This window comes from Suncus etruscus, chromosome 11 (assembly GCF_024139225.1).
Source record: "Suncus etruscus isolate mSunEtr1 chromosome 11, mSunEtr1.pri.cur, whole genome shotgun sequence".
Classification (NCBI taxonomy): Eukaryota; Metazoa; Chordata; class Mammalia; order Eulipotyphla; family Soricidae; genus Suncus; species Suncus etruscus.
Window position 1 is genome coordinate 103,265,276 of NC_064858.1, and position 288,358 is coordinate 103,553,633.

Here is a 288,358-nt window from a genome sequence, read left to right on the forward strand (position 1 = left end):
GCAAACTAGAAGAATCTATTATTTTTTTTACTGCTCAGTCCTCAATTAGCTTATTTAATTATAACAGGTAAGTATCTTTTTAAAATTTGTCTCTTTTGTTGTTGTTGCTCTTGTCTTACATAGTTACTCTATACTCTAATACCATAGTGAAGATCCTCCTTTATAAATCTTCACAATTTCTAAGTTAGTGGTTCATAGACAATTATGTTAATGGTGTCAATGATGTCTGGAAGCCAGAAGTTGAAGGTTGAGTCAATTGATTGACTCTTGCCCAAAAAATATTAATTTAAATTATCCTTGGTATTTTATGTCATTGAAATGAGAAGTTAAAAAGGCTATACTTCCATTTTTAAATAAAACAATAAAGGAAGGAAGTTCATTGGATAAATAAAAATATATAATAAATTTCATTGGGGATGGAAGTACTTTGAAATAACTGTGCAACATTTTGTAATGAGAAAATCACTTTTGTTTAGTTTTATGAAGATGAACAGAAACAAAAAAGTAACAAACTTGTACTATAATACAAGAAATGATAGGAAATTTGCTTGTACAATTTTCAGTTGAAGAAAATGATGCATGACGATGAAAATATATGATTAAGTTGAGAGATATTTCTAGAATGGCCAAGGCTATAAAATAACTGTCAAGCCATGTTTTCAATATCATCATGCTATAATCAAAATACATTCGAAATAAAAGTGACTGGGAAATTGGTCAGACAACACACTTTGATCCTGCCTGTACTTCCTTAGAATTGAAAAGTGGAGGGACAATGACTAAATAGACTTAATAAAGAGGGTCCAGAATAGTGTGTAGGACACTTGCATGCAGCTAACCTTTAATTGATAATCCATACCTTTTATGGTACTCTAGTACCACTTAAAGTGATCCCTGAGCACAGTCAGGAGTTATTTAAGAGCACTGCTAGATGAGGTCCCAAAGCAAAACAAAGAACAAAGAAAACTTTCAGTTTTATTCAATTCATCTTCTCAATTTTACAATACACAGTAACTTAATCCTAAAATAACTTCTACCATTATTAAGATTTCCTGTTGAATTTCATTAATAGTGTAGTGATATAAATAAAATATATAGTCTTAACTGAGAAAAATATCTTGATCAATATTTTAAAATATTATATTCTCTTATTTCAGATGCCAGGGAGTTCTCAAAGCTTTTGAAATACTTAAGAAAAATATTTCATCTGCAAGATTACAAAATAGGCAGTTCACATAAAGAGAAATAAAATGTTATTCCTGGAAATCCCCCAGTGATTACTTAGAAATATTTTGCTTTGAGTAATTCTAGTGCACCAGTGGGTATCTAGCTATCCCTTGAAGATAATGGCACATATATCAGTCTCTTTTGTTCTACTCAAATTTGACTCTTTCTTTAACTCCAAGGTGCCTGGTTTTTCAAATACACAACAAATTTAGATGAAAAACACTTAGCACTTATGTAAAATAATTACTTTATTTATTTATTTCCAACATAAGAACAAATGGTGATAATGGAATAAGACAGAGTGGACTTTGACATTTTTGTAGTTTGATTTTATTATTTTTTAAAGTATCTTTATTTAAGCACCCTGATTACAAACATATTTGTAGTTTGGCTTTAGTTATAAAAGAGAATATCCCCTTTACCAGTACAACATTCCCACCACCAATAACTCCCAACTTGAAAATAGAGAAATGAGACAAAATAGGTTTAAAATAGAGGCATGAAGATTGGAGTATAAGTTTTATTTTTTTGCCACAATTGAGAATAAAATTTTATAGGATACATGTTTTATGCTGTATATTTGAGAAAAAGTATGTATATATTAGCTATTTAGTAACAGGTTCAGTGAGTTTTGATTATATTTATGTTTATGTTTTTGGAGATTATTGGGGCACAGGATTGGTAAATACCTTGTTGTAGTCAGCTCTGCTTAATAGTTGAATGTTGCTATAATAAAAACATTATTTCATATATTTAAAGAACAGATGTATGAGGTAAGGTCACAAAACTAATATGTGGTAGAATTAGAATGTAAACATTTATCTATCTTAAAGTCTGTGCTCATTTCTCTTTGTTTTGTGATTTATTCAAAATGAGTGTTATTCCACATAGCAAAAATTAGAAACAGAGAAATTAGAATAGATAATTAAATTGGATTTTGTTAAAAATTGATCAGGGGTCATCCTGGTGGATGCTTGAGAAATGACACAGGGTATTAAAGTGAAATCTATGTTGGTCATCAGTGAGGCAAAGACCAGATTGCTTTTTCTGCTTTCTCTGACCCATTAAAGTTCCGTTTTTAATTAAATATTTTATTGTTCATGACTTTATATATATTTCAGGTATATAGCATAATAATTTGACGTGTGTATACTTAGTCTGGGGGTTTTCCATCTAGTTTCTTATTTATTGCTTGTACAAAGTGTTTTCCTAGCCTCCCAACTCGTACAAACTTTTTGATCCAATTCCATAGATACAGAGTGTTTAATGCTTCAGTAAATTAAAAGTATAGTAGCTATCATTTATTATAAAGTATGTTTCTGTAACAGTCTTCCTAAGTTTCTTACTGAAATGTTGACGTCTTTTTTGTGAGAGAAAGGTGTCTGGTACAACAGCTGTTTTATTGACAATTTTTGAATTGAATTTCAACTTTCTACTCATTAGTTATTTATTTTGAGTTAAAAAACTCTGAATCCATCTGCATTATCTTCACCTTGCCTAATACCAATTTTGCATTCCCCCTGCCAACTTTTGCATTGCTGGGGTATGTGCCTATTATCTTATGAATTCATCATCTTTTTTCACAGAATAGGTGACAGATCTATTCCACTTTCCTTAGTATTTTTCACCTAAATTACTCATGAGAAAATGCTCTTTGAAGACAGAACCAGATGTTTCTATCACATACTTGAAGAGTAGATTGGCAGATTTAATTCTATCAACACTTGTTCAGTGGCTATTTCCTCTCTTCCCCATAGTTTAGGATTCCCTAAAGATTTAAGTCCAAAAGCATACATGGAAAATAAAATAAAATCTCAGTAAATGCTTTGTCTGAATTTGTTATATAGAGCTATGGCTGACTGTTGCCATGTACTGTGAAACTTCTCACTGTTTCAGAAATGCTTCGTCTCAATGGAATTATTTTCTGGAATGGAAATAGGATCAGGAAGTCCACTGATTGCATCATGCTAAACCAATTGATCTGATTCGTCTTCTAATGCCAGGCAAAATGATATAATTAACATAGCCAAAAAGGGCATCATTCAAAGGGTCATTTTTAGTCTTGCAGCTAGAATAATTACTGCTATTACAAGACTAGAAATGGAACTCTTACTGACCTTTACCACACAAGTCAATGCATTTCTCTTTTATTTCTTGTCTTCTCCTTTAGCCCATCTCAGAACTTTCTGATATAACAGTGATTCAGATTGTGGTTGTGACATAGTCAAATATAAAGTCCTTCTCTTGACCTTTTAAGGTTTAAGTTTTATTGACCAATACATCTGCTAAAGCTGTTCATTTTGTTCACTGGAAATGCCTGAGCTCAAATAATTTCTTAATCATTGTAATTAATTGGAGAATGGCTTCCTCTTTGCCATCAGATTTTGAAACAGGGATAAAAACAGAAACAAAATACTGATAATCCAGATTTGTTCTTTCCAATGTTTTATAAGTTACCTTTATTTGTCTTTACATACTGTATTTTCCGGCATATAACACGACTTTTTAAACCATGAAAAACTTCTTAAAAGTCAGGGGTTGTCTTATACACCAGTATATAGCATGCTGAAACTTATTCCCATCCAGCTGCCAGGCATCATCACTCAGTCCCTATCACTCAGTCCTCTGCTTGTCCTGATTCATCTTTTAGGGCACACAGAGGAGCTGAGTTATCTAGTGCCACATTTCATACAGCTGCCGGGTATGTGGCTTTCCGGTGCTCAGTCCTCTGTTCAGCTTTTATGGGACACAGAAGGGGCGCTCTGCCTCCTTCTAGCTGTCCTATTAATCACTGCACCCCAGCCAGCTGTTCTTGGAGGAGCCCCCTCTTTCTGCTCTCAATGTAGATCACAATTAAAAAATCACAGTCACTCACTACAAATGACAAATGTAAAATGATTGTTGGCACTCCAAAGTCTAGCTTTATTAAACATATACTGTTAATCTTTGAGGGTTCTACTTTTTTCTCATATGTTTTTTTAATTTATATTTGGTGTGTGTTTAAAAAGAGGTAGTCTTATACGGAAAATATAGCCAAAATCCTATATTTTAACAGGAAAAGTAGAGGATCGTCTTATATGCTCAGTCACCTTATATGCCCGAAAATAATGTATCAAAAATGTATTTTTATTCTCCTAAATGATTGAAAATTTATGACTTTTGTCTTGACTGCCCAATATTAGCTGAAAGATTCCTTTTATCTTATAATGATGTACAGAAATGTCTTATGCTATATACAATGCTCACCAATACCTCTCTGCTCCAACACTGTTTACATGTTTACTCAAGTAAATGTTGTATAGAAAACAAAGGTGACTTCACAGATGTAATTAAGGTCTGGGTCTTATAATTGAGACTATAACTTGTGATATGTAATAGATTATACTAAAGGACTTGATTGTCATGATTTAGGTGGTTTTGCTTTATTTAGTTATTTAAATGATAAGTTCTGGGAGATCTTAATTAAATAATATAGATTAAAAATTAGTATTTGTGTTCATCTGTAATTTGGGAATACCTTAGATGTAGATGTAATGAGACTGGGATTCAAGTATTTTGCATCATAATGGACATAACATTTGGGAGGTAACAGACAGTGGTAGCCAGAATGATCTATGAAATACATTCACATTCTGGTGATTTGATACTCCATTATGCTACATTACATATCAAATGAAAATTTTCAGATACAACTGAATTTATTAATATTAAAATATTTGTCCTGTATTATTGGACTGTCTCAGCTACTAAAGCCTTTAAAAACAGAAAAATAAGTCCTATATAAAAATAATAGAATAATTTAATCTCGAGCCAAAGCAATTCCATGTGGCTGAGCTGGTTTCCATCCTTAACATGTCATGGTCCCACAAGCCCACCAGGAGTAATTCTTGAGTGCAAAGTCAAGAGTAAACCTTGAGCACCTCCAGTTATGTCCCCAAAACAACAGAACAGAAACAAAGAAAATGATATCTATATTTGCTCCTTTTGGAGATGAAGAAAGTAAATTGCAAAAGATTTTAGGAGGCACTACAAATCTGAGACAATCTTTGACAGTCTTAAAACAAACAAGAATCCTCATTATCACTGCTGCAAATAACTAAACTGAGATAAAGATGAATGAATATGAAAATAAATTTTTCTATAATCTCTAGATAAGATCCCAGAGTATAAATATGCAATAACCTTCACTGAAAAAACTTCAAAATATATGTTTGAGTTATTTTCAGCTATTAAATTTGTGATATTACAGAACATCAAAACTATATATGTGTATCTATATATCCATATAGATTATAATTCAAGTGAAATATTGAAGAGTTAAGATATCTATTATCTAGGTCAATATTTATAGCTACATTATTTCCTTTTTAATTGAAGCCTATCTTTATGAATATGCATACACAAGTGGGTGCAAAAGATTGATAGCCGCATGGATTACTTGTTATTAGTATTTTAATTAATTTGTTTACCTATTGATTTTGAAATCAATCACATAATTTTATTGCTATCAATAATAGACAAAATGCAATGATTCAATTTTGAATATGAATCTCAAAGGGAGGTCTACTTTTCTCCTAATACCAAGATAATATGGCTACTCTTTTTTAATATATTTATTTTAATCATAGTGGCTTACATATCATTGACGATAACATTTTAGGTACATATTAACATAAAAACAGGGGAGTTCCCATCACCGAATTGTCCTCCCTCTACCTCGGCTCCCGTCCTACCTCCCACATCCTCCCCCTCACCCCCTGGGCTGCTAGAATAAGTGGTCCCCTCTGTGCCTAGCTTACTACCTAGAGGTCCTACGCCTGTTTGGTCTTGGTACCTCCCTTATTTCCCGCTCTAATTGGGAGGCGGGACTAGATAGTTCAAGTTATGTGGTTTTGTTTGAAGAAGGTACAAAACCGGGGGGGAAAAATCAAATACGCCGAAAATTGGTGGAGTTCTTCTTGAGGCTCTCATCCTAGGTTTGAGAGACGAAGGGGAAAAGGAGGGTGAAACATCACAACAGTACAAAAAGAAGTGTCAAGTAAAATATCCAGTGAGCACTCGAACAATAAAGATAAGCACCACATAAAGGCCATGGTCTTGAGATAAAAAACATGGCAGAGCACATAAAGGAAGAAAAGAAAAGAAGAGAAAAAAATATAAATGAATTTGATTCCATGTGAATAGTATCTAGTCTGCTCAGTTGTTGCAAACAGACATTCTAGACTATTTTACAGCCTGTTGCCCCTAGAGGACTTGAATCAGTTAAATCAAGTTCAGTAAAGACATTAAGAAGATTTCACATATATATTACATATATGTTCATATATATATATATATATATATTTGTGTCACTCAAGTTTGTAATGAAACCAATAAATGAGTGTTATAGTGTGACTACTTAAAATCTTACTTTTTATCTTTATAAGTTCTACTAGCATAGAAACATTAGCTCTAGTTATACATTTCTTTTGATACTTATACCATAGTCAACAGTTATTTTAGAGTACTTAGAGAGTTTCAGTGAATATTAAAAGATAGAGGGTTGGAGAGATAGCATGTAGGTAGGGCATTTGCCTTGCATGCAGAAGGATGGTGGTTCGAATCCCAGCATCCAATATAATCCCCTGAGCCTGCCAAGTGTAATTTCTTAGCGTAGACCCAGGAGAAACCCCTGAGCGCTGCTGGGTGTGACCCAAAAACCCAAGAAAAATAAAGCTAGAACTTCATATATTCTAAGATATTTACAAAGATGATGAGAGTGGATCTAATTCTTTATGAGTTATTTCACTTTATTATTCAACAATAGTCTCACAAGATTAGAAATGTGTTAAAATTAAAATATTTTATCTTAGCTAAACTTTTTGTTATATATTATGCATTCAGTTATGCTTTTTTTACCAATTGCCTAAAACTTTTATATATACTATAAGTATATGGGTCAATAATATAGTTTATAGTTTATATTTAACTTAAATAACTTTATAGTTTAAGAATATAGGTAAAATATGAAGTTGGCTAACTTTAAAAATGATATGGTTAATTATTAAATAATATTTTAATGTTAATAGCATATTAAAAAACAAGGATCTCAATGCTTTATTCTCCCTTCAATTTCCATGTCATAGCTCATTTTTATAAGGGTAGATTCATTGTAGCATGTGAAATTAAATATGATTTTATAATGAGAAAACAGTGTCAGAAGGAACAAAAGAATTAAGGAGTTTTAGAATTTTGGTAATAAAAACGGCTCTATTTGAAACAATATTTGTCTTATTTAACAATTTAATGTACTTGGCTATGCTCTTCCTTTCAGTTTTCTTTGAACTATAAATGGAAACTACAAAATTTTTGCAGGTCAAGAAAACACCATTTTTCATTCTCCAGTTTTAAAAATCTTATTGCGACACCTGAAGAAAAAAAAGTGCACAAAGGAAAAAATAAGACAGGACTATGCCTTAGGGAGGTGGGTTTTAACTTGTGTTAATTTTTACAGACCATTTGCCACTTGTTTTGAGTCCCTAAACCTGTCCTTCCAAAATGACTATCCTTCTAACAAAAAAAGAGCACCATTAACTACTCTTTGTCTAATCTAGCTTCTACAGATAGAATATCAAATTCGATTGTGAATTCAATGTCCCAATCCTATAGCACATGAGTGAAGATGATCAAGACAGGTGTCTATATTTAACTATTATAAGGGTTGACATTCTGCTTAACAAATGTATAGTTATTTTCCTCATATATATCTTTTCTTATATTCATAAAATTATCAAATATAACATCTTTAAAATATATTGTTTTCACTTCATATTTTAAAAGCAGTCATAAAAGTTTTGTTAATAACATACACCAGAGCATATTCTATTAGTCATTTAAATACGTCTATATTCCTTTCTTTTTTATAAGACCATGACAAGGTCCTCTACCCATAAAGGAGGCTTCCCAGTACCATACAGTTTATTCATTTTTGTCACTGTAACCATCTATCTTATTTCCCCACACACAAGCTAGGACTCTGTCAAAATGTTCTGCCATTCTAGAAACTTCCAGTGCTATGGAGAGTCTACCTAGCATCATGGATGTAGGGTTTGCATTTTTTAAAATTTTTTAAATGTTAATTGCTTTATTTCAGCACTATGCTTAAAAAAATTGTTCATTGTTGGGTTTCAGTTCTAGAATGTACACCATCCTTCCATCATCAATGTCTCCATTTCCCTCTCCCCACATCTTGCTCTATGGCAAGTAATTTACTTCTGTCTCTGTCTCTGTCTCTGTCTCTCTCTCTCTCTTTTTCTCATTCTCTTCCATTCTTCTTTTTGACATTGTGGTTTGCACTATTGTTAATGGAGAGGTGCTTTGCCTCTTCGTTTCTCCACTTTCGTCTCCAAGTTCTTGTCCAGAGTGATCAGTTCCAAGTGTCATTGTCCTAGTAGAACCTCTCTACTCTAGCTACACTTACTGTTCTTTGTGATGAGCTTTCTGACCTATCCTGGACTTTATCCTGATTTTTGTCTCTAATGTTTCTGGGTACTATTACCATAGTATCTCTTATTTTTCCTATATCCTATAAATGAGTGAGATTACTCTAGGATTCTTTTTTCTCTCTGGTCTAAGGAATATAGACTCAGTAAATCTATATTTCTTTGTCTAATACAATTGATATCCTAGACTTATTCTTTATGTATGAACATAAGAAATTATAGAACAATCAATATTACATATAGCTTTTTTTCTCTTTAGCTGATTTTGGGTATTGTGTGTCAGTCAGTACTTTAATCTTTAAATACATTTATATCTAGCTTATTCTAATAACTAAATATTTTTATGTTTTTCTGCTGTCTAAATTCTATGTATGCTTCTTGTTTTATTAGTAGTAATTTGAGCAGTTTTATGCTTTTTTCTGCTTGTAGTAATAAATGATTTTCTTATTGCTACAGCATAGCCTTACTAATTTTCTCTTTAGAATACAGAAATCCCTTATTCATTATTTTCCTATATTTTCTAATATGAGTATCTATCTATTATTTATCATTTGCAGTCTCTATGGTAATATCTTCTCTTTATCTCTACTAATTAAATTGTATTATATTATTCTCAGGTGCTCTGTATTTTTAAATGTGTTCTTATATGAAAAGTTTAGAGGTTTTTCTAGAAATATGTTCTGCTAAGTTAGGGTTTTTAGTTAAAAAATAATACTTGTTGGTCTTGTACTTTTTCTTTTGAATTACTTAAAGTTTTTATTATTATGTTCATATTACAATTAAACACTATTTGGCAATGTTCTAGACAAATTTTTGAGGTAATCACCTAATAGTTCTTAGTACTAACTTCTGATTCATGCCTTGGGATTAGTCCTGATTGTACTCAGAACAGAATCTATGTAATGTTGGCAAGCTAATACAAATCAGCTGTGTGCAAGGCACACAATGGTTGTACAATCTTTCTGTTCCCATTCTAGTCTCTTATTTAAAGTATATTTCCAAAATGTCACAAAACTCCTTTATTTATTGTTTTTTAGTTCACTAAAAGTTGATCTTAGAATGAACTGTGACTTGTTCCTTCTTTTCAATTCCCTTGGGTTTCACCACATGCCTTTTATTTTTTAAGTGCATTAAAAGTTTTAAGATAAAAGATATTATTTTGTTAGTTGAAGCTGATAAAAATGTCAGCTAGTTGACCTAAAATAGTTATCCTTAAGAAATTCACAAGACAGACATCAAAAGGCATGATGACAAGGAAAGAACAAAGGAACTATTCTATGAGCTAGGCTAGGAGCTAGGTAGAATAAAGATAAAATGGAATAGAAAATAGGATAGCTTGAACTACATGCAAAGTAGTTCATTCTAACATAGCTGCATCTTTAATAGTAATATTTTGTCTTGTTAACTTTTACCTATTCCTGTACACCATCCGTCCTATCCTCTCACCAATATATATCTTTACTACAATTACTAATTTTTATTTTTTATTTTATTTATTTTGGTTGCTATTTTGTCCTACATGCACCTGTAGCTAGGGGCTACTTGTGGTTTTGTATTTAGGGGTCCTGACACAGTTGCTAGGAAGAACATATGCTGCTTTGAATTGAACAGGAATAATTAAGCACATGCAAAGCAAGTACATTAATTTATGCATTTCTTTGGTTCAATAATTTGTTTTATATTTGGGTCATACTTTAAAAATATGCCAAGATGTATATGATCATCATATTATTCTAAATTATTATTTGCAATAACCAATAGTGATAGGTACCAATGAAGATAAGACCACTAGTTGTGATTGTAAGAGAAAAGAAGGATTGAGGTTTGGATAAAGTCACAAAGATTGTAATTTTGTAACTGCAAAGGATTGTAATGCAAAGATTGTAATTTTTGATATAAATTTCAGAAAGTGATTTTGTTTCTTAGGGGATCAGTTAAATAAGATGGGAAATAATATTCAAATTGTCTGTTCTACTTTCTAACAAAATACAAAGTCTCTAAAAGAAAATATTTTAATAAGACGCATGTCTCAGTCATTTTGATTTATTACTGTGCTCAGAAAATGATGCTAAATAAAGGTTCTTGATGACTGTACATCATGTTTGAAAGTGTGCAGTGGTCAAATTAGGTCATGGGAAAGAAGATTTCATAAGCAAGCATAATGATAGTACATAAGGAGTAATCATAGAAAAAAATGGTTTCTTCTTTGTACTTTTTGATAAATCTTTACATTGGCTTTAAAATGGCTAGAGTGGAGGGGAAATAGTACAGTGGGTAGGTAGGGTGCTTAGATTGCATATGGCTAGCTCAATTTCAATTGACCACATCCCATAAGTCCCTGCAAGCATCACCAGGAGAAATTCTTGAATGTAGAGCAGCAGTAACCACTGAGTATATTTGGGTATGACCCCCAAACATATATATATATATCTTTGTATATATATTGTTGTTTATATATAAACACATATGTATACATATATAAACATACACATATGTTAATATATAAAAACATATATGTTGTATTTATGATGTTTGTATATATATATAAATTACTTTAAGATATTAAGAAAAACAGGTAAAAAGAAAGTACATAGTGTTAATTATAAAGACATCCAGGATAGAGAACTGATAGTCTGTGGAGACATGAGATGATAATCTGAGGGCTCTTAATGTAGATTATTGGAATGCCAGTCCCTGTAGGCCCCAGTAAGGAATTTCTATCCCTGAAGGTATGCCCTATGGGCTGGAGTCCAGTATTAAGTATTTTATCTGTCACCTCTCCAGGAGAAAGAAAATCTTCAGAGGTTTTACCTTAGCTTCTCTGTTCTCACACACATTGCCTTAGGAAATGTAAAATTCCTCTGAGGCTTAGTTAGCATTAGGAATGCTAAGGAACAAAACAAATTAGGAATTTGTTATCTGCCATTTTTTCGTTGATTATTCCTGAACAATACATGTTCTATATGGAATATAGCTTGGAAGCTCATCTATGAGTCTTTGAGCCCTCTGCCCTGTTGTTTTTTTTTACTATTATGTTTGTCTTATTTTCTGTTTCTTGTTTGTTTTTGTTTTGGGGCTATACCAAGCTGTGCTCAGGGGTTACTCCTGACTATGCATTCAGAAATTGCTCCTGGAAGTCTTGGAGGACCAGATGGGATGCCAGTGATCTATGTTGGGTCCATTCCAAGTCGGCAGCATGCAAGGAAAATGTCCTACCGCTGTACTATCACTCTGGCCCTTGTCTTATTTTCTTTCTTTCATTTTTTTCCTTTGGCTATTTTTAGTGGTGCTCAGGGGTTATGGGCTCTGTGCTCAGAAATCGCTCATGGCTCAGGGGACCATATCGGATGCCAGGGATAGAAAACATGCCTGTCCTGGGTCTGCTGCCTGCAAAGCAAATGTCCTTCCACTGTGCTACCACTCCAGCCTCATGTCATTTTTTCTTATTCCATGTAGCATCCCTGCTTCAGGCCCATTATCTCTGGGCTGGACTCCAGCACACAGAAGCATAAATTAGTTTTACTTGAAGAGAGAACATTAACTTTCTCTCTCTCTCTCTCTCTCTCTCTCTCTCTCTCTCTCTCTCTCTCTCTCTCTCTCTCTCTCTCAGTGGTTTCTGGTGTTGGGCAACTACAGAACTACTGTGTTGGTGTTGACTTGGCTCACAGGACTTGGTGATGTAACTTGATAACTTGGTTACAGGGAAATCCAGGGCTTATTACTTAAATGTAAGGAAATACTTTCAGGTTCTGAGTGGTTAATATTCTTTAAAAGTCACTTTGAAGGGCCAGAGAGAGAACATGAAGGTGTAATTATCATTGCAATTTAGGAGTCACTGGACCTCCAGAGCATCTCCCACAGACCTCCAGAAAAAAAAAAGAGAGAGCATTAAAATTTGGTTTGAGAAGGAAGTAATATATGTTTTCAAAGGTAGTATGTGGAGGAAATTAATGAAATTGGAGACATTTGATAAAAATCATGATAATATGTTTTCAGTTCTTCCACTACTACTATGCTTTCAAGCCTTTGATGTGTGATATAAAGATGAAGAGTATGATGTTTAAAGGTAAAATAAATAATTGAAATAATTCTTTTCTCTAGATCAAAATAGGTAACCTATCATATTCTTCTATGTCAATTGTAGCAGATAATCTACATAAAGCATTGCCTGTCTCCACATGTAATTTCAGTGAGGCAAATGTAGGAGAATAAGGGATGGCTACAATATTGTAACTTGACTATAACATAATTATAACATGAATTTCTCCTGCAGATCTTACTTGAGACAGATCTTATTTTACTTATTTATTTATTTATTTATTTATTTATTTTTAGTTCTGAGCCATACCTGATAATACCCAGGGTTTACTTTTGGTTCTGCAGTCAAGAAGTACTTCTGCAGTGTTAATTAGTCCATATGGGATGACATGGAAACCTAGTTGACTGAATGCAAGGCAAAATAACACCTTGTTGTAATATCACTACAACACCCAGAAAATATTATTTCTAAGTGATCTTAATACTTTTACTCATAGAGGGATTATTGTCTTAAACAAAACATTAAGGACCAATTCGCTTTTAATTAAGAAAATGTGGGAGCTTAAATACTCATGCTTTCTTGTGTTGTCTTTCATTGCCCTATATATTTCAATGCTTAGGTATCTATTTGTGTAAAAGATGGATCATTCATTTCAGTAGGAATATTTATATGTTTAGCAGAATGTATAATTTTCAATTATAAAATTATGTTAATCATGCCTAAGTGTTTACTTTTGTAATAAGTATAATTCCTGATATCCTGTATTTACAGAAATCATACTATTAAGCATGTTAACAAAAGTCATTGTAGATAAAGGCTTTCAAAACTTAGTTTCAACACCACTTTTTCTGAGAAAATTTTACAAAAACTGTTTTAAGGTTATAAAAATAAAAATATAAAAATAAAGTAGAAACGACACAGTTCTTCACAACAGCTACAGGAAACAAATCCCATCCGGGACATCCTTAATACTGCTGGGACACCAACAAGTGCCAGATCTAAATTGTCTGACAACAAGGAAAATGGGAACAACTTGACCTAAGAGCAGGTTATCCAACCTCACCAGCTAACGATAAGACAAAATCAGAAGACTTGTCACTTTTTGGTCTGTGCAAAAGCCAAGATCGCGATTTACAGATGACTGGCTGATAGAACCATGACCGGACTGTGTGTATCCTGGAACCAATAAAAAACCCTAGTCTAGGGTTTGAGCTACGACCTGCACAACAACCATGATCTCCAGTTCCAAAGGTCTGTCTGAGACAATTGGAACTGAATGGATCTTCTGGAAACACAAAGGAAGACACTATCCTAGGCTCCATCCTAGAATCAGCACAAAGACCAAGATCACCAACCACAGAAGACGGATTAAAATGACACTGAGGGAACAGAACTTCTAGAACCACAAAGAAAGACTTCATCATAAGTCCCACTCCTGGACCTGTGTAGATACCGAGATCTCTAGATAAAGAGTTCTGATTTTATCACCCAGGAAGGAGAGGAAGTCTTCCAAACACCACGAAAGCACAAAGGGGAGAGTAATGAACCTGAACGGAGTTTATAGTTAATCCCATGACAATATACTCCAAGGATGGAGAAACCCTGTATCTCTAAGACCAAGGGAATTCCTTTTCAAATGACCCCAATATTTACTGTGCCTGTGCAGGAGGGAAATAAAAGGGGAAAAAAAGGCAAAAAGCACAAAACATTTTTTATTTTTATTTATTTTTTTATTTACCTATCTAGTTTTTGTAGATTTCTTAGTTTTGGTGTGGTTATTGAAGTTGTTGTCTCCATTTATATTTATATTTTTTTCTTCTTTTCTTTTCTTCCTTTATGTGCTCTGCCATGTTTTTTATCTCAAGACCATAGCTTTTTTGTGGTGCTTATCTTTTTTTTAATATAATTTTTATTTTGATCACAGTGGCTTACATATTGTTGACAATAATATTTTAGGTACATATTTACACAAAATCAGGGGGGATTCCCATCACCAAGTTGTCCTCCCTACACCTCCGTTTTTTCCCTACCTCCCATTTCCTCTTCCCTCACCCCCAGGGCGGCTAGAATATGTGGTCCCTTCTGTATCTAACCTACTACTTAGTAGTCTTGCATCTGTTTGGTCTTGATGCCTCCCTTATTTCCCCCTCTAACTGGAGGCAGGACTAGTTAGTTCAAGTTGCGTGGTTTTGCCTGAAAAAGAGAAAATAAATAAACTGGAGTAAGAGTCTAATACCCTGAAAATGGGCAGAATCCTTCTAGAGGCTCTCATCCTCGATTTGGGAGATGAAGGAGAAAAAGAAGGTGAAACACTCCACCAGTACCAAAAGGAGTGTCAAATATCCAGTGAGGACTCCGGCTATATCGTTAAGCACCACAAAAAAAAACAAAGAACAAAACAAAACAAACAAAAAACAAACAAAAACAAACAAACAAACAAAAACACGCCATGGTCTTGAAATAAGAAACATGGCATAGCACATAACGAAAGAAAAGAAAGGAAGAGAAAAAAATAAGTATAATTGGGGACAACAATTTCAATAATCACACCCAAACAGAGAAATCGACCAAAATAGATAGGTAAATAAAAATAATAATAACAATAATAAATGAAGGTGAAATATATATATATGTATATATATGTATATATATATGTATATATATATGTATATATATATGTATATATATATATATAAAATAACCGAGTTTTTGTGCTTTTTGTATTTTTGTTTTTTTCCCTCCTGCCCTGGCACAGTAAATATTGGGGTCATTCAAAAAGGAATTCACTTGGCCTAAGAAATAAGGGATTTCTCCGTCCTTGGAGTATACTGTCATGGGATCAATCCTAGACTTTGCTCAGGATCATTTACTCTCCCGGTGGTGTTTTTGTGGTGTGTGGAAGACTTCTGCTCTGTCCAGGGTGCTTATCTTTATTGTTGGAGTTCTCACTGGATATTTTACTTGACACTTCTTTTTGTACTGTTGGAGTGTTTCACCTTCTTTTTCCCCTTCTTCTCTCAAACCAATGATGAGAGCCTCTAGAAGAACTCAGCCCATTTTTGGCATATTTAACTTTTACTCCAGTTGATTACTTTTCTGTTCTTCAAACAAAACCACATAACTTGAACTATCTAGTCACACCTCCCACTTAGCGGGGGAAATAAGGGAGGTACCAAGACCAAACAGGTGTAAGACCACTAAGTAGTAAGCTAGGCACAGAGGGGACCACATATTCTAGTAGCCTCAGGGGTGAGGGAGGAGGATATGGGAGGTAGGATGGGATCGGAGGTGGACAGAGGACAATTTGGTGATGGGAATCCCCCTGATTTTATGTAAATATGTACCTAAAATTTATTGTCAACAATATATAAGCCACTATGATCAAAAATAAATAAAAATAGGAACTGAAATAAATAATTTAATGATAATAAATCATGACAAATTATTTTAAGAAATTATTTGATAGAGACAATTTTAACACTTACAAAGGTAAAAGTAAATTGAATATTAAGATGTATGCATCTCTACTTTTTTTTTTTTGCTTGTTTTTTTTTTTTTTTTTTTTTTGCCCAAATGTGGCGGCGCTCAGGGTTTACTCTTGGCTCTGCATTCAGAAGTTAGTCTTGACAGGCTCAGGACCATATGAGATGTGAGGATCAAACCCAGGTTGTCTGCGTGCAATGTAAACACCCTACCAGCTGTGCTATTGTTCCAGCCCTGTGCTTCTTTATATTTACTGCACAAGTTAATCTTACACTGGAGCAATAGAATAGGAGATAAGGTCTTACACAGCATCCATTTAGCAGAGACCATAGTTCAATCCCATCACTGTGTATCGTCCCATGATCATAGCCAGAGTTGGCTTCTAAGCACCAAGCAAGATATGGCCAATGAGTACTGCTGGGTTGTATCCAACTCCCCAGTCCAAACACTGTAATAATAAAAGTGAAAGGCATGGGACCAGAGAGATAGCATGGAGGTAAGGCATTTTCCTTGCATGCAGAAGGCCTATGGTTCGAATCCTGGCTTCCCATATGGTCCCCCGAGCCTGCCAGGAGCGATTTCTCAGCATAGAACTAGGAGTAACCCCTGAGCGCTGGCGGGTGTGACCCAAATACAAAAAAAAAAAAGTAAAGGCAGCAAGCAATAAAATAATGTACTTAAAACAGTACGGTACATATGTTTCTGAAGTTTTAACCCAAGTGTAGAGTCACATTAAGCTGTCAAATTCACAAAGCATATAAGAACAAATTATTGGTGTGGCTGTTCAGCTACCAGGTAGTTTTATTACAGTGACAATAAAAAACAACTATTGGGTAATTTCCATACAAACAAAGCTGAATTTGGGGTTAATTTACACACTGCTTTTATTCTTCAAAATTTAGATATATAAGTGATGCAAATAAAGTTTATGTTAAAATTAATTAAATATGTATTATTGACTAAAATATCTCTTTGAGGAGTGGGAAGATATTAAACCAAGCAGACCTAGCATACTGCCATTATGAGTTCTATTCCCATCATTATATATGGTCCCCAAGTACTACCAGGACTTATTTCCCCAAGCAAAGAGCAGGAGTAAATCCTGAGCATTACCAATTGTGGCCCTAGAACAAGATTAAATAAATACAGAACAAAATCAAATAAAACATACCTTTGAGAATCACACATGAATTTTCTTTTTATGAACATCTTCATTTTCATGGAGGCAAAGACAGGATGATAATCACTGTGTAAAAAGAGAAACTGAACAGTATTAGAAGAGTGAATCTAAAAAACAGTTTTACATAAATTGGTTCTCTGATTACTATATGAAACTTGTGAAAAGCCTCTGTATTCTGCCTTCTAGCTCTGAAGAACAAACTAAACAATGTAGAGGAACAAGAAAAAAGTTTCTATACTAAATGAGCTAATTTATTTCTTGCCTGAAGCAAAAAGTTCTAAAAATTCTTTTTCTCCATTAATTAAAAAAGTATAAAAGCACTGTAATTCTTTACACTTTAGAACATTTTTTCCTTACACTGTTGTCCAATTCCAGGTATTTTATAGCCACTATCTACTATCCACATGCCACTCCATAAAAATAAATATAAATAAATTAGTAAATACTGAGTAGAGATATAATAAACATACTTTATAGATTTTACATATTAAACCGTGAGGAACATAGATAGATGATATCAAAACCTATCTAAACTGGCATACACTGGGATTTTTCTTTATTTGTATCAGTTGGATATTTTTAAGTCATTTATTTGTTTATTATTATTTTATTAAATGCAGAACACTGTAAGAAAATGCATATCATCCTGGTACAGGTCTCTGCTTTGATTGGGATCTAAAGTGGAGAGCAGTTCTTCAAGGTTATATTTTGATTAAATCATATCATAAAAGTAATAATAGAAAGGTGAAAAAACATATAGTACAGGAGAAGCAAAAGTAAAATTAAAAGGGAAACTTGCAGGGCAAGCTAATTGGCCATTTGGCTAAAGCAACCAGGTTTTCGAAAACAAAGGAACCTTCATAGGGAAATTTTTTGGCTGTATAAATATCAAAGTCTAAGTTGGCACATGTATTAAAATGCAATAAAATGTATTAACCATGGAAAGGCAACTGTCAAAATTTACCTAGAAATTATTTTCTTATTTTGAGGAAGGGGAAGGTGCCTTTTTGTAATGCTCAATATAGTGGTTCTCGGGCACTGCTGGGCATACTTGCTAGCCAGGCCTGTATTTCAATGTTCTGGCTTATCAATGAAATGCTATTAAGGCCTTCTGTTGCTGGAAAAGTCAACATAACTACAGCTTGAAGCAGTGCTTGGGGTCATATGGTTTTGGAGATCAAACTTGCAGATCTCAGATATTCCAGGGACAGGTTCTAGTCCTTTGATTAATCTACCCAGTTTCCCAGATTTTATAATTATATGTTCTAAATATTAAAGTAACATTTAAGAGTTTTTCATCATTGAACTAATAAAATGTGTCATTGTCTCCTTCAAAAAATAAATGTTTAAAATAATTTTGTGTACATCTTTACAGCTATGTATTAAATCTTCTCTGCCACCTCTATTGAATGTCATTTTTCAAGTAGTGAACAATTTTACATATAATTACAGAGTCCTTGCTCTAAAATAAAGGTGTTGTCTATGATTTGCCCACATTTTAGCAAAAATTTCTTTTTCCAGTCTCTAAAGGTACCTATATAAGGGATTCATGACAAAGGATAAACAATAAGTAGCCATAATAACTACTACATGCTAGACATAAGTTTAACAGTGACTTTTCACTTAACAATATTAAGTAAAATATAGTTATTAACTATTTTGTAGGATTTTATGATGGCTTAATAACCCTCTTTAGAAAATATATGGTTAAATGACTTTAAAATATTCATGTAAAATTTTTTAAAATCTATTTCTTCTCTGAGAGCTTTTCTAGATTTAAAGGCTAATACATATGCAACCTGTTTTAGAAATCTGGGCTCTGTGGATTACTTTTTCAAAGGCCAGATGCAAAAGGCATCTGTGACCAGCTGTTCTAAGAAATATTTTTGCTTGTAGAATGAGTCAGTCTGTAACTGAAAATAGTCAAAGATAATTTGACAGTAGATGTTTTGATGGCAAACCTATCGCGATTATTTCTGGTTTCTAAGATAATTTTTTTTACTTTTTAGCCTTCAACATGTTAAATCATATATAAAATAAAAAAGACAAGATAGTAATACAATTTTTTCTTAAATTATAAATGTAATGTATATAATGTTACCTATTTAAAAAGAAGTGCCAAAACTACTGATTCTAACATAGTCCCTACATTTTTGTTTTCCAACATATTTGTTTCATTTTTATCAATGATAAAACAATTTTAGAAGATATTTAATGTAATAATACATATGCATACATTATAAAACCCAGTGATTCTCAGTTTTATATATGTACATATGATTTTAATTATCATAATTTATATGAATTATTTGAATGTCAAAAGTTACTTTCTGCAGAGTAAATAATGTATGACATTATTTTGAAAATTAATCAATCTATGTCTTTTTAATTTGCACTAAAGTATTTTAATAACCTTATGTGAACTCTCAGCAGGGTAGAAGAGAAGAGTCAATAGCTGTTGGAATGTACTCAATAGGACTTAGTATTTGTGGAATTACTCCTATCACCCCTCTCTGCAAACCCAGATCTGATACTCAGTACTTTGCAGTCATTAGAAATAATAATTTAACATAATTATTTAAATAATAATTAAAAACATGACAAAGATGGTCAAAGAGGATAAAATAAATTCTCATGTTCTTAAGATTTTTGCTACATCTAAACCTAAATTTAGATGAATTATAGCTCCCAAACATTATACAAGGAAGGATAAAACAAGATGTACTTGTAGTAGAAAGATAAATGATGTGATTTTGAAAAAAAAATCTAATTCATTAAAAAATTATTGATCTAAAAGTTGTTTTGAATGCATAGTCTTCATCTATACCTTGTCTTTATGAGTAAGAAAACTGATTTTCAGTGACCTAGCAATTAAATAAATTGTTAACCATATTTGATGAAATATAGGCTAAAAACTAGGTTCTTTGCATTCATATCTGCACTAAATTCAACTTTCTCTGGGAAGATCTTGTACACATCATTAGATTTGCTGTTTCTAAAATGATGGTTAATAGATAAATATTAGTTATTGTAGAATGTGGTATATATCATAAGACTATAAAAACAATAAACACAAAAGGGTCAGAGCTATAGCACAGTGGTAGAAAGTTTGCCTTACATACGGCTGACCCAAGATGGTCCTGGGTTCGATACCTGGTGTCCCATCGAGGCAGGAGCAGTTTCTAAGTGCATAGCCAGGAGTAATCCTGAGCATCACGAGTGTGGCTCAAAAACTAAAAAAGTAAATAAATAAACACAAAAATGTCACTAAAAATCTGTATTTACAAAGTGCACAGAACACATATTAAAAAGAAGTTTAGAACCAAAGAGATGGTGTATGGTTTAAAGAAACAACTCTAGCTCTATCCTCAATATTCTATAGTTCTTTTTTTGTCATTTTTGGGTGCATCTATAGAAGCTCCTAAGTACCACAAGGTCCTTGAATAATACATTATTCATGGATTCTGACCAGATCACAGTTGTTGACAAGTTCTCTCTTTGAACTGCAGCCTGATTGGCCAAAAATATCCAGGAGGATTATATAGGTTTCCTCAGCACTAATTGGAAAATTCAAATGAAAATTTAAAAAAATGGGAAAGAATCTTACAAGGAGAAAAAGTCACTAGTTTGGCAAAATTGTAATATTTAGTAAGTTTTATCAAAATACTTAAATTTCAGGCTTGAATCATTGTTCAAAAATAAGACACCTGTCTTGCCCCAACCTACCAATTCCTGGAACCAAATCAGTTCTTCTATCATCACCAAGATTGATGCTTGATTTCAGAGCCATGTTTAAAGCCTGAAAACCAGAGACTCTCTCAGTTTAACTTCTCTACCACCATCTCTAACAATTTTGCAATTCACTTTATGGATAATCATATAAAAATCTCTCAAACTATTTAAAATGGAACCACCATATAATCTGTAAAATACATTAATGAGTTTTAATCCCAAGATTTTATACCATAAATGTATACTTATTGTGTTATATTTACAATAGCAAAGATATGAAAGACCTACCCAGCATGTTCAAGAAAAGATGAGGGAATAAAAACAGTGTCGTATATGTACTCAGTTAAAATTTACTTGGAAATTTGATGATAACATTTTTCAATATTTTAAATATTTTACATTTTGGGTCACACCCAGTTTTATCAAGGAGTTACCCCCTGGCTTTATGATCAGAGATTACTCTTGTATGACTCAGATAACCATATGGGTGATGAGGAATCAAGCAATATTGTCACTATGTGGAAGACAATAAGTCTCTATAGCTGCTGTACTTTTCTTCATCCCCTGATGTGACACCATGTATGCAAGTTGATAATATGTTATATTAAATAAGTCAGATGGAAAGAAAACCACTATATTACCCCACTAATGGAGCAGTTAAAGAAATTTCCAAGAAATAATACTCAGTAAAAAGAGTACATAGACTACAGAACTATGGTTAATAAAAGGAAATGGAAGTAAACTTAAAGATTTCAATGGACTATAGTAAAAGGATATTAGCACATTGGTGGTGGTAGTAGCATCATACCCATAAATTTAATAAACTCTTATAATTGATCATACCTACAAAATAAAGAACAAGTCAATAAAATTATAAATGATTATTGGAATTCAACGCATTTAAGTTAAACATTATTAAATTAAACATAATTCTGACATATACTCTGAATTGGTTAAATAAGAACATAAAAAGGCCTACTGAACAAAAAACACTAGCAAATTCATCAAAATATATTTCATCGTTCTGAAAATTAGTATCTTGTTAACTGTAAAGAACATAAAAATAAACTTATGTTTTTTTTACTTTAATAAATTAATTTATTTTTGTTTGGGGGGGTTTACTAATGATAATTTGCTTAGGCTTACTCCAATTTCTGTGTTCAAAGATGTGTATCCTGAGCAGGATTCAGGGTACATATGGGGCACCAGAGATTGACCCCCCTATTCATTATGTCCAAAGGAAGTACCCTATTTACTATCACCCAGAATATTTATTTTTTTTACCCTGTCTGTTTATCATTATCATTGTAAAACTAAATATTCTATATAAGACCCTGGAGTTGACAGTGGCTTTTACAATCCATCTCACAGATCATTTTTATTGTTTTTGTCTTTCTGAAGTTAGACTGGAATTTAACTTTTATAGGCTGGTCCTCTTTTAACTTGATTCAGACATCACTCAGTGTACAAAGTTTGCTGCTGTGTCTTTTTTTTTTTTTTTAAGGAAAAAAATCCCACATCAATTGGACAATATAGTCGTGTTTGTTCCAGTAATAGCAGATGAAGCAAATTAACCTCTTGGCAAAAGAGCATAAACAATGAAATCCTAGAATTAAATGTTGGTAGGAGGTTCGGAATGTGCTAACCCATTTCTGATCTATAAACCTACTGTCAGATTTGTATACACACAAGGGAAACACCTGAGAAGGCGGTAATATTTCATCTTTAGCTTATCTTGAGGAACCATGCAAGTGTGAAATGAAAACTTGTAAACACAGTTGTAAACTCACTGACAGTGAATTGAAAACAATTCTCCAATACACATGAGAGTCCATCAATGAAGACTGATTTATTCGTTTAAGGTATTTTTTTCATGAAGTATCCACACTTTTTAGATTTTATATGAAAAAGTATAGACTTTAAATTGTAACATTCAGAACCCAATTAATCATGCTTGTAATCATGATGGGAGCCAAATGTATCTTAATAAATTATTTAGTCACAGATACAGAAAACAAAAATGATAGTGTAAGAGACTTGTAATAGAGTTAAGAATAACATTAGGGAAAACACAGTTGCCATGTTCAAACCAGGCCAGCTCCACAGACTCACTTTATTTTTGAAGAGATGTAGATTGATCCATGAAAGATTATGGCTACACCAGTCCAACCAGTATAAAGCTTTCCACCTCAGGAGAAGAGGATCCGCCAAGCCCCCACACTGCCTAAGGTACTCTTGTTGCCTCTATTATTCAAAATCACCATTTCCCCCATGGCCTGCCTCATCGCTGGCCATTATCTACAATTCCCTGTGACACACTTCCAGTATGCCAATTTTTGCACTGATATCACCAAGGCTCTTTTTTTGAGAAAGTGGGGGCACCCTCCCCTATCTTTCTCTTCCTGGGTTAGCCTAGCAGTTGTAACCAAGGCACAAACGCAGTCACCATGAGGCCTTGCAACTGAGTAGATAGTCTTAAAATTTGTAATATTGTAACTTGCTTTAAATTTCTAGTCAATTTTATTTTGTTCTGTTTTCCCTAAAGAACCATCCCACTTTAAAAAAACTGGATCTTTTTTTTTTTTTATAAGAGTCCTGGGTTTGAGTTTTCCTTATTGGTTCCAAGGTAAGTTCTGCCCAGTCCCGTTGTCAAAGTCAGTTTTCTGTAGTTGGTGTTCTTATTTTTCAGTTCAAAGGATGATACATCTTTTGATTTCCATTAAGTGTTAGGTGATGTGATAGGACAACCTGGTCTTAGATCAAGTTGTCATGTCCTCGTTGTCATATCAAAACTTGCAGAAGTTGGTGCCAGAGCGGTGTTATAAATCTCCCAATGGAGTTTAGTTCCTGGTGTTGTTGCCAAGAGCTGTATCAGTTCTACGTCTGAGATCTGGGATTTGGGTTTGAACTAACAACTGTCCCATCTCCTAGAGACTGAGTTGTATCCACATGACACATGTCCAGGATGGGAGGCACCCTTGTGTTATAAAAAAGTGTGAGTTCTTATCCCTAGAGCAGGGGTGGCAAACAATTTCGACACAAAGAGCCAAAATCTTAAATTGTGAGAATCAGAGAGCCACACCACACAGCGACCTGCCAAAACAAACACTCACACAAAAGCATCTAATTTTAACAATAATCAATTAAACACATATTGCATTTTGCCATTTTGAGTGACGATGAGGGTGTGCTGAGTCCTCCGCACTAAGAACTAACGGCAAGATGGGATCCAACATGTGACACACGGATCCCCCTGCTCGCTCGCCTGTGCAGTTGTTTCCGAGGGATGGGAGATGGAAGGATGCGCTCGGAGATCTCTCCTCAGAAGCAGCAGAACAAAATCCAAACTTGGCAAAGAGCCACAGTATACAAAATCATAAGAAGAGGCAAAGAGCCTCGTTCATTTTGGCCTGGAGCCGCATGCAGCTTGAGAGCCGCGTGTTCACCACCCCTGTCCAAGAAGGTAAGATCTTGTTTCTGTGTCTATCGTTTCCCCTTTTTTTTTACTGTGCCCATACAAAAACGTATGGTGTCATATTGTATTGCTGGTGCTATTCTGGGTAAGGATGACTCTTTTTAAAAAACAAACAAACAAAAAATAAACAAGATTTCTTATTACAGAGGCCCAACTTTGACAACAGAGACTGAGCACAACCTTTGGATCCATAATATCCTAGGCTTCCGCTTAGGGACTGAATGAAAACAGGGAGCAGTTGCTATAGAAGACTGAACACAACAACAATGATGGATAGGAACCTCTAAAACTGTAAAGACTCTATCCTAGACCCTGTCCTATGACCAGCGCAAATACCAAGATCGCTAGCTACAGTGGCCTGATTTTCTAACCCACAACTGAAAGGAAAGTTTCCTGGCACCACAGAAAAGCCCTTGGGATGGGGTAATGAGTATGTATGGAGCCAGCGGGTTGATCCATGATGGTATGCTTCGAGGATGGAGAAACCCTAAATCTCTTAGGCCACGGAAATGCCCTTTCTTCCCCAATACTTACTGTGCCTAGGCAAAAAAAAAAAAAAAAAAGTAGGGGGAACACCAAACCCTGCCACTCCAGCACCCCTTCTTTTTCTTGTTTTGTTTTAACTTGTTATTTTTTACTATATTTTCCTTCTCTTTTTTCTTCCACATTTTTCTTTCTTTTTTACTCTTGTGGTTATTATTTGGTGATTTTTTTCTTTGCCAGGTGCATTTTTTCTTCCCTCTTTCTTTCTTATTTTTTCTCTTCTTTCTTTTTTTGGTAGTTGCTACCAAATTTTTTCTTACTTTTTTTCTTATCCTTTTAATCTCCAACGACAACAGAATAGATACCCAATCTACAACCAGACCAATTACACTAGTATTCTGGGGGGTAAAGGAGAGCGATATGGGATACATGCTGGGAATAGGGGTGGAGGGATGACAGCACTGGTGGTGGGAATGCCCCTTATTCATTGTCACTATGTACCATAAATAATTCTATGAAAGATTTGTAAAGCACTTTGGTCACAATAAAATTTTATTTAAAAATAATAAATAATTAAGAAACTGGATCTAAAATAACAAGATTTTACTAAACCTTCTCTTATTGTATTGATGACTTACTTTATTGGTGATACAGTAATTTTTACAAATGAGTTTGCTACCATACTTTTTTTGCTTCTCTTCTATTTTATTTTTATTTTTATTTTTCAATAACTTGGCTTTCACTTATCAATAAATGAATGTGAACAGATGTATTTTGATCAGTCATTTCAACTAAGTGATGCATTTTCATAAAAGAAAGAATAATATTAGATACATAGTATATTTTCCAGAGCTATAAGGAAGAATGATAGTTTACATTTGAAGGGACACATGAAGTATATGTTTAGAAATTCCTTAAATTTTGCTAAAAATCATTAAATTATATATTCAAGGGGGTCATTGATCTCTAAGTACAAAAAGTCTTAGCTATCAAATTTATACAAAATACAAATGTATAAAAACTATTGAAAGACAAATAATCTAAAATGCAAGAGCATGTGTTTCATCATGAGACATAGATCCACCATATAATTTCAAAGACCAAATAGATCAGAAGGTATTATTTAAAGTGCAAGAATAAAAAAAATAATAAATTGCAGGAATAATGTCTTAAATTCTACCTTTAAATCCTATTGCCTTGAAAAACAATCTAAAAAAATGTTTCTAACTTAAAAAATTGGAGGTGCGGGACTGCCGTGTTATTTAACTGACATGTGACTGGAAAAACTGCTGAAGAAATGCAACTGGCTCTGCTGTCCACCCAGGTTTGGACACAGCATGGCTGGGCATTGGCTGAATACAGATGCTTGTGCTGTCTGGGTTTCCCTTATGTAACCTCTCTCCCGGGAAAGCCACTGTGGCATGAATGCTGGAAGTGTCAATAGAACTCCAATTACCTCTTCTGTAGTTGCTGGTCCCTGGGTCAGGATACATGGCAGTGACAGTGAGCAAGAGAATGTAGCCAGCCTGCTGTTAGCTCTTTACTTTTAGTGCATGTGTAAGATAGTGGAAACTTTAATGTAAAGCTGCTGTTTATGGATTCTGTGTATAGTGAGCTAACTAGTAATTTATTAGTTACTTGGAAGAATAGAGATAAAAACTGTAATTCAATAAATTAAAAAATGAAAGAAATATGTTGTTAGCAAATTTCCTCTCTAATAAATACAGGTTGTTACAATAAAATAAAAGGAAATGAATTCACATAAAAGTTAATAATCAGTATATTTAACAAAAGTAAATACAAACTACAGTATAAATATGATCTTGCTTTTAACTTACTTTGATTTTTCATTAAATGTAATTGGTAAAACAATAACTATAAACCCACTTTATGTACCTTAATGATTTAAATGTATTAGCACAAAGTGGATTATTTCTTAGTAAAAATAAGTGTTTTATTATAATTTTGATGGCACTATAGCTTTTTCGGCATAAAAATCACTATATAATTAATAGTAAGTCGTATTAATATATCTTGATGCTATCGAGTAAGAAATCACATTTAAAATATTTAAACATAACTTACAAAATTCATTTACAAAATTAGTCATAGTTGAGTTTTATATGTACAATGTTTCAGCACCAACCCCACCATCACGTGAGCATCTCACAATTAATCGATGTTTTCAGAGTCCATCCCATGTACCACCCCCTGCCAGAGCTTGCTGTTTTTAATTTTGGAACTCATTTCAAGTTTGGAACTCATAATTTCATTGTTGCTGATTCTTTGTCTTAGTTCTGTCCTTAGCATCACCAAAGCAGCTGAATCTCCTTGTTCCTATTAAGTCACATGTGTCTTTCTCATCCTCTACTCATTTTTTTTCCTTTTTCTCACTTTACTCTGGGGCCTAGAGTATTGTCGATCACCCCATTTAAACCATTGTATTTCTTCATGAAGTTATTCTAAATACCACCTGTAAATGATATAATTTTCTATTTATCCTTCTGTGGCTTACGAACTTCATTTATCATAATATCTTCCAGTTTCATCCATTTTGCATCATTCCTTATAGCTATGTAATATTCATATAAATAAATAGTATATACAGCATGTATATACTATATAATAGTATGCATAGTATATTTAATACAATGTATAAATAAATATATTCATATAAATATAGTATTCATATATATATAGGACATCTTCATGATCCACTCATCCATTAATGAATATCTAGGTCAGTTCCAACTCTTCAGTTTTGTACTGAGTGCTGCAGTGGTATGCATGCATCTTATGGGATGAATGTATTTCTTTCTGGGGATAGTTATCCAAAAGTGGAATTGCTGTATCATATGGTAGCTGGATTCTGAATTTACTGAGAATCCTACAGCATTCTTACCAGAAGTTGATGAGAGTTCCTTTTTCATCACATCCCTGCCAATACAAATTGTTTCCCATATTTTTGATATGTGTTATTCTCACTGGTGTAAGATGTTATCTCACTGCCGTCTTGATTTGAATTTCTCTAATGATAAATGATGAAAATATTTTCATGAGCCTGTTGACCATCTGTTGTTCTTCCTCAGAGAGGTGTCTGTTCATTTCCTTTTCCCATTTTTTTTACCAGGATTTTAAAAAGAAATTACATTGAAAAAATAGTATGGCAATCAAAAAATTAATTTATATGATAGAGAATATTTATATAAAACAAAAAATTCCAAATGGTAAATCTGTGACCAAAAATGATATATAGGAAGTGCAGAATACAATCCGATATAAAAATCCTATTTATTTGTGGTTATATAAAACAGAAGGGCATTAAACATTCCAGATACACATTAAAAATGTCCAAGATGCAACTAAATGCAGTTTAGAAGGAATACTCTACATTCAAAGTCAGTAGTTTGAAAAAAGTATCATAGAGCCTTTAACCTATTATAAGCAAAAAGACAACCAAAACTCTCAGAAGAGACACAAAAAGGCATAAAAATGCAAAAAGTCAATTCAATAAAAAAATGAAAAATGTAAATGTTTATAAAATCAACAACAAAGACCCAAAATATGTGAAAGAAAAAGTGTCAGAATTGAGTGGAGAAATATGTAATGCAGCAGTAATAGTTCAAGATTTCAATAGCAGTTTGTCTGCTTTATTCTGTCATTACGTTTTCTAATTTTAAACATTTAGTTTCTTTTCTTGAGTTTTTTGACAAGTAAATAACACTGTTAGCTTTCTTACAGTAATTTACAACTATTCAATTTCAAAGTTTTCTTTTTTATGAGAAACTATTTTTCCAATTTCAGAGTCAGAAGCTAGAGTAGATCTTGGTTCTCTTAATATAAAAAAATTGTCTTTTTCCATGGCTTTTCTATAGTTTTGTCATTCTTTTTAAATTCTTTTTCCATTGACCTTACTCAATTGTTCTCATTTTAATTAATTTGCAATCTCTACTGAAAAAATGTAAATGACAAAAATGATCTTATAATCATATTGTTTTTGTATTTTGATGACTTTATAAAATACTTTAATTTTAATTTTACCTTAAAACTTTTTAAACAATGAAGACTCTTATTTTAATTTTAAAGTATTTATATATATATATATATATATATATATATATAATTGCATTGGAAGCTACACCCGGTGTTGTTGGAGGGGTGATATGCTTCTTTTACTGTGCTCAGGCATATCAGTAGTACTCGAGACTATAGTGCCCAAGATTGAACACAGACCAGCACACACCAACGTTCTTTGGCATACACATAGCCTATTGAGCTATTTCCCTGGTATTTTTAACTTAAAATTTTATAGAAACAATGTATGGGCCCAATATATCTCAAAATTGTTTTATTTATAAGCTAAACTTTCAAGGCTGCACTATTAAAGATTTAGAATATGTACATATATAAAGAGTATGAAGGAGGAACAATTAATTTAATGATGAAAATAGCTTCGATTTAGCAAATGTCTTCCTTTATTCCTCCAGACTCATGGAAGAATTCCTAAAATTAATTTAAAACTAATTACATTGTAGTACAGCAACATTTTCATCAACTTTAGAACGGAGAGACTCCAGACACTCAAACATATGAAGAAGTTCTGAATTGTCAATAATTAATAACATGCCAGTGTGTTTACCAGCAAGGGTGCATGCCCTGAATGAGAGGAAAGAGCTTTTCACCCAAAATAAGAGGAAAGAGCTTTTCACCCAACATTTGCATTTGCTTCTGCTCTTGCAGAAGGGCTGATGGCAACATGGAAGTAGTCAAAGGCTTCTCCCAACCTTGTACATAGAAAGCTGCTCCATGGTGACCTGTGGCTGCACATTGAGATGCTACTGAAGGTTGCTCATGCCTAAGGAATTCTTATACTAAGAAGCGGGAGCAGGAATTGGGCTCATGGTCTGTGTTGATGTATTAGCAACACTGAGTGGACATGAGTTGCAAAACCTGGGAAGAAGCTGGTCTTATCGTACTAAATGTGTTCTAGGAGTGGCTGGTTGGATAGCACTGGGCATGTTCTGGAATGGAGGAGGCCTGGTACCCTGAGAATTCCAGCGTGGACTTGGTCTTAGTTGAGCCATTTGGCTAAGGAGGATAGAATGCAGCTTGGTTCCGAGTCTATGGGAGAGCTGCCATGAAGTGACATGAAGGAGGATCTGGCTGGTAAGGGTTCATGACTGGTTTGGATCCGGATCACATACTAGCTATTCTCTACAGGTACAGGTTATTGAGGTGGGCCTGGCGCTCTTGTTTGCACTGAGTTAAATCTACATATAGTGACTTGGTGGCCAAAATCCTAACATTTATTTCTGTGACTGCTTTAGTGGCTTCTTCTGGTGAGAAGAAAAATACAAAACCAAACCCCTTTGCTGCCACCATCTCCATCATAACCTTTGCACTAGTGATTTGTACCAAAAGGAGAAAATTCTGTCCAAAGACGTTCATCATTAATGCCATGATCAAGACTTTTCACATTAAGGTTAATACCCTGATATCCGGTGATCCGTCTTCCTTCACCTGTCCAAATTTGTGCTTGAGGTCTGTCTGCGCTCCACTTATTTTTTTTTTTTTTCTGAGCTCTACCAACATCAATTTGTTTGCCATGGAGCTCCATTCCATTCATCTCATCCATAGCCTTCTGAGCATCTTCGTAGCTTTCGAAGCTTACGAATCCAAAACCTCTGGATTTTCCACTTTCATCCCTCACTATTTTCACATTTAAGGCAGGTCCAAACTTGCCAAAGTGATCCACAAGACGCTCATCATCGATGCCTTCTCCAAAATTCTTGATGTAAACATTGATGAACACTTTTGTCCTTGCTCCAAGTTCTGATTCTCTTTCCTTCCGAGAATTAAATCGTCCAACAAATACTTTGTGATCATTCAGCAACATCCCATTCATTTTCTCAATAGCTTCTTCTGTTGCTTCCTTTGTCTCAAAATGTACAAGTCTGTAACCATTGGAGCCATTCTCATCAGAAACGACCTTACATGAAAGGATGTTAACGAAAGCACATAATGTGTCTTATAGTGCTTTGCTACCAATATATTTATCCAAATATTTTTAAAGTAATTTTTATTGTGATACTGTGAATTGCAATCCTTTCAGTTATATTGAAGATACATAGTGACAGTGAATTTTGGTCATTCCCACCACGAGTGTTGTCCTTTCTCTGCCCCTGTTCCAAGCATGCATTCCTCACCTCCCTCCCTTTGACCCTGGACTTCTAGTGTAAAAAGTCCCTGATTCTGTTGTCATTGACTCTGGGTTGGGTGTTTAGGTCTGATTCTTTTTTATTTCACTCAATGCGTCTGTTTGCTCTTGGTCCCATTCACTTTTTTCCCCTCAATTTATGAGGCAGAACAAGATTTATCCAAATTTTCAATGAGTATGTTGTCCATTCTACTTCTGTGAAGGGATGGATCCAGCTGACACCACATGATGCGGGCAGGCTTACCCTTGAACATCAAAATTCATGGTGTCCAAAGCATGCCCTGCATCTGACTGTTGCTTGAAGATAACATACATGTAGAAGCTTCAGCAGTGTCGGGTGACCATGACCCTACAGAGGGATGGAGAGGATGGCCCTGCCTGGCTGAACTTTATGTAAAGCATCACCTTGGTCCATACAAGCCCACCAAGTGAAAGAAAGAGGCTGCTCAGAAAGCAGTGAAGAGTGCCACTGGTGTTCCAACTGTCTAAATTGACCAGGAACCACCAACATGCTTTACCGAAATAAAATATCGAAAATAAATAAAATAGAATATCAAAAACTGAAATATGAAATAAAACTATTGCAAAATAGAAAATAAACAAAAAAGAAAAGGAAACTTTGAACCTTATGTACTGAACAAATGCCATGCCTAGATTACTTCTGATTTAAAAAAATAAAAAATAATAAAATATAAAAACAAATTAATATTTTATACACTCTGGGAAAAATAATTTTCAGCAAAGTACAAAAATAAAGCATTCAATTCCTTTCTTTAATTGTGTAATTCTTTACTGTGGAATAGATCAGAATGTCAGACTAAATTTCTTACTACAATATATACGCCAGAGTATCACTTTATCTTTTGCGATAGGCAGTCATTTTTGTAATGATTACCATTACAGATATTTTTATCTTTATTCAAACTGTATATTTGAAGAAGCAACAGAATATAGTGCAAACACCTTTGAATTCTCTGACAGTTTAAACTCTTGTGTGCATAAAAAAATTAAACGTATTGGGGTTTTAGCAAAAGTACAGCAAAGGGTATATATGCTTTATGAGCATGTAGTTAACATGATTTCATGGATTCAATTCCTGGTATCACCTTTATTGCCCTGATCATTCTCAGAAGTGGTCTCTGAGCAAAGATCCAGGAATAAGCCTTGAGCACTGCTTCATATACATGTGGGAATGATCACACACACACACACACACACAAATAAAGAATAAACTCATTATTTAAAGAAACTGATAATGCAATGGCCTCAGTTTTAAGTGTTATTTCTATCCTAGCAAAATATGTGTTTGAGATTCATATCTCAAACATAAATTATTATATTTTATATATGACACTAGTTGTATGTACCTGATAATTCAGGATAAAGAGGAAACATATCTATGTATGATATGTAGTTGTTTTATTACAATGTGTGGGTGCTCCTGCCTACAGGGACATCAATTAAAATGTGGTTATTCTTTCTTGGAGGGAGATGGCGCAAACACAAAAACACAAAGACAGACATGGAGACAGACAAAGACAGACAAAAGTGGGAAAAGGATTCCAGCCAAGTCTGAATCCAATTCCAATTTATTGAAACTCAAGGCCCAGATTATATACTTTTTGTGGGCATAGTTCTGCTAGTATCTATAGAATAGGCCAGATTGTTCAAATAACAGGACCCATTAGCAAGTGCGATGGAATGAGCGGATAACGAGATCTGTCTTTATCAGGTCAGGATGTACTGACAATGGAACCTATCTCCGGCAGGTGGGATATACAAGTACGGTGATCTTAAATGTTTGCATTTAATTCTCAGGTCTACCTGCTTTGATCATAGTTCTGTGCCTGTCACAAAGCCCTTCATATTAACTCAGTATTCTGCCTTTTCTAAGGGGCTCCCTACAATCATGCATATACATCTTAATATGTTAAGTTGAGACCCCTTAATCACAGTCAAGATGTATTAAAGAAAAGATGAAATTATTATCTAGTTAGTCAATTCTATAATTCGTCACTCTTTTAGCTTTATTAACAAGAAATGAACACTTTTTTCTTACACAAATTATAATTCATCACTCTTTTAGCTTTATTAACAAAGAAATGAACACTTTTTTCTCACACAAATTTATTCCGTGTTCACTCCAGCATCTTTAACCACTGGTTATTTTTTCTGTATAATGAAAATAATTATTGGGTGAATTTGGTGTATGAAAGTTACACTAGAGTTGAGATTTCTATTCGAACATTGTGTGTTTAAAATTATGAACAACTATTTAAATCACATCATTTAAACAAAATGTCTCTCAAACATTAAAAAACATCTATCCATTAATACTCAATTATTGAATTAAATAAAAATGCACTCAAAAACGAGTTGCTAATTGTATTAGTGATTATTTTGTTTGCAAATATGAACGAAATTCTTTATCCTAAAAATAACTTTGAACTCCTAATACACATTGAATTGTCATAGACTGATATAAGCTCTTTATATATCTGATACAAAAGTTATGGTGACATGCTCTATATCTTATTTACAAGGTGTCTGACAATCAATTAAGATTATAACATGCAGAAGTTGCATTATATTCTAAAAAAGCCGGTTAATTATTGATTAGGCTTACAATATTTTTTAAACAGACATCTAGGTGATAATTGCTTGGTGGTATCTATACCTCCCAATAAATAATTAATAATTTAGATACAATGTTAATTTCATCTTTTAAAAAATTTCAGTGTCTATTTTTTAAAAAAGTTATAAAATACTCATACTGATTAAATTATAGTGTCTCAAAATATTTGTTACTGTTAATTTCAAGTTTCAGTAATTAGAAAGACAATTTTAATTGCTTCTTTGTTGATTACATCTTAATATTAATTTATATGAGTGCAGAATTTTGCAAAAGCAAGTAAATGAACTTTAATGTCTAATGCACATAGCATAAAATTTGCAATTGAACAGTTCATAGAAGTCTGAGATGTCTGTACTTTGCTTGGGAGGTAAATTGAGAAATTAAAAGCATTTCGTTTTTATCAGAAGAAATTTTAAACATGTGGCATTGGGCTAAAATTACATATGTGAATGGTGAAAATGTTGCCACTTACACAGCCGGAAGAGTTTATATAGACACAACGAAACATAATCTACTATAATTTGCTTTGTGAATTTTAAAGTAATTATTTGTGTAAGTGCCTCAGTTACTCCTAACCTTTTTTTCTGGAAGATTATAGTTGCTTAAAATCTGTCCTTAAAAAATGTTTCCTAAAGCATAGCTTTTATGTTAGTTTAAAGAAGAATGGCCTTCTCAATCATCAGATATTAACTAGATTTTTATGTTTAAAATGTATACTTTAATGTTTTCTGGGTCACAGAAACACCTTTGAAAATTCCATATACAATCATATACCCAATTTCTCATACTATTTTTGAAATTGATTGTTTCATCTACCATTTCTTTTTCTGTATGTCATTTCCTTAATGTTGGAGTGATAGCGCAGCAGTAGGGTGCTTTCTTTGCATACAGCTGACCTGGGATAGACCCAGGTTAGAATCCAGGCATCCCATATGATCCCCTGAGCTTGCCAGGAGCATATCTGAGAATAGAGCCAGGAGTCATCCCTAAGCGCCACCATGTGAGACTCATAAATCAAAAAAGGAAAGAGAAGAAAGAAAAAGAAAGAGAAAGAAAGAAAGAAAGAAAGAAAGAAAGAAAGAAAGAAAGAAAGAAAGAAAGAAAGAAAGAAAGAAAGAAAGAAAGAAAGAAAGAAAGAAAGAAAGAAAGAAAGAAAGAAAGAAAGAAAGAAAGAAAAAGAAAGAAAGAAGAAAAAGAAAAAGAAAGAAGAAAGAAAGAAAGAAAGAAAGAAAGAAAGAAAGAAAGAAAGAAAGAAAGAAAGAAAGATTGATTTATTTTCTATTTAAAAATTAGGAGGCCTCCTTTTGTGAGAGCATCGAAATAAAAACTGGACGTAATTCCTTTTCAACTACTTGCTACATGGAAAAACTGTAATTTTGACATTTTTAAGTAACAGCAATTTACTGGGCACTAAATATATATATATATTTAAATCAATGTCCCAGTTTTTTTATTTTTACCATCACTTATTCATTTATTAAATAATGAATTGATTTATTGAGTCTATTTGATTCTTTTGTAACAAATAAAATGTAACATCCACCATCTCCCATCTCTTATCATCTATTTGTATTCTGGTTGTAGACCAATTTTGATGTTTCTAATTTTTATAAGGGTATCTGTGCAAAAACGGGCATCCATCACAAGCCTTTATGATGTCAAAAATAAGGGTTTCATGTTGTTGCGTTATTCTTCATAAAATATATTATATGGTTTTCACGTGTTACCATGAAAACAAAATAAAATGAAAAACGCTAGAGACAGAGACTTCACGTTGTTCCTCAAAACTCTGGAGAACAGAAATTCAAGACTGGAGCTGGAGCATTAGTCCTAGTGGGGAAGGTCCTTTTCTTGTTCATGGCCAACCTAGTATCCCATAAAATGACCCTCTACGGGCCGCAAAAGAGTGATCCCAGAGAGCAGAAGAAAATTCAGAAGTTCAGAAGGAAGCTGCCAAAATGCAGAAGAAAGGATACATCAATGGGTTTATCCACAAGGAATTAAAAACAAAAGCAGTTCAAGATAAAGGTGTTTTTATTTCTTTCTTCTAAAACTCCTTTGTTTTCATGTGAACATGTATTTTCATATTATTTATTTCAGAAACCTTCCTCTTCTTCCTCTTCTTTCTTTTACTCCTCTTCATTTTCTTCTTCTTCTTCTTCTTCTTCTTCTTCTTCTTCTTCTTCTTCTTCTTCTTCTTCTTCTTCTTCTTCTTCTTCTTCTTCTTCTTCTTCTTCTTCTTCTTCTTCTTCTTCTTCTTCTTCTTCTTCTTCTTCTTCTTCTTCTTCTTCTTCTTCTTCTTCTTCTTTTCTTCTTCTTCTTTTCTTCTTCTTCTTCTCTTCTTTCTTCTTCTTCTTCTTCTTCTTCTTCTTCTTCTTCTTCTTCTTCTTCTTCTTCTTCCTCTCCTCCCCCCCTCCTCCTCCTCCTTCTTCCTGTGCTTCCTTTCTTTAGAAATAGCTTGGAAGTTCAAGCCATAGAAATCTCTAGTTACTCAAGTAGACTTTTGCTACTTCTTAATTCACTATAATAAAAAAAGGAAAATCTTAATTAATAGTCTTTTATTTCTCAACTCACTAGCTGGGCATCTACCCTAAACCACTTAGAATATCCTATGATATAAATAGTAGGAACTTTCATATCTTTCTCTAATGCCTATTATCAATTTTAACAACTGAAAATAATTTTGTTAAAATTTATTCAACCCACTGTTGGGTTCCACAAAAATTATGATATCCTAAAAAATAAAACTTGATAATTTGAGAGAAATTTACAGATAAGGATGCATAGAAGAATTTTAATTGATAAAATTTAAAATAATTTAACTATTAGTACCAGAAGTGACCACTAGTTTTGGCTGCCTGAACATAGCAGAAAGCAATATCAGAACATTTGGCCACAAACAACAAATTTAGTGGGAAGGAATTGAGTTATTTACCATGAATTAAGTAATATATCTAGGCAATTGCTTAATTCCAATGCTTTGAATTGTATGATTAGACAACTTTTCTGCTATTTTTAAGCAAACCTCAAGTATTCTATTATGTTTTAAAAGAATATTGAAAGTTAATAATAGTCTTAAAAAGCATATTAATAGTTTAATTATTTGCATCCTGAGATATCTAACTTTTCAGGAATTTTGAAAAGTTTAAAGTTCATTTAATTTTTGCCAGTGATATAAGCCAGAGGGGAAACATTCATACTTTGCATGCAGGAATCACAGGTTTGACCTAAAAAATATAGGCAATTGCCAGGAGTATCCCTCCTCGACTAAATAAAAGTATATAATGATATAATTAACATTATTTTACATTCCATTCAGAATATAAATAAAAATTAATGAGAACAGTCATCTTTTTAATATCTGTAGTTTAATATTTCTTTGTCACTGCAAAAAATACGAGAAATAAAAATGCTGACCTAACTAAATCCTTAATACAAAGAGTTTGAAAAAAATAAGTAGAGTGCTATCAATCTAAAGAGTATCTAAGGACATGGGTTACTATTATAAAAAATGGAAAAGAGTGAAAATTCAGCTTTTTGGATTCAGTGATCTCATATCTAGAAAGGAGGATATGGATTAGTTCCAATAGTTTTAACATGGAAGGTCAGAGAAAGACATTTGAACATGTTCAAATATTTTTATTTTGTTTTCTTTTTTCTTGTGGGTGATACAATAGTCAGGGACTTCACAATAGAACCAGTGCTACTACTATATATGTGTGTAGGGAAAGCTTTACCATGAATGATTTCACTGATGTCATATATTTCTTAAATAATAATTTAGTTTTCTAACTCATGAAAAGGCAATCAAATCTTGTTCTGTAAAAGAGACATGCCAAAAGCACCGTGCTAAGGAACACTCAACTTAAATATCTTTGAAATCTTTCCAGCTTCATTATTCATGTATCTTTGAATCTGAACATTTAGTTATTTAAATTTTCAAATGTGATTATTTCATTTTTAACCCATATTCCCTAATTCCCTGTGCTCAGCAAAGTTCCTACCAGAGTAAATGACCTACACCTTAGAGATTGCATTGTATAATTAATCAGACATAGCCTAATAAAAAATATTTCATTTATTGAATTAGAATTGATTGGACTACATAAAATTAAAGAGTTTCTCTGTGTCAAAGGGGGGTGGGGCTGGAGAGATAGCATGGAGGTGGGGTGTTTGCCTCGCATGTAGAAGGACAGTGGTTCGAATCCTGACATCCCATATGGTCCCCCAAGCCTGCCAGGAGCAAATTCTGATATAGAGCCAGGGGTAACCCCTGAGCGCTGCCAGGTATGATCCAAAAAACAAACAAACAAACAAAAAAAACAAAAAACAAAAACAAAAAAGGGCCTAAAACTAAAAAACAGCTGGGGCTGGAACAGTGGTGCAGCAGTAGGGCATTTGCCTTGCACACATCTGATCTAGGAAGGACTACGGTTTGAACCCTGGTGTCCAATATGGTACCCCAAGCCAGGAGCAATTTCTGAGTGCATAGTCAGGAGTAACCCCTGAGCATCACTGGTGTGGTCCAAAAACAAAACAAAAAAAAAAAACAAAAAAAACCTGAAAGGCAGCTAACTGAATGGAAGAACAAATTTGCAAACAATTCAGTTAGAGGGCTGATATTCAGTATCCAGGATATATAAATTATAAAGGTCAACAATAACCAAAAATTAGAAAATAATTATAAAAATAGAGGAAATGAAGAGAAACTTCTGAGAACAATGGGTGGCCAACAGGCACATATAAAATATTCATCATCACTTATTATTAGGGTCAAATTAAAATAAAGAATATACCATTTCACGTGATAATGGAACATATCACAAAAATGATCAGTTTGTGTTGGTAGGAATGTGGTGGAAAATATACCTATGTATTGCTGTTGAAATTTTGTCCAGTTCAAACCTATAAAAAACAGTAGGGAGGGTTTTCAGTAAACTTAAAATTGAGCTGCGTCATACAACAGAAATTCCACTTTTAAGATTTTTATCCCTAGGATAGTAAAAACACTTTTTGAAAATGATGTATTTACACCATTATTCATTGTAGTCCTCAGTAAAATAGCTAAGATTTGGGTGTTTTTTGTTTATTTGTTTTGGAACCATAATGGATGATGCTTAGGGGTTACTCCTGGCTCTATACTCAGGAATTATTTTTAGCTGTATTCACGACACCGTATGTGATGCTGGGATCAAACCTGGGCCAGCCTTATGCTAGGCAAGCACCCTCTCTGATCTTCTATTGCTATGGCCCCCAAAAACTAAGATTTAGAATCAACCTAGGTATCCAATAATAAATATACAGATCATGAAGATGTAGTATTATAAACAATCTCATCCTACACAACTGAAAAAAATTATGCAATCATACAAATCACTGTATCACAGATGGAACTGAAAATATTTAAATGAAGTGTGCCGATAGAAGGATAAACACGAGATGATATTATTTATATGTGGAATTTACAAAAACTGAAGAAGAAATGCAATGGTTTGGGGGTTGCTTAAATCATCTTTGAACTCAGAATATAGAGTGAAGAAGTAAAGATAGAATGGAGATGGAGAATAGAGGATAAATAAAGGAAGGCAGGAGTCAAGGGGATTCAAGTACATTGATGGTGTTCAGAAAAGATAGTTTTAAATATACAAACCATAGAGTTAACAACACTGTAAACTTGAGCCCCAAAATTTAATAATCAAACATACAAAGCTATTAAGATGGCAGTCTTGTATAGAGGGTAAGAGAGGGAGCTTAGGAACTCTGGCAGAGAAAGGTTGACAGTAGTGTTTAAACATCTAATGACTAAAATCTAACTATGAATAATCTTTGTAAAACAGAGTGCTTTAGTAAAATAAAATGTTAATAATAGAACTGATTGGGTCTGAGTGATAGAATAAAGGCTAAGTCTATATTTGACATAGCCTGGTGTAATTCTTTGGCACTCCATGTTTTTTTTTTTAGTATTGATAAAATGTGCCAAAAAACAAACTAGAAAAATATAATAATAATAATAATAATAATAAATATTTAGGATGCATTTATTTAACATACATCCCTATTAGAATAGTATATTTTATTTCAAAAATTCACTTTCCTCTAAGTTAAAGGGTCCTTATTAAAAAGTCTGACTATACAATTTTTATAAAAATATTACATCAAATTTTATTGCCTTTTTCATAAACTAATAATCTTACTTTTCAACAATGTATTCTTATTATTATTGAAATATATTATTGAAATTCGGGGCCGGGCGGTGGCGCTGGAGTTAAGGTGCCTGCCTTGCCTGCGCTAGCCTTGGATGGACGGCAGTTCGATCCCCCGGCGTCCCATATGGTCCCCCAAGCCAGGAGCGACTTCTGAGCGCATAGCTAGGAGTGACCCCTGAGTGTCAAATGGGTGTGGCCCAAAAACAAAAAAAAAAAACAAACAAAAAAAAAGAAATATATTATTGAAATTTAATATTTAAAAAAAACATTTCTTCTAATCTATATACCATTGTGATAGTGAACACTGAATTTAAAGTTGCCAGTGATTTGTAACTTGAATATATATTTAGTAACAGACTTATAAAATGAAATTGAAGCAAAATATTATTCTTTTGTACTTAACTTTAAAGCAAATATTGTGAGAAGTTTGGTTGAAATAGATTTTTTTCTATTGTGCCTACAATGAGAATGGGAAGAAAATAATTTTCTAACTCTGACAATAATCCCTCTAGCATCTTTTGTACTCACACTACTCAAAAGCAACTAAAGTTATAAAGCTAAACTTTATAGGGCTGGAGACTTTCTTATGGAACAAAAGCAATAACCACATAAAATCAAACTATGTTTATAAAGTATTTTCAAGTTTTATAACTTGTAAAGACTTACACATATGAGCCCGTGGAGTATATGTATTATGGATTTATATTTATCTAGTGAATATTGATTTTAATTATTTGTCAATTAAATATTGACTTCAAGTTAGAAAATGTACAATCCCAATGATCATATTTACTGTTCACATTATTTATTTTGCTTTTTAATCACTATTACGGATTGGTTTGAGACACAACACTACTGAAAATTTCAATAGCTATTGATAATTCTCTGATAACTTATCGATATATAATCTTTACTGAACTTCAAAGTCAGTCTACAATCTAATGAGGAACTGGAATCACAGATGAGGACAACCTTCAATTTGAATGCTCTATTTTATATGATCTGTATGCATCCCCCCGCATCCCAAAAAGGTGGGAGCAGGTGGTTCTCCAGGCTTATTTCTGACTGTGCCCTGAGGAATCACTCCTGGAGGGTCTTTCAGCTATATGAGTTTCCAGGAGTACTTAGAACCTGCGTTATCCTTGTGTAAGACAAGTGCTTAACCAGTGTACTATATTCTGGACACTTTTTTATTTCATTATAATAAAAGTTTTACCCCTTTATTGTTGTTTGCAATGTTTCTAGGTTCAGATCCAATTTGAATTACCTTTAGTATATTGTATTTGAATGAATGATGACTCCTCTGCAAGTATTTTTATAATAAAAGCAAAGTAGAGCCATTCTGGTGACTTTAGACCAGAATCTCACCTTTTTTGTAACTCCCCGGCTATAATTCAGTTGATCTATTTGAATTCAGTTAATTTAGTTATTGTTGTATCAAAACCTAGGCTTGTAATTAAAATGTCACCCATTCCATTTGTATAATACATTTTAATCTTATGAACTTCATGTTATTCCTTAGTTTAACATTTAATACATATTTTTAGGTCAATAAGTACACACTGACATCAGTGACATGTTCTATCTTCTCAGTGATCACAGCAAATTTTACCACATTGAATTCTTAACATAGCTGTCAGGATTCATCTAATCCACTCACAGTGTTATTCTAACTGACTCATTTGTTTGGCCATCACAACCAATCACAAGCATTATGAGGGCTAGATACAATAGAAATTTTGTGTTATTAGTATCTTACTTTGTGCTATGTTATTATACTTGCTCACTATGGCCCATATGATGCAGTATCATTGGCAAAATGAAACAAAAAGAAATTCACTGAAATTTACTTAAAAAGGGTCTAATTTGCCACACAGCATGCCCCCAATATGCCCAAACAAGAACTTGTCATAACCATCTGTAGCTCTGTTTACATAAAGATGTATGCAGGCCAAAAAACCAGAGGAAGTCTGTCTGAATTAATAAATGTGTGGAAGAGGAGCAGGCAAAAAACATTCTAGCAGATAATGGAAAGTCTGTTTTCAACCACCAGGGAACTTTAAATCAACAAAGTTCATCTGAAGTAAACGCTTTATATTTTGTTTTGTTTTGGTTTGGTTTTTGGTTTTTGGCCATATTCAGCAAGTACTCAGGATTACACCTGGCTCTGAAATCAGAAATTATTCATGAAGGTGCATGTTCAAAGGAGCATATAGGAAGCTCAAGATTGAACTTGCTTTTATGGTTTTTATTTAGAAACAGATGTTATGATCTAAAAAAGAGGTGCTGGCAACAAGAGGAGGATATACATATTTTCATGTGTGCATTTTCATATATGAATATTTGTCTGCTTTTTGGGGGGAGGAGGAGTTGTGGGCTGAAATGCCTGCTGATGCTCAGGATTCTCTTCTGTGGCATTTGCATTTGCATACAAGGTAAATGCTTTGCTAGTTATACTATTGTTCTGTGCTAGGTTTGATAATGTTTTAATATTTATGATGTGAGAATGATATTATTAACTGAAATTTTCTTTTTGTATACTTATATTACTTATGTTAATACTCTGAAATATGGGGCAGGAGCAGTGACGCTAGAAGTAAGGCCTCTGTCTTGCCGATGCTAGCCTAGGACGAACCATGATTAGATGGTGTCCCATATGTTCCTCCAAAGCCAGAAAATAGTTCTGAGGGCATAGTCGGAAGTAACCCCTGAGTGTCAATGGGTGTGTTCCAAAATAAAACAAACAAACAAAAATACTCTGAAATATAACATAATTCTCAAAACTATTGTTTCATGAGTCTAAGGCTAAGGTATTTGCTCAAGAGCAAATAGGCATAAAGAGAATATCTGCTGTATGGAGTTAAATAAACATTTCTGATACATCTCCTATAAGAAAAATTAAATTAAAAGAATTGAAGCCTGCATTATAGGAAATTGTTTAAGAACAACTATGCTATTATTCCAGCATTGATTTCATAGTAGCCATGATATTTGAGGATAATAGATTATTGTTTATTACTGGGGAAAATATGTCTCTTAATGGAAGATTATTTTATGACAATTAAAAATGTGCTATTATTTGTAGTTAGTAAAAATTATTAATATTAAATATAAATTATTAGAAAGACTAAATTTCAAAATCTTCATAATGATCTTTGAATTTTAATGATCTCTTTATATTCCAAATTGCTGCCTACATTTACATCTTTTGCTTATTCTTTTAAGATATCATTGTTCAGTTGTGCTTACCTTTAGAAAGTTTACCGTACATTAATGTTGTCATCTAATTGGTATAGCTACTACCATAACTTTATCTAGTTCTTATTTGATTATTTTGTTATTATTTTTCAGAATTTTGCTTAATTACCTTCTATGTAATATATTTTCTGGCCATCTGATCCAAAATTTTTAGTTCTTCCGTGGCACTTGCTACTTATTTCCAATGTTATATTTGACTTGCTGACATTATAATATAAAAATAGTTACTTATTTAAATCACTAACTTTTAAGTGCTTGCAACTTTCACTAGAATGTAATGTCCATGATGATAGTGCATTTATTTTCTGTTCTTCCTGCAGTAACGAATCTTCTAATGTAGAATTTTCAACAAATAACTATTGATCCAATGATCAATAAGTGTTTTATTTACTCTTTCATTTTAACTTACACACTGTAGGGACAATCTTAAATGTCCTAAAAATGCTGGCTTTATTTTGAAAGTATACTGCAGTATACATAATTTAAGTTATGATGTAATTTTAAAGCAAATTATTAATTTTACCAAATAGTGTTGCTGTGTGTTGTACAATTAAATTTGTCCTAATATAGTCACTCATGCTTATCTGAAGTGTTTGTACATGTAACAAGGATTATTTTAAGTGGTTTCATCAAAATTAAACCTGAGGCAATTTTATAATAAACTTTATAATAGAGGGAAGGGTATTGGTTCATTCTTGTTTAGTTATCACAAATGCAGGGAAACTACAATATAACTTTTTCTCCCACACTGTTCAGCATTTTTACTCATGATATATTAAATACTATCATTTATTATATCAAATTATAATAAGTAATAAATAATAAATAAACATTAATAAATGATAAATATTGATACATATATCAGATTATATCTAAATAAATAAGCATTAATAAATAAATATTATATTATTAATATATATGATTATATAATATATTTTATTAAATATATAGTGAGGAAATTGAGTTTATAGACAAAATAAATTTTCCTTATAAAATTAAAAACATAATAATGTCATGTGTTTGAAAATTCTCCTCAGCACCACTCAAGTGCTCTGAATGCTACCAGGCATCTTATTTAAACACAGAATTAGGAGTAAGTCCTGATATGACCAGGTGTGGTCCAAAGAAACCAAAATTAGCAAAAAAGAGAGAGAGAGAGAGAGAGAGAGAGAGAGAGAGAGAGAGAGAGAGAGAGAACTTGGTCAAGGTACTCCATTTAGATTAAGCTACTTATTTAATTATTGAAGACTCAAGAGGAGCTATCAGCAATTAAGCTTCCTGGTGTTTCAAGGAGTAACTTCTGAAATCAAAATAGATATATTTCTGAAATCAAGGCTAGAGTCATGGTATAGTGAGTTGGATATTTTCATTTTATGTGGTGATGTTAAGTTTGAACTTGGTCATCCCACATGTTGCCTAGTGCATTACTGGAGTCATCCCTTAGCACAGAGCTAGAAGTAAACTCTAAGCACCACTGGGTGTGACCCCCAGCCACCACATTAACAACAACAAAAAACAAATCTCAAGGTTACACAGTAATTTTCATTGTACCTGTTAAATTTTTATATTTAAAACATTCATATTATTTTTAATATGAGGTTACTTGTATAAATGTTCTTATTGGACCAAGTAAGATTACAAGATAAATACTGAGTCATGATGTACTGTTTAAAATGACTTTGTACCCCCAAATTTTTAAATAAAAATGTAGAAGAAAGTGTAAGAAGAAAAATTTGTGTTTAAATGGGAAATTTACCACATGTTCATAAATATATTTATCTCTATCACTTTTATTAACATATTATTATTATGATTTAGAAAGCAAATATCAATGTTAATATCTATTCAGTATTCCTAAGTAGGGCATGAGATAGTCATCTCAAAATCATTGGTCCCTGCTCAGCAGTTATTGCCATATCAAACATATAATACCTCATTATATCTTGTGCATATTTCCCCCCTATATCTTGTATTATTAAAATACAGAGTTAACATGATCAAAATTTTCTATATATTGCTTTTGAACTATAACAAATAATATGGTGCAAAGTTGTTTTTATTTTCTATAAGACAGGATGTGTAAAGGGTAAGAACTTTTGGTTACTGGTGGAGGGAAAGATGCACTATGTGGTGAAGTTATTGTAGGAATATTTAATGATACAACACCTTTATTGCAAACAATCTTATAAGTCACAGGGATAGAATAAAAACTACATTGAAAATGTTCTACCTATGTAATTTTAAAATAAATATTTGTTTATTAACTAAAATAATTGATCAGGAATGAATAATATTAATAATTTAATCAGATTTAAAATATATAACGAGATTACCTGAACATATTTATTTCAACTTCTTTTTTGTATCTTTGTTTTTTGTTTTGGGGACAGATCTAGCAACGTTATGGGGCTATTCAGGAGTTATTCCTGGAAGCACTTAAGGGATGGCAGAGATTGAGCCACAATTGACTAAATGCAGAGCAAGCGCCATACATGTGTTCTTTCTCAGGCACCCCCTTTTTTAAATTTCTTGATCTTAATCTCCTGAGGTTATTCCAACATAATAATTTAAAAATAAATCTATTATTAATATTTCACTTGTTAATTGAGTCTACTCTATGGTATCTTTTCCAAAAATACTGAATGAATGACGTATTGTTTTATGATTGTCCATGATTCTCTATTTGTAGAATCAAAGAAGGCAATTGCTTTCTTGTCTTGAATATTTCTTAGCTAATGTAATTAATCAATTTCATTAAAATCAGTGGAGTCTTAAATCTTGGATAGTCTTCTGAATAGGAGAGAAAAAATAATCTTATTGAAAATATATGTTTTTGGAAAATCTACTTAGTTTTATTTGATAATGTTTTTGAAAAATAATAGTAATTGAGTTTTCATACCTAGGGAAGATACAGTCTAAAATAAACAGTTTCCATTTTATTGGAGAAGAGACAGCCTACTCTCAAATCAGGTTGCAACTCTTAAATTATTCCAAACAATTATGTTGGTGTTTATGTTATTATATTACCTTCTCTCCACTCTGATTTTAACTCTCTCTCTCTCATTTTTTTTGGGGGGGTTTTGGGCCACATTCGGTGATGCTCAGGGGTTACTCCTGGCTATGCGCTCAGAAGTCGCTCCTGGCTTGGGGGAACCATATGGGACACGGGGGGATCGAACTGCGGTCCATCTCTCTCTCATCTGATTTCTTTCTACTTTCTTTCTTTGGGGCCCTTGTCATTGAAAAGGATTATTGATTATTTCACTATTTTGTTATTTGACTAATGGTAATTGGGTAGAATATGTGCTGTTTTTTTTCTTTTTTTTTTTTTTTTTTTTTGGTTTTTGGGCCACACCCTGTGACGCTCAGGGGTTACTCCTGGCTATGCGCTCAGAAGTTGCTCCTGGCTTCTTGGGGGACCATATGGGATGCCGGGGGATCGAACCGCGGTCCGTCCTAGGCTAGCGCAGGCAAGGCAGGCACCTTACCTCCAGCGCCACCGCCCGGCCCCGCTGTTTTTTTCTTGTGTGAGATTTGATATAAAAACACAAATACTGTTTTTATTGCTATTCATATGGATTCACAAATACCTTCTAAGGGTCTTTGATACCAAATGCAATAACAGTGCAAAAAAAGGAGTTATCAATTTCAAAATTTATCTTAATCTTTACTTTTTATTTATTCTTTATGACTTACTAATTTCTGATACTTTTTATTTAATTCCAATTTCATACAAATATATTTCACCTTTATCCATTTAACTAGTCTCAAAGAATAAAGCCAAAATTTACTTATAATGGATGTTATAAATATTGAGCTAATTTTATAGGCCATGTAAGATATTAGAAACTCATCCAAATACACCTTAACCTAGTAGATCAGAGTGATTAAAATTTGTTGTTAGAGTATAAATAAGACCTATTTCTGAGATCTTGAAGTGGACACTGCAAAAATCTATATGGTTTTATTCTATTTTCAAGGTGATTAGCAAAATTAACACAGGTAATTACAATAAATGTTGATTTTTAAAGCTAAGATATGCATAATTTAGGATGTAAGAATGAATAAGAGGTTTTCTAATTGCAAGTTTTGATACAGTCTATGTTTTGATAAATTGTGCCTCAGAACCAACAGATAACCCTTGCAGAAATTAATCCTGTTTTGTTGTTGGAGAATATGAATCTTCTGAGTGTGGGGTTATGATTAACGGGATGAAATTTTATTAATAGAATTAGATGCAACATCAGAATATAATAAATAAATGTTTGGATATAGCATGACCAACTGTAAAAATAATATGACCCAATGTTTACAGAGTTACTAATGGTTATTTATTCAGAAGTCAAGGAAAATGAATATGCATTGCATCCAATTCACTCATTTAAAAAGACTTTAGCTGAAAAGGTAGCTAGTTTGTTCATGGCAAACCATCTATGGTAAATTATAAAAGTATATATAAAATATAATATATAAACATAAATAAAATAATAAATATAAATTATAAAAATATAAAAGGTGTCAATATGCCAGAACCAAATGGGACAAGAAACTCAATGAGTTAGAATTGACTTAAAATGAAAGTTAATTCCTAGAAATACTGTAACAAATAACTAAATATTGAGTGCCATAAAATAAGAGAGACATCCCAAACATAGTTTTCATGTTTACATTTAGCTAGCTTCATAGAATCATTCTTTTCTTGAAAGAGATGTAAACGATGCAGTGAAAAATTATGCGTACACTGCCACACAGTTGAAAGCTGGCAATTGTGGGAGGAGAGGTCATGCCATGTCAAAGCAAAGTCAACTGCCACAAGTGCCACTTCACCAATGGACCTGCTTCACAACTATTGATCTTTGCAGATACACAAATTTGACTAAACTCCAGGTTTAATAGTATTTGAATTGACATCACCTGGAATTTATTTTGAAGTGACTGCAGGCACCCTTTTCTGCCTTACCATACTTCCAAATATCTTGGAAGCCAAACACACACCCCACAAAAGCTACTGCATCACCCACAGGGCTTCACTTCCTGCATCTCATTGCCCAAATTTTTCAGTAGTTATCTTTTTTTTTTTTTTTTTTTGGTTTTTGGGCCACACCCGGCAGTGCTCAGGGGTCACTCCTGGCTGTCTGCTCAGAAGTAGCTCCTGGCAGGCACGGGGGACCATATGGGACACCGGGATTCGAACCAACCACCTTTGGTCCTGGATCGGCTGCTTGCAAGGCAAACGCCGCTGTGCTATCTCTCCGGGCCCAGTAGTTATCTTAATAGGAGCATACAAAATATAATTCTGTGTGGTTTTGAAGCCACCTAATATTTCAACACAAAGCAGTAACAGAAAGATCAACTAGAAACAAGAGCTTCATAAATCTGACAATGACTTAATTATATCATTGCGAAATATAATAATTTTTACAATTTTTTTGTTGTTGCTGTACTCTCTTTTTATTTTCTTTTTCTTTTTTTGGTTTTTGGGCCCCACCCAGTGGCAGTCAGGGATTACATCTGATTCTGTTTTGAGAAATTACTCCTGACATGCTCAGTAAACCAAACAGGATGCTGAGGATCAAATCTGGGTCAGCTGTATGCAAGACAAATGCCCTATTCACCGTGATATCAGTCTAGCCTCATTATTTTTCTAAAATGTGTTTCATTACCAATTACCTGTAACAACTGTATTGAAAAACTATGCAATATGTGTCCTTAAGTAAAATATTCATATAAAATAATAAAGTAAGAGATTTATATAAAACAAAAATATAAACAAGAGAGTATGTATTGCAATGAGAACAGAACTAAAAAAATAATTGTTGGCAAAATTTTACTCCCTCAAATACTCCTGAAAAGGATACTTCCTTGTCTTCAGTTTTTGTCACCTCAGGTATTCTTTGAATTATAGGTACATAATTCTTATAGCTGCTTGTATGTCCACATACATTCTCCATTATAACTATCTTGATGTAATTTTTCTCTATATAAAAACAGTATAAGATTAAGTATTATGGGCCCGGAGAGATAGCACAGCGGCGTTTGCCTTGCAAGCAGCCAATCCAGGACCAAAGCTGGTTGGTTCGAATCCCGGTGTCCCATATGGTCCCCCGTGCCTGCCAGGAGCAATTTCTGAGCAGACAGCCAGGAGTAACCCCTGAGCACTGCCGGGTGTGGCCCAAAAACAAAAACAAAAAAAAATTAAGTATTATATTTAATCCATTAGTACCTCATTTTAATAAAATTGTATCTGCAATGACTCTACTTCCCCAAATCACTATTTGAGGTTGAAATTTTTTCCATGGGGTAAAAACAGCCTTTTTGGAGATAAATATTTCAAGCTCTAATGGTTTTACCTACATAATCACTTCATAAAATTGTACTAATTTCTATAGTTCTACTTACCTATGTACAGTTAAACTGCCATCCTACTAATGACCTTGACATACTTTTTTATACATGCCTTTTTCTAACAAACTCCAGTGACAACTACTTTGAGGCAAGACTTCCTGTGTTAGGAATGATAACATTTCCTCCTCTGCATCTGTTAAGTATATCGGTCTGTTAATTATTTCCTTGCTTCAAATCATTAATGCTTATCAAAGAAGATAACAATTTTAAAAATAAAACTAAAAAAGGCATCATAAGTAGGAAATAAACAAGTAGTCTGAAAGTTATCAGCAGTTTAGCAGTGCTTTAAGTTACTGATTTGTCAACTAAGACGTTTTATAATATAGATGACCTTAAAATCATAATTTTTGGTAAGAAAATTTTGTTGTGGGTGATCCACACTTGGTGTTATTTCTGTTATTTTTGTACTTTGAACTTATTACTGGTGTAGCATGTGGGAACAAATGGAATGCAGATGATCAAAGCCCAGTTAGCTGTCTGCAAGGCAAATGCTCTATATTATTGCTTCTTCCCTCAATAAACTTTTGATACAATAATTTTTTACATATTGGTCTACTATAAAAAATATTTGGAATTTGATTTACCAATTGTTTTTGTTTGTTTGTTTTGTTTTTGGGCCACACCCAGCGACACTCATGGGTTTCTCCTGGCTCTGTGCTCAGAAATCACTCCTGGCAGGCTCAGGGGACCATATGGGATGCCAGAAATCGAACTGGGGTTCGTCCTGGGTAAGCCACATGCAAGTCAAATGACCTACCTCTGTGCTATTGCACTGGCCCCTACCAATTGTTAAATGACTATTTCTTTGAAATTATATTTTTGGTAATTTCTTTGCATTCAAGGACATGTTAATGAAGATACCTAGTGTCTAATCAAATATTTTTTTGACTTTTATACTTAAAAGCACTTTGCAAAGGAATGCAATGAATCCGACTGGGAAAAGCAATGGCTGTTATTCCTTAGATCATACTTTTAACTGTAGATATTGTACTTTCTATTCTAATAAATAATTAAAGATACAGCCATTGTAGTAATTTTAAATTCTGTTTTTAAATGGTCTATACAGATCCTGTCTTACACTTTGCTAGGTAATGTAGTATTCATCAGAACCTGTCATATTCTCTTTTATAACTTCATGAAAATAGGGCAAAAATGAACTAGAAATATACTAATCTTATGAAATACATTTCAGTATTGTTTTCAATAAAATGCCCGATTATGAACAGTACTGTAAATAATTTTGACTTAAACATATAAAACTGATTTAGTATGACAATTTGTTTTACTATCTTGCTATTGTTCTCTTTATTTCCCTGACACATAAAAAGTGGGGGTGCTCAGTAGAACTTCAAAGAATTAGTTAATTGAATTGAATGCTAACTAAAAACACATATTTAACTCTCACAATGAGTATAAAAGACAAAATCTTTTCATAAGATCTTTATGTAAATTTAATTTTTGAATTTTACTTTGCTTTCATACAAATATTGCTTTTATATGAAGAGGATACAACTAACAAGATAAAAGAGTGAACATTTTCTGCCTCTTATTGAATATATCAATCAGTTGCTATGTTTCCCTATGACTGCAATTAGCAATTGATGGATGATAAAGAATTCACAGGACATTTAATCAAATTATGTAGCATAAATGTTTATAAGAGTTTTTGTGGGAAACCAATACCTTATCACAATATAAATTTCACTTAAAATTAAACATTAAACTCTGATTTTTGAACCTATATTTTACTTTTAAGAAAAGTAGGCAACATTTTTATAAACAGAAAATGAAACAATTTTAAGAGTCAATATTTAGTTTCAAAAAAGGGAAACAAGCAACTTAATTGTATACAAATTGTTTTTCTTCATACAATCTGCAAATTACAGCTTAGTATACTGCATATTATTCTTACAATTATCTTTTAAATTACAGGCTTCTTAGATAACTAAAGTCAGTTTTTAATGGAAAATGTATTTGCTTCTGCATTAAATTTCAAAATAAATCTGTCCAGAGATAATCAAGTTTCACTTATAAACATGCATTTATCTGATTTTTATACACTGTAAAATTATATACAATAATCTGTCATAATAAGAAAAATAAATACAGTGTGACTGTGTGACTTTTGATTCATTATCTCCTTATTTTCTAGGCAAAATTAACCTTGCATCACTTGTAAGATGCTTGAGATATTGAGAACCTATAATGGGTACCTGTGCCCATTAAATCCAGAAAATGAAAGTATAATGGATTTACACAGTACTCTGTACATCCTAATTTCAATCTCCCTTTTACATTATTTAGAAATTTTAATTAGACTGCATTACAATTTCAGTATAGAACCAAATAAACAATATATATTGCCGTTCTTATGTATGAGAAAATATTCTATTACATGTCATTATTCAAATACTAATAATCATTTTTATTTGTATTTTAAAACAAATAGTTTTAGTTTTGGCTACTTGCTTACTTGCTTATCATTAAATATATAATTTACATGCACATTTAATATAACAAATCCCAGTAAAGTTTATTTCCATATCTATCATAACAGTAGATTTTTCTGTCTACTTTTTATAAACAGCTGAATTTTAGAGTCTGGATTTCTTTAGCATAAAAATAAAATTTTTAGTATTAAATCTAAATATTATGATCTTTTAATTTTTTTTTGGTTTTTTTTTTGTTTGTTTGTTTTGTTTTTGGGTCACACCCAGCAGTGCTCAGGGTTTACTCTTGGTTCTGCACTCAGATATTGTCCCCTGGCAGGCACTGGGGACCATATGGGATGCAGGGATTCGAACCACCGTCCTTCTGCATACAAGGCAAACTTCTTACTTCCATGCTATTTCTCCGGCTCCTGATATTTTAATTTTTATCTATGAATTCTGTTGAGATAAAATGGTTTACAATAATTGACATATTTTTGTTTTACACCTATAATACTATTTTATTTTCTTAAACTTTCAGTTACTTTAGATAAACTCCATGACTGTCCTTAAATCCTTTCTTCTCCGAATCCTATTCTCTCTTTAGCTTCAATTCGCCATTTCATTGACAATAAATCAGGGTTTGTTTTTATTGCTATTTGTCTATTGTTTTGATTTGTGCCTTTATAATCTAATTACTTTCAAAGTCCAAAGAACATATATTATAAATAAAATAAAACTAAGTGAATAATATTAAAGGTATCACAATATGGTAATAATAGGTCTGAATCAGGCTTCCCTGATAGGAATCATATGAAAAAGGGAACCAAAACTAATTTAAAATGGAATCAGACCTCCCCTAAGTAAATGGGTGAGACTTCATAAAATGCATAAAGGACATGGATATTAACCATGCATTTGTTTTGGATTTTTTAAAGTACCATTGCTGTTACTGGTGAAGTTAAAAATGAAAAATTACTGTAGTTATTTTATCTGCCTTTTCAACATTTACAGAGGAGTGTATGGAGATTCAGTCACTATATAAATAATATTTTGAAGTATTATATAGAAAATAAAAGAAACAGCTAAAAATAAAAAAGCAGCAAGTAATATCAAAGTATAGCAGCATTGTTTATATTTTACTGATTAATGTGCTTTTTAATAGTTATTAAAATTTAATTGCAGAATCAAAAACAAGGAAAATTCAAATTGTTTTAAAAATGTTTAATTTTGACCTAGAAATATTATTTAGGTTGCAGTTATTGAGGATTTTTTCTAACAAAATTATGTAAACTTTGAGATTCATCACATCTAAAGAAACTATGACAAAATGAGCATTGCCTAAATTTTGGTTGATGAAGAGGGTTCAGAGCTACACTTGGTTTAGTACCTTCTGACTCTCTGATCTATGCTCAGGAATAAATCCTGGCATCCTCAACATATGATATATTATATCACGGATTGAACTAGGATCAGCTGCATGCAAGGCAAATACCTAACTTCGTCACAATGGATCAGGAAGAAAATGTGCTTTCTACAATCTTGAATGACTTGGATTATATATATTGATACCATTATTTCTCATGGTAATATTAAGAATATCAATATGTGTGATGAAATATTTTTATCTCCGATAATTTTCCTACAATAAATTGATTATACATAAATAATAGTAATGCTATTCAATCCATACATATACACTTCAAAAAAGATTTGATTTATTTTACTTTTTGAATAATCCAGTTTAAAAATAAAGGAAGGGACATAACTAAAATAAATATAATGATCTAATATTAAGAGGAAACTTTTTTCCTGCTATAACACTATTTCAGTTGAACAACTGAAGTAAATGGTGACCTACATCATGTAAGATTTTCTGCAAAGTCCAGGTTAAAATTTACAATGTTATCAATATATACATGTACAAACACACACATACATACACACCATGCTTATATAATTAACACATTCTTGAGAAACTTGGTTTCTAACCCAGAATAAAAAAACATAATTACATAACTAGTTTTGAGAAAAACCTGCGATAAATTTTAGATTGACATTGATTATAAAGGTAGATATTCAGATGAAAAAACATATAGATTAGAGAGTGCTTGAAAAACTAAGGAAGTCATAAAAATTATAGTTATTTCTCTGATATTTCTGGAATCTGGTAATTATGATGACTAAGTAAAGGAACTTCATTCTTCTCTGGATCTGGTATACCAGAGACAAGTGTTTTTGGACACTGTTCAAATGATTATATTTTAGTTTTCTTTTCTAGCCTAATTATAATCATGAATGATTAATCACAATTCCCAGCACTTAATAATGCTTTATACATTGTAAAATGTCAATAAAATCAAGGTAAAAATTTGGATGACTATGTCAGAGCACATTATTATTATGACAGAATTTGATAACCAGATATAATATGCTTAAGATGATTGACTTATGATATCTATGTTATTTATGGACTCCTTCAAATTACAAGTGAGAGTTATTATAGGTTATTACAAAATTGAAATATTTATTATTCTATATCTTTTCTCTATAAAATATCTTTTACTAAAGTCAAAGCTTAGTTGGAAGCCTTCAATCAAATTAATTGAGTAAATTATCTGTAAAATTTGATGTAAAGTGTCATACAACTGCCTTTTTGCTTTTGGAAAAATATGCATTTTTACCTTTATTCATACTAGAAATTTCTAAAATAAAAACTAAAATGTTCTTATATATTTTGATTAAAAATCAAATTCTTTATTTTTAGTATAGTGGTGAAATGCATATGTAACTCAATGTCAGCTAAAGTTATCAATTTTTATAAAAAAGCAATCAGTGGTTTGAAGCTGGAGAGAAAGTAAAAGGAGGAGGGTACTTGCCATGCATGATTCAAAACATCCCAAATATGCCAAATGTGATCCAAACCTTTTTAAAGTTGATAAAAATAAAATCAATCAAGTAATAGCTTTAATCTCATATATCATTATGTAAAAATTCCCTAGCTCATCTCATTCATACAATAGTGTTTACAGTATTTGTATTGTATGTAGTTAATCACAGTGCAAACGATCCCCTAAGCACCACCAGGCAATCTCCCTCAGCAAAAAGCCAAGATAAGCCCCAAGTAGTATTGTATGCTAATTAAATATTCCAAATAGATATAATATAATAAAAATGACCTGACATAAATTTTAATATATTATTTAATGTAACTGGAAAACCATGAAAGTTTGAGTTTTTGTATTAAGACAATTCTTTTAGAGAATGAAAGATGTTAATCACCGTGTAAAAAAACTAAAATATGGAATATAAAATGAGAGAATATACATCATTTTTGCTCTGTAAAACAAGTATGTTAATACTACATATTACTGGAAAAAAAACAAACAAAATATTAGATTGTTGAGGATTTGGGTTTGTTTGAGGACAATAACTGGCTTTTTCAGGATTTACTTTTGCTCAAGAGTCATCCTTGATTGGCCTCAGAGGACCATATATGGTATTGGGGTTCAATCCAGTGGGCTCACACGCAAGAGCATCCTACCAGCTATACTAGAACATTGACCAGTGGCCAAATCAAAGTCCCGTGTTTATAAGAGGAGTTTTATTAATAACTTCAATTGTTTGGGTCAAGGAGGGTGTTAGTAATACAGAGTAATAGTCAGACTTCAAGCCCTATTTTCAGGCATCATCCTTGGCAGTGTCCACAAAGTATAACCTGTCTAGGCTATCAAGCCTGGTTCTTTCACATGAAAGGCAACTCTTTCAATAACTGTACTCTCTTTGGCATGAGATTAATCATTTTCAATAAAGCAATCAAGGTCATTTGTGACTTATACATAAATAGTAATGTGTTTTTTATTTTTTTTTATTTTTTATTTTTTTTTTGGTTTTTGGGCCACACCCGGTAATGCTCAGGGGTTACTCCTGGCTATGCGCTCAGAAGTTGCTCCTGGCTTGGGGGACCATATGGGACGCCGGGGGATCGAACTGTGGTCCGTCCAAGGCTAGCACAGGCAAGGCAGGCACCTTACCTCTTGCACCACCGCCCAGCCCCGTGTTTTTTATTTTTAAATACTTTGCTGGGTCAAAGTATTCTTGGAATTTATCAGTCATTTCTCTACAAATTTCTCTTCTCCAGAGTTCATGGTCCTGATTGATTACATCATTTTTGTTTTCAACGAATATATCTTTAGCTTTAAAATAATTTTCGTTGTTATTATTTCTTGGGGCCACATTAACTGTATTAAAGGCTTATTCCAGGTTCTCCACTGAGGGATTACTCTTGATAAGGCATAGTGAACATAAGTAGTGATGATAGGGAACCAATCTGGCTCATCTCAACCTGAGCGGTAGTACTAAGGGTAGGGTGACTGCCTTGCACCCAATTTATCAAGATTGAGTCCCCAGCATCCCATATGTTGCCCCAAGCACTGCCAGGAGCAATTCCCAAGGTATGAACTAGGGAGTCATGGATGTGCCCCTCAAAAATACAAAGCAAACAAACCCAAACTGGATCAGCCTCATGTAATGCAATCACCCTCTCCTATTTGTTATCATTATGGCCAGAGAGTCATTTCCAATATGTTACTTTAACCTATATTTTAAAGCAATGATAATTGACATTGCATTTTTAAAAATCTGCCGTGGTTAGGTGGGTATCAAAGAATTGTGAATGATCATATAAAAAAGTAAAATTCAAATGTGAATGAAGTCTTTCAAAGATTGATTAATAAATGTTGTAAATGCTATAAAATGTTACCACTACCAAAGAATATGACAATTAGATTGGACTAATGAAAATAAATATAATATAAATATAGTATAATCCAATCCATGTAATATATACAAACTTCTTATATGGTACATGTAATACACTATAATAAAATATATTATACATATTATAATAAAATATATTCATGACAATTTTTAGACCTATTAGTCAGAAAATCTCCCAGTTATATATCGTGTTCTGTTGAGTATATATGATTGTGCAACAAGGGTGAAAGAGAGCACAGCAGTAACCTGTTTACCTGTTGCTTTGCACACAGCCAACCTGGGACCAAGCCCAGTTCGATCCCTGGCATCCCATATAGTCCCGAGTCTGGCAGTAGTGATTTCTGAGTACAGACCCAGGAGTAAGTCATGAATGCCCACAAACAAAACAAAACAAAACAAACAAACACACACAAATGACAATTGTGCAACTGAGCTAAACTTAGAAAATTATTTGTTGTCTCAAAGCTAAGGGGAACATAGCTGATATCAGCCCATTGTTTGCTCAGATTATAAAGAAGTCCTCTCAGAATGGCTGGACTAATTGTCCTTAATAACTTTCAACTTCAGAACGGGTAGTTTAAGCAGTGTACAGGGCTTTGACTTAGGACCTTCTTCAATGGCGTGAGAAGAGGACGCAACAGGAACAGTTAAAATATACAAGTTTTTTATTTGTTTTCTGCTTTGTCCATGTGGTATCAGGGAGAGAAAAGTGATTAGAAATTAGAGCTATTTTTTGGATATGGAGTGTTGGGTGAACACCCTCCCACTATTTACTTACTCCTGGCTCTGTACTCAGGAATCGCTCCTGCTTGGGCCAAACCATTTGCAGTGCTGGAGATTAAACCACGCTTGCTCAAGTGCAAGGCAAATGCTCTAAATGTTAAATGATCTCTTTGACCTCTTGAAAGGTATTCTCAGGCAACTTCCTGCCAGGTGAAGCATTTCCACACATAGCAATGACAAAATTGGCCAACTTTCTATATATACATATATAGATATGTTTGATATGTTTGTGTTATTTTTATTTCATTTAATTAATTAATTATATATAAGCTTGTCTTACTGATGGAAAAATAATGACAGGGAAAATATCACACTCATTCCCAAAGATGGCAAAGACACCACCAAGAAAGAAAACTACAGACCAATCTCACTAATGAACATATATGCAAAAATTCTCAACAAAATCTTACTAACAAACAGAATCCAACAGTACATCAAAACGATTATACACCATGAACAAGTGGATTTCATCCCAGGGATGCAAAGATGGTTCAACATACACAAATCAATCAACATCATACACCATATCAACAACAAGAGAGACATAAAGCAAATGATTATATCAATTGATGCAGAGATGTTTGACAAAATCCAACACCCATTCATGATGAAAACACTCAGCAAAATAGGATTGAAAGGAACCTTCCTCAAGATAATTACAGATATCTATAAAAACCCCACAGCCAACATTATCCTTAATGGTGAAAAACTGAAAGCATTTTCACTATGGTCAAGAACTAGGCAAGGCTGACCACTCTCTCCACTCTTATTCAATATAGTTTTGGAAGCCCTAGCAATAACAATCAGACAAGAGAAGGGAATCAAAAGAATCCAAATAGGGGAAAAGGAACTCAAACTATCACTTTTTGCAGATGATATGATGATATACATCGAAAACCCTAAAGAGTCCACAGTAAAACTCTTTGTAACAATTAACCAATATAGCACAATGGCCGACTACACAGTCAATACACAAAAGACAGTAGCGTTCCTCTATACAAATAACAAAGTAGAGGATGTGTTCATTTTTTTATATGTGAAACTCAACTATAACCATGTTTGAAATTATCATTCTTAAATAAAAATAATATTTAAAAAATGTTAAATCTATTTTAACTAGGACAATACCTAGTGTACTAAAGTCAGTAACAGGTAGTTTACTGACTGATTCTCTACTGCTTAAACAGCCACATTTCAACTCAATTCCATTTAAGAAATGTGGATGTTGAGTGTAGAAATCTTTGAAGAGTAAAAGGAAGTAGTACGTCAGAAAGAAAAAAATACCAAAGTTATATTTAAAAACATATGTAAATTTAAGAGTAAAGAATATTTTGAGAAATAAATGTGCATCACAATTATGGTTGAAGGTACATACCTCTTTCTCTTTTGATTTTATCAAAATACTCAAATTATTACTGGGAAGAACAAATGTCTACATCTGGGTAAGAATGTCAAAATATTCCTCAAATTCTTACATATATAATTAGACAAAGAGACCAAATATAAAAATGAGGAATAAAATATCTTGTTGGACACAGATATCTACAAAATGTCAGCTTAATTTCTCTGAAGGATGCTTATATTCAAGACAACAATTATAGAGAAAGACTTTGCAATGTAAAGGAAGTGTAAGATGCATAAAGGAAGTAAAAGAAGCTCTTATATCTGTGCTATTAATTTTATGTGACAGTTTAGAGATTCCATCTGGAAGAGAAAACATAATCTTATATAAGTACGTTGCCCTTAATAATGGCCTATTTTGCTTACTCAATTTACTAGAATAAAATGTCCAGACACTTCAGAACACGAAGAACGTCTCCAGCCTTTAGGCTAGGACTATCTGCACTGTTGGCTTCTCTAGTTGTCTCTATGCTGGCCCTCAGAATCAAACTACACTAGTAGCTCTCCTAATATCCAGTGGGCTCAAATACACTCCAAAGGTTACAGTTGCCAATATCTAATTTTTAATCAGCCCTCTGGCTATCATCTATCATTGGCACTGTTTGTCTATAAAACCCTAATCAATATAGAATATAGTAATACTAAAGTGTCTTCCAAAGGAGGAGTCATGCACTGATAAATCTTCTGAATTGACTTTGGGGAGTCGGAGTTGACTCTAATATTTCATATTTAAGTATTAAATACTTAATATTTAAATGTATAGTGGAAAATCATTCTAACAACCCCCCCAAAATACAACAAAAAACTACAAGTTTAATATGAGAAAAACAACACATAACCAAAAAAACAACAAAGACCCAAGATTGGTATAGTTACTGGGTAAAACAGTTTAGGACTTTTAGAATAAAATTGGGCAAGCAAAAATGTGCCCAAGACAGAATAGAATTAAGCAATTTATTTATTTTTATTAATATTTTTGTCCCCTAATTCACAATACAGACCAAGCAAAGGGCCTGGGTTGAGGTGTATATGGGGTGCATTTATTGTACCTCCTCTTTCTATACAGTCATGTAAAGAACACAGCCTGTGGTAAGAATTGGGAGGCCTTATCTTTTCTTTTTTTTGATTTTTTAATATATATATATATATATATAATCCTTCATCAGTGCAGCATTCCCATGACCAATATCCAAATATCCCAAAAATAATTTTTATTTTGATGAAAGTAGATTACAAATCATTCACAGTAGTATTTTAGGTACATAGTGACATTGAATCAGATGCATTCCACCACCAATGTTGTCATCCCTCCACTCCTGTTTCCAGGAGACATCCCATATCAACCCAACTTTGCCCCCGAGTTGCTAGTCTGTGTCTAGCTTGTTGTAGATTGAATATTAATTCTGTTGTAGTTGGCTTTGGTGTTTAAGTCTGATCATTTTTTTATTTCATATGACTGTTTGGTCTTGGCAATTTATTGTCTTTTAAAATGTAGAGAAAAGCCCAGAGAATAAAATAGGAAATCATTTGGACTTTACTCTCATTAGGGAATAAAGCAGGGAGCCTGCTTTTCTGGCATTCATGTACCCATTGGAATGTCTCTGTCTGAAAGTCTCTGTCAACATAAATTATGGATCTTACATTGAGAGTCATGATTGGAACAATATTGCACTGAATTAAAGGACAACCACCCCCAATAATTTGGAAAATCCTTATGTGTATGTTTTCTTATCTGCATACTTTGTCTCATTCTCTAATGCATACCCCCACAATAAGGTTAAAGGTGCTTTCTTGTGGTAAATTGCCACAAAACGTTACTAATAATTTTATATCTAGAAGTTAAGGACAATAATGTTAGTCCATAATCTAGCAATAAATATACACTTAATATCATATGAGCAATGAGCAGGATGACCATGATTATGACACATTTGAACACCTTTGTTAAACTGAACAGTTTTATGATAATGTCTGGTTTCTTCTAGTATGAGAAGACAAAATTATGAGCTAAAAATTCAAATTTCAACTTAATGACTGCATACATGATATAAAATTTCAGTGACTTCCATGAAAAAATCTTATTATCCAATAAGCCATAGTGTTTATTTTGATTAAAATTTCAGAATCTCATTCTGCTAGTGCCACTATTACATTGAAAATTGAATTCACAGATTCACAAATGGTATACTACTAATATGAGGGAATAGTTGGAAAATGATAAGATATTGAAAGATAAAAAATAAAAGGGACTGGAAAGATAATACAGCCGTAGGGCTTTTGCCTTGCATGTGGTGGGTTTGGTTTCGGCATCCATATGGTTTCTGAGCCTTTCAGGGGTTATTTCTGAACACAGAGTCAGAAATAACCTTTGAACACCACCAGGTGTGACAATCCCCCCCCCAAAAGATACTGAAAGATGCAATAAGGACCTATATGCATATGGGAAGAATCAAGACATTTTAGTGGTTAGTATAATGCAATATATATGTATATGTATTTGTGAATACCATATATACCGGAATAATCATATATTAGAATATATTATTTAAATGTAAAAATGAAAATAGTAATATTCACTTAAACCGTGAAGACTTTTTTTTAAAGCATTCAGTACTTTTAGGGGAGGAGCGATAGCACAGCAGTAGGTTGTTTGCCTTGCACAACCTACTTGACGAACCTCTGTTCGAGCCCCCAGCGTCCCATATAGTCCCCCAAACCAGGAGCAATTTCTGTCTGCATAGTGCCCTGTCACCCCAAAACAACAAAAACAACAACAACATAAAAAAACCCATTCAATTTAATTAATTAGATACACTGAATGGAAGCTGAAGTTACTGCTTCCTGAGCCTCACTTGCCAACCAGTTAGTCTTCAACTCTGGCAACTGAGTCTTGCTGGGGTCTAAGTAGTTGGATTCCATCACAAGGAGCCCTTAATATTTCACAAGCGTCTAAACTTCATAGCAGGACATAAACTTCATAGGCAGGAATGTGGTGTCAAAGACCAAGATGATGGAGAAATCAAAAAAGAAGACATGCATGTTCCAAATGTCTACAACAGGGTCCTTGTCGTAGTTTTCTTCCTCTGAATCCTGGTCCTCCTGCCTATAAATAGTTGGTATTCCTGCCACTCAGCCTGGGGGAACTACAGCCCTGGAGGAGTGGAATTCCCAACAAAACGAGGCAGGCTGGAGTCTTCATGTCGCTGCTGCAGACAAGAGTCAGAGAGCGTCCAACTCTAACATCCCCGCTGCCATGACAGACTACCCTGCAGGATCACGGGAGTCCTTTTTGTTTATTAAGCAAAAATAAAAGGTCTTATTGGTCATTTTGCGGTGTACTGACCAATTTCCTGTTACATATACTCAAAGTCCCTAGGAGACAGGAGAAGCTAAGCTCATTGATGGTTAAGCAAAGAGAAAGGATATTTCTTCTAAAAGAGTCTCTACATCCAATACAATTATTTTTCCAGTCCCATCTAATATTAAACTTGTATTAAAAGATGAAAAACATTCTTGCAATAATAATTTTCAGACACAAAAGAAAAAAGAGCTGGAAGTTCCAGCTCACCACAGGAAGCTCACCACAAAGAGTGATGAGTTTAGTTAGAGAAATAACTACATTTTGAACTGTCTTAATAATGAGAATGTATGAAGGAAATGGAGAGCCTGTTTAGAGTACAGGTGGGGGTCGGGTGGGGAGGAGACTTGGAACATTGGTGATGGGAATGTTGCACTGGTGATGGGTGGTGTTCTTTACATGACTGAAACCCAAACACAATCATGTATGTAATCAAGGTGTCTAAATAAAAAAAATAAAATAAATAAAAAAAGATGAAAAACTATAATTGACATCAAGAGGTCATTTCCAATGTAAGATAATATTAATGTTTCCTCAGGCATTATACCTTCTACATTGCTTTATTTCTAGACCTATAGATTCAAGATTCAAGATCCCGCTGGGCTAAGAGCAAATGAACAGTGATGAACGAGAACTATTATTTACTCCAGAAAAACTACCTACATGTTTAGAATGGAAAGAAAAGTTATGGGATAATCTTGTGATGAAACACTAGAACGATCTACTTGAATCAGTGAGTTATGGGACCAGTAATTATAGATTTTACATTTAAATTTTAAATTAGAGTGTAAGAAGAGGACCTAACTATTTTCTTTGGGATGCATATTACAAAAGTTTTTTTTATAATGGAAATATCACATCTCTCTTGTATTAAAGCTGAGAAAAATGCTGAAAAGATTTTTGGGTATTGGAATCTAAATGTTGATTTGAAGTTTAACACTAGTTTTCTTGGAACTTGGAGTTATCCAGAAGATGTTCTATCACCAGGACATTATGTTTTATTTATTAATTATTTTTATCATACAGAGGAAAATTTAAACTGGAATAATATGCACCTTCATAGTAGCAGGCTCAGAGTGAGTTTTACTCTCAATTAGAAGTCCAAACTAGAGTAGTCAGAAAATATATTTAAAATGTGCTTATTTGTCTACATAAATTATATCATAAGCTAGACTTCTTTGCCTAAAAAGAAGGTTAAAGCATGTCAAATCTTTTAGAGCAAGAATAAAGCACTTGATTTTTAATAAGGTAATGAAAACACAGAAGTTGGAGTTCAAAAAAAGAATACACTTTCAATGACATTTCTTTATGGCAGTGATTATCATAGTAGCCCATTTTGGGGAGATTAGTTATTTATTTATTAGTTTAGATTAGTTTAGTGACAGCTATGGACATAGACAAAAAACATCCCTGCAAATTTCTTCTGGGTCATCCTGAAATTAATTATAAATAGAATATTGCTTTTCTAGCCAATGTAGATCTCTTTTAGTAATGAAAGTGTCAGAGAAGACAGAATGAGAGAAGGAATTCTACTTCTCTTTCTAAATCTAAGCAATAGAGTGTAATGGTATATTAAAACTCTGTTATCTAAGAAGCAGTCTCAAGTACTTCCTGGTAATAAACCAGGTATGTCTAGACTATTATGTCTTTAATCATATCAAAGAGGTGATTTATAAGTCCAAGGATCATAAGCTCGGGCTCTGCTTCATAGGTTCATGGCCAATATTCCCTTAACCATGAAAGTTGAAGTAATGGGGAGACTTAAGAGGGTAGCAAACAAAATGACCTGGAACTCTGAGAAAAGATTCCATTCTACAGTAAAAGTGGCAGGCATTGCTATGGACTTTTTACAGGGTAGATACTATTAGAAGTGCATATTAAGGTAGAGGTTATAAATGGTGAACTAAGAATTATACTGATAGGATAAAATTATTCAGTACGATTCTAATGATTTGCAACTCAAGTCTCTTAATCTCAAGTAATTTTCAATTCTTCTAAATATAATTGTATTCATTGTTTTGGTTTATCAGATTTATTTAGTTTTTGTGGGTTTTTTTTTAGCTGTGAGTACTGTTTTAAAGTATATAAAATTTCTGCCAGAAACACACAGCAAGCAAGGTAATCAATCAAGATATCTTACTCAGCACTACTTATGGTCTTAGGATTTCTACTGAGCACAGTCAAAGATAAACCTTTTGCACTTCCAGGTGTACTACTATCTAAAATAAATAAGTATATTAGTATAAGCAATGAACAAAATTTATTTTGAAAATATACTTAAACACTGTCCTTTATAGGATTTTTAAGATACAGTTGGTTTTATCACAGTTACAAAGTTGTTCATAATTGACTTTCAGTCATATAGTGTACAACACCCTTCAACAGTGCACATTTCCACCAATATCCAGTTTCTCTTCCACTGTCCTTGATGCCTACCTGTGGCAGACATTTTTTGCCTCTCCTTTCTGCTTCCTTTCTCTCTGTTCTCCCTCCTCATTTCTCCTTCTGCCTTCCTCTCTTTTCCTCACCCCTCTTTTACTATCCCCCTCTTTTCTCCCTCCCATTCTTTATTTTTTTAGATACTGTGATTTGCAATATAGATACTGAAGGGGTATCATGTCTATCAAATGATCAACTTTCTGGACCCAGTTCTTGTCCAGAATTCAATTGCAATTTCAATTCCATATTGAATTTCCAAATTCAGTTTCCACATTTCATAGTAGTCCCTACTCTAACTCTTTGTACTTCTTATCCCTTTGTAGCAAATTTACCACCATGGACTGGCCCTCCTGGTCCTTGGTTCTAATATTTCTGGATTTTATGACCACACTATCATTTTTTAATGTTCCACAAATGAGTACATTCTATGTCTATTTGACTAATTTTGCTCAGCATAATAATACTCTTCACATCTACAAAAAATGTAATAGTCCAACAGGTTGTTTTATTTCATCTGATTGTTTTTTATTTTTAACACATCTGGGTAAAATTATATAGAGTTTTTTGTCTTTTAGCGTTATTCTTCCAGAAAATATACACCACTCTAGAGAGACCTATCTATGTTATAGATAATGGCAGGATTCATCTTTCTATTTTTAATAGGTGTCTATTGTTTATATGTCACACATTATGCATTAGTAGGGAGGTACTTATATAGTTTCTTATGCTTGGTTATTACAAGTAAAATATAAAAAATGTGGTAAAAGTAAATAGATTGTAGTTACATGTATTTACATATCTTTGAAGTAGTGTTCTTTTTAATATTTCGGGTCCATATGCAGAAGTTGACATAATTGTATTATATAGAATGTCTGAAGAGATGATGATAGTTTGTTTTTTGTGGTTTTTCTTTTTGTTTTTGTCACAAACCCCAATGGCGCTCAGGGGTTACTCCTGGATCTGCACTCAGAAGTTGCTCCTGGCAGGCTCAGAGGACCATTTGGGATGCAGGAAATAAAAGTTACACTTAACATTTTATACAAATAGAAAATACACAGGTTTTTTTTAGCACATCATTCATTCTTTTTTCTTTTTACTTTTTTTTATTTAAACAACTGTATTACATACATGATTGTGTTTGAGTTTTAGTCATGTAAAGAACACCACCCATCACCAGTGCAACATTCCCATCACCAATGTCCCAAATCTCCCTCCTCCCCACCAAATCCCCGCCTGTACTCTAGACAGGCATTCTATTTCCCTCGTATATTCTCATTATTAGGATAGTTCAAAACGTAGTTATTTCTTTAACGAAACTCATCCTTGTTTGTGGTGAGCTTCATGAGGTGAACTGTAACTTCCAGCTCTTTTATATTTTGTGTCTGAAAGTAATTATTGTAAGAATGTCTTTCATTTTTCTTAAAACCCATAGATGAGTGAGACCATTCTGCATCTTTCTCTCTCTCTCTGACTTATTTCACTCAGCATAATAGATTTCATGTACATCCATATATCGGAAAATTTCATAACTCCATCTCTCCTGACAGCTGCATAATATTCCATTGTGTATATGTACCACACTTTCTTTAGCCATTCATCTGTTGAAGGGTATCTTGGCTGTTTCCAGAGTCTTGCTATGGTAAATAGTGCTGCAATGAATATAGGTGTAATGAAGGGGTTTTTGTATTGTATTTTTGTGCTACTAGGGTATATTCCTAGGAGTGCTATAGCTGGATTGCATGGGAGCTCGATTTCCAGCTTTTGGAGGAATCTCCATATTGCTTTCCATAAAGGTTGAACTAGACGGCATTCCCACCAGCAGTGGATAAGAGTTCCTTTCTCTCCACATCCCCGCCAACACTGTTTATTCTCATTCTTTGTGATGTGTGCCATTCTCTGTGGTGTGAGGTGATACCTCATAGTTGTTTTGATTTGCATCTCCCTGATGATTAGTGATATGGAGCATTTTTTCATGTGTCTTTTGGCCATTTGTATTTCTTCTTTGTCAAAGTGTCTGTCCATTTCTTCTCCCCATTTTTTGATGGAATTATATGTTTTTTTCTTGTAAATTTCTGTCAGTGCCTTGTATATTTTGGAGATTAGCCCCTTATCTGATGGGTATTGGGTGAATAGTTTCTCCCACTCAGTGGGGGGCTCTTATATCCTGAGTCCTATTTCTTTTGAGGTGCAGAAGCTTCTCAGCTTAATATATTCCCATCTGTTAATCTCTGCTTTCACTTGGTTGGAGAGTGCAGTTTCCTCCTTGAAGATGCCTTTAGTCTGAATGTTCTGGAGTGTTTTACCTACGTGTTGTTCTATATATCTTATGGTTTTGGGTCTGATATTAAGGTCTTTCATCCATTTGGATTTAACCTTCGCACATGATGTTAGCTGGGGGTCTAAGTTCAAATTTTTGCAAGTGGCTAGCCAGATGTGCCAACACCACTTGTTGAAGAGGCTTTCTTTGCTCCATTTAGGATTTCTTGCTCCTTTATCAAAAATTAGGTGATTGTATGTCTGGGGAACATTCTCTGAGTACTCAAGCCTATTCCACTGATCTGAGGGCCTGTCTATATTCCGATACCATGCTATTTTGATAATATTGCTTTGTGGTACAGTTTAAAGTTGGGGAAAGTAATTCCTCCCATATTCTTTTTCCCAATGATTGCTTTAGCTATTCTAGGGTGTTTATTGCTTCAAATGAATTTCAAAAGTGCCTGATCCACTTCTTTAAAGAATGTCATGGGTAACTTTAGAGAGATTGCATTAAATTTGTATAATGCTTTGGGGGAGTATTGCCATTTTACTGATAATCCTGCCAATCCATGAGCAGGGTATGTGCTTCCATTTCCGTGTGTCCTCTCTTATTTCTAGGAGCAGAGTTATATAGTTTCCCTTGTATAGGTCCTTCACATTTTTTGTCAAGTTGATTCCAAGATATTTGAGTTTATGTGGTACTATTATGAATGGGGTTGTTTTCTTAATGTCCATTTCTTCCTTATTACTATTGGTGTATAAAAAGGCCATTGATTTTTGTGTGTTAATTTTGTAGCCTTCCACTTTGCTATATGAGTCTATTGTTTCTAGAAGCTTTTTCATAGAGATTTTAGGGTTTTCTATTTAGAGTATCATGTCATCTGCAAACAGCAAGAGCTTGACTTCTTCCTTTCCTATCTGGATTCCCTTGATATATTTTTCTTACCTAATCCCTATAGCAAGTACTTCCATTGCTATGATGAATAGGAGTGGTTAGAGAGGACAGCCTTGTCTTGTGCCAGAATTTAGAAGAAAGGATTTCAGTTTTTCTTCGTTGAGGACAATATTTGCCTCTGGCTTGTGTTAGATGGCCTTAATTATATTGAGAAAGGTTCCTTCCATTCCCATTTTGATGAGACTTTTGAACAATAATGGGTGTTGGACCTTATCAAATGCTTTCTCTGTGTCTACTGATATAATCATGTGATTTCTATTTTTCTTGTTGTTGATCTTGTGTATTATGTTGATAGATTTGCGGATGATAAACCAGCCTTGCATTCCTGGGATGAAAACTACTTGATCATAGTGGATGATCTTAATGAGGCATTGAATTTGATTTGCCAGGATTTTGTTGAGGATGTTTGCATCTGTATTCATCAGCGATATTTTTCTGTAATTTTCTTTTTTGGTAGCATCTCTGTCTGCTTTAGGTATCAAGGTGATGTTGGCTTCATAAAAGGTGTTTGGAAGTGTTCCTGTTTTTTTGACTTTATGAAAGAGTCTTGCCAGTATTGATAGTAGTTCCTCTGAAAAGGTTTGAAAGAATTCATTAGTAAATCCATCTGGGCCTGGGCTTTTGTGTTTGGGCAGACATTTGATTACTGTCTTAATTTCCTCAATAGTGATGGGTGTGTTTAAATATGCTACATCCTCTTCATTCAACAGTGGAAGATTATGAGTCCAAAAATTTATCCATTTCTTCCAGTTTTTCATTTTTAGTGGCATAGTTTCTCAAAGTAGTTTCTGATTACCCTTTGAATCTCTACCATATCAGTAGTGATCTCTCCTTTTTCATTCCTAATATGAGTTATCAAGTTTCTCTCTCTCTTTCTTTGTTAGTTTTGCCAGTGGTCTATCAATCTTGTTTATTTTTTTCAAAGAACCAACTTCTGCTTTCGTTTATCTTTTGGATTGATTTTTGGGCTTCCACTTTGTTGATTTCTGCTCTCAGCTTTGTCATTTCCTTCTGTCTCCCTATTTTTGGGTCCTTTTGTTGAGCACTTTCTAATTCTATCAGCTGCATCTCTAAGCTATTCAGGTATGCCCCTTCTTTCCTGATGTGTGCTTGCAAAGCTATAAATTTTTCTCTCAGTACCGCTTTTGCTGTGTGTCATAGGTTCTGATAGTTTGTGTCTCCATTGTCATTTGTTTTCAGGAAGGTTTTGATTTATTCTCAGACCCACTGGTTATTCAGTATTAGGCTGTTTAACTTCCAGATATTAAAGTTTTTCTTCTGTGTACCTTTGTAGTTCACATATAATTTCAGGGACTTCTGGTCAGTGAAGGTAACCTGCAAAATTTCTATCCTCTTGATATTACGGAGGTACGTTTTATGTGCTAGCATGTAGTCTATCCTGGAGAATGTCCCATGTACATTAGAGAAGAATGTGTATCCAGGCTTCTGGGGGTGGAGTGTCCTCTATACATATACTAGGCCTCTTTCTTCAATTTCTCTTTTCAGGTCTAGTACATTCTTGTTGGGTTTCAGTTTGGTTGACCTGTCAAGTATTGACAATGCTGTGTTGAGGTCTCCCAAAATTATTGTGTTGTTATTGATATTATTTTTCAGATTTGTCAACCATTTTATTAAATATTTTGCTGGCCCCTCATTCTGTGCATATATGTTTGGGAGAGTGATTTCTTCCTGCTGTACGTATCCCTTGATTAATACAAAATGTCCATCTTTGTCCCTTACAACTTTACTAAGTATAAAGTTTGCATCATCTGATATTAGTATGGCCACTCCAGGTTTTTTATGGGTGTTGTTTGCTTGTATGATTTTTCCTCCAGCCTTTTATTTTGAGTCTATGTTTGTTCTGACTATTCAGGTGCGTTTTTTGTAGGTTGCAGAAGGTTGGACTTAATTTTTTCATCCATTTAGCCACTCTGTGTCTCTTAACTGGTACATTTAGTCCATTGACATTGAGAGAAAGAATTGTCCTGGGAGTTAGTGCCATCTTTATATCAAAGTTTGTGTGTCTGTTGGTCAGTCTTGTCTTAAAGTAGGCCGTTCAGTTTTTCTTTTAAGAATGGTTTTGAGTCTGTAAAATTTCTGAGCTTTGTTTGTCTGTGAAACCATATATTGTTCCTTCAAACCTGAAAGTGAGTTTTGCTGGGTGCATTATTCTCTGTGAAGCATTTATTTCATTGAGTTTTGTCACTATGTCCCACCACTGCCTTCTGGCCTTGAGTGTCTCTGGTGACAGGTTTGCAGTAAATCTCAAGGATGTTCCCTTGAATGTAATTTCTCTTTTTTATCTTGCTGCTTTTAGAATTCTGTCTCTATCTGTGGGATTTGTCATTGTGACTAGGATGTGTCTTGGGGTGCTTTTTCTGGGGTTTATTTTATTTGGTACTCTTCAGGCATGCAGGATTTGTTCACATGTATTAGTTAGCTCTGGTAGTTTTTCTTTAATGATGTTCTTGACTGTTGATTCTTCCTGGAGATTTTCTTCTTGGGTCTCTGGGACTCCAATGATTCTTCTATTGAGCTTATCATAGACTTCTATTTTCATCTGTTCCCATTCTTTGACTAATCTTTCCATTGTTTGATCGTTTGCTTTAAGGCTTTTTTCCAATTTCTTCTGCTGTATGGAATTGTTATTCTTCTCATCTTCCAGTATACTAATTCTATCCTAAGCTGCTGTTAACCTATGGGAAAGCTTAATCATGTTTTTCTTTAATTTGTCTACTTAGTTTTTCAGACCTGATATTTGACCTGAAATTTCAGTTTGGAGTTTTCTGATTTCTATCTTCATATTCTCTTGATTCTTATTATAGTGTTCTCTTCTATACTTTCTTTGAGTTCTTTGAACATCTTTCATATTGCGACTCTAAACTCCTTATCTGAGAGACTGACTAGTTGGTTGGTCATATTCAAGTCATCAGAGTTGCCATCATCATTCTCTATGTCTGGCGCTGGCCTGCGTTGTTTCCCCATTGTCACCCTTGTTTTGTGGGTTTTTCTAAGTGCTGTGGTTGTATTCATTGGCTAAATGATGTGCATGACTGCAAAGCGAAGTGGAGCGGCCAGGCTCCTCTGTCTCCTCCCTTTCTTGGCCTGTAAACACACCTCCAGGGAAGGCGAGCTGTCTGCAGATGAGCCACACACAGGATGAAATCAGTACCAAAAATGCAGTGCATCACAGAAGACAGGCAGATAGGGGTGCTGGCATCTGAGTTCCAGCAGAGTTCAGCAGCTTCCCCTTTCTGGGCTTGTAAACTCACCTCCAGGGAAGGCTCCAGGGAAGGCGAGCCCTCCCCAGATGAGCCAAACACAGGATGAAATTAGGCCAAAAATGCAGCACAGCACAGAAGACAGGCAGATAGGGGTGCTGGCATTTGAGTTCCCAGAAATTCTTTAGAATTTTAATCCTAGTCTGAAATGGGTAATCCCCTCAGATGGTTAGGACTTCCCATCCTCTTACTGACAAAGGTGAAAGAGCTTGAAGCCTCCAAAACCTTCACTGTGGTCTCCAGGGTCACCCAGAAAATTGACATTCACCTCTGAAGCAGGCAGGATCACCGGCAGGAATGCTGATGAAATCCAGTCTCAGGCAGCTGAAAACAGCATGACCCAAGATGGCTTCTGCACCCTTCTGACTCCTGACAGAAACCAGCAGGAATCAGTGTGTGTATATCTGTAGCAGGAGAGGATCTCCGGCAGGAACGCAGATAAAATCCAGTCTCAGGAAGATCTGAAGCAGGCAGGATCACTGGTAGGAACACTGATGAAATTTAGTCTCCGGCAGCTCAAATAGAAAATACATAGCTTTTTTAAAATTAATTATGCATGTGTTGAGTATACATGAAGGTGGTAGGGTGGCATTGGTGGTGAGAACGTTGCAGTTGTGAAGAGGGTATTTTATTTATGACTGAAACCTAACTACAATTATGCTTATAACCATGGTGCTTCTATAAATATTTTATATGTAAAAAAGATTTTGAAACAGTTATATTTCTATATTTGGAAGGATTGTTTAATTAATGTTGTTAAAATATTTTTCATTTTAGCATGGGGAAATATTTGGGCTTAAACTACAAAAATATTAACATAACCTAATTTTTATTATGCAAACATAATTCCTATAACTCTATATCATGATCATTATTGTCTCAAATTGCAGTGGTTTTATTAATTGGATTATTTGGAAATTACAATTTCTTTTTCGACTTCAAACATATTTGCAGAAATTTTAGCTGTTTTCTTCTTTTTTAATGCATAAATAAATTTATTTAAAGACCATGTATTAATAGTTGATTATAATACATTTGTTTTCTGTATGGGAAGATAAATTATTTAAATAGAGAGAGGTCAGAAAGAAAAGGAGGAAGGAAGGAAGGAAGGAAGGAAGGAAGGAAGGAAGGAAGGAAGGAAGGAAGGAAGGAAGGAAGGAAGGAAGGAAGGAAGGAAGGAAGGAAGGAGAAGAAAGGAAGGAAGGAAGGAGGAAGGAAGGAAGGAGGAAGGAAGGAAGGAAGGAAGGAAGGAAGGAAGGAAGGAAGGAAGGAAGGAAGGAAGGAAGGAAGGAAGGGAGGGAGGGAGGAAGAAAATAACCATCTCAACCATAATAGTTGAGAATTTCACTTAAATTTATAATTTAGAAGCTGGAAAACATGTCTATATTTATTAAAAAATAAAAAGTGATCTTTATGCACATTATATTTTTAAATGAAAACTTATTACAAAGTTTATATGAATAGATTTACCTTTAGGGACAATCATTTTTAAAAAGAAGTAACATCTATTCATATTTTATCCTAGCCTATTTTGTAAAAATCTAACTTCATTATAAAATCAGAAGCCCTGAATATCGTGTATGCCACTAGGAGTTTCTAATTGCTCATAAACTGAAATAACAAAGGTTGATTAACAAAATCAAAAACAATGAAGCTGGAGAAATAGTACAGTACATAAAGTTCTTGCTTAATATGTGGCCACCTGGGCTTAATCCGTGGCACCCTGATTAAGTCCCCTGATCATTCTCAGAATGATCCCTTCCAAAAGAGCCAGGAAATCAGTCTTGAGTACTTCCAAATGTGACCACAAAAACTTTTCTTTTTTCTTCTTTCTTTTTTTTGGGGGGGGCCACACCCGGTAATGCTCAGGGGTTACTCCTGGCTATGCGCTCAGAAGTCGCTCCTGGCTTGGGGGACCATATGGGACACCGGGGGATCGAACCGCGGTCCATCCAAGGCTAGCGCAGGCAAGGCAGGCGCACCTTACCTTTAGCGCCACCGCCTGGCCCTCTTTCTTTCTTTCTTTCTTTCTTTCTTTCTTTCTTTCTTTCTTTCTTTCTTTCTTTCTTTCTTTCTTTCTTTCTTTCTTTCTTTCTTTCTTTCTTTCTTTCTTTCTTTCTTTCTTTCTTTCTTCTCTTTCTTTCTTCCTTTCTTTCTTTCTTTCTTTCTTCTTTCTTTCTTTCTTTCTTTCTTTCTTTCTTTCTTTCTTTCTTTCTTTCTTTCTTTCTTCTTTCTTTCTTTCTCTTTCTTTCTTTCTTCTCTTCTTTCTTTTCTTTCTTCTTTCTTCTTTCTTTCTCTCCTTTATCTTCTTTTCTTTCTTCCTTTCTTTCTTTCTTTCTTTCTTTCTTCTTCTTTCTTTCTTTCTTTCTTTCTTTCTTTCTTTCTTTCTTTCTTTTCTTTCTTTCTTTCTTTCTCTCTTCTTTCTTTCTCTTCTCTTCTTTCTTCTTTCTTTCTTTCTCTCTCTTTCTCTTTCTTTCTTTCCTTCTTTCTCTCTCTTTCTTCTCTTTCTTTCTCTCTTTCTTTCTTTCTTTCTTTCTTTCTTTCTTTCTTTCTTTCTTTCTTTCTTTCTTTCTTTCTTTCTTTCTTTCTTTCTTTCTTTCTCTCTCTCTCTTTCTTTCTTTCTTTCTCTCTCTTTCTTTCTTTTTCTCTCTTTCTTTCTTTCTTTCTTTCTTTCTTTCTTTCTATCTTTCTTCTTTCTGTCTTTCTTTCTTTCTTTCCTTCTTTCCTTCTTTCTTCCTTCCTTTCTTGCTTTCATGCTTTCTTTCTTGATTTCCTTTCTTTTCTTTCTTTCATTCTGTCTTCTTTCTTCCTTTCTTTCTTGCTTACTTTCATGCTTTCTTGCTTTCTTTTCTTGCTTTATTGCTTTCTTTTTCTTTTGTTTGTTCTTTATTTCTTTTAAAAGGGGAGTAGAGGCTATAGTGGTGGTTACACAGGTTTATTATTATTATTATTATTATTATTATTATTAGTAGTAGTAGTAGTAGTAGTAGTAGTATTGACAATGGTCTGTGTTTTTTATTGGACAGTTGCTAGGGTCCACTTCCTGTAGTATTCAAGGTTTACCCCTGGCTCTGCAGTCAGACCGTTCACAGCAATACTCAAAGTATCATGTGGTGTTTCAGGAATAAACCACGTGCAAAGCACTCTCTTGACTGTACTTTCTCAACCCTGGTTCATGTTGTTTTTATTCTGATACAACATTTTCTTTCTAAAATACCTTTCTAAAGTTAATGATGGCTAATTAAATTCCAGTTATCAACTCAGTGTTAACTTGTGGTAAAGAAAAGTTACAGGGCACTTTCAACTACAAAGAATATAATATTTTCAGTTCTGTTGAAATTTTGCATCAAACATAAACATTTAAGACTCAATGGAAAACAAAGATCACTATTCTTTGTCATCTGATGCAAAGTGAATGTGTCAGAATAATTAGACTGAATCAATTTCTCTATTTAAAGTATCTCAACATTTTCAGAATGTTTTTGTAATTACTCTGGAAATTAATTTTGAAGGTTCTGGCATTTTATGGGTAAAATTAGTTTACTTTTAGAGAACAATTTTTTAACAAAAATCATAGCTTAATGAGAAATATAAAATTATTAAAACAAATTAGTAACTGTCAAAATCAAAATAGTGATATAATATTTTCTTTTATACTCTATGAGTGTTCTAGCAATTGTTATTTAACTATGTGCAGAGACATAGCACAAAGAATTGATTGCATGCTTTGCAGGAGAGGTCTCGGGTTCAATCCTTAGAGCTGCCTGGTTCACTGAACTCTTCAAGGATCTTTCCGCAAACAGCATTGAGCACTGCAAGGTATGAATTAAAAACTGATTATAATAATTTGATATTATTAAATTATGTTTTTTACAAAAGAAAAAATTTTTCTATTGTAAAAGAAAAAAACTACACAACTTTAACTATGCTCATGCTTTAAATATATACATAGAACTTCGGTAGTGGTCCAAATTGTGCAAAACCCTAGGTTTGAGCATTAGATCATTTAAAATAAATGGTGCTTAAAGATATTTTTTGTGAACAAATAATGTTCTATGTGGAAATAAAGTGAAACTATGACATTAATTAAGGTAATAACGAAGAATTCAGAGACCTATTGAAAGGTGCAGAAAAAGTTTGCAAACATTAAAACCTTAAGAATGAAATAAATGTTCTTTCCTAAAATAAACCTAAAAAGGAGTAAAATTTTTAAGGACAGTTCTTTAACAAATTCTCGGAGCAGTGCTAAATCAAAATGCTTCAACACAAATAGTACAGACAACTGCACCTTAAACTACATTAGAAACCTACTTGTTACCTGTCAGACTCTCATAAATCCGCATTTGACATTACTTTTTATTTGGGAATTAGAGGGGGGGGGATGAGTTTTGAAAGTAGCTGATAGAAAAATCTCAAATGTATGTTGAAAGAAAGACAAATAAAATCTAACAGTACATCATCTGAATCTCTTTCATACACATTAATATAACACATAAATCTCTTAAAATTCAACTGCACAAATGTGATTAAACAAAATATATAAGGATATTTATTTGAATTAGTAAAATATTAAAGCATTAGTTGTACAAATCATGGACACTCTAGGTATTAGTTGCAATCTACAAAAAAAACACAAGGTTTCCACATACTAAATTAATGTCTTATATGTATTATTATGTTCAAGTATAAAAAAATCAATGTTTAAGGCCAGACAAGTAAATCTAGGAATTAAGGCCCTTGGTAGTGCACATTGATTCCCTTTCTAGGTGTTCAGTCCTCCACATTCATGTGGCCTTTTGATAATTACTAGGATTTCTGAACACAGAGAAGGAATAAACCCTTCTCATGTCCAAGTTGCTAAAAGATAAGGAACTGAGATAATTTTCTCTGCATTTTAACCTTTAATGTTTTGGTTACTTTGAAAGATACATACAAAATAAATATTTATAACCAAATTAAGTAAAAATTTGTAACAAAAAATATCACAAAAAAATAAACTTTCACACAAAAAAGTTATCTCTTGTAATTTTGAAATGCAATATTCTGGATATACTTTGTATTGTTTTATTTTTGCAATAGTATATAAGATATATAATAAATTTTATAAAAATATGCATATTTTGTGGTAATATTGGTTTTATAATATTGAAAATTTATTTTGATATATAAAATGTAAACAATCATTATCCTAAAGTTATTAGCGGTATGACTTTAATCTCTGTGAAGATATATAATTAATATTGAAAGTATTAAGATTACTTACTTTACTAATGAAGATTACTTTCAATTAAGATTGAACGTAAAACAACAGTGATAATATAAAATTTTTAACACTGTAAAAATTTTAATATATTGACATTTGGTAATAAGCAGAGGTCTTGATTTTGAAATAATACGAATATATTAAAATGTAAAAAAAAGTCTTGCTGTTCATCAGTGGCTATAGACAGCCCCTTGAATCACTGTAATGCATTTAAAAAATTGCTACTAAGTAAGCAATTTAAAATTTTCTACTAATAATTTTAATGTACCATTTACTAAAAATATAATAACCCACAGGTTTTAGTTTGAAAAAGTTCCCTTTGATTAAATATTATTTAGTATAAAAAGGAATAAAATGCAAGCAAATGGTAAATCAACAATACTGTAAACTTTAATACTGTGCTGAAAAATCAATTTACCCAAAACATAAAATATCATTTTGACAAATGCAAATAATGCATAACAGAAAAGATTTTTTTAAAAACGAAAGAGTTCCTGAAATGTGTAAACCTTAAGAAAATACACTTGAGTAAATATAATGGAATATCCCTCTTATGTCATATGGCATAAGTGAAGCTATTTTGTAGCTACTAAAAATTCTTGAACCTATGGTTTCTGAGTTAACCAAGGAACAGTTTATTTGGGAAGAATGAAAAGAGGGAAAGAAAGACCTAGAATGCAAAGGAGACTGGGAGACTGCCACTAGTTTCTATTGGGGAGAAGTAAGAAGGATGGAGAGAGAGCCTGAAGAAAAAAAACAGCCAGGATATCAATTATAGAGACTTCCAGAAATTGAGGCCCTCACTACAAAAACTGTTATACAATAATTTAGCTCAAACTCAAATATACTTGAAAAATCACTCCACACACCACTAGAAAATATAGATTCGGTTTCTTCATCGGAGTGTCTAGTCTCAGGCTCTTAATCATTTGTAACCAGAATGTTTTTTACTGTGGCCCAAGATTTATGGTAATATGTTATAGAAATATATAAAGCATGTTTAAAGAATAGATCTACAATGCCTTACCTCATGTTATAACTTTGTTCATTTTATTTTGCAGTTGGCATAAATAAAGTAATGAAACTGACTAAAATAAAATAATCTTTTTGCATGAAATATCAGAGGGTAAACTTTAAAGGGCTCTAGAGAGCTGGGGTATGCAGTGTTGTGATGTCTGCATATAAAATTGAAGATTTGCCTAGGCACTGAACCATGCAAATTTGGCCAGATTCCAAGAAGCTCAGCTAATTATGGACTTAATTATGCACGTATATCTAGGATTTGATCTTAATAGTGTTTAAGAGAATTGTTTGCCAAATCTTAATGTTGACCTATTTCAAAGAATATTATTAGTTTAGAGTTGTTGCCAAAATAGTTATCAGTTTCCTAAACTATGTAAATCAATTATTATGTAAAGATCAGAAAAAATGGTGATTTTTTTTCCTGAAAAAATAGAAAAACTGATATGACTAAAACGTAGAACCATGAGAAAATTAGTAGTATAACATATAAAATAATATCAAGAAACTATATAATTTATTAAAGATAAGAAATTTGGGGGCCTGAGCAGTGGAATGGAGCAGTAAGGCATCTGCCTTGCTGGTGCTAGCCTAAGATGAACCTGGTTTCAATCCCCTGGCCTCCCATAAGGTCCTCCAAGCCAGGAGTGATTTCTGAGCACATAGCAGGGAGTAACCCCTGAGCATCACCGGGTGTAGTTAAAAAAAAAAGATAAGACATTTTAATATCAGTTATAAATTCAAAATCAAGAAAAATGTCAGCAATAAAATAATTAATGATTCAAATAAAGCCAACAGAATAACTTAGAAATATGTAAATTAAAGATAAGTTAGAAAACTTAAGAATATACCTACACAATTCATACAAAGAAAATGAATAAAATATTTTATATAGATTTTATTTAAACACCTTGATTAAATATGTATTAGTGAGATGAAGGATGATATTAAAAAACAAACATAAAATGTGTTTAATGTTAGTCCTAGAAAGAGAACATAGTTCAAAACAACTCTTGAAGAAGTACTGATAGTTTCTCACATTTTGTGAAGGGTATAATTCATAGATTCAAAAGACTTAGTGATCTTAAAAAATGGAAAATAACATAAGGCAATATTGCATATATTTAAATTAAATAGAGCATTTAGAGTCAAAGTTAAAAGGATTTATTTTTAATGAGATACAATTAGGTCCAGCGACAGGACAATGTTATCTTTAAATTATTTACAAGTAATGAAAAAAGTATTCTTAAAAAAAGAAACATCATAGTGTGGAGGAATAGTACAGCATGTTTGTCTTGTACAAAGCGACCTGGATTCAAACCCCTGTTATTCCATATGGTTCCCCAAGCCTGTCAGAGTTATTTCTAAGCTCAGAGGCAGGAGTAACCCCTATGGTCCATTTTATGTGGATTCAAAACCAAAAAAAAAAAAATAGAACTTCAGCTTAAAATTTATGTATGTACAGAAAGTAAACACAAGAAAACAAAAGCTTAATATGAGTAAAATTGAAAATAAATTTATAGACTTTGATTTAATTAATTCCTTTCAAAATTTTAGATACATCTGGAAAACTTGATATATGTAATAATATAAAATATATTTATAAATATATAACATAATTTAAATTAAATAATTAAAATAGTCATTGAATGAAGTAGAAAATATTTGAATTGTGGAGAGTGCTATATTTTTGAAGATGTGTGCTAAAGTATTGCAGATGAAAAACAAATATTTAATATTCTTCAAAACTTCCGAAAAAATTATGTAGAGACACACATTTTAATAATTGTGGAATTTATATGGAGGTACTAAAGTAATCGTGTATTTATGTAATATAAATTAAGCATATATTGGTATTTTGGAAAACAAAATAATCATTTTATTTTATTATTTAATGAATTTCTAACAAATGACCAACAATCCCTGCTCTAACTACATCTAACAGAAATTAATATAAATTCACAATGGAATTTGCTTATTTGATAAAAATTATTGATATATTGTTCTAGTTAGAATATCAATTTTAATATAGCATAGTGTATCTATTGGTTTATATTAAACAATGAATGTTGTACAGCAGAAATATGTTGCAATAATGTTAATTAATATCATCAAATACTAAAGTATCAACTTGTAATTTTATTACAAATTACATCAAAAATAGTTTACCTGGGTTATGTCAGGTAATAAAATATGCATCTAACATGTATCAGGTTCTGAAAACCCCAATATAACATGCCCCTACTCTGGAATCTGTCCCTGTTATCTACCCATCATACCAAAATATAAATAGTTGTGGCTCCAGATACAGTCATGGCCCCTGTAAAAAATAAGCTTACCTAAACCATTTAATTTTGGGGAGAGATAAAGAGATACTGATTGAGGTAAAAGGGGATGTCTGGTAACATTATATCTTTGCATGACAGAATTGGTTCTAGAAATTTATATCTGCTATTCATGTATACTTAAATGTAGCTTTTTCTCTGTATTCTATTCCGTAAAGAATACATTTATCTAATCTGATTTTATCCTCATTCTATTTGAATCTAAACTTAGAAATAACCCATATTCATTTTCTGCTTTCTCACTTCCAACTCCTTCCCCTGCAATTTCTATTTCTACATCTCCTATAATACTCCTTCCTCAAATTTCTACACAGGCATCCTCATTATCTTGTGCTATATAATATATCCTAGAATGTTTTGGAAAATTCATGAGTTCTGGAGACTAAATATAGTCTGCTAATAACATCACATGTACCTATTGATAAACTTAACAATAAATTCAGGTTTGACAGTAACTACGAAAAATATTTTGAGCCCCTTCTTTTTGTTTTACTATACATAATTGTAATGTAAATCAAATATATTACTAAGTTCACCATTTCATAACCTACTTTGCATATTCAATTATTGAAGTTGCCTTATTCGCTGCACGTCAGAATCAAAATTCCAATAAACTTTATTCTTACGAGCAATATTTTGATTGGATAATCCTTATATCAATATGGCTCATAGGAAATTTGGGATCTAAGTATTCACATACTTTATCATAAAATTTCATCATGAAATGAGGAGAGGCAGTTAGGAGTTTAGACCACAGCAGACTTGCTCAGCAATTCTTTATTATGGCCAATACTTACACAATGATAGAAGGCAATGAGTAAATATCAACAGTAAAAAAAATCAGTTAAAGATATTAGAAAATTTTTTGTCTTTAGTATATTTGAAAAAAGTTGGCAAATATTTGATGAGAGCTAAGATATTCAACTAACAACTGAAATCCAATTGTGATAGACAATAGGAATGAGAAGACTATTATTGGAAAGACAAATAATTAACAGATTTGTGAATGTCTAAATTAGAATTGGCAATTGTCAGTAGCTTTGAGTCAGACATATTAGAAAGAATCAATTTATACAGTGCAGATACTTCTGAGATGCAATTCCAATTTGATTGCTAATATTTAACTTTCAAGATGTGCACAATGATTTATGGATTTGAACAAAAATGGCTTTATCTTATAGGGACACATACATACTTACTTATAAAAATAGCAACCAGGAAAGGGTTAATCTGAAAATGTTCAGTTTTTTTCCAAAAGTCTAAAATTAGATAAATAATTTGCCTTTTAACAGGGTTAAAAAATGAATGAGGATTGGGCCAAAGGGGGAACAACTGTTATTTTTCCAATTAGGAAAAAATGCACACTATGGTTTAAAGTTATCTAACAGCATTATTTACAATTCCCAAGATATGGACTTTACTGGGAAACTCTTGGTAAGCTATAAAAAATTATGCATATTTGAATAAATATGACATTGCATGAACTTATTTGGAGGCATGTATACTCTGAACAGTGTTCTGGGGCCAATGGCTTGCTATGTGTGGGTGACTTTATGCCATGCCAGTTTTTGAATGTCATCACAATCAGTAACATGCAATTTCCACCCTAGGTAATTTTTCTTAATGATTTTTATTGAAACCCATGTGAATGACAAGTCTTTCACAGTTATACTTATGGGACATAGTGACAGTGAATGAGGGCAATTCCCCATGACCAGTGTTGACCTCCCTTTGTCCCTGTTCCCACCCAGCATGCATCCCATACTCCCCCCCCCCTTTATAGGCTTTTTATAAGAGAAAATAGTTTCCTTTGGGACAAGACAGATGGAAGGTCAGGTAATTATGATAAGCTAAATAAGTAGGAATGTGACGAGCATTTTAAGGTGGTTCCATTTGTTTGTGAAATATGAGTTGCTGAAGCAAATAATTGGTCAAGAAGCGACAAAAGCAATTTGCATAATCTATCCCAACAATCCTTGTTACCAGGAATGAGCAGAATTTGTATGGTGGTAAGATGCATAGAACTTTTTATGATGGAAGTGGTGATATTTATAAACACAGAAGTGTGAAGATAAATTACGGAACTACATACCAATGTAACCCAATAAAAATTTCCTAACAAAATGTAAAAGATCCTATTGATTGAACCTTAATGACATATAACATATTCAACCTTTATTATAGTGTAATGTAGTGTATTGGAGATTAATTTCTAAACTTATGACTTCTAAAATTCCCTATTCTCCCTCTTCCTTTTCTATTCTCTCCTCTCTTTCTCTCGTCTTTTTCTGCCTTCTTCCCCTCTTTTTCTCCCTTTCCCTACCTCTCTTACCCACTCCTTTTCTCTCTTCTTCTGCAGTCTCTTTTCACCTTCTCTAACTTCTTTGTACGCTCACCCCTTCCCTCTCTTTCCACGTATTTCTCCTCTTCACCTCCACTCATTTGATACACTATATTTTTTATGTTTTATATATTACCTCCTATCACCTCCATTATACCAATAATAAGTGAAAAAGCTTTATTTTGTCAGTACTAAGGAGATAGTCTAGCAGCTAAGGACTTACATTGCATGTATCCTACCCTGTTCAATTTTATTTACCACACATACGTTCACACCCTCCAAGCTCCAGTAATGACAGTCCTGATTTCTAAGCACAGAGCGAGGAATAACATCTGAGTACTACTGGCTGTTAAGTCCCAACCCTACTCTCATAAAAAATACATGGACCGCTTTAGTAAACAAATATTCTTAGTGTCAGGGAGAAATATGTAATTAAAAAAAACATGTTACCTTCAATATATTGTAGTTTAACAATATTGTTAAGTGATAGTAGATTTATGCACTTCTACTGCAGTCTCACCTCCACGAGGAATACATTTTAAACCCTAGGCTCTAACATATCACTTAGTGTTTTACTGTGTCTCAAGTTCTTTATTTCAGTGTGTATGCATTTGTCCTAAGTTTTCAGTCATCATTTAAAATAATATTTGCAACATTTTATATTTAAAAACATTCTATATGCAATAGAGTAGCTCTTTTATAATAATAATTTAAATTGTATGCATGTTAAGAAATAAGGAGACTTTTATAGATATCATACAATAGAGGTCAGAGTCAAAGTACTGAGGTACAGGGGCTTAAACAAACCTGATCCTGGTACAATCCTGGTATTACATATGGTTCTCTGAGACCTACTTCAGTGCAAAACCATGAGTAATTTTGAACATCATTTGACGTGGTACCATAAAAAGTACTGCTTATGTCATCTATAAACAAATATATGTTATAGAATATTTCAGTGACAGGAGTGTATAGATATATAAACATATATAAAATCTCCTATTTATTCTTTGCCTTCTCCTCTTTCATAGGACTTTATCTCAATGTAAAGTTCCTCATATCATACTTTAACATGCTTAACCAGGCTGTTATTGACTCTAATTAATTTAAGTTATCTATTCATTTTCTTCAGTGAACAATCTACAGAAGCTAATCTGATCCCCACAGTGCTTGCTGCAGGCCTATTATTTATGGAAAACTGATATATGGCTAGCTTTGCACGTATGTATCTCCCATACATTATTTAATTTAATGCAATAACAATCTCTCAAATGCAATTTACTAGTCAGTTTCAGATATTGAGTAAATTATGGTTAACATTATTTCTTTGACACAATTGAAATTAAAACCCGTGCATGCCCTCTTCCACTGCATGTGCTGCCACTGTTTTTTTATTTGTTTATTTGTTTCTTTCTTTTACACATTTTGCTTTTCTGCTTAAAATAATGCAGTCACCAATTACATACAGACTCATTAGTCTATTATTCTAACGTTCCTTAATCAGATCACAACATGATCATCTAACTTCATTTTCTTCTTCATCTATTGGCATTTAACTCACAACAAAACATGAGACACTCTAAATCAGCATAATTCAAATGTTCTCTTTCATGCTGATGGAAATTATCCCTTCGAGTTAAATGGTCTTTACATTTCTCACTATCCAATTGATTCAACCTTATAAGGCCTTTACAAATGCCCTTTCCAAAACTGAACCTTTCCTAAATTCACTCCATATAATGGCATTTTTTTTCTTTTGACTTACATAATATATATTCTTTTATAATTTGTATTTGTGTGACTTTTAAAAATTGTAGTTTTAGTATATTCTATAAGTATTTATATATTTTATGTCTCTAAAACTTTGTATAGTTATCATGTAAAGAAAGTTTGCTACCCAAAATATTTTTATCTTTTATTAAACTAGGATAATATTTTATAGCCAATTGTAATACAAACATAAAATATGCTGTTGTACATTGAGTGATAGGTACAACAGTGTGGCTAGCATATATTAAATTAAGCTGGTAATTTTAACTTCTCTCACAGAGATTTTTTTTAGAAGTGCTTTAGAAAATTGACCGAAAAATAGTTAATACAGTTAAAATGTGACTAAGAGCACCTTAAAAACTATTATTGTTGTGTTTTATTGGAAATTACTTACAGACCTTTCCCTTAAAATTAAATTTCACAGACATTTTTCTTTTCTTTTAGTATGATTTACTAAATGGAAAAAATATATAAAATAGTTGCATAGAGAGTTGGCCCATGGTTACTGAGAATGATGTTTCTGGATAAAGAAAAATATTGGAGTTTAAAACAGTTATAAGCATAAACATTAAGCATTATAATTTATAGTAAATACAAACTAGTTGTTCTTGCTATCACTTAGTTTTCTAGCAATAAGAAGACCCTATTTGGGATCTTTAATATAGTATTTAATAAATAAAAATGACTGACACTCATTATAGTTAGGATGTATATATAAATAATTTATTTTATTAATCTCTTATACATACATCAATGAAATTTTTTGTCTTTTTTATTAATTTTTATTGTCTTAATATATAAACATGTGCGGACCAGAGAAATAGATAGTACAGCATGTAGGGCATTTACCTTGCACAGTGCTGATCCAGAAACAATCCCTCGCATCACAGGGTCCCTGCATACCATGTCATTATTGTAATTCCTGAGAGTAAAACCAGGAGTAACTGCTGTGCATCACTGGGTGTGTCCTCAAGTACCCTAAAGATACAAACATTTCTTAATTATCCCTTTAACAGAAATTTTAAAGCATACACACATCTGTGTATGTAGGTCTGTTATTCAGTGTTATAGTGCATGAAAAAACTTGAATAAATAGCTAAATATGGTAGGAAAGTAGGAGTCATAAAGGAGGACATATCAAAAGACTTTAAAAATAATTCGAATATTTATATAGTATCAGTTTTAGTATAGTAGATCCAAGTAAAAATATATTGCTATATTATTTTACAGTTACTGTTATCTTCATTTCAATTGACTTGTAAGTGCTTCCGAGCATATAGTAATAAAATGAATTATTTAAAGTGACATATTTTGACATGTATTCAAATTTCCTAGATATAACTCATAGATAATAAGTTCTGAGAGAGAACAGATGATAAAGTGAAAATATTTGAAATATCAGGCCATTTTTAGTTCAATACAAAATATACACATTTCAAACATTGAATTTCAAAAAAGCTTTAAGAATTTATTTATTAATCTGGATATTTTGGAAATATACATGGCAATATTTAGGGGTTACTCCTGGTTCTGTGTTCAGAGACACTCCTAGCTAACTTGGGGGATCATATATGGTGCCTGGGACCAAACCTGGGTTAATTATATGCAAGGTAGTGCCCTAATCTCTATATTCTTGCTTCAACATCAGAATCAATAATTTAAATTCTTCTCTAAAATACACTATCATATGCATAATATACTATAAAAAAGAGATTTAAAAGAACTGTCAAAGTAAAATTAACAAAAATAATACAAATAAGAGAGCTCTGGTTTTGAATTAATAATTATAGATTAATTATATAATTAATAACCATAATTAAAAATTAATATATTATCTCCTTCTTAGCGCGTCAGTCAGCAGGCAGTGCATCAGTCTCATAATATATTGAGGGAGGGTTGGGCTTTAGGTCACACCGAGCAGCGCTCAGGGATTACTCCTGGCTCTAAGCTCAGAAATCGTCCCTGGTAGGCTCAGGGGTCCATATGGGATGCCGTGGTTCGAACCACCGTCCTTCTGCAAGGCAAACACCCTACCTCCATGCTATCTCTCTGACCCCTATATTAGGTTTTTAAATGTTAAAATAAAATTTATTTATTTATTTAGAAGGTGTGTTGTTAAGTAGAATACATATGTTCTCCAAGTCGATGCATAATTCACTTAAAATACACAGTCAGTGAGATCAAAGATTATATTCCATCAATTACTTTGAATGGAATCAGTGTTATTTCAAGCCTCTCATCCTATCTCCCTTTCAATGTATTAATGGAAGCTTTTCTACCATGAAAGATCTAATTCAAAATAAACTTTTAACTGTCACTTTATATGGGGAATTAGACTGGCATGCTTACTCAAAAATAAAAAAAAATATATAAGCACAAATAAAAGCTTTTACTCTAAAGAATTAACCATGCTGGAGCAGTGGCACAGGCAGTAGGGCCTCTGCCTTGCATATACAGACCCAGAAAGGACTGCAGTTCGATCCCTCAGTGTGCCATATGTTACCCCAAGCCAGGAACGATTTCTGAGCACATAGCCAGGAGTAACCCCTGAATTCACTGCGTGTGCCTAACCTCTCCCCCCCCTAAAAAAAGAATCAACCACATTTGAGCAATTTAGAAAGTAGAGGAGAAAATATTAAATAGTGGGACAAATACCTTTGGATATAAAATCTAAGCCAGTCAATAACACAGAAGCAACATTCCTTTTAGGGAAACGAGTAGCTCCTCCTCAGAGAGAAAAAATAAATTGATAGATGAGTATTATATAAATGAATAGCTCTAGGTTTCAGAGAAATCTGCTTAATTGTTCCAGAAGATATTCTTTTGAGTTTGAATAAATACTTTTTTATAAGATTAAATATCCTTTTGATGGCAGGGCATTATATACTCACAGATTGAAGAGATGAGAAGCAGAACCATATAAAACAACTTCACCAAAAGAAAAGTCATGCAATAGAAGGACAAGGTAAAAGTGGCAGCTTATGATTTTGGGGAAAATATCATGTCAATTTGTCCTTTGGTTAAATTAAAAGTAATAGTTTGTTAGGCTTTGAAACAGAAAATATCCCAATTTTTTTCTTTATGTTTTCAGTGAAGATAATTATATTTGTTACATAGCAATTGAAATAGAATATGAAACTAAGAAAATTATTAATACTTTAATATTTTATTGAACTAATTTAATGTTCAACTTATTAAATACAGACTTTGTCAGCTGACTTCTCAGAAAGAATTGTTCAGTTTTTAATACTGTCCTGGCAGATGTCAAAGAAATAAAGATAAATGCCTTTACTACAATTATGAAGAAAAATTATATTTAAAGATGTATCTGGCATGTGCCCTGGATATTTTGGGTAGGAGATATGATGTAAATATATAAAATTATCATGTTTAAAATAAATGGACATTATTTCTAGACAGTCTTGAGTAATTTGCCTGAGTTATTTATACCTGAAATTTTCCAAAGGGGAATCTGAAACATGTGCTTTATAATAATTTGTTTAAATTCTTAAAGGTTTTCTGATGGAAATAGAGTTAAAAAAAATCTAGATTTCAGGCCCTTACATTCTCACCCAATCATGTCCACTAAATATCATTTGTCTTGCTGAGATGAAACTTATGCACACTAAACTGATATAATCAAATATATCAAAGAAATATATTAATTATGCAGAAAATTTAAGCAGCCTAGATATAAGAATAAATAAATTGAGGTTTATGGTGTCAAATCAATGCCAAAAATAAATGATATGAATACTCTGGGTTTGAAGATTCAAAAAACCCCCAAAGACCATGTTTTATTATCCAAGATAGAAACAAGCTGAAATAAAGATATAGGTCATGCATAATAAATAAAAACCATTTTCTATGATATAGGTTATAAATATGGCTTTCTCTCTACCACCAATGAAATTGCTAATTCATCATTCCTGAGTTAGAAACATTTACTTCTTACTGAGTTACCTGATTAAATAATTGTTAGTCTTCCCCTTCAAAGACAAATTTCTTTCCAAATTACAGAGAGTGGAAAATTATGCAGATTTGTTTAGATAAATGGAAGAGGCTGAGGCAAGCATGTCCAGCTTTTTCTCTTAAATTTAAAGAGAGATATTTCTTTTCCTAAGTAAAAATATACATAGGGGGCCCGAGCAGTGGTGCAAGTGGTAGGTCATTTGCCTTGCACGTGCTAACCTAGGACTGATGGCAGTTTGATCCCAAGCATCCCATATGGTCTCCCAAGCCAGGAGCGATTTCTGAACACACAGCCAGGAGTACCCCACTGAGTGTCACCAGGTGTGGCCCAGCTCCCCACAAGCACAAAATCCGAGTAGAGGGCCAGAGAGGTTCATTTTCTAGGTAACACTTCATGAAAAGAGAGGGAATAAAAGACAATAACTTCCTCTCTTTTTATGTAACTTATAATGTTGAACCTAGATGTAGGTATTGATCAAAGAGTTTAGTTTATTTTAGAAGGAACTAGCATTCTAACTGGAATATAGCTAGAAAGAAATGCATGAGCTTGAGGAACCAGAGTCCTTTGATGAGGGTAGGATACTATCGAGGGATGTATCTGGGAGAAAATTGGGAAGACAGTGATCTCAAGAGACATTTTTATTAGAGGAAAGAATGGTTTGAACATTTGACTTTCAATCCGACATAATTAGATTATAAACAAGATAGAAACTTTGATATAATTTTAGTTTAATAATCAGTTGCTATGCATCTTAAAATATTAACTTGAAAAGACTGGAAAACTCTTTCCAAATTGCATCGCAAAAAAAATGCTACAATCCAGCTGGAGTGAAGTCCATGAAGTAATGCCATTACTTTGCAAGTGAAGGACCTGGTATTGATCCCTGAAACTGCAAATTGTCCACTAAGCATGGCCAGAGGCGACTCCTGAGCACAGAGCTAGGACTAATTTCTGAGCACCACAGGGAAGGCCACAAAACTAAACACAAAAATCATAAATGTTAAGAGTAAACTTTGCGTGGGAGGGTTCATGTATAGTTATGGGAAATTGATTTGACATTTGTAGACTGAATTTTTCCCACTTAGTGTTAAGCAGAATAGGAAGGACCAAAGTGAAAATGTAAGGCAATATTTGGGGTAAAAGAGAAATAAAAATGTATATGCATTTTGTAAATGTGGTATTCATTCTAATTATTGTTTAGATAATTTGTAAAAGTAGAGTGGAATGGATAGTTACAAACAGAAATAAAGTCCATATAATATAATTATTTAAATCCAAATAGCTTTTCTCCAGAAGCAAAAGACTAGCCAAAAGTGACTCTGGGTACTAAGATAAAAGCTTTGATTTTGTTATTTTTTTGTGTTTAAGATAAAATATCTAGTGTTAAACTATTTTCTGTCTTGCCAATGAGCTCCTGCTTATTTGAAAACTTTAATTTTGTTGGCAAATGTGACTGACTTTTCCCAGTTAATTGGGAAAGGAAAAGCTGCATGTTTATTTTCACTCGTGAAATGTCAGTCTTCTAGGACATAGACAAGCATAGAACCTTCAATAAGGCTCAGTGAAAGGAAGTAGCTTACCTGAACCACAATAGATAATCACTGTTGGTTTTCAGTCTGTAACTTCAGCATTCGTTAGATTGATTAATCAGCACAGTGCCTCTACCTGAGTTATAGAAGCTTAAACACGAATTCCGTCACACAGAGAAGCTGAATGCAATTAACTTAATTATAACTCATGCTTTGCTTCAAGTGTTATAAAGATAACTGATGCTAATGAGGATGAGAATAGTCCTTCCTCAGTGACCATCAGGAGTCTAATTCGACTCAATTCCAGGGCTAATAATATGAATGTGGAAAGTGAAGCAGACAAACCTATTAAGCATATTGAAAACTCAGCAATAGTTTCTAAATAGATGACTAGTGTAATGTGCAAATTCATCAAGACTCTCATTCTGGCAAGTTTAATTAAGCATTCTTTTACTTTAAATATGCCCGATTCAGTTTACTCTCATGCTTTTCTGAAGCCCAATGCAAAAGATCTTTTATGGTGCAGGATTTAATAAATTACTTCTCTAAGCTTTTGTGTGTCACACCTAATACATGCTTCTGTTGATAAATGTTCGTTGTATTCAAATAAAATAATTAAAGAATACATGAGCATTTTAAAATTTCCAAATAATCTGCAATTCACACATCAAATTGCTTCTTCAAATATATATAGGAATTTGGTAAAAAATTGAGTTGTACATCACAAATGGAAGGAATGGCCAAAATAGAAAAGAGTATGTACTTTCAACATACAAAAATATAAAAGTAAGAGATTGATCAATTAATTGACCTGTTCATTCACTTTTGGGATATTAGATTCATAAAGAAATATGTCCTGCCCGTTTCTTCCAGGTTCTCCTCCTTGACAGACAAAAGCTGTCATGGTATCTTGAACTTCTGGGAATTTTGTTGTAATTTCTCCCGTTTTTGTTTCTAATCAGATTATTTTTGAACACTTTTTTTTAATTTCCTCATGAGTCTAGCCAACAATTTGTCTCTTTTCTTAATTCATTTGAAAAACTAACTCCTGCTTTTATTTATTTCTTGTGTTTATGTGTGGTACCTATGTCATTGATTTTAGTTCTGGTTTTTATTATTTTTCTTGTAGTTTTTGAACTCATTTGTTGTCAGTTCTCCACACATTTAAATTGCTGGGTTTTTTTCCACAAGGGCAGTGCTCAGAGGTTACTCCTGCTCAGGAATCACTCCTGGTGGGCTTGGGCAACAATATGGTATGTCATGGATCAAATCTGAGTTGGTCACATGCAAGGTACATGCCCTCCCTGCTGTATTATTGCTCTGGTTCCTAAGTAGATAATTTTATCTTTAACTTTTTTCTTATGTATACCTGAATTGCTATGCATTTTCCTCTAATTACTACTTTTGCTATGTCCCATAGATTTTGGTAACTTGTTTCTTTATTATAATTAGCCTCAAGAAAATTTATTATTTATTTCGTGTTTTCTCTTTGCTCTAATTGTTATTTAGCAGCATAATTTTTGATCTTCAGTTCTTAGAGTTTATCCATATGATTTTAGAGTTAATTTAGATAGATAGATAGATAGATAGATAGATAGATAGATAGATAGATAGATAGATAGATAGATAGATAGATAGATATGAGAGATATTGTGGTATTAGAGAACACTTGGTATTATTCATATGTTGTGAACCTATGTAAGTTAAACTTTTGTTTTAAAATGTGATTTATCCTGGAGAATTTTTTATGTACACAGAGAAGATTATGTATTTGACTTTTTGAGAATGGAAAATGCATTTTAAGTCCATTCGTTTTATCTATTTATGTTCATCCTTAGATTCTTGTGTCTTCACTGATATTATATTTAATTGGTGACAATGATGTATTGATGTTATATTTTACTCACATGTTTCTGCAGACTTGTGAGTAAAAGTTTTACAAACTTAGTGATCTAAATGTGGGTTTTGAGTATGTTAATTAGAGTTTATACTTCTTGGTCTATTGTTCCCTTGATCAATAAATAGTGTCTATTCCTCTCTGTAAATGATTGAATGCAAATTTGCCTGGTATAAGTACCGCTGTTGCAATATTTTGTTTGTTTACCACTGGCTTATATAATTGTCTTCAATTCTTTAACTCTGAAATTGTCTATTCTATAATTTTATGTATTTTTATGAATGCAGAAAAAAAGATCAATTTTGTTTCTTGATCCACCTCACAACTCTCCTTGAACTGCCATTCTGATTACTCTGAATTGTGGTATTTTTTAGTCTATTTTGTTTTGCACTCTTGAATTTGTGCAGTTGCCCTCTTCCAGAGAGTGGGGGTGTTCTCAGCTATTATCTCTCCCACTAGTTCCTTTTTTTTTTTTATCTTCCACACCTTCTTGTGTTTCTGTTTTTCGGAAACGTTCATTTTGTTTTCGTTTATTAAATACAATTTCTTCCAAAGTTGTATTTCTCTTTCTTTTTTAACTTTCTTATCAATTCTGGCTCACATTTTGTCCTCAAATTTTTTGTCCAGTTCTCCTTCTGTGAGATTGTTCTTTGATGCGTTGTTTGTGTGTTTTTTCTGTTTGTTTGTTTTGGGGGCCACACATGGCAGTGCTCAGACACCCAGTTCTGTGCTCAGAAATCACTCCTGACTTGGGGTACCATATGGGATGCTGAGGATTGAACCCTTGTCTATTCTGGATCAGTCACTTGCTAGGCAAATGCCCTCCCACTGTGCTAGCACTCCGGCCCCATGCTTGTGAGTTCTTTAACTCCTTCAATTTGTATGGATTTTCTCATTCTTTGAAATAGTTCTTTGAGTTAGCTAAATTTCTCTTCAAGTGATTGCTTATTTTTGATAACATGCTTGTGTAATTTCTTTTCCCAGTGCTGTGAGTGCTGATTTTAGTTCTTCGTTGAACAGACTCGGGAGTTTTTATGCACTTGGATTTCTGTCCCTATCCTCAACTACTGCTGAGTTATTTAGTTTTCCCTTTGTTCTTTGAGTTTTGTGGGTGTTAATAGTGGACTTTCAGATTCTTGAAGCAGTGTGCTAATAATGCCCAATGCTCTCCGAAAAATTCCACATGTATCGTTAGAGAAGGAACAATATAGTCATTAAAATGTGCTTGTTTTGCATTCCTTTTATCTCTAGATAAATTGTGTGAGGACCATTCCATATAGGATGCTTTTGTGCTTGCAATGCTTGGATCCAGCTTCTCTCTGATCTTTTTCACTATGGATAATCCACAGAGAACAATGAGATGTGATCCTGGGGCTCAAATCTAAGAGAAACCCTGGGGATAGCCAGTTGTAGTCCCAAACAAAATGAAACAAAAATATAGGTCATATAATTTTCAATAGTTTTAATGCAAAATTTATTCCTGCTGATCATGAAAATCGTGATAATGTGACAAAAGGGGTAGAGGAGTGAGCCTGGGCATAAAAAAATTAAAAAAAAACATGACATACTTCATTATTAATTTGATAAAATAGAACTCTAGATAAACAGTTCTAAGTTTAAATTAAGAAATAATCATTTTTATCAGGAAAATTTGGAGTACAACCTGAGATGCTCAAGAAGTGGCTGGCAGTGCTTGGCGTGCCATAAGCTATGTCAGGGATCCTGACTCCATGCAAAGCAAATCCCCTAACTTACCTCTCTTTGACCAGAAGACATGTTCTTTTTCTTTCTATTTTTTGAATAAATCACTACCTAGAATCACCATGAGACACATAGTTACAAAGTTGTTCATTAATTATATTTCAGTCATGCATTGTCCAATACTTATCCCCTCACCACTGCACATTTTCTGCCTACAATGTCCCTGTTTCCTTCCTGCCTTCACCCAGGGCACTCTCCACTATCTAACTCTGTCACCAGATAATTTTTCTCTCACTCCCTCCTCTTTATTTCTCTTGCTCTTCCTTAACTTTTTCTTTTAAACTCTGGTTTTCAATATTGTTACTAAAGGGGTATTATGCACACTATTTTGTCCTCTGGTGGAGAAAGATATAAAGAGAATGATCACACTCACTTGTGGAATTAAAGAAAGAATATAACCACAAACAATATGCATAAAGGTCAGGAGGACCAATCTTTGATCAGAAGTTTGCTACAAACGGTGGGGGAAGTATAGTTAGGGCAGAAAAGAGTCCACTATGACAATGATAATTGGAATTGGTCACACTGGAAAAGAACAGAAGAGATATTATTGACTAGATATTATCCTCACTGTAGTGACAGAATGATCAATAAACTCTTGCAGGTAATGGTAAGCTGAGATGATTGACAATCTAAGCCTTAGAGAAAACATGAAATGTACCGACTAAAGTCTCCATCTTTATCTTCCAAAGTTCTAATTTCAAGACATGTCAAATGGAAAGTAAAGTTTTTCAATTGTTAAAGACATTTTAGACGATAGACATACATATATGCAATACATAGACACATATATTTATGCACATCAGTATATAAGTACACACATGCATGTGTGATGCTTAGGCATTCTAGTGGTCATGTTGTATGTATACATTCATATTAAAATATATTTGTAAATATATTTTTGTATGGTCTTTAATTAAACAAATAAAACAATCTATGTCTGTCTATATCTATTTCTATATCCATATCTATCTCCATGTGACATGTTGAGATACAGGGAACATGCCATAATGCTATGGTTTTTCTTATACTAGATTAAAAATTAAAACAGAATCAGATAGGTTAGAAAAGTAAAACTCAATTTTTAATTTAATGTGTAACACATGATTTGAAACCATATAGAAGGATAAGACTAATCTGTTGGTATATGCACTGTGTTTGGGGACCTATTCTATCAAGAATGTGAGCCACATGATGAGAAAGGAGTGCTATATCTTTAAGAATTAAAAACATGAGTTTCTCAGAAGATGAGAGCAGGTTCATCACTAGAATTACACATGAAAGACATCTGTACATTTCATTCTTCTAGGTCATAAAGAGGTTGATTGTTTAACTTAATATGAACAGGATAAAATTATTAAACAAAAGCTTTTTTAAGTTTATTGCTTTTTTTGGGGGGGACACACTTGGTGATGCTCAGGAGTTACTCCTGGCTATGTGCTCAGAAATCACTCCTGACTTGGGGGACCTTATGGGACGTTGGGGATTGAACCGATCAAACTGAGGTCCATGCTGGGTCACCTGTTTGCAAGGCAAAAGTCCTACTGCTGAGCTATAGCACCATTTCCTTAAGTATTTTTTTAAGTATTTGTGAATGTTACAGGGATACCAATCAGCACTCACTGGACTTTGGCCTTACAGTGCAAGTTGGATAGGATTTCTTGGTCCGCCAGTGTCAATCCTGTGACATGACCTAAGAGCAGGCTGTCCTATCACATCACCTAACACTAAATGGAAATGAGAAGACATATCATCCTTTGAACTGTGAAAAATAAGAGCACCAACAACAGAAAACTGACTTTGACAACTGTGACTTAGCAGAGCCTACCTTGGGACTAATAAGGAAAACCCTACCCTAGGCTGTATCCCAGGACACATAAAAAACAACAACAACAAGATGTGTTATTGCAGAGGTCCAACTTGGACAACAGAGACTGAACAGAACCTTTGGATCCATAATATACTAGGCTTCGGCTAAGGGACTGAAGGAAAACAGGGAGCAAGTGTTACAGAAGACTGAACACAACAACAACAATGGATAAGAACCTCTAGAACCTAGAGACTCTATCCTAGACCCTGATCTATAACCTGTGCAAATATCAAGAACGCTAGCTACAGTGGCTTGATTTTCTCACACACAACCAAGAGGAAACTTTCCTGGCATCAAAAAAAAGCCTTTGGGATGGGGTAATGACTATATATGGAGTCAGGGTTTAATCCCATGAGGGTATGCTTCAAGGATGGAGAAACCCTGAATCTCTTAGGCCACAGGAATTCCCTTTCTTCCCCAATGCTTACTGTGCTATGCAAAACAAAAAGTGGGGGGAACGCCAAACCCTACCACTCCAGCACCCATACTTTTCCTTGTTTTGTTTTGATTTGTTAGTTTTTTACTTTATTTTCCTTCTCTTTTTCCTTCCACTTTTCTCTTTCTTTTTCACTCTTGTGGTTATTATTTAGAGATTTATTTTTATTTTTATTCACTAGGTCCATTTATTTTTCTTTTTTATTCCATTTTTCTTTTCTTTTTTTCTCTCTCTTCTTTCTTTTTTTGGTAGTTGTCAACAATTTTTTTCTCCCTTTTTTCTTATCCTTTTTATCTCCAATGATGGTGGAATAGATGCTCAATCTACAACAAGCTGTAAAGTGGAGACCAGTTGCACTAGCAATCTGGCGGGTAGAGGAGGGAGATATGGGATGCATACTGGGAACAGGGGCGGAGGGAGGACATCACTGGTGGTGGGAATGCCCCTCATTCATTGTTACTATGTAGCATAAATGATGCAGTGAAAGATTTGTAATGCACTTTGGTCACAATAAAAATTTAAAAAAAAGAATCAATGCATTGTCAGAAATCAGACTTGGAACCTCACACGCACTATCTATCACTGCCTCTTTCTTCTTAATCCATTGCTTTCATTGTTATAGTCTTAATTTATTCTAATAAGTGTTCTTAAGTAATGGTAACAGTTTCTCTTGACTCATAGGAACACTATGATTTCTCAACTTCCCATAGAATCTGAAGTGTTATGATCTAAAGTTTGATTAGAATTAACTGTAACCTAGATTTGCTGTGAACCAAAGTACAGCCATGAAGGCTCAAAACATTTTAAGTAACAAAGACAAGGCCAGACTAGCCAGTTCCATGAACTTTGAGGGCTTTATCAAAAGAGTTAGACAAGGTCATGGATTCTCAATGGGCACCTGACCATTCCTCTATTACTTCAGCAGACACAGACCCCCAAAACCCTAAAATCCAAAATATTCCATGCTATATATTTAGCCAGCAAATAAACTTAAAGTTTAACTGTGATGGTTTCAATCCCCTGTCACTCCATAAAAGGAGTCTTTGAAAGGTCAGTAAGGATTTGTTGCCTTAGAGGGGCGACTCCAGCATGCTGGTAAATAAACTCCCAGGTTTTACTGCAGTGCTCTATGTCTCCTTGGTGGTCTCTGTGGGCTGGATCTCAAATTTGGACTTAACATATGGGGGCTCGTCTGGGATCCTAATCTACAAGTACTGGAGGACAACAATATTAGGAAGAGAAAAGCTCGAGCTAAACCTGTAGGTCCCCAATGGGTGTTCCAGTGTCAGCGGTAAGTCCCTAATGGGTATTTTAGCGCTGGCTGTAGTTCTGTTAAAAGGCCTTTCTCTGAGAGTCAGTAAAACATGTGAACATGCCAAATGGATGACTGGGAGATTGAAAGACATTGCGACTCATTATACATCCCTGATTCTGAGTTTAATCAATAGATCTTTATCTATCCTCATGTTTATTTGTATTTGTCTGTAAAGGTTTGTTTTGTCTGTGTTCTGTGTTCATCTGGAAATTTTTTTGGGTTGTGTTCAGCAAAAATTGTGTGTGTGTGTGTGTGTGTGTGTGTGTGTGTGTGTGTGTGTGTGTGAGATTTGGCTTTATTTGCAAACCTAGTTTTAATTGCTTTCCTAGAGACAGACAGGACTTGGGTGCGGCAAAGGAAGGGGTATAAACTCCAGACAATTCTCAAATGTCCTTTAGGACTTAAATTTATCCTGGAAAAATTCTGGACTTTCTGATCAATCTCAGCTGCTTTTTTGTCACTCTTTGGAGTGGCGGGATGGGGGCAGAGAAAGATCAAATGAAGCTATCTACATGTGTGGGGTAAGGAGAGGGTGGGAATGAGTTGAGCAAGCCTGGGGTGCGAAAAGGAAAGCCAGTGGGGGCAGGTACAGCCCTCACAGCCTGCAGATACTGCCACAAGCCCCAAAAGGAAAAGCTTAGGTCTACACCCCTTTCTCTTCTCCCTGAGGAAGTTGCAGATCTGTATTTCCAAGGGAAAGGGGGCAGTGTGAAGGCTGGCGTGGAGCAGGCCCGTTCAAACTGGATTTGAGAGTGCGCAGACAAGAGTTGAAGGTAGGGGCACTATCCTAGCTACTTCCAACTGTGAGATAAGACCGATTTTGTTGTTGAGCTCAGTAAAGGATAGTTGTCTTAGAGGGTGACCCCAACATACTGGAAAATAAACCCCCATACCTTATTATAGTGCTATTCATTATCTTTGTGGTCTTGTGGGATGAATCTTGAATTGAATTTAGTAGTTGATACAGAAAATTCCATTCTTACATAATGAAATAGCCTATGTGAATTTTGGGGGGATAATTGATCTGAAATGTATTTGATATTCTTCCCCTAAATATCCTTTTCAAAGGACAGTTTCAATGATTTTTCAAAATAAATTAGCAACTTTATTATGCATTCAATTCTCACAAGTGTAACTATAAAAATTAGAATTTAATGAATACCAGAACTTTATTTTATGGTGATTCTTTCAATTGTATACATTGTGTTTTGGAATCGCATTTTACTAAATAATATATTACTACTTCGGCATTGGTTATGCTACATTTGAAGCACAAAATTAAATAGTTTATACTGATGAAAACATTATGAAAATGCAAAGTAAGAGACTTGCTGTCAGAAGTTCAACACTATTTCGAGTTGTGATTTTAACGATATCCTTTGAAATATTCCTATATTTCTGAAATCTGTTTAATAACAGATAGCATATATTACTGTCATGCTGAGGTAATGTTAAAGTAACAAATCAGTTTTAGAAAGCAGAGAGATGGTACAGTTGGTAGGGCATTCGACTCACATGTAGTCAACCTGGGTTTGATCTTAGAAGCAGATATGGTCCTCCAAAACCATCAGGAGTTATTGAGTGTAGAGTCAGGAGTAGTCCTGAGCGTTACCAGGTGTGTTCTCAAAGCCAAACCAAAATAAACCAAACCAAAACCAAGCATTTGTTTTGTTACAAATATGTCTATTTCACTCATCCTAATTAAATAAAATACTTTAAAAGTGTTTGGATAGTTAATAATTGTCACTTTAATTTATGTGTAGGTTTTAGAAGAGTACAATATTATCAGTGTAATTATAATGAGTTTAAATGACAGGATATTACAAATTTTATGTCCTTGATTTCTTAATTTTTTAAACAGATTAGTTCATCACAGTTTCACTAAAATAAAAGACTTGCTTTCAAGATAAGGGTTTTTATACTATTTAGATAAGCATTTTCAATAATCAAAGTTAATTTATCTTTGATATTACTTTTATTTTGGAGACAAGCACATGTTTGGGGAATACTAATGGCTCTGCAATTAAGGACCATTTTTGGTGTTACTTGGAGGATCTTATGGGAGGCTGGGGATATTCTTAAGTTTCAAAAACTTCATTAAATTTGTAAATTCAATACAAAAAAATTAAAACTATTTTTTCAATAAAGACATTGGTATAATCTTTTGAAAAATATCTGATATCATTACAAAAATGTTTTATCTGCTTTAACTTTTTCTATTATAAATGGATACAACATTTCCAACTTTCCTGGCATGGAATAATCAATTTTCTTGGAAAAATGCAGTTTAGTTTGTATTTTAAAATTAAATACGCACTTTTCTTTTCAATCACTATTGCAGGAAGCAGTAATAAAAAAAATGTTTAGACATAGGACAAGAGGTACACAAAGTACAATAAAACAGATATCAAGACAACTTTTTTTAGTTCTGTCCCTTGTTATTTCTCAATCCTACTCACGATTCTTGACTGGTAGGATAAAGTGCATGTGAGTTGGTTTTAGAAATGGTCAACCTGACAATGAAGATTACTTTCTCATGCCTTTGTTTAGAATTTCTATAGCACAACAACCAAGGAAAGATAACCCATTTATTGTTGTTTTTAAATTTTCTTTTTGTTTTTTTTGTTTTTGTTTTTGTTTTTGTTTTTTTTTGGATTTTGGGCCACACCGGGCTGTGCTCAGGGGTTACTCCTGGCTATCTGCTCAGAAATAGCTCCTGGCAGGCACGGGGGACCATATGGGACACCGGGATTCGAACCAACCACCTTTGGTCCTGGATCGACTGCTTGCAAGGCAAACGCCACTGTGCTATCTCTCCAGGCCCTTAAAATTTCTATAATAAATTACATCCTTATTGCTTGTTCTATACCTATATGTACTTTGCCAATTACTAGTTATATCCCATGATAAGCTCTGAGCATAGACAGGTTAGGCTCAAAACACAAATATAAATAAATAAAATTGCATAAAAAGTCTAATTGGGTATTCTTGAGCATATCTTACAGATACATCCTTAGTATAATTCAGAACCTTAAGGTACAAGGCAACTAGTCAGAATTTGAAGAATGCATAAGAATATTGTTTCTCAGACAACAGATCACAATATAAAAAAGCCACATGATTATGAGTTTTTTTTGTCTAATACCTACATTTACTTAATAGATATATGATGTAATAATCAGATTTCTCAATTCAGAGAAAAAAATCCAAAGATTTGACAAGCCTACTATTCACTTATCCTTTTGCAGATTTGGGGGTTTTGTCTTTGTAAAGCTTAATCTTTTCGTTTGCCAGAAATTTATTTAAAAAAAGAGAAATCTATTATCTATCAATCTATCTGTCATCTACCTTATCATATGTCTATCATGTATATAATTAATTATACTTTCAATTTCTCTAAATTGTTTTTCTTTACTCTTTTTGGGGTACCATTTTATACACTTCATGTACAATTTTATGGATTGTTCTGTTAAATCTCAGTCTAATATTTACCTTTAAGCTTAAAGGTAGGTTTAAATTTAAGTTTTACATTTTACATCAGAATTATCCCAAGTAAACTAGAAACCATGCTAGCTCTATAGTTTTCAAAATAGTTCTTAATAGTATTTTAAGTTTTTTAAACAGTTGTAAACAGTTCTTAATAGTCCATAATCAAAATATCTCTATAAAAAACATTCTTTTTGGGGGGTGCGCACACGGTGATGCTCAGGGGTTACTCCTGACTATGTGCTTAGAAATCATTCCTGGCTTGTGGAACCATATGGGATTGTGGATTCCAACCTAAGTCCGACTTGGGTCAACTGCCTGCAAGGCAAACACCCTACCACACTGCTATTGCTCTGGCCCCCCAGTATGTATTTTTAAGCAAGACAGAATACACATCATAGAGGCATGTGTGTAGGTTATTTGAGGAATGTCAGAAAGAAAGGACTTTACAAAATAGTGACTCAAGTAACTTTATTTTTCCTCTTAAAATCACTCTTCTTCATATTTCTTTAAATGAAATGTTTCAATATCATGTCTCACTTAATTCTCAATTTACTTTTCTGTTCCTTCGCTTTTAGCCTAGTTATCTTTCACTCAGTCAATTAGCAGCAAAGCTCAGACCCTTATTTAGCTGCTGAAAGAATTCCCAATGTTGTTTAATAGCAAGCACAACTTCATTAGTAATTATTTCTAGCACAAAGAGAAGAAAAGTCTATACAGACACAAGAAAGCAAGCAACACGAATTAATTGAATGGCAGATCAGTGCTGCAAGGTGTCAACATCAAGAACAAAATCACACTTTAAGTATTAGAACCCTGAATAGTAGAACAAAAACAACTCTTTAAGACATGTCAGCAAAAAAAAAATGTTCTTAATGATTATGATTTCTTAATGATGATGAGTCCATAACGCACTCTCCAGGGAAGAAATAGAAGCTAACATTCACAAACTGTGTAGCATAACTGGATAAAAGACAAACCAGTAGGAAGCATCTTTTGGGGGGTAAATATATACTGGCAATAAAATGAGGTAGTCTCAAATTAAGAAAATATAACAAATTTATAAAAAGGCATATATGTTTTAATTATACATATATACATACAAGGTTATCATACACATATCGTATTAAAATGATTCCTTAATATATTTGAATGAAATTCTCAGCCAAATTGTCCTTTATTGGAGTTTCTATAGAGTGAGCTAATTATTTTGACTTAGTATTACTGTTCATTTCCACATTCTCTGCTCAACAGGTGCTTTCAAATGACCACTGGTGCTAGAAGTTGAACTTGGTAACCTGCTTCTACTCCATTACAAATGTTTCAGTCAATCATTAATAGTGTCAACCATATTACAAATGTCATTCAGTACATGAAATAATGAATAACCTATGTCAAAATTTCTAGTATCTGGTTGAATTCAGCTACACTTTAGCTTTGTTCTTTGATGGTGAACAATGCAAAAGCTCTTGATATAAAACAGGGCTTGTTTTTATATACAAGCATCTATTTGAGAATCAAGGCTAGAGTTAAGAAAGAATAGAGAAACATATAATTTCACAGAATTCTATTATCCCTTTGACATTTAGGGGAAATAAACTATGCATGGATTCCTACCAAATGGAAAATATATACATTGCTTTATTTTGTTTTGAAAAAATATCTAGCCAGCTTGAAGTCAATGTAGCCAAGAAACATATTCACCAAATGTGCTGTAGAGTTACCTCTACACATGTGCCCATAAGAACACAAAAAAAAAGTTAAAAAAAAATTAAAAGGCATGAGAAGCAGCTTTTAATTCACCAGATATTTTACACAGAAGAGAAGAGTTATTATGTTTAGGGATTGTTACTACTCCAGCTTTCTTAAAAATTTAGTCACTAAGAAATGTCATTTGAGTGTTATGGGTAGCTCTATTTGAAAGATGATTGAGTGAAAGTGAGCTTATTGCTCAAAGCATACTTTAAAGAACAGCTCAAATCAATAAGTGGCTGAGCTTGTCATCAAAATTGCAATTCACTTGTGAGTGGCATCATGTTAACTAGGTTTATCACATACCAGACACTGTTATGTCTTTTCCATAACTCAAAATTCATAGCATATACAAGTTAAGAACATATTAGGCTCTTTTCTATTGCACTCTCAAATCTGGGAGCTATTTATCTGAACTTTGTAGGTAGCATTTAAATTATAATCACCATCATCATTAAAGCATAGCATATTTACAGTAACGTATTAGGTTTCTGTTATTTTGTATTCTCATGGAAACAAAGCTCAGAGTGAATAATCATCTACTCTACCGCTCTGGGATGTATATATTTTTAGAATCCTTCAATAACTGAAGAAGTAGCAGTTCCCAAAGGTCAGTTCTGACATAAACATAAGATATATTTAGATCAAGCTATGACGCTGGTAATGTACTCAGCTCTACTTTAATCCCTTTACACGTTCAAAGCCTGTTAGTAGACAGGGTAGGAATTACTTGAGTTTCTCTTTATACTGAGCTTTCCTACTCAATAGCATTAAGGTGAAACTCTCCCGAGATAACAAACTCAGATGAGTTCATCTGAATGCAACCCAGCAGCATTCAGGTTTAGATAATAGCCACTGCCAAGATAATTTATGGTCTTCAACATTTGTTAGCATTGGTAACACTAGGCACTAGCAACTGTATTAAGTCATGAGCAGACATGAGAGCCAAATAATTTGCACAGGCTGAAAAAGGAGAGTCACAAAGAACTTTAATAATGGAAGCTTTATTTGAACTTTGCCATCACCCTAGTTTACTGAAGTTAATTCCTACCCTATTTCAGAAGACAAAGATTAATTGGCCCACCTTATCTGAGTGTTCTTAGATTAGAAATGTTCTTTTCTTACGTGTATCTTCCATCATAGAAGGTGGTTGTTCAATAAAAAGATGTGCCCTGAACCAATGCTTCCATTTTTCAGAAGCACAATATATGGCTACAGGTTCCTGCTTTTGTAAAGCTATTACTTTGACTGTCAACAGAACGGCTACTCTAACGTGTCTCATTAGGAGGAATAAATTGAAGCAAACAAACACAACACTTGACCAAACAACTTATTCTTAAAAAAATAGAAAAAAAAAACTGGTGTGAGGGGAAACAACTACTGAAGTGATAAAAAAAAGAAAATGAACAAAAATCTGTTATCAGACATTTAAAAGCATCTAGAGAATGGAATTAACCCTAAGTATATCTCACAGAAACGTGTTGTATAAAAGTGACAGAGTAATAAAGTGCCTGGTGTTTAGAATATTGAAAGTGAGGATCTCTTCCTATACCTGAACCATCATAACCCCAAAGAATAATATTCAAGTTGAAATATATAAAAAAAAAACCTCCAAAGTAAACATCTAAGAATAGAAATTTACTTATTTTAAAAAGCTAACTGAGGGCCCAGAGAGATAGCACAGCTGCGTTTGCCTTGAAAGCAGCCGATCCAGAACCTAAGGTGGTTGGTTCGAATCCCGGTGTCCCATATGGTTCCCCGTGCCTGTCAGGAGCTATTTCTGAGCAGACAGCCAGGAGTAACCCCTGAGTAATGCTGGGTGTGACTCCCCAAAAACAAACAAACAAACAAACAAAAAAGCTAGCTGAACACATTCTTTGCTCTGTGTCAGATCCTTTAAATTTCTAACATCAATGTGAAGTTTTGACACTCATTGTCATTTATAATTAAAAATTTCACATTTTTATTCATTTTAAGGAAGGCATATTTCTCATCAAATATACAGTCTTCAAAGAGCTAGAGAAATAATATATTGTGTAAGTTACTAACATTCATTTTACTTTGATTTGGCAGTACTGTACATGATTCCCCAAGATTCACCTGGAGCAATACCTGATTATAGAACCATCAGTAAGCCTGAATACAGAAAGGTGGATTCAAAAATAAATAAATAAATAAACAAATAACATTAGAAAACAGCTAGCAATAATTGTTAATTTGTATAAATAATTACTGAAAAAAGATCAATAAATCATATATTGGGAGCACAGTGGGGACCACACCTAGCTGTGCCTCCACACACTCAAGAATCTCTCCTGTATATGATCAGTGGATCATATATACTATCGGGGGTGAATCTTGAATTGGCCTGATACAAGGCAAGCACATTAGCCACTGTTATATCTCTCTGGCCATTGGAATTCATGTTTAAAGAACATCCTGACCAACATTAGTATATTTACTTTTATTTTCTTGCCTGATGGGCCAATACCTCACACTGAATTATTTTTATTTCATTTTTGCACCATAACTGGCAATTTCAAAAGGTTACACTTGGCTCTACACTTACAAATTACTCCTATTGGTTCTGAAATGACCAAATGTGATGCTGAATTTAGGCCCAGGTCAACCACATAAACATTCTTCTTTACTTATTCCATCAGTGTTCTTCAGTATTTTGAAGGGGGGATTCCATGTAACTCTACTTAATGATAGATGCATTCATGTGTTAGATTGGCATGATCCCACTCTTAGTCCTAGTGCTTCAAAATGTGATTTTATTTTCAATTGTAATCACCATACCCATAATTAATTTATTGGGGATGTGAATTCATATGAGTTGAGTGTTCTCCCAATCTAATACATTGTAGTTCATATAGAATTGTTTATATAAGAATGTAGATGCAGTGAGTTTAGGAGAGTAGCAGATACTGAACTTTTGCAGCTCTGAAAGAATTGTACCATCAACATGAAAAAGAAAGTTTAGAACTGCTTCTTGCCAAAATTTTACACTAATAATGGACCTGATGATACTGTGTTTGTAATATGGCCCTGATTCATTGCCACTATGTACCTTACATATTACTATAAAAAATTTGTTATTCCATTTTTGGTCACAATAAAAATTATTATTAAAATTGTTGCTCCAGAACTTTGAGCCAATAGCATTTAGGTTTTATGTTACCACTGCTTTTTTTATATTGCATTCCAATTTGTCAGATTATTTTATTTTAGTGTAGCAAAGCAAGATGTTAAGTTAAAAATTTATTATTTTCCTCATTGTCTTCCCATGATTATGCTCCTGTCACACCATGTAACAAGTATAAAGATGTTCTGATTTTCTAAAGCCTACATATAATGTAAGTTCTAAACTGTATTTCATGACTTAGTAACTATTTGATTACTATAAAACAAGATACATAATAGCTAGCACAAAATTTAAGGAAAGCATGAACATTAACTGAACTCTTTGAGAAATAAATCATTGTCAATAAAAGGTCTAAGGGCCATAAATGATGCCCCATTTTCTTGTTGTTTGGATTTAGCAGTCTCATAAACATGACTGAGCAGAAGTAAATTAAGGAACACACTACTTATATGTATTCAATTCATAATGGTAATATATTAAGTAGCTATTATTTCTACTCAATTAACTATAACTATTAGTCATAATAAATGAGCATTGATATTTTGCTTCAAGAACACACACTTAAAGACTTCAAACAGATGGTTGTATAAAGGCACAAACTATTGAATGGCTTCAAAGTGGGAATGCAGATATAATAAAGGGTAATGCAAAGGTCATAAATATTTTGATAATATGTTTTGATATATTCTTGCCAATATAGAATTAAAAATTTCACATGACAAGACCATATGTTGGCTGATTCTTTTCTTACTGCAACTTCCGTATAATTAATTACATTAGCTATATTTAATGAGTTTTGTCAATCTCTTTAATTCTACTATTTGAAATATAATTGCTCCTTGTGTATATTTTTTTTTTGATTTTTGGGCCACACCCGGTAACGCTCAGGGGTTACTCCTGGCTATGTGCTCAGAAGTTGCTCCTGGCTTGGGGGACCATATGGGACACCGGGGGATCGAACCGCGGTCCGTCCAAGGCTAGCGCAGGCAAGGCAGGCACCTTACCTCTTGCGCCACCGCCCGGCCCCTCGGTATGTTATTTTTAATTTTAAATTACACTTGCCATGAAATATCTTTAATTTCAATGTAGTTCCATTTATTTATTTTTTGTTGTTATCTTTGCTCAAATAATTGAAGATATCTCTGAGATCCATATCCAGGATAGTTTTGATTTTGCATTCCTCATTTATAACATTAAGGTCTTTATAACATGTTGAATGACCTTTTGTGGATGAAGTGCACTATTACTCCAGTTAAATATCCTTTCATGTGACTAAATAGTTTTTCAAGCAACTGTTGAAGAGGCTCCCTGCTCCATTTAATTATTCACACTCCTTTGTCATAGATTAATTTTACATACACCCAAAAGTTCCTCTATAGTATGTCTCTATTCCACTTATTGAAGTCTACCTCTTGAAAAAAATAAAAAAAGATGTGCACAACCATTTTCATTGGAGCACCAAGTACTATAGTCAGGATATACAAATGACTCAACTACAAACAATGAATGGATAAAAAAAATCGTGGTATATATTGACAAGAGAATCTGTACAGTTGTGATAGAAGTTGAATTCATGAGGTTTTGTATAGTTTGGATGGAACTGAAGGACATAATGTTAAGCAAAATAAATCAGTGAGAAAAAGACAACAGATGATCTCACTTATCTGTAGAATGTTGAGAAACAAAACTAGGGAATGTTTTATATAGCACAATAAAAACATTTGACCATGGATTTCAAACAGAATTGAGAGGGGCCGGGCGGTGGCGCTAAAGGTAAGGTGCCTGCCTTCCCTGCGCTAGCCTTGGACGGACCGCGGTTCGATCCCCCGGTGTCCCATATGGTCCCCCGAGCCAGGAGCAACTTCTGAGCGCATAACCAGGAGTAACCCCTGAGCGTTACCGGGTGTGGCCCAAAAACAAAACAAAAAAACAAAACAAAAAAAAAAACAGAATTGAGAGAATTAAGATTGGTCAAGAAGAGACATTGGGTAGTAATGTATGGATATAATTTATAGTCATGGGTACTTTGGAGGTAATAGTGGAGTGCAGTAACTTTGTACAGTAATGCCACAAATTTCAACAACTTTATATTACCTAAGTTATTCTAGCAATAAAATTGATAATATATATTTAGCTTTTAATAAGACTTACTTATAATAATCATGAACTCAAATATTACTATTATTTTAGAGGGGAAAGGTGTTTAGCTTGTATATAGCTGTGTTTAGTTTATTCCTGACTTTGCTATCAGGAATCACTCCTGGTGATAGTTGGGGTACCATAGATAGTGCTTGGGATCATACAAGGACCAAAATACATGCAACAGGGGCCAAAGCAGTGGCACAAGTGGTAGGGCATTTGCCTTGCACTAGGCTACCCTAGGATGGACCATGGCTCAATCGCATCCCAGAGGGTCCCCCAGGAGTGATTTTCGAGAGAACAGCTAGAAGTAAACCTTGAGCGTCATCAGGTGTGGCCCAAAAAGCAAAAAAAAAGGGGGGGGGCAGTGAGGTGGCGCTAGAGGTAAGGTGTCTGCTTTGGAAGCGCTAGCCAAGGAAGGACCGTGGTTCGATCCCCCGGCGTCCCATATGGGCCCCCAAGCCAGGGGCAATTTCTGAGCGCACAGCCAGAGTAAACCTTGATCATCAAACGGGTGTGGCCCCAAAACAAACAAAAAAAAAGGCAACAAAAGTGTTTTTTCCATCTACAATATCTATCTAATATCTAATATCCCTAAGCACCATTTTCACACCAAATTTTAAATTCAATATTGATCGTTATTTCAAGGCTATGTCCTGCAGTGCTCAGAAGTTAGTCCTGGCTCTGCACACAGAAATTATTTCTGACAGGTTAGATTAGGGAGACCATAGGAGTTGTTGGCAATCTAACCCAGGTTAGCCATGTGCAAGACAAATTCTCTACCCATTGTGCTGTCATTCTGACCTCTTCAATAAAATTTTAATTCAACAAAGTTTGGAAGTAGTTTTTTAACAAGACTTTGGAACACAGTACATCTCAATTAAAAGCTACTGGTGTCGGTATACCAGTTGTTCCATGATTACAAAATGTAATTAATTATTTTTTGGTTTTGGGTCACACCAGCAGCTCTCAGGGGTTACTCCTGGATTTGAGCTCAGAAGTCACTCCTGGTAGGCTCAGGGGACCAAATGAGATGCCAATATTCGGACTGGGATCCGTCCTGTATTGGCCATGTGCAAGACTAACTCCTTACTGCTGTTACCACTCTGGATCTCAAATATAATTAATTTAGGGTGGTGTTTATAGCTCGTATATAAAGATAGATATGTAACTATTTTCAAACAGTAATACTTATCAAATCATATTAGGTACTATTACAATTATGCTGATTTGACTTACCAATTTCTGATAAAATACATAATTGTTTAAGAGAACATCATTTATAGAGGAAAATATAAACCAAAAGGGAGTTTGTCATAAATATTATAGACAATCAACAAAAGAAAATATTATCTATAGAAATGACACACAATTGAAATAAAATATATAAAGTAACATTCAGAGCCACAAATTTTAATGAATCTGATCGTGGGAATGATAAACTCTTAAGATATTATTAGTTGAACATAACTCAATTTATCTAGCTCCGCTTCTTAAATAGAGGGGGACACAGGGGAGGATACCAGGTCCAAACAGATATATGATCACTAATAGTGAGCTGGACAAAGAGGGGACCACCTACTCTAGCAGTTTGTGGGGTGATGGTGGGATATATGGGTTGCAGAAGGGGAACTGGGATGGGGGAGGACAAATTTGGTGATGGGTATTCCCCTGATTCAATGTTGATATGTACCTAAAAATACTACTGTGAAAGATATGTAAGCCATTATGATCAAAATAAAAATTAAAAAAAAGATATTATTAGTTGAAAACATACTGAACAAGGAAATGCATATTTAATAACATATTAAAATATTAAATATGGGTTTGAAGTGACAATACAACATAACATCAAGAAGAATAAAGAGGTACCAGAGATATAAAGTATGTATCTAAAATAAAGTTTTTACCTTACATGAAGCTGACCTCTGTTTGATACTATAAATATGAAACTTTGAGAATTTCCACTTGTGACTTCTGAGCACAGAACCAGTAGTAATTTCCAAGCATTGTTTCCAATGGTCCATACACCGAAAATATACAGCAAATTTAGGAAATATACCTGAGTAAAATGTATATATAAAACATTAGTAACCGACCATTCAGACTTTGTTTATAAGCTGTTATAAAAGGATAGTGACATATAATGATACTCATTTGAAACCTATTAAGATGTAATATTAGTAGATTTTAAGGAATACATAGTTAGTGATATGTGGAGAAAATTAAGATATCCATCAAAAGATAAAATTGTCCTTTTCACTACTGATGTCAATATATTAACTGACCAATATATTAAAAGAATGGCTAGTACAGAACAGGAAAGGGATGAGATGGTACAAAAGTGTGTTATTATTTATAAGAACAATTATCACCTTGTTATGCAATCTGTTCTATAAATTTCAGGTGTGATATCTGAAAATGTTCACACATTTTTATTACCCTCCTTATTTTGGATATTATCCTCAGATTGTTAATAATATATTTATTGCATATAGACTTGTGCAATATTCTCCTGGAAAGAAGTAATAATCTGTTGAAAGAGTATGTGTACTTGTATTTTTTATATTTCTAAATGTAATCTTGAGAAGAGTATGATTTGGGAGTTGTTTATAGAAAGTAGAAAAAAATTCTTGAATGTAGAATTAAGAGTCAATTCTGTGCACAGCTGGGTATGAACCTTAACTCAATCTTCTGATGAAAGAAAAAGAAAGAAAAAAGAATGTCTGTTCATAATCATAAAACAGATTTAACTTTCTGTTTTTCCTTTAGATCAACACTCAGGGATCACTCCTGGTTGTTTTCACCAGTACCAATAAAGTGTTGTTAACTGAACCCAGCTGCCCTTACTTTTTGGACTATCACTGTAGCCCCTAATAACTATTTTTATTAAAATATATTAAACTATATAGACCATCTAACTCGAGTTCTAGCCATTATATTAAAAAATAAATACAATAGAGACAAGAAATTAGTAACCAGTTCTTATTTGAGAATTATAGTATGAATGTGAATATTTACAAGTTTCCCAAGAACAGTGTTATCAAAAGAATTCATAGTGTTTCAATAAAGTAAAATTTTAATAATTAAGAAACTGTCAGTTAGTTAAAAGAACATTATTAGAATGAGTAAATTCATCAAGTAGACCACAAAATGTCAATATACTAGTATCACTTGAATTTCTAAATGGCAGAGAATATCAGTTTGAAAACACATGCATTATTTAAAAAGGATAAATTAAGTTAAAATTCAGAAATAGTTTAAACAGAGAAATTTAAGGCTTATATCTTCTGTTAGATTTTCAGAATCCTTGTACACAACTTCTAGCACTAATCTGAATAAAAGGTAACTGTTATCAGGACAAATAATTCATCTTTAGAAACTGTCAGACCTTGACTTTCCTAAGTTTTCAGCTTCAATTCATTCTCTTCATTGCATTTTAGGGTAATCACTTATCTAGATATGTGGAGCAATATTAACTACTGTGATCTAAATGAGCAATGCCTCTGCTGCTCCATAATTACATATCAGATGCTTGAATCCCAGAAGTGAGATTTTAGCGAAAAATAACCTAAGTATAATGTTGATTAGATAGATACATTTTGCCACTAGAATTTATATTTCTTAGTATTATTTCTTCCGGAGATTTAGTCTATTTTATACGTGATCTTAGGTCAAAGGAGAATAGGAACAAATAGATGAAGCAGAATGAGATGGATCAAGCATAAACAAATAATCACTACACACACACAAATAAAATCTAACTATTTATTTAAGTTAGTGGTTGATATATGACTATACTCTGGACAGCTGACTCCATGATCAGTGCTCAGATACATTCATAGCAGTGATTGGGGTTTATATGGGGTGCAATAAATGAAACCAGGTTTGTCCACTACAAAGTTATTGACCTGCCTGGCTTACTATCTTTACGCCCCATATTTATTTTTTAAACTTGTATTACTCTTTATTATATTTATTAATAACTTATAGAAATATTTTATTTCTAAGACAATCTGTCCATTGGAAATTTTTGGCGGGGGACCACTCCAGCAGAGCTCAAGGGTTACTCCTGGCTCTGTGTTCTGAAATTGGTTCTTGCAGGCTCTCAGGACCATATGGAATGCTGGGGATAGAATCCAGGTTATTCTGGGTTGGCTGCGTGCAAGGCAAATGCTCTAGACACTGTGCTATGGCTCTAATCCTATTGATTGGAAATTTTAAAATTAAAGACAGCAATATATTCTTCAAGTATTCATTTGAGAATCAATGTGAGTAAATAATTTGGGGGTTAGAGACTTAGGACAGTAGTAAGTAACTTGCATTGCAAGGAGCAGAAGAGGGTTCCATTACCAGCAACATTTTTGGCATTCTGAGCACTGCCTGGAGTGAGCCGTGATGGCAGAAATGGAGATAAGTCCTGAGTACACCAGGGCCCCCAAACCAAAATAAACAAAAGTCTTGTTGAGTTTGGATGTGAAATAAAAACTTTGTATGCTTGAATCTAAATTATAAATAGTTTTACAAATTATTGTACTTCAGATGAAATAAAAAACAGTATAAGAGAAAAAATTATATATTTTATCTACAAATAACTACTTTGCTTCTTTAGAACTTTATCTCAACCTTGAATATGTAACATCCATAATACATGTAATTTGGAGAAACATTGGAAATATTTAGTTCAATGAAATAAAGCTTATCTTAAAGTTTTCTGGATAAGATTAGAGAAATAAATATACAATAAAGAAGACCAAATATACTGCTATTATATGTTGATGTTATAGCCCACAATAAGAGAACTGTCCCAATACTATTATTTCTTTCCTTACATGTAGTTTATCCCACTATTATATAGCCTTAGAGATAGACATCCTTACATATATAGTACTAAAGCTTCAGTTTCCAAAACCCAATTGCTAGCTTGTTATCTTTCCAAGGTGAATTAATAGCAGATATATTTATTCTTTCAATGAAAATATCCAGTTTTATCATTAAATGCATTTAATTAACATTTCAGTATGGTTTTCAGATATTACTTATTTAACAATAAATACATGTGATATTATAAATAAACATACTGAAACTTTAGAATCCATCCTAGAAAGGACTATATTATGACAAATTCTAGATAAAGCATTTTAAGCTTATCTGAAATAGAAAGCAAACTTATGGCTTACATCTTTTGAATCTTGTGGTCTCAGAAAAGTTGTCTCATGAGTAAATGAAATACCATCATCAACTCATATTTTGAAAATCCATTCTATAGAGAAAACTTTTAGGAATATTTATAAATCCATGTTTTTGGATTACCTTATTATTTTACCATGAATTTTAAACTACTTCAACATTTAATAATAACAAACTTTGACTCTAGACAATCAAGCCTTCCTAATCATCTTTCATCTATAATATTCAAAGGCTGTTTACTATGTACTAAAATTTAGATCTAAAATTAAATTTGTGACTGGAGTGATAACACAGTGAGTAGGGCATGTGCCTTGCATGCAGCCTACCAAGATTTGGTCTCAGGCATATTCTATGATTCCCCAAGACTACCAGTAGTAATTTCTAAGCACAAAGCCGGGGGTAACTCTTGAGCACCCCTGGGATAAGACTCCAAATAAAAACAAACAACAACAAAAAGGTAAATGAAACTTAATTTTTACATAAATGCATTAACTGTGATTTTGTGTGTGTGTGTGTATTCTATGTATGATATTATTCTGTTAGGTGTTATCCTTGTAATATAATTTTAGAATAATACAGTTTTACCTGGTTTATTTCCCAATCACCTTCTATATATATATATATATATATATATATATATATATATATATATATATATATATATGTGTGTGTGTGTGTGTGTGTGTGTTTGTGTGTTAATATGAAACAATAAATTTAATTTCAAACATAGGACTTTTTTTGTTGTTGTTTTTGGTCTTTGGGTCCCACCCGGCAGCACTCAGGGGTTCCTCCTGGCTCTAAGCTCAGAAATCGCTCCTGGTAGGCTTGGGGGAACCATATGGGATGCCGGGATTTGAACCATCATCATTCTGCATGCAAGGCAAATGCCCAGCTTCCATGCTATCTTTCCAGCCCCCAAACGTAGGACATTTAATAGATTCTAAAATATTAAAGATTTTACTGTTCTATTTGATGCTAAGATATCTGATTTCCTGTGTGAAAAATATAAGCAATCATACATTTTATAAACATCTTTAATATTTTAACTGGAATTTGAAGTTAGAGTCTCAAAATCAGGTTCAGGTTTATTTTTCTCTCTTTGTCAAATATTTCTATTTTATCCTTGAGTATATTTGAATGAAGTTTGGAACCAAAAGAACAGTAGTCCTTTATAAAAGTCAGTCTTCCTGAATTATGTCTAATCATTAGATTTATCCCTAAGGAAGGATATAAATTCATTGCAAATGATACTTTAATGGAGATGAGTTTTTTATCATGCAAAGAGATCCAAATGAATGTGGCAGCCAGCAGCAATTTCTATGAGAAGCAGTGCAACAAGAAGCAAGTGATCTTGTCAGAAATAAGTAAATAAATGCCTTCAGCTTTTGTGTTCTAACACTTTTGTATCATTATATAAATGCAGAGCATATTTTTGTGTTGTTGATAAGCTTTTTAAAGAACAAGTCCAAGTGCTGGGGATTATTTGCACTTATTGTAATAGATCTGACAGACATTTTATTCATGGTGTGCTTGAGAAAATATTAGTTTTCACAGAGATGCAAAATATTCATAAGTGAACATACATTCATTTAGTTTAGATCAGGGTTTCAGAAACTTTTCTACTCATAACTTCTTTTCTCCCAAGCAAAGTAAGATGGTAGAGAGCTTTCTGAAATATATCAGACTCATTAGAGGTTTGGTTTTGAATGAATTTTTGCTTGATACAAATTAATTCATAAAACTTTTGTTGATGAGGCATTTTGTGATTTCCACATTCAGTTTATTACTCCATATTCCAACACACAGTTTCTTTTTTTTTTCAGAATGTATCTTTCCAGATTTTTTTCTTTTTTAAATATCTTTATTTAAATTATTGCCTTGATTACAAATATGATTGTAGTTGGGTGTCATTCATGTGAATAACACCCCCCTTCACCAGTGCAACATTCTCATCACCAGTGTCCCAAATCTCCCTCCTCCCCACCCCACCCTGCCTGTATTCTAGACAGGCTTTTTACCTCCCTCAGTCATTCACATTGTTATAATAGTTCGCAATGTATTTTTTTCTCTAACTGCACTCATCAAAGTTTGTGGTGAGCTTCATGTTGTGAGCTGGACCTTCCAGCCCTCCTTTCTTTTGTATCTGGGAATTATTGTAAAAATGTCTTTTAGTTTTCATAAAACCATAGATGAGAGAAATTCTTCTGCATCTATCTTTCTCCCTCTGACTTATTTCACTCAGCATAATAGATTCCATGTACATCCATGTATAAGAAAATTCTATGACTTAATCTCTCTTGATGGCATCAGACAGTTTCTTAAAGTAGGTTTTAGTTTACTGATCCCTTTCATTGTCATAAGTTATATTATTATGAGTCTGTTTTAGAGAATTTCATTTTTAATTTTTTACATATATTAATTTTGTTTAAAACAACTTACATAGTTCTAAAAGAAGTGATAAAGAACAACATTTGGAGAAAATTGGGGACACAAGATGGAAAAAAAGAAGTATAGAAAACTGGGAACAACTATTCACTCTCAATGATTAAGTCTAGCAATGGCAGTAACTACTAATTTTACTATATTAAAATTTTGATGCATGTTTTAGTGATTTGAATGACAAGTATTTGAACTTATTTTGAAATGTTGAAACAACTATTATAGTAATCTAATTCTATAAGAATTTCCATGGGTAAAAGCATGGGTACTAATAGAAGTCTGTAAAATTGAAAAGTTTCCAAACATAGTTTTGTAAATATGAAACGTTAGGTCACTCATGGATTAAAGTATTTTAATGGCATTAATTTTTAATTAAGTGGAAATACATAAACTCTATCAGAAACAACTGAAAATAAAGAGATTTAAAGTATTAGAATAGAAGACAAGTGATTTTGCATTGGAATATTTTCTCTACTTTATTCAAACATTACTTATCAAACTTTAAAAGTCTATGGTTTTAAGATTACAAACAGTACACCATACTGAGAACTTGTGACATCTCGCTATCAGTTTGCATTATAAATCCTACACCCTTCTAGCTATTGCATCTTTTTTTAGGTTACCTCACTTTTCAATCAGAAATAAAATTTTAGTTTCAATGAAGATTGTCAATTTGATAGTGATGATGAATACTTTCCATGTGCTTTTTGATCACTATATGGCTTCCTTGATGAAGCATCTGTTCCATTCTCTGCCATTTTTATTGAATTGTTTTATTTCTGTTATGAAGTTACATGAGAACTTTATATATTTTGGATTCTATCTCTTTAGCTGTTATTTACTCAAATAGTAACTGTTCTTTTCTCTCATTCCTCTGAATGTCTATAATGCTAGTACTAAATTTCTTGAGGTTATGCTCTAAATTATTTTAATGTATCTCTTTTGTACTACATGTTTTCTTTTTATATATTGCCCTTCCTGTATTATTAAGATCCCTTAACTGTCATTCTCCTTCATATTCTTTTTCTGTGGAGTCTTATATTTCTTCATGGGGGATGTGTTTAGGGATATGTCCAGCAGTGTTAACAGTTATTCCTGATTCTATTCTCAAGTGATCTGGCAGTCCTTACGTGATCATATACAGTAGTAGAGATTAAAATAGGGTTGAAAGCATGAAAAGGAAGTGCATTCACCTCTGTTGTTTTCATTCCTTTATTTTTATTGGTAAATATACTATATTGCTTAGCTCTATAATTTCTCTGTGCTTTTGTCAATGTTTCTGGCATACTCACTATATCGTTGAAGTTCTTTATCACTGACCTCATTTCAGCAAGCTTTATTAGAATGGTTACTTTGAAGTCTTTTTACTTTGCTCTGTAGAAACTGTAAGGATTTACATAGACCCATTACCGTGGTGTCCATTCCAGGTTTTTATCTTTATCTATAAGTGTAGTTCTTCCATCTCTCTTTATACCTGGGGATGCACAACCATCTGTTCATAATCAAACAGGATTGGAAGGCAACTAGTTTTAAAGTTGACTATCAGACATCAGCTGTGCTATTATATGGTCTTGAGTAACAAACAGGAGATTGTGCCTCATAAGAAGTGGATCATGATGTTCAAGTAAAATTACTCCAGTCAGAAATATATGCTAACTAATATCTGACAATAACTATAAATCTTGGGTCAATCTAACCTAGACATTGACTCACATTCAGTTTCTGGTACTTGCCAGACTCAAAAATGCCTCGTCATCCAGTTTTCAGTTTTGAGTTCCAACAGCACCTGTGTTAATTAATATGTGCAGTTGTACTTGTGAGTCTGTGGTGTGACAATGCAGTGGACTTCTGTCTTACATGTTCTGTGACTTCAAATTAAGAGGATTAAATGATGACCAAAATATCAAGTTATACTGCCATCAACAGGTACAAGTAGGAACCATTGTATCACTATTTGTAGCAAACAGTAAGATCTTTATAAAAAAAATTGGAACTGTTGGGGCAGGAGAAATAGTACAGTACATTTGCCTTGCATGTTGCCAACCCATGATGAATGGTGGTTTGAATCCTAGTATCCCATATGGTCCTGGAGCCTTCAAGGAGAAGAGTACAGAGCTAGGAGTAATCCATGAGCACTGCCAGGTGTAACCCCAAATAAAACAAAACGAAAGAAAACAAACAAACAAAAAAAAACAAAGACATCAAATTGGAACTGTCCTAGAGGGGAAAAGAGGGGTGAGAGCTTAACTGCCAAGTGGCACCTATGTGTCATTTTTGAGAAGACCTGGAAAGTTCCAAGGTTTTGAGATAACAAGTGCCTTTGCTCTGATTTAAAATGGACTTGATGTAACCATAAGTATATAATAACTACATATAATAACCATATATATAAAAATGTGTTCCTGGTTATGCTAATAAGAAGTTAAAATGTCTGATACTTGGCAGTTATTAGGCTGCTTAGGTCATACAAAGTCAGGTAGTGACTGAAACGTTTATTTATTTATTGTTTTTGGGTCACACCCAGCAGTGCTCAGGGAATACTCCTGGCTCTACACTCAGAAATCGCCCTCGGCAGCCTCGGGGGACCATATGGGACACTGGGATTCGAACCACTGTACTTCTGCATGCAAGGCAAATGTCTTACCGCTGTGCTATATCTCTGACTGAAATATTTATGCTTGGACAAACTTAAAAGAAGAATAGTATCTGTGTTATATACTACACATATGAGAAATAACAGTGAACAGAACAGAATGCATTTTCATAGATTAGTATTATGTAAAATCACCTCATGCACTGCATCTCCAAATTCAGGTGAATGGGTATAAAACAGCATCACACAAGACATAAACCAGGCCAGGCTGAGGATGAAACACGTGAAGTCTGGTAGTCTTCTATCTAGTCTCTCTACCTCAAATGGAAAGCCAGCTGCCTCCCAGAATTGCCATTTTTATTGAGTCCTGAGATCACCCCTGGGTGGGGCAGTAAGGACAGATAGCTCAGGCTATCCTGAACCAGACCCATCCAGGTTTACAAGTCAGACCATCTCTGTTTTGGGGAAAATCCAAATTGTAAACAAACATGCAAAAGAAGCAGGGATGATCTTTGTCTTAGGTAAAATAAGGTGTAACCTAACAGCGGAGTGTCCATAAGAAGTGGAGATCCTTAGAACCTACCTATGTCTTGAGGCATTCTGCAGGTCTGTTCTGTCTACTAGATAGAATGTGGATCAGTGGGGAAAAGCTTTTTCATATGCTGAAAGGAAGCATTCTGAGTAATAGATCTCTCAGTACCTATCTGGTTTACCCAGTTTCCATGAAGATGTGTTTATTCGTCTCAGAAATTTTCCTTCAGGATCTGTTACTATGAAAAGTAAGAATAATGCCTCCACTAGCACTGCCATCACCCAGGTTGTGAGAAATATTCATTGTAAAGGTTGCTCTAGTGACTGATGGGCCTCATATCCTATAGCCTAACTTCTTAAACTGTGCATAGCTTTGTGGAACTGAATGTGACAACAGCCAACATTTTCTGAATATATAACAGCCAAAAGGTAATTTTAAATCTAATGCATAATGCATTGGTGGTTTTTCTGGCAATGCCCAAACAGGTTCCATTTCTCTGACAAAGGGGGATTTTTTGCAAACTTTGAAAGTCTTGCCTTCCACTATTCTGGCCCTCTGTTCCAGGACTATATACAAATGTGGCAGAATCGTGTAACAGGTATTTGATATAAATTCTTTCCACCCTTCCTCAGGGCAACATTTTTAAACATATTGCCTTACAACGGGTTTCTTTCTTGACAAGGGTGTCTGTCTGGATGTTGTTATTTTGTCCTGTTGCTGTCAAAGAATTCTTTCCTAGAGGTTTAAGTCATATAGTTTGCAGACTAATCCAAATTTTTGTATAAGTATGCCAGGATCACAAGAGAATATATTGATATCTCATTAATCATTTATATTGTCCTTCACTGTAGATATTTTTCTTAAAGTTTTATTACATAAATATTTATTAAATTCTTTCATTCACATTTTATAAAGAGCTGAATATGCATGCACATATATGATCTATAAAGTAGCATATATAAAGGTATTGGAAATTTCCAGATCAATTATTGTATGAACATAAATGGAATAGACGATTGTGTTCTATTTTGTTTCATTTTCTGCCTATGATTACTTTCATATTTAAAAGAAGATTTTAGACTTTCACCAGTTTTATAATATGGTGTCTCAAATAAAATATATATTGTGAAAAATGGAAACTGAGATCGTAAGTAATTTTGCAAATAACATGAATTTCAATAACTTCTTAGTGATTAAATATACAGTGTGGGGGGTTGGCTGGAGCTATAGTATAGCAGGTAGGGCATTTGCATTCATACGACCTCTGAGATTCAATCACCAGCCTCCCTTGGATGACCCACTGAGAACTTCCAGGAGTAATTCCTGAGCACAGAGCCAAGAGTAATGCCAAAACACCAGCAGGTATGGCCACACAAAAATAGTTGAGTTCGAGAGATATAACAGAATGTCTTCTACCTTGCATGAGGGTTCTGGGTACAATTTCCAGAATTTCATATGGTTCCCTGAGCCAAACCAGATGTGCACCCTCAGTGCAGGGTCAAAAATAATACTGCACATTGCCAGATGTGCCCTCCAGCATCAAGTTCTCCCACCACACCCCTGTAAAATAATATCCAATGTGCCTGTTGCAGAAGAAACTTTTCTATTTATCAGCTTTTAATTTATTTTCAATTTGGAGATCACAATTTACAGTGACCAGAACTTACTAATACTGCTACATTTAGACATCTCTCCTGGGTGGTGACCCAAGGTAAATGGTGCTAAGGACCAAACCAGAATTAATACCATGTAAGAGAATTACCTTACTCCCTGTATTATCTCTTTCACCTCTCCACTTTTAATTTTATTATTTAGTTTTGTTTTGTTCTAGAGGCCACAACTGGAAGTACTCATTGGTTTCTCCTGACTTTCCACTCATAAATTAGTATGAGATGCCAGATACCTCAAGTTGGCCACATACAAGGCAAAAGCCGAATCTGCTGTGCTATCCTCTATACCACCACCACCAATTATGTTATTTGTAAAACTATAATTAGGCAGATAAAAGAATTGCAAAACTATGAGGATTACTTACGTTAGTCTATATTAAACATATAGGATATATTTATATAATTAGATATTTTAATATGTCAAATCATTTCTAAAATATTTTCATTTTCTATTTATATTTTAAGCAATGATCTATGCTTATAAACAATCACTCATTTACATGTTTATTTTAACATCCTTAATTCCACTGTTTCTTGCATATTATTGTCGTATCCTGATAAAAATGGTAGACCTTTTGACATTGTTCTCTCTCCTTATCATTCAATATGTATGCTTCTGCTGTATAATTTATTTTAGCCTCAAACTTCTGCTACATCTAAGTTTTCCCATCATACTACATTCCCAAAGAAGTGGAGACATAAAATGTGAAATTACTCATTTTCTCCTAAATAGAAATACTGATCAGACTACCTTCATGCATATTTTACTACTTTCTTCCAATAACAAAAGAGTAACCATATTTCAAATTGGGGAATTTCTCTGTTTTCCAGAACATCAATTCCCTGACCTAAACAAATTCTCTACAATGAGTTATCCCATCTCTTTTATTAAAATAAATTTCACTCAGATTTTAAGGATAGAACTATATTTTCTCTTCTATATTTAGCAATGATGAATTTTATTTTTCCCAAGCTATTTCCAGTAAAGTTTTCTAAATGGTTAGTGGGTCTAGAGGTATGACATCTTTCAATTGTATTTTCTCTTTTAACTTTCCATCCCATTCACTTTCCTCCCCTTCCATCCATAATTCCTGCCTTGTTTCTTTCCTTCCTCTCTTTTTTCTTTCTACTTTCCTTGATAATTTAGAAAAGAAAAAAGGAACCCCAAAATTAATTGAAGAAAGGAACTAATACTTACTAGATCATAACTTTTAAGTATATAGAAATAAAATAATAAAACAGAATATGTTTTTAAAAAAGAATAAATAAGATTGAGAATCCTTTAGCTTCATAAATACCCAAAAGATAAAACCAAAGTAAATCAGATAAAAGGAGAAAAAGGAGAAACTCTAGAATCATTTAACTTCCAAAACTGGATTATATGATGATACACAATTTGAATACACCTACCAAAAGTAAGGGAATTCAAATAGCAATCACAAATCACTCCAGGAACAAAATCTGTCCTATAGGTCTTTTGTGGTGATTTCCACCAAAATTTTAAATATTATTTATGACCTGTACTCCTCAAACTTTTCCAAAATATCGAGGGATTTGGCAAAGAATTTCTTCCTAAGAGTTCCTGTGAAGCCATCTTTCCCATAATACAAATAGCAGATGATTATTGTAAATAATCACATGCATATCTCTGTTGATGCAAAAACTACAACATTATTTTAATAAAATTAATCTAATAACATATTTAAAAGGTCATGTACATAATAAACTTTGTTTGATTCCGGGATATAAGGATGGTTTAACATAGACACATCTATTATTGTATCAACAGAAGGGAAGCTAAATAATACTATCATTTTAACAAAAGTAAAAATGTTGACATTGTTTATTAATTGAAGATAAAATCCTCAGCAAAATGAGTTAGAAGAAACTTTCCTGAAGCTTGTGAGTGCCATTTATAAAAAATAAACTTATAGTCAACATCATATTTAATAGTAAGTTTCCTTTCCCCCAAGATCAAGCACTAGTCAATGATGTCCACTTACTTCACTTTAAATCAATACAATTTTCAAATCCTTTAACACAGAAAACCAAAATCAAATTGATCCAAATGGAAAAGAATAAAATAATCACTAGATGTAGAGTATATGATATTTATTAAAGACCCAACATATTCTATCTACTTAAAGATATTGGAAATTGTAAACCAGTAAAGTGCCCACCTTCAAAAATCAGTTCACTAAAATACATTATATTTTAGATAATGGTAAATCTATAAATAAATTATATCAAAATGACAAATCAATAAAAATAAAGTCCTCTGAAATATAATATTTAAGAAACAATGTTTTTTATTTTTTATAATGATAATTTTTATTTTGACCAAAGTGGATTACATATCTTTCACAGTAATATTTTAGGGACATATTGACACTTGAATCAGGGGAATTCCCATCACCAAAGTTGTCCTCCCTCCACCCCTGTTCCCAGCTTGCATCCCATATCCCCCTCCAGTACTCCGGGGCTGCTAGTATAAGTGGTCCCCTCTGTGTCTAACTTGTTGTGAATTGGGTATAGATTATTTTGTCATTGGTTTTGGATTTAGTGTTTAACTCCAATCCTTTTTGTTACTACTTAGTGCTCATACAACTGTTTGGTCTTGGTACCCTCCATTATTTTCCCCTCAATTTAAGAGGTGGAACAAGATGGTTCAAGTTATGTGGTTCTGTTTGAAGAAAAGAAAAACAATAAAATGGGGTATAAATCAAATAAGCAGAAAAAGGGCGGAGTCATTAGAGGCTCTAGACATCAGTTTGAAAGAAGAAAGAGAAAAGAGAAGAGAAACACCACAACAATACAAAAAGAAAAATTAAACAAAAAGTCCAATGAGCACTACATCAATAAAGACAAGCAACACAAAATAACCACTGTCCTGAGATTAAAAAAAAAAAACGAGCGTAAAATAATAAAACAACAATAACAAACCAAAAAAATTAAGTAAATAAGTAAAAAAAAGATTATTTTGTGCTTCTTTTTTTTTTTCTGCATAGCACAGTAAATATTGGGGAAATTAGAAAGGGAATTCCCTTGGCTTAAGAGATACAGTTTTTTTCCGCCCTTGAAGTATACTGTCATGGGAATAACTACAGACTCCTTGTATGTTCATTTACTCTCCCTTAGGTCCTTTTGTGGTGTACAAAAGACTTCTGCTCCATCATGGGTGATAAAATTAGACCTCTGTGTCTAGAGATCTTGGTATCTGCACAGGTCAAGGAATGGATCTTATGATGAAGTCTTTCTTCACGGTTCTAGAAGTTCTGTTCCTTCACTGTCATTTTAATCCAGTTGTCCTTTTAATGTAATTGGTGGTCTTGGTCATTATGCTGATCCTTGGATAAAGCCTGGGATAGAGTCTTTCGTTATGTTCCCAGAAGATCCGTTCAGTTGCAGTTGTCTTAGTCATACCACTGGAGTTAGAGATCTTGGTTGTACGGATCGTAGGCCAACACCTATAGGCCAGGGTTTTTTTGTTGGTCCCAGGATACCTTCTGCTTAGTCTTGGTTGTCACAGTCAGTCATCTGTAGATAGTGCTCTTGACTTTTGCACAGATCAAAGAATAACAAGTCTTTTGATTTTCTTATCGTTAGATGGTGAGGTAGACAACCTGCTCGTAGATCAAGTTGTTACCATTTTCTCATTGTCAGGATATCATATCAAAACTGGCAAAGCAGTATTAAGGATGTCCCAGAGGGGGTTTGGTTCCTGGAGCTGTTGTGGGGAGCTGTGTCATTTCTATGTCTGGGAACTAGGAACTCCCTTTTCAAAGGCATACTAAAAAGGGGGGGGGGATTTTACATATAAAAACAAGCTCTTATCTACTAGGGATAAGAACTCTTACTTTTTTACATTATAGGGGCGCCTGCCACCTTGAACATATGTCATATGGACCCAACTTAGACTCCAGGTTATTAGACATTGACCATCAAACTTTGAACTCAGAAACAATGTTTTAAAAAATATCTTAAAATCTATATATTGTAAACTCATTCATTTAAGAAAAAAGTAGAACATAAGGAAGAAGAAAACTATGTCATGTTTATAGATTAGGAGAAAAAATTGTCAAATGACCAACTTTCTTAAGTTATCATACAGTTGCGATTCAATTCAATTACCATCAACATTTTTTGGGAGGGGGCATACCCAGTGACACTCAGGAGTCACTCCTGGCTATGCACTCAGAAATCGCTCCTGGCTTGGGGGACCATATGGGAGCTGAGAGATCGAACCACGGTTTGACCAAGGCTAGCATGGGCAAAGCAGATACCTTACTACTTGCACCACTGCTCTGGCCCCACCATCAACATTTTTATAACATAAAGAGACTTAGAACAATTATTAAAATGCATTGCATGGAATCAGAAATGTCTGAAATAGCTAAAGCATTCATAAAAAAATAAAGTTGGAAATAATTATCACATTTCCTAACTTTATTTATTTTTTTGTGTGTTTTGTTTGTTTTTTGTTTTGGTTTGGTTTGGTTTTGGGCACTCACAGGTTACTCCTGGCTCTGCACTATGTTGTAGTGGTAAAGGGGGTTATTCTGTTTATGACTGAAACTGAAATAAAAATATATATATACAATATATTATATATTATAATGCATATAATATATATATGAAATACTATATATATAAAGAAATTGCTCCTGACAAGCACGGGGGGGACCATATGGAATTCGAACCACAGTCTATCTTGGGTTGACTGCTTGCAAGGCAAAAGCACTACTGCTGTACTATCTCTCCAGCCCCATATTTCCTGTCTTTAAATAATGCTACAATTCTATAGTAATTAAAGCACGATGGAACTGAAATAAGAATAGACTGCCTGAATATTGGATTAGACTCTAAAAGATAGGGATTAACCCCCAGATTTATGGGCAGTCAATATATAGCAAAGATGCTGAATGTGTGTAGTGGAGCAAGGGAAATTTCCTCAAATAATGGTCCTAAGAAAATTATATAACCACATGCAAAAAATAAAAATAATAAACTGAATTTATATCTCATGTGGTGCACAAAATCTATTTTAAATTTAAGAAAGACCTTGGAATTAGGTCATAATATACAAAATAAATTGATAAAAATATAAAATGTTGGCTATTACTGTAGAGTCAGTACCTCAAAAATGTCTTCAATGACATTGCTCCATTGGAAAACATAATGATGTTGATGAACAACATCAAAATCAAGAGACTTTGTATGGCAAAAGAAATTCAGACTAAAATGTAAAAATACTTTGCTATGTGGAAAAGGATATTTTTACATAATGCATCAGGTGAAGGATTTATATCCTGGTCTGTACAGTGAATAGGGCATGGATGACATAGGTTGATCTCTGCATTCTATATGGTCCTTCAAACCAACAAGAAGTGATTCCTGAGTGCAGAGCTTGGAGTTACCCTGGAGTACTACTGATGTTGCCAAATTTGAAAAGCAAATTAAAATATCCAGGGTATATCTAGCTCACAAATATCCACAACAACAAAAATAAAACAATAATATTTAAAATGTAGTTAAAGGACAAGAACAGATATTTCTTTTTCTAGGGATATAATATAAATATATATTATTTGTCTTCCATGCAGCCAACTCCATCATATATAACCCCCAGACCATGCCAGTGATATCTAAGCACAGATTTATAAACCTGAGAAAAATCTGATGTTCTCCAAACCTTCCTTCTCAAGGAAAGTTGTTGTGATATACTGGATATTCTCACTTACATATTGGTAAATAGAATAAAAAACAAAAGATTATAGGTCATCAACATGAGCAATACAGAAATAAAAATGAAATGGAAATAATTAGGAAAATTGGATCGATGAGGAAGTGTACTGTCTATAATGTAGGAGCACTGATTAGGGGACTTGGACCTTTTGGATTACATAGGTAACAACCGAAAAGTCAAATGGAGAAATAACATAATCAATGTGTCATTTGCTTGAGAACTGTCAGGAGTTATCCCTTAGCACAGTCAGTAGTAAAGACATGAACACTTCTAGTTTGGCCTCTACCCAAAATAAGTCAATAACATAAAGGTCAACACTATTGTTAAAATTATTTGTATAAGATATAAAAAGCGAAAACATTGATGTTGTTAAGCACTTAGGGAGAGAATAAAACCAAATGTTGATGTATTAATGAAGGGAAGATGATACTAGCAGTGAGTTTGGAATATTATATATTTGAATCTCAATTATTAAAAATACTGCAAGTAACACTAGTTAAAAATGAGAAGATATGTATGTATATAATTACTTCCGCTCAAGATTGAAATGGTTTTTATTCATTGTATCATCTCAAAATCCACAGTCTTATCAACTAAGTTTTAGGTGTGAAAAATCCCCATAGAGCAAACTTATTCTAGATATGTAAATCTGTAAAAAGAAAAAAGAAAAAAGAAAGAAAAGGAAAAACTTTCACTCTTACTCAACTCACATCTAAAACGTTATAATGCAGTTGTTATATCTGCTCAGAACATGTAGAAATGAGAATTAAAACATCAGTTGTTCATTGTAATTATAAAATGTATCTGGAAAAATCTTATAAATTATAATTTGATGTTAAGCACTTTGGCTGATTTGATCATTTTCTCTATTCTGATATCCTTTAATAGACTTCTGAATCCTCTTTCTTTCTACAAGATTTTGTCAATAAGTAGTCCTCTATTCTATTTCCTCCATGTTAAGTTTGGTGGAGAAACATTCTTTAAACAGTGAATTATAAGAATATTATACCAATGTAACTTTATTTGAATAAGTACTTGAATAAATACAAAACTGAGTTTTTATGATACTTATTGGATTTTATTCCATTAAAGAAAATCCATAGCAATGAATCACTTTAAAAAATTTGTCTCAATCTTGGGGACCCTGCTGAGATGGTTAATAACTAGTGTCCATCAGCTCAGAGTCCTGTCGCTTAAAATTATCAATATGGCAAAGCTAAAATTTCTTATAGAGTCTGGTGTATGGCTGAATGATACTGTGATTTTTTAATGACATTTTGAAGTTTAAATAAAACATGGTGTTGACACACTTTAGTTTGTCTTTATCCACATAAGTTGTAGGGCCATTTTTAAATTTAAGTATTTTTTCCTTCCTTTTCTTAAAAGATTAAAAATGTTCAAACAGCAGTTTTGGTTCCCATTCATTTTAATGCTGTTTCTTCAAGTGTTATACCTCCATTTATAATTTATTCTCAGAAACAAGGCACATTTGGGAATCATCTAAAGCTAGTCTTTGAAATCTCCTTTTATAAATCATCATGTTTATTAAGTTATCTTTTAATTTCCATCTAACTAAATAGGACTTTATTGTATCTTTTCTATCAGAATATATTAGGCAAATCACTTTCTCTAGTTTAGAAGAGCAAACTGTTGCCTACTTTATTTAGAGTTCTTATTAGCAAAGTCTTCAACACACAGATTTCTTTTAATAGTCTGTCTGGAACTATTAAGGCTTTTGCTAACATGCTCCTCAGAACCTTATAAACTCTTCTTTCATTCTGTTCCACTATCAATTGCATTTTTTCAGTATTTATTATAGCATGACCCAATTAAAATATATGTCTCTATATAATTAAACTATGTAAAATGATGTTTTAAATCTACTGTGTAAAAATTGTCTTCACTCAAATCATGAATCCAATCCACATCTTATATCTTTCCTCACAGATTTAACAATTCAAGATGCCTGCTTTAGCTTAACTCAGTTCTTCTTTTTATATATTTTATATTCCTTTAAATATATATTTTTAATTTTTATCCCTTTCATATTTATGCTTATATAAAATATGCTATATATTATCTTTTTAAATTTGTATTCCTTTGTAGCTTTTGTTTTTGACCCAGACCTTGAGATACTTGGGATTCAGGAATTACTCTTTTTTTTTTTTTTTTTTTTTTAGTTTTTGGGCCACACTTGGCGTTGCTCAGGGGTTACTTCTGGCTGTCTGCTCAGAAATAGCTCCTGGCAGGCACGGGGGACCATATGGGACACCGGGATTCGAACCAACCACCTTTGGTCCTGGATCGGCTGTTTGCAAGGCAAACACCGCTGTGCCATCTCTCCGGGCCCCAGGAATTACTCTTAACCAGGAATTATTCTTGGCCATGCACTGTGGGTTCACATAGGATGCTGTGGATCAAACCTATCTTGACAGCTTGCAAGGCAAACACATGGCTGACTTGCTGTACTGCTGTTGTAGCCCCTTAACTTAAGGTCAAGGTTATGAGTAATTGTATGATTCAGGATCTAGTTAATCTCAAGTTTCCTTTCAGAAAGGATATATTTATTGCATGACTGTGGGTAGGATTCAATTTTTCAAAAGCAATTGATCTATAGGTATTTTAGTTATTTGCATGACAACTTTCAAAGAAACTTATAGATAATATCACTTGAGTTCCATAATGAAGCAAGAGAAAATAAAACATAATAAATCCTAGTCTTGTGGGCAAGTATTATGAAATGTCATCTACCTTGTTGTACATTTGTTAGAAGCAAGTCATAATTTTCAGATAAGTATTTCACCAGAGTGTAGACATGAAGTGTGGACATGATCAATGAAAACTATTTAAGAAGCTGCGATTTATATACAATTTCCAATAATTTCTGAGGAAAAGATACCAACATAAGGCATATGGACTTAGAGAACTGAGAACTATTTATTCAAGAGAGTCCATCTCTTATCATGAAATAACAATGTACTAATATTATAATTTAACTTTTTCTAATAATGGGAAAGAAAAAATAGGGGCTGATGAGGAAATTTTAGGAGACAAAATGATCTAAAATTATGGAAGTAAGAAAATTTCTGTAATGTACACAGAGATGTTGGAGTTTATAAAGAAAAGCAAGACAATTATTTTATACTTACCAATCAAAATTTAATTATGTACTCCACATGAAAATGTTGGAGATTTGATATTTACTAAGATTTATCAGAAAGTTTATCAGTTGGGGCTGGAAAGATGCCACAATAGGACAGCATTTGCCTTGAAGGGTCGACTCAGTTTAAACCTCAGTTCTATCCCTGGCATCCCATATGGTCCAACAAGCCAAGAGTGATTTCTAAGCTCATAGCCAGGAGTAACCCCTGAAGGACACCTTGTGTAACCCTAAAACAACAATAAAAAGTTGATTAGTTATGTAACTTGAGTCCTATATCCTATATCCAATTTCATCATTTAAATATTTTTACTTATTCAGAATATTTTAGTGTTTCTATATAAAAAATTGACTTGACATTAAGTTGATAAAGAATGTTTCTGGGTCTAATGTTTGCAACATCTTCAAGATCATATGTTGAACTTCTATCAGGTGATTATTTTAGGAGGTGGGATATGAAGACAGAACCCATACAGGAAAAATATATGATAAATTTTATAATTTGAGTTATTTATCAAGTTGGGAGTAGTAATTATTTAAGCCCAACATTATTTAAATGTTTCAGTTACATTTTGTTTTTGAGAACACTTTAATGAAATTTGATACTTGAACTCTAAAACAAAGATTAGTGGTGAATTCCAGATAGTGGTATCTTTTGCACTTCAGGAAAAAGTCATGGGACATTAAAAACTCATTAATATTCACATTGAAGTTTCTGGTCCTATTTTTCCATGGTGTGATCTATTTACCTTCAAAAATGTGAGAATCCAACTATGTTCTCACATTTTCCAGAGATTTTCCACATTTTGCTTCTCAGAAATTATGAGTAATCTTATCACCTGTAGGATAAAATCTAGTTTTCACTGCAGCATTGGAATTTAAGAATTAAGACCAAAAATAATAGTACAAAATTAAGTGATAATTAAGTACAAATTAACTTCAAAGACCACATGTCGTACTTTAGGATATTATTCACAAATAGTAATGAAAGTAAAATAATTAATAGAAATAAATGTGAAGTCACAACTTTGTAAATATATCCTTTTAAAGAAAAATAAGAAACAAATTTATTTTAGCATATTGAAAGCCATCATCACTATTTTAAATAGATAATATATATATACATATATATATATATATTTGTTTCTTATAGACTATGATTGCTACATAGGCAACATTTGAGGGAGGGTTTGGTTCACACTCTACAGTGCTCAGGGCTGTCTCCTGATTCTGTTGAGTGCTCATATGTGGTACAAGGGATTCGACCTTGGCAGGCCTTGTACAAGCCTTGCACTTTTTGTACTGGGTTTTTGGGCCACACCCATTTGATGCTCAGGGGTTACTCCTAGCTATGCACTCAGAAACAGCCCCTGGCTTGGGGGAGACCATATGAGATTCCGGAAGAATAGAACCGCAGTCCCACCGAGGCTAGTGCTTGCAAGGCAGAAGCCTTACCTCTAGTGCCACCTCTCCTGTCCCAAGGGTTGCACTCTTATGACTGAGATTTTGCTCAGGTCCCTGGTCTCATGTTTTAAAATGCTGGTTTTGGAGAGAGCTCATGGGTCAAGATTCAAACCCAGAAAATGTACAGTGAGCTGAATACCACCTTTGGGTAGAGCCTTGGGGTCTTGAAGCATTGACAATTTGTTGTGACTTCTAACTCACCTCCAATATAGGAAGGTAACAGTAGCACCATATTACCACAATAAACATTGAACCATCTGTACTAGTTAAACGAGTATTTCTGTGGACGCTCCATGATATGATATTCTGAGCATTTTATGGGCGCCTAACTACCAATCCCAAGATAAGCAAAAGAAAATTCCGGTTTTGTCAACATTCTGACAGAAAGTTCAGAAAAAAAACAATCCAGATTTAAAGTTTTGGCCTTCACTCACAATATTCTCCATAATGGAAATATAAAATAAATAATTTTACAAAAATATATGAGGAAATAGTTTACTTTTCAAAAAGCAAATAAATTATTTTGTCCTTAAAATACTAAGAAAGTCATATAGTATTTAATATTTTGTTTGTAAAATACATTCTCGAAAAACCATAATTATAATGAATAAATATTTTATAAAATGTGCATTATTTTATACATAAAATATGCAAGGTAATTATTCTAACTTTATAATTAATTAGATCAGTTTTGAAATGAATGATTTCAGACAGAAGAATAATATTATCCTAAACCAGGAAAGTCAAATGAGTGTGAACTCAAGCAATTTATATATCACATGATGCTAACATAATTTTAAAATCTTTATTAAATAATTACAAGAGATCATATGCTTCAATGTTCAGCAGATGAGAGTGTGGATTTCCAAATGGGAACTTCTCCAGATTGGAATAACTTCCCTTGAATAGTTTAATTACTAATCATGTACTGATGGTCTATCTATTAATTACTTAAACTGCTCCCAAATCATATCATAAGTCATTATTTTTATCTTTAATATGATTGAAAATTTACCATTGGGAACAGAAAAATTTAATCACATAGCCCAATGATTCGTAAGTCATTATTCAGCATACCCAGTGTATCAGTTACTAATGTGTAACCAGAGATAGTCTAAATTCAAATTTATTTGAATCACCAAAAGTGTCAAGAAAAACACAAATCTGGTAATAATCATGACACAAGGATATAATTGTAAACCTGTAACATGTTTATTCTTCTACCCATAAAAAGCCAGCTCTAATCCCATGTCTAATATTTATAGTCTTTAGATGAATTATGTTTTATGTGTATAATATTCTTCATAGAGAACTATTCATGTGAAGAGGTTCCAATATAATTAAATATTGGGCCAAATTTTGTTAAGTGAAATTTCCAAATAAATTAAGTTTCTATTTCACTTACCAGAATTACATCACATGATTATCCTACCCACGGAAGTCTATGGAACATGGTGTTTGATGTTTAAAATATTTCAGACTCTAATTTTATAAATTTATGCTATAAACAAAGGTGCACAAATTTTATTAAATAAGCAATTTAACATCATTAAAATAAAAATCTAAGGGCCATTGTTACTTTGAAGTATAAGAAATCAGATAATAATTTGGATTATAAAGTTATCAGTAAAATATTTGGTCTAAACTTATATGAATGTATTGATGGATCACTAATAGTATCACTTTTAAATAAATATGTATTCTGTGTTTATTAATTACAAATATCTTATGAAAATAATACATATTAAACCAAATTTTAAATTAGTAAGTTATATATAAATAATTGGTTCAACAAAGTAACTGCTAGATAGAAATTCAGGAGCAAAACTAGGCATTAAATTATTTATCATAAATGTTCTCATTTATATAATAAAGAATATAATAGTACATTTCAGGGTAAATATTAAAAGATTCATGTAAGATCATAGATAAAACTAATTTTAAAAAATAATTCTCATTAAGCAGCAATTGTTACAATTAGCTATTTAAAATGAGCATTTAAAAATTCATTAAAATCATGCAACTGGATTATGTTATCTGGTATATGAATTTTTAGCCGTATACATTTGTATATTAAGATTTATTTAAACTTAAGATAGTTCATCTAGGGCCAGAAAGATAGTAAAGCCCGTAGGACATTTGTGTTGCACTCAATTAAATTTTGTTCAACTCTTGACAACCTACATGGTCTTCTAAGCCCAACTAGGAGATAACCCTGAGCACAGATTCAGAAATAATATCTGAAAAAAATTCCAGATGTGTCCTTCAATACACAAGATGAAACTAAACAGAACAAAATGACAGTTCAGATAAATGCAAATATAATATGATTAATTGCATTGTTTTTGTTGATAATTTAATGAAATGTTGTTTTATATTTTAAAATTATGACAGGATTGAATGGGCAAATATCTCCATTGTATAGTATTTTTTCATAAAAATGTAAAAAAATCTTTAAACTTCACAATAATTAAAAAAGTGGGTTATGTCCATACTGTATGATAAAGTTTAAACTGCATGATTAAACCACTGCCTGGTTTAAAGACCTTACTAATTTTGGCAGAGGTGGGAACAGAGCCCTATCCCTCTACTAAATTATAAATTCAGTGTTATATGTATAATTGAAGAAAAACTCCAATTACAGCTCATATTAATTTTCCTGATGATTCAGAAATTATATTAAAATGGGTATTCATTTAAATGTATAGAAATAAAATTTTCTCTTTGGGCTGATTAATACTTTAATATCCTAATCTCTCATATGAATACATAAAACCTTTTATTAAAGAGGAATATCTTGCATTTTTGCAGTTTAAGTCTGGAAACAATTTAAATTTGACAACAGACATAAACTTGTCATAAAAGTATATAGACAATTCTCAGTTTAAAAACTGCTTCTTTATTTAGCTAGGTGAATTTCCTTCGAGAAAGTTTGCAATACATTTATATAAGTTCACATTATAAAATGGCAAGTAAATTGTTTTCTTACATGGCTTATGTGGCTTTTTATATTAGTCATTACATCATTACATTACTTCATTAGTCAAGTGTAATTAGCAGGTGAAGTCATGGTCTGATTAGATCTTTACAGAATAGAGAATTGACTGGGAAAGATGACTAGAATTTACCCAAAATTGTATTGGTTAGGAAAATTATGTTTTATTGTATTATGCCTTAGAAATTTTTAAACACATCTATCTAAATAAATTAATATTGAGCTGGACTTGTTTCTGATAAGGTAATATTTCTGTGACCTTTGTGAGTCACAATTTGTGACCCAATTTTTTTACATAATTTCTTTGAAAAAATGAGTAGGTCCAGAATAAACTATGAGGACATAGCCTGAGGTGATTGGCAGGAGAACAACAGGTAGTTTTAAGAACTTTACAACAAACAGTTGTTACAAAATGGATCTTTTATTCAACGAAATCATTTATTTTCTCTAATTGAAAAATTCCTGGGAACACATTATAATTAATATACATATTTAGATTTTATACAATTTCAGCAAGTGCACAAACTACAAAATACATAGATCATAAATTATAGTCGGTGAATCATTAGAAATTAATATACGTGGGGCTGGAGAGATAGCATGGAGGTAAAGCGTTTGCCTTTCATGCAAGAGGTCATCGGTTCGAATCCCAGCGTCCCATATGGTCCCCTGTGCCTGCCAGGAGCAATTTCTGAGCATGGAGCCAGGAGTAACCCCTGAGCACTGCCGGGTGTGACCCAAAAACCACAAAAAAAAAAAAAATTAAAAAAAAAAAGAAATTAATATACGTTACATCGAAATGAATAAAAAGAAAACATCACCTAAATACCTGTCAAGTTTTATCCTAATTAGTTCCCATTACTCACACCTTTCTCCAGAGTTACCAGATATAATATTTTTTCATATTCATACTAAATACATACTCATTGCTTATATAAAATTCAAATTTACCAGTTATTTTGTGGATTTTAAAGTCCAACAATGCCTTTAAAGAAATATTTTATTCTTTAATTGAATTATTTAAAGGAATTTGGTCTGTAAGTACTTTGAGATCAATAGGTTCTAAATGTTTTTCTGAGGGATGTCTTCCTTTACTCAAAATATTTTATTTACTTGTTGGGCCAGAGCGGTAGCCCCAGCCAGGAGCAATTTCTGAGCACATAGCCTGGAGTAACCCCTGAGTGTCACTGGGTGTGGCCTAAAAACAAAAACCAAAAACAATTATTTACTTTTTATTTGCTTTAGGTGCCATTTTTCTTTTCTATAATAGGTTTATGCCATTTTCGCTTGTTTTTTTTTTTTTTTGCTATAAAGTGTTTTATTAGAAAATTAACAGCAATTAAAAGAACCTATAAAAATCACAATCATGAAATTAAAGTTTCTATATCTATTGCTGTTATTTTTGATGATTTTTGAATCTTAAAGTTTTATATCATCTAATTTACAAATAATTATCTTCTTATCTCTCAAATAGCCTGTATTAAATTTTTAGAATTTGGGTTCCAAAATAATGAACTTAGAGTTATGAAGATATTTTTGATTATTGTTTCAATATTTTTAATGGTGTGAAATATGTGAACATGAAATTAACCAATTTTTATCAATTTTAAGGTGAAATTTAGTTGTTTTCACTACATTTATAATGTGCTACTGTCATTATTATCAAATGGAGATTTCTATTTATTGCGCTTTATAGTGAAATGTACTTCGTTGTAGGCAAATCTTTTCTATCCAATTTTAATCTGCATTTCCAAAGAAGTATCTATAACAACCATACCAAGCTTTCTTTCTTCCTAAAGGACATGAGAGCATTTATTTATTTATATCATTGTCAGCATAATAAGATTATCAATCTTTTTCACTGTTATCATCTTGTTGAGGTTGCTGAGTTTACACCATCATGACTTCGATATGCATGTGTGGTGTCTAATGGTTTTAAAGACAAGTTCAAATATGTGTAGCCTATTTTATTTCACTTTTCTTCAGTGTTGTTCAAATTTCTTTCTTTAATTTACATAGGTAAATAATTCTTTAATAGAACTCCATTCTTCATTTATGTCTAAGCATTGTATGTGTAGATGTGCTATTGTGGGTGTAACATAGAAGCTTTTCTGAATTTAAAGCAAATAGATGAGTGAATTAGAATTAAATACAGAGACACAAACACATGCTCACTGTGCACCCAACCTAAGGTCAGTCCCAGAGTTTTATAAGCCTTTGAGTTGTGGATATGAACTTTGAGACCACCAACAATGATAGGTGCAGCCCTGGTGTGCCCTATCACAACTAGATTACACAGGATATCACTGAAAGTAGAGAATGCAAGCAGCGTAGTATCCTCCAGGTTTCATATTGAACAACCACCACACTGGCTGAAACTTGCCAATGGGGTATCTGGGTCTCTTTGCAACCAGGACTTGGGAGTCTATCCCCCTTCCTAAATCCCCCAAAATAATAGTGAATGATACAGACGATATAATTGTTGACCTTGTGACCCAGTATTGCATTGGAGAGCCTTTTTTTTAAATGACTTTATTTAAACACCATGGTAACAAGGTTGTTCATAATACAGTTGTTTTTGTTTTGTGTTTTACCACACATGCAAATTTGTCCACGATTGATTTACAGTCATGCGATGTACAACACCCTTCACCAGAGCACACATCGCCATTATTCCTAGTTGCCTTCCTCCTGCCTTCTCCCCTGCCTGCCTACAGATGAGCATTTCTTATCTCTCTCTCCCTCTCTCTCTTTCTCTCTCTCTTAATCTCAATATCTCTCTCTTCTCTCCATTTCTCTAATTTCATTCTCTTTTACATTTTCTTTCTATCTATTCTTTTTTCTTTCTAGACACTGGTATGCTTTATTGTTAATGAGGGATATGCCTGTCACTTAATCTCCTTTTAGCACCCAACCAGAATGATCATTTCCAATGATCATTGTTATATTGGTCCCTTCCCTGCCCTAATTGCATTTCTCTGCTATTCATGGGAAGCACGGTCTTTTCCTCCTGGCCCTCTTTTCTATTGTCCTTGAATATTATTATCATACTATTTTTCTATAGATACCACAAAAGAGCGCAATCATTCTTACCCTCTGACTCACCTTTTTCAGCATAGAAGCTATCACATAATTTTATCTAATTATATAATATAGTTTATCAATATATTTAATGTTTGTATGTTATTTTACATGTAAAGGCATTTTACACTATGATGTTTTAGATAAAATTATATTTTTATCAGTGACTGTATCAATTCTTGGATACTTTTAAATAGAGAAGTTATATATATAAATTTGGAATAAATTGACATACCTATAATCCTTCAGTCAGTGACTTGTGTCCCATATAAGATTTTACCTACTATATATATATATATATATATATATATATAAAACAGCAATAGTACCTACAAGTTACTCTGGATCAAGTAGACAGTGTAATCTAGGTTTGTCTACTATATGTAAGTGAATTCATTGGCATTTATAGAGCAATATATTTCTTAACTATGCACTTCACAGAATGTATATCTGTCGTTAAATAAAACATGGCTGTATAGTGTTTTATTTGGGTTGTGACATACAGAATAATGACCTTCGAAAAAGTGTACCCTGACCTGCATAAAAAATTACATATTTCATTATATTTCAATTATATATTTAATTATATTTTATCACATATTTAATGTATTCATATGGAGATATTTAGATGGTGATGTTAGTGATTGCAAAAGTAAACATATTTAATATTAAATATCCTTATAATAGACAACCTTCATGTTAGAAAAAAGTACTTATTTATTTTACCTATTTTTACTACATTTTCTCTATTTTACTGTCTTTAAAGATTGAGGAGACAGTCTCAATTAAAAAGAACAAAGCACCTCTAGAGGCTTGAAAAGGCATATTGTCCCTAGAGGGTATACAATAATATAAACACTTTAATTTTATTACTGATTTCAACTTAAGTTAAAACATTTTTAATGAATTATGCTCATGTAAATTTATAAATATAATAATATAAAACAAATATTGATACCTGGAATTGGAGAAATACTATAAAAGGAAAGATTTTTAGGTACATTATGGTAAAGTTTAGAGTGTCCTGAGTAAACTGTTGGTAAAAATGCAGTTATTGAATTACCTGGAAATTAGGATAAAATGAATATATTAAGCAAGTCATAGAGAATTTCCATACCCAAGAGAAAAAGAGGAAAGCAATGCTAGTGTAATTCAAATTTAAAAGTTATTGACAGGTTCTCGATGGTTTAAGATGTAGGAAAGTAACAAAAACCCAACTATACTAAAAACCTCATATATACATATTTATAATCTCAACATGAGATTACATACTTAAATACACCATACATACTCATAATCTCAAGAAATTGGAGATGGTAAGAAAGCAGATGCTGTCCTATAACTTTCAGAAGTATCATTTCCCATAGACAAGTTTACTTTAGTCTACTGGAATCTATTTTGCATTTATGATTTTCAGGTAAGAATTCCTGGACTGAGACTACTCTGAACAATCATATACTACTAAAATATATAAACTCTATTAAACTATAAATTACTAAAAATACTTTGCTGAATTATAAATTGGTAGAAATATTACTTAATAAATTAAAAGTTTGTCACTAGAAAAAGCTATCTGGAAATTAAAGTTTAGTGATTCATGATTCACTAACGATATCTACTAAAGAATTCCTATCAACCATTCTTAAAAATTTCAAAAATTAAATAAGAAAAACTAGTATATTAATTTTTATGGTCATCTTTACCCTTAGGCTAAAGTTTTTTTAACATGCCACACAGACAATACTACAACCAAATAGAATTGTAATGTAGAAACAATAATTTTCAAAACAATTAGAAAAAATTTAACACAGTGCTGATTTTATCTCAGTGATGTGAGAATTGTTTAGGTAATAGACTTCAAGTAAATGTTATACATAACACCTATAGAATAAATACAGAAATCACAGAATTAACAAATGCCTTGCACATTATTGCTCCTTTTCATGATAAAAATAAAAGAAATAATGTATAAAGGTGTTATTTTCTCTTAAGAAGTTAATATATGGCCAGAAAGATAGCGTGGAGACAGGGTGTTTGCCTTGTCTACAGAAGGACAGTGGTTGGAATCTCGGCATCCCATATGGTCCCCCGAGACTGCCAGGAGCGATTTCTGAGTGTAGAGCCAGGAGTAACCCCTGAGTGCTGCTGGGTGTGACCCAAAACCAAAAATTAAAAAAGTTAATATATGTATTATACATTAATTGTTAATATGATAATTAATGGTGAAACATAGAACAGTTGTTCCTCTAGAATCAGGAAATATAATTTTCTTTGACAAGACTTTGCCTTTTCTTACCAGTTTTATTTAATATAGTAGCTGATGTCATGTGACAAAATAATTTTTAAAGGCATTCAAATTAAAATAAAAGAGGAAAGTATCGCTTTTGACAGATGGGTTCGACTAACAAATTCATTAGTTTGTACAATAAAACCTCAATATACAGAGTAAGTTGTGTTTTATATTTTAACAATGAAACATCTGATGAAGAAATAAACTGTATATGCTACCTTTTCAATTTTTTGTTCAGGCAACCATTTACTCAATATAGCATTTCTCCTCACCCTCACTCCAAAGCATGATTTATCGTTGAAGCTGACAGAGACATTAAGAACAGTTAGTAAGCACATAAAAATGTTATGAATATAAAGGGCAAATATCGCAGTATTTCAAAGAGTCAATCTGCCAGCACCCTTAAATAGTATAGAGTAAGACTATGACAGTTTCCTAGTCTATTTTTGTCCATGTTTCCAACTCTATTATAAAGTCCCTAAAATGTTTTATGCTATTCTTTCCAATCTGTTTATATTCTCAGATCTAAGTTGTTCTTTTTCTTTATTTCTTTATCAGCTAGGGCATCAAAAAAAATAAAACAATAGTTGAATAGTCATGGAAGTGTGACTGCTGAATTGGTTCTTACATGAAAAGGAAAGCATGCAGTGCTAGTAGTGAAATTTTAGGGATTTCCCCCCCAAGTTTGGAACTAGAATTGCAGGACCCTCATAATTCTTTTCTACTAGGTCCCTCATTTACTGTGCTCTATTTTCAGGATCAGACTAGCTTGAAGGAAGAAATTACTGGGTCACAGCAGACTTTCTTGATGTTCTTGTTTTTAGGGATCCATATTTTACTGTACAGTAACATGAAAAGTTTATTCAAAGTTTGGCAGTTTTGTTTTCCTTTAGCTATATGTGGCATATACTTTTCTTTCTCACCCTGCTGCTGAGATGACTGCAGCTGGGATAATCATCCATGATAAGAAAGACATCACTTGAAACTTAGTTAATTTAAGATTCTTTGCTTCTTTAACTTATACATTGAAAAGTATATGATGTTTTTGCTTCTCTAGTTCTAACTTGTTATGCTGGGATGAATGCATCTGTCTTTAGCAAATTTATATAACATCATGGGCAAAATACTAAAAGCGCACTTTAAAGTCTATAGTGAGGCTTGTAAATTTTGCTATCAAGGAAAAGTAGCATCTCTTTCAGAAACATAGATGTTTTTTTAGTTCCAAAAGAACTTATCAAAATGTGTAAGCTGCTTCATTTTTCAGTGGTGTATAAAAACAATTGCTATAATGACTCATTAAGGACACTTAATTATAAATATGTCCCAATATGTTATAAAGATTGTAATTTTGCTCATTATCGAAAGAAAGCAATGTGTCTTTACAAAAGATACTGGGAAACATCTAGTTTATTCTAGTGTATTTATGTCATATAGGCATATATAATGATTACTTTCAATCAAGAGAAATATTATAGAGGCAAGAGAGATATAACAGCAGGTAGAATGTTTGCCTTACACATGGCTGACCTTGTTTCGATCCCTGGCAACCCATATGGTATTCCTTGCCTGTCAGGAGTATTTCGAAGCCAGAAATTACTGCTGAGCACTGCCAGGTGTGGCCAAAAAGGCAAAAAAAAAATCTTATAATTTTACTAATTTATTTAACATTCTCATATATACATTCAAGGTAATTATTAATAGCTCATTGAAGCTGTGGAAATGCTATTAATCTAAGTCCCCTCATTCTGCTCACCTTGAAGCATTTTCCATGAAAAAAGAAAGTTGCTCATTTATGTTTGAATAAGAATATAAGTAAAAAAATATTGAAATAATATTTTTAGAAAATACATTAATACTTCTAAGGAAGCCCTTCTTATATTTAAGAATTCAACTCATAATTTCAGATGATTATCCAGGAAAATCAGATTGGAATGACAGTAGAAATGCCAGATACTATATCCTTTCTTAAACATAGTGTAACTTAAGCACACACCCTATTTTCCCCTAATATAAATGTCCAATTTCCATAAACTGAGTTACTCTCTGGAAGAGGCTGGTGGATGCTTCATTGGGAGTACTTTATTCGCCTCGATCCAATCTCACCAGTGACTTTTACATCTTGGGATGTATCATACACTTTAAGGGGAACACTTTTATTAGTGTCTAAAAATAACTTGAACTGAATTCATTCTCTTGAAAAGGTTTTATAGAGTAGTGCAATTAACTGGCTGATCACATAAGGAGGTACAATCATGGACTTACGAACAGACAAGAAATGTGTTACTGCTTCTAGCTGGAAATCTTGGCAGTCCTAAGAGTGATAAAGTGAATAAAGCAAGATAATGTAAGGAAAATGATTATTTGAAATGTTATACTCTGTTGCCTATGAAATAATCTTGCATATGCTCTCATTCTTTTCTCTCTCTTAGTGCTAGTACATTGCCTATTATGCACAATTTATTAGATACTTCACAAGTGACTGTTAAGAAAATGATGAATTTACTCACATTTATATTTCACTTATAATACTGTAATATTTTAGATTAAAGTGTACTTATATTTCCCTCAAATTGCTCATAGATGGGCTATATTTCTAGAAAATAATGTACATTTTAGATACATGTACAACTATTAGATTTTCTAAATGATGAAGGGAAGCTTATCAATTTTGTGAGTGACTTATCAATCAGTTTTATTTAAAAATGATTTTTGATCTCTTATAATTAATTTTTAAAACACTTAATTTTTGTTAATAAATTAAAACTTTCATTTCACATGGAATAAGATAACAAAAGAAACAATAATAGCATTTAAACTACAGATATTCAACTACTGAAAAGACTTGTGTCTGAGAGGAAAGCCTGTTTCACCATTGTTCTACTGTTAATCAGGTAGCCACTCTTTTTGTGTAATAAGATTGAAGGAATGAAAGAAATAGTGAGCCATTAAAATCTTTTGTGTTGAGCCAATAAGATCAACATGAAAAATAAAATTTTGATACTAAGAAAAGAAACATTTTCTAATAAAATTGGACAAAATGAATCTTTTTAAAACATATTTATTGATCTTGACATATGTGAGCAGAGTAAACCATTAGAAATAAGAAGCAAGTCTCAAAAAATTGGGCTAAGTTAGCCTGATTCAAGATACAGGTTACAAGTTAAAAAGCTAGGATCTTTTATTCTCTAGTGATATGCAGCTAACATGATATAAAATTAGCAGATTTATGTCCAAAAGACTAAATTATTTTTTGTCATTTTGATTGCAATGGGAGCATATTTCTAAATTAGAAAATAGTTAAAGTATTTAAATTATAAATGGTTCTGATATTACTTTAACATTGGATTTAAGGGGCTAAAACGGTGGCGCGAGCGGTAGGTCATTTGCCTTGCATGCACTAACCTAGGACAGACCGGGATTCCATTCCCCAGCGTCCCATATGGTCCCCTAAGCCAGCAGCAATTTCTGAGAGCATAGCCAGGAGTAACCCCTGAGTGTCACCGGGTGTGGCCCCCAAACAAACAACCAACCAAACAAACAAAACATTGCTTTATTTTGGGGCGAGTCCTTCACTGTGGTTTTCAGAATTTATGTCTGGCTCTATATTAAAGGATCACAGTTGTTAGTTTTAAGAGGCTTGTTATTCTAGGGGGGGTTCAGAGATGGGGGAATTGAGCCATGTCTGGCTTCAAGCAAGGCAAGCATTCTGCATACTCTACTATCTATCTCTTAAACATTGACAACGCTGGTTGGTACCCAAATGTGATTTTAACCAATTATTTGGTAAAGAGCTAACAATCCCTTCCTTACACCTATATTCATTGCAGCACTATTTACCATAGCAAGACTCTGGAAACAACCAAGATGCCCTTCAACAGATAAATGGCTAAAGAAACTGTGGTACATATACACAATGGAATATTATGCAGCTGTCAGGAGAGATGAATTCATGAAATTTTCCTATACATGGATGTACATGGAATCTATTATGCTGAGTGAAATAAGTCAAAGGGAGAGAGAAAGATGCAGAGTGGTCTCACTCATCTATGGGTTTTAAGAAAAAATGAAAGACATTCTTGCAATAATAACTTTCAGACACAAAAGAGAAAAGAGCTGGAAGTTACAGCTCACCTCATGAAGCTCACCACAAACAGGGATAAGTTTAGTTAGAGAAATAACTACGTTTTGAACTATCCTAATAATGAGAATGTACGAGGGAAATGGAAAACCTGTCTAGAGTACAAGTGGGGGTCGGTTTGGGAGGAGGGAGATTTGGGACATTGGTGATGGGAATGTTGCACTGGTGATGGGTGGTGTTCTTTACATGACTGAAACCCAAACACAATCATGTATGTAATAAAGTTGTTTAAATAAAAAAATTAAAAATTAAAAAAAGAGCTACCGTTGACTGACTGAAGTTGTAGTAGCGATTCTATAAAGGAATATATTTTCAGCATCTTATAGAACCAGAATCTATGGCATTTGCAGGATTCTGGATTAGTCTTTGAGAAAATAGTTACCAAATAAAGAATCATTGCAAATTCCATGATGTATTAACTATTCTCTTTCTAATTATTTAAAGTTATTTAAGAAGTTTGAGTTTAAACAATCAAATAGTTTTTGTGGTTACCTTATTTTAGATTAAAATATCTGGAGAATAAATTAATAGGTAATATAAAATCATTATAGATCTATTGGAAATATAGAGATAGAAAGTATCTGATGTAATATACATTGAATATACATAATAACAGTGATATACATATGCTTAAGACATTTGATTAACTTGTATAGTTTTGTAGCACACATTGACCAAGTTATATTTCAAAGAAAAATTTAGAAATAACATTATGCCTCACGGTGGAAAAGTTGTATATATAACATACTTCCAGTTTTGTCCTTTTAAGCTTAGAATAATTGCTGATCTTTATATGGTATGTAAAAGTTGTCAATGTTTCTTTTGTATTAATATCTTTTTTTTAGTTTTAGTGCCCACACTCAGTGGTTATTTAGGATGACTTCTGACAATACTCAGGAGACAATATGGTGCCATGGATCTAAACTTGTCTGCAGCTAGCCAAGTGCCTTTCTCAAAATATTATTACTCTGCCCCTTTAACTCTTCTCTTGGAAAAAATAATTATTTTCAGGCAAACAATTGTTAAACAACAAAATAGAGAAAACATATTTTGTTTTATTTTAGGACTGATTTACAATACCTTGTTTCTTTACAATTCTCATAAGAGTAAAATAATCTGAAAGTTTTAATTTTTACTTTATGACTTACTTTTCTTAATAAATATCTGCCCTTTAATTCCATGTAGGTCATATAGAGGCATTCTGTGGTGATTCAAATAATTTCTATGCTATATTTACTACTTATATATAATGTCATTATTTTTGTTAGAAACTTGTATTAAACAGGGAATAATAAAATAAAGTTTCCATTTATTTTAAAAGATTCTAAAAGCTCATGTCCATTCTTAGCCATGTACTTTGCTAAGATTTGTAGCCATCAGAAATAAACTTCACAATATCTGTGAAATATAGTAATTTTAATTCACAATGCACTTATGAGCATATTGAAAAGCAAACAAATCAAGTGTGGTATTCAAAGTTAAGATTCATTAATAAAATACTTGGGAGAAAAATTATATTTGTCAGATTATTTTTTGTTGAAACTTTTATAATACAAACTTCTCTAGGACAGCATTAATAGCTCAAATTTCTCAGGAAATGGTGTACATACCAGCATGTACAAGAACCGCACATTAAAGATCATGTGAAATGGTGGTCCCTAAATTGGTCTCCAAATTTCTAGTGATGTCATACCTGTGTCTGAGTTTCTGTTCTTTGTGCCTACAGCAGTCTCAAAAATCATTATGACAGTAAAGAAACAAAATTAGCTAAGGACACAATTCTCAAGACCTATCCCATCATTGACACATATTGTAGAATATGTTTAAAAGTAGCTTGGAGAGCTGATGGATATTAATTAAATGTATGGAATTAATATATCAGCATTTTATTCCCTCATGAAATAATACATAAATAAATTATAAGAAATTTATTAAAATAAAAAATGTGTATGCTAATTGTGTAGATATTTATGTAATGTCGAGTGAAAAATAATCAAAGAATAAATGTAAAATAGTCTGTTATAATAAAGAACATGCATTAGACTAAACAAATTTTCATAGCATAATTGTTAACAAATTGCTTTTCTCTACTCAGATATGAAAAAAAATTATTATATAGTAAGCACAAGAAATAAAATTTAACAAAAGGTAACATGTGGGGCCAAAGTGGTGGCGCAAGCCTTGTGAGGGCTAGCCTAAGACAAACCATGGTTCGATCCCCTGGAGTCCCATAAGATGCCCCAAGGCAGGAGCGATTTCTGAGTGCATAGCCAGGAGTAACCCCTGAGCATCACGGAGTGTGGCCAAAAAACGAATTAAACACACACACACACACACACACACACACACACACACACACACACAAAAAGAGGCAACATAAGCTTTTAACTTGGCTATATGGTTCTAATAAAATGAGTGTATGTGTGTGAATATTTAGAAGTGCATACAGCAAATTAAAATGTACTTATATTTTTATAAACTTAGAAAGTTTTTATTCTTCTATTATTTTCAATATAGTTATAAAAACTTAATAGAAATGTTCATTTCTGTGGCAGAGGGATAGTACAACAAATTGAGTACTTGCCTTCCATATGTTCAACACAGATTCAGTCCCTGGTACCAAAATTGGTCCTTGAAGCCTACCAACTGGCTGCATGCAGAGCCAGGAGTAAATCCTAAACACAAGTGAAGGTGGCTCTAAATCCAAAAATAAATAAAAGAAAAAGCAATCCTCCCTTTGCCTTCTCATACTTCTGGAAGCCCTGGTAGTAAAAAACGCTCCCACAAATGCAGTACGATGTCTGCACCCTGCCAGTTCTGTAGAAATTTATTCTGTTCTCATAAGGCCAATTTTGATGTCAATATACATCTGAAGCACATTTATTTTAAAAGATAAAAGAAACAAAAGAAAATGTTGTTAGCAACAGGTTCTTACTAGACCTTCTGACAATTACTTAATGACCTCATTGTTATATACAGTATTTTTCACAAATATTTATGTTACTATACTCTTTCTTTTTCCTATTCTCTTTGCCTTTTCCCCCTATTTTAATAATTTATATCCTATTTACCTGAAAACAAATGTTTTATGATCAATTATGTAAATTATGTGACGAATAATTTTTACACTTCATCTTAGCCAAAAGGCCGAGAAGCGATGATGAATAATTTTTAAATAAAGTAATTTGTATTTAAAAATAACTGTATATTTCTAAAGAATGATATATTAAAATGACAAAAATCCTTGTTTAAAATATTTTTAAATTTCTAGTATATTTTCTTTGATAAATATATTCACAAAATATATTTCATTTACATGTTAAAACTATAGTTTTTAAGATGCTTATTATTGAATCATACTATCATACGCTAGTAATGAATTTTATAATAAAATATATATTTATTAGATTTTCAATAATATTGTGAGTGCCTAAATCAAACATTGAAAAAATTTCATTTGAAGTGTGATATCTCTACAAATAAATCAATATACAATACATTTTTATATTTGTATAAAGTTAACATGAGGTTCCTATAGCTAATGAAAAAACTTGGAATACAGTCATTAGAATATTTTAAATTTATTATTTAATCTCAGTAACTGTCATTTCTGAATTTGAAGAATACCTTCAATAACATCAATATTTGGATTATATTTTACTTTAAGAATTTTAGTTACATTAATTTATTAATTTGCGTTTCAATATAAAAACTCCATAGAATTCAAAATGTTGAAAATTGAAGGCTAAAACAACTAATATGAAGGTTTCTGAGAAAGATTCTTTTGTAGCTTCTGTTAATTTTGTTAAAATATTTTAGAACCAAATTTGTTATTGTTTAGCGTTTATTTTCTCAGCAGTAAACTCTTTCCTCTTTTTAATCATAATGTAAATGAAACTAAAAGTATCAGCCAGAGGAATTAGAATTTTTTCCACACATAATTTAATATTGTAGCCTATAAAGCTTACTATAAATTTTGATAGATTTTTATCAAAATGTTTATTCTTTTGTCATTTAAATTCTGTGATAGCACAAAGAGCAAATTTAATTTATCATAATTCTGAGACAATCTGATCAGTATCACAGTTATAGTCCAATTAAATAAAATGAGGTATGTAGGGTTTATTAAATTGTAACTCCAGAGAATAAGCACACTTCCAGAAGAAACATGATCTAATATTTCTAACACTGGTTGAGAGCATATTTACAAAGACATTAATTTTTTGGTGTGTATTTGATAGTATAACATGAACTTGCACATTAATTGGTTTAGCTGTGCCTCACTAAAAATTATAGTTGGCCCACAAGTCAAGAGGGATTTTCTGCCTCTACCAGTTATGGAATATTTATATTTACATATAACGTTGTTTGATTAATCTTACCTTAATATAAGCAAGTTTTCTATCACTAAATTAAATAAGATTTAAAATTTTAGTAAAATTTTCTCCGTAGACTTTCTGAAATTCTCAATTACTTAAAGGATATCTACACATGCAAGTGTGTGTATTTTAAAAGGTAAAAAGGTTAAACTTCCATATTTATTTATTAAAAACATCATATATACGCAAAGTAAGAATTCCTTGTTTTGTTACTATGATAAAAATTTAAGCTTTAAAAGTAGTAAACATTTGCATAAGAAAGCATACATTTATAAACATCTTGTGTAAATCAACTCTTTGTTCTACATTTCTAAAATATATAAAGAATTATTTTAGTTCATAACTCTATGTTAAAGTAAAATTTTATAGAACTACTATAATTAAAATATTTTAAGTAGGGGCTGGAGAGATAGCATGGAGGTAAGGCGTTTGCCTTTCATGCAAGAGGTCATCGGTTCGAATCCCAGCGTCCCATATGGTCCCCCGTGCCTGCCAGGAGCAATTTCTGAGCATGGAGCCAGGAGTAACCCTGAGCACTGCCGGGTGTGACCCAAAAAAACCACAAAAAAAAAAAAAAAAAAAAAAAAAAAAAAATATTTTAAGTAAATAATTTAAATTGTTTCATAGATTTAATTTATATTTTTCGAATATTTACTTTGTCATTTATTTTATGCAATCAGCATACTTTCATCTATAAGCCATCGTTTAAAGATGAAGCATATTATTATTTGATAGATTTTGATAGCATTTATATTACACATATTAATTTAATTATAAAATATATTTTTAAAACATAAATGATAATATTAAAGCATACAGCTTTTGAAAATTTATATGCCTGGTAGCAGTTGGCAAAGAAAGGTGATGAAAGCTGGGACTGGAGCGGTGAATCAATGGTAGGGCATTGTCTTGCATTAGGCTGACCCAGGACAGAGCACTGCTAGAACCCCCTGCTTCCCATATGGTCCCCCAAGCCAGGAGCGATTTCTGACCCCAAAACCAAGAGGAATCCCTGTCACAGGGTATGCCCCCCCTCAAAAAAAAAGGCTATAAAAGCAAAGTAATAATATAAATTATTTTAAATTTAAGTTATAAATTTTTTATAATTTTTATAAAATTAGTCATAATACATTATCAGTATTTTAATCATATAAATTATCAAATAATACTAAATCTAGGAACAGGAGCAGTGATAAAGCTTGTGTCTTGTGTACTGCTAACCTGAATTTAATTCCCAGTACCACAGATGGTCCCTAAAGCACATTAGGAATGATCTTTGATTACAAAGCCAGGAGTAAACCATGTAGAAGTGGCCCCAAAACAAAAAGATTAACCTTTTATTTTAATAATTTTTATTTTTACTGCAGTGTATTAAAATTTTTCACAGTAATATTTTAGGTACATAGAGACATTGAATCAGGGGCATTCCCACCACCAATGCTGTCCTCCCTCCACCTCTGTTCCCAGCATGTATCCCAGATCCCCCTCCTTAGCCCCTGTCCCCGTCCACTAGTATATGTGGTCCACTCTGTGTTGAGCTTGTTATAGATTGGGTATCTATTCTGTTGTCATTGGCTTTGGATTTGGTTTTTAAGTCTGATTAATTTTTATTTCTACTCGATGTTCATACAACTATTTGGTCTTGGTACTCTCCATTATTTCTCCTCCAATTTGTGAGGTAGAACAAGTTGGTTCAAATTATGTTGTTCTGTTAGAAAGAAAGAAAGAAAAAAAAAAGGAGGGCAAAAATTAAACAAGCAAATAACAAGAGGAGTCCTTCTAGACGCAGGGGTTCTCAAACTTTTTAAACAGGGGGCCAGTTCACTGTCCCTCAGACCATTGGAGGGTCTAGCTATAGTAAAAACAAAACTTATGAACGAATTCTTATGCACACTGCATATATCTTATTTTGCAATGAAGAAACAAAACAGATACAAATACAATATGTGGCCTATGGGCCATAGTTTGAGGACCACTGTTAGAGGCTATAAATATCAAGTTAAGAGAAGAAAGGGAAAAAGGAAGAAAAACATGACAAGAATGCAAAAAATAATCAAACAAACAAAAACCTAAAAAGCACCACAGCAATAAGCACCACAGCAATAAAAACAACAACCAAACAATAACCATGGTCCCAAGATAAAAAAAACAAAGCACAACAAAACAAACAAAAACAAGCAACAACAATGACAAAATAAAGTGAATTTATGCTTATTTTTGCATAGGCATAGTAAATATTGGGAGATTAAAAAGGGAATTCCTTTGGCCTAAGTAAAACACGGTTTCTCCACCCTTGAATTATACTACCATGGGAATAACTACAGGCTTTGTACATGCTCTTATTCTCTCCCCTAGATCCTTTTGTGATGTCTAGAAATTTTCCACTCAGTTGTGGATGGTAAAATCAGGCCTCTTTAACTAGAAATCTTGGTATTTGCACAGATCATAGGATGGAGCCTAGGGTGGAGTCTTCTTTATGGTTCTAGAAGTTCTGTTTCATCTGTTTTTTTTTTTTAATCAGTCTTCTCTAGTTAGTGTCTTGGTTTTTACACAGAACTTAGAAAGAAGCCTAGGAGAGAGTCTTTCATTATGTTTTCAGAAGTTCTGCTAAGTTGCAGTTGTCTCAGTCAGGCCTCTGGAATTAGAGATCTTGGTTATTGTACAGGTCGTAGGCTAAAGCCTAGACTAGGGTCTTTTTTTTATTGGTCCTGCCCAGTCATGGTTGTCAGTCAGTCTTCTAAATTAGCGATCTTGGCTTTTACACAGATCAAAGGATGATGTATCTTCTGATTTCTTCTTATCGTTAGGTGGTGAGGTAAGACAACCTGCTCTTATACCAAGTTGTTTTCATTTCCTATCTATCAGGATGTCTTATCAATACTGGAGCTTATTGGTGTCAGAGCAGTGTTAAGAATGTCCCAGAGGGAGTTTGGTTCCTGGAACTGTTGCAGAGAACTGTGTCACTTCTAGACCTGAGATCTAGGGTTCAGAGTTAGATGGTCACTATCTAATTACATGGAGTCTAAATTGGGACCACATGACCTATGTTCAAGGTGGAAGGTGCCCCTGTATTGTAAATGTATGAGTTCTTATCCCTAATAGTTAAGAGTTGTTTCTATATGTAAAATTTTTCCCTTTTAGTGTGCCTGTACAAAAAGAAATGGTTCTATATTATATTGCTGGTGGATTTGTGGGTTAGAGTGTCAGGCTCCATCATCTCTGTGCCCTGGTTTTGACTTGAGCTTTAATCCCGGGCAAGACTTTTCTTGTAGGTTTTTCTACCAAGAGCAACCAAAACAGATGAAGTTATGGAGGAGAAGAAAGCAAAAACAAGACAATATATATGTCTATATAAAGGAAAAAATAAATAAAAATGTTTTAAAAAGTTTAAAAAAGTAATTAAGGCAACAAAGTGATGTAGGAGACTAACTTATATTTGGGGATAAATAGGTGAAGAGGTAGGGTCATAGAGGTCTTAAACTTATAAAGGAAATATAGGCTTCTCCATTGCTTTCTGAGGAAAACCTTTATTTTTTATTAGTACTAATTTTTAAATATATAAATTTGCATAATGATAAGCAATAATATTGCTAAATTAAAAATCTAGACCTATGCAAATATGTATATGTAAGATTAAAATCTAAAACATTCTGATGAGTTCATTTTTGTGAAGTCCTCTACAAATCCATGTAATGAATGTAGAAGCCAGAGAATGAAATCCAGGTGTTAGAAAAATATACACTGCAAGTACAAGTTTGAGAGTTCAATCTCTGGCACCATATGTTCCATGGGCACAAGTTAGTTCTGACCATCCACAGCTTCTGGACCTTGCTGTATGGTCTTCAGCATTGGTAGGTCCTAGCACTGAATTATCCAGCCTTTTCAACAGACTATCATTAGAAATCATCCAGAATAGAATGGATCTACAAAATTTATTTTAAAAATTTTAAGCTATACATGAAATATAATGTAATCTAAATTATTTACATACATTACAAGAGGATGCTGCAGCAATTTTCACTAACTGACTTCAATAAAATAGAACTTTTCTTACTGCCTGCTACATTTCCAGTTCTGTTGTTGCTGTTGGTTTGCTTGTTTGGGATGTATACTCTGATATGCTCAGGACTTACTCCTGTTTCTGTGCTCAAGGTTGACACCTAGTAGTGTCAGGTATAAAACCTGGATTGAGAGCCTGGAAGGAAACCTCCGGAACCTCTGAAGAAGCTCTCTGGTCCTACTTTGAATGTCTGCAATTTTCTTTTAATTAAATGTAACTAAACACAAAAAATAAAGAAAAGTATTTTTTATTTATGGAAAACTATCTGAAGAAAACAAATTGTGTACACTTTGTTTTCAAATCCTACATTTTTATTTTTATGAAAATAGGCAAATCAAAAGAATCAAATGGGAGTTTGTGTTTGTTTAGGGCTATAACTTGTGACACTCAGGGGTTACTCCTAGCTCTATACTCAGGATTTACTCCTGGTAGTTCTAGCAGGGGTCTCAAACTCAATTTATCTGGGGGCCACAGGAGGCAAAGTCGGGGTGATCCCTGAGTGCAAAGTCAGTAGTAAGCCTTGAACATTGGGGGGTGTGACCCAAACAACTAAAACAAAACAAAACAAAAAAAGATTCCTCTAGGACAGGGCCACAAAATGTTGTACGGAGGGCTGCAAATGGCCTGCGGGCTGGGAGTTTGAGACCCCTATAAGGGACCATATAGGATTCTAAGACTTGAACTCAGATTGTCTATGTGCAAGGAAATCAGAGAGCATCCACTATGCTACCACTCTGGCTGCCCAAATAAAATTTTAAATAGAATCTCAAAGTTGATCATTCCAGTATTTCCATCATTTAAATCTTAATATTTTTTGCTCTGACAGTTAATAATAAAGCACAAGTATTTTGTGTGCACATAATTTAACAATCTGTAAACACAATTTGGAAAGAAAAACAGAAGAATATGAGCAGCTGATTCAGAAATATACTCAATGAAACCACTACACTTATGTAATTAAAATTTGGGCTTTACAAAATGCTAGTTTCTTTATAATATTCTGTTATAAAAAAGCATTTTTATTGCTTTGTTTTGTTTGTTTGGGCCACATCTTGCTGGGTTTTAGACCTTGCCCTGGCTCTGAGCTCAGGTGTCACTCCTAGTAATGTAGATTTACTACATTAAACTAATATTCTAAAATATCATTACATTATTTTATATATATAAAATCTATCAATTATTCAAATTAATTATATATTATATTATTCTGTACCAAAATTCAATTATAAAAAGCACATTTTAGTCTTCACATTCCCTTTTGCTTCTTTTAAGTATAACAGTTTTTCAAATTTCTTGCTTTTGTTGACATTTATAGTTTAAGGTATTTATTGTCATTATCTTTTCTCAGAAATGTTTTGATTAGTACTTTCTGTATATTTCTCATAATTATAATACAATTTTAATTAAAGATCTCTTCATATTACCTTAATGGTAAATTATCATTAACAGTAGTTTTTGCTGTTGAGTATAAATGATCAACTGAGGACTTAGTGCTTTTCAATTTTCTTCATTATAAAATTGATATCTTCTCTTTTAATTTTGAAGATCACTATGTGTCCTATCGTTCAGGAATGGTAAACTATATAATTACTTTGCAAGTTGAATATTTAAATTTGGGGGGGGGTGTCCACACCCGGTGACACTCAGGGATTACTCCAGGCTATGAGGTCAGAAATTGCTCCTGGCTTGGGGGACCACATGGGACGCTGGGGGATTGAACTGGGATCCGAACTAGGCTAGCACGTATGAGGCAGAAGCTTTACCTTTTGTGCCACCACTTCGGCCCCTTTTTTATTCATTTTTGTTTGGGGCCAACACCCACTGTCTTCATGCATTCCCTCTCTGTCTTCTTTTGTTCCTCTTTAATGTCTTTTTCATAGTTAAAAATCTCAATTCCATAACTCATTAAACAATAATTTCTCAGAGTTTGCATATGTATATATGCATACTGTTTTAAAAAACTGGTGTCAAGATTAGAAAGATAGTGGTAATGGAGGATCAACTAACCATCATACTAAAATACAGTTTAATTGGTGTATTCTACATTTCATCTGAAATGTCCTGATCTTTTATTAGCAATTATTTTTTATTTTTATTTTAGTTTATGAGCAATACTAGGTGGGGCTCAGGGATTACTCCTGGCTGTGTACCCAGAAATTACTCCCAGCAGGCTCAACGGACCTTAAAAGATGCCAGGAATAGAACCTGGGTTGGCTGCATACAAGGCCTGCTAGGCTATCACTCTAGTCCTAACTAGTAAGTTTTCTACATTAAAAAAACACTGTTATTACTACTGTATTAGAAATATTTTATCACCTTCAAATATCCCGACTTTTCCCTGTTTTATTTGTACCTTTCTATATCTTCTCTTTGACAATCATTATTGTATTTATTTTGAGTAGTTTTGCATTTTCTAAATTGTCAATTAATAAAATATTTGTTTTGTACCTTTTCAAATATGAACTTTTTTTTTATTTTTGGGTCACACCGGGCTTCTATTATCTTTCAACTTCCTCTATATCTTTCTATATCTCATATGTGAGGCCATTGACAATAATTTCTATATCTCTATTGGAGGGGCAAATCAGAAGGTCCATCAGACGTATTTCTAGATGTGAATGGCTGTCTCATTACCCAGGAATTTCATCAAAAGGCCTGCAGTGAAAAACTGCATGGAGAGTTGGAGAAATTCCATAGAGATATATTTGAAAGTCATGTCAAGGTACTGACATTATATTCCCTTCATATTATTCAGCTTAAAATTAATTCTCCCTTCTGTATTTACAGGCCAAAAGATGGCCTCGATCAAAAATTTTTGCCAGAGAATTTTCAAGTACCAAAGAATATAACCTAGACAACTTTCTACTCTCTGCCAACTCTATTTGTTTCAAAAAGCCTGGCCAGAATTTAGCTCTGAGTCATTGAAACTCCTTACCAGGAAGAAATATTTGCCTTTCCTTGATCAAGCTTTTCTACTCCTTTTACTCAAAAGCAACTTTCTCTACAGAGAATGGTAGAATCTATTAGGCAAGTTTTAGCATCTCACTACCCACAATGAAAAAAATGTCATTTAAGAAACTAGTCAGGAAATTTCCACCTTTGAAATATCAAAACTAACATTCTCCCTTCTAACTCAGGACTACTACTCAAATAGATTCTTTGGCCAGAGCTGCCTAGTCATTAAGTTGTTATGTATAATCTAACAGGCCTACTGCTAATGTTTCTGTTTACTAAAGGTCCTGTTCTTTGTCTACCTGGACATTCTTCTCATACCTGTTACTGGCATTTTACCCCTTAAAAACTGCTAGCTTGGAGATTAAATTTGGAACTTGCCTGTCAGAACATGTTTCCCCAGACATTCATTGTATGGTCTCATTTCGTAGCCCCTGCATACATTCTTTTCAAGAGGACTCAAAGAAGCCCTCTAATTTAAACCGGACCCCAAGATCTAGTCTGCAGCATTTATTAACTTTTCTTATTGCCTAATAGGATTAAATTTCCATGGTCACCTTATGTTTAGCTTATTCGTTCACATATTGAGAAATTGGTCAGTTGTGGTATGATATTAAACTGTTAGAAATAAAACCCAAGCCAGGCACAAGTTAAAAATATAAGTGGTATTTTATGTTAAAGTATAATGTGATCTATAGGTTTATTTGGGAAATGGAGGTGTCACCAAAGTACTCAGGGGTTTCATTCTAAAGTTCATAGGATCAACAGGGCCACATCCTAGGTGTTGCAAATATCAGATTGCAACAGGCAGCACTTTAAAGTAAGCAAGTATTTTGCATGGGCTAGCACACAGGAAAGTATATGCCTCTTAATTCTATGTGCCACAAGCTATAGTGTTTGTTTAAAATATCTATTTACTCTTTGGAGATTTATACTTTGTTGAGTATTTTTTATATTAACTGGTACAGGATTTTGCCAATTACGTTCTTTTGAGGAGGTATTAGTCTATATGATTTTCTATTTTTAAGCCTCTTTCAACATTACTATTCCAATGTTGAAATATAACACATAAAATACATTCTACTTAGTCATGGTATACTCTTTAAAACATTCATATTTAATTTGCTTATATATTATTGTCATTTTGTGCATAATTGTATTGTAGAGCTATACATATGTATATATATATATACATAAGTATATTTGTTTGAATTTAGATAGTTTTCTTTTTTTTAATTTTTATTGTGACAAAGTGCATTACAAATCTTCCACTGCAGTATTTATGGTACATAGTGACAATGAATAAGGGGCATTCCCACCACCAGTGGTGTCCTTCTTCCACCCCTGTTTCCAGTATGCATCCCATATCTCCTCCTCTACCCCCCAGATTGCTAGTGCAACTGGTCTCCACTTTACAGCTTGTTGTAGGTTGAGCATCTATTCCACCATCATTAGAGATAAAAAGGATAAGAAAAAGGGGAGAAAAAAATTTGGTGAAACTACCAAAAAAAGAATGGAGCGAAAAAAAAAAGAAAAGAAAAATGGAAGAAAAAAATGGACCCAGCAAATAAAAATTAAAACAAATCTCTAAATAATAACCACAGAGTGAAAAAGAAAGAGAAAAGTGGAAGGAAAAAGAGAAAGAAAATAAAGTTAAAAACTAACAAATCAATCAATACAAAACAAGAAAAAGTATGGGTGCTGGAGTGGTAGGGTTTGGCCTTCCCCCCACTTTTTTTTTTTTTTTTTTTTTGCATGGGCACAGTAAACATTGGGGATGAAAGGGAATTTCCATGGCCTAAGAGATCAGGGTTTCTCCATCCTTGAAGCATACCATCATGGGATCAACCCCTGGCTCCATATATACTCATTACCCCATCCCAAAGGCTTTTTTGTGATGCCAGGAAAGTTTCCTCTCTGGTGTATGTGAGAAAATCAAGCCACTGTAGCTAGTGATCTTGGTATTTGCGCAGGTTATAGGTCAGGGTCTAGGATAGAGTCTCTAGGTTCTAGAGGTTCCTATCCATCGTTGTTGTTGTGTTCAGTCTTCTGTAACACTTGCTCCCTGTTTTTGTTCAGTCCCTAAACCAAAGCCTAGGGTATTATGGATCCAAAGGTTCTGCTCAGTCTCTGTTGTCCAAGTAGGACCTCTGCAATAAGACATCTTGTTATTGTTGTTGTTGTTTTTTATGTGTCCTGGGCTACACCCTAGGGTATTTTCCTTATTAGTTTCAAGGTAGGCTCTGTTCAGTCACGGTTATCAAAGTAAGTTTTCTGTTGTTGGTGCTCTTATTTTTCACAGTTCAAAGGACGATATCTCTTCTCATTTTCATTTAGTGTTAGGTGATGTGATAGGACAGCCTGGTCCTAGGTCAAGTTTTCTTTCCTCATTGTCATATCAAAACTGGTACAAGTTGGTGCCAGAGTAGTGTTATAAATCTCCCAATGGAGCTTAGTTCCTGGTGGTGTTGCCTGAAGCTGTATCATTTCTAAGTCGGGGATCGGGGGTTCCGAATTGGACTAACACTGTCTAATCTCCTGGGGACTGGTGTATCCACGTCCAGGAGACCGAGATCCCCCCATGCCAAACTGGTCATGCTCTGGGAATAGGGGCTGCTGACTCATGCTTGATGGCCCCTCTCACCCCCACCAAATTGTGGACTGTTGCAAGATACAGGAATCGGCGTCAGCAAAACTCCCATATCAAAGACACTATATGGTCTCGTAATGCAGCAAATCATCTCTCAAACTCAATTCCAAGGCCTGTGAATCGAAAAGTACCTTGGATTTACTCCCCACAAGAATATATCAAAAGACTTAATTAGGTGTCTTATATTGCCTATGGGAGCTCAATACCTGTATAATAATACATCTTAAGATGCCACTTGTTTTATTCGAATACCTTTTCTTTTTAACTCAATTTTATTTATTTGTTCTATTTTAATATATACATTTTTTTCTCTATTCTTACCATTTTCGGTGCTGCTTGGTACAAAATGCCTTGACTGGGATAAAAGCTCAGAATAAAACCAGACGACAGAGACTGTGTGTGCAGCCTGTCATCCTTACCCAGAATAGCACCAGCAACACAGTATGACACCATATGTTTTTGGATGGGCACAGTAAAAAAGGGGAAACCATAGACACAGAAACAAGATCTTATCTTCTAGGGATGAGAACTTACTTTTTATAGTAGATAGTTTTCATATACTTAAAGTTGATCTCATAGTATGTGTTTGTTAATATATTCTTTGCTTACAGCTTTCTGGAAGATACTTAAATATATAAAATCATTTATTAATCAATATAAATATTTAAAAATATAATATGACATAAATATGATAGACTTATAAAGATAATATAATCACAACTCTTACCCTATGAGTGCATTGTTTTCTTTTATTTTAAATCATTGATTATTTGTCAATATTATTGTTTTATATTGATATGCTGTAATTTGCTTTACCATATGTTAAAGGAGATTTTATATTATTGTTTGTAATACATCATTTTCTTATGTGTTAGTGTTCTGGAAATCTCAAGTTTTTATTTTTGTTTTTACTTTATTTTTATTTTTAATTGAATATCATGAGATACATAATTAAAAAGTCATTAATGCTTGCTTTTGGAATCAAAGTTCTTATAAGAGATTGACTTTAAAGCCGCATGTTTGCAAAGAATGTGTTCTGTCAATGAGTTCTGTCATCTGGTCCTTTGTATTGTTTTAAAGTTGTCAAATTTTATGATATCATATTTCTAGATACTTAACCTTTTTATTTACCTTTCCAAGAAGAAGCACTTTGTTTTGTCAATGTTGTCAATTTATTTTCAAGCTTGTTGATTTTCTCTTCTTAAACTAAGTGTAATTTATGTTTCTTTTCTATGGAAGAAAATTAGATTTTTATTTTTAGATATTTGTTGTTTTCTTACACTCAAATTAGTGTGATAGATTCCTCAACAAAGATCTAAAATAGCTACAGTCCAGAAATTTTGAGTTTATAATTTTATTTTTTGTCGTCCAACATATTTAAAAATGTTCTTGAAGATGTATAAAACTTATTATTTGAAGATGTATAAAATTTATTATTTTCATGCTTGACATTTGACTTTTATTTGTTTAGTTTTCCATTTGGAGCCACACACGGTAATTGCATAGGACTCACTGCTGTCTCTGCACTCAATGATCACTACTGACAGTATTTGGGGAATACATGTGGTGCAGAAAATTGAACCAGTGTTGGCAGTTTCAACGTAAGCACCCTATCACAATAGATTGCTTTGGTCCTATTTTATAATGTAAATGTATACTATACTGTAAATTGTTATTGCCATAGAAAGTCTGAGAAATATCTTGTAGTTAGTAATATAATCATATTGTATATAATTATGTTTTAATTATGATATAATAGTATTACATTATTTATCTAACTGTAGTTAGATCGCAAATTATAATTTGATATATAAAATGTACTTGATAGATATGACAATTGTTAAATTGTAATTCAAGAAAGAATATAACTTAAATTAATAATAAATATATAATTTAATTATTTAAAATATACTTAAATATATCTCTTGCCAATCTTTGCCAATCTCTATAGCACACTAATGATAAAATAAAATATTTTAGGAGAAATATTACTTTATGCTAATACTAAATAACTGTTTCTTACACTGAATAATTTGAATCTTATAAGTAGATATTATTAAATAGGCAATTATCTACATTGTTAATGTATTTACATGGATAATTAAAATATTTAATTAAAGTTATTAAAATAAATGTATCTATATTGTTAATTAAAATTAATTAACGTCCTCATTGCTTTAATGAATTTTAAGTTTTTAGATTTGAAGAAGATAGAAACTGGGTCTCCACTTTTTAAAAATAGTCAAATAGTCCTATTAAAATATGTAACTTTTCTTATTCAAGTCAGTAGCTCTTAATTTGATTAAGAAAAAAAGGACAGAACATTTGCCTCAGAATGTTCTTTGTAAATGACACAAGAGGTCAATTAACGAAAGAGCTTCTACTCCTAAAGTTCTTATGATTTGGCTTTCATACACATTCTACTCCTACAATACCCCTTAATAAGCACTTAACTGTCATGAATAATGAAAAAAGATTGTTTAATGTATCTGATAATAACTCAGCAAGTTGTCAAACTTGACTATCAGTGACATTAAAATTCAATCAAACACAATATAGGAGATGCATGATCAATTTTACCATATGTTGTCTATAGTCTGGTCTCCTGTGGAGGAATATATATATGGATATGGATATATAAAATCTGTATTATTTTGCATTTCTGAAATGAAGATAGATGCAGATAAATTCACATAACTAAAACTTGGTGTTAAATGGAAAGTTAACAATAAGTATGCTAAGTAGATTTGTTATTCAATAATATTAAATAACATCTGATTAGAAAATATTTGTTAGCTTCTACACATGTATTTTGTTTTCGAAAGTGGAAGCCTAGATTTCCAATCCATTAAAGAACTAATGCTTGTTTTTGCATGTATGTAAAATAATTGACTCATGAATGTGAGATTTTCTGGCACAGTTAAATGGAGTACATGGTCAATTCCATTTTTTTTGTTAATGTCATCAAAATTTATTAGAGAAAAAGCAAAATGGTAGAAAAGAATCATATTCCAGAAGGTTTCCTATGTACTTGCTTCTGAACATCTTTATTAATGGTGGGGAGTTTTGGTTTTGATTTTTATTATTTCCCAGGGGTGGAGGAAATAAAGACATCTGTCATATAACTGAATACATACATCTTTCATGAGATGATATTTATCCCAAAATTAAATATTTCTTAAGATTAAAGGAAAAACATCACAACATTGAAGTCATTAGAGCTTGGTTTCTATTTACGTTCTTTCTTTTAGCATTTGTTTAACCCGTATCAAAATATTTTATCATTTTAACATTAGTTTCCTTAACAATAAATTGAAGTTATCTGTAACACACAGTTTTTTGAGAAATAAGTTAAATTTTGAACATAAGTAAGCTTTCTAAATTTAAAGTTTCATGCATTCCAATTATAGCAATAATATTGATATTGCTATCACATGATTCATCAATCATAATCATGATATTGTAGTAAAATATTTTCTTAATGGTGCAGAAAGCCTCTTGTTTCTAAAGAAAAGTTAATAAAAACATGTTGGTACTTCTCCAATTTTCCTAATCACATCCTCTCATTTTTAAACGGCTAAGCTACAATAATAAACAATGGCATATGTTGTCATGTCACCAAAATATGACATATTTTGCTACAATATTTATATATATTTCCATGAAAAGCTATTTGAGTTAAGACAACTTCCTGAGTTTTTATGTTGATTCAAATTCATTCTCACAATGTTATCATCTTCACATTACAGAAGAGATGTAGGCGCAGATTATTTTAAGTAACATCTATCTTGTGATTAGGTAATTTGTAAATAAAGTAAGAATATGATCAAGAAGCTGTGAATAGGTTCCAGAATATCACTATATTAGCTTTAAAACTTAGACTGAACTGTAGAACTAATTCATTGACTCAGCTTTTGGATATCATTGTGTCAGAATTTATATTCAGCTAAATGGTTGCAACAGATATTAACAGAAAAATAAATATTAATTCTACAGAGTTGTAAATAGTCATAAAGGTTTGGGATACATATTAGAAGCATTACATAGACACAATAATGTAATCATTATATAATCTTATAATAAGCTTTTTATCTTATTTTAAAAAGAATAAAATTTAATGATTAAGTAAATACCCTTAATCATATACTTAATAAATGAAGTGATTAGAGTGTGAACTAGTTTCTCTTACATTATGTACTAAATACAACACACCTTTTCAGTAATTTATAGATATTATATTTTATTCTTTTTGTACTCTTGTTGTTTCTCCCTTATTGTTTTTTGATTTTGTGTTGTTACCTTTTTCTTCTTTTTGCCCTTCATTCTTCTAAATGGATATTTATTACATCTAGACGGACTCCTTCTAGATTTTCGCTTTTTTGTTTGCCTTCTCTCCCCATCCCCATGGTACCAGGACCAGACAATCAGATGTTCATGTGGTGGAAATAAAAAATGATCAGACTTGAATACCAAATCCAAAATCAATGACAAAAGAATTGATACCCAATCTACAAGCTGTACAAGTGGCAAACACTTCCTCTAGCATTACAGGGGGGCAAATGATGGAGATGTGGGATGCATGCTGGGAACAGTTGCCCTAGTATTATGGGGGTAGAGGGAAGGAGAAGAGGGGTGCATGCTCAAACAGGAGTGGAGGGAGAACATTGTCACTATTGCCTTAAATATTACTGCAAAAGGTTTGCAATTTACTTTTACCACAATAAAAATGTAAAAATAATAAAATGCACAAAATTCAAAGAATAAATAAATAAAAAGAGAAAATCATCTTTTTATAATATACCATATTCTACAGTTCCAAACAGATAAAATGTCGGTTAAATTTTATTATAAAAAATAATCAAAGCATAAAGGGCAATTTAAAAACAATATTTTCTAAGATGACTAGAGTATAAAATATAACTTTTAAATATGTAGGTTTGAATAGATTCAGTATTGATTTCTTGTCTAAATATGGAGAGCATAAGAAAAGAGAACACGGAACAGAGAAATACATATTTAACATTTTAAGATGAAATGTGTTAAGAGTGCTATGACTGAAAAATAAAATATGGTAGGTGAAGTTTTTGTTAGATTTGGAAAAAATTGCCATCATTAAAAGTATGTAATTGCAATCTAACTCTATGCTTGTAAGTAGAAAAATGATGAATTTTAAAGAATGTATGCCATAGTCATTGAGAATTTCTTTAAAATAAGATCTTACATATTATAATCATATATTTTATTAAATAACAAGTTTAAAATGCAAACATTTTTTAATTTTTAATTTTTAATTATAAGAACAAAGATGCAAAAAAAGAGGACAAGGTAAAGTTACAGTGGAAATGCATTTTAAAATAAAGTTGAAATTCAATATTCTGTAAAGGTGATGATAAGATCATTTTGAGCCTGAATCGCTAATGAAAATGTGTGAATGAGAGACAGAATTAATTTATGGATGAATACACTTGCCTTAATGAAGTCAACACAGTGGCATTGCATTATGAACTTATAAGAAGTACTAAGAGAGATTCCTAAACACAAAACTATGAATAATTACTGAGCACCTCTCGGTATGGGAAAGAAATAAAAGAGAGAGAGTGAAAGAGAAGAAAGAAAAAGAAAGAAAGAGAAGAAAGAAAGAAAGAAAGAAAGAAAGAAAGAAAGAAAGAAAGAAGAAAGAAAGAAAGAAAGAAAGAAAGAAAGAAAGAAAGAAAGAAAGAAAGAAAGAAAGAAAAAGGAAAAAGAAAGAAAGAAAGAAAGAAAGAAAGAAAGAAAGAAAGAAAGAAAGAAAGAAAGAAAGAAAGAAAGAAAGAAAGAAAGAAAGAAAGAAAGAAAGAGAGGGAGGGAGGGAGGAAAGAAAGGAAAGGAAGGAAGGAAGGAGAAGGGAAGGGAGGGAGGAAGGAAAGAAAGAATGGAGGAGTAAGAAAGGAAGAAGAAAGGAAGAAAGAAAAAGAAAGAATAGAAAGAAAGAGAGAAAGAAAGAAAGAAAGAAAGAAAGAAAGAAGAAAGAAAGAAAGAAAAAAAGAGAGAGAAAGAAGAAAGAAAGAAAGAAGAAAGAAAGAGAAAGGAAGAAAAATCAGGAAGAAAGAAATCAGAAAGAAAGAAGAAAAGAAAGGAAGAAAGAAATCAGAAAGAAATAGAAAGAAAGAAAGAAAGAAAGAAAGAAAGAAAGAAAGAAAGAAAGAAAGAAAGAAAGAAAGAAAGGAAGAGAAAGGAAGAAAAATCAGGAAGAAAGAAATCAGAAAGAAAGAAAGATGAAAAGAAAGGAAGAAATAAATCAGAAAGAAATCAGAAAGAAATCAGAAAGAAATCAGAAAGAAATCAGAAAGAAATCAGAAAGAAAGAAAGAAAGAAAGAAAGAAAGAAAGAAAGAAAGAAAGAAAGAAAGAAAGAAAGAAAGAAAGAAAGAAAGAAAGAAAGAAAGAAAGAAAGAAAGAAAGAAAGAAACGAAGGAAGGAAGGAAGGAAGGAAGGAAGAAGGAAGGAAAGAAAGAAAAGAAGGAAGGAAGGAGAAGGGAAGGGAGGGAGAAAGGAAAAAAGGAAGGAAGGAGGATGGAGGAAGAAAGGAAGGAAGAAAGGAAGAAAGAAAAATGAAAAAAGGAAGAAAGAAAGAAAGAAAGAAAGAAAGAAAGAAAGAAAGAAAGAAAGAAAGAAAGAAAGAAAAAGAGAGAAAGAAAGAAGAAAAAGAAAGAAAGAAAAAGAAAAAGAAAGAAAACAATGAAAGAAAAAGAGAAGAAAGAAGCTAGCAAGAAAGCAAAAGAAAAAAGAAAAGAAAAATATAAAGAAAGGAAGAATGAATAAATGATAGGAAAGAAGGAAGAAAAATGATAAATGAAAAGAAGGAAGGACTAAAAACAGTATATAATTTATAGCATTTTGTCCTGACCTGGTTTTCTTACCATAATACTTCATTGTATTATATATGTTAAGGCTCTGCTCCTTATCTTTCATATGATTATTTTCTTTTCTAAGAGGCAGAACAACAACAAATCCCCAAAACAATAAACTGTTATTCTTCGCTTGCCAAAAATAAAAGGATCAGAAATAGAAACTGTTTAAGGGGCTAGATTATAAACACCAGACTTAGGGAAAAGCACCAATTCAAATATTAAATTGAGTTAAACTTATCAGTTAAAAATCAATATATCATTGCCATCTGTGATATAAAATTTTCTTAGGTCAACATCTTATCTTCACATAATTTTAACCAGAAGTGAACTCTGATTGCTTGCAATGTTCTTTCCCTACCTCAAAAATAAAATTTAAAAAAGGAAACATAAACTATAGTTTGGGGGGGGCAGAGTGCTAGCATAGAAAATAAGACATTTACCTTACACGTTGCAGATTCGAGTACAACCCTCAGCCTCTCATATAGTTCCCACCCTTGTCAGGAGTAATTTCTGTGTGCAAAGCTAGGCGTAACCCCTGAGAGCTGCCTAGAGTGGCCCAAAACTAATAACAATAGCAACACAAACTATAATTTTTATAAAATCTAGGTACTTTTTAAAAATAATGGCATTCAATTTACTAAATTTTCATGTTAAATTTTGAAATGCATGACCATGTAAGGAATAATAAAGTGTTATAAGAATAATATTTATTGTTCAGGTGTGTGTGGGCTATGCCCATTCTTCTGAGGCCTAAGCCAAATCATTATGCCAATGTTCAGGGTAAAAGGCCTATTTACATTACCAAATTTGTGTTCCCATCTCTATTAGATAAGAACTTGTTTTCATATGTATTATTTTCCCATTTTAATGTGCCTATGCGAAAGAGAAGCAATACCACAAGATATTGTTGGTGTATCTGGGGACCGACGAATAAAGTCCAACATTCCCCGTAACTTGGTTCAAACTCGAAATCTATAGAGATACTCTTTTACCAGTATTGCTTATAAAACAGATCTCAAAGGGGGAAAAATCAAACAATCAAATAACAAGTCCAGTGGGCAAAATTGTCACTATATGAGGATGTTCAAAAAGAGTTATAGATGTTAAGGGAATACATCTGAGATATATTTGGCTTAGACCTCAGAAGAATGGGCATCGCCCACACACACCTGAACAATGGATATTATCTATGGAAACAACCACAATTTTCTATAACATTATGAGGATCCAAGCCTCTACCAGAGAAGACCTACCACTGCTTTGGCATTGACTTACTCCAAAGAGTGCTCCCAATACCCAGATGACTCAGCAAGAGTCTGCATGTAGGGCAGATCCCTCTGCATTGATGGTATGCTGAAACTAGAGGATGCTCCACATTAGCCTGACATTGATGAAAGAAATGCACAGAATCCAGAGTCTTTAAAAATAAGAATCAGATACCAACAATAACTAAAGTGTGAAAAAGTTTCACCGGGACCACGGAGAATGACTCGGGTTTGATGGACTGGTGTGCCTGGAACCCAAAGTCGGTCTTATGCCAATAAACTTCTGTGGTGAGGCCTATTTTTAATCAAGCCAAGGATATTTTTCCATTTTCTCCATTTTTCTGGACCTATGCAAAAGCAGCGATTGCCACTATCACACCTTTACTATATTTTTTTACTCATCCTTTAAGGAAAAAAAATACAACTTACTGAACTTAAAAACAAATAACTGTAGTACAATGCCTGTCTCGAATACAGGCAGGGGATGGGAAGGGGGTAGGGGGTCATGATATACTGGTGAAGGGGGTGTTCTGGTTATGACTGTAACCCAACTATGATCATGTTACTTAAATAAAAAATATATTTAAAAAAAGAATATCTACTTCAGAATAATAATAAAAATTTAGTAACATCAGGAATCCGATTTTACTTTATACTTCATGTTTCTAAACAGCTAACTTCACTGTGACCTGACATTATATGTCACAGCTCTAGATATAAAATTCAGTAAACAATCAATCAATGGTAAAGAATTCCTGGATCTTCTGTAGTAATTAATTGTAGGAGCCAAGTTTAGCCAAAAACTGCTAAATAACGGAACGCAAGTATAATTCTATGTGGCCTCCTTGCAGATATGAGTATGAGAAAACAGACTTGTTTGCAAAATTCTAGGAATCTGATCTTCCCGTAGCATGTATTATGTATGCTTGCTTGTAAATTCAGTAATATAACTAGCATGTGTTTTCTTTAATATTAATCAAATTTTAAAAATCATCCTGATACTTTCTACTTCTCTTATAGGAAGTAGTTGAGATTCAGTGTTTCTTTTGATTTGAATTATATTTCAATTTCAAGTGTTCACCTGAATACCAAAAAAACTCATTTTCAAGGTTCAATAGATATATGTAGTTCATGGCTACCATATTTTAGAGTTCAGTAATCTTTCTGAGAACTGTAACTTTTATTGTATAATCCCATTTTGATTATTTCTCTACAATTCACAAAAATTATATGTAAGTGTAAAGAATGATTAATTTATATTCAGGAGAGTTTAACAAGGTGGTTTGTAAAAACAGACATCTAATTTAACTGTAAGCTAAGTCATTGGATAAACAGTTTTGTATTACAGATTACAATTAATTTATATGTAAACTGGGTGTATAACCATCTTAGTAATAGTATCATTATATTAATAGAGTTGATCAAATCATCATAAATAAAATATAGGGCACCATGATAAGCATAGGAATTTAGACATCATTAGTGACAATTATCTAATCAATTGAACTGGTGAACTAGATACTTAATTGTTGGCTATATTTTTCTTCCTTTAAAAATGACTTATGTTTTGCATACTCATAGTTAATATTTTATATAGCCTCCAGTAAATAAATATAGCTTGCTTTCAGAATTTGTATCATGCATATGACATCTAGATAATTAGGGTAAACAAATTTTAATTGTTTATTCTCAATGGATATCCAAGATTTATTTTGCAGATAATTATTTTCCACTTCTATTGTTTTTTTTTGAAAAGTGACAAACTGATAGTGTGGAAGAGATTGTATAGCAGGTAGCTGACTCAGGATCGATTCTTAGCTCCCCAAATGGCCACTCAAGCCTTGCCAGGAGTTAGCTATGAGCATAAAGCCAGGAATGAGCCCTCAGTATTAGAGGGTATGGCCTTAAAACAAAGAAGAGACAAAGTGAACAGACTGAAGCTTAGCATTATTTCTTTCATAGGACAACACAACACAAATGTGTTAAAAATATCTCATAATAATTATTACTAATGAATTCTGCTTTAATAGTACCCAGAAGAGGGAGTTCCACCAGATACTCATGCCTAATTATCTAATCACCTAATTAAATAGGATTAATTCATGCCCAATAAACTTAAAAAAATCAAAATCTCATTTATGTGCTCTAAGACTTCTTTATATCGCCAACCTAACAAATTTAACTCTTTTTTATCTTAAATTATTTGTATATTCTATAACTAAAAGAATAATAGAAGAGAATACAATACAATATATTGCCTTTTTTCCCAAAGTAGTAGCTCAACCAGCATGATATTACTAAAAACAGAACAGTTAAATATAAGGGATTTTTCTTACATTTGTATTTATGGAAAAAAGTTGTGAGAGAAGAAAAAATGACTAAAAATGGTAGGATATATGTAAGTAAATAAAATTCACAAACTTTGTCATTATGTTAAAATATACTAATCAAATGATCCATACTGTGAGCTAAGAACATCTTTAAATAAAATTTTTGATAAAAATATTTCATAGCAAGCAAATCGTTAAAGCAAAGATCATGCCAGACTCAAAACATTGGAGTTGGAGAAAATTTTTCATTTATTATAAATCCTCTCCATAATGTTTTATTTTAAACAAACAAACAAAAAACAGAAAGGCAATCATTTCTAATGCACCAGAATATGTTATTTGGGAAATTGAGATGGGAGAAATAGCTCAAAGGAATGCTGTGTATACCTGGCATTCACAGATTCCAAATTCAATGACCCTTACTACATGATAATCCTCTTTTCATCAAGCATCAAGCACCCAGCACCCCATCGTGTTTATCTTATGTGGTTCCATAACTGAATCATCTAACTTCTCATGTTAGTTGTATGATGGCCCCAAAGAACACCTGAATACTAATTCAAAGGACCTCCCAAAAATGTGTCTATTTGGAAGATTGATAAAACACGTTATATTTGTATTAAGATGAAATAAGTATATTGAGATAAATATAGATGTAGATGTTACAAATAACAGGGCATGTAGGTATATGCATAAATATATTAACCGGTTTACAGAATTTTGCAGTCAACATTGCTAAATTGGTCACATTCATGGGAAAGGTGCCGATGCAATATTTTTCTTTTTTTTTTTTTTTTTTTGGTTTTTGGGCCACACCCATTTGACGCTCAGGGGTTACTCCTGGCTATGTGCTCAGAAATCGCCCCTGGCTTGGGTGGACCATATGGGACGCCGGGGGATCGAACCGAGGTCCTTCCTTGGCTAGCGCTTGCAAGGCAGACACCTTACCTCCAGCGCCACCTACCCGGCCCCTATGCAATATTTTTCTAATTTTAAAAACTTTAAGATAAAGTATTTATTTTGCAATGTCACCAAAACACAAGGATCTATATATTTTTTTCATGCTTAGAACATTTAGATATCTTAATCTGACCTTGTTCATTATACAGAAAATGAGCCATGTACAGATTCGTGCCTGATTGACCCTGAGCAAATTAAAGGAATGACTTCAGGCTCCTCAAAATTATTAAGACTATTAAGTTTGAAATAGGAAACAGCAAAATAAATGATCCCCTGCCAGAGTCATTTAGGGCCTCATAAGGAGTTGTTTGGGGTCGAGCCAAAAAGGTAGCCAAGGAATAAGGATAACTCAGAAGGTAGAAAACCTTTCCCTGCCACACCACTGACCTGTTCATCTGCTACGTTGTGAAGGTGATTCCGAACATCCTTGGGCAGACTTATTTCGTAAAAACAGGAATTTAGTTTACATATGAGGTTTTAAAGACATGTCAAAAACCATGTGATTATAAGATCGAATAAACCAGTCTATACTCAAACATAATAGTTTATAAGCTATTGAACTATGGTTAAATTTTTACTGAGTCCTAAACTTTCAGAAATAATTATTCTTCATCTGTCCTTCCATTCCTTTTATTATGGTTGGTTTTGTTGTTGCTGTTGTTGTTTGCTTTTATGGGCCACACCCGGTGATACTCAGGGGTTACTCCTGGCTAAGCCCTCAGAAATTGCCCCTGGCTTGGGGAACCACATGGGGCGCCTAGAGATCAAACCACAGTTCGTTCTAGATCAGTGCATAGCAAGGCAAACACCCTACCGCTTGCGTACCTCTCAGGCCCCAAAACATCAGATTTATTATAGAAATAATGACATAGATGTTTCTCTATTACTAAAGCTTTAATTGTTTCTTTCTGAAAATAAATAACTTCCATACTCTCTTACTAACCTAAATTTCTATTTTTTTTCTTTCCTTTGAAGTTGTCACTTCAAGTTATACTTGCCTTTCTAAAAAGTACCCAGTATTTTTATGTTCAGGTTTTTTTCTTTGGGGGGGGGGGGGTCACACCAGGCATCGCTCAGGGGTTACTCCGGGATCTAAGCACAAAAATTGTTCCTGGCAGGCTCGGGGAACCATATGGGAAGCCTGGATTCGAACCACCGTCCTCTACATGCAAGGCAAAGGCCCTATATCCACGCTATCTCTCCAGCCCCTTTATGTTCTGTTTTAATGTTGTTACTTTCCCTAATTGTAGCCAATTTTCTCCAAGATTTAAGTACTTTTAAGATCTTGTCAGTTATTACCAAGCACTCCATAAATTGGCACCAAGTTGCCTACAGTCCTTTTAAACAGTTTGCTGTTTCGCCACTTTCTAACAACATAGAAAAAAATTATTTCACACCCTAACATTTTAACAGATGATCTCTATGTGTAATCTCCACATGTGTCTTCTCATTAACAACAGCTCATAATCTTGGTCAATCTGTTCAGTGACAAAAACTTCTGTGTACTGATTTATATTACCCTAGTTTTTATATATTGGAGTTCTTTCCCACCCATGTTATTGTATGTTATTGTACTGAAAACAGAACCATTAAGGAAGCACTGAAAGTAGTTCAGTATAATCTTATCAACATTAATAAATTCTCTGTGACTATTCCTTTAAAGGACACAGTGAAAGGCAGTTATTAACTTGCAAGCTGGGAAGAAAACTTTGAGCAGAAATTTCTCTATTGGAACTTTGATTTTCTACTTCCAGTCTCCAGATTCATGAGCAATACTTTTGTTGTTCTTTAAGAAATTTTGTTCATGATATTGTGATATGCACAGATACTAATTTTACTCTCATAGCAATTTGTACTGCAATTGAATGTATGGCACTGGTATATTTATAAATAATGACAAAGTAATTTAAAGACTTTGGTCAAATATCAAATAAATTTATAATGGAACCAGATCATCATAATTTTTCCTGAAGATTTCTATTCATCAACCAGCTTAAACAATATTCTCATTAGAAAATATAGATAGTCACTAAATAAGTAGAAATTATATTTTATGTGTAAATTACTTTACATGCTATATACTTAACCTGATTGATTATTTATTTGCATGTTGGTTATGATTTTTCTCCACCATTTAGAAATCATTTTAAAATAAATATCGTTTTTAATTATATATTACCCCTATAGTTACTAAGTAAACCTTAATAAATTTAAATGAATAAAGATTGATATTTAAAGCCCATTAAATAATAGTCAGAGTTAAGTTATAGTCACTGTTAATAAGATTATATAAAATGTATCAAAAGAATAGCTTATTGAGTATTTTTAAATTTTGAAGTTAAGAATAATATTAGCAAATAGTGTATGTCTGTGCATATATTAAGAGAAAAATATACTAACTACTTGAGGAATAATCTACCTAAGAATTTACAATATTCAACATACAGAAAAGATAGTTTCTTAATTTTAGCACACATATAAGGGATTCCGAAGAACAACTCCATTGTCAGTCATTTATTTAGGTATATTGCTCTACTATTCTAAAAAAATCTTTTTTTTTAGAAACAATATAATTTTATAGTAGTGTAAATGCTATAGATTGTAGGAACACAACGTTACTATAATATGGTCACAATCAAATTCCCAAAATGTCTTCATCATAGTTCATTTGATTTTCTTCAGCCCACCCCCCTAATCTTGATATGTTTTTCATTGAGTTATTTTGTGGTTCCTTGGTCTATCCCTTGCTTGGATTTTCTATAATCCACATGAAAGTAAGATTATTTGGTGTCATTATCCTTATTTATTTCAATTAGCATGGTTCCCTCTAGAATCTATGATATATCAAAAAACAAATTGCATCTGTTCTAATAGTTATGTAGTATATAGCCAAATTTGCTTTATTTAAGCATCCTTTTTTGGGGGGCACTTGAATAGTTTTTGACCTTAACTATTATAAATAGTCTCCACTAAACATAGGTTTGTATGTGTTAGTATATATAAAAATTAGTGTATTCTGAGAACTATTGCTTCTTTTGTTCTTTGGTAAGATATTTAGAAGGGGGATTGCTGTAAATTATATTTTTCATTGGTTGATATATCACTACATTTGCATTAGAAAAGCATAAGTACTTAAGAATCAACTCAACAAGAATACAATTTTACTAAATAAAATTGAAATGGAATGATATTCCAAGCTCATGGATTGGAAGCATGAATTGAATGAATTAGCATTTGCATGTTTTTTCAAACCATCCATGCTAATGAAAATTATGTTTTCAGTTAAAAATCATATCAAAATTCTTAAATACTGTTTTTATAAAAAATAGAGCAAACATTGTTAAATTTTGTATCACATGACAAAAAGATTTTGGAAGACAATTCTGAGAAGACTATTATTTTTGTAGGCATTATTATTTTCTACAACTTTAAATTATGGTAACTTCATAAGAATTACAAAGAGTGGTGAGTGCAATTAGGGAAATAAATACACTAACAACTAGCCTGACAATGTTAATGAAAATAATTATATTAATAACTAGCAAGAGTGAGAGAATTAGAATGCCTGCTTGAAGACAGAGGGTGGGACATAGGTGGTGGGAAGGTTGCACTGGTAAAGGGGGATGGTCTCTTTATGACTGAAACCCAACTACAATCATGCTTGTAATCATGGTGCTTAAATAAAGTTAAATAAAGTGCTTAAATATATATATAAACTTTATTTAAGCACCATGATATATATATATATAAAGAATTAAAACTGTGATCTTAGGATGACACAGTCACAGAAAGCAATATATGTGAGCTACACCGACAATGCTCTGGTAGCTCCTGGCTCTGCACTCAACTACTTCTGACAGTTCTCAGGGACCATATGGGCTATGCAGGATTAAACCGAGATTGGCCTCGTGCAAGGCAATATAGCCCTACTCACTGTAGTATCTCTGCTAGTCAAGTAAAGTTGTGAACAAAATAAACCCTCATGCATGGATTAGCTAATTCATAATTGAAGTAAAAGATTTTAAAATGAGGAAAGATAAATATCTGTGAGAAACGATGCAGGAAAATTGGTTTGTCATATAAAGAAATTGGGTTTCTCTTCTATGAACACACAAACTTTAATAACGACTAGATTAAAGTTATCTGTTAGATTTATCATAAAATACACCAAAGAAAACATTGACAAAGCATTCTACTGTATCAACTTCAGTATGGTCTAGAAGACTATATACCATTAGCAAAGGAAAAAAATAAAGTAAAACATTTTTTTAAGTGATGTGGCATCAAATTTAAAAGCATCTTTAAGATAAAGATACTTTCGGGGCCGGGTAGGTGGCGCTGGAGGTAAGGTGTCTGCCTTGCAAGCGCTAGCCAAGGAAGGACCGCGGTTCGATCCCCCGGCGTCCCATATGGTCCCCCCAAGCCAGGGGCGATTTCTGAGCACATAGCCAGGAGTAACCCCTGAGCGTCAAACGGGTGTGGCCCAAAAACCAAAAAAAAAAAAAAAAAAAAAAGATAAAGATAAAGATACTTTCAAAACAAATGACATTCTGAATGCTTTCTAAAATCTATACTCCTCTGTTTCCACTCCAAGTTGCCAGTTTGTAAGATTTATGTTTTATTATTTCTAAGGCAGTTTAAATTTGGCTGTGTACTTTTATTTATTGATCAATTTAAATTTCTCTTTTATACAAATACATATTCATAAATTGATATTTTATGCAAATAAAATCCACTGTTTTGATTATATTAAAACATCTACCTTTATTGATCTTAATATCCATGTTCTCTGACTATTTCCTTTTTTTTTCCCTTAAGTTAGCTTATATACAGCATGTAGCTGTTTTAAACTTTATTTGTCCTTGATGAGTGAACTAACAAAAACATGATTAGCTTACTAAAAAAATGGCAATTAGATTAACTTCAATGAAGTAAAGCTAAAGAAATTCCTGGATTTTAGAATGTGTAAAATAGATATACCCAGAATACTGATCAGATTGCATTGTAAGTTTGTGGACTTATACTCTTACAGGTTTAATATTTAGTGCATTTTTTGTTTTGTTTTGTTTTGTTTTGGGGGGCACACCTGAAAATCACTCTGGAAAGGCTCAGAGAGGACCATATGAGATGCTAGGGATATGACCTGGGTCTGTCCTGGGTTGGCTGAATAGAACATTTTTTTTTTTTTTTTTGTGGTTTTTGGGTCACACCCGGCAGTGCTCAGGGGTTATTCCTGGCTCCAGGCTCAGAAATTGCTCCTGGCAGGCACGGGAGGACCATATATGGGACGCCGGGATTCGAACCGATGACCTCCTGCATGAGAGGCAAACGCCTTACCTCCATGCTATCTCTCCGGCCCCTGAATAGAACATTTTTAAATAAAAATTTTAAATTTACTTTTTACAGTAAAAAGTACCATGGCTTAATTTGAATTTTTATTAATATCTATCCTATCATAAGTAAGTAGAAGATAACATTTTTTTTTGTTTGTTTTTTGTTTTTTTTTTGTTGTTGTTTTTGGGCCACACCCGGTGACGCTCGGGGGTTACTCCTGGCTATGTGCTCAGAAGTCGCTCCTGGCTTGGGGGACCATATGGGATGCCGGGGGATCGAACCGCGGTCCTGTCCAAGGCTAGCGCAGGTAAGGCAGGCACCTTACCTCTTGCGCCATCGCCCGGCCCCAGAAGATAACATTTTTAAAAAGATTAAATTAATCTTTTATTTATTTATTTATTTATTTGGAAAACTTCCCAGGACAAAGCATATTAAACTCAGTCTGTTTCCTTGTACACCTAAAACTCAATCATGAATAACTTTGTGATTTTGTAATTCATGGTTGAGTCAATAGATAAATAAATAAACTCAGTTATTCTATCAGATAATATTTAAACCACTGTTTACTGAAAGTTGAAAAATGAATTTGAGATAGATCAGAAAATATTATTCTCAATACAGTTGATTTGGCATGCAGTGTCTGACAATCTCACCCCTAGTGTGACATCTCCACGATCATTTATCCCCAGTTTTTCTCTCCTTATCAAGTCTACTACTTAGCATGCACAAATTTATTGTGTATTGCTTGTTACATGGAAATGGATGATGAAATTGTTGAAACAAACTTAAATAAAAAGTTGTGGGAACTGCTGTATTATACAATGAAGTCTATTTTCCATTTAGATTGAGGCAAGATGGAGATTGCCTCAGTTCTATACATGTATATGTATATGAATATGTAGATGTGTGATAGCTCCAATTTCCATGATATTAACAGTCTAGTAGTATCACACCACCTTAAATGTAGAAGTAGCACAGAAGTATAATAAGTTAAGTAACAACAATCAAAATAACCCAGAAGACTCAAGTCATAACAAACTGTATAGTATCATCAAACAATGAGTTTTCTTTTTATACCTCAATAATATTTTCATCACTATCTTTGCCTGAGTTTCTTGAATGAATGCTTAACTACCAGAAACATAATGACCAAAATATATCATCAGTTTTGCATTACCACATTTTATTTTAACCAAATTTAATTATTTTATTGTTTTAGAGCTTCTTAGCCCCTTTATTTTCTAATAGTAGAAACTGAGTGCAAGTTAAAATAAATATGATACACTGCTCAGTTTTAAAGAATTCCTAATATCTTTTTATTTTAAATGGCTAATAGTTCTATCATTTAGTTATTATTTTAAATGTGTGTTCTCCTTCAGTTGAACTAGGAATTTTGAACCTAGCAACGTGGACTTCTAATACAAATTTTATGAGTACTATCCTTTTTATAAAGTTAGTGTAGATTGCAACTTAAAATTGTGCTCAAATATCATTGCTTCATTGAGCACCTGAGAACCACTATCCTGAAAACACTGTAATACTGTTTTAAGTTACTTTATCTTCCTGTGACTTAGATTGTTCATCTGTAAAAATGAATCAATTTTGGAGCTTGCAATTTGTTATATATACTAAAAATATAAGAGTAAAAAGAATTCTTAGCAAATACATATATGATTTCCAGTTGATATCGCTTATATTACTATCATTGTTTCAAAACACATTTTCAACGCAACAAATTGTAAACATCTTATGAAAGAAAATCAAATCAAAATTACAGTTTCATTAAAAAACTTCGCATTTTGGTAAAATTCATTATTTCCTTATAAATAGAAATGATTATGTTGAAGTAACGGGTCAGTTCTGCAGAGAAAACGCCCTGGCTTTAACGCATACAAATAAGAATCTTCAGTTTTCCTGTCCTTCCCCAAACACTATTTCTTATTTTTGTTGATATTTGGTGATGAAATTAAGTAATGCTCAAAAAATCAATTCAGGAGATAATTTATTGTTTATTAATTCATTTACTGATCTACAGTTCACTTTTTCTTTCCTGTCTTATATTCATTAAAACATAACTATTTATTGCATGATGGTTGTTTTGGAGAAATGGGACCCCTTGCTGCCAATACAACATTTTTTTTTCAAGTTGTCACTAAGTCAATCTCATTCTATGGCCCCTGTATGACAGTGGAACCAAGTATTTGCAGTTACAACATACAACTTAAATAAAAGTGAAAGTATGTGTCAAGCATATACAGTCCTTAAAATAAATTTTATCTGGAAAAAACTAAAGTAGAAAGTCAGTAACTTAAAAACTTCATTGGATTTGATTTCTAGCTTATCTTCAGTGGTTTTCTTTTTTTAGCTAATTTTTTTACTGTGTTATGTTCAGTAGAAGAGTTTGAGAAAGGAACTACAACAGATTCAAATAATAAAATGTATTTAGCTAAAAGGATTATTTACCTTGAAAACACTTGTTTGCAATACGTCAGTATCTTGACCTCCTTTCATCATTCCGTTACTTATTTCTTTAATTTTATTGAAACAAATGTGATTTACAAAGTCCTTCATAGTTGGGTTTCAGGCATACAATGAATAAGGGCAATCCAATCACCAATCTCATCTCCCTCCACAAATATTCCCTAGGTGCATTCCATCCCATTTCACTTACTCCCCAGCCTGCCAGTATAACAGGCCTATTTTAAGTTTGGGTCACTAGATTTCATCCTTGTTTGCCTTTGGCTTGCATATTTAGTTCTCTCTTTTTTAACACTACCAATGCAGCTGAGACCACTTGATCCCTGGCACCCATTCTTTCATATTTGTGTTTCACCTCTTTCATTCAGTTTCTTTCCTTTCTATGCTCTGGAACCATCGGTATTTGAGAAAAGTATCATTTAGATCATTGTGTTTCTTCATGCAATTATTCGAAATACCGCATACTAGTGATATTATTCTTTGTTTTTCTTCTTCTGGCTTAATTTAGCATAGTATCTTCCAGTTTCATGCATGTTGCTGCAAATTTCTTGATTGTATCATTCTTTACAGCTATGTAATATTCCATTCTATATATGTAACACATCTTTATTATTCACTATCCATTGTTGGGATAGCCAGGAATAACCCCTGAGCACCACAGGGTGTGGCCAAAAAACTAAAAAAAAGAAACTTATTTTTATGTAGTTCATTAATTCAGTCTTCAGATGTTCTGCCAATGTTTTTCTCAAAGAACGTTATGGATTTGGGTTGAATAACAAGGTCTTTAATCCATTTTGAATTGAATTTTTGTGTGATATATGAATCAATCTTTAATTTCTTACAAGTGTTTATCCAATTATTCCAACACTATTTGTTGAAGAGTTTGTCTTTGTTCCATTTAAAAGTGTTAGCTCATTTGTCAAAGATTAATTGATTATATACTTGGTAGTTTCTCACTGTATATCCTATTCTTACACAATTGTTCTAAAATCTGTCTTTGTTTTAATACCATGCTGTTATGATTACTATGGCTTAATAGTAGAAATTCAAATGAGGTAATGAGATGTGTACCAATTTCTTGTTTTGTTTTTTTAATATAGATTGACTATACTAGGTCTTTTGTGGTGTCACACAAACTTTATAATTAATTGTTCTAAGTCCTTTGAAATGTTGTCTGAATTTGAACAGGGATCACATTATATCTATAAAGTAGTTTAAATAAGATGATCTTTTTAATGATATTCATTCATTCTAACCATGAACATGGAATGTTCTTCTATTTTCTTCTATTTAATTTTGTTTGTTTTTTTGTGGGGGGGCACACCCAGTGATGCTCAGGGGTTACTACTGGCTATGTGCTCAGAAATTGTTCATGGTTTGAGGACCTTATGGGAAGCCGGAGGATCTAACTGCAGTCCATCCTAAGTTAGTGTGTGCAAGGTAAATGCCCTACCATTTGCACCATGGCTAAGGCCACTCTTCTTCCATTTATTTCTGAAGTGTTTTGAAGTTTTCATGGTATAGGTCTCTCATCTCTCTTGCTAAGTTGAATCTGAGGTACTTGATATTTTTGAACATTATTTTAAATAGGATAGACACTTTGATCTATTTCTCCACTGAATCATTATTTGTTTAAAGTAATGCAACTTTTATTTTTATATTGACTTTATAGTTGCCAATTTGCTGTTTTGGTTTATTGTTTCTAGGAGTTTTTGGTGGATTTTTTATGGTCTTCTATATATATCATCATGTTATCTGCAAATAGATCGTTGGATTTTCTCTTTTCCAATTCAGATTTTTTTTTCTTTCTCTTGTCTTATTGCAATTTTCTGGATTTGTAATACTCCTTTAAATAAGATTGGAGACCATATTAATCAGTTTGATTATTCTGTACTTTTCTTTCTTGGTAATATCTCTGTCAGCTTGGGAAAGAGTGTGATGTTAGCTTCACAGAAGTTATTAGGGAGGATTCTCATTCTCTTCAATGTTTAGGAAGAGTCAATGTATCAATGGTAGTAACTCTCTGGATATTTGATCAAACTCACCAGCAGACCTCTTTTGTCCTGTACTTTAATTCTTGGAGCCTTTCTTAATTCCTGTTTCAATTTCTTTACTTGTGATTGGCTTGTTGAGGCTTTCTACTTTCTCCTCATTTAGTATTGGAAGATTATATTATTTCCAGAAATCTGTCCATTTCTCCTATATTTTCTAGCTTAACACTACAATTATTTGTAATAAGCTCTCATGTTGGCTGTAGTGATAGAACAGCAGTAGGGCGTTTGACTTGCAAGCAGACAAACCAGGACTGACCCGTTTCAATCCCAGGAATTCCATATTGTCCCCTGCCAGGAGCGATTCCTGAGGGCAGAGCCAAGAGTAACTCCTGAGAACCCCCAGCTGTGGCCCCATAGATTTTTTTGTTTTGTTTTGTTTTGTTTTGTTTTGTTTTGTTTTGTTTTGTTTTGTTTAAGCCCTCATGATGTCTTGGATTTCTTGGGGTTCTGTTGTAATCTCTTCTCCTTAATTTCTGGTCCAATTTATTTGTACATTTTCTCTTTTTATCTTGTCAATCTTGCCAATAGTTTGACTATCTTGTTGATTCTCTCAAAAACCAGCTCCAGGTTTCATCAATTCTTTGTATTGTTTTCTTTGTTTCTATATTGTTGATTTCTGCTCTTGTGTTTATTATTTTTTCCATCTAATTGTGTTTTGGCTCCTTTGATTTTCCATATCTTTAAGATGTGTCCTTAGGTTGTTGATTTTGTCTTTTTCTTCTTTCCTTCATCATGTAATGAGTTTCTGTCCATATATTTCTTTAGTTTTGCAAACAAGGAGATACATATTTTGGTGACTAGAGTTGGTGTGCCAATGTTGATCAGAGTTAGTATTTCTTGGTCTATTGTTCCCCTGATCAGTAAAGTAGTGTCCATCCTTGTTTCTAAAAGCTTTTTTTGATTTTGAATTCAACTTGATCTGATATAAGTATGGCTATCTCAGCTTTTCATAAGTTTTCTAGTTGCTTGTATAATTGTTGTATATCTTCTAACAGAAAGACAGGCTAAGTCCAATCCATATGGAAATATGTGATATAAATAAAAATGTCTTTTTGTGGATGCACAAGCACTAATGTCTGTGTGGTTCAGAAAGAGAAGAGCTGATGGGAGGGACCTCCAGAGGGTCTGTCTCTGCGCACAAATCTGAGATGGGGCAAGAGACAGCAGGAAGTTCTGAAGCAGTGGTGGGATATGGAAGGAGCTTGGAGGAAGACTTTGGAAATGACACTGGGTGCATTTGATAGGAGGGACCGAAGCGTCCCTCTCTCTGCAGATAAACATGAGATATTGGCAAGATACAGCAGGGAGGTCAAGTGAAGCCACACCCAGTTCTTATCTTACGTGATCATCCCCAATTATTATTGTCAGAGTGGTCCCTTTTTTGTTTTAACTGCACTCTCCAGATCTTTGTGGCAAGATACCTACCATTGATCAGTCCTATTTTTCCTTATTTCTTAAATAGACGTTTTCTAGTTATAATACTAGAGATTAAATCTAGGGTCTCATATCACAAAGCATACATTCTATCAAGTAGCTATATCCTCAGCTAATCAAATAAGCACTTTAAAACCAAAATTAGTAATTAGTTCTTACTGCTTAAAGTTTATTTACTTACTATACTTATTGCTTAAGTGTATTGTTAAAAAAAACTCTGTATTACCATAAATCATATTTAAAAATACAGAAATGCTTTTTTCATTCTTCATTAAAATAATTTAGCTATGTAACAATGGCATAATTAATATTTTGTGATTTATACTTTCTCATACAGCTTACATTCTTCCAATTTCTCTTCTTTTTACTTTCTGTTTTCCCTTGTCTATCTCAATACACACTAAGCAGTTTTATATTTATTTATATACCTAAATGTATTGCTGTTTCTTTAACAATAGACTGGGGAGAGTGAACCATGATTTGTAGTGTTTACCAATTTCTGTGACATAGTCAATCCCACTGTGGCCAATTTCAGGCTATTAACATCAGATCTCTTAAAAGAATTGAGAAATGGTGAGTAAAATCTAAAGTTGTAAATTAACAAGGGCCAGTTCCAGCAGCAAGTCACCATTTGCTGCTAGTTTGTGGTCTATATTGCTATTTCCTATTGTACTTTATAAATGCTTTCCTGGTATTTCATTTCATTTTCACCCTTTGACGTACTTATACCTGTTATTTAACAATATTTGTTTTGTGCAAATAAGACTTTCTTTTTAATGTATGCTAAAATGTGCCGATTTGGTTAAAATGACAAACATACTTATTTCAAATGCCATATTAGTTTAAGTTTATTTTTATGTTTTGTAATGTTTTATAAGCTTCCTTGTATAAGAAAAAGAGACTAATCATATATTTGAAATATTCTATCACCATTATTAAATAATTTCTTATATCTCTAATGTTAAAACAACTTACATGCCTTTATGTTGAACTTGCTCTTTGAAATTTAATAAGGCAAAGTAAATGTTATTAGAATAATTTTAAGTATTTTGTTAAATTTAGATAGTTGTATTTTATATGGACTTCCCATCACTACTATTGAGACTTTCTTGTATTGTTAATTTATTTAATGCATCTGAAGAAATTATGTAGTTATGATTACATATGTTCTGCAATTTGTGTTAGATATTTTCAAGATGTTCCATTCTATATTCCTTAAAAATGAATTATATATTCTTTAAAAATGAAATTTGATTTTTTAATCATATATCGTTTTGCATATTATTTCTAGTATATATTAACTTATTTTTCCATAATTATACTAGTCAAAATCATTAAGTAAATATAACATTAGTTTATACATATATTGTCTTATTCTGTATGACAAATTATTGTTTGCAGAAAACTTTAATAGTTTTCTTTTATTTTCTGCATTTATAGCCTGAACTTACTGAATTTTCCTAAATACCAATGAAACATTCCTTTATCTAATTGCATTTTCTGTATTAATTGATATTTTTCAGTCATGTATATTCATTTAGATTTTTACGTACTTAAAAAGATGCTGTGTTAATAACCATTAGTCATTAGTGAAAGTTTTGGTTGTGTTATTTAAAAATTTTCAAAACAAATAAATTAAATATAATATTGATTATGTGCTACTTCAAGTTTACTCTAGTCTGAACATTATTTTTATATGTGTCATTAATCAACTTTAATGATTGCTACTTTTGAAAAAGTAACACTGGGGGGTATAGACAGAGACATTCCTTATTAGGCTAGATCAGTCTTTTTTTTTTTTTTGGTTTTTGGGCCACACCCATTTGATGCTCAGGGGTTACTCCTGGCTATGTGCTCAGAAATCGCCCCTGGCTTGGGGGGACCATATGGGACGCTGTGAGATGGAACCAGGTCCGTTCCTTGGCTAGCGCTTGCAAGGCAGACACCTTACCTCTAGTGCCACCTTCCCAGCCCCTATATCTGTTTTTATGAGTTATTCCTAGTTCAAAGATTGGTGGGTTCCTGATCAAATGAGACTTACATAAAACATTCTACATCATTTGCATTCTACACTAATGTTATTCTACACCATTGACCTATATCTGTGGTTCAGTAACACTTTTATATCATTTTTCTTTAGCTTTAAATTTTTGATATCTACAGTATTGATCACATATTTAGAAATTGCATATTTTATATTGAATATATTTAAATAAATTTGCTTAGGTATAATATGGAAGTACATAATATCAAATTATTAATTCAAAAGGAGCCCTCCAATGAGATATATAAATTTATAGACCTAGTGCTACTATTAATAGTCTATTACTTTATATTAAGAAGAAAATGACTTAATTTTACTTTAAAAACAATCGTATTTTGGGACTGGAGCGGTGGTGCAAGCACTTAGATGTTTGCATTGCACGTGGCTGACCTAGGACAGACCACGGTTCAATCCCTGGCATCCCATTTGGTCTCCCAAGTCAGGTGAGATTTCTGAGCACATAGCCAGGAGGAACTCCTGAGCATCAATGGGTGTATCCCAAAATCCCTGCCCACCCAAATAATGTATTTTATATAACAAACTTTTGAATGTTATGAATATGCTGGACTGTTTGCACTTGTCAAATACGAGCTTCATGATGTCCTACAAAAATAGATAAACATATAATGAACCTCAATCAATGAAAGTGCCGACATATTAGAACAAGTAGGACTTTAAAGAATTTATATGAGCTCAAATTCAGCTTTCTTTGACTTTATAGAATATTTCCTATTTGATTCCCACAATCTATATAAATAATTAATTTGATTTAAATTGTATATAATAATATAGTTCATAATAGTTTATTTTAATTTTATATGATTCTAAAGCTTAGAAAAATTAAGAAATGAATTCAAAATGAAAAACCAACACAGTTCTGGACAGGGGCTATGGAATGTAGAAATTGTTTCCATTATCTTATCCTTTCACTAAAATCTTTTATATTTTTAAAGAAAGATAACATATAGGCTCAACCTTTCAGCAGAAATTTTTATTTAGATTTGCAGATAGGATAGAATATATTTAAAAGACATATTTTTAAAAAGACATATTGATATTTTTTGAGCACCCGGGTTCCTACCATTCTGTAAACTTGTTTTTCTAAAAATAGACCTTTCTGTTCTGTTCAAATGGCTTTGGTAAGGGTACATGAAAAAAATTTATCTAGAATGTAAAAATGAGATCCAACATCCTAACTTGTTGCTAATACACTATTATACTCTTACCATCTTTTCACAGTTAATCGGAACAAACGAATCCCAATTTCAGTGGAATCATAATTTGCATATAAAATCATAACATTAAATTTACATATATATAATTAAACCATAAAATTTAAAAATATGTCAAAATACTGCAATTTGAAATTATTTTTTTCATAGCTTCTCATTTCCTTTATGTCTTATTTGTTTAGGAAAAAATAAGTCAAGCTAAACTTTACTATTTGTTGTTCTGAATTTTAATATATTTACTGCCAGGTATGATTGTATACTGTTTATAAATTGAAAAGGGAAATCATTTTTCTTTTATTCAGAATAAATCATGGTCAAAATATGACAAGAAAATATGAGACTCTCATAAATGAACCATGATAAATCATGTTTCGACAATAAGTGGGACAAACCATGTCATCCTCTCCGTTTACTTGTAACATAAGGCACTTACTTCACGAGAAAAGCAATTACCTCAATGACATTTAAGACCCTCTTTAAAAATATTATTTCAAGTCTTTTTGTAGATTCCTTCCAGCAGTATTTCATTTGCAGTATTTTATTCTTTTAGGTACTGAATAGAAACTTAATTCAGATGACAAGTCACTCGCATTTTATTTTATACTGTCCCTGAGATATTTTTCTTTTTTAAATGCAAATATAAATAATTGTAGTAGTGGAAATGAATTTTTGTTCTAACTCCTCACTCAATTTTCAATTAAATTTTTTCATTCATTCTATTAGATTAGTTTACTTTGTTTGCTAGTCAAGGCATAAATGTTATCTTTTCTGCAAATATTTACATTTTTTCTAGAATTGTGACATTAAAAAAAACAGAACCATTTTAGAATTAGGATACAAAGAAAATAAAACTATTTCAATAGAAAATTGGTGCTTTTAAAATATTTTCAGATTTAACAAAACTTACCCAAATGGAATTTTGTAATAAAAATTGAAACTGCTATGTCCTCTGAATTTGGACTCTTAAGAATATAACAAATGGTTACCTCATCTTGTTCTTCAATCAAATATCTATAAAAATAACACGTTGGTTCAACGTTTTATTATAAATATTTAGATATAAAATATACCGAATATGTATCAGAGAACAAACACACCAACTGATTAAACACTTGAGTTCCTATAGTCTACATGCTGAATTTTTTCTAAAAATACTTTTCCATTCTTCTCTATAAATTGACTGGTATTAAAAGGAAAGTAAGATGTTTCTCAAGGTCTTAATTTCTCTTTCAATCTTTGAACCTGAGACTAACAGACACCTTATTCTATCCCTTACTTTGAGTTTCAAATGATAGGGTCTTGGAAAAGAAGTTCAAATTGCCTCTATATCACTTTGTCCTCTTGATTTTGCAATTCATAAAAAAATCTTTAAAGTCAACTAATGGAATGAGGAATTAAATTCAATAAGAAAAAACTCATGAAATTTGACTAACTGTAGACATGTGAGCACAAAAGATAATATATACTTGTTTTTTTATGCGGTCTCTTCAGTCTACATTGGTTCATTCCCAGCACTGCATATGGAATCCTGAACAATGTCCTTGACACTCTTGAGCACAGAGCAAAAAAAGAAACCACAATATATATGTCAAAAACCCAAAATAAATTAAAGCACTAATAAATACTAAGGTCAGAGTGATAGCATAGTGGGTATTGTTCATGCATTGTAGTTGGCCAGCCTGGGCTTGATCCTCTGATGTATCATAATGTCCAATGCACCACTGATGTGTTCCCCCGTATATATAGATCTAGATATGTCTCAAAGCCAGAAAACCTAACTTGTTAAGAAGAGTTTATAATTTAAAATGTTTTCCCTTGTCTTTTCCTAAAGTATAAAAGGATGGACACCTTAATCTGAAACATTATTAGCTATCACATTAAAATATTTTAAATGACAATAAAAACATAACTTGGGGAACAATTCCTGATACATGTATTGATCACCCTGATTCCCACCAACTTGAAGCTCACCCTTCCTAAAAATGTGCTTTCTGATCTTTTTTCTCTATAGAACAAGACCTTTCAAGCAAAATGATTCATTTAAGGATGAGTCCACAATCTCCATCCTATTGGCCTTAAATCAGGAAAGCTCTTACATTCAACTAGTCACCAGGCTTCTCAATTGTCTTTACATCCCACCGCCTACAGCAGTATAATCCAATATTAAGAGTTATATGTTTTGGGGGCAGTGAAAGAGAACATTTTTTCTAAATAATTGGGCCGATAACTCTATTTTAGCTTCCAAATGTAGTAACTAGGCAGTTTTTTAAGTTTGTTTAATAGCATACTAGGACATTATACAATTAACCGTAAAATCAATCATGTACACCCATTATCTATTCAGTTTTCATCAAATGTTCACCAGTGTTTGGCAAACTGATGTGCAACTTATACCACAGGATTCTATACTATGCTTTGTCATAATTTTCTTTTTTTCTTTCTTTGTTTCTTTCTTTCTTCTTTCTTTCTTTCTTCTTTCTTTCTTTCTTCTTTCTTTTTCTTTCCTTCCTTCCTTTCTTCTTTCTTTCATTTTTCTTTCTTTTTTCTTTCTTTCTCTTTCTCTTTCTCTTCTTTATTTCCTTTCTTCTTTTTCACTTTCTCACTCTTCCATTCTTTCATTTCTTTCTTTCTCTCTTTCTGTCCTTCATTCCTTCCTTCATTCTTTCTTTTTCTTTCTTTCTTTTGTTGCTTTCTCTTTTCTTTTTCCTTCTTCCTTTCTCTATCTTTTGTTCTTCCTTCCTTCCTTCCTTCCTTCCTTCCTTCCTTCCTTCCTTCCTTCCTTCCTTCCTTCCTTCCTTCCTTCCTTCCTTTCTTTCTCTATCTTTCTTTCTCTCTCTCTCTCTCTCTCTCTCTCTCTCTCTCTCTCTCTCTCTCTCTCTCTCTCTCTCTCTCTCTCGGGGTGGGGTTAGGACCACACCTGGTGATGCTCAGGGGTTAGTCCTGGCAATGCATTAAGAAATCGCTCCTGGCTTGGGGGATCATATGGGACACTGGTGATTGAAACGAGGTCTGTCCTGGGTTACCCACGTGCAGGGCAAACGCCCTACCACCGTCCCATTGATCAGAATTTTCTACTCAGCTAGTTACCTTGCCTACTCACCGTGTACCAATTCTATTTATCTTCCTGTTGATTTGATGTAAAATATTGGCATTGAAAAAAGATACAAAAGATATTTAAGGTACAAATTATATTGATATTTTAAGTTGTTGACTATTTATCAGTCCAGATAATATTTAGGATTGGGTATTACTCAAGATTATTTAAAAATTATATAAAATTCCACAAATTCTCATGAAAATTCGCTTGTGAATGAATTAAATTTCATTTAAATTTTGTGGCCATTTTACAATTTTTAAGACAGGACCAGTTAGTCATAAATCTGTGATATATTTTGTTAAACTACTAATAATCAGTCATTTATTGAAGCCAAATTTGCTGGAGAACATCAATTAAAATATTTTTACACAATTATTGCTAGATGATGGCAGTCTCAAAGACATAGAGCTAATGTTATGAATGATAAAATTAATAAAATATGTTTAATTAAATAGATGTTCCATTTCTCTTTCTGCAGTTTATAGTGACCAGTGAACATAATGTTTTTTACAGTTTGACTAAATTTATAGGGAAGTATTTTTCTGTCTCTTTTGTTACAGGTTTTCATTTAATATGGTGAAATTGTAAATTATCTTTTCTACATCTTGGAATTATCTGTTTCTTATCTATGCGAGACTTTCTCCAAAAGAAATGACAACCATTTTTTTAATGTAAAACCCACCCTGTCACCCTGTTTTCTGGTAGGGTTGAAATATAACATATACAATAATACTTATATTCATATACAAGAAAAAGCAATCACTTTTCCAGCCACACTTAATGATCACTTCAAACAATACTACAGCAGCTGTGGCTTGCCTCACTTCAGACAACCTGGGTTAGATCCTGGCACCCCACATGCCCTCCAAAGTAAGCCCTAAAAATGACTTATGGTACCCCTAAAAACAAAGCAACATAATAAAAACCACTGCCTTAAAGAAAATTTGTTTATTAAAAGTGTTGAGTTAAATCTGTCTGCTTATTACTACTGTAATCAATGATATACTTTGCTGTTTTTAATTTGAGCAGTGTAATTTTTCTTTCACCATAATACTTGTCAAGTGTTTAATGACTAATTTGCTACAATATTCTCCTCTTTGTAAAAATATTCATAAATACCATTTAAAATTTTTTCTGATGATCTCTGTCCTAGTTTTATGAGCTCTAATATGCATAAAACTGAATTGATTTTGACTTTTATTCTTTGTCACACTTCACAGTTCTAAAAGATAGTCAATTTATTCCTATGTCAATGTGTTTATGTAGCATAAGCTTAGAACCTGGAGAATTTTTTACCCAAAATCACTCCCCACAGTAAAAACAATATATCAAGAACTGAGTCCACTGTTTTTGGTACATTCTTCATTTTGAATTTCTTCCCTTTCTGTTTCTATATATAGCAATGACAATAATTTAGTAACAAAATTAACGGAAAAGCTTCCAACTAATAGAGTTATTGCTATGTTTTCCCATACTTCCAATAAAAGAAAGTACAAGTTTTTAGATGACAGGCACCTATGTAATTAGTCTTTTTATCACCTTCATTATCTAAAGCAGTAGACAGAGGAATGTACATTGAATTAAATTGCTGCAACATGATTTTCCTAGATTTAATTTGAAAGCTGTTTCTCATGAAAGAAATATTGAAAATCTCCCAGGATTAGAAAGGAAAGGTAATAATTGAGAAAAGAATATTCATTGCAATCCTGTCATGCTTTACAGGGAGATAACCTCCTTTGATGGGTCAAATTGTGCTCAAATGCTTCCTCTTCTTTTGAAGCTTTTCCTGACATTTTAAAGACAGAGTTAATCTTATTTATCTCTTGGCAAGCTGACTATTCCCCTATCTGATTTTTCTTCTGAGAAATAAATCCTTGTGATTATGCAAAATGTTCTGATTTGTCTCTTATACTTGGCTTCATAAGATTCCCCATTAATATAATACTAGGTAGCTGCTAAAGCAAGAAAAGAAAAAGCAAAGAAACATAAAATAATGGAGAGGTACAGACAGAAAGAGAGAAACTGCAATACAAGTTGTAAAGTTCTTCCCTGTGTTTGTCTTGGCCCTGTTTCCTTTATAAGTTGTAAAGTCTTCCATCATAGGATCAAGATCTACCTGCAGAGAGTACCCATTTCTGCCAAAATAATATTAAAAAATAAAGTGAATGCAAAGCATTTAAAGACTATGAATCATTACCCGAAGTCTGCAGAAATAAGTTTAATAAAAGATAAAACATTATTTAAAATATACAGATAGAAAGTAATATATAAAATAAATAATTTATGTATCTAATATATAAAGAATCCCTTCTTACTCTTTGAAATCTCTACTATTCCAAGTGCTTTTATTTTAAAATTTGAATATTTCTAAACAATAATATATCCTGGGCATTTAGGATGTCTAGTCACATGTTGGATTTGCAATTTTATTTTTGCTTTTAAGCCTCTTTGTGTTATTTTAATAGCATAATTGTATGAATTTATTATAAAATTTTATTAGAATCAGTAAATACTTATTTTGCACATTATAGAAAATGAGAAAATAAAAATAAACTAATATGATTCACCACCCATGAAACTATTAAAATTATTTCTCAGATATTAAACTAATATGTTAGTCATGACATTTAGAAATGTGTGTGATCATGGTATATGGGAATAAATTTTTATATGTTAAGTGTAATATTAAAGTTAGCAATAAATGTTAGTGATAAGAATCTAGGATTAGCTTATAGTTTTGGGGTAGAATCTGAGATTATGGTTGCAATTTATTTATATTTGTTTGAGGGGGGGCATATTGGGTGATGCTCAGGGCTAAATTCTGGCTCTGTGTATAGCGATCACTATTCCAGAAGAGCAAAAGGACCATCGGAGATATCCAGGACTTGACCCATGTCAGTAGCATGCAAAGCAAATGCATTGTCTCTGTGTTATCATTCAAGTTCCTGCATTTTATTTGTATAAGAAACATATTAATACTTTAATCTTGAGAGGGAGAATATATATGAGGTATCTTTTATAGTTAAACATGATATAAAACTAGTGGATATGTTGATTGATAATCAAAGTTGAAGTCTCATCCCTCCATTCTCCCTAGGTAACTTGACCTTACCTGCAAGACCCCGCCCATTCCTGGGAAGGGTCTTGGAAAAGGTAGATAAGGCCTTTGACCCAGGGGATTAAGCCCTTTTTGCTCTTTTTGGTCTTTGGCCAGCATGGAGCTCAAAAGGAAGATGTCTGACAGGAGTTAAGATGCAGGGAAAGCTAAGAATAGCAAATGCTTAAAAGGTAATGATATAGGCCACAAATGTGGTGGATAGGGCATGAATAAAGATGATGCTTCCTGATGCCTGTCTCTAGGTGAGTCTGATTCCGCCATTCACCTAAACCTGGGACCTGCCAAGCTGGATGGGGGTTGCGGAGCCACGTGGCCTGGGATGGCAGAGAAATATCCCTCCATCCATCCTTCATCATCCACCTCCATCCATCACTATCCAGCACCATCGTTAATTATTTAATGCTACAAAAGTTAAAATTATTATGTCTGGCCATTTAATGATTTGGGAACTAATTTATGATATTTTTATATGGAAGCACATTCAGCTGTGTTTGGGGACCTGAGTTCCCCAAGAGGGCTCCTAAGGGCAATGCTTATCAAAACTAGTGGTCATTTTGTGCCAATAATTGAACCTCTGGCCTCTGTAGTTCTCTACCACTTAAGTAGCATCCCAGGCCCTATTTATCATTTATGTCCCTCCAATATAATAGTTTGGTTTCTTAAATAGTAAAATAGGCTATATTTATTTTTATTGTTTATGTCATGCCTTGTTTATCTGAAAATATTTCACTATGGATAAAATATTTGTATATTTAAAACTTGTTTATGCAGTTGAGTTACCTGAGAGATGCCTTTGGCTGTTGTTCTAAAAATCACAGTTGTTCTTATTCTATAACTAAACTCTAATAGGTTTATACATTATTTCAGGTGAGGAAACACATATCACCATAAATTTACTGAATCACTGAGCTGTTTGATATTGCACAATTCTGTTAACGTAATATGAAAGTGATTATTTATTATGAGCTATACGCCAAGAGATGCACTGAAGTATTAGAAAAGCAAGCAAGCAAACAAATAAACAAACAAAGAAACCTACATGACTACAGAAATAGTACAAGAGTTAAGGAGCTTGCCTTGAACACAGCTGTGGTTTGACAACAGCACACCACCAGGAGAGATCCATAAGGACAGTGGCAAAAATAAGTCATGATACAACTATATGGCTTCCAAATTAAAGTAGAAGAATTGGTTTATATTCTTAAATTACAGTTACATCATTTCTCTTGTTCATTAGACAAATATGTATTCTTTCAAATAGCAAAATTTTATCCGAGAGGACAGCTAATTTCTCGAAGAAAGGAAACTTGAAGTAATGTTTATTGAGAACAATAATGCAATTATCTTAGGTAGGGTGTCTTAAACACATATTTATATCAATATACTAACTTCATATATTAGGTATACACAGTCTCAGAAAATTATCACAGTTTTCCATAGCTCAGAGTGACTGTTACATAGTTCTGGGAATTTAATAAAGAAATTGTTTTCTCCTTTTAGCTCTCCTGACTTTCTAATTTTGAATTATTTGATGATGTCATCCTTGTATCTGTGATGTTTGAGTTGATTACTATCAAAAAAAGTCTTTGGTGAAAGAATGCATATCAAACTAAAGGAACACTGCTGATTACACAGAAGGAAATTTCTATTTACATGCAAATATCTTTGTAATCAGCAGTGATAGGAAAGGAAATGTGTGAGATTCTAAAATGTTCTGTTTTTGAAGTATTCCACCAACATCTTCTAAGATCATACTTCAAAAAAATCTCCTTCATATTAGTTGTAAAGCCTAGCTTATTTAATATAAGTGTGGGCATATTATTTTTAAAACAAAGAGCATTAATATTGTTCACTCTTCACTTTTCTATCTTAGTGTAAATTTTTTTAATTTTTAAATTATCTTTATACAATAGCATTCTAGTAGCACAAATCCTTTATTTCAGTCTTCTTAAAATGAAACTCATAGTTTTTATTAATCAAAATTAGTAAAAAAAATTTACATTTTAGTATCTGAGAACTTTGGATACAATGCATGTGTCCAAAATCAGTGATTTTATTTATATTATTTCATCTCTGTGTATTTGTTTTTCTTGAAAAGTCTAAAATGTGATCCCAGTTTCTATGGCTCTAACCAAAACCTAGAATTATAATATGTTCATGATTTTATGTTCCAGGATGTACAGTGATATAAGCATTAATTAAAGTATATTCTAGTTCAGAGCTATAAAACTGGAAAATAACAAAAATGTGGATGGAAATATAAAGTTTGAAAAAATATTTGTTTCTCAGAATGGTGGAACAAAACAATAGAACCAGATTAATAGAGTGAATAAAGTACATTTAATTACATACATATGGAGAATTTGCAAGAATGCAGATTCTAAAGTAAATTGGACAGAATCACTCATTCTATTGTTTTTTGCTTGGCATTAAGTTTAATGAGTAAAAATGGATCATTGGGAGTTTCAAGACAAAGACTCTGAAATAAGAGTATGATACATGAGAGAAAGAAATTTTCAGTACCTAGATATTCGTCCTAATTCTGATTGCAAGGTTATTTAGGAAGATAACCCTAAATCTTCTTTCTCCTAGGTAATTAAGTAAGTGGCAATATTTCTATTGAATTCCACAAGGCCTTGACTGACCTTGGCACAGATGATGTCAAGATGACATATTTTGGGAAAAGCCTGTTCTGAACATTTTGAATAGGCTTATTTGAACATCTTGACAAGATTATTCCATAGAGATGATATCCCAGGAAATTTATCAAAATTATCATTTTTCTTTATTTTAAAACTGAAATCCAAAGGGAAAAAACTGCTTCAACTTGTATTTTAGAAATCAAAATACGTCACCTCTTTGCCAGATGGTGTTACACATCTTCTTCATTCTAAATCAACTTCCCAAGATAATACAAGATAAATATTTTAGCAGCTGGAAGCTTGAACAACCACAATCTAAAATAGATAAGAAATGCTTAATTTTTAAATGTGTTACTATTGTATGATGAATCTTAGAGATAGGACAGTCCTTTATTTTAAGCTGGTAGAATAACTAAACTGTCAAATACTATCAGGCTTAATAAATGGTGCTTGGGAAATTGACAAAATATACAACATTATATGTCTAAACAGCTACCTTAGAGCATTCACAAAAGATTGACTCCATATTATTTTCACCTTAACCTAAGTGCTAAAATATTTAAACATAAAAATTAAGGAGCATGTCTAGGTGAGTATTTGCTAAGCAATGTTTTTCTAGATAGGACACTGCAAGCACTAAAAATGTTGGAGATAATATATAATTTTACCAGATTTTAAGACTTTGTGCTTGGACTTAGATCATACAAAGGATATTGTTCCAGTGATATAAAATTTCAAGACCCAAATTTTAATAATCAAGCTTAATTAAAAATGTGTCTTTCAAGATGGTAGACTAGTGGTGGTTGTATCAAGGAGGGAATTTGGGATAATCCATGATAATCCATGGAGGAAAGTTGAGTCTGGTGATGGGATTTGAGCTAGAGCATTATTTGTCTAAAACTCCCCTACAAGTAACTGTATAACTCATGATGCTTTATCAAAAATAAAATTAAGAAAAAAGAAATGTTAAATAATATTGAACTTGTCTGGGCACATAATTATTAGGTCTGCAACATCTATTTGGTTACTATCATTGTGTGTAGTCCCGAAATCCTGGAATATCACTGGGAAGTCTTTTACCCAAGCATGCAAAATAAGTGGTCTGAGAAGTAGTTTAATGGAGTTGACTCTTATAACTGTGGAAGCTTGAACAGTGAAAACCTTCAAAGTACACTATCAGACTAAAGACCCAGCAATTCAAGTTCCAAATAAATAACTGATATATCTTTAATCGGGATAGATCATTCTTTTGTTATGGTTCCACAAATAGAATGAGGTCTATCAAAATTATAGGAAATCATTGGTTTTCTCTGAATATACAATTAAATGTCAATCTTATCCAACATACACTATATTATACATTTCTAAAAAAAATTCAACCAAAACTGGACATTATTACTCAGTCTTGACATAAATTGTTATAAGGACATATTCAAAATATATTAGTAATTCTCACAGGTCAATTACAAGATAACAGCTCTAAATATAAGATAATTTATTTTCTTTATATATGGTATATTAATGGATACCAAAAAGATTGTCAACATTATCATAAATGAAATATAATCAAGAAATACCACACCTGCTTATCTGGCTAAAATTTAAAAAAATCATTATTATAATTGTTGGTGAGACTGCAGATGATTTGTATCCTTTTGTACACTGATGATTGAGATGAAAAATAATGCACCTCAGTGCACATGTGGCTCCTGAGCACATGGTGAAATAGCACATGTCACCCACACATCTCCTCTTGATATCAGGACTTTCTTACCTTCATGTTTAGCTGTGTATTAGGGCTCTCTCTGCCTGTGGAGAAGCCTGCATCCACTCTTAAGTTACTTGTTTCTCTCTTTCTTATCAACTCTCTACTTTCTTGGCATCTTCAAATAAAATCTGTTTTTACTTAAAAATGGTTATAGCTGCTACATAAATAGTTTGAAATAATTTCAGAGTGTTATGTAGAGTTATCAATCAATCAGCAATTCCACGCCTAGATATCTAAGAACTAAGAATGTTCATGTCAAAATATTTCAATTAAATGTTATATACTTTTTCAAAATATCATTCTCAAAGTTAAAACATTATAATGTTTCACCAATGGATATTTAGCCAATATGCATGAAATTTGCAAGATTATTACTTATTTATAATAACATACATTGCAACATGGATCTATCTCCAAGCAGTATAATTGAATGTGGCAGTCACAAAAAGCTACACATCTTATGATGTTACATATCAGTTGGTCAGAGTAGGCATATCTACAAAAAAGAAAATTATTGCTTACAAGGTAAGTATAATGAGGAAAATATAGATGTACAAAAGATGTGAGGTTCATTTCTGCATCTTAAAGTTCTGTGAAATTAACTTATGATAGCCATAGCATGATTACATATATTTTTGAAGCATTATAGTAAAATTTCTATATCCTTTTGATTTCTTCTCTAGCACACTGAGTAATAAAAACATTAGATTAGCAAAAGTCCAAAAGTTTACTTATTTCTATGAACTATTCTACATGCATTTAAACTTTGAAGTTTGTAGGAAAATCCAAGTTGTTTTTCTGAATAAAGCAATCATACAGTGGTCAGAGGCCTTAAGGAGAGAAGTGAGTAATCCATATCACAACAAACATGCTTTTTAAATAAGTTTGTACAGCAGATGGAGAATTTGCTTTTATGGTAAAGTTATTTTTAAAGATGGTCCTGGATCTCAATAATTACCTAAGAACCTTGCTCAAGATGATTTTAAAACAGAATAACAAATTTTGGGAAAGTCATTTCTGAACATTTTAAGGGGACCAGGATGTTTTGGAGAATATAAGAGGAGGTAGAATCTAGCCAACAGTAAATAATATTGAATTGTAGATATTAAATAAAAATTCTTGTAGCAAACAAATTATATGTCAATATGAAAGTAATGTAAATAGTATGTCACTTGCCTTTTTATTCTTATTCCTTATTAAGTAAATTGCATACTGGGATTTTCTAAAAAGAAAAATGACCTGATATTCCACATAATATATAGAAAAAGAATAATAATAATTCTGATGCTCTTTTTTATTTTTATTTTTTGGTTTTTGGGTCACACCCAGCAGCACTCAGGGGTTACTCCTGGCTTTACATTCAGAAAGCGCTCCTGACAGGCTCCGGGGACCATATGGGGATGCCGGGATTTGAACCACCGTCTTTCTGCATCCAAGTTAAACGCCCTAACTCCATGCTATGTCTTCGGCCCCTCCTGATGCTGTCTTAATTTATATGTTGAAATATACAAAGTAAAATAATGATTAAAATATTCTGTAAAATAAAAAATGCATAAAACATGTTACATTTATATGCATATATATTTTATAAGATAAGGTAATTAATATATGAACCAGCTTATTTATTCTTGAGTTTTAATTTCTAACTTAGTAAACATATAAGATGAAAATCATAGAAATTCAGGGGACATGTCAAAGGACTTGAGCATACCTTGCATCAAGTTCAATCCCTAGCCTATTGTGTACCCTGAGCAATGTGGCCCTCAGCTCCTTTGAGCCTAGCAATACCTTAGCATCATAGATAGGATTAGGTGTTGTCTCTTCAGGTCTTCAGGTTTTCATAGCTCCTGAACGCTACCAGAAGATACTCAACCCAAGCAAACAAAAGTATTTGGAGCCTTTGATTATATTTTGGCATGTTAGAGAAAACTTAAAAAAATTGACATCACTGATATAGGAAAAATAAATGTGAATTGTTAAAATATTGAAGGTGTCGGCTATATCCAATATTGTGGATAGAAGATGAATAGCAACATTTTGCAAATAATTATTTTATTTTATCTGTTGCCTAAATATTACAATAAAATGGTTGATCACTATCAAAATACAAAATATGAAAGTAGAAATGATTATTGCTGTTAAGGATTTTTGTGAAACATGTGAGTGCTCCCTACTTACACCTGACTTTGTACTTGAGGAATCACATCTGGTAGGATAGACCAAAACCTAAACCAAACAAAACCAAATAAAATCAGACAAAAGCTCTACATGAAATAGTGGGAATAAAGCAGTTTGGAAAAAAATTCCAAATATCATTTTCTTGTGTGGGCAAATTTAACAGTGAATATAAACCTACAGTATACTAAAGATCAAACTTCAAGGACAACAAGAGAAGAGAAAATTTCTAAAAAAAATTATGTGTTTAGTCTGAGAAACATTTAAATAAATATTCAGAAACACACACACAGGTACACATACACTTAGGAAGACATATACAGCAGAGGAAAGATATCATAGTGACATTTAGAATATGTTGCTCTATCTGGTAGTACAACATAAATCATCCGCTGTCCCTCTGGGTTCCTCAGGGGCTGGACAAATAATGACACAAAACTACTCTCCACATGGGAGGGATCTAGAAAAATTGAGTAATTTCCCCATATGGTCCAGAAACCATCTTTAGCTAGTTCTGTGAAAAATGTGGTGTGTCCGTTAGTGACATTTCTAGAGAAGGCTCACTAAATCATAGACATGAAGTTTTAAATTCCGGTTAGGAGATTGGCATTCCTAGGAAGTCACTTTAAGGTAGCTGTTTCCATATATAAGAATATCTTTCAAAAGCAGTTTCTTTTCAGCCTACAGGGACCCCATTGAAACTCATACTTGACAGAGATAAAATTTGGAGTGGCAAATTTGTCTTCCCTATAAAATCTTCAGTTTCCACCCTCAGGAACATTTCTAGACATGCTTTAGTTATATGAAATATGCCTTTAGTTTGTGTTTCACCAATTTTGAAAGGGGCTAAGAGGAAGTGTGTGCATTATACCCAGCTGTAGTCAGGGCTTCCTCCTGTTTCTATATTCATGAACCAATCCTAGTGGGAATCAGGAAAAATCCAAATGGAATCTGTAGAGTACTAGTGCTTAGTACTTACTGTGCCTCTAGCTCTGCAACATTTTTTAACTAAGTTTGTTTTTAATGGTAATATTTGTTTACAAATGTGAAAACATTAGAGGCTAAAAAAATAAAGAGTATAAAAAATAGGGGGAAAATATTGTCCAAATATACCCACAATAGTGCCATGATTTTGTGTCACGAGAGTGCTTTTCAAACCACTGCCCCCATTCAAACCACAGCCTCCATGCTCCCAGATTTTTTTTTGTTTGTTTTGGGGGTCACAGCCAGTGGCACTCAGGGATTATTCCTGGCTCTGCACTCAGAAATCGCTCCTTGCAGGCTCGGGGGAACATATAGGATGCCAGGTATCTAACCTGGGTCCATCCAGGGTTTTGCTCTAGCAGAGCAAACGTTCTGTCACTGTGCTATTGCTCCAGCCCCTGCCCCAGCCTTGTAACCTCAGTTTTATCAACAGTGTAGAAAGCTTAATTTTCACAGGACATTCTGTATTTCCTTGGATTATCTTTTCTTGATTTATTTTACTTTTTATGTAATCTTTTACTCATATATGATATAGCATAAAACAAGATTTTAGCTTTTGATACAGCTGCATATAGTAGCATACTTTTTGTATTATGATTTTTTCGTTATTTTTGTGTTACATTACTTCATTTTGGGGTTTCATTCGTTGATGTTCAGTAGAATTTATTCATGAATCTAAACTCACTGATTGATCCAGGCAGTCTTGGGGATAATTTGTAGTCCTGGAGATAAAACCCAGGTTTTCTTGTGCAAGAACCTACCTCCTGTTCTATTACTCCAGCCTCCTTTTTATTAGTTTTTTTCTATTTATATATTTTTACTATTTTATAAATGATATTTATATACATTACTTACTTTCAAAAAGCTATTAGAAATTCCTCATAGAAATACTTCTCTGTGTATTAGAAAAAAAGCAAATTTACATTAACTCATTATGAGTTGTTAGAGATATCAGTGGTGTGTGAATTGTTTAATATGTCATGCTTATTGATGAATTTATTAAAACTTTAGAGTGCAATGTGCAATGCCATCTACATATTGCCCAGTTTAAGGAGAAAATTTGAGATATGCTTGGAATAGTTTTTAGTAAATAGTCAAAATAGATAAACAACTCAAAAGTTACTGACTAGAAATACACATCAGGAAATTTAATTCTATATATGATAGGGAATGTAATGATAATAAAATGAGTAAATTGCATCTACACATTGAAGATAAATCAGACTACACTGAAGGATTTTTTACCTAAAAAATAAAAATCCCATTTCAGAATTTTGAAGAGTAAGAACTCTTGTTAATTTCTTTCTTATATTTCCTTGTCTGCTTTAAATTAATAATCTTTCAAAATATCTCCCCCATTTTACTTAATTACATTTTAATTTTCCCTTTTACTACCTATAACATTACTATTTTAACATCTTTACCCCTTGAAGTATTTTTGTTTTGTTTTGTTTGGGACCATGCCTGGCTGTGTTCAGGGGTTAATCCTGGCTCTATGCTTAGAAATTACTTGTGGCAGGCTCTGAGAGCCTTCCATATGGGATGGTAGGTTAGAACCTAAATTGGTTGTATGCAAGGCGAATGTCCTACTCATTGTGCTGCCACGTTTTTACTCCAAATTTAATTTTAATTTTACTGATTTTAATACTCAATCTTATATATTTTTCTTTGTGTTTTTTCTTTTATCCTTTTTTTCTTTTTATTTATTTATTTATTTATTTATTTATTTATTTATTTATTTTGCTGTTTAGTTTTTGGGCCAAAGCCAGCAGGACTCGGTGGTTACTCCTAGGTCTGCCCTCAGAAATAGCTTCTGGCAGACTTTGGGTACCATATGGGATGCCAGGAATCGAACCCAGGTCTGTTCTAGGTTGGCAGAGTGCGAGGCAAATGCTCTACCACTGTTCTATTTTGCCAGCCCACAATTTGCATAATTCTACTGTATATTGATTTAAAATAATTTATTCTGTTCCTCTTTTCAACTTTATATGTTTAACTTCTAAGCACAAAAATAAAATATTAATCTCTAAATTAGGATATTGTCTTCCCTCAGAAAACTTCACATTTCAGAGGAATGTTATCTTCTTTGTTAATCATATTTCAAATGGAAAATATAAAGGTCCTTGATAAGACTGGAGAGATAGAAATAGTACAACAATAAGACACTTCCTTACATGAAAAGGTTCAAACCCTGACACCCTTTTGATTGCTTAATCACTGTCAGGAGTCATCACTCCCTGACACAGAACCAGAGTTATTCTCTTATAAAGTGTTTAACCCTTTCTGAGATGATTTTCACAAAATTATTATCAAAAGAAAATGAGTTCTGTCTTTATTAATGTACCCACTGAATCAGACTAACCATCATCACTCACATCATGACTGCTTAATCCTTACTTGAATAAAAACAAATGAGATGGATTGTTTTGGGACTAATATTGCAACGATATAAAATTTGCAATAACTATTATTTATTTCTTCTATTAAGGAGTTGAAAATAAAACAACATACAGACCTATAAAGTAAAAAAATAAATCTGTAAGGTTAATATGATAAAGGTGGAAATTAAATTTTAGACAGACTTACTTGATTTAATCAAGTTGTAAAAAAAATGCTAGGTAGCATCGCATACCATAAAGGCAAGTACAATAAAAGGATTCTTTTAGAGATTTTCCTTAAGGAAATGTATTGCTATTATTCCTTCATCAGCCCATTTAATCTGCAAATATTTCAAATATATTTTTGTCAATTCTATAATCCAGAAATGTCTTATCAAGGACTTTTATATTTTTCATTTGAAATATAATCGACAAAGAAATTAACATTCCTCTGAAATGTGAAGTTTTCTGAGGGAAGACAATATCCTAACTTCCAATTGGAAATTAGCACGCAAAATGACCAAATCACAGAGTTTTCAAGTTCATGACTGATTAAGTACACAGGGAACTTGGCTGTTAATTAGCAAGCCTGTAGTGATTAAAAACTTGGCCGAAGTAAGAATTTACTTATAATTATTCTCAGAAACAACTACTGAGGACTAAATGTAAAAGTTTGTGCTTGAAAATGTTTGTGAACGTAAAAATTTTGGTGTGACAAGAAAATATAGATATAACTGCAAATTTGATTCATTATTCAAAATGTATAAAAAAAAACCTTAAGAAAGTTTGGAATAAAATAACTTTCTTTATCTAGTAGAGAGCAATCACAAATACCATTAATAAGTGCTATACTAAAGTATGACTTTATACTAAAGCCATGTACTGGAAAGTTAGTCCTGTCTTTTCTTCCAAGGTGATCTAGTCCCTGAACTCTTATCTGTCCATGAAGCTTTGTATCATTCTCTCAAATTTGAATAATTTTACTTTTTAATTTTTCTATTTTCTAACTGAACTCACCACTCTTTTCTTAAAACCCATAGATGAGTGAGGCTAGTCTAGTCTGTGTCTAGTCTATCTCTCCCTCTGACTTATTTCACTTAGTATAATAGATTCCATGTCCAACCATGTATAGGAAAACTTCATGACTTTATTTTTTTGACAGCTACATAGTATTCCGTGTGTATATGTACTACAGTTTCTTTAGCCACTTATCTGTTGTAGAGATTCTGGTTTGTTTCCAGTTTCTGGCTACAATGAATAAAGGCATCAGAAGGCATTTTTGTGTGTGTTTTTGTGTTTCTTGAGTATATCCCTATGTTGCAAGTCAGCCCCTGATGAGATTGACTGATGGAGGGATGGAGAATTAGACCTTTCTCCTCCAGCTCGGACCATACGTCTATTACCCTGTTCAGCCGGCGGTTCTGAGGAGAATGCGGCGGGAAGAAAGCCAACAGGCAGTCAGGCTTCCGAAGAAAACATCTCTTTATTCCGTGAAGAGGCTGAAGCCAAAAGGCCTAAGAATAGGCCTCAGGAAAAAAGCCCCTCACCTTCCACAGACCCTTGCTTTTATGCCCCAGAATCAGGTACCACCCTAGGGTGAGAGCAGAATGCCAGGTCACACCCTAGGGTAGGGTACAATCACAGATCAGGGTTGGGTCAGTAACATAATAATTCCATACACAACACCCTAGAAGTGGTATAGCTGGATCATATGGGAGCTCAATTTCCATTTTTTCATGAACTACTTACAAAGACAAAGCACAAAAACCTGGAAGAAATAGATAAATTCTTGAACTCTTCCACTGTTGAATGGATGATCTAGCTAGCATATCTAAACAAGCCCATCACTATTGAGGAAATTAAAATGGTAATTAAAAGTCTTTTGAAAAATGAAAGCCCAGGCCCAGATGGATTCACTAATGAATTCTTTCAAACCTTTCAAGAGGAACTACTACTAAGCCATTCAACCTTCTTCTCTTTCTCCTTTTTTCTCCTTATTATTCTCCTCCATATTCTTTATCAACATCATGCTCATCATAATCTTCTTGTTCTTCTTGTTCTACTTGTTTTTGTTCTTCTATTTCTTTTCTTCTACTTTTCTTATTTATTCTTATTTATTTTTATTTTTGTTATTATTTCCCTTATTTTCCTTTGTCTTCTTCCTTGTCTTATTTGTCTTTATTATCTTTGTCTTCATCTTTATCTCCTCCTCATTCGCCTTCTCTTCTTTCTTCTCTTCCAACTTCTGCTCCTACTTTTTTTCTCATTTTTGGTCCACAACCTGTAATAATTCGGGGCCATCCTCAGCTCTTGTCCAGCAGTAACCCCTGATGGAACTGATGATGGTCTGGGGCCTTATCCTATTCATCTCCCTTTCTAGGCCCCCGCCTTAAAAAACGAGCATTATTATGAGAATAAAAATTATTCTAGGATATTTCAAAGAGTCAATTTCCCATGAAACTACTGAAATCAAAGGTTTCCCCCCATGGGTATCTGCTGTGAATATTTGGTTGACTTCCTTAAAGTAAATCTAGCTAAATTGTAGAAGTGACTGGTTATCTCTGAAGATTTTAGCTGTCAGGTTCATTATATTTAGTTTATGAAATTTGTTAATTATTGTTAATTTTGTTCTATCCTGACACTGGTTTTCTTCTTTTATTATATTATGCTCATAAGGTAGATTCCTATTTTCAATGAGTATATCTATAATTTAGGAGACAATAGTTGTATTTGTTCTCTCAGGGATTTTTCAAAAGTAATTGTCAGTTCTATCTTTTTTTTTTTTTGGACACATCTGGAGGTACCTAGGGGTTCCTCCTTCCCCTATGCTCAGAAATCACCCCTTGCAGGCTCAGGGAATCATATGGAATGCTGGGATTTGAGCCATCATGACCTGAGTCAACCATGTGCAAGGCCACTGTGTTATTAACTCTTCTAAACTTTTTAGGAGAATATGAAACATGAAATTCACATATAAAAACTGCTTCGTAAAACTAGTTTTTCAAAATTTAACAAAACAGAAAGAAGTGAATGAGCTATGTTATTATAGATAGTCACCAAAATATTGATACTCTGTTTTGTGATCATATGAATCATTATATCAAGAAATATATTTTAATAGCAAGTTATATTTTAGTTATATTCTCATATTACAAATTTCCAGTCCCTGATGCATAGTGAACTGTTCTTTACCAGAAAGAATACATGTTTACATACTCAACTAATACATTTGGCTGCCTTTAATTGTATTAACTTTATCGCACCAGAGGTGGCATAATTTTCATGTGAGATAATTAGGTTTGCTCAATTTAAAGAAACACGTTAATACCACTCAGCAAGCTCAATTAATTCGTTTTCAAAGCAAAATCACGATTTGATGCATTGTGGGTAATATCATGCAACTTATATTTGCTGAGAAACTTAGATTCCTCGAATGCCCATTGGTGCAAAATGAATTTCTCCATTTGGAGTACAAAGAAAAACACACAGCAAGATGCCTGTTTGTGATTCAAGGTTTATCAAAGTGCCATAACTGCCATTTTAGATAAATAAAGTTTTATTTTTAGTTTGGTTTTCTTTAGTATTTAATCACTGGATCTTAATCAGACTATTGAACCACACTAACAAGTTGACTTCTAATACACATCAGTTAAAAGCAGATTCATTTGCAACACTAAGCTTCAATTTCCAAATATGTGCTATAAATAGGCGAAGAAAGTAACATATGCTTTTATAGAAATACCAGAAATGACCGTTCTCAGTTGGTGGTGGCATACATTTGTTGTCCTAATATGTTTACACGTAACACTGCTTTGCCCTTAAAGAAAATATATGGCACTTGAAGAAAATATTAACTTTTCAAGTGAACTTGTGCATTCTTTCAAACTACTGGACTCATATGCCAAAGATAATTATAGCAATGGCACTAATTTTGTTTACTTCATAATTGAAGTGTCTATTCTTTTTTATTATTATAATAATAATTTTTATTTTGACCAAGGTGGTTTACATATCTTTCACAGTAGTATTTTAGGTACAAAGTGACATTGAATCAAGGGAATTCCCACCTCCAAAGTTGTCCTCCCTCCACACCTGTTCCCAGTATGCATCCCATACCCCCTTCCTTTGCTCCCAGGGATGCTAGTATAAGTGGGCCCTCTGTGTCTAGATTGTAGATTGGGTTTCTATTCTGTTGTCCTTGGCTTTGGATTTGGTGTTTAAGTCTGATCATTTGTTATTACTACTTAGTGATCATACAACTGTTTGGTCTTGGTACCCTCCATTATTTTCCCCTCAATATGTGAGGCTGAACAAGATGGTTCAAATTATGAGGTTCTGTTTGAAGGAAAGAAAAAAAAATAAATTGGGGCAAAAATCATACAAAAAAATGGATGGAGTCGTTCTAGAGGCTATAATATTAATTTAAGAGAAGGAAAAAAGGAAGAGAAACATAACAACAATGCAAAAAGAAATATCAAACAAAAAAATCCAAAAAGCACCAGAGCAATAAAGACAACCACCACACAATAACCATGATCTTAAAATAAAAACAAAACAAAGCACAAAAAAATGGAAAAAAAACAATAACAAAATAAAAAAATTTATTTTGTACTTCTTTCTTTTCTTCATAGGCACAGTAAATATTGGAGAGATTAGAAAGGAAATTCCCTTGGCCTAAAAGATACAAAGTTTTTTTGCCCTTGAAGTATACTGTCATGGGAATAACTACAGACTTCATACATGGTCATTTACTCTCCCCTAGGTCTTTTTGTGGTGTATGGAAACCTTCCACTCCATCATGGATGATAAAATCAGACCTCTATATCTAGAGATCTTGCTATCTGCACTGGTCAAAGGATGGAGCCTAGGATGGAGTCTTTCTTTACGGTTCTAGAAGTTCTATTCCATCACTGTTGTTTTAATCAGTCTTCTGTAGTTGGTGGTCTTGGTTTTTGCACTGATCTTAGGATGAAGCTTAGGATCGAGTCTTTCATTATGTTTCCAGAAGACCTGCTCAGTTGCAGTTGTCTCAGTCAGATCTCTGGAATTAGAGATCTTGGTTGTTGTAAAGATCCTAGCCCAAAGCCTAGACTAGGGTCCTTTTTACTGGTCCCAGGATAAATTTTGACCAGTCATGGTTGTTACAGTTAGTCTTCTGTAGATAGCAATCTTTGCATTTGCACAGATCAAAGGATGACAAGTTGAAGTGTCTATTCTTATAACAACACTAAGTGGACAAGTTTTTGAAATTTTTTGCTTAATTAATTTTTCAGACCACAGTTGACAGTGCACAGATCTATCTGTAGCTACGTGCTGAGGAATCACTCCTATAGGGTTTGAGGATCATATATGTATAAGGAATCAAATTTATGCTGTGTCTATCCATAGAATTGCTCTAACACCAGAACATTTTAAGCTTATAAAAATTTCAAAATATATTACAAAATTTTGAAGTTTGATGGCAGAAGTTATTTTAATGTATTCTGTGCATATATTCATATATGAATATATAAATTATTTGTAAATTATTAACATAAATATGTGTGTATGTATGAACTAACCAAAATCATATTATGGACATTTACGCTATGTTTATTTTTTTCTTTGGATGACTATTCAATTATCTTTGTGCTTAACCAATTATATTAAATATCTTTGCTTTTTTATTTTTCTATAAGGGGTGGCATGCACAGTGGTAACCAAGGTTCACTCCTGCCCAGTCCTCAAGTGTCATTTCTGGAAAGATTCAGAAAGATCTTGTATGGTGTTTAGGATTGTACCCATGTCAGCAGTATATAAAGCAAGTGCTTTATCCACTGTACTATCACTCAGGCCCACATATATACAAAAGTTTTGTGAAAAACCTTGCCAAACAATACACAATGCCATATTCATGGAACAAAACTCCAATTTACACATCAAAGGAAGCACTCAGAACATTGAATTATTTTTCTTACTCCTCAACGTTAGTGATATGCACTCAACTAGCAAAAATGGTCCAATAGTAATATTTTAGAGAAAAATGCATCATGATAGAGGTAAATAGATTCAAATATATTTCAGGGGCCGGCAAGGTGGCGCTAGAGGTAAGGTGTCTGCTTTGCGAGCGCTAGCCAAGAAAGGACCGCGGTTCTATCCCCAGGCATCCCATATGGTCCCCCCAAGCCAGGGGCAATTTCTGAGTAACCCCTGAGCATCAAACGGGTGTGGCCCAAAAATATATATATATTTCAAAGCAAATATATATAATATATATATTTCAAAGCAAATAATTAAAATAATAATACATTTTTATTTTATATTTGAGGCTTAACACTAATAAAAAGAATTATTTTGTTTATGTATATGTATATGTATATATATAAAAATGTATATAAAACATCATAAAGATGGCTATCCATCAGCATTGAGCTACTACATAATGAACAAATTATAATCGTGATTTTTTTTAAATTTCATATTACTTTTTTTTTAAGATTGGTGAGATTATAAAGAAAATTATCTTTTGCAGGTGCACTCTTATTTAATAATTGTCATAATGCTCACAAATGTTCTTTTTTGTGAGGAAGTCTCCCAAACAGTGTGCAGGAGAGCATATTGCAATTCTCAGACAAGCCGGTCTATGCTTCAGTGTGGGTGACCAAGGATGACATGGTGGTCAGGCCCTGAAGTTCCTAGTTGGGTGGATGTCAAGCTTCCAAGCCTGCATCTAGTGGTGCTGGGGTCTTTAGGGTTACATCCAGAAAAGGTTTGGGATTATAGTTTGAAAAAGTGTTGATTGAATGAAAAATGAGTACTAAATTCGTGCACTATTTCTTGGTCCTTAGTAAAGAAATTATCTCATGATAATATCTAACATATATTTAAAACATGATTAATATAAAGTAAGTTTAATTTCCATAGAATGAAGCAAAATAATAATCTACACTGTTAATAATACTAGAACTATCACAAAATTATTTTAACATATGAAGTTATATAACACACATTAAATACAATTATATATTATAATAAAATTATATTGGAATGCAGTTACATAAAGTTTATAGCCCATAGGTCCCCAGGTGTTGCTAGTTTATCCAACTGTCCTGTTATCTGAACTTTTATCAAAGATGAACTGACTGTTCTGGCTAGTCCCTTCTGCCTGTCCCTAGTCCCTTCTGCCTGAAGCCTATTATGGTAGTCCTTATGTTTAAAGCAGAACACAGTTACAAAAGCAAAACATCAGCAGTTAATTCTAAATTAACATTTCCTTCTAAAAGTAATACTAAATAATATGCATTTAAAAGTGTGAGGCAACTGATTCTCTTTTAGTTAACATTTTTAATTTTTAAGCTACTGTTTATGAAGTATACTTTTACTAAGAGTTAATTTATAAATAAATATTTTAAGTCTTATTTAAGCTTTTCTTTGAAAATTGTAATTTATTTCTAATGATAAATATTAATAACTACATGCACTTTACTCGGAAAATTGTGGAATTAAAAACATTTAGAATTTCAATTAATTTTTGTATGAAGCAATTGAAGCATAATATGTATCTTTGCTGGCAAAGCAGGAATTAAATGTACATTAGTGATCTAAAGAAAATTATACTTTAAATTTTTTTATATTATGCTGAATAAGTAGATGTAATTTATTTATTTGGTGGTAATGATCTTATTTTTCAATTACATAAAATATATGTATATGTGCTCTCTATTATAGTTATATTAAAACTTAAGAGAGGAAATTTACTGTTTGTACATGTTTTTTGCTTCTTAATTAGTACTTTAAGAATAAGACAGTATTGTGTTAGATTAATAAATATGCATTGTGGTTGAATGTACAAGCCAAAACCCCTTAGACAAACCAAGGCAATATATGTATATATATAATGTAAGAACAAAAAATATATATGTATATTTTGTTCTTACATTTTATATGGTAAATCTGCAAACTACAAGAGAGAATACAATACTTTTCTTTATATATCAGTGGTTCAACATGAACAAACATCTTGCATCATTTTGAACTTGACGACAAAATGTTTTATAAGCTTCTCTATGGGCTTTACAAGTTAGTGAGGTTAATGGCCATCGCAATTGCCATTTTGTTTACAATAAACTACTTTTTTATCTGTATACTTTCTAAAGAGTAATAGAAGCATAAAAGTTGCTTTCAGTATACATTAAATATTGCCCTATTAGTGGATCCAACTATATTATAGAATTACTGAAGCAGAAAAATTGCCAGTTCTAAAAAAATGATGGTCTTTATATACTTGAATTACATGAAATGATAAGATTACTGATTTAAATAAAAGTACTGAATCAATAAAAAATAATTTGAACTAAAAAATTTAGTCGTATAAAATGTAACCAGTAACACTGAAATAACAGTTCACATAGAATGTTTGATAGCTGTATATAAAGAGTACATGTAAATGGAGGAGAACAAGGGCTCTTGGCAATTCAGATCCCCATGAATTTGACTGAAGTCTTCAGTTTCTTGATGGTTGTTTTATGGCAATCATCCTCATTCATCAGAACCTTGTAATGTGAAGTTCTCCAATACAATCATCAAAATCACTATGAGAGACTTTAAAAATATGTACATTACAAATAACAAAATTATACCATCATATACTACCCTCATTTTCTATGTTATCTAGACTATAAATTGGTTAAGAGAAAGTCATGGGTTTCAATCACATTCAAAGCATTCCTTACATAGACCATAAATACAAGTATTAAAGTAATAGTAGCAATTTTAAAAGTTTTTCTTCTAGAGGCCAGATAGATAGAACAATGGTAAGTGTGCTTGCCTTGCAAGCAATTCATAGAAGTTTGATTTTAGACACCAGATACCATCCCCTGAGCACAACAAGGAGTGATCCCTGAGTGCAGAGCCAGGAATAAGTCCTAAGCACTTTTGATTGTAGCCAAAAAACAAACAAGAAGTTGTTCTACAGATGACTTGTAAGTAAAGTCCCTAGAAAGCAGTATATAAGTAGAGAATAAAGGTCTGACAAGGATACTTACATTTAAATTAGAAGAATATAGTTGATTATGTATTTGGTGAGAATGAGTCATGGCTTGTTTATTTTTATTAATCTGTTTGGGGCCACACACTGTGGTGATCAAAGTTTATTATTGTTTTTATGCTCAGGGATCATTCTTGCGGGACTCAAGGAATTCCTGGGATTAAATTCAATGTCCTATAATTTAGGGCCCTGCAGAATCAATTTTGTAAATTAAACACTCTAAGAGTTTTGTATGGCAGTAATGATAATAATAAAATTCTATAGTAGTAGTTATTATTTTGTTTATTTATACCATAAATTAGGTTATTTTTCTAAATACAAAAAAAACCCTACAACTTCTTTTTCTATTGTTTTTATGTTTGGGGCCACACCCAGCTATGCTCAGGAATTACTCCTGACTCTGTGCTCAAAAATCACTCCTGGTTTGGGTGACTAGCTGGGTGCTGGGGATCAAACCATGTCCATCCTGGGTCAGCAGCATGCAGTGCAAATGCCCGACCACTGTGCTAGCACTTCAGTAGTACTTCAATTTCTAAATTTAGAAAATATAGAGTTACTAATTATTATCACACTTGAATTTTATATCTAGTGCATATATTTGCATAATATCTACTAGTGTATTGTACTTTTTTAGTACAGCACATTAAAATACTTCACATATACTTACTCTGACATTGTATTCACTTATTATTTGAAACTGAATATTAATAACTTTTCTAGCAACTTCAGTTATAAATAATATTTTTATTTGTTACTGGTAAAAATGGGGTAAACAGGAACCAGAGGATGGTACTTGCTTATACATGGACAATGAGGGTTCTCTTTCCAACACTCCAAATATTTTTCACACACCACCAGGAGTGATTCCTGATCTCAGGTTTAAAGTAAGTCCTGAGCACAACCAGGTGTGGTCTTCCTCAAAATGGAGCGAGTATCATCAGTATTATTATCATTTTTACAATTAACTAAGATTAAGCTTAAATGAAACTTTAAAATTTTAAGGCAATAATACCTTTCAGACACGAAAGAGAAAAGAGCTGGAAGTTCCAGCTCACCTCAGGAAGCTCACCACAAACAGGGATGAGTTTAGTTAGAGAAATAACTACATTTTGAACTGTCCTAATAATGAGAATGTACGAGGGAAATAGAAAGCCTGTCTAGAGTACGGGGGGGGGGGGGTTGGGTGGGGAGGAGGGAGATTTGGGACATTGGTGACGGGAATGTTGCACTGGTGATGGGTGATGTTCTTTACATGACTGAAACCCAAACACAATCATGTATGTAATAAAGTTGTTTAAATAAAAAAATTTAAAAAATTGAAAAAAGTTTAAGGCCTTGTTTTAAGTACAAATTTTATCTTTTTATTTATTTATTTATTTGATTGATTTTTGGGCCACACCCGGTAATGCTCAGGGGTTACTCCTGGTTTTTGCGCACAGAAGTCGCTCCTGGCTTGGGGGACCATATGGGACGCCGGGGGATCGAAACGCCATCGGTCCTAGGCTAGCGCTGGCAAGGCAGACACCTTACCTCTAGCGCCACCATGCCGGTCCTATCTTTTTATTTTTTTATTTAAACACAGTGGTTCACAAAGTTGTTAATAATACAGTTAGTTACTTCTGACATTCAATGTTCCAATATCAATGCTATGAAATCTGTGATATTGGCATTAAAATAGAGATTTGTCATAGTTAAAAGTGCCTAGAAACATACTACAACATGTAAAGGCACTTTTCCTGTGTGTGATCGTCTCTGAATCCCATTAATACTGATACTTGAGTGCAGAACCAAGATTGTGCTCCAAATATCACTCCATACCCATCATCATCATCATCATCATCATCCAAAAAGATTACATTTTATATTTAAAATTCAGGGCCTTTTAACTTAAAAATACTCCAGTTTTAGATTTATTTCAATTAGTGACAGTTACTCATTATTCAGAAAGCTCAAAACAGTATTTTAAGGGGGAAAAAGTAGAATCTAAATGGACTAGACAAATTTTGGAAAATTGCAGTGGAATCTACCAGGAAATAAAGGTCAACCAGAATAGTTATTCCTACGTATTTTTGACAGTGGGATCATGAGTAACAGAAATCTAATCAGCTAGCAGATGAAGGGCTCTGTGGTACAGTGATTGCCATTTTAAAATGACATATTACTTGCTTAATTTTATTATTAAATTCCCAGGTTTTTTAGTTCATCAAATTAATTCTATATTCAGCATCAGAAAAAAAGGTCTTCTATTGGGTGTTGCTTTTATATGTTTTGTAATCTAGTACAGTCTCACTCTCTCTCTCAATCCTGCAGGAGAATTGAAGGTAGCGAAAGCATCCAAAATAAGCAAGAGTCATTTATCTTGAGAAAACACTATATTTTTATGTCTAGTAACTTTATAAATACTGCATTTGATTTGCGTCCTGAGATTTTTTTCTATAAAATCAGGTGTTTCTAAATCTAATAGCACGCTGTCATTAAAATGGAAAAAAATTTAAATGGTCCAAAAGATACCACAAAGGCAATAGCCAGAGAATCAGAAAATATTGGGGTTTGAAAGGAGGTCAAGGTTGGCAGGAGAATATAAGATTAGTTTTTTGTTTATAAGTAATCAGAAGTATAGTAGATCATATAAATTCTCTCTAACTTTAATCTAGTTGTTAAAATAATACAATATTTTTATGAAGCTTCAATATTTCAATCGGCTTTTATTTCACTCCAACTACATTTCATTCTTTTTTTGTGTTATCTCTTGCACCCATTTTCAATAATCAAAGCTTTGAGAATATGATTCGGAAAGGCAACTAAGTGTTTTATAGCAACATTTCACCTGTGACTGTTAAGATGCATTAGGTTAATGCTTTCATGCTTTGTAAAATAAGCATATGTCAATAATATGTTCCCCAACTTAGATGGACAGGAAGTTTTATTGTGTATACATCAAAAGAATCCCAGACAATAAGAGGAAAAGAGAGGTAAATAGAACTGTTTTGTGCATTAATTCTTAAAATTTCTATCAGATGGACCAGAGCATTTGCCTTCCACACGGCTGACCCAGGATGGACAGCGGTTCGATCCCCGGTGTCCCATATGGTCCCCCAAGACAGGAGCGATTCCTTAGCGCATAGCCAGGAGTAACCCCTGAGTGTCACCCGGTGTGCCCCACCCCCCAAAAATCCCTATCAGATGCTACATATGTCACTTTTGCCCCAAGACTTTAGAAAAAAATTACTTCTGGAAATTAAATTCTATAATTTGACTGCATAAAAGAAATGCCAAATACACTTGATAAAATGTAAACAAGATTATTGTGTCAAGTAAATAGTTTTAGAGGATTTTTATTACAATGTTGAATGTTTACTGGGGTTTTAAATATATATATATATATATATATATATATATATATATATATATATATATATATATATTTGGGTCCATAATTACACAGGAAATTAAATAAAATATATATGTAGGTAGGCATAACATTGATAGTACTATAAATGTATCATGTACACAATTACATAGCTTTATCAATTAAGTTCTTTGACAGAAAAATAGCTTTCTTGATACATTAGTAATGTGTTCTTTCTCTTCGACCTATTGAAGCAAAATTTTTTAGGATTAAGTCATGTTTCTGTTTGGGGATTAATCTGTTCTTAGTCCTGAATTTATGCTAAGGGATCACTCTTGGGGCTGGTTGCTCAGGGGAACTGTTTATGGGGGCTGGCATCAAATTTGGATCAGTCACAGGCAAGGCAAACACTCTTTTCTACAATGCTGTATTTATCTGGTCTTTCTGTTAGTTTTATTTAAACAAAGAATAAAAAGCAAGCCACATTTTTTAACTACCTTCATATAATCTCATTCTGAAAATAATCAATTCACATTGATACCAATATGAGGCTTTTGAGAGTATGTGAATTCTCACTTAATAGGAAATTATCAATTTACACTTTTAAGAATAATTTTAAGAATGATTGTTTTATTGATGAATGTAAGCTAATATCACTAGACATAAAATCAAAGTAAAATAATTTTAAAAATGCAAGTCTATAGATAAAAGACATGTTTTTTATAAAAATTTTAGTGAATTTATTTAAATATGCAAAACCCTGGAGAAAATTGATGCCAGTTATAGTTGAGATGCGTTGTATATAATTTTAAATTTGACTATTTCAGAAGATCATAGAACTGCATGATTGTATAATTTTGTTCTTCACATGAAGAACACATGAAATATAATTTTAGAAGCAAAAAAATTAGTGGATTTGTCATATAATGTTTACACTCATTTTTAATAGCAAGTGTTCCTTGAATCTATGTATCTTGCAAGATACCTTATAAATTTAGATGTTATAAAATTGTATATTATTTACATATATATGTTTATGTATTAAATATATGTTATTAGTTATTCTATGCTCTTAGTTTTGCTTTTACCTATTTTCCCCAATTTCACTCACCTTCATTTGGTGATTCTTATCTTTTGCATATTGGAAAAAGCAACCAGTAGTACATATTATCTGGAATTAGCATGTATAGTTAAGTTAGTTGCATTTCTTTCAATTATTGATCAGAACTAATTATGTCTTTTATAATACTCAAAGTTATAACAGCATGATAATTAAGAAACAACAGATATTTATCCAGGACAATGTTTTAAAAATTGTTTTAACAATGTGTTATAGAAGTAACAAGATCGAGTAGGGAACCCCGGCGTCCATGGTGAGTGCACTGTTTTAGGGCGCTCACACGTGGACGATCCGCAGCCGCCAGCCACCCTGCGCGCGACCCCCCCCCTCATAGACTGCAGAGGCCAGCCGCGCCAACGGGGAGTAGGGAACCCCAGCGTCCATGGTGAGTGCACTGTTTTAGGGCGCTCACACGTGGACGACCCGCGGCCGCCAGCCACCCTGCGCGCGACCCCCCCCTCATAGACTGCAGAGGCCAGCCGCAGCCAACGGGGAGTAGGGAACCCCGGCGTCCATGGTGAGTGCACTGTTTTAGGGCGCTCACACGTGGACGATCCGCAGCCGCCAGCCACCCTGCGCGCGACCCCCCCCCCCTAGACTGCAGAGGCCAGCCGCGCCAACGGGGAGTAGGGAACCCCAGCGTCCATGGTGAGTGCACTGCTTTAGGGCACTCACACGTGGACGACCCGCGGCCGCCAGCCACCCTGCGCGCGACCCCCCCCCTCATAGACTGCAGAGGCCAGCCGCGCCAACGGGGAGTAGGGAACCCCGGTGTCTATGGTGAGTGCACTGTTTTAGGGCGCTCACACGTGGACGACCCGCAGCCGCCAGCCACCCTGCGCGCGACCCCCCCCCCCCATAGACTGCAGAGGCCAGCTTGTTGGCACAGAGACCACACCACCCGTTGCCTCAACTTCCAGGCCCCAGAGTTCATCCCACCTGACCCGAGCGTAGACTGGGGAGGACATTCCCTAGTACCTAGTGGGCCGGAGTCACCTGCCCAGCTGGGACAGGTGGGACGAATAGACTAGGTGAGCTTGGGCCTGCCCCCTGGACCTTTAGGTAACCTAGAGCAACCTAGCCCCGAGCCCCAGAGTGGACCTGAGACCCCCCCTAGGGCTGAGAGCAGCTACCGGGAGGGCTTGACTGGGGGAATTTCTTCCGCGGTAACTCGGAGGAGCAGAGCTTCATTGACCCCCAGATAAGGGAGGGAACAGAGTCAGGCTCAACAGCGCCCACAACCAGTGTGGCCAGAAGCGGAACTACACCTGCTGACAGGAATAAAGAGGAAGACTGACTTCCAACTAGTAGAGGAGAGAAGAAAAAGGAGAGGAGAAACAGTGCCCCCCACCACTGTGGTCAGGAAAGGGCCAGTACTAGCTGCCAACAAAAGAGGAAAACAACTAACCAGGCCACATAAAGAGTACAGGAGGATCAAAACCTCAGCGAGTTCACCCAAAAGTCCCTCTAGAACCACCCTCAGGGAGGGAACCAACTCCCACACCACAGGGGATCAAAACAGGTGAAAATTAGAAGCACAGCACTCTAAAACACACCATTAAATACAAAGAAATATGCGTAAATCAAGGAAATCACTAATATCTGGAGATATGGTGACAAACTCTTGCAAGCTTCCAAGTCCACCAAAATACACAGATACACGCGATGAAGACCTAAAAGCAGCCATGAGGAAGGAAATGCAAGAATTAATAAAAGGAATTAGAGAAACCCTAGCTATCGAGTATAAGAAATCTATGGATGAACAAATCAGCCAAATTAAAGAAGAAATGTTAAAGAACATGAGAGATTCCATACAAAAAGAAGTGAAGGAATTAACAGACAAAGTAACAAGCCTTACAAGCAGAAACACAGAATTGGAGAAACACATTGAAGAACTCGAAGGAAAACTGCAAACAAAAAATGATCAAGAAACCAACAAAGAAATAAAAGGCAAAGCACTGGAAGGAAAGGTCCAGTATCTAATGAAAAAGGACAAAAGAAACAACCTAAGAATTGTGGGTATACCAGAAGGGGAGGAAGTAGGGAAAGGGGAAGAACAAGTAGTCAGAGAGATAATAGCGGAGAACTTCCCCACCCTCTGGAAGGATACTGCAATGCCAATACAGGAAATAAAAAGAGTTCCCAATAAGATAGACCCCAATAAACAAACACCAAGACACATGGTAATCCAATTGGCAAAAAACAAAGAGAAAGAAGAACTCCTTAAAGCAATAAGGAAGAAAAGAAACCTCAAGTACCAAGGTAGGGACATAAGAATCAAACCAGATCTCCCATTTGAAATAATTCAAGCAAGAAGACAATGGAATGACATATTTAAACGACTGAATGAAAGAAATTTCCAACCTAGGGTCCAATACCCAGCAAAACTTACATTCATATGGGAGGATAGACTAAAAACATTCTCAAACAAGAACGAATTTGAACTATTTGTGCAAACAAAACCGATCCTAAACGACTTACTCAAAGACGAATTACACAATCCAAACCCCCGATTGTAACAAAAACCACCCTATACAACACAACTACACAACAATCCTCTCTCTCAATAATCTCCCTAAATGTTAACGGACTAAACTCTCCAATTAAAAGACACATAGTAGAGAACTGGATTAGGAAAAATAAACCGGACTTCTGCTGTCTGCAAGAAACACACCTACAGATGCAGGATAAGCACAGGCTTAGAATAAAAGGATGGAAAGTGATTATTCAGGCCAATGGAAAACAAAAAAGAGCAGGGACAGCAATTCTTATATCAGACCAAATTGCATTCAACCTCAAGAAAGTGATCAGAGACAAAGAGGGTCACTACTTACTGATCAGGGGAACATTAGATCAAGAAACACTAACCCTGGTCAATATCTATGCACCTAATGTAGAGCCAGCAAAATATGTGAGGCAACTACTGGCAAACCTGGAGAAACACATGAAGGGAAATGTGATAATAGCAGGGGACCTCAATACTCCACTATCACCACTGGACAGATCCACCAAACAGAAAAATAGCAAAGAAATAAGAGCTCTGAATGAAAAATTAGAAGATTTAGGGCTAATAGACTTATATAGAGCCCTCCACCCCCAGAAAGCAGAATACACATTCTTCTCAAGCCCACATGGAACCTTCTCCAGAATAGACCATATATTAGGATACAAAGCCAACCTATATAAGAACACAAAGGTAAGGATCATTAGAAGTACCCTCTCAGATCACTATGCCACAGAGCTCAAAATTGAGGTCAAGAAGAAGCAATGGAGAAAAACTAATACCTGGAGATTAAACAACATGCTGCTCAACAACAGCTGGATCAAAGAACAACTCAAGGAAGAAATAAAAAGATTCCTTGAGACAAATGACAATGAAGAGACAACATGTCAAAATTTATGGGACACAGCAAAAGCAGTAATTAGGGGGAAACTCATAGCAATTCAGGCCTATGTCAAGAATCAGGAAAATAACAAAACCAACAGTTTAAAAGATCACCTCAAAGAATTGGAACATCAGCAACAGAGAAGTCCAACCACATCCAGAAGGCAAGAAATAATAAAAACCAGAGCAGAAATAAACAACATAGAAACCAAGAAAACAATACAAAAAATCAATGAGACCAGGAGTTGGTTTTTCGAAAAAATAAACAAGATAGACAAACCACTGGCAAAACTCACCAAAAAAAAGAGAGAAAACACCCAAATCAATAGGATCACAAATGAAAGGGGAGAGATTACAACAGAACCCCAAGAAATACAACATATCATGAGATCATATTATGAACAACTATACTCAACTAGGCTAGAGAACCCAGTAGAAATCGATAGATTCTTGGAAAAACACCCTCTTCCAAGACTGGAAAAGGAAGATCTAGAAATCCTAAACAGACCAATCACCTCAGAGGAAATTGAAGATGTAATTAAAAAACTCCCTAAGAACAAAAGCCCAGGCCCAGATGGATTTACAGGTGAATTCTATCAAACATTTCAAGAAGAGTTACTACCACTTTTCCATAGGCTCTTCCAAACCATAGAAAAAACAGGAATCCTCCCCAACTCCTTTTATGAGGCTAATATCACACTCATTCCCAAAGAAGGCAAAGACACTACCAAAAAAGAAAACTACAGACCAATCTCACTAATGAACATAGATGCAAAGATACTCAATAAAATATTAGCAAACCGAATCCAGCACTTCATCAAAAAGATCATACATCACGATCAAGTGGGATTCATCCCAGGAATGCAAGGTTGGTTCAACATACGCAAATCAATCAACATTATACACCACATCAACAACATAAAAGACAAAAACCACATGATCATATCAATCGATGCAGAGAAGGCATTTGACAAAATCCAACATCCTTTCATGTTAAAGACACTCAGCAAAATAGGGTTAGAAGGAACCTTCCTCAAGATAGTTACAGCTATCTATGAAAAGCCTACAGCCAACATTATACTCAATGGTGAGAAACTAGAAGCATTCCCACTAAGATCAGGAACTAGGCAAGGCTGTCCACTCTCTCCACTCTTATTCAATATAACCTTAGAAGTCCTAGCAATAGCAATCCGACAAGAGAAGGAAATCAAAGGAATTCAAATTGGGAAAGAGGAACACAAGCTATCTCTCTTTGCCGACGATATGATGATATACATCGAAAAACCTAAAGAGTCCACAGTAAAACTCCTAGAAACAATTAACCAATACAGCAAAGTGGCTGGTTACAAAGTCAATACACAAAAGACAGTAGCGTTTCTATATACAAACAATGAAGTTGAGGAGAGAGAGATTAAAAATACAATTCCATTTAAGATAGTATCAAAAAATATCAAGTATCTAGGAATCAACCTTACAAGAGAAGTGAAAGACCTATACCAGGGAAACTTCAAAACACTCCAGAAAGAAATTGAAGATGATCTAAAGAAATGGAAGAACATCCCATGCTCATGGATAGGTAGAATTAACATAATCAAAATGACTATCCTACCCAAACTCCTATATAGATTTAATGCAATCCCTATCCAAACCCAGACACAATTCTTTAAAGAATTAGAACAAGCATTCACAAAATTCATCTGGAACCACAAAAGACCCAGGATAGCCAAACAAATACTGAAAAACAAGAAGCTGGGAGGCATCTCCTTACCTAACTTGAAACTATACTATAAAGCCATAGTAATCAAAACAGCATGGTACTGGAACAGAGACAGGACATCAGACCAGTGGGTCAGAACAGAATTCCCAGACATAAACTCCCAGGTATATAGCCAACTAATATTTGATAAAAGAGGCAAGAATCTGAAATGGAACAAAGAAAGCCTATTCAACAAATGGTGTTGGTACAACTGGAAAACCACATGTACGAAAGTGAAAATCAACCCATACCTTACTCCTTATACAAAAATCAACTCAAAGTGGATCAAAGACCTTGAAATCAGACCCGAATCCATAAAGTTTATTGAGAATAAAATAGGCAGAACACTCAAAGACCTATATATCAAAAAGGTCTTTGAGAATGGAGCACCAATGGCAAGAACGTTAGCATCAAATATAAACAAATGGGACTACATCAAACTAAAAAGCTTCTGCATGGCAAAAGAAACCCTGCTTAACGCAAGAAGACAGCTAACAGAATGGGAAAAAATCTTTTCACTCGACATATCAGATAAAGGGCTGATATTTAGAACATACAAAACACTCAGAAAGCTGAGCCCCCCAAAAGCAAACAAAGCTATAAAAAAATGGGGAGATGAAATGAATAGACACTTCTCTGAGGAAGACAGAAGGATGGCCAACAAACACATGAAAACATGCTCACCTTCACTCATCATCAGGGAGATCCAAATCAAGACAACAATGAGATACCACCTTACACCAGTGAGGATGGCCCACATCAAAAATAATGGAAACAACCTTTGTTGGCGGGGATGCGGTATGAAAGGAACTCTCATCCACTGCTGGTGGGAATGTCCCCTAGTCCAACACCTATGGAGGAAAGTCTGGAGAGTGCTCAAAGAACTCAGAATTGAGCTGCCATTTGACCCAGCAATTGCCCTCCTAGGCATATACCCACAAGATGGAAGGACATTCATTCCAAAATACATATGCACCCCACTATTTATCGCAGCACTCAGTATAATAGCCAAATCTTGGAACCAACCTAGGTGTCCAACAACGGATGAATGGATCATTAAGATGTGGTACATATACACAATGGAATATTACATGGCAGTTAGAAATGATACAATCACAGACTTTGCAGCAACGTGGATGGACCTAGATCATGTTATGTTAAACGAAGTAAGCCAGAAGACAAAAGATAAACACAGAATGGTAGCACTATTCTGAAACACCTAGAACATATATTTTATACACAACTAATCCCTAACAATCATATAACAGGGTTTAACAGGGTAGAAACTCCGATCACTGTAATAGTCAACATATACGTGGGAGCAGTGTCCAAAATACATGAAAAAGGAACAATGCAAACTCTTGACTGCACATTATACCACAAAGAAAACAGCAACAACAGAAACAGCAACATGGAGAGAACAGGTATGTAACCAGACTCCTACAACAAAGGCCCACAATAATCCCTTAGAGATCGTAAACAGGAACACAAGTATAGAACACCGCGGGAAATCACGTAATGCAATGGCAACATACCATAACACTACGTTTTAATCCCTTTACCTTACTATATTTTAAAAATAACCTCTCAGCTTTTCTTTCCACAGGCGCCCTTAGATACAAAGGGCGGACAAACTAAGATGGCAACTCGGGATACCACAGGAGATACCATACCTTGCTTGCACTATGAGACGGCCACGAGAAAACTCTTTAACATTCACTTTATCTCTAGGTTAAACCTTCTTTTAGGAATCGAAGCACGTGACCAGTCAGACCACCAAAGCAGTACCTGCGATGTACAGACCTAAACTACAGGCTCTAGTCATCGAACACATTCAACCAAACCAGCATTCCCTTGCTATTCTCTCCTTTCTTCTCTCTATTTTTTTTCTCTTTTCTTTTTCTCTTCTACTCTTCTCTTTACTTTTTTCCCTTTCTCTTCTCCCTTTCTACGGTATTTTCTCTTTTCTCTTCCTTCATACCCCTCCCATATATCTTCCCCTTTCTCCCCCCCGGAAATCCAACTATCCCTTCACCCCTCAATCCCATCCAGATCTCCCACCATATTAAAACTCTCCACCCTCAGTCCTTAATCTTTTAGGCATCAAGATCGACCTCCTACCCAATGAACCAGTACCCAGCACCCAGGCGAGGGGACACCCAACCGAACCCACACATCGTCTCCTGCAAGAAAAGACAGCCAACTCCCCTATGGACACATACTGCGAGACCCTCCCTACCAACTCCCCCTAACATGGACTGTTTCTTGAAACCGGACTTAGGTCCAATAGTATCCCCAATGCAAGAACTCTTCCAAGACCTCCCAGCTGCAAATTTTTACCAATCTGAAGGGGGGCAGGGGGTGTGATTGGAAGATGCCTGGGAACCCACACACCACAAGAAAAATCCAAAAGACAATGGGAAAACTGTACTTCCAACATAGGCATAAGACCTGTAATACACCAACTCTTTACCTGTTCTCTCCCAAATGCAAAGTAGTCTTTTGCACCACATTGGTCCTTTAAAAACTTCGCTAACTCATTTTAATTTTTTTATATTTTTTTAATTAACTTATTTATTTAAATGTTTGCCTTACATATACATTTGTGGGCACATACACTTTTATTTCCTTTTTTTTTTTTTTTTTTTTTTTAATCGTCTTTGGGTATGTGACCTATCTCTGTTACTCACTCTGTCCACCCCAAATACTCCGACATATAATGGAGCACCACTTCCCCCTGCAAAGGCACACTAAATAAAGGGGAAATCTTACATAGTAAAAAAAAAAAAAAAAAAAAAAAAAAAAAAGAGCTCTTATCTACTAGAGATAGGAACTCATAGTTGTTTACAATACAGGGTTATCTCCTACCTTGAAAATATGTCATGTGGAATCAACTTAGACCTCAGGTGATTAGATACCATTCAACCAGCCTTGAACCCTGGATCCCAGACATAGAAACGGCACAGCTCCTCACAACAGCTGTAAGAAACAATCTCCATTCTGGGACAGCCTTATTACTGCAGGGTCAACAACAAGGGCCAGCTCTAACATGATATCTCGACAATGAGGAAAATGTGAACAACTTGACCTTAGAGCAGTTTAGCCTACCTCACCAGCTAACGACAAGACAAAACCAGAAGACGTGGCACCCTTTGGTAGGTCCAAAAGCCAAGATCGTGATTTACAGATGACTGGATACTAGAACCACGACCAGACTGTATACATCTTGGGACCAATAAAAAAGCCCTAGTCTAGGGTTTGAACTAAGACCTGCACAATAAGCATGATCCCCAGTCCCAAAGGTCCGGCAGAGACAATTGTAACGGAAAGGGGCTTCTGGAAGAACAAAGAAAGACGCTATCCTAGATGCCTTCCTAGGTTCAGTGCAAAGACCAAGATCACCAACCACAGAAGATGGATTAAAATGGCACTGAGGTAACAGAACCTCCAGATTCACAAAGACTGACTTCACCATAAGTCCCACCTCAGGATATGTACAGATACTGGGACTGCTAAACACAGAGCTCTGACGGTATCACACTGGACAGAGCAGAAGCTTTCCACACACCAAAAAAAAAAAAAAAAAAAAAAAAACCCACAACCTGGAGAGTAATGATCCTGAGCAAAGACTAGAGCTGATTCCATGACAGTATACTCCAAGGACGGAGAAACCCCATATCTTATAGGGCAAGTGAATTCCTTTTCGAATGACCCCAATATTTACTGTGCCAGGGCAGGAGGGAAAAAAAAATACAAAAAACACAAAACCTTGGTTATGTATATATATATATATATATCTTACCTTCATTTATTATTGTTATTATTATTTTTATTTACCTAGCTATTTTGGTCGATTCCTCAGTTTGGATGTGATTATTGAAATTGTTGGCCCCAATTATTCTTTTTTTTTTTTTTTCTTTCTTTTCTTTCTCTTCCTTTCTTTTCTTTCGTTATGTGCTACGCCATGTTTCTTATTTCAAGACCACGGCGTGTTTTTTGTTTGTTTGTGTTTGTTTTTAGTTTGTTTTGGTTTATTTTTTATCTGTTTTTTTGTGGTGCTTATCGTTATAGCTGGAGTCCTCACTGGATATTTGACACTTCTTTTGGTACTGGTGGAGTGTTTCAACTTCTTTTTCTCCTTCATTTCCCAAATCGATGATGAGAACCTCTAGAAGGATTCTGCCCATTTTCGGGGTATTAAACTCTTACCCCGGTTTATTTATTTTCTCTTTTTCAGGCAAAACCACGCAACTTGAACTAGCTACCCCTGCCCCTACTTAGAGGGGGAAATAAGGGAGGCATCAAGACCAAACTGATGCAAGACTACTAAGTAGTTGGTTAGAGACAGAGGGGACCACATATTCTAGCCGCCCTGGGGGTGAGGGAAGAGGAAATGGGAGGTAAGACAGAAACGGGGGAGTAGGGAGGACAATTTGGGGAGGGGAATCCCCCCTGATTTTATGTAAATATGTACCTAAAATATTATTGTCAACAATATGTAAGCCACTATGATCAAAATAAAAATTATATTAAAAAAAAAAAAAAAGAAAAAAGAAGTAACAAGATCAAAAGATATTTCATGTTTGACTATAATTCTGAAAAGCACCAAAAGGTCATTCAAATTGCATATAGTTTTTTTCTTTTATTTAGACTCTTGTTCAATAACTTGTTGTGACTTGTGACAAACATACTTTTATAAAGAAGAAAAGCACTTAACGTGGTGTAGCTTCTGTGCACTGCTGGTATGATCCAAAATTAAAATAAAATTATAAGTTATAGCATAAATTCATTATGAAATAAAGCATGGCATAAAGGTTTTCTTTCTTTTTTTCCAAAGGTTTTCTTTCTAGACAACATTTTAACAATTGTTTTGACAATGTGTAATAGAAGTGACAAGAATAGATGATATACTGTGCTTGACCATATTCTACAAAGCATCAAGAGGCCATTCAAAATGTATATAGCTTATTTTTCCTTTATTTAGACTCTTGTTAAATAATCTGTTTTGAGCTGTGGCAAATAAAGTTTCAAAAAGAAGAAAAGCCCATATAATATTTTGTTGCTGGGACCAGAGAGATAGCACAGCTAGAGGGTGTTTGCCTTGCACACATCGGATCTAGGACGAACCTAGATTTGATTCCCAGCCTCCCCTATGGTCCCCAGAGACTGCCAGGAGCGATTTCTGTGCAGAGCCAGGAGTAACCCCTGAGCACTGCCAGGTGTGGCCCAAAAACGAGAAACCAAAAATAAATAAATATATATTTTGTAGCCCCTCAGCACTGCTGGTGTGATCCAAAATAATAAAAAAAAATCAAATAGATTTCAAAAAGTACTTGTCCTCATCGTATTATATTTATTGTAGTATTTATCATATTCCTGATGGCTGACTATATTTTTATTTTGTTTTGTTTTTTTATTGTTTGTTTGTTTTTGACACACCAACTCTACTCTTGGTGGAATAAAAAGGAAATAAATAAAATAAAAGGGAAAAGGGAAGTGGTATCAATATTTCTGACTTTAATCTACTTTATAAATTTCTAAATAAAATAATGTAGTATTAGAAAAAAAGCAAATATACAGACCAATAAAATTGAATTTGTATACTGTCACATTTAGAGAGTTAACACAGGATGTATATGCATTGTATGGTAAAAGGAAATACTTTTAGCAAATGGTGCTGGAGAAAATAATAGCTGGCAAAAAAAAAAAAAAAAAACAATTACTCCTACCTTACAAGCCCTCAGTGAACAGTTTTTGTTCTGTTTTTTGTTTGTATCCTGCTTTATTTTTTTAATTAAAGCACCATGGTTTTCAAAGTTATTTATAGTTTAGTTTTAAACATACAATGTTTCAGCACCAATTTTGTGAGTACTTTGATTATCCTAGATATCAAAATTTTGTTTTGTTTTGTTTTTTGTGTCACACTCGGCAGTGCTCACGGGGATACTCCTGGCTCTCTGCTCAGAAATTGCTCCTGGCAGGCTCGGAGGACTGTAAGGGATGCTGGGATTCGAACCACAGTCGTTCTGCATGCAAGGCAAACACCTTACCTCTATGCTATCAAAATTTTATCTAATGTGTTGTGCAAATAGATTCTCCCAATAGGTTGACTTTTAGTTTTAGTCCCTGTTTCTATCTTTTCGTTTTTTGTTTGTTTCATAATCAAATACCACTTATTTAGTTTTGATTCTGTAACCTATGCCATTGGCATTGGATTAGGAAAGATTATTTGAGGTCTAAGTCTTGAGGGTTCTGCCTGTTTTCCTCAATGTATTTTGTATTCTGGTCTGATCAGAATTATAAGGGATAGACTCTAATTTTTCACATGGGATAGACTCTTTAAATTTTTCTCTGATTCATTATTTGTATAAAGGAATACAATCACATTTTGTATATTGACTCTGTAGCTGGCATTTCTGCTATTGTGGTTTATTGTTTCTGGGATTTTTTTTGTGGATTCTCTGGTCTTCAATGCATATCACATGTCATGTATAATTTGGATCCTTTAGATTTCATTTTCTGGCTATTTGTTATTGCTAGGAATTTCAATACTATGTTGTATGAGAATGATTATAATGTGCATCCCTTTCTTTTGCCTGACCCCAGTAGGAACACTTTTAGATTTTTACACTTAAGAATAAAATTGGACTTTATATAGAGAGTTGTTATTATTTAAGGAAGGTTCTTTTCTCCCTATTTTGCTAAATATTTTAACCATGAATGGGTATTATATCTTGCCAAATGCTTTCTATGCATCAATTGATATGACCATAAAAATCTTATAAGATATATGATGTTGATTCATTTGTGTATATTAAAAACCATCATGCACGACTGATTTGAAACTCCCTTCATTTTGATGAATGATTTTTTTGTTATGATGCTGGGTTCAGTTTGTTAAGATTTTATTGAGTTTTTTTTACATTATTGTTTATCAAAGATTTCGATCTGCACCTTGTTCAGCTTTGGGCATCAGTGTAATGTTAGAATCTAGGTGTTAGGAGGTTTCCTGTTTTTTCAGTTTCTATGAATAGTTTAGATCAATGGCAGTAAATTTCTTATGTTTAATAAATCTCAGTGGTGAATTTATCTATGAATCGACTTTGATTCTTGATTCTTTTTTCAATTTCTTTGTTTGTGATTTGGCTGTTCAGGCTATATACTTTCTCTTCATTTTTATGGGAAATGACATGTTTCTAAAAAGCTGTCCATTTCTTCTAGGTTCTCTGGCTTAAGTAAGGCTTTCTTTGTAAGCTCTTGTCTATGATTTCTGCCAGTTCTATTGTAATTTGTCCCTTTTATTTCTGATCTGATTTATTTGAGCACTTTAGTTTTCTTTTCATCCTAGGTCTAACCAATGGTTTGTCTATCTTACTTATTCTTTCAATAAACCAGCTTCTAATTTCAATAATTCTTTGTAATGCTTTCATGGCTTCAATAGCAGAGCAGTGATTTCTACTAGTTTTTTTTAATTATTTCCTTCCATCTACTAATGTTTTGATTTCTTTGTTGTTAGTTCTCCAGACTTTTGTTAGTTTAAATGATTGATTTTATGTTTTCTTCTTTCCTTATGTATGCCTGTACCGCTATGCGTTTTCCCCTACTTAATGCTTTTGCTATGTCACATAGAGTTGGATAACTAATTTCTTCATTATCATTAAGCTCAACGTATATTTCTTTTCTTTCTTTCATTTTCCCATGATCCAGCTATTATCCAATCGAATGTTGCTCAATATCTTCTTTTTTAGTCAATTTCTACCTCTGTGACATTGTGATCTGATAGGATTCTTGGTATGATTCTTTTGTTTTTGAGTTTATGTAAGTTATAGTTTTTGTGATCTATCCTGGAAAATATTCTCTGTGCACTGGAGCAGAATGTGTATTCTGCAGTTTGGTGATGAAAAGCCCTGTATAAATTTTTTAGTCCGATCTTCTGTCTTCTTTTTTTCTTTTAGGTCTCATCTGTTCTTACTGATATTCTAGTTAATATCAAAGAATTATGTTGAAATCTCCTACCTATAAATTCACCTATAGTTTTCTCTAGGTTTATGAACAAAAGCCCTACAAAACTTTGCTGATTCAATATTTGGATATATTTTGGGTATATATTTGAGTATACATTCAACATTTGGATAAATATTCAACATTTCCATATATGTTGATTAAAGTTAGTACTTCTTTGTTGATCAATAAGTAGAATCCATATTTGTTTCTAATTACTTTATTTGAGTTGAATGCAATTTGACCTGGTATAAGAAGGTTAGGCCCATTTTCCCAACCCCCAGTTGATTATACTGTTTTTCATCTTTCTACACTGAGTCAGTACCTATCCTAAGATTTTAGATGTGTTTTCTATAAACAAAATATGGATGAGTATTTTTTCCCAATCCATCCTATCACTTTCTGTCTTTTGATTGGAGAATTTAATCTGGACATTCAAGGATGCTATTGATATGCAGGGTTGTGTTGCGATTTTACTGTATGGGGTCATTGCTTCTATAATTGGTTATTTCTTATATAAAAATGGCTTTTCATTTAGTAGTTCATTTAGAGCCAGTTTGGTAATGGCAAAAGTCACCAGCTCTTTTTTGTCTGAGAATATTTTTATCCCTCTTTTCATTTTATTTAGTGCTTTTCCGGGTTGTAAACTCAAGGTAGAAAGCTACTTTATTGAGTAATTTGAATATACCATTACACTCTTCTTTTTTTTGCTTGGTCCATTTCATATGAGAGATTTATTGTGATTCTTATGTTCTTTCTTTTATAGTTTTTGTTATTTTTTCTTCTTTACTACTTTTAGAAGTTTATATTTCTCTTGATTTTTTTGCTAGTATAATACTGGTATTATTCTGTTTGAGTATTTTGCTTGGTAATTTTTGGCTTCTTGAATTTGCACTTTTGCCTTCTTCCAGAGAAGAGGGAATTTTTCTACAATTATTTCTCCCACTATTGTTCTCATTCCCCACTTTCCCCAATTTCTGTATTCCTTTAATTTGTAAGTTATTCAAGTTATACCTTATGTTTTTCTTTATTAAGTATCTTATGTTTTATTCTATTTTATAATCTCTATTTTTTTTGTGATTTCCTTATCAAGATTAGTTTGTCAATTGTCCTCACGTTCATTAATAGAGTTCTCCGTCTGTGAAATTTTGCTAGAATACTTAGCTAGATTTAGCTTTTTAAATTCCATTTCTAAATTCTCTCATTCCCTAAAACATTTCTCCCATGATTTATTAAGCATTGATTGCTTAACTTTGCTGGCTAGTGCTTATTAATTAGTTGCTAGTGCACTGAGTGTTCATTTAGATCCTTATCAAACTGATTCTATCATTTTGAGTTTTGTAGGTGTTAATGGTAAAATGTCATATTTTAATTTACTTGAAAAATGTACTGTTGATAATTTTTTATCAATAATGTTTATCATTATATTAGTTTCTCTTTTTATTTCTTACCATACAATTATTTGTGTACGCTTAGATATAATCAGCCAGTTTCCTCATTGAGTTAACTAAATTTTGAGGCAATATACAATCAGAGAAATAGGAGTGCAGTTTGCTATCTGCCCACCAAGAGGACGATGAGTAGAATGACATCAGATCTTGCCAATGTCTCACTGGTGGGGGCAGGGTAGTGCAGTACAGCTGGAGGCCAGACCCCCAATTTGTTGGATGTGAATGGGGTGAGCAGTTTTTCTCAGGGAAAGACCACAATCTGAAATTACTTGGTCAGAGAACAGAACAATAAGATCTGGGCAATTTCTGGCCAAGGGTTGGGCTGGGCTGGAGCAGAGATGGGGGTTTGGTTTTCCAATTTGCCAGACATCTTGTTTTCTATTTATTGCTTAGCTGTATTTAGTTTACTTTAGTGAACTTCTCAAAACTTGTCTTCACAGGCTGTTAATTTCTAAACATATTAGTATAATTTGAACTCATAGTCCTTTAACTTATTTCTTCTTTAAGGGCTTTTTATGTTTCCTGCATTGCCCATTAAAACCTTACCTGACTAATTATTATTTCACATTCCCTGTTTGATAATTATAACATCTGTCTCTATCTGAACTTGATTGTGATCAATGTTTTGTGTCTTTAGTATATTTTTTGGCTTTTCATAATTTTCACATTTGGAAATTACAAACTAGTGATGGAACTAGTAAGAAGATCTTCAGTTTAAGGATACCTATTAATATGGTTAAGACCCATGATTCATTCGTGTTTGCTAACGTGACAGATACCACAAACCCAAAAGTCATATAATTTCTCTATTTTTGTTTCTCTTTGTGATTTGGGAATGTTATTTGCATTAATATTTCAATTCTTTTGTTACTATTCATCTGGTTGAAAAGTGAAGGACGAAATCTTCATCTTCATAATATTGTGATGAACTCAAGTACCTCTAGGATCTAGCTTGTGTCTCTTGCTACATCACTGCTTTATTATTAATTTATTTACATGAAATACTCTTGCTTGTTGAATGAGTCTGCCAAGCTCCTTTGGGTGAGTCTCAGTCAAGAGTTAGATGAAACTTTCTTTTTTGTTTTGTTTTTGTTTTTGGTCCACACCCGGTGACGCTCAAGGGTACTCCTGGCTCTTCGGTCAGAAATCGATCCTTGCTCAAGGGACCATATGGGATGCTGGGGATTGAATCCGGGTTCATCCTGGGTCATCACATGCAAGGCAAATGCCCCACCGCCTTGTTATAGCTACAGTACCAAAATTTTCTTATTTTGATAGGATAAAGTTTTTGATTGTTCACTGAAAAAAATCCTTTGCTAGAAATATGCCTTCATTATATAAAGCATGGTCTATATGCTTTCATAATGATACTCCTCTCTTTCCACTACTAAAAAAACATATAAACAATTATTCTTGAGTTCTGGCCATAGGAAACTAATGGAATTTCTGGAGCATTGAAGGAGTGAGGCCCTACTATGCCTTTCACCTCTAGGATATGCCCAATTGTATATTAGTCTACGCAGAACTCCTAAAATTTAGTCTAGATTTTTAATAAAGTAATTCTCTACTGTATGTCCCAGTTTATGGTGCCCAATACCTTCTGCTGCAAATCAGCAAATTATAGATTAAAAGCTGTCAAATGAGCCCATATTTTTATATTTAATAGTGACTATTTGCCTGTGATCTAAGTATCTCTGACAGGTCTAAAAAATTGATTTTGTTTTATTAATGTAAGCACTTTCTCTTATTATGATGGGGAAGTGACTTTCAAACATATATCAGAGCAAAAATGTCATGATATATGTACTGTCATGATATATATATGAAAAATTTAAGAAAAATAAAAATAAGTTTTACAAATATTACATCAGCATTAAATTTCAACATTAAATAGATTTTGGGGGGGGGTTTAGGGCCACACCCTTTTGATGCTCAGGGGTTACTCCTGGCTACATGCTCAGAAATTGCCCCTGGCTTGGGGGACCATATGGGACGCCGGGGAATCAAACGTTGGTCCTTTTCTTGGCTAGCACTTGCAAGGCAGACACCTTACCTCTAGCGCCACCTCGCCGGCCCCGTAAATGGATTTTTATATACTAGTATTTGTCATAAAATATTTGAAAAATTAGCTATTTAATTTGCTTTTTTCTTTATTTTGGGCTATGCTTGGTGCTGTTCAAGGGTTACTTCTGGATCTGTGTTCAGAAATTGCTCTTTGCTTGGGGGACCATATAGGATGCCGAGAATCAAACTGCGGTCTTTCCTAGGTTTGCACATGCAAGGCAAATGCCCTACTGCTTGCACCACCACTTCGACCCAGCCTCATATTTTTAAATGCATATCATATAGCATTACTCTTAGAAGGAAATGTTTGTTTAGAATTAACTGCTGGTGTTTTGCTTTTGTAACTGTGTTTTGCATGCGACATAAGGACTACCCTAAAAGGCTTCAGATATGTTGCAGAAGAGACTGGCTTGGGAGACAAGCCGAGGGACCAAACCCTTATCCATCCTGGGTCAGCTGCTTGCAAAGCTAATGCCCTACTGCTGCGCCATTGTTCTGGTCCCTGAAAGTACTTTTTAATGCAAATATGTTTTTATTTGCTTCTGTACTTGAATGAATTTTGATCCAAATCAACTTTTGAACATTTTCTATCCTTTCTGTTGAAAGAATAACTCCTTTTATTTGAGTTCTAAAAGTATTTCACTTAATAAAGATGAAATATATATATGCTTTTTGAACATAATGGATGCTTCTTGGTGCAATTTTGAATATAGTATAATATAAAATGTTTTAATTATGACAATAAAACCAGAGAAAAAGGTAATTAGTAATTATTAGTGATTAACAATTAACTGGTAAAATACAGTAGTAATTGAATCCAGATTTAAGAAATTTGAATCAAATAGTGTAACTTCTCTGAAAAATCAAAAATGTATTCTGTTTATAAGTTCTTTATAATGACTTAACATTCAAAGGTTGAGAACCAACTCTGTCATATATTGTTCTAGCTGCTAAGATTACTATGATCGAAGTACAAGCAAGTTTCCACAAAGTTTTGATAGAGATTAATTCTAAAGAAAGTTAAACAGTGACAAATAAAATTGAAGTAAATATAAGAAATATCAAGTGGGGCCAAAAAGATAACACAGTGGGTCAGGAGCTTGTTTTGCATCCCATTACCCCGATTTTTATTATGGTATCATATTGGCTTTCTATGCAAAGCTCAACAAGAAATAATCCCTGGAGACTGCCAGATGTGACATACAATTAAATAAGAAAAAATACCAACATGGGGCCTGAGTGGTGACTCGGAGTAGTAAGGCTTCTGACTTGCAGGCTCTTGCCTAGGATAGACCTCAGTTCTATCCCAGGCATCCCATATGGTTCCCCAAACCAGAAGTGATTTCTGAGTGCATAGCCAGGAGTCACCCCTGAGCATCAACAGGTGTGGCCCCCAAAAAACAAAAAAAAATACAAACAAGTAATGTTGAATATTGCAAAGGTTAAGTGGATTTAATGTAGCTGTTTAGATATTATTTTAGATATAGTTATTAGGGAAGTAATGGAGAAAATAAAATAATATGCTGTATTAATGATCGAGTGTATCAGTGATCTTATGTTTGACTCTAGTTTATTATTTTTATTTATATTCTACAAATAATTAAATGAAGAAGTACCTTCTATGACATCAAGCAATTTTAAGATGCTAAATACACAGCTGTTTAAAACAATTTTATTGTCTGTGTAAAATGTGACTCTATATAAATGCAAACATATCTTTCCATGAAAGTTTATGTTTTTGACATTTTTATACATTGACTCAAATTCAAAACCCTTTCATTTGCTTTTCATAAATTTTCTATACTACTACTACTACTACTATTATTATTATTATTATTATTATTATTAATTTTGGGTTTTGGGGGGGCCACACCTGATTATGCTCAGGAGTTACTTCTGACTTTGCACTCAGAAATCACTCCTGGGTTGGAGGCCATTTGGAACACTGGGGATTTAACCCAGGTCCATCCTGGGCCAGCTGCATGCAAGGCAAATTTCCTTCTGCTGTGCTATCTCTCCGGACCCTATGCTACTATTTTTTTAATCATCTACTTTCTTCTAGGTTTTCTTCTCTCTCTTCAGAGAGAGGAATTTCTTATAATATGTTTGGGCTATTAAAGATTCACTCCGAGCATCCTAAGCCAAGCAAGACAAATCTCAACTGTGATGTGCGATGTTGCTCCACTGGTGGTGTTGGGGAGTCACTGGGGTTAGAATTGACTATACTTGGGGATAAATATTTTCGGGAGTTCAAACTCTGGTCGCAGCATAGCACATATGTGCCCATGTCTGGCTGAGCTATCTCCCATATCCTACTTATTCTATGCATTCTATATTTTCCTAAATTTTACAAGTACTTCAATTCATAATTATAAATTTTACTTTGGAGCAAAACCAAAGCAGTGATAGGATAATATGAACTTTTCCTTGAACACTAAGTAAGAAACTACCAGTAAGTCATTCTAAATCTTGTACCATTGTTTCCAAAGTTGATAGTTGTCTCTCAGTCTGTAATGGTCTGTATTTTTTTTAAATAATATTTTATTTAAACACCTTGATTGCAAACATAATTATGGTTGGGTTTCAGTCATGTAAGAGAACACCCCCAATTGTTGAAATGACATTTAAAAGCATGTGAACCAGAAGGATAGAACTGCCAGAAGGGTGTTTGCCTTGCATGCAGCCAATCCTGGTTCAATACCCATCATCCCATATGATTTCCCCAGAGCTTGCTAGGAATAACCTCTGAGTGCCTCTATTTGTGGTCAAAAACCAATCAAGTAATCAATCAATATATAGGTAAATAATTAGTATAAAAATAATCTGGATAGGAAAGGAAATTACTTTAATTAGCTTGGAAGTGATTTCTTAACTTTTCTTTATGAAACTGATTATTTGCTGACTAATATAGATATTTCTCTTTTATGAAAATATACTATACCTTTCAATTTTTATAATGAATAAAATGTTTTTCCCTTGAAAATTTTTATACCAACAGTTGGATAGATAATACAGCTGGTAGGGTGGTTGCCTTGCAACCTGTCAACTCATATTTGATTCCTGGGATTCCACAATTTACTTCCTGGAGTGATTTATGAGAGAAGAGCCAGGAAAAAGCTCTGAGCACTGCAAGGTACTGCCAAAACACAAAACAACAAAAATGTCCATAAAATGTATCTTCATTAAATTATTATATGCATATATATTAAAATTATGATAAGGATGATGAGAATAAGTACAGAACTTTTTGTATCCCAGATACTATACACAACGTGACTAAAAATACTATTTTAGTATTTACATTCTTTATACAAATATCCTTGTAATTCTTTGTATTTATAGAATATTTTTAGTCTTTATCACTTTTACATTTCATACAATGATATATTGAAATGCAAATGTATATTGATTTTTCAGGGATATTGTCAAAGAATTTTCTTGCAATAGTAACATCACCATCAATCAAAAATTATTTAGAAAACCATTGTGACATTTACATAGTAAAATTTTATTAGTAATGTGATATATAACTAGCATTAGGTATAAAATAGCAATTCATAAGTAATCAGTTTATAGTTTATACTTTTCCAAGATATGTTTTTCACTTTAGTAATATATTTATATGTTTATATATATATATATATATATATATATATATATATATATATATATATAAAATTCTGTTGAGAAACTGAGAGGACATAGCTAGATTATATTTGATATGTTAATAATTGGGTAAAATACACTTTCTTTGATGATCAGTGTTCTTTTGTTTTCAAAGGTAATAACTGCTTTATTTTATGGTTGATGCCCGTAAATGCCATAGATCAAACCAGAAAGATAGATTAGCAATGCTTTGTATGATTTTCTTTTTGTTTTGTTTTGTTTTGTTTTTGGACCACACCTGGTGACACCCAGGGGTTACTCCTGGATATACACTCAGAAATCTCTCCTGGCATGGGGGACCATATGGGGATGCCAGGGGAATCTGTCCTAGGTCTGTCTTAGGCTCAGTGTTCTTATTTGTTAAATTCACATACCAATAATGTGTGATATCCCTAGGCTACCTTATCTGTATCTCCATATAGCATGTGGAAATGATTACAAACTAAAAACTCTAATGAATGATATAATTAATTGTGTTTAACATATATGCAGGTAATATACTTATTTAGAGAGAGCTTTATCAATGTGGAAAATGTATAGTCAATTGTTGATCAACTAAGAACTTTTTACTTCTGAATAAAACATGTTTGTTTGTTTTAGGAACACATCTGACAGTGCTCAGGTCTTACTTCTAAGTCTGTGACCAGTAATCATTTATGGAGGTTCTGAGGGACCATATAAGATGCCTGATTTTGAACAGGTTGTTCAGGTCAACTAATACAAGACAAACACCTTACTCTCTGTATATTTCTGGCCTAAATGTTATATGTCTTGATTTGAATATTGAAATATAGTCATTGGATTCACTTACAGATAGAAAAAAATTTCAAGAATAAGGTACTTGAAATAAAATTTAGTTATGGCTTAAGGAACATTTTTAATGCTAAGGGTCATTTGGATATTTGCAACATTACTCAAAGACAACACATCAATTTATTTTATAACAGCATATAAATATGTATGTATATACATATACATTTATATGAAACAGGAAATTTCTACTTCGGATAGCAACTAAATTTGAGAATATTGTCAGATTCTGAAGTGTAGGTCTATATAGTATAAAACTTAATACATGACTTGGAAGCTCACAGGAAGTGTTTAAAATTTAAATATAACTTTCAATTTGGTTTATTTTTTGTTTCTGGATCAGAACTGACAGTGCTCAGGGGTTACCATTGGCTCTGTCCTCTGGGATTACTAATGGGCTAGGGAATTCCCAGTAAGATATACTGGGAACTGATCAGGTGAGTTGAATATCAGGCAAGCCCCCTATGTTCTATACTTTTATTCTGCCACCTAAATTTGATATTTTTTTTAAAAAGTATGCATATATGTATATGTTATCCCTCCCCCAAAGTCATATGTTACTATCACCTGGACAGTCTTTGGAATGAAGGTGTTGCCTAGGGAAAGAGAAAGGAGAAAAAAATGGAACAAGGAATCATGGAGTGAAGCAAAAAAGAAGCTACTTGGAATAAACTGAGCATAGAAGTCAGGTGAGGAAATGCACATGGCAGTTAAGGCCATAAAATAAAGCTGGCTGATTCCTGAAACTTTAACTTATTCCTGTGATTATTTTTCCACCATTATCCTGTGCCTTAAGACCCACCTGTCAAAGAGGCTACAGGTACCAGCCCAGCTGAGGGAGGCCTCATTCCAACCTAGGACTTTATTTTTTATATATAAATATTTATATTAATACAGCATTTATTAATAAACATGTTTATATTAATATAACATAGAGCATGGGATTTCTTAAGGAGTGAAAATTATTAAAGAAGAGAAACAAAAAGAGAACATTTCTGTCTTATTACATTTAACACTTAGTATTCCAACAAATAGAAGAAAGCTAGTAGAAGAATCTTAGGAGGTATCATAAACTAGAAACTGTCAAGTTTATGATATCTCTTAAGATAACAACAAAGTTTCTGTAGAAGAGATAGAAGATATATAATATCTACTTAATAATTTGACAAGTTAGCCAAACTGATGAGAGACATTAATCTGTTGAGTATAAATGAAACTTTCATAGTTATCTTAGGTAGAAATTTTGCAGTATATTTCAGTGTCATCTGTTCTCATAATTTTATATGGCATCAAGATGTATCAAGTGGATAAAATTAGTATTTTGGGGGAACAGGAACGATAGCACAGCGGTAGGTTGTTCGTTTGCATTGTACACAGCCAAGACGGAATAGACCTAGATTTGATTCCTGGCATGCCCTGTGGTCTCCTGAGCTTGCCAAAAGCGATATCTGAGCACAGAGCTAGGAATAATCCTTGAGCACCACTGGGAGTGGCCCAAATACCAAAAAAAAAGAAAAAGTATTTGGTTTTCATTTCGAAAGTTTATAAGAATTTGGATGGAGACAATTGGTAAGGCTGTTTTGCCTTGCACATGTTTTACCCTCCTTTAATTCACAGCACCCAACATGGCTCCAAAACACACTAGAAGTGGTCTCTTAATTCAAAAATAGAACAAATCAAAGTTATAGGAGCCACACCAGTGATATGGAGATGGATGATACAGCACTCATTCCCAAAAGTCATCTGAGTATTATGGGCTCAATGATTCAAATCTTAGGAGCCCTTGATCCACTCACATGCCAAACCTGTATTTTGCCTGAGTAATATGTGGAGCCCTAAGTCATATTTTTTAAACAAATATAAGACATGCCTTTATGCTGTTGGGAGTAGACCAGTAAAATGGAAAATATGTAAAACCTGCTGAAGTGATAGCACAGCAGTGGGGCATTGGCCTTGCAGAAAGACGATGGTTCAAATCCTTGCATCCCATATGGTCCCCGAGCCTTCCAGGGACAATTTCTGAGCATAGAGCCAGGAGTAGCCCCTGACCACTGCCGGGTGTGACCCAAATTTCAAAAAAAAAAAATAGCTAAAATAAAAAAAATGGAAAAGATATAAAATGAGGACATAATTTCAAAACAAAAATGTAGGGAGAAACAAATCTATGATTCAATAGATTTAATAGATTGCTTAGCTAAGAAATATTACTGTTGGGGCCAGAACAGTGGTACAAGTGGTAGGGCGCTTTCCTTGCATGCACTAACCTAGAAAGGACTGCAGTTGGATCCCCCGGTGTCCCATGTGGTCCACTAAGTCGGGAGCCATTTCTGAGTGCATAGCCAGGAGTAACCCCTGAGCGACACTGGATGTGGCCCCAAAGCAAACAAACAAAAAAGAAATATAACTGTTATAATTTCATAGTCTTCCAAAACAAGTGGGTAGAGATATATATATATATGTTGATAGATACATTTGAGGCAGGAGTGGTGGCGCAGGCCTAAGGCATCTGCCTTGCACACGCTAGCCTAGGACTGACCATGCTTTGGTTCCCCAAGCCAGGAGCAATTTCTGAGTGCATAGTCAGGACTAACCCCTGAGCGTCACCGGATATGGCCGAAAAACAAACAAGAAACCAACCAAACAAACAAAATCTGTTGATGTATTTGATATTGAGAATAGGGAGTTTCATATCTACTTTATAATTGCTTTTAGTTGTACAGTAAATTATAGAAAACAATGCTTGAAGTGATAGTTTTGCAGAATTGGAAAGATAAGGTGATGGGTACTATCGGGAAAAAACAACAAAGAATTGTAGATACCAATTTAAATAGAACCAATCAGATGATTGTTTTATGTTAATCCATAGCTTTTATTTCTAGACACCTTCATAACACTTGAGATAAGGTTTTTTTGGAATTTGGAACTTTCTATGAATGAATCTGATTCCAATATTAGCTCACTATTAAGGATTGCTTTGATAGCTTCACATCTCTATATTAACACAATATTTTTTGATCACCTTCACCAATAGTAAATAAACATGTGTTGAAATAAGATAAGTAGCACTCCGGATGGCCAAGAGTTATTTAAAGATAATCATATCACACTTGCATTCATGCTTTTATTTCAGTACTATTCCTTTAGTGAAAATGAAGCAGGCAACAGATGGGGACCAAGACAATTTGTTTTTGGAAGAATAAAATCAAGATGTGTTTTAAAGAAGTTACTCTACCTATAGCCCTAAATTTATAGAAATAAAAGCATGAAGAAGGGATCCATTTTGTGAGCAAAGGAGCTCAGGCTAATAAGACTTTAACTGCCATGAGCACCAGCCCAGAGAAAACTAAACCTTCTACAGAGAGTTCCCTGGAAGATTAGTGATGCTGGAATGGAGATGGTTAGTTCCTGTACCTGAACATGATAACCAGATTTTTCAATATTTTCCAGAATAAAAATATTAAATAATAAAGATGTCAAGAGATAGAAATTTATATTGAAAATTAGAAGAGAATAGTAGACTCCATACTAGATATGGTATTTATTATCAAAATTAGTTAAGTTTAGCTGGTTTTGTGGAGTTTTCAAAGGGAAGCTGGGTGTTTGTGTTACCATTGAGGATTACCATTGGTTTTACAGTGCTGTCCTATTAATTTAGGGTCAATTTATGTTGTTAAAATAAAATTAGCTTCTTGCATTTTCACCATCTGGGGCTATCTGTTTATATAAGACGTATTAGGTTTTATATTTCCCCATATGCCTAGGTAATGCCCCATTATCTCTTAGTCTCTTTGAGTCTTAAGGCCCTGAGGAAGAATGTATTATTTTTAGGATATTAAAACTTCCAAGATTCAGAAAGAGTTCTGAAATTTGCAGTGATGTTTAAAATGTTGAACAGAAATAAGTCTAATGAAATTGCTTCCAACAGTTTATGAGGATAAACTGAGGCTTCCTCTTTCAAGAAATTCTGAAAAGCCCTTCCCTTTATCCCCCCTTTATCCCCCACTTGCAACTTACTCTTATCTTTATAAAACTTAAACATCAAATCTAAAGCCAACTACAATACCCAATCTACAATAACCTAGACACAGAAGGGACCACATCTACTATCAGCCCGGGAGGCAAAGGAGGGACGATATGGGATGCATGCTGGGAACAGGGATAGAGGGAGGACAACATTGGTGGTGGGAATACCCCTGATTCAATGTCACTTTGTACCTAAAACACTACTGTGAATGATTTGTAATCCACTTTGGTCAAAATAAAAATTATTAATATAAATAAAATTTTCAAATTTGAGAGAAAACCTGTGAAGTTAACTTTGTAATGGCAAATGATGTGTTTCCTCATTCTGGGACCTACACTTATCTAAATTTGAGTGAAGAGAAGGCAGTAATCATCCTATTTAAGACTATGACATTTATTCCTCTCTTCACCATTTCACCTGCAACAAAATTTTAAAAAAGTAATATTCTCATAGATCTCACATGTAAAAGAGATATTTTTACCAAGATATTGGTGAATATCATATAGTTGCAGTCTAGAAAATATCACTGGGACCAACATAGCAGAGTGTTTTATTTCAAAAGCATTAATGTATTTATATTTAATATATGAGTTGTAAAACAATGGAAATAACAGGGAAAAAAAAAAACAATGAAACATAATAGACTATAAATGCCAAGAGGTTCCAGTGAAATGGAAGTCCGAAACTGTCAAAAGCTTTTTTAAAATTGGAATAGGAGATGTAGAGAGTGGGGAATTTGAATTGGAGGGCAAATAATAAGCCCTGAGGTATATTTTTTGATGCTTGGTTTAAATGACACTCATTTTCATTGGTGCTTATTTAACCAGTATAAATGAAGAACTAATGTGGTTTAGAAGAAAATGTATGAAAACTAGAGAAAGTCATTTTGGACCAAATAGCTGAGACATTTGAAAGGTCATTTACATGAATGCTGCAGTTTTCATTTGTGATAAGAAGACAACGAGTTGAGGGCTAAAATATTCAAGGATCATTAGAGGCAAAGTATAGATTGTACATAGACTCTGAATTACATTAGAGACGGGTTTGGAAGTACAATGAAGAAATAACTAAGGTACATGGAGGAAAGAAACAAAGCTACGTGTGTAATATGAGTATGCAGGGAGGTAAAATAAAGCTTTTGCCTTGGGCTATATACAGGGTGATGGTAGGATCACCATAGAAAGAAAAATGACCCTCCCCAAAATAGCCAACTACTATTTTATTTCGAGAATGTTGTTGAGAAAGCAGAATGCACAGTAGATTTATGCAGCTTGAAAGAGTAAGAATTCAGTTTCGACAATAAAATGTAATTTTTGAAGTTATAAGGAATTTTCTGTTAATAGAAGTACTAAGACTGTTTGGGGAGTCAGTAAGTTTTAGGACATTGGTTCCAATTTACGGGATATATAGACCATCTGGATGATTGTTGAAGTTTTAGTATTTTAGTTGTTTCTAAAATAAACAGGGCTTTAAAAGGATTAGATTAGAACTGATGGTTTTTAGAGTAAATTGGGTAATCAATTCTAATTATAGCTGTCTTTTTACAATTAATCTTTTAAACAGTTTGTAAGCAGATAGCATGTAGGCCAAGGGAGGGGCTTTCTTACAAGAGCATAAAATGCTTTGCAAATCTCCAAAAATCTTGTTTGAAGACATTCACATTTAAAGGGATAATGACAGAGAAAGAAGAGTCTTATGTATTTCTGATACACAAGATGACTTACTTCTATAGAAAGAGTTGCTTCTAGTGCACTTATTCTTCTAAATATTTTTAGGTGGAAAATGATGAAAATAAGGGTCATACCATCTTGAAATTTCTGATTATAATTTTTAGAAAATTTTGTGTGTGACTACAAATCTAGATTTGGTATATGTGATCCATCATTAAAAGTGTTTCTGAGCAAAGTTACTAAGCCTCTCTCGACTGTAACTGCTTTTTCTAGGAACTCCAGGAAAGCACAGGTGTGAGAATAGTTGTAGTGATGTAGACTCAATAGCAAAGCAAGCAAAGGTATAAAAAAATGACTAGCATGGAGTTTTTATAATATTATGAACACTGGAAATAGCATAACATATTCCTTAGTGAATAAATCCTCTGAAAATGTCATATTTATATATAGTTTTTATTAACATAATTTCATGTCTTTTTATTAACTATGCTTGAGTCGATGGTTCTAATTTTTATTAAAATATCTGAAAAACATCTATTATAGGTTTTTGATATTACAACTAAAGGACAAGAAATTTGTTTTTAATTATGATATTAAATTTAGATTATTTTTTATAAATGTTTGGGACAAACTAAATGATGTTCAGAAATTATTCTTTGATTTATCTTAGAGAATAATTCCTGTCAATGTCCAGTGAACATTATATAGTAACAGGGATAAAACTCAAGTCATCTGAGTATAAAATAAGGATATTACCTGATATGATATCTCTCCAATCCTAGATCTAATATTTAAATGTAATGTTCTCAATACATTTGAATATCATTCATTACTTGAGTATTATTTTAATGGTCAATAAATGCTAAACAATTAAAGTATTTAGCATGTTCAGTAATTCTAATCATTTCTAGGAAACTAAAGTTGTTAAAACTACAAAAGTAGGTTTTTCATTGTGGTGTTTCAGATAGAAGTGAGTCAATTAAGAATAGTATTTGCATTCTTTAATATGTTATAAAATTTTGGAGTTTCCTAAAATTATTTTTTTAACTTTCAAGTTGCAATATATGTCATTATTATATTCATCAGACATTCAAATTTGATGGCATGGACGAGGATAAGTTATTGTCTTAATGTATGATTGTAATGTTTTCCTTTTTATTAGTTTTAAAATCAGGATTTGGTTTGGAATTACAGAAATTATTTTGCAATTCATAAAATCATTGATGCCTGCACCTCACCATTAAGGAGCATCAGTTTGGACCATCATAAATAGATTAAATTAACCTCCCAATAACAAATAGATGAGTACAACACTTGAGTGCATTGCAAATATAAGACAAAAATGAATGTAGACAGAAAATATAAGTTCAAATTTAAGAAGAGAAATTTTCCCTGCTCTAAACTAGGCATATAAATGCAAAACCATGTAAGGAGTAGTATCCAAAATTTCCTTTACCCAAAGTAGTCTCTATTAGACAGCTCAAATTAACCCAGGAGTTTTCCATAGAAACAGATTTTATATGATATTCTTATCACTTCAGTGCCTATTGTGTACCATAAAATCAGGACTCTCTTGATACCCCTAGTATCTGACTCAAGGATTAGTCCCTGTCCACTAATCCACCTCAATACTTGCCAGTTTCCCTGAACCCAGTTGGCTGTATGATTTCAGGCAAAAGAACTTCTGAATACTTAAGTCTACAATCCACCATAGCCCCAGGTGACTCATGTGACATAAGGCTGAGAACAACCCTTTTTAAAATCAAATGTCTTACTATGCAGTGGTGGCTTTATCACTAGCAAATTCCCTCAACTTGGTTTCTCCTATCATCCCAAATTCCCAATCAACAATTTGAAACTAGGCTCAGAAGGTTACAAGTGAACCTGAATTTTCAGTGGGCTCAAAAACCAAGCATACACATTATATGGATCTGGGTTTTTGATTTGTCCCTGAAGGAGACCATCAAGAACTCTACTGGCATCCAATCCAAATCAGACATGATTCAAACACCTTTTTAGGCTGGGTGACAAGTGAAGTCTCTGGAAATATTAAAATAGTACCAACTTCATTAAATATGCAAAAACAATACAAGACCACAAGATCATGTACAATTAAGAAAATATAACAGTAAATGAAACTAATAAAACTCCTTTAGTGAATGAAATGTAAGTCTATGAATAATAATACAAACATTTTAGGAAAAAAGTTTTAAAAAATTCAATGACTTATAGGTAAATACAAATAACTAAATATGGATTAAGAAAATGATAGGCCAAAACAATAGTAATAGGGTACTTGTCTTTCATTCATTGGGTTAGGTCTTCATTTGAGTGTGGTCCCAAACAACAAAAGAGTGGCAAAAGAAATTATGGTACAGACAGTAGGATATTATTCAACTATAGAAAAATACAAATTCCTGAGCATTGTTACTGCATTGATGGAACTACTAGATATCAAGTTAAGTGTAATATGTCTAAAAGAGGAAAATACATATTGTCTGATTATACATATGCACGATAAAGAAACAAATAATGGGAATGGATTACTTTCAATAAAAACAAACCTTTAGCCTTAAACTTTAAAGAAAGAAAAGCATTACCCAGAGAAGGCAGTCCACGAAAGACCCTAAAGATAATGCAAGATAAATTAAAACAATTTGGTGGGGGAAGTAGTCTGATAAAAATTTACCCCCTAAACTTAAAAAAATTAAACACCTGTATATAAATATAACTAAATTAAGTAAAATTTTACAAGGAAAGGAAAGCAAAAGTATGCAATTTAATCAAAAGTATATAACAGAAAACAATGATCTCAAACTGAAGAAATGGGATCAAATATTTTATTAATTGTTGAAGAATATTACCTGTTATATAATTGAAATTATAGTTACAAAATAAATATTTAAGCAACAAATAATGAAAAAGCGGATGTAGAAATATATGAATACTGTCAATACCTATGAAAAAAGAAATGTGAACTCTTTCTGTAATGTTATATGAACTAAATGACAGGATCTATGAAAAAGTTTTTAGAACATCGAGTAGAAAAATAAATGTAATCCCAGAAAACCAACTTTTATCATGAAGTATTTTCTTTACTTTGTTCCTTTCTCCTTTCTCTTTTCTTCCTCCTTTCTCTTTTCTTCTTTCTCCTTCCTTTCATCTTTCTTTCCTTCCTTTCTTCCTTCTTTCTTTTTATTCTTTCTCTTTCTTCCTTTGTGCTTTCTTTTTCTTTGCTTCCTTCAATCATTCCTTTGTTTTTTTCTTTTTCTTTCTTTCTCTTTCTTTCTTTCTTTCTTTCTTTCTTTCTCTTTCTTTCTTTCTTTCTTTCTTTCTTTCTTTCTTTCTTTCTTTCTTTCTTTCTTCTTTCTTTCTTTCTTTCTTTCTTTCTTTCTTTCTTTCTTTCTTTCTTTCTTTCTTTCTTTCTTTCTTTCTTTCTTTCTTTCTTTCTTTCTTTCTTTCTTTCTTTCTTTCTTTCTTCTTTCCTTTCTTTCTTTCCCTTCTTTTTCCTTTCTTTCTTTCTTTCTTTCTTTCTTTTTTTCTTCCTTTCTTTTTCTTCTTTATTTTGTTCCTTTTTTCTTCTTTTTCCTTCTCTTTCTCTTTCTCTCTTTCTTTCTCTTTCTTTCTTTCTTTCTCTCTCTTCTTCCTTCCTTCCTTTCTCTCTTTCTCTCTTTCTTTCTTCTTTCTTTCTTTCTTCTTTCCTTTCTTCCCTTCCTTTCTTTTTCCTTTCTTTCTTTCTTTCTTTCTTTCTTTCTTTCTCTCTCTTCTTCCCTCCTTCCTTCCTTCCTTCCTTCCATCCTTCCTTCCTTCCTTCCTTCCATCCTTCCTTCCTTCCTTCCTTCCTTTCTTTCTTTCTTTCTTTCTTTCTTTCTTTCTTTCTTTCTTTCTTTCTTTCTTTCTTTCTTCTTTTTCTTCTTTATTTTTGTTCCTTCCTTTTTTCTTCTTTTTCCTTCTCTTTCTCTTTCTTTCTTTCTTTCTTTTTCTTTCTTTCTTTGTCTCTCTTCTTCCTTCCTTCCTTCCTTCCTTCCTTCCTTCCTTCCTTCCTTTCTTTCTTTCTTTGTTTCTTTCTTTCTTTGTTTCTTTCTTTCTTTATTTCTTTCTTTCTTTGTTTCTTCTTTCTTTCTTTCTTTCTTTCTTTCTTTCTTTCTTTCTTTCTTTCTTTCTTTCTTTCTTTCTTTCTTTCTTTCTTTCTTTCTTTCTTTCTTTCTTTCTTTCTTCTTTCTTCTTTCTTTCTTTCTTTCTTTCTTTCTTCTTTCTTCTTTCTCTTTCCTTATTTTCTTTCCTATTTTTCTTTTCTATTTTTTTTTCTTCTTGTGGTGGTCTTCCTAAATGGAGTTAAGAATATATAGGGACACCTCAACAATTCTCAGCCAAAAGGTAAGTCGGTGATTCTCAGTTCAATTTAAGGACATGAAAGATGCTGTTCTCAGCCTACCTAAACTATGCTCGGGGCTCTGTGTCCATACTTGGCTGTGCTTGGAGCACTGTGTGGTACAAGCGATTGAACCTTGAGCAGAATGGAGTGTATGTATCTTAAGTCCTCAGCTGTTTTTCCCCTGGCATGGGCAACACTTCTGGAAACAATGCTTGCATATCTTTTCACTTGTGCTTCTTTCCTAGAACAAAACTTTCAGTTGTTGTGATTGTAAAGAATTCGTGATACGGGGCATAATTTGCTTTGCTATAGCAAAGAAGTTGGGCACAAAAAGTAGAAGCATCAATATTGACCATAGTCAACGGATTCAAGCTTAAAAAGAGGGTATTTAAGTTACCAAGTTCTTTTCATTTTAGTTCCTGATAATTATGAATATTAATGGGCTTTAAGCTTTTAAATAAGTTTCCTGCTGAAGAATGTCCTTTTTGTATTTTAATAGCTGTGTAATATGTAATTGAGAAAATATTGTTCACAAGGCAAGTGCTCAGTTACTGTCATATTTCTGATTACTTAACCTCTATTTTTCTCTGAAATTTATAACCTTCTTAAATGTAGAAATATGACAGATATTAAAGATTAAGGAGGGAGGAATTATTATTGTTCAGTTACTGGAATAATCACAGACTGAGTTGCTTATGGTTATTTTTGTTACAAACAAAATTTTTAAGAATATAGTATTTTATAAGGGGTATTTTTGCATTCCATTAGCATGTGCCATGAAAATTGTTAATCCACAATCATATGTCTTACATGGTGACAACTTTATTCGGGCATTAAAATTTCTGAAATCCTTATATTTAAACTTACTTTTGTACGTTTTTATCTTCTTGCTAGTGACTACCTCCATGTTTTTGTTTCTTTCATTAGTCATCACTGATGCTATTGTGGGAGCTATTCTAAGTGTTAAATGCTCTGTGGTCAATCTATATTGGGAATTAAACAGTGAGTTGTACATGCAAGAATAGGTTCAACCACTTACAGGCTCTTTATGTGTCATTTTAAAATTATAAATGTCATTGTATCATCTATTAGAACACATATATTCTAATATATAATTTGCTATAAAATTGTCTAGGTTTTATTCTTAGATTCACAAGAGTGAGAACATTTCCAACTTATATCTTTCCTGTTTTTTCACATATATCTAAACCACTTTAGTAAAAGTGGTTTACAAATTAATACCAGGGGGCATAATTGTATCTCTATACTATAAAGATATAATACCATGTTTGTAATAAGTTGTCATAAGCATTTATAGAGATGGTTTTGCATATGCAAGTGTGTAATGCTTTTCACTGAAATTTCTTTTTGCAAGTTTTCCAGGAGAAGAAAAACAATATTTCACAACATTTTGAAAAAAAAAAAGTCTGAAATTTATTCGACATTATTCTTCTGCTTCCCTTCCCTGTTTTTCTAAATTACAACCATATATAAACCATCCAGACTAGGCCATTTACCTAAGTTATTTAGGATTAATTATATATACCATTTAAGTATTGATTGAAAACATATCAATTAATCTAGCCCATTTGCACACTTCTGTTATTCCAAACCTATATACTGGTCTAGAAGTTCTCTGTATTCTGTCATAAGGACTCACCTAGATATTGATTCTCCTCTTTTATGTCTCATATTTTTCTCCATTTTTTCTCCTACATATAAGCATGCTATAGTTTCATCTACAAGCTCTCTCATTTTATATATGTATAATATAGTATATGTGGTATATAATATATATTTATTTTAATCACACCAAATTATAGTCCAGATACTGACTCACTATACTATTCTCCACAATAAAAAAGTAAATTATCTAGTTCTTACTCTCTATACTTTCTCATTTTTTTCATCACTTCGCATCACTCATCTGCCACTGCAATGAACATATTTGTCATAGACACTTATACTTTCTGTTTTAGAAAATGTTGATTTAAGTTGTTATCGTCTTAACTGATTTCCAAGGAGCTCTTAGTGTAAAATAGCACATCTACTGTTAAGTTTACTTAATTCCTGTGTTGTTTTTCTCAATTGTACTCTTTCCTTCTTCCTTAATGTCCACTCTATGAGTCTTATGTCCCCAATGTGAGTTCTAACTGAAGATGAATGTTCCTTAATACTCGCACATAAAATATATTTTGTCCTCAGGTACCTCACTACAAATAACAGTGGTATGTAAAGAATGCCAGATGTCTATTGTTTGTCTTTTGCTCACACTTGCTATCTGAAAGTTATATTTAATTACAATACTGTTTTCTGTTTCCAGCAAAACATATGTCTAGCTCCTCTTGTTCTGTATGCTAATTTTGGGGATTTTTTTGTTGGTTGGTTGGTTGGGTTTTTGATTATGGTTCACTCATCCCATTTCAAACAAAATAAACTTTCTGATCTGAGATAAAAGGGCTTGCATTGTCAGATATAATCTGGTACATGCATTTTCTTAAACTTTATTTATTTATTGATTGGTTGGTTTTTGGGCCATATTCAGTGGCGGTCAGGGGTCACTCCTGGCCTTGCACTCAGAAATTGTCCCTGGCAGGCTGTGGGACCACATGGGATTTCAGGAATCAAACCCTCCTGAGTTGACTGCATGCAAGGCAAATGCTCTACCGCTGTGCTATCTCTCCAGTTATGGTAAATACATTTTTAATGAATTAATAAGTAGTTCAATTGACAGTTATTGTTCAGAAGACAATATAAATAATGAGTCAGCTGGGTCTGCTATATATTTTATCTGATAAATTTTATGTTAATATTTATAGATTTTTAGAAATTTTTTAGAGATTGAGAGATATGCTGATTTAAGCCTATCTCTAGTCTGTCTACCATGAAAAAATGGAGAGAAAATTATGATACATAATCATGAATTTCTGGCAGGGAAAATAATAGAAATAAAAAATCCATTGAACATCAAAAGTTTTTTAAAGTATAGTTATAAGTTAGTAAAACTTGCTTTTATGTACTGTACATTTTCATGACCTTACATTTTCATGGACTTTGAAATTTAAACAGGGTTAAGTAAAATCATCTGTCTTTACTGATTTTTTTTTCAAATCTGAGGACATGTAAAAGATTAAGTTTACTGACAAAGCAAAAAATAAAGTAACTTCATTAGCCATGCTAATTTAGATTCCTCTAAAAAATGCCAAACTATATTTTATTACTTTTTCAATTACAATTAATTTATTTTTGAAGTTCTAATTAAATGCCTGAATGATAAAAAATGTTCTTGTTTTAGTTTTTAAAGAATTAGTGGTGTTTTATTGACTGAAACATGAAATATGCATTGAGAAAGCAATTCCTGAATTCAATAACAAAGTTAGATTTTGATGCCAATATATTGTAAAAATATAAAGTGTGTATTGATGTAAAATGCAGGATCCTTTCATTAATAGCTTTGCTTTAAAATATTATAAAATTACATTTTGGTTAAAATAGGCATTTATATTTAAAATTTTGTTTGGGAAAATCATTGATAGAACTTAAATTTGTATTAGTAGCTCTAAATATTACTATTATTCAGCTATTGAAATTATTGATTTACTCATTTATAAAAAACAGTTGCTTCTATATACAACATATCAATATATATTATCATATTTTCTCCTTGAGCTATTTACATATGTTGTAATATGCATACATAGATATATTTAATGGAATAGGCCCAAAACTTAAATGTTATATACTTAATAATACTAAATTATCAAAAATAATTTTATACTGAGATTAATTTTGAAAAATCATTTTAGGGGCCGGGCGGTGGCGCTGGAGGTAAGGTGCCTGCCTTACCTGCGCTAGCCTAGGAGACAGACCACGGTTCGATCCCCCGGCGTCCCATATGGTCCCCCAAGCCAGGAGCGACTTCTGAGCGCATAGCCAGGAGTAACCCCTGAGCATTACCGGGTGTGGCCCAAAAACCAAAAAAAAAAAAAAAAAAAAAAAAGAAAAATCATTTTAGTCTAGTCAACTAACATTATTAATATGATTTTATAACACAAATATTATCAATTAACTTAAATAAGATGCTCCAATTATTTTATAATTCATATACATTTAGTAAGAAAATTAAGTTAGAAAATTAAATTAACATTGACTGATGTTTCATCTTTTCTCAGTTAATAAAAATAAAGTAAAAATATTTTTGTGAGTGCATGTATGTACATGTGTGCATTTGTGTATGACAGAGACAGATGCAACAGACTGTAGTGAAAGTCTGGCAATGCCTGTAATAGTGTAAAATAACATGTATTTAGGATCTTAAACACATAAGGCATGAGCTCTAACAATTTAATCTTGCATCTAGATCGAACCATACTTTGCAGTAAATTAAAAAAAAATAGAGGACTAAGAGCTGGAATGATAGCACAGTGAGTTGGGTACTTGCCTTGCACGCTGACATCCTGAGTTCAATCACTGGCATTCCATATGGTTCCTCTGCCAGCCAGTAATGATTCCTTAGCATAGAAGCAGGAGTGACCTCTGAACACCACCAGGTACCATCCAAAAACCTAAACAAAACAAAATCATAAAAGAACTAAAGGGGGTTGGAGAGATAGTTCAGTGGAAAAATGTTTGCCTTGCATGTGTCTGTCCCGGGTTTGATCCTGAGCATCCCTATCACAATCATTAATGACCCCTGAGCACAGAGCCAGGATAACTCCTGAGCACCACCAAATTTGATAGATAAAATTTCACATAGCAAATACACACAAAATCTATTGAGCTAAGAGTCATAAGTTATTTAAAAGTGCTGTCAAAAATGGTTTAAATGAAGCTGGCCCTTGGTATAACATAAATGTATCATTTCTATTGTTGAGTAGACTAAACTAATATTAAATTCTTTGCCACTTCTTTGCATCATTTCTAATTTTTCATTATAATGGGAAATTCAATATGATTTTGAGTTCAAAATATCACTTTGTTTTAAGAAATAAAGTTGTTTTAAGATGTATATTTCAGTTAATAAACTTCAAGCAATAAAATAAGTTGAGTTTTAAGGACTGAATTTTCATTGTCAAGTGTAAAAATTAAATTAAGCCTTAAAAAGGAAAGCTTTTATTAAATAAAAGGGTTCTGGGTGGTTGTAATGGAAGGAAGTTTTCCACCTGTATCTGAAATTAATAGCATCTGGAAAAAGGAATTGAATACAAAATGATTTTGCAGCTTGGCAATATGGACATAGATATATTAGATAACCTCAAGACAAAATCACCGGAAGAAAAGTACATTAACTGAAACAATGGTGAGTTAAGACAACTATTGTGATCCATAGAAGGAAGATGAAATGTTGTAATGCATTTATATGAAGCCAGGTAGCTCAACAAAAACAGGCAAGCACAGAGTAAAACAAATTTAAGTATGCTCTGAACCAGATACGATGATCTGACCTTAAGGACTTCCTTCAGTATAGAGCAGTTTACAGACCTGATGATATTTTCAAGAAATAAATGAATGTAGAGAAATACAGGGATCCCAAAAATGCCAAGAATAAATGAAAACCTTTGTTGTTAAGCTCTTTCATCAGTTCATAAATGTACACATATTTTTAAGTAATGAAAAATAACAACAAAAATGAGACTAGATCATGCAAGTTTTATAAGGAGGTGTAAAGACAAATTTATCAAACATCCTAAACATATTTTAAATCTAGGTAAATATGGGTATATGGTTCTGAGAAAAATATCATTAATTTTAAAATACATGGTAAAAGAAACTGTAATGTAATGTTCAGATACTGGTTTAAGCACCACTCAATAGTTTTGTTTTTGTAATAATCTAAAATAAGAAATGATGATTTTTGGTTTTTTGTCTATTGTGCATTTGGAGTTTTTTATGTTAATTGCTTCAGGTGAGTCAATTTGTTTCTTACCTAAAATTGTTGCAAGAAAAGCAGAATTTAAGTGATTAACCATGACAGCTAAGCATTACATATTATTTGGTATTGGTGGATTTTGCATATAAACAAACCCCAATTCAATCCTGCAATGAGAAAAATCTTTAAATTATAATTATTTAATGAATCGACACACACCTGCCATAGATACAAAAAGTCTGTTTCAGTGAGTAGAAAGTGTATATATATTGTGAATTAAAATTTTTATTTTTACATTTTATCTGCATGTTATGCTAATGTTTCAATATTTTTATTATTACCATGTTTTATAAAATTGAGATGGAGTTAAAATGCGCCTCAAATGATAATGTCTTAATATATTAATTGTCTATAATTTTAATAAAATGAAAATGATATTAAAATGGGATGGGAAGAAAGCTTCTGATATTAGGCTTCCACAGCAACTATAATCTTGATGTTTTTATAGATAAACTTCTCTGAGTTGAAATAAACAAAACTCTAGTCAGAAAGTTAGAAAGACTAAGTTAAAAGAGCATATTTTGAGATGGCAGATACCTACCCAGATAGAAATTCTCCATGGTTGCCTAAATTATATACTGAATGTAGCCAGTATATACTTTGCTACTTTTTCTTTTTTTATGACATCAACATTTTCTACTGAGGCAACATGAGATCCTACCAATTTCTGGTTGGGTAACCTATTAAACTCACTTTCAACTGCAAACCCAGAAGTAAGCCTGTGATACATCTGCAGTCCTTACTCAAGGTCTGAGTGTAGTTTGGCCTTCTCAGGAATGTAACAAGAGGCATGTCCATTGGTAGCACACAAAACACTTCTGTAGATTGAGAAATAACCATGTAATTGGTTTCAGTGTCTCTCTATTTTTCCCTCAAGTCATGGGCCTGATTCAATTTTATATGGCAAAATGAAATTGGCAGTAACTCAGCAGGAGCCCAAACAAGTATCAGGTAGTCATCATATAACAAATCTTCCTTTAGCATCCATTTTGTTGACTCTGAATACACACTTAGCCTACCATAAGTCATAATGATCAAGGACACAGGCAGGGCAGTTTGTTGAGTGGTTAGATAGGGATTCATGCCTGACTATATCAATAACATCAACTATGTCTGCAAGAGTTCCCAATGTAGTACCAGCAATAACCACATGACTTGGAATTCAGATGGAAGAAGTAAACCCAGCAGCCTAAGAATCAAACAAGAAAATATCATAAAATGTTCTACTTTTAATCTAAAAATCAGTCACTAAAAACTGGAGATACAAATGTTCATTCAATTATACAGACACCATACAAGACAGTAGAGGATTAGGAAAATATAGCTCTACTAAATAAATATATTTCCATCAAATATGATATAAACCTAGACACCAGTGAACAAAGTAAAACCAAAATATGTAAAAATGCATCATCAACAAATATTTAAATAATGATTTCAAAGAAGAAAACATACAAAATATTTGAGGCAATAAAAATTTGGGAATATAATAAGCCAAAATGTATGTAAAAGAGTAACTAGTATATGGTGAAAATTTAGTGCAACAAAACACTATTAATGAAAAATAAATATCTCAAATGAAAATCTTAACTAGAACTTTAGAACCTAGAAAAATAACAAACAAGCTAAATTCAGTTAAAATCTAAAGGAAATATTAGTACAAAAACCAAGATCTCTAATCCCCCTGACTTTGACAATTGCGACTGAACAGAACTTCTGGAATGATGCTGAAAGATTATAGCCTAGGCTCTATCCTAGGATCTGAGCAAAAACCAAGTCCACTAATTACAGAAGACTGATTACAACAACAGAGATGGAACAGAAATCCTAGAACCATAAAGAAAAGTTCTCTCTTAGCCTTTGCCCTATGACCTATGCAAATAAGATCATCTCCAGCTACAGAGGTGGGATGTCATAACCCGCATCAGAGTGGAAAGTTTTCTGGCACCATAAAAAGACCTTGGGTGTGTAAATGAGTGAGTATGGAGCCTGCAGCTTTTCCCATACAGTATACTTTAAGGGCAGAGAAACCCTGTATCTCTTAGGCCAAGAGTATTCCCGTTCTAATTATCCAATATTTATTGTGCCTAATCAAAAAAAAAGAAAACTACACCCTTTTTTATGAAATTGCTGGACTGGCTTTGTTTGTTTGTTTTTGTTTGTTTGGTTCTTTGTAGCTGATGGTTTTGATTTTTGGTTTATTCTTTTGTACTTTTGTTGTTACTACCTTATTGGTTATTTTGTCTTGTTTTGTTTCTTCTTCTTTTTCTTTTTTCTATTCTTTCTTTTTCTTCTTTTTTTTCTTTCTTCTTCCAAATGGATATTTACAACACCTAGACGGACACTTTCCATATCTTTTCTTATGTTCCAATAGAGCCGCATTACTGGAATCAACTTGATCAGCTTCATAATGGAGGGAGAAAAATGGATGGCACCAAGACCAGACAGTTGTATGTTCATTTAGTAGAAATAAAAAATGATCAGACTTGAATACCAAATTCAAAGTCAATGACAACAGAATCAGTACCCAATCTACAGCAAGCTGGAGAAGAGGGGAACAGTTGCACTAGCATTATGGGGGTAAAGGAAGGAGAAGAGGAATACATGCTGGAACAGAGGTAGAGGGAGGACAACACTGGTGGTGGGAATGCCCCTCATTCATTTCAATATGTGCCTTAAATATTACTGTGAAAGATTTGTAATTCACTTTAAACACAATAAATATGAAAAAAAGGGAAATAGCAAGGATTAGAGAAGATTTAGGTAAAATAAAAAATTAAAAATAACAGAGAATCAATAATTCCAAAAATTTGGTTATTTTTGAAAGGAAAACAAAAATGAACATACTAGAAATAATGAGCAAGATTATAGGGTTTAGATAAACAAAGTTAAAAACAGAAGGGTTATTACAAATAATGTCATAAAAGAAAGTGTCATATAGTGTTATTTATAATATATATCAATAAATTAAATAATGTATATGAAATTAATTAAAATCATACCAAGACTGAACCATATATTAGAAAATATGAATGAAACAATATAAATTAGGAAAAATGAATTTTTAATCAAAAAGTTCTCAGTGTGAAAAATGAAGAATAACCTAGGTTTTACGGTGTTTGCTACCAAATATTGAATAAAATCTCATCTTTTGAGGACTATTATCATACAAAATATGAATATAGATAATAGAGATAAAGTTATCAGGGCAATATCTGATAAATAAATGTTAAATAATGATTAAATTGAAGATTTCAAAGCGACTTCAATTTAAAATAGATATAGGCAAATGTTCATAGAGATAACTTCTATTTAAGAGTAATCAAATAAGGATATAATCTAATAATCAAATAAGGGCAGAATATAATCAAATTAAAGTAAATATATACTTGTATAAAGGTACGAGATGTTAGCCTGGTTTAAAAAATTTATTTGAATATTACTAATTTGCTACTAAACTGACATTTACTTGATTATCAAAAATTTTTCCTTAAGGATTTTTTCTGTTATTTGCTAAGATATAATTTATAAATAAAATAAATCAATACTTTAATATTTGAGTAACATCTCATTAAAATTTTATAGAACAATTTCTACAAATGTGTTGATATAGATAATTAATTATGTATTACATTTAACTTCTAATAAACACCATTTAATCTGTAAAACAAGATATAATTTATTACCCTTGTATTAACACTGTGTTGTTTGAGAGATACTTAATATCTATGCTTTTCACGTAACTCAGAGTCATAAACTTAACACAGAATACCATATTTAAAGACTATGCAATTATTTCCAGATTAAATTAGCTAAAATTATTTTTTAAAACATGTCTTCATTTTATTTTTGTTAGACATGGTTCTAAGTACTGAACAAATATTATGTTCACAGGTTATAAAATGTAGAGTATTAGATTTATTGAGTTTGAAATTTTTTTCATGGATGTTTGAAATGACCAATGCAATAATTTCACCCTGTTTAGACAGAATTTTGGGGAGTAACCTGAAAAGTTCTGTCAGTGCCTTGTATAATTTGAATATTAGCCTCTTATCTGATGGGTATTGGGTGAAGAGTTTCTCCCATTCAGTGGGTGGCTCTTGTATCTTAGGCACTATTTCCTTCGAGGTGCAGAAGTTTCTCAGCTTAATATAGTCCCATCTGTTTATCTCTGCTTCCACTTGTTTGGAGAGTACTATTTCCTCTTTAAAGATGCTTTTAGTCTCAATGTCATGGCATGTTTCACCTACATGTTGTTCTATATACTTTATGGTTTCAGGTCTTATATCAAGGTCTTTAATCCATTTGGATTTTACCTTCATAAATGATGTTAGCTGGGGGGTCTAAGTTCAATTTATGCAAGTGGCTAGCCAGTTGTATCTACACCACTTGTTGAAGAGGCTTTCCTTGATCCAATTAGGATTTCTTGCTCCTTAATCAAAATTTAAGTGATTATATGTCTGGAGAACATTCTGAGTACTTAAGCTTACTCCACTGATCTGAGGACCTGTCTTTATTCCAGAATCATGCTGCTTTGATAACTATTACTTTGTAATACAGTTTAAAATTGGGGAAAGTGATGCCTCCCATATTCCTTTTCCCAAGGATTTTTTTAGCTATTCCTGGGTGTTTATTGTTCCAAATAAATTTCAGAAGTGTTTGATCCACTTCTTTGAAGAATGTCATGGGTATCTTTAGAGGGATCACATTAAATCTGTATGATGCTTTGAGGAGTATTGCCATTTTAATGATGTTAATCCTGTCAATCCATGAGCAAGGTATTTGTTTCCATTTCCACGTGTCCTCTCTTATTTCTTGGAGCAGGGTTTTATAGTTTTTTGTATAGGTCCTTCATGTCTTTAGTCAAGTTGATTCCAAGATTTTTAGCTTGGGTTTTTTTCCTTGGCATACCATATGGTCTTCGAATCAGGTGTGATCCCAAGTCCAGAAACCCAGAGTAAGTCTTGAGCATGGCAGGGCATGCTCTCTAAAACAAAAAACAAATTAATACTTTATTTCTGCTTTTCGTATTATATCAATCAATGTGATTTATTTATATGAAGACTTTTATTGTAATATTTTACTCATTATTGTAGAGTTAAGCAGTATCATAACACTATATATTATAACATAAAATCTTACTTTTTAAGGATAAAATACATATTTTAATAGGCTTATTTATATGTTCCTTAATGTTTTAAAATTCTGTTCTGAATTTTACTAAATTGTTTATTTGTAGAATTTTTCTACTGTATGTAATTATAAAGATGTATCAGCATATAATTATTCATATTATTAAGTTTAATTTCATACCTATCAAAAGATACTCTTTGAAAAATTATTTTCAACTTATCAATAATTTACTTTTTGATTTTCAGTTTAACTGTATTCATCTATATGTGTGGAATGATGAAACAACTATATATGTTTTTTTAGTTCTCAGTTGTGCTTTGTAAAGCAACATAATAATGGAAAACAGGGATGGAGTACAGTGGGTAGGATGTTTGCCTTGCACACGGCCACTCCAAGTTTGATTCCCAACATCCCATATGGTCCCTGTGCCTGCTAGGAATAATATTTGAGCCCAGAGCCAGGAGTAACCGCTGAGCACTATCAGTGTGGCCCCAAAACTAATAAATAAATAAATAAATAAATAAATAAATAAAAAAGGAAAACAAAATGAGCAAAATGTTGTCAATTTAATAATCAGTAATGCCTTCCCCAATACTTATTGTGCTTATACAAAAAAAAAAAGGTGGGTAACAACAAACCCTGCCACTACAGCACTTTTTCTGGTTTTGTTTTGTTTCATTTTTTTGTTTGTTTTTTGATATTATTTTCCTTCTCTTTTTTTTCCATTTTTTTCTTTCTTTTTCAATTTTGTGGATAATATTTGGTGATTTTTTTCTTTGTTAGGAGTTAATACCAATTTTTTTTCTCTTTTCCTTAACCTTTTTATCTCCAACAGAATAGCATAACTTGAATCATTCAGCCTCATAAATTGAGGGGGAAAAAGAATGATACCAGGACCAGTCATATGAACATGTAGTGTAAATAAAAAATGACCAGACTGGAACACCAAACAGAATAGATACCCAACCTATAACAAGCTGTAAGGTGGAGACCAGTTGCATTAGGATTCTGGGGGGTAAAGGAGGGATATGTGGGAGAATTGCTGGGAACAGGAGTGGAGGCAGGATAACATTGGTGATGGGAATGTCCTTATTCATTGTCATTATATACCTTAAATAATTCTGTGTAATGAACTTCAATCACAATAAAAAACATAATGATAAGAGGCAAAGAGCCGCATTCATTTTGGCCGGGAGCCACATGCGGCTGGAGAGTCCCATGTTCGCCACCCCGCTCTAGATATTATCCCAAAACAACCAAAAGAAAAAAAAGAAAAGAAAAATGAATTAAAATATTTTTACAAGGCACTGGAATCCAATAAAGGAGAACATGTGTATTAATATACACTTATGCACATCATATATTTAATATTTAGAGATAAAATAATGCTGCATGACAAATAGGCAAAAATATTGTGATGTTCTGGGTACTATATGGGATGCTGGGCTTAAATCTGGGTTGGCTGTGCTATTTTTTTATCCATTTATTTTTGAAATTGCTTCATGTCTCTTAGGAAGATACATAGTATTAGAAAAAGAAAACTACAGTAATTTTTTTTTAATTCTCGACTCAAAACTAACCCATTGTCACATCATCATAGGTCTTATTAGTCAATCCATGACAAGTGAGCAGGTCCAAAATTATTTGAAAATAAATATTGCTTACTTGATGTAACTAGTTGGAAACTACCTTGTAATACTCCTCAAATATATGGATTTATATATTATCTAATTAAATTAACATATATTATATATACAGAACATTTATTGTATATACTGAATTTATCTAAAATCCTAGTTTTACATGGATTGGCAGCAACATCATTTGCATACAATTGCTTGCTCTAGAACTCCTCAATCTTTACATTTCTCAGTTTCTTTATCTATTCTACATATGTTATTCACCCATGTATACACATATTGAATCTCATTATAATCTTTATAGAATGTAGTCAATCTTTAGAAAGACACTCATACATTATATCCTTTCCTGATGACTAGTTCAAATATGCATGGCATACATAAACCTTTAGAGGAGCTCAGCCCACCAGATGTATCTTCAGATTTTCCTGGTGGAAAGAACTGAAATAACCACACGGGATTCCTCAAAAATCCCGCTATGGACGCCTTTTACCCTTGCGTGGATGGTTGAGTAATTTCCGAAGAGATGCTTGGCTTTACATTTTCGGTCATTATTTGGCTATCTCGCCTTCGTAAATCTCAGGCATAATTGTGGCCTCTATCAAATAATTTGGCTAAAAAATTCCAGCACCAAAGATTACTAAAAAAACCTCCTTTTCTAGATAATATTTAGCACTTATAACCAAGACAATATTTTTTCTCTTTTTCAAATATGTCCATGAAGTTGCAGTCTCTGGGTATCAACGGCGAATGCAGATCCTGAGTTATTGACTCTCCTTAGAGAAAGGGAACCACACAGAAGGGGATTTGGCTCCTTCCTTACTTGACCTTTAAAACAATAGAGCCCAGTTCAGAGAAGACCAAGTTCCTAGATATTTCTTACTTCCTCCTAATCCTGATTTCGCATTTGAAGTAAGCTTGCAAAGACCTGCCTTGAGTTGTAACCTTTGTAACTTAGAATTTTTACAGTCACACCCATAGCTTAGGTATTGTCACCATTGTGCTTTGCTTTGTGATTATAATTATCTATATCTATATCTATATAAGATATATAATCTATAATTACTCTTCTCTACACCTATGGCTAGTTTTACCTCTATAAATCTCCCTGCTCAAAAAATTAAACTTGTCGCACTCCTGTCAGTATGTTGACCCCACATACTCTGTGTGTAGTTTCATTATTTCATATTTCATATTCCTCCGTTAGTGTGCCCTCTTTCCTCTCGTGAAGGATTTCGTCCCCATTAGAAGATGCTGAGATGCAAGACGCCTGCAGCACAAATAGTCCCAGCATTTTTGGTGTTGGGTGAGCACATTCGAGTTACTCTTAATTCTGCACTCAGAAATTACTCCTATAGCAGGCTCTGGGAAACATCTGTTTTGCTGGAGATTGAATCCCATTCAGCTGCATACAATGCAAACACCCTCCCCTCTGTGTTATTCTCTGACCCAGCTTTCTTCTTCTTTTAACAGAATTTCTCATTACTTAAATTTGCTCTTCTAAAAATTATATATGTATATATAATTCTCATCTTTAGTTGTCTCTCTTGTTTGTAATTATGATCTCAAGAGTTTGATCTTTTTTGTTCACTTCACTCCTGTTTTTTCAATACTTCACTGCAAATCCAACCAGTCTACCTTTTTTACCTATGTCTATGATTCTTTATTTATATCTATGTATCTATCAATATGTCGTATATTGTCAATATTCTTACAAGGTTATATGTAAATTTTGTTATTAAATAAAATAGAACTTTTTTGTGGCAGGGTTATGGTTAAGGGGGATATTACGTTTCTGTTTTCTTTAATTGTTCTTTGGGCCACACTCTACTGTGTTAAGCAGTCTTTCTTGCCCTGCATTCAGAAATTACCTCAGGCATTCTAGGTGACCGCCTGGGGTGTCAGAGATTGAACCCATGTTATCCATATGCAAGGCAAATATCCTGTTTTATTGCTTTGACCCAGTATTTACATGATTGATTATCATGTCCTAATTGAAATTACTACTTTTAGATTTTTTATGTTTAATCTTCCACATTTTATTCCTACATATCAACTCTAAAATTTATTTTAGAATGTTAGATACTTTCCCCACAGAACTAGGGTTTCAGGATGCCACAAGCTACTCATTTAAATAGATGTACATAGATATGTTTACATATGTGTATATATACATATAGCTGCAAGTATTTTATTAGATTGTATATTAAGAAGATAGATCTAACTGATATATCTGATGAGATTGCCTTTTGCAATATGTACAACTACTAGTTAAAATAAATTACTATTTATCTTAAAGGACTCCTTATAAAAATGTTGTTGTTGTCATTTTTAATAATGTTGTACTTCACAAATAACAGCATAAGCAATAGACTAAAGTACTCCAGAAACCTGTAAATCAAGAAAATTCTGGTATACATACGTATATTTAGGCATACATATATATATATAGTTATATATTATTAGGAAAATACATTAGTCTGAAAACCTTAACAGAACAAAATGTATTATAAAAATATATAATATATAAATAAATGTATTTTATAATAATTTCCTATATATTTATATCATATATAACTATATTATTTTTAATTTTAAGTTGCTATAATTTTTCTCTGGTATTTTAATTATATTTGATTTCAATTATTTTTTCTTATTCAAAGTAATTGATTACTTGAACAAATAAGCCTAACTTAAAATACATATAGAAAACTAAAGAGTTTTTTCATTGTTCTTAAAGTCAAGACAACAAACTTCAAATGTGGTCTGTATGTTTGAAAGTACGACTTTAAATGGTTTTATATCAATTTCTTATATCCATATCATTTTTACACAGTTTAACTGATTTTTATCTTGTAGAAGTGTCCTCACATACATTTTACTTATCTAATGACCTTTGCAATGCTATCTTATCTATAGAATATTAATAATATGGACACTCATTAAAATAATAATATGAAAGACTATATTCTTATTTTCTAAATGTATTATCACATAATTGATAGTTTGCATAATACCTGAATCAACATAATACATATATTAGTCAAATCATTAAATGAAAAAACAGCAGAATAATTTAGATGATTTTTAATAAAGTATTTCATTTATTGAAGTAAGAATAGCTTGAAACTAGTAAGTGTTTAATAAACTTTATCCTGAAAATTTTAGAAAGTAATTTATTCTTTAAGGTCTTTGTGGATATAACCCTGATCAAATAGGTCTATTTCTATAAAATGATTGCGATCAAATAGAATGTTGATTTGAAGGTGCAGTTCCTTTTTAAATAATTCATAATCTGCCAAAGCTTTAAATTTTATGTTACTGAAATTTTTTTCTCAGCAAACACTCATTTATGGCAAACATGGAATCTATGACTTTTAATAAGTTGACCATGTACATTTTTCACTTTTCAAATATTATTTTACTTACATTTAAGCCATTTAGGTCAGTTTGTTTCTTTTCTTCATTTCCACTAGTCTTTTTTTCATTTCTTTTTATGTTTTAGATGTATGTCTAGTCAAAACATTTTAAAGATTAAATTTTTAAAATAAAATATAATTTAACATATTTTAATATTATCTGATTTGAGACTCATCTTAGGTTAGACAAAAATATCTAATAATTATTTTTAAAATTAAAGTATACATCACTTCATTGATTTTGCAATACTAAAGATTATGCCAATAGTATGGGCAACTTGTATAATGAATCATATTATGGCATTCTCTGTAAGTTACTCTGTAAGTTGCCGTTGTTCCTTAAGAACGCGAAATTTTTCCTACAAAGTCAACAAAGCAAAAAAAAATATGTATATTTACAGAGAGGATAATTTTCTACATGTTTTAAGTTTGTTCCACTAGTCATATCTAGCAAATCATAGCAAAATCATATAGGGAAAAATAGGTATTTTATTTTGTTGAAGAGTTATGTCAATTAGAAAATGTGTTTGTTTTGGTTGTAGTTTCATTTTTTGAAAACTAGTTTATTGAGGAATTCTAATTTATAACAGTATTAAACTCTCATTGCATATTAGTGGAACACTACATCTATCTCTCCACCAATTTTTTTTAAAGTTCCTCTATATTTTTCTACAATCCTATTCTCCCTCCTTCATCATTTCAGTTCCCATTTCTATTGATCATGTTTCAGGATTGTTTCTATCAGGGCATATCCAATAGCTTTCTTTGGTTCTTTAGATGCTAGACATAATTATGATTTTCTAGTATTACATTGCTTTATAATTCACTTCGCTAAGCAAGAAGTCCTGCAATTCCTTTCAACTTGTAGAAAACTGCAAATTTTCATCTTTTATCATAAGTGAAAAAATATTGAGTTGTGTACATTTACCCAATTTCTTAATCCACTCATCTAATATTAGGAATTATATTAGGAACTAAGGGACAAAGTTTTTTTTTCTCTTGCAAATTGTACTGTGATGAACATAGATGCACAATTATTTTTGATATAATGTTTTCATATTTTGGGTTTACATTCCCAGGAGCAGATGGGATTTCAAGTTTTATTAGTATTGTTTTAAGGAGTTTCTAAACTACTTTCTAGCAAGGCTGAATATGCAAGTCGCTAACCAAGGTAATATATCCTTGTCACTTTAACTTATGTTTCTCTGATAATCAGTGATGAGGAGAAATTTGAAAGTTTCTATTGGCCATCTTGATATCTTATTAGATGAAATAACTATTTAAATAATCTATTTTTATAAAAAATATTTTGGAAGAGACGAAGTGTTTTATTTATCTTCTATAGTAGTCATTTTTTAAATGTATAGGTATACAAATATTTCTCCAAAACTGTTATTTTTTAATTTTAGGTTACATTTTTTTCAAAGTGTTTTTAGATTTTTATAGTACCATATTTTTTTAAATTTCTGCTTTTGTTTTCTTTGACAGTGAGGTCATATCATTTTGAATTCTTCTGAGGTCAATATTTTGAAGATCAATAATATTTTCTTTGATGTATTTTACAGATTGTTTTTATACTTAAGTCTTTTATCTTTTGAGTTAACCTTTGTGTAAGACAAACAGATCAAAATCATAAAATCATCTGACAGCCAAAGTGATTCTCAGGGAAAAAAGATGGGAGGCAAGAGACTTTAATCTTCATTTTAAAATTATAGTAAGAAAATCTGAGTGATAAGAGAAACAAACACAGATAAACAAAATAGAATTAAGATATCAGAGATAAATGCTCAGGTGAATAGACAATTAGCTTATAATAAAGGAGGTAGGTAGTTCTATGAAGTGGAACAAGGTGATATACCACATGTAAAAATAATAATAAATTTAAATTTCAATCTTCAATAGTTCTACTCTAAATTAATAAAAATTTAACTGGGGACAGAGAGATAGCATAGAGGTAGGCATTTGCCTTGCATTAGGAAGGACTATGGTTCAAATCCCAGCATCCATCCCATATAGTCCCCCGAGCCTGCCAGGAGCAATTTCTGAGTGTCAATCCAACAGTAATCCCTGAGCGCTGCGCGCCCCCCCAAAAAACAAAAATATTAAATAATCATTTTACTGGAAAAATAGCAATTTCTTAGATAATAAAAAACATAGGTGGAATAAATTATATTTTACTTAATATTTACTTAATTTTTTTATTTAATTTAAACATTTTCTCAAAAGAAATATTTTAACATTTAGAAAATTTCTTTGTTTAGCTTTTTTATTTTATTTTATTTTTTTATTTATTTTTTCGTTTTTGGGCCACACCCGGCAGTACTCAGGGGTCTCTCCTGGCTGTCTGCTCAGAAATAGCTCCTGGCAGGCACGGGGGACCATATGGGACACCGGGATTCAAACCAACCACCTTTGGTCCTGGATCGGCTGCTTGCAAGGCAAACGCCTCTGTGCTAGCTCTCCGGGCCCCTTTGGCATTTAAGCCAAAAATAAAAATTCCAACATTTCAATGTAACTTCATTATAATAGTGTTGAGTTTCATGAATTTATATATTTAAATATGCAATATATTTAGTATAGGGTAACATCTAGTTTTATTTAAGGCTTACTCCTCACTCTGGGCTTAGAGTTTAGCTTTGAAAATGCTCAGCAGGACCAGCAGGACACAATATGGTGCCAGGGAACAAACCATAGTCATGATGTGCTGAACAAGTGTCCTGCCCTCTGTAATATTTGCTCCACATTAATAATACTTAAAGTATTAAATTAAAGCACTAATAAAAACCATTTTCTTGAATTTCCCTATTTTTTATGTTTTCCACTTTTTTATTACATATAATTTTTATTTTGACCATATTGGCTTACATATCTTTCACAGTAGTATTTTAGGTACATAAAACATTGAATCAGGGGAATTCCCATCACCAAATTTGTCCTCCCTCCACCCCCGTTCCCATCTTGCATTCCATATCCCTATTTTTAACCTATTTTACTGGAATACAAAGAGTTCCTCTGCTGCTGTCTTTAGGTACATCAAATGTAACCGGAAAAAGGAAATCCTATTAAATAAAATAATTGAAACCAATAAATTTGCTAAATGCTATTAATTTTTTATATAATATACATTGTCAAATATGTTACTTGTATATGAATATAATTATATATGTATAATTATATTTTGACTACTTTGATATTTCAACTTTAAAATCAATAAAATAAAATATATTTCAATTATAGCCATAATTCTAATGTATACCATTGAGTTTCAGGAAAAGATTAGAGTAAGAAAATACTCTTGAATTCTAAGAAATTTAACTATGTAAAAATATGAAAAATTAAAAATAATATTTACCCTTTCCATAGCCACTTAGTATAAACATTATCATTTTAGCTATATGAGAGAGAAAATTTTTTCTATTGTGGTTATTTTGGAAGGTACAGAATGATTTATGGCAAAAAAAACTTTTTTGCAGATTCCTTCTGAAGAATAGGCCCAGCAGTTTCATGCCATTTTCTAACATACAAATATCTAAGGTCTACAGCTCCTGCAACATGTAACCTCATACACAGCCTTATTAAACCTCCAAATTTCATAGTATGTACAATCCAATAAGAGCACAACAAATTTGATGAGAAAGTTGCAGAGAAGTACAAGTTCAATAAGCAAAAGCAACAACAAAGAAAAGTCGACAAGCACTGATCAGATATATAAATCTTCCGGAAATGTCTTTATTAACAATATTGTTCTATAAAAATTATCACAAGTTAACCAATATTGGTTCATTACTTGAGAGTTCCATTTGTCATTTTGTGTAGCAACAAATGTGATGTAAATTTGTGTCTTAGAAACTGGTAACATTGGTGGAGAAGTCACAATGGTGGTGAGATTGGTGTGGAAACATCGTATGACTGAAACAACTGTATTGTGAACATACTTTATAAATATGCTGTTTGAATAAAAAATAATTGTAATTAGGAATCCTTTTATTTTGAGCCATAAAATATCAAATAGATAAATAGCGATAGAGATAAAGACAGGCAGACAGACAGAGAGAACAGTTGCTTGGAAGTCCACCCACCAGGACTCAGGGCTTGCTTCTGGTTATATGTCTAGGGCTTACTCTTGGTGTTGTTTAATATTCCATGCACAGAATTGAGGACTGGACTGAGGTAAGATGCATGCAGTGTAAGTCCTGTCCTATGTCAATGATTGCCTCATGAGGTGAATACTTATTTTAAATATAAGAAATATAAAATATAGGGGCCAGGAAGGTGGTGCTAGAAGTAAGGTGTCTGCCTTGCAAGCGCTAGCGTAGGACGGACCGCGGTTCAATCCCCCGGCATCCCAGATGGTCTCCCAAGCCAGGGGCATAGCCAGGAGTAACCCCTGAGCATCAAATGAGTGTGGCCCAGAAACCAAAAAAAAAAAAAAAAAAGAAAGAAAAAAAAATAAATATAAAATATATGGACCAGAGAAATAGTACAATAGGTCTAGTAGCTTTTATGCTTTCAGCCCACCTTAACTTAACCCCCAGCATATCAAAAGTCCCCAAACATTGCCAGGAGTCATCCTTGAGCACAGATGCCTCACATATACTGGGCATGACCATAAACCAAAGAGAGAGAGAGAGAGAGGGAGAGAGAGAGAGAGAAATAAAAACAAGAAAGGAAAATATTTGAATATCTGAGTGAATTAGTTGTTTTTGTTTGTTTTGCTTATTTTTGTTTATTCACTTGTTTTAGCTTGTCTTTTGTACTTCTAACTTATTTCTAAATGTAATGTTTTTGGAGACTAGAAAGTGCTTGATTTTGCATGTGGCTTGGTACAATTCTTAAATTTGTAACTTTTTGGAAGTTAGATTTATGTCCTGAAAGCATGTTCCAAGTGAAATAAAGAACATATATTCAGCTTTTGAAGACAAACGACTGTGTATAAATCTATTAGTCCGAGTTTCTTCAGTTTCTCATATAAGGCTCTTAACTTCTTACCAATGTTCTGCCTACTGAATCTATCAAGGGTTGAAAGTGGTATGTTAAAAATAAAATCTCCCACTATTACATTTTCATCCATATGTTTCTCAAAGTTTGAATGAAAAACTTTACAAACTTTACTGACCCAATATTTTGTGAGTATATATTGTTTAGAGTTAATTGGTTGATTGTTCCTCTAGTCATTAAATAATGCCCATTCCTTTCTCTAATTACTTTCTTGAGGTTAACTAGTTTCCCAGCTTTTTTTTTTTTTTTTTTTTTGCGTTGTCCAATGGCTTGTATAACTGTTTCCCATGCTGTTTCTCTGAGCCTGTGTCAATCCTGTGGTTTTAGATGTGTTTCTGTAAGCAGCAAATGGCTGGCTTTTGTTTCCTGATCCACTCAATGCCTTATGAAAGGAGAATTTAGTCCATTTATATTCAAGGAAACTACTAAGAGAAAGGGTTATTGTGCTATTATACTGTGTAGGGTTGTTGCTTCTACAATTTGTTATTTAGTTTATATAAATGCCCTTTCAGTATTTATTTAGAATCAGTTTGTTTTTTTGTGAATGTTGCCACTACTTTTGTTTGAGAATGTTTTTATTTCTTTCTTCAATAAAAATAAACTGTTTACTTGGTAGTGGACTCTAGGTTAAAAATTTCTTTCAATAAGTGCCTTGAACATGCAATTCCATTCTTTAAGTGCGTGGACTATTTCTTATGGGAGATTTGTTGTGGTTCTTATGTTTTTCCTTTATGTGTAAGCCCTTTCTTCTCCCGAACTGCTTTAAGAATTCATATCTCTTATTTTTGCCTTTTTTTATTTCTTATGTTCTGATGTTGTTCCGTTTGAATCTTATTTGATTTTATTTGGCACTCTTCTGCCTCTTAAATTTGTGTATCTGTCTCTTTCCAGATAGTGGGGAAGTTCTCTACTATCATCGCTCCTATTATTTGTTTTTCCTCTTTCTGATTTTACTAAACTTCTGGTATCCTATAATTCAAAGTTTATTCCTCTTATTTTTGTTTATTTAGTATCTTACATTTTCTTCCATTCTATTTCTTTCATTCCTTTTGCAAATTAATCTCACTTTTTAATTGATTATGTCTATTAAAATTAGGTCAGGACATTTTACAGATATCCTATCCTGTTATAATTCTCTGCCCAGTGACTACTGTCTTTCTCAGACAGAAAGTTTTCTTTTCTGGGAAGTTTTCTGCATGTTACTTTTCATGTGCCTGCTGACTTATAAAATTGTGTTTACACTGATACATGTGGTTGTTTAGAGAGGAACATTTAGTGCAAAGTACTTGAGACTTCTCCGCATTGGCTGTGTTTTTCCTTCTTACTGCTGTAAAAGTTCACATATGTCTTATGTTGCATTAGCTATCTTCAACCAACACTATGTTATGAGCATCACAATAAAGAAATAAAATCAAACAAAGCCTTTAGTTATCAAATATATCTTGACTAATCTGGCTCTTGAATTTTTTACTTATAAAGCCAACACACTCCCATTCACTCAATTTATGTATAGATTAATTTTCTTTTTCTAAAATCAATTATATATTGTTAATAAAAACACTGTAATTGCTAATATTATTAGAGTAAAAAAATTAATGTCCTTAGTCTGTAGTGGATTATTTAAGATATTTTATATTTTTCTAGATCAATAACTTCTTAGAGAATTTTAAGTAATGATTAACCTTGAAAGCAAAAATTAAATAAAGACTTATTTTAATGCAGAAATATAAAGTAGATCACTCCATGAGCATATGTTTATGATAATTGGAAAAACTGCATTTGACAATCCTATAGTGTCTGGTAAATAGTAAGTTACAGTAGTGTATAGAAATTGATTGTGTAATTATTATATGGTAATAAATTCAACAATATTTTTTGGTTTTTTTAAATATTAAGTAGTAGGAAAAACACATTATTTTTTTCTTTTCCCTAATATCAACTTGACTCACCATTTTCTCTCAATTTGGTTTCATCTTGTCTTTGATACAAAAACAAATATATATAAATACATATATAAAACATATGCTCTCATAATTGTTAATGTCTTCATTTTTCTCTAATGCTAAGTGTAAACTTACTGACACTGAGCCCTACTGGTGAATAATTAACTTTCGTTTATAGAGGTGTGAGGATTTCTTGATAGTGTATACTGTGAAATTCACTACTATAAAAAATAGAGCAAAGTAACAACAGCAAAAATAACAAAGCAAGTAGACTCTTCAGAGAACAAAATCACAGCAGGTCCAAGTTTTAAAATAAAATAATCCTGCTGGCAGATCCAATAAACCTGCTGATTATTGGCCACTCTTTCTGAAACCCGCTGTGTCTTACCTACTCAACTGAAGAGGCTGCTTTTCTAAGTGGTTGCTAATAGTACATGGCAAGGGAATATATGGTGTGACCTTTTGTTGTTATCAGTATAAAAACAAGAACTTTCACCTCTTGCCCTAAAACAGAATGAAGGATTAAAATATCATTTCAAATGTGTTTTTAAGTGCATGGTTTACTGCAAAGCTGAAATGTATAATTAGATGTTTACTCAACGCAATGGTATTGTGTTGTAGAGCTTTCGTCTGTTTTATTATTGTCAAAATCATTTATAACTTAACACAGAATTGAAACATTACTTGTTAAATCACCTTAAAATATGGTTTAGAAGTATATCAGTGATATATCTGTGATATCAGTATATCAGTGACAGATAACTATTATATTGCATTTTTGATTAATGAGCTTATTTTTTGACATATATTTGTTAATGTCTTATATGTTGCATTCTCAACAAAGACTTGGAAGATAAAGAATAAAGTGACAATCAATAGTCATTTTATGTGCTACATTTTTCAGGAATTACATCATTATTAGTCTTGGACCTACTCACAGTTATATGGGGTATGTAAATATGATATATTCATATATATGAATAAATATATTCATCATAAAAATTATTGGACACCAGAGGGATGTCAAATGATTCAGCTTGTTAACTTTTAAGAGTTAGATTTCATTCTGGCCACCTCCTTCCTGGCAGAAAAATAATGTCTGAATCTTCCATCAAAACTCCAAAATAAAATAATGGACACCATTATTTCCCAGGTAGTTTAGTCCTGAGTGATACAATATCCCTGTGGCATTCCCAGAAAGTGATGCAAGAAAGAGCAGATCTCTCTGCCTTAACTACAATAGCAAAGCACCACCCCATTTACCCTACAGAAAAGGCTTAGTTTTTCAACTTAACCTTACCAAACTTCCAAGCCGCCAAAATTGTTTTAAATCTATAAATCCTGGACTGTAGGCACAACACCTTGATATCCTATGATAGTGTTTTACCAGTAGTGCCACAGACAATCTGATGGAAAAGTTATAACAATATAAAAACCTCACATAGCCTAAAAGTAACACAGAAGACTCAACTAACCACGCCAACCACAGCCCAGTAAATGCTTAGACACGGATTTACAAACAGCACAGAGAGATTTAACAATCACTTAAACTTGACCTATGTTAAAATGTCTTGATAATTCAATTTCCCTTTGTGTTGTAAAAAAAGTAATGAAGTCAATTTGTGTCTGCATGAAGGCAGACTATGGTGGTGTGTGGAACCTTGGGGTTATTGGAGAAGGAAGTCACACAGGTTGTGAGAATGTTTAAACATTTAATGCCTGTCATGATAAAAAAAAACTTGGTAAATCATAGTGTTATAATAAAACTTAGAATATTTTTAAATTTCCAAATAATAACTCCCAGTTTTCCAGAATCATTATTTTTTTAAGAAATCAGCCAGACTTGTGCTTTAACCAAATCAATATAGATCCGCAACCTCCAATCTCCTTCTTCAAACTACAGTTATCTGTCACAAAAAAATTATTGTTTATGATTATAATCGATTATAAATTAGAGGTTAGAGATGCTCTCCTCAGACTTGTTAAAGTATCTATAAAGCACACAAAACTTAAAAATTATTTTTGTGTAAGACCTGATTTATTATACGTAAAGGAAAAAATTATAGCTAGTCTAAATAAGTGGATAAGGCAAGGAAAGGCAAATTATGCTATTTCCATTACCTCTTGTAGTGTGTATTATCTTCCAGATTGCACACATTTACTAATCTTGAAAGTCTAAATTTCTGTTTTGTGGGTTTTAAACTAAGATTTATTATACAGACATGATTATCTCATTAGCTATAATCAGTTGAATTCCAGATAAATTCTTAAACTTCTGCCCTTTCAAAGGAAAGAAAGACTAAATGTTCCACCTCTTATTGATGTTGGTTTCTCTGAAAATCAGGATTTTCCCAGTTTATTAATTTGTTTTTATTAAAAATAAACTTGGGCTGGAGTTATAGCATAGGAGGTAGGATACTTGCCTTGGAATCTGCCAACCAGGATTCAGTCTCCGGCATCTCAGATGGTCCCCTAAGTATTATTTATTCCTATTTATTATAGGAAGTATAATAATATACTTCAAGCCAGAAGTATTATTTTTAGAGCCCTGAGAATCCATGTCCCCAAAATAACAATAATAATAATAATGATAATAAATAAAATTAAAGAGCAGCTTTAAGACTCTCAACAATTATGAAATCCCAAGGGAAGTTGTGAGTCTGAAACTTTGATAAAGACCAAAATATGTAAAAAATATAATTTAGTCATCACACACAAATATTTCTCACAAACCACCATATTACACTTATTTTTCTGTTAGAAAAAACACAATAGTACATATTTATTTATGTAATTTTAGTACTACAAATTGTACTAAAATTATACTGTACTGTTAGCGATAAAAATGTACTAAAAAGTGTACTAAAAATTGGTGCTGTATTGCTACATGTGATATTTTGTCACAAAGAATACCACCATTCTATTTTTCCTGTATTTTTTAAATAAATGATTTAATGTTCCTTTAAAAAATAGCTGCCATATATGCATTCATCAAATAAAAGCCTTTAAAAGTTATGCACAGCACTGACACCATGAAATTCTGAAATGTAATGCTGGACTACTCTCGAAGTCATGATTAAAAATCTTGACATAATCCCTAATTCTGTTGCATCTGTGTTCTTTGCAGCATCTCAAACTATGTATATATGATTGCAGATTTTGACGGTTCCTTGAAAGCCTCCTGGACTGAAAAGACTTCTTAAGCCAAATTTTTCAAGCTTCCTCAAGAAAGTTATGAGCATGACAGAAGAAAGGATGCACTATGAGGGTGCCTTGCAATAATACTAAGAAGGTTCTGTTAGATGGAGTATTAGCTCTAAGTTTAGAGGTAAACCCTCCAGGAAGGACTACTGTTCTGGTTTTGTCCTTTATATATTTCCATCTGAATTTGTTGTTGTTGTTGCTTTGGGGCCACATATCTGGAGGGTCTTGAGACTTATACCTGCTCTGTGCTCAAGTGGTCACTTGTGGCTAAGCTGAGTCAACTATATGAGTAGCCAGGGATCAAATCTGGGTTTTCCACTTTCAAGACATGTACAACCTCTGTTTTCTCTTTCTTGCCTCATATTAGAATTTTTAATTTCATACTCTGTTTCCTAACATCAGGGTGCTATGGTAATTAAAAAAAAACTAAGGGTCCTAAATTTTTAGTCAATCTACAAAGCAAGTTGATTTTCTCTTAGCATTGTTACTATTATTTTCACTATGACTTCTAATTTTAGCAAAAGCAATTATTTCAATTATTTCATAATTTTCTTTATTCACTGTAGTGTATTAAACCTTAGCTGTCTAACTATTTGTGAATCTGAGTCTAAGAAATATATGGAATTAATCAATTTCCTATTTTAAAAATTATTTTGAGAACTTATTTTCTCATTAGTAAAGGGTACATGAGCCCAAATACAATGGATCAGAAAGTGACTAAGGTTTGAGTCATATACAAACTGCCAGACACTGGACAAGTTTATTTTAGTTCACTTCGTTATAATAATAATTTTGGAAAAAATATTCTTTCAGTATGTGAATCTCTCCCTTGCTCAAACTTATCAGAGACCTCATTTTCCTTGTTAATTTGTTGGAAGTTCTACAACCAAAATATCTATAATTTAATAGGTTAAATTATAAATTTGTGTTACATACACTGACTTCTTTTTTTTGGGGGGGGTGGGCTACATCCTGTGATCCTGTGATGCTCAGAGGTTAATCATGGCTATGAGCTCAGAAATTGCCCCTGGCTTAGGGGACCATATGGGACACTGGGGATGGAACCACAGTCAGTCCTAGGCTAGTGCTTGCAAGGCAGATGCCTTAAGCCTGTGCCATTTTTATAAAAAACAAAAAGTTTAACTTAAATGCGGAGTCTATTATTTAAAATATTCTGTATCAATTACTGATATAAACTAGAATAAGATTATAATTTAATTAAAAAATCACTGCTCTTAATTCAGAGATTATTAGCAATGATTAGTAAAAATATCAAAATGTGGAACCAGAGTGGTGGTGCTAGAGATAAGGTGTCTGTCTGCCTTATGCTTGCCTATGCAAGCACTAGAGTAGAATGGACCACGGTTTGATGCCCCAGTGTTTCATATGGTCCCCCAAGCCAGGAGTGATTTGTGAGCGCATAGCCAGGAGTAACCCCTGAGAATCAACGTGTTTGGCCCATAAACAAACAAACAAACAAAAAAAAATAAAACAAAAAATAGCTGCTTCAGAGTTGGGTCAGGATGTACACACACTGATTCCTGCTGGTTTCTGCCTGGAGTCAGAAGGGCACAAAAGCCATTTTGGGCCATGGTGTTTCCAGCCCCCTGATTTCATCAGCTTTCCTGCCATTGATCCTGCCTACTACAGAGAGTTCATGGCTGGCTATGCCCTCCTGCTGTGCCTTGAAGGACCCTGAGGGCTTGAAGGGAACTCTTTGCTTTGCTTGTCTGTCTTCCCTGAATACTTGAAGCTCTCCACAGAGGCCTAGGAAGCGCACCCTCCCCAAATAAAACTGTCATCTAGAGGCTGCAGAAGAGCGCAGCTGCCCTGCACTCTTTCTAACCAATGAATCCCACCACAACACGCAGAAAAAAATCACACTACAAGCGTGACAATGAGGAAACCTCGCAGGCAAAGACCATGCACAAAGAATGAAGACGATAGCTCGAATGACCTAAAAAGTTCCAACCATTTCATTAACATCTGGGATAAGGAACTTAATATAGCAATATGGAAGATGTTTGCAGAACTCAGAGAAAGCATAGATCGATCTGAACAGAACACAAAGACAGATATCAGAAAACTCCAAACTGAAATAACAAATCTGAAAAACACTGTAGCTCAACTGAAAACCTCAATGGATGACCTTGCCAGCAGGGTAACAGCAGCTGAGGAGAGAATTGGAGTACTGAGATGAGATGAGATGCAGAAAAACTTAACACAACAGAAGAAATTGGAAAAGAACCTTAAGACAAATGATCAGGCAATGGAAAAACTACTGAAAGAATGCGAACAGATGAAAATAGAAGTCTTTGATAAACTCAACAGAAACAACATAAGAATCATTGGAGTCCCAGAGACCCAGGTAGATCTCCAGAAAGAATCAACTGTCAAAGACATCATCAAAGAGATACTCCCAGAGTTAAAGAATACATGCAATCAAATCCTGCATGCCCGAAGTGTACCAGCTAAAAGAGACCCAAAGATAAACACCCCAAGACACATCCTCATTACAATGACAAATCCCACAGATAGAGAAGGAATACTGAAAGCAGCAAGATCAAAAAAGGAAATTACATTCAAAGGAGGATCCCTAAGACTTACAGCAGACATGTCACAAGAAACTCTCAAGGCCAGAAGAGAGTGGTGGAATATTGTGACAAGACTGAATGAAATGAATGCCTCACTGAGAATACTGCACTCAGCCCGACACATGTTCAGGTTTGAAGGAAGTATACATAGCTTTATGGATAAACAACAGCTCAGAAACTTCACAGATGATAAACCAGCCTTAAAGTAAAAACTGAAAGTTCTACTTTAAGATGAGAGACAAACAAACATAGCAAATTTATCCACAAAGATGACATTAAATCCTATGAAAATCATCTCCCTCAATGTCAATTGACTAAATTCACCAATTAAAAGACACAGAGTGGCAAAAATGGGTCAAAAAGATAAATCCAACCTTCTGCTGCCTACAAGAAACACACCTGAATAATCAGAAAAAACATAGACTCAAAATCAAAGGCTGGAGGAAAATCATCCAAGCAAACAGCACCATTAAAAAAACTGGGGTGGCCATATTAATATTTGATGACATCAACTTTATACTCAGAAAAGTGGTAAGGGACAAAGATGGACACTTTGTACTAATCAAGGGATATGTGCAACAGGAAGAAATCAGACTTTTAAACATATATGCACTCAATGAGAGACCAGCAAATTATCTAATACAATTATTGATAAATCTCAAAAAAGACATCAATAATAACACAATAATTGGGGGAGTCCTCAACACGGCCCTGTCAACACTTGATAGGTCAACCAGACTGAAACCCAACAAAAACATACTAGCCCTGAAAAGAGAAATGGAAGAAAAAGGACTAGTAGATATATATAGGACACTCCACCCAAAGAAACCTGGATACACATTCTTCTCCAATGTACATGGGTCATTCTCCAGGATAGACTACATGCTGACACATAAAACATACCTTCATAAAATCAAGAGAATAGAAGTCTTGCAGGCTACCTTTGCTGACCACAAGGCTCTGAAATTAGATGTGCACTACAAAGGGACACAGAAGAAAAACTTTAACAATTGGAAATTAAATAGCCTGCTACTGAACAACCAGTGGGTCCGGGATAAAATCAAAAAAGAAATCAAAACTTTCCTAGAAACAAATGATAATAAAGACACAAACTGCAAGAATTTATGGGACACAGCAAAAGCGGTCCTGAGAGGAAAAGTTATAGCTTTGCAAGCACGCATCAGATAGGAAGAAGGGGAATACCTGAATAATTTAATGACACAGCTCACAAAATTAGAAAGTGACCAACAAAAGGAACAAAAAATAGGGAGACAGAAGGAAATAACAAAACTGAAAGCAGAACTCAATGAAGTGGAAACCCAAAAAACAATCCAAAAGATCAACAGAAGCAGAAGTTGGTTCTTTGAAAAAATAAACAACATTGATAGACGATTGTTAAAACTCACAAAAAAGAAAGAAACCTAATAACACATATTAGAAATGAAATGGGGGAGATCACAACAGATATTTCAGAGAACCAAAGGGTAATCAGAGACTACTTTGAGAAAATTTATGCAACTAAACATGAGAACCTAGAAGAAATGGATAAATTCTTGGGCACTTATAACCTTCCACGATTAAGTAAGGAGGATATAGCATATCTAAACACCCCCATCATTGTGGAGGCAATTGAAACTGTAATCAAACAGCTGCCTAAAAAGAAAAGCCCAGGCCTAGATGGATTTATTAATGAATTCTTTCAAACCTTTCAAGAGGAGTTACTACCAATCCTAGCCAGGCTTTTCCATGAAATTGAAAAAACAGGAACACTCCCAAACAGCTTTTATGAAGCCAATATTACCTTGATACCAAAACCAGACAGAGATGCTGCCAAAAAAGAAAATTACATACAAATATCCCTGATGAATGCAGATGCAAAGATCCTCAACAAAATCCTGGCAAATATCATCCAATGGGTCAAGAAGATCATACACAATGACCAAGTAGGTTTCATCCCAGGAATGCAAGGATAGTTTAACATCTGTAAATCTATCAACATAATACAAAACATCAACAACAAGAAAAATAAAAATCACATGATCATATCAATAGATGCAGAGAAAGTATTTGATAAGGTCCAATACCCAATCTTGATCAAAACTCTCAGCAAGATGGGAATAAAAGGAACCTTTCTCAATCTAGTTGAAGCCATCTACCACAAGCCAATGGCAAATATTATCCTCAATGGAGAAAAACTAAAAGCCTTTCCTCTAAATTCTGGTACAAGACAAGGCTGTCCGCTCTCACCACTCCTCTTCAACATAGTACTGGAAGTACTCACTATAGCTATCAGGCAAGAAAAAGATATCAAGGGAATTTATAGGAAAGAAAGAAGTCAAGCTCTCACTGTTTGCAGATGACATGATACTCTACTTAGAAAGCCCTAAAGACACTACCAAAAAGCTTCTAGAAACAATAGACTCATATAGCAAGGTGGCATGCTACAAAATTAACACACAGAAATCAATGGCCTTTTTATACACAAATAATGATAGGGAAGAGATGGGCATTAAGAAGGCAATCCCATTCACATTAGTGCCACACAAACTCAAATATCTTGGAGTCAACTTGATCAAAGATGTGAAGGACCTATACAAAGAAAACTATAAAGCCCTGCTCCAAGAAATAAGAGAAAACACACGGAAATGGAAACATATAATGTGCTCATGGATTGGCAGGATTAACATCATTAAAATGGCAATACTCCCCAAAGCATTATACAGATTTAATGTGATCCCTCTAAAGACACCCATGACATTCTTCAAAGAAGTGGATCAAACACTTATAAACTTCATATGGAAGTTTATACATATAAACATATATACATATATACATTTATACATATACACCCTTGAATAGCTAAAGCACTCCTAGGGAAAAGGAAAATGGGAGGCATTACTTTCCCCAACTTTAAACTGTACTACAAAACAATAGTATTGTATGGTATTGGAATAAAGACAGACCCTCAGATTAGTGGAATAGGCTTGAGCTCTCAGACAATGTTCCCCAGACATACAATTACCTACGTTTTGACAAGGAAGAAAGAAATCCTAATTGGAACAGGGAAAACCTCTTAAACAAGTGGTGCTGGCAGAACTGGATAGCCACTTGCAAAAAGTGAACATAGACCCCCTCATTTAACATCATGTATAAGGTAAAATCCAAATGTATTAAAGATCTTAATATCAGACTTGATACTGTGAGGTGTATAGAACAACACGTAGGTAAAACACTCCATGACATTGAGAGTAAAGGCATCTTCAAGGGGGAGACTGCACTTTCCAAACAAGTGGAAGCAGAGATAAATAGATGGGAATACATTAAGCTGAGAAGCTTCTGCACCTTAAAAGAAATAGTGCACAGGATACAAGAGCCACCTATTGAGGGGGAGAAACTATTCACCCAATACCGATCAGATAAGGGGCTAAAAACCCAAATATACAGGGCACTGACAGACTTTACAAGAAAAAACCATCTAATCCCATCAAAAATTGGGGAGAAGAAATGAACAGATGCTTTGATAAAAAAAAAAAAAGGAAATACAAATGGCCAAAAGGCAAATGAAAAAATGCTCCTCATCACTAATCATCGGGGAGATGCAAATCAAAACAATTATGAGATACCATTTCACATCGCAGAGACTGGCACACATCACAAAGAATGAGAACAATCTGTGCTGGCGGGCATGTGGAGAGAAAAGAACTATTATCCACTGCTGATGGGAATGCCATCTAGTCCAACATCTATGGAAAGCGATATGGAGATTCCTCCCAAAACTGGAAATTGAGCTCCCATTCGACCCAGCTATTCCCCTCCTAGGGATATACTTTAAGAACACAAGAATACAACACAAAAACCCCTTCCTCACACCTATATTTAGTGCAGCACTATTCACAATAGCCAGGCTCTGGAAACAACCAAGATGCCCTTACAGAGACGAATGGCTAAAGAAACTGTGGTACATATATGCAATGGAATATTATGCAGCCATCAGGAGAGATGAAGTCATGAAATTTTCCTATACATGGATGTACATGGAATCTATTATGCTGAGTGAAATGTCAGAGGGAGAGAGATAGATGCAGAATTGTCTCACTCATCTATAGGTTTTATGAAAAATAAAAGTCATTTTTGCAACAATCCTGAGACAATGAGAGGAGGGCTGGAACATCCAGCTCATTTCATGAAGCTCACCACAAAGAGTGGTGAGTGCAGTTATAGAAATAACTACACTGAGAACTACCATAACCATGTGAATGAATGAGGGAACTGGATAGCCTGTTTAGAGTACAGGTGGGGGTGGGGTGCGAAGGAGGCAGATTTGGGACATTGGTGGGGGGAATGTTGCACTGGTGAAGGAGGGGTTCTTTACATGACTGAAACCTAATCACAATCATATTTGTAATCAAGATGTTTAAATAAAAAAATAATTTGTGGGGCCGGAGAGATAGCATGGAGGTAAGGCATTTGCCTTTCATGCTGAAGGTCATCGGTTCGAATCCCGGCGTCCCATATGGTCTCCCGTGCCTGCCAGGAACAATTTCTGAGCATGGAGCCAGGAATAACCCCTGAGCACTGCCGGGTGTGACCCAAAAACCACAAAAAAAAAAAAAAAAAAAAAATTTGTGTAAAAAACAAAAACAAAACAGTCATAATGTATTTTCTTTGTAAAGCACAATCTTAATATTCTTAATGACGTTTAGAGTTGAAAATTGATTAATTTCATTGCACTAAATGCCAAATTAGAATCAATGAATAATTTCACATTAATTAATCAGATATTTTTCCCTTTGTGTAAGGATTCCTTATATAAAGCATATCTTTTACAGAAATGATATAGATGCAAATTTTGGAAGGCAATCATAAGAACAAAAAAGCACACTAATTGGACTAAACAATCCACCCCATGCTGGACAATTTGGCAATATTTATTATTATCATTTAGCGATATGGCTACTTTTGATAGCTTTAATTTTGGCCATATTGATACTACACAGCATCTATTTAAAGATTACTGTATTATGTTATTTATCAATTTTAATATTTATCTTTTTTGAGATGGTAGGTGAGGAAAGTTTGAGAAAAATCTGAGAGTTCATACAGTTTGTGGTATATGGTAGGATTTTTCAAATTATTATGAAATGGTACTAATATCCTAAACTTTCATGGCACCTACATAGAAGGTACTGCTTGTAATATTTTTAAGTTTAACTAATTTATGGCTAGATTATCTCATTTCTACCATGTTAGATAGTGCATAATATAGCACACCTATACAAATGAAGTAATTCAGACACAAAAATTTAAATACCCAAAGCCATGATATAAGTGAATATTAGAACCAGGCCTTAAACCTAATCAGAATACAGGGCTTTTTCTCTTAAGCAATAGTCTTTCTAAAACTAAAGATAAAAATGTAAAAACCTTAAATTCCCTTATTATATTAATTCTGCTCATGTTCTTGGAGTTTTTCTATTTATGTTTTTAACTTATTTTTTTTCTATTTTCAATGTGCACTGCATGAAAACTCAGTTAAATTGAGATAAATATTGAATATTAATTAAACACTAGTATATCAAACTAACAAATTTGCATTACAAGCTGCTGATTGCTGTTCTCCTATAGGTATGAGGTAATTAACTCAGCTAAAATAAAATATTCCTCTTATTTTACTTGAAAGAGTCTAAAACTTTTGTTGCTGTTTATATTTTTATATTTTTCTGATTTTTAATTGTAGTACTCTCTTATCTATTTCCTAGACTATTTTCTAATAGTTTTGTTATTGCATATTCTGTATTTTATAAATCAAAAATAAATCTTATGCTCTCAAATGCTTTGCAAATGCAAACCTTGCAGATCTAATATTTTCCAGTATCAGAAAAGACACCTTATAACTTGAAACTTTAAGATTCCTCTCGGTTCAGTAAAAGTAGAGGTGCTTCCATAGTTTTTTTTTTCACTTTGTCACTTGCTTTTATCATATGCAACTCAATTTTCTAATATCACAATCTCTGATTATAAAATAGTAAGTATATTACGTAGAAAATTGCATTGAGAAATTAATTCTCATTACTCCAGTATTTATTATCACTTATGGAGAGAATTCTTCATAGAAAGTAGCAGAAATAAAACATTTTCTGATCTGACATAAATAATTCTTAACAAATACAGTTTTCAGTTGAGTGGCAAAGGAATTAGTTAAGTTTAATGTTCATTTGATCTTATAGTATGCATTACAGACTCACTGTTAAGGTACCTGGTCTTCGATTATTCATCAATTGTTCTATCCTTTGACTTACTAGGTATAGTTGTGCTATCTGGAACTCAGTAGAGCTTGTCATAGCTAATTCAGCTTCTTTATACTTCATTAGACTTGTGCTATATTGGTTTGATATATCTAAATGAATCTTTTCTTTCGTCCATCACTTGTGGATACCCTTAGGAATAGGTTTAGTCTTCTGTGTATTCACAGTCCTAAACTTCAGCTTCATCATTTACCCCTGACTGTGAGTTGTCTCTGCCTAACCGACCATTGTGCCCCTACAATGTCTATTTGCCCTCCAGAGCTCTTTTAGAAATTACTCTAATTACATATCCTGAGAAAACCACATTTATTTGGGTTACATTTTTCTCAAGTTGCATTTGCTTCATGTGGTTGTATTTATTTGTATTTATTTAAAAGAGTTTCTCAAAGTCACATAAGAAACGCTGAGTGTTTCATTTTCTCCTCGCATTATTTGGTTTGAGAGCCCTGAATGACAATAGAGATCCAGCTGTCAGAGTCTTCTGGACAGTGGATAATAGATGAGAAAAGAAAGATATGTGGGAGATTTGATGTTAGTAGGCTAAAAACAATTAGCTTAGATAATTTTTATGGCTGAATAATACTGTCAAGAATTTAGGAAAGAAAAGACTTCAGAATACAAGCTATGTATATACTCTTATTTTATAAGTAAAAATTCAAATTATCAATTTAATTTCTCTTAAAAAGTTAAGAGATTGTGTGATTTTTTAATACAATTATTTAATACAAGTAATAATATAATGTAAATGAGAAAGTTTTACATTTTTAAATTTTATTTTACTTAAGGCATAGTAGTTTACAAAACTGTCATTAATACATAAACTATTCTAGAACACGGTTTTTCTCAATGTGTCCAATTCTTTTTTTTTTTTTGAGCATGAAAATAAGTCTTTATTTTCAGTTATTACCCACCAATAAGAGAAAGTTAGGTTCTAAGTTTTAGCTCAACACAAAAGTGAACTAGGAGGCGAATTAACATCCATCAGGCACAACCAATGGACCAAATATTTAAGACTTAGTCTATCTTGAAAGTTTGCAACATTCCATATATTGCTATGTATTCTCTAGTGACAAAGTACTAGCAATGGCTGAGAGAACTTGTGAAGCATTTTTAGAAGCAGATTTTTGTTGCTAGAAATTTTTTCTGTCGTTTAGGTATAAACATGTGTCCAGAACAAGTTAAAGATATTTGAAAATCTAAACACGGATTTAGGGGTGTGCATGTTGCAATTTCAAGAGGGATCAATAGCCCACCCATAGGGACTAGATTAATAATACTTGTCTCTGGGTAGTCCACAGGTATGTAAATTATCAAATTAAACCAGATATTAGCACCAGTGCAGAACATACTCAGCATCATAAGATCCAAAACACCAGCACAAAAGCTAATCCATTATTAAAAGCCAATTTCCTCCTTTGTATATCAAACTAGTAGGTAACTAGATTATTAAATCCAAATGAATATATTTTGAAGTATACAATTCATTTTTAAAATATATAGTACTAGCTAGCTAAATAAACATCTTATGATTAAAGATCTTCAGCATTAAGGTTGGACTTCGTCATAGGTAGAAAATTGCATTAAAGAAATCTCTAATATTAAATAAATTCCTGTTTTATCCATTTTTCCAATGATTTTTTAAAAAAAAATTCTAGAATACCTATTTATCAATCATTTCCTTCATCTCTGTTTTTGGTAATGGTGCTGCTCACATTACAGAAATCCATTATTTTTTTGGTTTTCAGGCCATACCCAGTGGCGTTCAGGGTTAAACTCCTGGCTCTGTGCTAAGGAATCACTCCTGGAAAGCTTGGGGAAACCAATTCTTTCCACTACTGTTCTAGTGTCCATCTCTTATGAATTTTCATTCCCTGTGGCAATATATCTGCTAAAGACCAGTTCTCATATTCTTTTGTGTTTGTTTGGGCATTTATTTTCCCTTACTATAATTCTTTATTCCTGAATGTGGGAGAGATTACTCTGTGTCTGAATCCCATTTCTGACTAAATTCACTCAGCATGATATTATCCATATAAATTTTCTTAGTAGGAGAAAATGTCATGGTTTTATATATTTCTTTTTTTTATAATAATTTTTATTGTGATCAACATGAATTACACGTCTTCCACAGTAATATTTAAAATACATAGCGACAATGAACCAGGGCTATTCCCACCATCAGTGTTGTCCTCCCTTCAACCCTGTTCCCAGCATTCCCCTATTTTGCCCCCCAGACTGCTAGTATAACTGACCCCCTCTGTGTATAGATTGTTGAAGTTTGGGTATCGATTCTGTTGTTGTTGACTTTGGATTTAGTGTTTAAGTCTGATAATTTTTTTCTATTCAATGTTCATAAGACTGATTCTGGTACCATCCATTATTTTTGCCTCAATTTATGAATTAGAACAAGTTGTTTCAAGTTATGTGGAGTAGTATTCCATTGTGTATATGTGCAACCATTTCTTCAACCAGTCCTGTGTTCTTAGGCATTTGGGTTGCTTCCAGACTTTAGCTTTTGTGCTGCACATGAACATAGGCATACGAATGTTTTTTCTGGGTAGAGATTTTGGAATCTTGCAGAAAATGTGAAGACTTGAAATTGCTGTCATGTAGAAACTCCATTCCTAGTTTTATGAAAATGCCCTTATTGTTTTTCAAAAGACTGGATAATTCACCATTATTAACAGAAGTTAATTACAATCTCTTTTCCACCACATTCATGGCAACATTGGTTGTTTTTATTCTTTGAAATGTGAGTCTAGTTGCTGGGAGATGATGTTTTACTGATGTTTTAATTGGCATTTTCTGATGAAAAGTTATGTAGAACATTTTTTATGCCTCATGATTTTGCGTGTCCTTTACATGTCTTCTTAGAATGGAAAACATGTTCACTACTTTTAGAACTTTTTTTGGAGGGGGTCATACCCAGCAGTGCTCAGGGGTTACTCCTAACTCTATGCTCAGAAATCACTCCTGGCAGGCTAGGGGACCAAATAGGATACCGAGATTCGAACCACCAGCCTTCTGCATGCACAGCAAAAGCCTTACCTCCATGCTATCTCTCCAGCCCCCTTGTAGCACTATTTGATGGGCTTGCTTGAGTTTATTTATTGTGGAGTTTTATTAGTCCTTTATATATCTTAAATATAAACTTTTTCATGGATAAGTGGTTGAACAATATTTGCTCCTGCTCTGAGTTGTATTTTAATATGGACATTGATTTGTTTAGCTTGATATAATGCCATTAAGAAACTTTGTTTTAATATTTAAAATACCTTTTACTTTGCATAAGTAAAGTTTTTAGTTCTTGATTCGTTATGAATATTCAGTGTAAGGGATTCTTATTTTACAAAAGATTTCTATCCGTAAATTTGAAGCAACTATACATATATAGTGATGATAATTGAGGAAATTCCTAGCAAATGTGCTCTATTAGTGAGGTAATCATATGTCTTTTACAAGTAATTATTTCCTTAATAATACACAAATTTCTGGAGACACAGAGATTAGCAGCAGGTTAGGGAGTTTGCACACTACCTGTCAACAAGGATTTCATCCTGGTCCTACAAGATTAAGGGTACTTGGACTAAGATGGAAAAGTTGCTAACGGTGACCATCACTACCACTGAAAAGTTTGTAGTGGAAAGGTTGCTTAATACTATGTAAGTGTTATCATTTTCCCCTACCTTAATGGGTAGAAACTTTATGTTTAAAAATCTCATTATCTTACATAAAATTTTAAGTATATGTAGAATTTTGCCTTAAACAATATAGCTGAAGATATAACAGACTGGGAGAGAGTTATATAACAGATAGAGAGGTATTGATTTTTTTAGCTTAATATTCCGTAATATGGATAAGCCAGAGCTATTTACATTTTCATCCATTACAAGCCATCTGCTTTATTTTCATATTCTGCTTTATTTTATTTTATTGTGAATAAAACTGAAGTGAACCTTTGTTAACTCCTTTGTGTGTGTATATATATATGCATTTATGTATCTGTTTATATATGTATGTATATATGTGTATATATGTATATGTTTAAAGAAGAGTGAAACATTGTGACAAGAGGAGGTTTAGTTTAGTTTAGTAATTTTTTCTTTTAATTACCATATACATTATATGTATCTCAGTGATAGAAAAATAGTCTTGCAAATTGAAGGCCTAGGTTTGATCCCTGGCACTAAAAAGTGCCATTTTATTTTCCTCAATGACTGTATTCTCTATATTATCACAGAAATCTAAATAAGTTTCAGGATAGAGTAGAAGGGATTTCTTTGTAGTTTAAATTCTGTTTCCCTAATGGTGATTAATGTTGAATATTTTTCATGTTCTTAAGTATTATCTGCAGTTTTTACTCATTAAAATGCGTAAACAGAAGTGTTTTTTCTTTCTTAGTTGAGGCCAATATTGGAAATTGCTTAGGTTTCAGGTGCTATTTTTTCACATTAAATTTTTCATAGATGCTACACAAAAGTTTATGTTGTTTATGTGGCTTGTAAATATCTTCTTTCTTGGCTTGTGTTTTGGTTAATGCTGATGAACAAAATCTTTTCTTTCTTGACTTGTGCTTTGGTGTTAAGTCTTATACCTCAGTTCTAACTCTGGATGATTTTTTCTTATTTTCTCCTAAATATTTTATAAGCTTATCTTTTATATGTAAAATTGTTATTCATTTTTAGTTTATTTTTGTAAGCAATTCATTGTTTAGTAAAAGCAAATCCAAAGGCTCATCATGAATTAATGCTAATTGTGCTTACATTTAAAAGAAAAATGGAGATATTTAAAAGCTATTATACTAATAGTGTTAGCTCATCCACATCTTTGAAAACATATGTAGCAAATTGGAATGCTCCTTAGACACAATTTCTTTCTTTCATTTTAAAACTGAAGCACAATTATGTTCCTTAGCAATGAATACTTCTAGATGATTGTCTTCATATTTTTCAATGTTCTTTTTCTTGTATTTAAGATTTCTACACCCTTCCAACATATCACAAAAACTTTGTATTTGTGCCATTTTAAAATAAATAATGCATGGATAGCAATATATTATCAATGATGAAATTTTGAAATGGTCTCTTTTATGTTAAATTGTTAGTTACCTTGGTAGTATCAATGAGGAATTCATTTTTTATCCAAGTATATTGTAAAAAATCTTTCATTTTCATTTCCTTTTCCTCAACTGTCCAAAATTTCAAATTAGCTTTATTTTTCTTATGTCACTATGACAATTTTAATTATTGCTTGTAAATGGGATATTAAATTATACTTGCTTAGACTAATTTTAAAATGTTTGTAGAATGTTGTGTCAATTATAATTTATAAGAGTATCTTATTTAGACTGATCTAGGTATAAAGAACTATATGAACTTTTACTTAGTCTATATAAGATGACATTGAGTAATATTATTAGGAAAATAAAGTGGTGTTTATTATATCTTTAATTAACATATTATTTCATGTGTACTACTTCATAAATATAGTATTTTATAAATTTTAGATTATTAAATTATACTTTGGGGGTTCATATACATACCAGGACTAAGACCTCATAAATGGACTTAAATGATGTGTAAAGTTTCTATTGTTTAATAACTCAAAGACAACTTTGAAAATTGCATGATGATATATCAGCTAACGAAAACAAAAAAGCACAACTTAATTACTTTCTGGCTTGTTATAAGTTTATGAATAAATAAAGCACCCAATTGAGTTGAAATTTTACTGCCAGATGTTTACCATCTTTTATTAACCTACTCTAACAATGATTTCTATAGATTTATATTAAGTTTAAGTTTAAAAGCTGAGTAGGTTGTCTTGTTTCATTAAGATCAAAACATTATTTCATGTTCTTTTTCTGAAAATGTGTTTTTGATTGTTGGCACTCATAATTTATAAATTAAAATTTCAAATGGAAAATTCGAGTATTTTATGATTCCAGAGAACATGTCTTTTGTGAAACAATATTTTTCACTTGTTACAGTAAATATATTGGGGGTAGGCCACACTACACATCATTAAAACTTACTTCTATATCTACTCGTGGATCACTCTGGACAGGGCTCAAGGACCAAATAACCCAGGTCACTGTATATAATACAAGTTCCTTAAACACAATATCACCAAATTGGTTGATCTTAAGGATCTTATAATGATGAACACTCAGTCATTCGACATACATTCGACATACATCAGTTAAACTACATTTGTAAAATCTTTCTAAAATCCTCCACACCTTTCTGTCCAATCACAATTTTCCCAAGACTTCCATTGCCATTTCAAGAAATTCAAGTGTTTTTTTTCCGAATGTAAGAATCTGTGTTCTCTTCAAGTTAAGCCCTCAACCATCTCATAACTAATTTGTTGGTCAAAATAGTGTTCTTGAGGAACACAGATTATTTTTCTTATATTTAGACTCATGTTTTAATATTTTCAAGGATTTTTTTAAGCCCATTTGGAATAACCTTTCATTAAATATCTTTCTATCCTTGTTTATAAGGTTTTTCTGAGGTCAAATATCAGTGCTACTATAGAGATTAAATGTGAACTATCCAAATTTAGACAACATTTTCAATTTAGAACAATCAATTATAAAGTTTGTGTGCAACCATACAAATTCTATGATAGACAAAATCATACTAAGAAAAACTAACAAGAATCTAGAAATCTAGGAGGCATCTCATTATTTAACTTGAACTTGTTAAAAACAAATGCAGACTTTCAGATCAATGTGTAATACAAGACTTTCTGTGACCAACCCCCAATAATATAGTCAAAAAATTTTTGACAAAGGGGCTGAGAACATAAAATGGAGTAAAGGCAACCACTTCAACAATTAGCTGAGATCATTGGATTATCATGTGTAGGAACTAAAAGCTAAATCCATACCTCACTTCATACAAAAGTCTACTCAAATTGGATCAAAGCTTGATCTCAGACCTAAATCTTTAAATTATACTGGGGAAAACATAAGCAGAACATTCAAAGACCTAGACTTCTAAGTAGTTTTTAATAATATAATGTCAATAGCAAAGGCTGTAGGTTCCATACTGAACAAAAGACATTAAATCAAACTAAAAGTTTATGTATATCAAAAGAAACATGGGATAAAAATAAAAGACATCTTAATGGGAGAAAATAATGCACTCAACACATCAGAGAAATGGTTGATAGCTAGGATATACAAAGTTCTCACAAAGATCAATCCCGAAAATCTAAAAGAATGGGAAGAGAAATTGAACAGGCACCTCTCTGATGAAAACCAACAGATGGTCAATAATTATATGAAAATATGTTCAACCGCTTACCATAAGGGAAATAAAAATCAAGTCAACAATTATATATCATCGTACACCAGTGAGAATGGCTCATATCCATCGTACACCAGTGAGAATGGCTCATATAAAAAAATACTGTGAAAAATTTGTGTTAGTAAACATGTGGTGAAAGGAACTGTCATGCGTCGTTGGTGGAAATGTTGTCTGGTTCAACCTCTGTGGAAAGCAGTATGGAAGTTTCTCAGTAAACTCAGAATGAAGCAATAGCTAAGTGTTGGAATCAACTTAGATATCCAACAACAAAATAGTAGATCATAAAGATGTGGTACATATGTATAATGGAATACTACAGCTAAAAATAATGATGTCATTATGAACTTTGTTGCAACATGGATTGAACTGGAAGATATCATGTCAAGTAAAGTAAGCCAGAAGAATAAATACAATATAATATCCTTATATGTGATATTTAGAATAACTGCATAAGGAAATTCAATTATTTAAATGGTGACTGTCTAGCATACTCTGGCTATCAAATAATACAGTGAGGAAAAGAAAAGTGAGAAGAAACATGTGAATTAAAGGGATAAGGGTTAAGAAGACGCCAGTGTATTGGTGTTGATGAAAGAATTAAATATCCAAACCATCAATCAACGACACTTAAATCATAAAATACAAGTTTTAAAAACCAAACAAAAACAGGCCTGTTTTTTGTGGCAGACTGAACGGTGGGGTGGGTTATGGAACATTGGTGAACATTGGTGGAGAAAAGTTGACACTGATGGTGGGTCTGGTGTGAAATATTGTATGTCTAAAACTCAACTATTAGTAATTTGGAAATCACATTTTTTTCTTTTTTTTTGGGGGGTGGTGGTGGTTTTGGTCACACCTGGCAGCACTTAGGAATCGCTCCTGGCAGGCTCAGGGACAATAAGGGATGCCATATTTGAATCACTGTCCTTCTGCATGAAAGGCAAACACCCTACCTCCATGCTATCTCTCCAGCCCTGGAAATCACAATTCTTTAAATAAAATTTAAAAACACAACTCTTTCAATATCCAAATATGCACTCTTCTGTGTATCTGTAATGACATCTCCAATTCTATTTGCTCATATAACTCATTAACTTATTTAAGTTCCTGGAAAAGAAAGGTAATATCTTATGTGTATGCTGAAAGTTTATATTTTAAGGGTATGATATTTTAACTATTTATTTGATTGATAATCCCTAAAATACATTTTTAAGACCTAAAATTCATTTGGCTTCATCTCTCTAGTTGGTGAACTTATTAGCTAAGTATAGTGAGTATCTCTTTACCACATGCTGTTTATTTTCAGAATTTTTATTATTAAATAAGAATACTCACTTTCAGATAATGTGAGCAACATGGATAGATTAACATTTTAGCTATTAGACATATATTTTAGATTATAGTCATTCCACCAGTTACAGACACATATCTATCATTTTTTGTCAACTAGGTAGGATACAATTGGCATTCTCTCTTGCTACTTATAAACTATGACAGCACAAAAGCATGCATTTACTGAAATCCTCTATTATGATGAAAGGTATATTATAAATTTAAATATATTATTTTAGTATTATTTGGATAGGCTATACTTGTTGTTGTTATTTTTATTCTCAATATAATACATTATTATATCACATTTAGCACTGGCCTTATGCATCTCAGACAGCTAAGATGAGAACTAGAAAAAATAAATTTTAGATATGTACACCTATCATGTGTTAAATTTTATATTACGCTATTTGTATAAATGATACATCTATTCCTACTGAAACACATAAATTAAGAATTATTTGACACTGTCTGATTTCTTTTTTGTTTATTTATTTTGCTTGGTTTTTTGGGGGTGTGTGTGGCAAACCCAGCTGGTGCATACTCTGTGTACTTAGGGGATGCAGGAAATCAAATCTGGGTTAGCTTTATGCAAGGTAAACTTGCTACTTTCTGTGATGGAGTGTTATCACTCCAGTCCCTGATCTCTTGATCTCCAGACATTGTATAGGAGAAAAAAAAACATGTATCACTCTTATTTTCTTTCTATATGTTATTTATTGCTTAGGGAGAGGGTATTGACCATGATCCACCAGAGGACGTGAGAGGGACGGAACCTCAG

The 288,358-nt window shown here is 33.1% G+C and overlaps 1 non-coding gene and 1 pseudogene across 1 annotated transcript; both read right to left on the reverse strand.

Moving 5' to 3' along the window:
• Positions 1-26,362: 26,362 nt before the first annotated feature.
• LOC126022192 (polyadenylate-binding protein 1-like) lies at positions 26,363-136,007 on the reverse strand (annotated as a pseudogene).
• Positions 60,188-60,319, reverse strand: LOC126023170 (small nucleolar RNA SNORA51). The gene has a single exon (XR_007500375.1). It is a non-coding gene; the product is annotated as a small nucleolar RNA SNORA51 (small nucleolar RNA).
• Positions 136,008-288,358: the final 152,351 nt, after the last annotated feature.